Below are 243,793 nucleotides of genomic sequence, written 5' to 3'. Positions count from 1 at the left end.
GATGGGATTGCAAACTGTCATTCGTTACACTAGTTCGGAGCGTATTAGTAAAGAATGAGCTTGCACACGGCATGATGATTGCGGTCAAGATCATTATCAAGACCCCCGAAGGGGTTGATACGGCCAGCGATATCGCATCGTCCATCCGGTGATGATGAATGCATTTTGCAACAACAAAAAAAAAACCACTGGCCATAACCCTTTCGAACGATCCTCCCCTGACAAGGGAACGGTAAAGGGATTACATCGCTGCAACGCCATGTGCTTGGGCGGGGGGCGGGGGGGGGGGGTGTATTCGCGCGAGACAGAGAGATACGAGCGACAAATTACGTTAAAATAAACGGTGGAGAAAAGTAAGTATTAAGGATTTTGCCGGATCTCCCTCTCTCTCACTCACTCACTCTCTCTCTCGCTCTCTCGCTCTAAACGCTCTCTAACGCTTGATGATGGTTGTGCCCTCTCGCCCTAACACATGCGTGCGAACGATATCTTCAATAAGCATTCCATCCAGCGAGCAGCTTAGTGCAGGCGCAACTCTACCATCTCTCGCTCGCTCTCTCTCTCTGTCTACACGCGGATGCTCCGTCTCGCTCGTCTGGAACCTGTGGCTGGCCGGCAGTGTCCCAGCGCGAAGGTATCATCTTCCCGAACCCCACCGAGGAAGAAGAAAAAAAAACCTCCCCCCCTGAGATGCAGCTAATCGAAAACGGGGGGACGACGCCGGAGATGAGATGAGAAAGAAGTTCGCATCGCGCCGGAGCGACAGAGAAAGCAACACGGTGCGTGGCGAGACGCGCTCAGCATAGAGTGCTCAAGTGGTCGGGCGGCACGGGAAAGAGATACCAAGCATACGAGCTGGAGAATCAGTGCGATTTTTGCCCTTTTTGTGCACACAAAGTTACTCGTCGTCACCTGTGCTGAGCGACCGCGTCACTCACGCTAAACGCCGAGAAGGAGGACGCGACGGCGGCGGCGAGACACGGCGGTTGGAGCGCTGGTGAAAGAAGCGGCAAGAATCAGGTGACGAAGCAAGAAGGGTTGGGGGAAGGAGGGGAGGGGGGGAGGTGTCCAGATGGGGAAGGGAAGGTAGGGGGAGTGGGGGAGGGAGGGGAGAGTATGGATTCCCAGCGTTTGTTGGAGCAGTGTGGTGGAGACGCCGTTCGAGGAGTGTGTGTAGCATCTTTCGCGAGCTTGGCCGTTGGCGCTGTTAAGTTTCAGCTCTTTTAAGAGGACGCAACCACCGCAGACGGCATTAGTGCAAGAGAACCCATCGGCGAGGCAGGAGCTTTCCGGAGCTGTGCGACCTCGAGACGACTGGTGTAGTTGACGGTACGAGAAACGAGAACAGGAACCCCCCCATCCCCGCTGCAGGAAGTTCTACACACCGTGCTCTAAACCGCGTGAATGCGGGCCGTGGTCGTGTACGCGTGCGTTGTGCCTGTGCGTATGGCCGTGCGTGCGTGAAAAGAAAAAGTGCGTGTGGGGGTGTATTGTGAATCGGAACACTGCGCTTGCATCCTGACCGTAAAAGGTACCATCAGCACCAACCTTCTCCACCACAACCAAACGTCTGCAGGAATTATAGCTATGAGATATGTCCGGACGCGACTAAATCAGTGCTCATCTCCGTTGTGCTCGATACCAGTGGATAGGCTAAGAATTTTAACTGGACGTCCGGTTGTGTCCTGGCGGAATCGAAAACAACCGAGCAATAGAAGTCCCTCAGTTAGTGCGTTGCTTGGTAGTGCCGTGAGTGAGTGAGTGAGTTTTTGTTGTTGTTGTTGTTCTGGAAAAGCGGTCCCGAGGAGCAAAAATGTCTCTTGAAGTAGTTGCTTGTGTGTGGTTTTTAACTGTGCGTTTGACTTGGAAGGAACGTTCGACTCTCGGATGAATGGTGTATCACTGGCTGGCTTAGTTAGACAGGTGTTGTGACAAGAACTTATTAGAAACTAATCTTGGTCCTGTGGGCTTCTGGTGCTATGGGAGCCAACCGGTGAACTTGTGTGCTAGAATCCGTACTATACTTCACCTCTCAACAACTTGGATCTTGGTAACGCTGCTGCTGCACTCCAACACGACGATCAAACTTCTTCACCGTGTCTGTCCAGAAGCGGTCCGCCCAAAAGTGTCATCAAGTTGTGGTAGCTGCTGTGTTATGCAGGGAGTTCTTACCATTCTTGTGTCGTGTTCTCGCGCGGATGTATCAGAGTTCCTGACATCCAATATTTTTTTGATCCTTTTTGTCTAAACAATATTGGTACCATCGGGACAGTCAGGTTAGATTCAGAACTAGGCTAGGTCCTCATCAAAAATTCATCGCCCAATCGCCACCACAAAAAAGGCCCTCCCCCTCTCAGTAAAAAAATGCCGGGTTTTGCGCTCATTGTTACCGGTGACGCTTTCCGAATGCGGCCGCTACTAGCATTCCGCTCCTAAGAAGAGGTTTTTCCCGGCTGCTCTTGTGTGGGTCACACACACCGGCGCTCATTTTATTCCAGCCGAAAGGAGCATTAGCCGGAGATCCTGCCTAGCTCTCGTGCTTTTTTTTTTTTTGCTGTACGCATGTACACCGACATATCTCCCTCTTGGTCCACTCGCTGTGTGTGTTCCTTCCCTTGAGGAATGAGGAAGCTATTAAGCTGTTGCAATACTCTTTGTTTTGACAAAATCCGGCATTCCGGGCTATAAATTTTGCCTCACGCACACACACACACCAACAATCGTTCTCGCCTTTCTCGACGTGCCCTTATTTATTTTTTTTGCGGGCGAACCAGCAGCGAGAGAGCAGGACACGGCGAATCGATTGGTGCTCCAGCATCTGTGTAAATTTTGTCGCAAAAGGGACGCTCAGCAACTGCCGGAATCAAACGCTAATGATGGGGGAACCGAGCGGTCGTCCTAGCAACGGACCGAAGAGAGGGAGAGAGCCGACGCTTATGTACCAAGCGAGCGAGCTATGCCCGCAAACCGACGGTAGCAGGTGTAGACACGTGTCACACGTGGTTGTCGGGACCGTCGTCTGACTGCGTTGTCGGTCCTGTGCAGGGCATAAATCAAGCGCACGAGGAGCGCGAGCAGGAATCGGAATGTAGACGACCACCCTAGCGCGCATGGCCGTGATCGAACGTTAATTTAAACATGCAGAAACAGCCAACTACGGGAACTCGGGCAGCGGATGTAGACGCTACAGTTAACCCTCACAACCGCGATGAAGATGCCGCGGAGTTGCTCACCGGGGAACTGTATGGCCACCATCCAGGAGAATCTGCCATCCGCATTCCGCACGTGAGATAAAACCGCAGTGAGTGCGAGATAGAGAGCGGTCGAGCAAAGCGGGTGGAAAAACGCTACCCCAAAAAATGGGAAATGTTTTCCTCACCTTTGGCGTGAGGATGGCGAGAGCCGAACCGAGGCAGGGAAGAAAAAAAAACAACAAAGGCGAACCTAGAACTTCGGGGCTGGAGAGTACTAGCGATACCTTCAACCTTCCCTCCCCCCCCAAAAAAAAAAAAAAAGAAGATGAGAAGATGAGTGGCAGATGAGTTGTTTACGAATTGGAGATGAGAGCGACACTTGCAAGAGCTATTATAGGGTTTTTTTGTTCGACTAAACCGATGGAGCATACCGGTGGCATCAGAGCATCACAGTCTACAGTGATGCTGCCAGTTCCAAACATCAAGTTCCGTACTCTAGAGTACCAATGGGACTGGGAAGGTGAAGCTGTAGTTGAAGCTCCCCACAACGAAAGCAAAAAAAGAAAAACTCCCTGAAGCTCCTCTTCAGCAACATCCGTACGCTAGCGCTAGAAACAGAACCTGGCCTAGCATTGCTTTCGGAGGTCACTGTTCTCACCGTTAATGGTGATGATTCCTTTTTCCGGTTCGGTACGCCGAAGGAAGCGCAGAGAGGCGCAAAACAGATTTCCGGAAAAGTCAGCGCGGAAAAGCTGAGCGCCGTGAGTGACACTAGGTAGGAGATAAAGAAGGAAATTTAAGATGAGAGTGAGAGGCTGAGCGAGAGAGAGAGGGAGAGAAAATGAGCACAAGAGCACCGTACCGCCCCCGGGAGGGAGGGAGGGTGGGGGGGATGAGTTGCAGGGTGGTTGGAGGGTTTGCCGATGCCGATTGAGAGGGAATCCACCGCGGGCAGGAAATCAGAATCTCCGGAATCGGTTTTTCGGTACGGGGTTTAGGCTTTCTGTGTCGGTGATGCGTCGATGTCTGCTTAGTTTGAACGTGAACGCCACAACGGACGGTTGGGCTTTCATCGTCTTGGACGACTCTAGCGAGTGTGTGTGTGTGTGTGTGTGTGGTGGCCCGAACGTGGCTGAGAAAGAGAAAGAAAAACGGCCGCGAGCGAGAGAGAGCGAGAGGTTTGAGGTAAGGGATGCTGTAGAGAGGAAGAGGGGAGAGGGGAGTGGGGGGAAGGGGAGGTGGTGGCAGAAGAAAAACGGCCGCACGGCTAGTCCACTAGTCGACCCGGGGCACAGAATCGCGGCTGGGATCAGTTTCGGTTTAGGTGTCCTCCGTGGCACTAGCAAGCGGCCAACGAACGATTCAGTCTGTTTTGTGTGGTCGGAGTGGCCAGACGTGTGGCCAGTCAGCTAGCTGTAACATCCCCGGTTTGCAGCATCTCAGTGGGTTGCTACCCATTCCCGGCAGTAGCTCAGTAAGCCAGTTAATCCTCAAGTCTTCAAGATTTTTGATAGATTTTTCCAAAAAAAAATATTTTTTTTTTTGGCCGGTGATTTCTGTGTTGTCTTCAGTCACTGATCAGTTCTTCAGTTCTTGATGAAAGGGTTCTAGTTTTCTGTTGTGCCTGCTATGTTCAAAAGAGTTAGAAGCTTCTTCTGCTGTGTGCATCGCGTTTAACCCTTCCAAGTTAGCCAGTGATTCCGAGCGAAATAGCAAGTGCGGTGCGTGTTCTAGCAAGTATCAAGAAGATTGTTCTTGCACCATTCGGCAGCAGTGAATAGTGCGTGCGTGCGTTCCTCTACTGAACTTCTTCAAACAACAAGTGTGTGAGATACAGACATTCTTGGAAGTCCGGAGTCCTGGAGCTCCGAGCAGCCGCCAAAAAATCTGAACAGCACAGTGATACACCACCATCCCACGGCAGCACCAAGTTCTTCAATCAAACCGGACCAAACTAACTGTAGTGAGCCGTGTCAAGTGGCTCCCCATTCTTAAGCTTACCGTACCGTGGTAAGGACCCAGTGGTCCTTCCGAAGTTTGCGTTCCACTCTACTACCAACCAACCTTGTACTACACTGCAGGCGCAAGAGATCTTCGCCCGTAATCTGATCGTCCGGGAGAGATATCCCTTTTCTAGCTACATTTAGAAATTCTTCTATGGGCGGGCGGGATCTACCTATGTTTTGTTGCCTTCATTGTCGGGATTTTAATTTAATCTTGTGTTTTTTCTTTGCTTGCTCTTTTTTTTTCTTCCACATCTTCCGTTCGTCAAAATCTCGACCACTGCTCACCGGATGACTCGACCTATCTAATATACGTGCCTCCGGCTTGCTTGTGTGTGTGTGTGTGTGTGTATGTGTGTTGTGTACCTGTGCCCTGTGTGTCTGAATGGTGGTGGTTGGCATGGTGATACACGGCCTGCAGCCTGTATGAAAATATCCCCAACGGTACGTGCAATTCTGAACATCTGAACGGCAAAACGGATTACTGGAAGCACACCCTTAGGCTCCGGGTTTTCTGACGATACCTGACGACGACCACGCTCGGTCTCGTCTTTCGGCACGAACACACAGCGACACACAGCGACACACAATCAACCCCGTCTGCCCTGGTGGAGGAGGAGGAGGAGCTCCACACCGTAATCAGGTGGCGTTGGTCCGGCAGGTGTTGCGGTGGCATCGCTCTCCCAGGGAATCGGAAGGTCCGCCCAGCGATCAATTCGGAAGGAAGCGACTCCGGTGTGACTCATACGCACCCTTGCAGACAGCAAACTCGAGGTAAGTGGTAGTGGGTAAACTGGTGAGCAAACACCCGAAAACCCTCCCAGATCCAACGCGGGAATGTGACCTCAGTTGACCGTGGCATTGCACCGTGCGAGATATCTAGCTGGAGAGATATATGTTTGTACGCTCCCGGACGCAGAGACCGATTTTGCGAAGAAAGGGCGCCAATGTATACGTTAATTGCTTCTTCGGGGGTCTTGTCTGCTTGGTGCCTGCTGCTTCCCTTCCCGAGCGCACATCACAATCATCAAACGCGTCGATGTACGGGTTCGATCGAGGTTCGCCAATACCTTTGGAGGCCGCGGTATGACCCTCCAGCGTCGGACGAGAACTGTCTCGCCCAAGCTCGGCGAGATCCCCGTACGGGGACGGCTTCGTTCTCGCGTTCCGTTGTCTTATGGGAAGCGAAGTTCTTCCCCGCTGACGAAGCTTGGCGAAGCGCAAGAATCGCGCAAAAAAAAAAGAAACCCAAAAGCAACCCCGCCCCTCACACACACCCCATTCCCGACAACCCCAAACTGCCCATTAGAGTGTGTATGGCGCTCGCTGGAGCCACCATTTCGACTCCACGCTCTGCCTCGCTGCCGTCCGGTCTCACCATCTTACCGGTCCCGGTCCGGCCAATGGCCCGCTCTTGCTTGTGCGGATCGAATCTGCGATGCGATCGCGGGGTTCAGTTTTCCCCCCTCCCAAGTCCCCGGTCCGCAGCGAACGGTTTTTCGTTCGGACTACCTGCCTTTTCGTCACCCGTCTCTTTGCTTTTGCTTCCCTTTGCTCTTGTTTTCCTTACGGTGCGTCGTTTTCCTTCCACACCTTTTGCCGTGCTTATTCGCCTTGCGTCTGCTTTTCGCCTCTTTCTCCCCGCTGCTGCTGCTGCGGCCGGGGCCTTGTTATTTTTCCATGTGCTGTGGCTGTGGCTTTCTTAATGCTTGGTGATGCTTATTTTCTTTAGCTTTTCATCCAAATTTGCTTCTTTTACCGTGGCCGTTCTGGTTTTTCTCGCCCCGTTTTTGGAAGGCAATTTTTTCTCCCCCCAGGTGTGTGTGTGTGCTTAGTTAGTCGTTACAACCGTTGCGGTGTAAAGGCCTCCACTGTTTCGCTCTGTTCAGGCTCACTCATCTCACCTCTAATACGGTTGTTTTGCAGCCTATTTTGCTGGCTAGTGAGCGTTATATCAAAGGATTTTTTTTTTCGGTGGCTCACCTCGTAGGGCTCCAGTGTTTTACTCCCGGAGTTCTTTCGTTATGTGTTTGTGTGTGTATTTCTCTTCTTCATTTATTCTCGCTTCTCGCTCTGCTGCATTGCCCGTGTACAGGGCTGAACCTAGGAGGACGGTGCTCGCGGAACCATCATACGCGCTGGCGGAAACTTGCTAATCAAATGTGTGAAGTGGTTTTAACGGATCATTCACCTGGATTTTCTGGAGATGCCTTAGCGGACCCTCTTTCTCCATCGGGAGACGGGGGGGGTTTTTTCGTTTTTTTTTTTTGCTTCTTCCTGGCGTACCGCCAGAAGAGCGTGTGGACGACCTGGAGAACGTTTTTTTCTTCTGTAAGCAAACGCGCTCGATGGAGCATGGTGGAGTTTCTGTGTTTCTTCTGTGCTCGTTTGCGTTGGCTACACCGAAATCATGGTTACGGTTTCGATCGATGCTGGACGTTAGCGTCGAATATCCGCTACGAAAGACTTCACCGCTGCCACCGGATACGAACCGGTTGCATTTTCCACGCCCAGCGCTAGCTGAAGCCGTTGCAAAATGCACTGTCAACTGTTGGAGGTTGGTGCTCGCCTTACACTTACTGCCGAGCTGTACCTCGATGAAGAAGAGATATTGAACATTTTTAAACCCCTGCAATCTGGATTCGCTTCCGTTTTTTTTTCCAGCGAGATTCAATGTCTCTGTTGCTAGCAGCGACCCACTGACTCTCTAGCTAGCTTTTAGTACGAATTCTTGAAGTTCGTGTCTTGGTGCCTCAATGGGAAAGGTCACGCGGTGGGAAAATCGTTCGCCACGCAACTCCAAAACAAAACGAACTCAAAATCAACACTCCCACCTCACGGCGCATCACAGTTCCATACCTGCCCCGAAATATATCTACAAGACGCGCTCATTAAAACTGCAACTCTTTGGCCGCGAGTGATCTCGTCCATTGTATCGGGAGGGTGAGTTTTTGTTGTTGTTGTTGTTGTTGCTGCTACCCCAACCCAGCTATCCAATTTCGATGTGTATCATCAGCCAGCAGTAGGCGAGCGCGCGACACGAGCCACGGTCAACGGCGAATGCCGCGGTCAAGGTGCGCAAACCTCGCCCTCTTTCGCTCTGGAAGGTATTTGCACATTAATATTTAATTTTTAAGCTTTTCGCTCCCCTCTCGTTCAACTGCCGGCCGGAGAATGGCCGGATGAATGGTGGCGGGAACTATTTACAAAACAAAAGCACCCCCGAAATCGAGCGCCGAACCCCCCCGGGGTTGCCGAGATGGACTGTCCCCTAGGCAAGGACGGTCGAGGTGTGTGTGTTTTTTTGCCAATGATCTTAAGATCTTGCCTGTGTCCGGAGACTGTTCTACTGTAGCGTCAAGGTCCGGATATACACTAGAGCCCGGGGGTACGGATCGATGAAACTCGGAATTCGAGGATGCCGAATACTTCGGATGAAAACACACTCCAGCTGAGGGTGAGCAAGTCCACAGAATAAGATTAAATATTTAAGAGCGTTCGGATACATCTGCCCAAAATGCATCTCAACATGTTTTGTTGACGTACGGGAGTTGATGGCACCTTAATTGCAAATCTAGCAACAAAACTCGCCCGGCAAACCGAACGTGACAAACCAATCATTCAACAGCGTTGACTTGTTGTCTTGTACCCGTTTACGATGCTGCCTATACTCTGCCATTCATCAACCGATTTCTTGAAGAAAGACGAATTAAGAATGTCGGACAAAAGAATGGACCCCATCTACTAAAGGCGAGGCGCATTAAAACAAATGAATTTCCTTGTCGTTCACCAGGCTCGCCTGGTTGGCTTAGTGAGGTTTTATGAAGCGTGTCTCCGCATTCACGCGACTGACTCGGTGGTGACTGGGCGGTGGCGGACGATCACGTGAGAAACAATTGAGGTGGAGGAGGTGGAGGAGAAGGAGGGAGCACAAGTTTGAAATAAAACTACGGTGACACCGTTAGGCGCCGATTTGGCTGCCAGTGTACACAGCGTGTGGAAGGAGCGGCGAGAAGCCGACGTAACCGACGCTAGAACGAAGAAGGACAGGCATCTTCATCAACGCAAATGACAGGTGATTATGGAGAACAGGTGTCAAGCCGTGGGTAGGCCTAGCGCACTGGCTGGGCGGTCGGGAAGCAGAGCAATCAATGAATGCTACGTCTGCATACTGATGAGGATGACGGCACAACCACCTTTGGCGAGATGAAAATAGATCTCCAATCTCCGGGGACCGATCGGGTCGACGGATCTTCAGCATCTCCATTTCGAAACAGGTTCTTGGCTATCTTGCGTACCTGTTACGTGGAGCATCGTCCTCTATCGTTATCGAGAAGGGTAAGAGGAGGTGAGCCCGTAAATACATAGCACCGAACGTAGACAGAGCGAGTGAGCGAGAGCGAGAGCCTAACGTTTACTTGGAGCCATTCGAACGATGAACCCAAAACGATTCGGACCGCTTGTCACCGTTAGATGCCGTTCATCCGGACTCTGCTTCTGCTTCATTAGTCCACCGTATCTTCGTTTCGTTTCGATATTTACAACCTCCCGGTCCAAGTTTCTGAACGGCGTTGGACGAGTATCTTGTGTTCTCCTATCTTGTCCGAACTTTTGCAAACGATCCATATTCCCAAAAACTAACCCGCGTCTGGTAGTCACCACCGTCAGAGGTTTCTTGGTCCTCTAGTCATGGTTTTCATATCATTCGATCTCACCTACATTTAAGATGCTGGAGCAGGCTTCAACGACCAACACTTCTTTGGAAGATTGTTCGTTCGTTCTGCCGTAGTCCAACCAAGCTTGATTTAGGTCAATCGCACATCAGCGACAAATTCTAAAAAATTTCGTGTCGTATGCATATCATTTATGTTCCCGTTTTTTGTTCCTACGCGTTGTTGCCCATCTTCTCCTTCGTGTGTGTGCTAAGAATTTCATTCATTCCAACGCCTACCCGCTTTTTGCTCAACGAGCTGTAGTTGTCCTCCAAACGATTTTAGCATCGGACCAGCCTATCCGTGAAACAAAACGCTGTCTAGGCGCAGGTCCCGCGACAGACGGGCCGTAGCATTCGCACCGGGAGTACCGGTAGCAATTTATTTATTAAACCACTCACTCGCTGTGTGTCGCTGTGGTTCGCCCGCAGCCGGTGAAGTTGGTGTGCGTCTAGGAAAATAGTGCAAACAAGACAGCGCGGGCTGGGGCCGTTCTAGACAGAAAAGAGAACCGGGAGGAGGGCGCGCTAGAGCTGTTTCGGTGGCGTGAAGAGTGATGAGATGATCGTTTACCGCAGATGATGATCGCGCATCTCATAATCGTACGTGATCGTGATGGCGGTGGCCAGATCCTCCCCCGCACGAGAACCACACCAAGAAGCCGGGCCGCGCCGGATAAGATCGGATGCAAGTTGTTTGTCAAGGTCTCGACAATTTCGCAGAATAGCCGTTCTCATCATTCTCGCAGTCGCGCAGATTGGGGTACGGTTTTGTACGAGAGACCTTACCCCAAGGTTGCCACCCCCGGTTGGAGGAGATGTTGCAGCAAATTGACAAAACGTGCGCTCCAGCTCCGGAGAACTCCGAGCGATGGTTGTCAAATGGTCGGGATCGTGGGGTTGTACTTCGACCAAACCGAACCGTCTCTTCAGAGTTCAATTTCACGTAAACATATCGCCAATCCTAAGCCTGTTCGCGGGCTGGTAGCTTTGGAGCGCCACTTGAAACATCTCTAGGAAAAGCAAACCAGGAAGTAGGAAATGGTAACTCTAAAAACAGAAAATGGGTTATCCGGAAGCGATGACCCGCTTTCAAACCCGCACGACGCCATCGGACGCCCAAAAATAGACGGAGAAGATGAACGGCGATGGGTTGAAATATAATACCCAATCTATCGAACACACCTTCACGAACATTGATCGACTAATCTGTTTCTGCCTCGCTCCCTCTCGCATACCCACTCAAATCTATGAATGAAATGCTTAGGTGGATGAACTTTTCTCACTCGCTTGTTGTTGGTTGTTTTCTTTGTCTAGTAGAATGGTATTAAGCTACAGACATTAGAGACCCAGTATGGTCATTGGCACCGTTTCCAGCCGTTCCAGGTTTGCTGTGACCTAAATCATTGATCTAATCGTATTAGATGCTGGAATCGATTTACGCTCACAAAAGTCACATTAGTTTAGTTTTATCTCGCCTGCCTTTCACTTGTTGGAGGTTCTTTTTTTTTGTTGGGGGGGGAACAGGCGTAATGGTGTCATGCAGTCATGTTCTTAATCCGGTGTAAAATGGGTAACTCCTCTTTCACAAAAAAACTGATCTTCAAAGCTAGCACCAGAAGTAGGATGGCTGGTAGAACGTCACCACAGTGGACAAAGGCCCCATCGCAGCTTCTTCGCTTCCCATGCCAAAATGAGGTCCCGTCCATCCCATCGGGAATGTATGCACAAAGCCTCACGCCCGTGTGAGGTTGATCGGTTCGCAGCTGTTAAGATTAGAAAACTGGAAACCCTGGAGCCGCAAGCACATTCCTTTACCATCTCGTTTGCGGGCTAGAACTGATGCAACTGATCATCTTGCCATCGCTTTCTAATCAGGTTGGGCCTACTTCCTCGTTGGCCGGTGACCTATTGAATTCCTGCAAGCCAGGCTGTGTGTGTACGGTGTGTTTGCGCGCTGTGACTGGCCAACTTGGTCCGGCATCGGCAAACATCCCTGCACAAATATATGTGCAAGTGTACCGATACACACGCAGCGTGAGTCTAGTCCACCATTGCCTGCCGTTCTTACTAATCAGTTGCTCCTAAGGGCATTTAAAGTTTTGACACACATTTGCGCGATGCACAGCTCAACTGTGATGGTGTACATCGGGAATATGGAGGGGTCCATCTTGGTCCAGGCGTCGCTCGGGTTTGTCATACTCCTTTACATTCTTTCGCCTCTGGCAGCGAAACAAGTGAAAGAAAACAGCACCAACATGACATTGTGGAAATCGTCAAACAGTGCATTAGGCATCGGCAACGTATCAGCATTTTTGTTCCGTACAGTATAGATCCACCAGGGTTCCTACTTACGGCCCATCTCTCTCTCTCTCTCTCTCGCGCGCACTCTGTCGCGGACTCTGCGGAGAGCTGATGTAATATTTGCTTTTCTCCGGGTGGCGGGTGGCGAGAAATGTCTTCGGCGGCAGCGACACCACCCCAGTGTTGCAGATCAATATTAGGATCCACGGACCGGACCGGGGGCAGCATTCTCCCCCAGTTGGGTGGGAGAGCACAATCTAGGTTGCTTAGATTGTGGTCAGCGCGGACAGTTGACAGGCGGCGGCGGCGGCGGCAGTATAATGGTGCCGTACAGGAATCTATCCGCTTTACCGTACTGTACCCTACAATCGTCGTTTGAGTAATGTACACGCGGCGCAATCGTTCCTTCCCATCCTTCGTTTGCGCCCTTCCGAACGGGGTACGAGCCATCCGGTTCGGCTGCCGCGAACAAACCATCGATACCGTTATGAGCTGAAGCTGGACCGTAGGATAGGCACACGGAGGGACGCACACACATACACACACGCACAGCATCCTATGCAGCTATGATTCTCAGAACTTTTGGTAGGAGCGACTCACACCACGTGATGGTTTTAGAGCTCAGAGTTAATGTTGGATTTACGCAGACTCTTCAAGAACTCATCGCTTGACGCGTTTTGGCGATTATCCAGAGAATCCCTCCCGAATATCCCGGCTGGATAACTTCAAACATGAGGCGCCCATTCCCTCCGAATTCCTTTTGCGGAAGTCTTCGGCAGGTCGAACTATTCCCAACCAAAAATTAGGTTACGTCCAGGTAGAGGTCTCGGCTACAGCCAATAGCTGAAGAATGCTGAAAAAAAGCATTAGAGGACGCACACATCAAGATCGCGAAAGCAAAGGGAAACGGTCAGGGCGATCCCTTCTTCTTCTTCTTCCTCTCCAAAGCTGGTGAGCTTCACGCTGTATCATTTCTCGATAGATAGGCCCCCCCCCTAGGGCGGGCGGGCGGACCTCGGTTGGCTCGGGGTGGGTGAGCACTGCATACGCCTGGATAGCTGGATCCCATACGTTGCGTACGATTGATGCATGGACGTGTCTTCTTTTCGAACGGCTCCTATCGGCGATGTATCGATGCTGCTGCATCGCATGTATGGTATACCTCCACTGCTTCGTGCCATTAAAAGCCGTTTTTCTCCCTCCCGCCTCATGACTCCCCCCCACTACTGTTAGCTCGTTTGGAAATCGCTAGAAAACGGCGACGAGTGTGGCGAGGAACGGAAAACAAGGCCCCAACAATAAGAAAGTAAATAGCGCTGCCGAGCGCGGACGCTGATGCTCGCGCCAGTTCCCAAAGATCCCTGCTGCTGCTGCTGGTCCGGACGCCCGGCAGTAGGATGTGCTCGTGGCCCATCCATGGGACAGTCACGACCGCAAGAAGCGATGAGGAGAAGCGAGAAAGAGAGAGAGATGGAAAGAAACGCCCGATTGCCATCAAGACGTAGCGCGCTCGCGATCGTCTGTGGTTCACCCGGGGGTCTTGGCTTGGCTTTGCTGACCTCTTTTTCCTGCTCGTACTCGGGCGGGAAAGGGGTGGGGCGAGGGGGGTTGGCTTTTTGGAGGCAGGAAACATGTAAGGAAATAAATGGTGGACGGCCGTGGGTCATTCTGAAGAAGGCGAAAAGTCGATTCGTGTGTTGCGAGACACACGGCGCAGAGGGTTAGGAATGAGCGGATGTGAGTGTGGGGCGACGTTCAAACAGGAGTCACCTAGATCGAACATGTCTGCACCGCGCGAAGGGACGCGAAGATGACTGTGTGTGACAGGTAAACGCAGCGACGAAAGCGCTCCCCAGCCGGTCCATAAGGTCATGGAATGCATCCTCCCGGCGGCCCTCCCAACGCTCGCGCCCTCCTAACAATGGCCTGCCCGCTAGCGTCCCGGAAATAGCGCACTGGCAGCAAAATTTCCGTACCGTAAACCGTTCGCGCGGCCCTTTTTCGGTCACATTCCCATGCTGTTCCCGTTTCCCGCCGCTGTTAAGATGGTCAGAATGGGACGTTCGTCGGAGAAAGCGCCTGCCGCCGGAGCCTTCGGCGAGCTTGACCCGGCAGGCACGAACCCTTTAGCAACAATATCGATCCCTGGTCGGCCGATCGGTAAACGGGTGGTGTGATGTGCTGCGGTGGCATACAGATCCAGGCAGATCGTGAGATCCGATGCGCGTTCGTTTGCTTTATGGAGTGTGTGCTGGCAGCTAGTCCGCTAGCTTAAGTTATGCTTGCGAGACTTAAAATCGGGAACTAGCGATCCCTAACGCCGATGTACACGTGATGACGTGCAGCTATCGCGGACTCCCACCACCCATCTCCCCCACCCCCCAATTTGTCACCGGGAAAGTTTCTTGCAAACTAATCTTTTCCAATTATCAAGACAATCCAGGCAACACATCGCTTCGGGGGGTCTCGGTTTTAAATCTATATTTAATAGTCGCTTGCCAGCAGCTCTGGCTGCTCTGGAAACTCTGGTTGGTTTTCTCAGAGGTTTTCTTCCTCCTTTTGCTTGGCCTAGAATCGTCCGGTCGTTCCTGATAGGGAAAGTAACCAGAGATCGAAGCCGATCTACGGTGAGAAGTAGGTTATGAAGCTCATCATCGGTCATCAGACTTACAGTTATTATGGTGCAGATGTTTCTTGGCAGTGTCGGCAGTGATGTGTAGAAGCCCCAGCTATTAGAGTTTCTCCTCTACTGATATCGTTTTTTTTTCAACAAAATTGCCTAACTATCAGAATAGCTGAGAAGATCTTCAACTCACTTCACCAGAAACTGTCATTCGCAGTTTATAGTTTTAGTAGATTCAGATATGAAGAGTACAAAACAACTCCACTCCATCTAATGAAAAGAAGCTGAGTGAGCTCTGGTTACTTCATTCCGTCGATGATATTCGACACATATCAGACGATTGAACAATATCGCCCCAAGCTCGATTGGTCCTCGAGCAGCAAAACCTCGCACAAGAACACTCTGGATCAAGATCCTCCATCAGCAGAAGCAGCTACTGCTGGATAACGTCTCCATTCATCGTAACCAATGTCTGAACTGGAGCGCTAAGCCCACCTAAGCTCGTCCACACTTCAAAACCCAGACAGCTCATCTTACCTAGAAACAGCGTTTAATGCACGGCCGGGCCGATCTTCTGAATTTCGTTGCCCCAAAAACCACACACACACACACACACACACACACACACACTTCGGGACCACCATGGTACGGGCGGCCGATCGAACTACTAGAGGGAGTTGTGGAACCGATCGTGTTCAAGTGGTTGTAATGATGCGTCCAGTTCGCTGCTATTTACTATCGACCATTGCTCAATCCGCTCGTTCACAGTGGAGCCGGCCAAGAGTGCCGGAAGATTAGAGCATCTCGCAGGCAGGATGGGGAAATTGAGAAATTGGGCGCATGGCGTAAGCGGCGGCGTTCGAAATGAAATTAAAGCAGAACAACACCTGGCCACAGCACCAGGTAGTTGCAGACATTTTCTTAACTATAAGCAGATACACCAAGGGGGGGGTGAGAGATGCATGCAGCCGTACCCTAGGCATTGGGAGGTAATCAATTCCCCAAATTTTCCCCAATTTTACAACATTGCCCATCCACTGTACGTCAGAGTAGGGTAGAGCGCGTAAGGATGCTCGGCAGGTGAATCTAGAGTAGCATGAGACGCCAACACCATTACATCTCTCCAGCGATAACGATGTTTCGGGACAAACTGATTATTGGATATAAATTTGGAGCAGTCACTAGGTTAGACATTGCGGTCCGGCGTCATTAGTTTAATTTGATCTAATAAGCCATAGTTAATATCTGGAGCCATCACCTGTAACTCTGTTCACCGCTCCGCCAGTTTTGCGACAACCGCCCACAAGTGGAGCATCCACGTGGGACTGATCTCAACTTCGAACCGGTACGGAATAATTAATTCATGCAAGTCTTCCGGGACAAATGCGAAATCATCGGCAGCGCCATTATGAAGCGGGTCGCCATGAATTGCAAATCGTGATACCGAAATGTTAAATGCAAGAGCAGAACGATGGCCAATCTTTAAATTGCAGCGTACAGCAACTTCGCCACGCGGGCGATGTGCCTCTCCCGGACCTAATGACGCGCAATTGGTGGGAGCACCAATAATCTTATGCTTCCATTCGAGGGGGAGGGGAGCTCCAACCAGCTCGGAGGATGATGCGGAGGAACGCCGTAGCAAAAGAGGAGCATGATAATGATAATGTTCGATAGTTATTTGGACTTTCCGGGGTTTTGGCTGCGGGGCCTGGGTAGGGGGCATGGTAGTTCATCAGGATGATCTGCTGGTTTCACGTTGCGAGACGGTTTCGTGGCGCTTGTCCGGGTTTGCTCACCGTCGAAACGCTAATAATGCTTGGCCTTGCATTATATTTCCTCCCAACTGCTGTGAGTGAGATCTTCTTTTTGCTGCTGCTGCTGTCTAACCACTTGCTCAGGCTCAATTCCGCAAGGGCGGAAGCGTCACCTTAGACCGTGGTAACCATGACGCTCGAAGGTAGAGCTAACGGGCAGCATCAATGCTTACGCTCCTAACCTAGCTCTGGCCTAAACGCGGCAAAGCACACCCAACTTCCCAAAGTTCAGGAAGCGTTTCCGCGCAGAAGAATGGCTCGGCCAGTAGCCTCCGCAGCCATGTAAAAGCATTACAATCAAATTGCCTTCTTGCCGCTTGTAAACAACGTGCCCGTGGCCGAGGGAGAAGCGGGAAGCAGAAGCAGCACAAAGCCGTACTTAAGGAAGCCTCAAAATGGCCGAAAAACAAAATTTACAAACAATATCAATCATGCGATCATTGCGTGGTGCCGGTTGGCAAGATACGCTACATCATGATGCTTGTGGTGAAGAGAGAAAACCCCCCGTCATTCCAGCGGTGGCGAGCGAAATGAGTTGCTGAGCACTGTGCGTGATGAGCGCTGGCGGGCATCTTGTGGACGTAACGGAAAACGAAGAATATAGCGATATCTTTCCAGAGATGTCCAGGGCAGATTCTCAACCCAAAGTTCTGAGTGGCTTTCCTTACTGGAGGAGGAAAGTCTGTACGCCGATGACTTTGATGGTTCCTAGAATATCTTGATGACTGAGCTGACAGTATCTCCGATATGTCTGCATCCCAGACATCGGTGTAAATTGCTGCAAACAAATTTTAAGCATCATAGTGATACGAATTGAAGCTGACCTCGAACTAGCATATCATGACACAATGCTTTCGCATCCAGTCGGACGTTAGCTGGGCCGATAGCAGCGAGCCGGCCCACGCCACGACCAAAAAAGGTTATTAGTTCCGGTCCGGCAACGGAAAACAGCCAAACTAGGCCGGGCGAGGTTTAAAATTGCCGCCCGAGATGCGTCCCCCCGGGCCCCCGCGGGGGTCTTTCCCCGGAAAGGTTCAATTGACAATTGTCAATTTATATCCAAAACTGTGAGCGAATGCTCAGGACCAACAGGGTACCCGGGCTGGTGTGTACCTCCGCCAGGTCTCATAATCGCCGGGTGCCGCACGAGATGACCGGGCGTCCGGTAAAATTTTATTACCATCTCATAACTGTGTGTCTAGCTAGGTCCGGCGAAAACTCTGAAGTTCACAGACACACACACACACACACACAGTTGCGCTGCCAGTCCTCTGTGTCTCACTGACAGCCAGCTTCAAGACCGAGCTGCGCGAAGAACGGAAGCAATAACGGTGATTAGATGATTGTTTCGGTACACACGGTCCGCGAGGGAGTTTTGGTGTTTTTACGATTTTGCCGTGCGCTTTGCATACGTGCAGAAGGCCGGAATGGTTTTAGCCGCGTCAATCTGTGACGATCAGCCACTACGGATGCTATCCGCTCATTACTGTTCGCATCAGATGTTTTGCATATCACTTTAACGTTCAGCTCCGCTCGTCTAGTCGCAATAGTCGGTAGAGTAGAGAAAACTTTAGTGCCTTGAATATCCTGAACTTTAAGATTTTTGACTTCGCAGTTTAAAGCCTCAAACAAACACCGAAACAAGAGGACGCTTAGCAATAACCACCAGAGCGCACTCAGCAGACCACCCTGCCTATAACAGCCAAGTCCAGGTCCCACATCCCAACCAACCTCAAAAAAGCATCAGCAGGTCGCGAGACGCGTTTGTGGAATGATAATTTCCCGATCGGCGAGCTCGAACACGTGCAAATATCTGGTTATGGGGCTGGGGTTAAGCATATTAAACGAAACAGATTCGATTTTGAGTGTTACAAAAAAAACGAAGCCTTCCCTCCCTTCCTACCGGTGGTGATGTGTGTGTGTACGGAATGCGTAACGAACTCGCAGCACACGCAAAAAAGCCCATGCTCACCGCAAAACTTCCTAGCGTGTGGATGAGGTTCTGGGGGCGTGGGGGGGTTTCTTTTTTTTTTTTGGTGTCAACTTCGATCGGCGAAACGCGCTAAAAATGCACAACATATTGCCCCCAAAGCGTCCAGAACCAACCCCCCCAAAAAACATTCAACCCCAAAATATATAACCTCGTAACTTGCGTGTGTGCGCACGCTCGACTGCCCGTGTGTGTGTGTGTGTAGGTGGGTAGGCTACAACAGTCAGCCACTCTGTCACCCTTGCCAGCGTGTCCCCGCGGGGAGAAAGTCAGGAGTGTGCACAGGGACTACCATTGGCAACATTATTCGTTTTCCAATGACGCGCGTTTGCCGGGGCACGGTCGCAATAAAGCGCAAGCCAAGGTAAAAGGGTTGGTCGGTCGGGATGCAGCGGGCCGGCGAACAGTGGCAGACGTGCTGAATTGACAGGAGCCGGCAAAACCATTAACGATCGTCCAAGTGGACCTTGGTGCGGCTCGGTCTGTTTTAACCCCTCTTTTTTCTTCGGTCGCAAGATTCGCGTATCAACTTGAACCTTTTACGAGCTTTGAAGAGAATTCTGCATTGCCATTACCACGGCTACATCACGTACCGGTGGTTTTGGGTTCTGCAAGTACCATCTCGCAGTACGCGCGCTAGCTTCTCGGTAATGAAGCTCACCGGAACTCCTGGCGAATCTAATAAACATATGATACACGGGAGCAAAAGGGATAAAGCTGGAACCGGATAGAAATTCTGTTGGAATGCTTTAAAGCGCGTGCAGTTGTTGTGTCCTCCCAGCAATAGCGGGGGCACACTTGCAACGGAACGATAATTGAAGCAGACGAGCAGAAGAATCCCATATCCTAACCAGGCATCTCAAGTAGTTCTTGGAGAGTCGCGGCATTCAACTCCAAGCTGTGTGTGTGTGTCCCCTCGTTGACCTAAGGAAGCGCTGCTGTCAGGTAGGCAGCATATAGGCAACGGTGAGATGCTCTGATCAGGCACGAACAATCGGCACGGCGACCTTCAGCTCCAGCTCCGTTGCAGAATCTGCATCCGTCAGCATCAACACGAGGCCCCGTTTCATTATCCTGTAAGGATACCCGGGGATAATGGTTCGCGGTCCGTAGTTTATCTACAATTTGTCTTTATGTGGCTTTATGTGTGTGTGTCGATGTCGAAGGCTCACCACACACATCGCCACCGCGTCCGAGAGCAATTTGATGCAAAACCACCGGAATGATGGTTCGCGTAATAAATTAGGCCCATCATACAAATTACCCTGAACCGAGAGGAGGGCCTACAATTAGTTTATTAGGATAGTTAATTAAGCTAGCAGCTTTGGCCGACCCTTTCGAATCTGGTAACTTCAATAGCTGTAATGCACTACTAACTACGAAGAACAAACTGACCACAACTGAGGAGATCAATTATCCAGGCAAGTGTTTTGGCTGTGTGTTGGCTGACGAGAATCAATATTTGGCGAAGTTTTGCTTCGTCCCCCAAAGGTCTCACGGCTCTTGGAGTGTGTGGGGCGATGTGACCTTAAGAGGAATCACGCAAACGACAGACCGGATGTCGGGTGTTTAATCGAAATTCAATTATGAGTATTTTTAATTCTCCACGGCGCAGTTATCTGGCTGGTGCTCAAGTGGTGCTATAGAAGCATTGTTTCTATTCTCCAATTATTTCCCCCCAAAAAAAGTGCTCAGAACTCTGTCTGGGGAGATCTCTCCAACAGTGTACGGCGGGTAGAATCTGATCTGATTGCTATTGCTATATAACTCTTGAGAATAGCCAAAGGTTCAAATGAAGCCAGCAGAGCTTAGACCACCTCCTGCTGCCTCCGTACGTAAGTGGTAGCCAAGTGTTGACCGCTCCACAGCTTGCCATCCACCATCTTCGATCCTTGATAATTCGCTGCCAAACACCACCATCACCTATAGAAATTACATACCAAGAACACATGAAGAGCGCACGGTGAGAAGCAGAAGAGAAGGATGAGGAAGAGAAGCGAGCGGGGCATTCTCAATCGCCGATCCAATTAGCCAACCTTTCTTTTCCCAGGCGTAGCAGAGATAACACACGCCGGAACGGGGCGAGAACCCTCCCGTTTCGCTAGCACATGTACTGGAGGGAAGCGAATGGTGAAATACAGCTTCGCCTGCTTGCGTCTTCTTGCAATCTGGAAATCGCACCAAGGCCAGCCCAAGGCGGGTGCTTTCTTACCGTTCACTGTGCTGCGTACGGCTGGTCTCTCCCCACCGTGGTATGCAAGCCAACGGACTCCAGGAAAGTGCCGTTAAATGTTAGTATTTAGTTACCGGTGCAGACCGGACTGTTGGACGGTTGGGAGGGGGGGGGCGTGCAGACACGCAACCGGAGGATGATGGGGGTATTGGGGGAGATGATTCGTATGTGTGGTGCTTAATACTCAATCCACCCCGTCAGTTCTAACGGTCAACAGAAGTCACGAGACGTCCACCACCGACGATACGCTTCTGGAGCTTGGGATCGTACCTGAGAGCTTAAGGAGAGGACTTCGCATCACCAAATGTGTCTCCTGGCGGTACGCAACGAACGTCTCACAACACGCATCGGGTATTAAACCTCGACCAGAGAACCTCCAATAATTGATCCCATCCATCATGCAATCGAGCCACAACGAGCGTTTGCAGAAACATATTATAATGCTCACAGAAAGACTTGACCTACTCTGCGAGGTTCATGGACGTGCAACAAAAAAAAAACAATCCAAAACCAGCATCCTACAGACCTGGTCCGTACCCGCTCGCCATAAACTTGACCGTGAAGCCATCCAGCTTCCTCTGCTACCACTTCCCGTACACGGCATGCCGCAAGACTCTCGGCAAGATACGATTTGGCAAACGACTTTCACCAGGAATGTTTCGTGCACCGTGCACACGGAAGGGAATTTGCGTCCGACGGTGAAGTTTTTCCAACCCCCTTTTACTGTGTGTGTGCTGGTGTGCTGTGGTGGAGACCCGGCGAGCCTTCACCGACTTGAACTGCGAACCAGTTTTTACCGTAAGCCTATTCCGGTCAAACCTTCTCCTACCAGGCTGCAGCTACTTCAACGTGACATGAATTCCACGGATTTGGTCCGCAAAACAGCTAAATGCAGCTCGACTGCAACTGGAAGCTTTTAGCTGGGACTGTCCAAAACGCGACACTTTGCAGGCTTTGTAGTGCGCGTTACGTGACAATGACTGCTGAGACTTCTGAGGATTACGCTTGGATGTTGCTACTCCAAGTATTGGCCAGCTCAGCATTCCGTGGAACTTAAAAAAAAACCATGGCATCCTTGCGTGCATCTGGGGTGTACAGCTTCCAACTACCTGTTCTTCGTGCCTGTTCAATCATTAGAGAGAAAGCGAGATCGTTTAACCTCCCAACGGCGGGGGGATTAGAAGTTTGGTAGGAAAACAACGAGGTGTCGGTGTGCCACTTTTTCCCCATCTCACAAGACCGCGTCGTGTATGTGTTCGATATTTTGCATAACAAAAAACCCCGTCTGCCCGTCGTTGTGATCTGGTGAGGTTGAACAACCCAAACATTGCTCAGTACCTCAAATACTCTAGGAGTGTCACATACCACGCGTAACTGACGATTTTTAAGCCGTTTCCTTTCTTTCTATTCCGCACAGGTGTACAGCTGTATCATCTTATACGTGGGGCAGACAAACACAACAGTTCAACGCTCAGGATGATTATCAGGAGTTCGGGCCTGTCCGGGCTCGACCAGCACACGATGATATATTTAATAGTAGCGATAGCATTAACACTGGTACCAGCGTCCAACAGCGGTAAGTAGCGACATAATCCGCAAGGGATAAGCTAGACGTCAGTCTAGGTCTCATCAGAACAGTACAACAGTGTAGGGGGACCCGGCAATGACTCAGAACATTTTACCCGCTAAATCTCATGAAGCTCTCGGGCTGCATATACACACATCACTGGATGCTGTCCACAGTACCCTCAGCGCTTCTCCAGCGTTCGATGACTAATGGCACTAGGCACATAACGACTGTGACGTTCGTCATCTTGGTGCGTGTCCAGTTTTTTTGTTTGTTGTTGCTTCCTCCTATGTTCTTGAGCCATCACCCCACTCATCAGTTTTCGGCCAGCCGGACGGACGTGCAATTAGCAAAGACAAGATGTTCAATTTTCTTGTCCTGTTGTTCTATCCTCGTTTGCTGATTCGAAACGGCAAGTGGATATCCGCGTCCTCGACCCGCGTTACGGAGCCGGATTGCTCTAGTCACCCTTCCCAAAGACAGGGGTACGGTGCGGTCCCGTGTTTGTCAAACCGTAATGAGCTGGCAGTATCTCCTAGAGCTGAGAGCAGTGGAGGGTTTGCTGGATCGAATATTTTCATAACGGTGCGAGATGCCAGATGAGGAAGGAAGATGACTCTGAGAAGAGTTCTGACCTGTAGTCAACACCGTTGTGTAATTTGTTTCCCTAATGCGGTTGGGATTTACTACATTCAGCTCAATCCCAACCCAACAATTCAGAAGGAAGATGACTCTGAGAAGAGTTCTGACCTGTAGTCAACACCGTTGTGTAATTTGTTTCCCTAATGCGGTTGGGATTTACTACATTCAGCTCAATCGTGTTGCACCACGTGGCCGATGCGATAAAATCGATCCGTGATAAGTCCCTCCAATGGCGAGCGACCGAAGCAGATTTGGTTCGGGCACCAAATCACACAGTCAATTATAATTATCAGGAAACCCTCATCTTGACAACACCGAAACAAATGAAGTGCGTGCCAAGGCTTTAAGACAAACAGCCGGGAAACATTGGGGAGGGAGAGATGCTAAGCAACGCTTGCCCGGAGAACGGAGACTTCCCCTGCTTTAAGCCTTAATTTTTTAATGAATCTCTCCCCGTTTTGGGGGGTGTAAAGTTCACCAATAAACGTACATATAGATTAGCTCATCAAGTCGAACATAGGTTCCCCGGCATCCTTAACCGGGATATTGAACGAAAGTTTTGCAGACTTACTTGTTTCAGTCACTAACGCTTGCTTGTTGGACAAATATTAGTTCGAATGTCGGTACGGTGCAGGGTACGACAGATGCAGCTTAATTATCAAGATAAATCACATTTTGTCCAAATCTTCGGGGAATATTGACAATAGGAGTGCATAATATTCTGCTCTCGATTTATTTAGGGGACATTGCGTGTGTCAACAGCGGCTCTACTGATTGAGCGAGAAAGGGGGGTGTTTGCTCATATGTCAGAGCTAATGTAACTGTCAGACGTGAGTTTCTGGGAGACGCTGTTCGTTATGCGGTTTATAATAGATTGACCTATTTTCAAAGTCAGCAACTGAATCGATATACCAAACTAGACTCTTCAAGGAAAAAAAAACCCTTCTTCCAACATTGCCAAAAAAACTCGGTTAAGACTGCCTTAGTTATAGGTTCGCCCTAGTTAGGCCTTATCGTACCCTATCATCGCACGAACCCCCAGTCTCACAGCCTCACTTGACAGTTGATACAAAACTTCTTAGCACGACCCCTTGATAGGACGTCCCCCTTCCCCGACGTGAAAAATAATAAAAAAGGGAGTCTGTGTTCCGGGTTGGTCCCGGGTCGCCGCCGCATCGGTCGGACCGCATAACATGATTGTGTATTAATATTTATGGAATGTACGGTCGGGATGATTGCGGCTGCCTCGTGTGCGTGCGTTGTTGTTTGAGCATGTGCAAAATCAGGGAAGAAAGTGTGTATAAACAACCGTCAATCTGATTTCGGAACAAAGATATCACGTACGCGCTGGGCCTATCTGTCATCAGCAAACCCGGCAGAAAGCTCACACGGACATTGGGTTGAAACATGGAAGGTCGTGCAGATGAAGGGGGGGAATGTAAACGTAAGGGAGAGTTTTGCCTTGAAACCGCAGCCCGGAAAGGACTTGATTGGGGTGACTAGTGCATGGGGCATAGTCCAAGCAGTGGGATATGATCGTGTGCAGAAACCAATCGACCAATCGAATCGGGTTTGATTGATTGTGGTGTAGGTGATCTCGTTAAACGACTTACCGATGTAAAGCCACTCCTAGGGTGTTGGTATAAGATTCTTATTATTATGCTACCCTTGGGGTAATATTGTGCTGCCAGCAATTTTACCTTCCGCCAACTTCCGGCAGTGTACACATACACATCACTCTTGGACCGTACAAGTCAAGGCAGCTGTCGGCGGAAGCGTAGAATTGGAATTGTACGTCCATCACAAAACGGCGTCAAAACTAGAGACACTATAATGGTAGATGCAACAGCCTCTCTGCTCGTTTCGCTGCAAGGCTATCTGTCTGTCGGACGTAGTCTGTAGCCCATAATTCGGAGGCTGTTTCAGCCATCTTAGCGTGTGACCGCATTAAGGTAGTAGCCATTTAAACGAGACCTGGTGCTTTGTGGTGCTGGGCGCTTATCTACGTTGCGTGACGATAAGTCACCAGAAGTCTCACACCACTATTGTTTTTCTTTAGACTTGAATGGCCTAACTACTCCACTATTCTGAACCGCTCCAACATCTCTGTATCTTCCTTACACACAGCACCGATGTATGAAAGTGATCAGACAGAGCTGGAGAACTATGGTGAGTCGACTGGATGCTACTACAACTACAATCATTACGGCGAGGGTGACCGGATCATGACAAACGAACCATGCTTGAACTGCACGTGTCACGACCGCATGCTGATGTGCTATCTGCGCGTCTGCCCGTTCACGAAGGCGATCGGGCAGGACTGCACGATTGAGAAGCGCGAAGATCAGTGCTGTCCGGTGATTACCTGCCCGGAGGTGGAAGTCCAGCTGCTCGACCATCAAACGACGGCCAGTCCCTCGAACGCGCTCGGTGCGACCTCATCTAGCGAGGTTGGTGCGCCCGACCAGTACGGTTGCTCGATCAACGGACGGTTCTATCCTGAGGGAGCTCAAGTAAGTACAGGCGGGCTAGTTTTAAGCTAGCGGCGCAAGAGAGCTGACGGTGACGGTCCCGCTCCTTCTTCCCACAGGTGCCATCAAATCCACAAAAACCATGCGAGTTGTGTTACTGTATTCGTAACATGACGACCTGCGTGATGCAGGAGTGTACGCTGCACATCGACGGCTGCCAACCGATTTACAACAAGGGTGTCTGTTGTCCAGTGAAATACGATTGTGGTAGGTATCGAACGTGAGCGTTGTCTCACTAGAGCTAGGCAATATCTTAACGTTACCGCAACGCTTTTCCAGATCACGATAGAGATTCGACCCTGATGTTGGAGGACGAAAGTACGACGACGGTGCGTCCAACGCCAGGATTCATCCTCACCACCACCGTATCCCCATCCGTGTCTACCGACTGCGTGCACAACGGTGAAACGTACGCCGACGGTGCGCTAATCACGACAGACAAGCCGTGCGAGCACTGCTACTGTATGCGAGGCGATATCGTGTGCGCCGTTCAAGAGTGTGGCACGCCGCTGGAGAATGAGGGCAAGAACTGTACCGCTTTGCCACCGGCCGCTGGCCAATGCTGTCCGGACAAGTACATCTGCGATGGTAGTGCAGCCACCATGAAGGTTACGACCGTCCCGAGCATTCCGACAGCAGCCGATGATGGTGACGCTGAAGCGCAGGAGCAGGAGAAGGAACAGCCGCAGCTGGAAGATAGTGCGCCGGCAAAAACTGAGCAGGAATCGGAAGCAGCACAAACCACGCAGGCTGGTGCAGAAAGTACCACTATGGCAACGATGGACCAGAAGGTTCAGGATGTAGTAACGGGCGAAAAGGAAAAGGTGTCCAGTGAAGATGACGAGGATCAGCAGGAACAGGAGCACGTTGCACCACAATTCGAGGATGTCCAGACGGACGATAGCCACGAAGAGGATGACGGTGATGTGCAGGTTCAGAATAAGATTGATGACGAGCAGCGACTGACGACGGTACAGCCGGTTGAGAGTGGTGAGCCAGGTGTTGAGAGTGATCACATCCCTGGACACGTGGGACCGCATGAGGAGGATGAGGACCAACGCCCGGAAACGACTACCACGGTTGCCTTTGATGATGTGCCTGCACTAACTACGGTACGAGCTGAGGTGCCATCGAACACGGAAGGAGCACCAGCACAGGACGAAACATCAACGGAGACACACGACGAGTCGGAGGTACCTAGCGAAGGAACGACTGTTGCACCCACCAAGGATGCACCGGAACCGGAAGCGGATGATGTACCCGCTGAGCAGGATGAGGACGAGCCAACAAGCACGAAGAAACCAACGGCTGATGAAGTTGTACCGACGACCGTTCGAAGCGAGGAGGACAGTTTTGAACCGGCGGTAACGACGTCGCTTCCAGCGCTGGCCAGTGCTGATGAGAAGGAAAACGAAATCGATGAACACCATGACGAGGCAACGGAAACAAGCGCCATCCAGCATCAACCAGAGCATGATGATGCTGTGGCGTCGGAAGACCACGACGATCAGAAGGAACAGGATGAGCAAGAGGAGCTGGAAGATAGTCAAGCCACCGCTACCACTACGGCACTTCCGGAGCGCGATGAGGTGACTAGCGAACCGGAAGTACAGACGCACGCCCCATCGAGTGCAGCCGTTGTACCGGAGCAAGACAAGCCGGATGTGAGCAGCGAGAAGAAGGAGCCCGCACAGAAGGCTGACGATCAACCGGAGCAAGATTTCGTAGAGTTACCGCCGGCAGTTGTTGTAACGGAGCTGCCACCGCTACCGACCGCCTCGGATGAAACGATCCCGGCCGAACAGACGCCTGAACCGCCGAAGGATGAGATTCTGGAAAATATGCCGCTCGAGGCCGATTCGCACGTACTGTCCGATTCGATGACGACCGAGCACGCACCAACCTTTGGCGACCGGAAGGAGGACGATGCACAGGAACCGGAACCGATCCATGTACAGCCTGGTGCGGATATGGATGAGCCAGTCGAAATGAACACCGTCATTCCGCTGGAGAAGGATGAGCAGAAGGTTGAGCAGCCGGAGAGCGAAGAAGCGGCCCATGATGGAGAGCCGGAGCAGGAGGATCATGTTGCGCTCAGCGAACCGGTCGAAGAGGATGCGGACAGTGGTGAGAAGCAGGATCATGAAGAGGCACCAGTTGACCACGACGACAGCGAAGCACCAGCAACACCAGCTGCTCCACTCGACGAGAAGCAGGAAGCTGATCTGGGTGTGGTGAGTCCGGACAAACTGTTCCCGGAGTCGATTCCTGGCGAAGGTGACTGTTTGATCGATGGAGTTACGTACGAGAATGGCGCTAGCGTGCCAACGTCCGGTAAATGTCAGGTTGCCTGCCATTGCTCGAACAGTATCGTACACTGCGAAATGGTACGTTGCCAGGCTCCGCCAAGCGACGACTGCACACTGAAAGCTACCGTATCTGGAGAGTGCTGTCCGACGTACAGCTGTCCAAAGGAAACGACCTCAACTGCGAGCTCTGTATCGGTAGAATCGACCGAAGCCTCCACCGAGAGTGACGATGCGGACAGTGAGGAAGAGCAACAGTCAGCGGATGCAAGTGTGGAATCTTTCGAATCGTCGACCAAGGCACCGGTGTCTGACTCACAGTCTACCTCTACGGCCGAGGAGGACGATGAGTCGAGCCAGCCATCGGAAGCGGAAAGTGACAGCGCTGGATTCGATCTCGATGACGAGGTGTTCAAACCGTTGCGACCGCAGGAACCTTCACTGGACATGAACATTAACTTGTTTGCCGGCAACCGTCCAACGACGGCGGACTACGAGGATGTGATCATTTTGAGCACGGCTGCAACGACCAGCGCGCCTTCGGTTTCGACGGTGGTTGACACGGTGAAGGAAACCGTTGCACAACAGTCAACGGAACTGCCCCAGGGCGAGCAGCAGATGTCGATGAAAGCAACGACACCATCTGCCGAAGGTGTGACGGAATCGGAGCAGCAGGAGGAATCTACCACATCTGGTGATGTTGCGGAGCGTGGTCCAGAGACTGAACAGGACGAGGTTGAAGAGGGACAGAAGCAGGATGAAGAGCAGCAGCCAACGACTGTGAAGACTATCGCTGGGGAGAGTCAAACGACACCGGTCAGCGAAACGGAAGAGAGCAGCTCGGTGGAGAGTGAACCGATCCAGGACGATACTGCTGATGATGGCGCTGAGATAGCTGAGCAGGAGGTGCGTGGTACTACGCCTGCTGCTGATGAGCCGGAAGATGACAGCGTTCAGACTCAGGAAACGACGACTAGCGCGGAGATTCTAGATAAGCAACAGGATGTCCAGGAACAGAAGGTAACAACTGCTCTCCCGGTGCAGGCAGAAGAAGACGAAAGCGAACGAGATGAGGAGCAGGAACGCCCGGTTCCGACGACAGTTCGCTCTGTGGAGCCTGCTGCGGAAGTCACCACCGAGCGCGAACCAGAGGACCATCAGAGCAACGATATCGAAAGTGATGAAGTTGCCAGCCCGGCAGTCGACGACGACAAACCATCGGCAAGCACGGATGATGAGGACACTCCTGCACAGGAAGCAACCACAACCGGAGACATTGAAACGGCTGCAAAACAGGAGACGGTGACCGAGGCCCAACAGAAGGTGGATGACGCGACGACCGTTGCAAGCGCTCACGCAGACCAAGAAGAGGATCGCGTGCAAGAGGCATCGACAACGCCAGCAGCAGCACTTGACGAGCCCGAAAATGTGGAGCATACTGATGGGCAGCACGAAGATGAATCGGATCTGACTGAGGATGAAGCTACGGACTCACCGGCCGCTGCTGCAACTACTGCAAGACCAGTGATGGATGTGGAGCAGACGACATCGTTTGTACAGGAGGCAGAAGCAGGACAGAAGCTGACTACCGTCAAGGAAGAAGAGCAAGCCGCTGTTACCACTGCACAGCCTGTTGGTGATGAGAAGGAGTCGGACGAGCCAGCTTCGGTAACCGTGCAGACAGCTATGGACGAAGATGATGAGGGTGGTCTCAAGACGACAGGGGTACCTGTTACCCAAAAGATGACAACGGCACCAACAACTAGTGACGATGCACTAATCTTCCGCGTGGAGGATGAAGAAGAGCAACCGATCGTAAAACCGACCCTGGACGAAACTGTTCCAACTCAGGAAGCTGTGAAACCGGCGTTCGATGAAGTGAAGCCTACTCAGGATGCGGTGAAACCGAAGCCAGTCGATAGGGAAGAGTCGGACGACGATAATCTGATCAGCCCGGAACAGGACGGTGGATTCCATTTCCCGCAAGAGGATGACGATGAGGCGGAAGAGCCCATCTTCAAGCCATCGCTGGACGACACGGAGCAGCAGCACGTCGATATGCCGTTGCCGGTCGAGATTCCTCAGGAAACGCTTGAACCGGTCGATCAAATTAAGGAGCAGGACGAGGTTGTGCAGACTACCACCACCGTGCCTAGTGAGCGTGTAACAGCGGCTCCAAGCACCGTTGAGCCATCGAAGCCGGAACAGGACCGAGAGCAGGTACCGCAAGTAGAGGATGATGCTCAGGAAAGCAACGAAATTGAAGCGGACGTTCAGAAGATTACTGTACCGGTGAAGAAACCGGAGCAGACACCGATTTACGACGAAATCGAAGAAACCGAACAGCAAACCGTTGAGCCCACCAAACATACACCGGAACTAACGACGGCTGGACACAAGGAACAGGACGTCGAGGTACAACCTACGACTGTGAAGGTTGATGTGACGGAGGACGCGCAAGACAAAACTGGTGATGAGCAGGAGCAACCAACGACGGCTACACACTCAAGTGACGCAGTTGACGTAACACCAGCTACTGAGCAACACGAGGAACAGGATGAGACGGAGAAGGACGATGTAGCGGAAGCAGTGCCAGAATCGGACAGCACACCTTCGACGACTGTCCGTGTTTCGGAGGCTGATAGTGAACAGGACGAGGAGCAGAATGTCCCAACTGCCGCACCTACAGTGGCTCAAGAGCAGGAGAAACAGACTACTCCTTCGGTGCCCACGCGCGATGATAGCGAATCGGAAGAGAAGGAAGACACACCTCAGCTTCCACTGGCCGATGACGATGAGGACGTGCAAGAAGCGACAACACCGGAAGCATCTTTGAAGCCGGAGAGCGCCGACGAGAGCGAACCGGAGAGAGACCAGGTTGCACAGTCTCACGACCAGGTTGACGAGGATGAGCAGGTTGAGGTCGCTACAACGAAACTGACCGCTTCGAACGATGAAGTGCAAACGACCACGGCAGATGTAGATGTAAAACAGACGCCTTCTTCAGTATTAATGGAACAGTCCACGACTCTAGCACCGGTGAAGGATGCTGAGCAGGAGGACGAACAGACGCAAAAGCCAGTCTTTGACGACGGTGCTGCACAGGCGAGTGTCGAAGAGAGTGATGAGCAGGAAACGGAAACGACACCAAAGGTACCAGTGGCTCACGCTGCGCCAGATGCATCGGAGGAAGAGGTGTCCGACACAGAACCTGTTACTGTCGACAGCAGCAGCGCCATTACTGAAGCAACGCTGAAGGATTCGGAGGAAGACCAACAGCTCGGCGACGACGATGACAAGCAGAACGAACAGGTGCAAACGACCGTAGCTCCACAGGAGACTCAGGATAAGAAGCAACAGCCAGAGCCGGAAGTGGAGGTTACTACTACGCAAGCAGACCCAGTGCACGTCGCTCCGTTGGAGGATGACGTCGATTTCGAGCCAGAACAGCCGGCAATTGCCAGCACAGCCGCACCACAAACTGTTGCCGAGCAGGACAAACAGACGACTACCGTTGTGCCCGTGGACGACGATAAGGCGGAGGAGCCGTTGAGCACGGAAACGGAAAAGATGACTGAAGCTCCAGCAGAGCAGGAGATTCAGGCCACTACGGTTCGGGCTACTGAGTTCGATTTTAACGTTGTCGACACCGATCATGAGCATCCGATCGCTGAGCCAGAATCAGATGACGTTGCTCAGGACGAGATTGCCCACAGTACCACGTTCGCTACGCCAGAGCAACCAAGCTCAGCGCACGATACGCCAGCCGAGCAGGATGCAGGTGAAGGTGAGTCTACCGATGATGCATCTACCCCGGCGTACGATGAAGCGGTAAAACCGGTGGCTGATACGCACGATGATCACGACGATATGCAAGACGTTCGCGTTACTACTGGTGCTTCCGTCGACGATGAAGATTCGGCAGAAGACGATGAAGATGTGCAAATCACGACCGTACGACAGAAGCCAATCAGCGAAGAGGAACGACCATCGTCAACTACAGCTGCACCAGTACCGAAGGAACCGGAGCAAGATCAAGCTGGCGAAGAAATCCGTCCTGTCAGTGCGGAGGAACCGGAAGCGACGAGCGAGTCCGTACCAGAACAGGATGAGAAGGTACAACCAGCCGAACCGGCCACTGACAAGCCATCGGCTGTGCACGATGCGGTCGAGACTGCTGGAACTACCTCAGAAGAAGAGCAGGACGATGTGGAACAACCACAAACGGACGATCTGCACGCGGATGATGATTCGTCGGAGGAGGAAGACACACCGGTCAGGTTGACTACGACAGCAGCTCCAGTGAAGGCTACCACGACAGAGGAGGCACTTACCACACCAACGAAGGAGGAAGTCGCCGAGGCGGTTACGGCAAAGGTTGACGTGTACACGACGGTTGTGCCGGGTTCGGACTCGCAGGTAACCGAACAGCATACCACCGTACAGCAGGAGGACGAACCGGTTTCAACTGCAGCACCAGCAGTACCTAGCACCACCGTCACTTCGCAGCCAGCGGAAGAAGCTAGTCCAACAGCTAGTACCCCGGGCTTGGCTCAGGATGTCGAAGCAGAAGCCTCGGAAGCACCAGAAGTGCCGTTGGAAGCGGTGACGGTGTCAAGCACGGTACCGGCTATTACCACAACGCAGCTGACAGATGTCAAAACGGAAGAGCCTGTACGCGAGGAGGTATCGAAGGCACCTGTACCGGAGGTATCGCATGACGAGCTTTCGCCAACGACGATCGCACCAATCGCTGCCCAGGACGATAAGCTCGACGAAAAGATTGACAGCGTTGAGGATAAGCCGAAGCCAACGGTCCCGGTGGCTGAGGAGGAACTGGTCCAGAAACCACAGCCGGCAGGTGATGAGAGCGATGAGCAGCAGGTTGCTGCAAAGCCAACCTTCACCGAAGACGAAGAGGACGACCAGCAGAAGGTGCAGGAGCAGGACGTGACGGGACTGCACGATGATACCAGCAGCCCAGCGAAGCCCACACAGCAACCGGAAACGGTTGGACCTTCGTACGGTGCACCGGGCCAGCACTACGACTCCGGTTACGGACACATGCCACCACACTATCCACCATCCTCGTACGAGGACGACTATGGCGAAGAGGAGGATCCAGCCGCGTTCGGACCGGGCACCTGCCGCTACGGCGGTAAGCTGTACGTGTCCGCCCAACAGATCCCGCGGGACGATCCGTGCGACTTCTGCTTCTGCTTCCGCAGCGATATCATCTGCCTGCAACAGTCTTGCCCACCACCGATCAGTGGCTGTAACGAGGAGCCAATAGCCGGTTTCTGCTGCCCGCGGTACGAATGTCCGGTGTCGATGGCAACGGTGTTGAACGTGACGACCAGCACGACCACCACGACGACCACGTTGCCACCCCACTTCCTGCCGCACGCGTACAAGGGACACGTGCAGAAGCGCGGTTGCCAGATTCAGGGCAAACCGTACAACGTCGGTGAAACGGTTGCTTCCGCATCCGGTCCTTGCATGCGATGCACGTAAGTATCCTGAACGCCTGCCAGAGCTCGGTGCGACCGTAGCCTTACTTACCGCGAACTCTTTATCCCCCCCCTCAGGTGCGGCGGTGACGGTCAGATGCAGTGCGAACCGAAGGCGTGCAGCCCGGAGCCGATGCTGCAGCAGATGATTGCCGTGGCAGCGGCCAAGAGAAGATGAGCGGACACCACGGCAGGATGGGATCGGGTTCGAGCTGCAACAGTACGCCCGTCACTGCGCGTCCGTCGCCAGCAAACGCATGTGTAGACACGAAATATCGGTAGGGGCAGTACGGCGGCGGCGGCATCGTCGACAGTGACGGTTTTGGGACAAACGATATTAGCACTAAGTAAGCTTAAGTAAAAACGGACTGAGGGTGACTAACGGACGATCACGTACGCAGACCGTAGAGCGACGACGCGCAGATGCTGGATACAAAATTAGCACGGCTAAAGGACGATCACAGAAACCAGTTCGATCAGAAACCGACAAACGCGGTAGAGAAGCGCCATACACGTTTAAGGCGATCCACTATGTAACGTCCATCGCTTCCGTTTCCGATGTGGTTTTCATTGCTCTAGGTATTTGCGTACATACGATTCTTTAACCCCCCCGCTTTTTGTTGTTTGGCTTCCGTTCTCGAACGATTATCTTTTTTCGGAACAGCTACAGTAATGATGCATTTAAGAAAAATCGATGCAGACCGATTATTTATACTGACTTTGGGACAGGGATGGGAGGCGGATTTGTAAGGGACTTGTTGAAGGCGGGTCTGCATAGCGGACACACCTCTCCTATGCAAGTCAATTGGTTGCGTCACTGCTTGCCACACACATCAACCTTCCCTTTCTGCAAGGATCAGGCTCCTCAGGGGGTCCTTGTCTATTGGTGAACGGTCGCCTGTCCGCTCGTGTGACGGCTTGCTGGCGATTGAGACACAGTCGCCGCAACACTCCGAATGTTACCAGAAGTGCAACCGTCAGCTCATCAGACCACTCCACCCGCAAGGCACACCAGCGACACGCTTGGACCGAACCAGGCACGGAACAAGCGTTGATATCCTAGATGTCCTAACTCCCAGACACAGTGCTCAGACGCCCGATGATTGACCGATCGGAGCAGGTGCCGGCGACCCGATGGTATATGCACTCCCTCGGTTGCCGGCCAACTTTTCGGACTGGTCACTATCGCCCGCTAACCGGCCGATAGTAGCCAGTAGGGTATAATGCTTCCGACACCTCACCCATTCGAAAAGGGCTCCTAGGATCGCTTGAACATTTGGCAATGCTGAGCTGGCTAGCTAGCAAGACCGGTAGACCCGGACACCTGAGCGCTCCACACTTAGTTAGGTGGGGGGGCTATCGGGGGACTTATCAAGGTGCGAGCAGTGCTATCCTCGTACCTCCTGGGGACTTGTTTCGTGCTTCCGTTTAGAATCAGCTCCAACAGTGTCGCTACATCTCCATAGATTTCTCTCCTATCGCTACTCACTGCAGCGAGGATGCCACACGCTCCACAACGCAGCTGAAGTGTCCTTCCTTCCTTCCGCTCCTCGTATTCGCTCACGAGGTGTAGGCGTCTCGGCAAACAATCTACGGCCGCGTGCCTGCACTACTCACGCAGCAAAACTTGTTGGCGTTGGCACACTGATAGCACCATTACGATTGCGAGTGTAACTATTTTTAAATATTATCATTAAATTTATTTTTATTATAAAGATTATCTTTTTTTTTTACATGTATCTCTGTATATTTTGCCATAATTTTAAAAAAACACACAAGCAACCGCTACCCAGCGACCGTCACGGTTGAATTCATTGGGAACACCTTTTCGGCAGCGCCCCCACCAAATTGACTGTCAAAAGCTTGCATTGCGCCTTTTTTTTACTTCTTCTCCCTGGTTCGAGAAGATGGGAATATTAGCACGATAACGATGAGCAGAGAATGAACAGGGAACGTCGGTTTTGTTTGTAAGATAGACTCATGCAGGAAACAGAAAAAAACTGGTCTAGAAGCGATATTGTGGAACGGATGGAGGAACTATTGGCGCGCGGTAAAGTTATCAAGGATCAGGCGTAAGATATGCTTGCTTCTCCGGTACAGTTTTACCTCGCACCAATATGTCCGACCAAGTAGTACTTGGACCACTCTTGACCAACTCGCTCTGACGTTTGGTACTAGACACACTCGCAGATTCAGATCTTGATTAGACTTCAACGCACCCAGCACAGTATCAGTATCAGTCGTTCTCAACAAAACAACAACAAAAAACGCCAGAAATTCGAAGATTTTATGCACAACCATTACTAACAGACAGGACCAGCAATCGGAAACGAACGCAACATGGATGATACGAATCACAAGGAGAAGCATTTATCAGCCGCCAGCCGCTTGTAGTGGTGGCCAAGAGGATGTTTTTTGATTATTTTCTCTCTCTCTCTCGTGTTTGCGATCACTTCCCGGCCGAGAGGAACTAGGGCATCACCACCACCAATACTATCTATTTTCCCAGACGAACGAGCACAACCGGTGCGACCCTGAACCAGAGTGACAACGCGTACGCTCGCCCGAGCTGTTTTTTTTCCCTCCCTTTCAAATATCCATCTCCAGCAGATATTCTGGATAGTTCCCTATCCCCTGCAGACCTCCGCTTCGGATCTCCGCGAGGGTTACGCGCCCTGGCAGAGACTCCACCGCGGACAACGAGGACTCTCTGCTCTGCTCAATGGAATGGACCTCACACACACAAAAAAACAGCTCGCTCCAGCTGCCTTCGGGGTGTAGGCAGCCTGGCGACCGAGGGCGCTCTTGCTCGGGTTCACACTCTGCTGACAACCATATTCGCCGACCGAACAACAAGCGAGTAGTAGGCAGTAGCCTATAAGTAGAAAAATAGTTTTTAAATTCATATTAATACTTGGGCAAGCGGCGGACGGGAGTTCGTCTTCCCATGCGACGCGCCTACCGTTTTCTTTCGCGCGCCGAAGGAAACAGAAAAGAAAAAATTTGCACAAACTTAATCCCCCCCCGTTGCACAACAGCTTGGACGACGTCTTGTCCGAACGAGCGGGCGCGCATGGGGAGAGTGTTTTCTGTTTTGTTTGTCTCTTTTGGCGGAAAATGATTGCTAGGGCTAGGACGGCGGAAGCGAAAACGGGTAAGCACATCCAGCCAGGCACATAGTAGAATAAACAGGCAGAGTAATGATGAGGGGCGGATGAAACCGGGGGTAGAGGGAGCAGAAGAGGAAGCAGAGGAAGAAAAAGAAAATGCCGCAGGAAAAGGAAAGGAAGCTTAAGGAAATGCAAAAAAAGGAAAAATAAACAGATAATTCAGGATATTTTTAAGTGTCCTTTTATACTGAAAATAAAATTTTTACGTAAAAGCTAAACCGATCGTCCTTCAATTGTAGGTCTTAATCTTCACTACATCTTATTCTCGATCTTCTCAAACATGGTCGGATCACCAAGACTTTTCCAAGAAACTTGGTCCAGGGATCTCCGACAAGTTCGACGTCGCCTGATGTAGTCTAAGCCTCAAGATAAACCTTAGAACTCACCTTCCAAAATGGTGAGATAATGGGCGTCATGAGTCCAGCATAATCCAGGACTTGTTCCCGTTGAGGACCACCGGACGTATCAGTATCGATCAGTCCGGACCCCTGAATAACTCCGGATATCGCTGTTTACGTTACTATCCGTAGTTACGATCGTACAAAAGTAGCAGAACTCCTCCACTATCTCGAGGTTCTATATGGACCAGATAAGTCATTGGAATCCAGAAATGGTAGAACGTCATCTTCCCAGGTTGTAGTGATAAAGAGGAAGAACAACAAGGCTTACCAATGCTGGCTTTATACCATGGCTATACCCGGGAGCTTGAGGTCACTACTAGTATTGTGTCAAGTAGCTCTCTTTTTAAGGAGAAGAGGGTAGCTGCCTGCTGACATCGCTCAAAGAATTCGGAGAGCCATCTTATGAGGATGAAGCATGAGGCTTGAAGATTGCATAGATCTACCTCGTGGTGGCGAAGAACTCGAAAAAGTCGAAGAGCTATCTCGTGATGGCGGGGAGCTCAAAGATTGCGCTCAGAGCCCTCATTTGCTGAGATGAGACCTCACGAGCTCTCTACCCAACCTAAGTCAGCACTGTGTATGGGGAGTCAGATCTGGACGAGATTTTATACAAAGCCCTGCCGTGAGAAGATCTGAGCTGCGATCTCTTCAGAATCGCTCCATAGGATTGGGCTGGACAAGGTCTATTTCGTATAGTGACTACTATTGTTTTTCTTAAGGCCAATTCTGAAGGAACTGCACGGACATGCCGAGCATCCAATGGCTCACTAGTCTTATTGATACCACATCCTCAGTATGGAGAAACGTTCCGGATGGGATTCGATACACGAGTCCTAGTTTGATTTGAATTAAACTGCAGTCACTGCTCAGTCGTATACGACTAGTAGCACAAACTTAGTTTAGAATTTGACAGATAAGGTCCACTGACAGTTATTGCTGTAGGACCAAAATCAAACAAATTTCATTACTAGATGAGGTCATTCGACTTTACCCGTCAAACCCCATGCAATATTTATGCGACTGTCAAATGTGCTTCCATTAGAAAATGTTCGATCGTTCTGATGTCCGCCAGTCCGCAGAAATAGAGCTCGCTTCCGGATAGTCCGATATGGGGCCAAACGACCACCGAACCGCAACTACTCTACACACCTTGACAGAAACGCTTTGCCGACCACGCTGCTCGCCGTACCCGAACTGTCAAATGCTTCCGTCAACCTGACGCGTGCTGTCAATTCCCGTCCCGGATCCAACCCTATATTAATCACCAGCGCCGTCATAACACGCCGTGTGCAGTTACGAACTCACTCAGTCAATCCGTACGAAAGCAAGTGAAACGTGCCAAGGTGCTCGGTAGCGAAGATAATCGCAAGTCGAAGCAGCGCAAAGCAGTGATCCCGTGATTTCAACAACTTCAATCAAGCGAACCTTAAAAACAAAGGGCGTTCCCGTATTATTTGTGAATAAAAAAGACAGACACAACTTTTCACAATGCCACGCCGAGGTCGTACCGCTTCTCCACCACCAGCAGCTCGCAGGTATGTAGCGAATTGGTGACCGTTTCTTTTTTTAATGTTGAGGTTAGGGCTTTTGCCGATGTTTTTTTGGCCTTTTGGTCGGCGTAATGGTAAACATCTGGAAAAAGTGTATCCGTTACATAACGCCATGCGGGTGATGGCTACTGAGGCGAGGTTGACCAGGTATAGAAAGTCCTGGAAGATAGGGAGCAGAGTCGATGATCTGCGGATGCCCTCCAAGGTACCTTCTCGTGACGTAGGAAGGATAGTTTTCCTGATTAGTGGCTAGACACTAGCGGGAGAGAGAGTGAGAAAGGTGGCGTGATGCTGGGCCGAAGGTTGCATGACAGTTGCGTTGTTGCGTCAGTAAATAGGGCGATCAGCTGAAAAATCTTGATCGAAAGTCCTGGTTTCGTCAGGAAAGCAGAAGATCAACTCCCAATATTGCACCACATTTCATAATTTGATGAAATCGCTTTTCGACCCGCGATAAACACATTAATCATCCGTTGTTTTTATCCAACTGCGGACTAGAGCGATGGATGATGAAACATCTAGAAGCTTCCGGTGATTTTTGTCACCTAGCGAGCGATTGGAAGAAAGGATGACACACATGTTTTCGCAGGCGCGGAATTTTCTTCTTCTTTTTCCTCCTGCCGAGATGACCTTTGGAACGGACTCAATTCCGACTTTTGCTCGACTGATCAAAACAACACACAGCCGGACAAAGCCGATTTTCATGAGACTCTTTTTCTGCTTCTTCCTCTTCTGCAGAGCTCCCATGGCAGCTGCCCCAGCTCCGGCACCGGCTCCAATGAGACAGCCCGCCGTGCAGCATGCCGCTCCGTCCGCCGTTGCCGCCCCACCGATGGCCGCCCCATCCCAGGGTCCCGGTCTGATGGCGCAAATGGCCGCCACGGCCGGTGGTGTTGCGATCGGTTCCGCCGTGGTAAGTATCCACCCACGGACCCTGCCGGTGACCTCTCCACTAACCGCCCGCTTTTCTCCATACCTTTAGGGACACACCGTTGGTCACGCGCTGACCGGCATGTTCTCCGGCTCGGACTCGAAGGAAGCGGCACCGGTGGGGGCTGCCCCACCGCAACAGTACGCACCCGCCCCATCCCACCAGCCCGGCGAGACTGGACCGTGCGCCTGGGAGATGAAACAGTTCCTATCCTGCGCCCAGAACCAATCGGACCTGACGCTCTGCGAGGGTTTCAATGAGGCGCTGCGTCAGTGCAAAGTGCAGCACCACATGTAAATCTAGTTTGCTAGCTTGCCGGAAAAAAAAAGAAACAGCCAACCAGTCGAAAATATTGTCTAGCAAAATATGTGTGCGTGTGTGTTTTTGTTGTAACGAATTCGGTTATTACGAACGTGGGGTAATTTAATTTAAAAGTCCTTCAAAGTCGTGGTCCAAACGCTACGCTACTCTACCGTGCTCGGGGGCATCTAATGTGCGCGGGTTCCTGCGCCATCCCTTGGTTTGGAACCCCCACCCGGGAACGGGTAGTGTAGATGGAGCAGGTGTTCGCGATACATTTAGTTAACATTTTATTATTTTCCCTGTACCCTTTGTTTTTTGTATCGTTTACATTGACGCTAGTAGTGCGTACAGTAAGATGGTGTACCAGCGCCAGGATTAGTCGAAATAAAAGGTTTTGCGCCGGAATTTAATTTTTCGGCGCAAGTAAAACGCAAGCAGTGTCTAGTGGCTTTATCTCAATACGTCTTCACTCTGTTCCAGGCAGCAGGAGGAAGCTAAGCCTGTTTCTCAAATTTTTCGGAAGTCGATCAGATATTGACTTTATTTTTTTACAGCGAGAAATGGTGAGTTGATTGGCGTCCTCTGTCAGGAGGGTTGTGCCTAGTAAGGGTTCCACCAACTGTTTCGATCTAGAAGACTCTAGAAGGTCTAGTAGCCTGAAGCGTAATCTTCGACGAGCAAGAGTCTAGGATTATCCCTTGTCTGTCGAAGACTAATGGACGCATCAGGCTTCTAGAGACCTTCTAGAGTCTTCTAGATTGAAGCAGTTGGTGAAACCCTTACTAGGCACAATCCCCTAGACCAACTCCGTACCAAGATAGCAGGACTCCTCAACTTCCTCTAGATCGTCACCGCCCCGAAGAAGGCTCTATAATAGTTACACAAATGGAAAGAAAAAAAGCTAATTTAACACCGACCCTCCTCCATCAACCTCATTCTCATCATCTTCCTGCTCCGATGAAAACAATCAATCACACCCAACCACTTGGGGGCATAATTTTTCTGCATTTATTGATTTAACGTTTTAGCGTATCCGTTTTTCTCTTGTTTGTTCTGTTTTTTTTTCGATGAAATTGAATGAGTAACTAACTGTACACAGCGGGAGGGGCGGGGTGGGGTTGTGGGAGGGGGGAAATGAGGTCCTTACTTATAACTATTACCTTTCTGCACACACACACCCACCCACACACGACACGTGATCGTGGTGGTTATCCGTGTTTTTGCCTTCTGCTTCACTTTCGCTCAACATTCTCAAGATCTAGCCTAGCCTATATACATGCAACGGGCATATATGCACACAATACGCACACACACACACACACGAAAACACACGCACAATCGTTTAACATGTATGATTTAAAATAAGTGTAACATTAATCCGGGGGAAGCAATATGTTGGGGAAGGTTTGCTGAGGTGATTGGTTATTGGAAATGCAAAGTAGGCACAGCATTTGCTCCCGTAGCCCTGTGTCGCTTCCAACTTTCCATAAGCAAAATACGCAAACAAACACACAAAAAGAAAGAAAAAGAAAACAATTACAAAACCACAACTTGCTGTCTTTCGTTAGGGTTTCAGTAGAGGATTTGCTCCTGAGTACTTTGTGACGTTTTGGAGTCGTAAGGACTTTAGGCAGTCTGATGGCATCCCCATCGCGATCACGAGATCAGCATACAGCTCAAACAGTTCCGGGGGGGGGGGGGGGGGGGGGGGCAACAGTTATGTAAGCGGCGAGATCGTAAGCAGATAAAACAGATGTCCATAAGCTTCACAGATTCTACGCGGATTAAAAAGGGAGTTGGTGGTGTTGCTAGCTCACGTGGCGCGCGCCATTTTATCCCAGGCGCCTCACACTGATGCGCGCCCTAATTCAGTCCCAGTGTTGCAATGTTAAGTGATGAATTGCCAGAGGTTTTTGGAGGATAGCTCCTAAGCGAGAGTAGCCGGTACAACCGTGCGCATGCTGGTCGTTCTACGTTGGAATGGTATTTAAAAATGTACAAAATAAAACAAATGCGAATAAGATCATGTTGTTCGTGGGTAGGTATTTGTTGACTAGGAGGTGAGGGGGAGCGGGGGGGCTTTAAAAATAGAAGGCGCACATTTTTACATGCCAGCTTCAGGCTTCAGGGCAGTTTTGGATTAGCGTTAGTGTTAGCGTTCCGGAAGCCAACTTGCTTTTAGGTTCATCGCCATCGAATTTGAAACAGATTCCCTGCAGAGGAATGTCAATTTGGTTAGAAACATGAAGTTTTAATATAAAAAAAAAACACAAACAAAATACGAATTGTAAAAGCGCATGCACGAACAGAGTAAACAATATAAACGAACCCATTGAACCTCACTGAAGGGTCAAACTAACAACTGTCAAAAGCTGGTTGGCGTCTAAAGCAAGGGTGCGCTTTGGCGAGTGTGTAAGCGTTGGCATTAATTGTTGTTTTGTTTCTAGATCCAAGCAAGCAATGCTTTTTGTTTAACTATCTGCTTTTTTGTTACCTTATTGCACCATTTTTTTTTTTTACGTTCAACTAAGCCGAGAGATGACAGAGGAGTGATGATATCGCCGACGGTAAGAGCCGAGCGAATAAAAAAACAAAACAAAAAAAAAACAAAAATGTCTCCAAAACTATAAAAATATGCTCTGACTGGTTTTGTGCTGTGCCGGTTTGTAAGTCATACGGGGCGTATTTCGACAGTTTTCACAATTGACTAAATGACGACAGAAAGCACATGGAGAACCTGGTGGGTTCCAGCTTCAGCTGAGTTGATACGACAGCGACAGCGCCTCATTGAGACATTGAGGCTTTCTATCGACTCGCAGGGACCTGTTGGATCCCTTGCGAATCCCTGACATACTGCTGTTAAGAGATGGACAAAGTCTGACAACTCAAAATCTCTCTAGCACTAATCTCTCAACATTGCGTTCGTTCTACTATACCTGTTCACTATCTGACTGTGCTGTACCCTTCCTGCGTTCTACTCTGTTTGCCAAACAAACGAAAAACTACCAGTAAAAAAATAAATTATTGCACTACTGCTTCAGCTCGGTGTAAAGATGTAAGAATAAAAAGGGTTTCAGGTTGTCTCAGGAAACTGGACATTCGGTCGAACTCCTGCGAAAGTGTGGTGTGTGTGTGTGACCGCTCTCTCTCTCTCTCTCTCTCGCTCTATCGTACGACTCGTCTAGAATTCACATCGTATTGTACGCGTTAGCTGTGACGGTGGCAGAAGGCCCCGTAGCGCCAGATACACCCGGCCCTGGTGCCGTGCCGATGTGCCGATGCTGCTGCAGCTGTCCGATGTTGTACTGATGATGGTGATGCACCAGATGGTGATGCACGTGCAGGTGATGATGGTGATGTTTCGCACTGGGGCTTATTTTCGCTAGCGGATGTGTTCTGCCGTGTTGCTGCGTCCGCTTGCCTCCCACCTGTGAACCCGCCTCACCCGATCCACCGGACTGTTGCAGCATTAGTTTTGCGGTGTTGTTATTGTTTCTAGCGTTACTGCTGCTGTTCGTACCGATGCCTGGCCCGGACGAACCGCGACCGGGAGCCGGTACGTGCGCGGTTTGGCTGACGTTGGTGCTTTTGTTGTTGTACGGTGCGGTACCTGCACCATGCTGGGCGAGGACCAAACCACGCACCAGAGGAGGAACTGGTGGTCGCATCGAGTCGTCTAGACGCCACTGCGTTGCGGAGTGCGATAGGAGGTTGTTGGTGGTGGATTGAGCGAACGGTTTGCCACCGGTGCTGCTTTGCTTGAGCGGTTCGAAGACCGAGCGGGGTCGTTGGGTCCGGGACAGTGAGCTACTACCGACCGGACGTACGCGAGGACCCTGCACCTCGTACCGATCGACAAGATCACGCACTGTCACATCTTCCGGTGGAGTGGTGCTCTGGTGTGCAGCTTGCCCTGTCGCCGGTCCCGACACCAGTCCGGCCAGCGGTGACGGTGACGATGGTGAGGACGCAGTGGCGGTGGTTGTCGACGTGGTCGCAGAGGAAGTGGCTGGAGGTCGCTTCGCCTGACTGCCCATCGATACGTGCACGGCAACGGGCGACGATGGTAGCGAGCGTACCTTTTTCGGTCCCTGCCGTCGGTCGTTCGATTTCGCTTCAAAGCTCATCTTCAGGTTACGCACCTTGCCTGCATTGAATGTATCCTCCTCGGCTCCATCACCGGGCTCATGCGGCTGTGACTGCTGCGGACGCTCAACGACACCACCGGCACCCCGTACGCTTACCCGCAAGCAGTACGATGTGGAGGATTCGGCTGGATTCCGCGGGACCGAGTCATCACACCCAGCGCCGGCAAACGAATGTTGATGGTTGGGCTTGACCTGGCGCTTTGCGGGCAGCGGGTTCGTACTGCCGACCGATTCACCGGACCGACTGCCTGGTTCCGCGTACAGATTGTAGGAATCGGGTGCGGATGCGGATAACCGCGCGTAGCTCGATGAAACCATTCCCGGGCGTTCACGGGCGGCCGGGTAGCCTTCTTCTTGCTGTTCTTTTTGCGAGTGTTGTTGAGTGGTGCACGACGCAGCCAGATCGTCCCCGTGCGCACCGGTGTCGGTCGATACCGCTGACGTTGCGGTGGGCAACGTGGAAACCGTCGTGGAGGGAGTGTTCCACTTCATCGTAACGGTGGAGGCGACGTTCGTACTCCGCTGCTCTATGCGCTTCTTCGTGCGCTTCACCGTCCCTGGATGCCATGGAATTACGTCTCTCTCGTCGATAAGCGCTCCACTGCCGCTACCACCACTACTACTGCTGTTCACTACACCGGGCGGTCCGGAGGTAGTCAAACGCCGTTGTTGATTGACCTGTGGCCCTGCTGCTCGAGATTCCTCGCTACCGGTACAACCCGAATCACAGCTACTCCACGAACATTGACGCAATACGCTCACCTCCGGGGCAGGTTTACAGCAGCTGCCGGCGTCCGATTCCGATGCCACTTCACAACACTCCATACTACCGGCAGCAGCTGGAGCATCGGTAGGAGCGGGTTCCGTGAATCCTCCGACCGCAGCGGAACACTGTTGAATGATTTGCGCGGAAGACGTCCAACAGATGGGTTCGCTTCTACCATCTCCTGGATCCCACTGTTCGGGATTGTTCGTACGATTGTCGCCCTTCCCATCCAGCGACACTGTTGAAGAGGCCGGTGCTGTGGCGTTCGCTTCCTTCGCCTCGTGAACATCCTTACGGGTCGCTTCACGGATGGCAGACGCAACCGCAACTGCCGCCGCTTCAGCCGCTACGGACGCTATCGGTATGGGAGCCACGGGCTGGGACAGTAGCGTACCGGGATCGTTTAGCAGTGGTGGTGGTGCGATCGGTATGTTGCTCCCGCTGTTACACTCCAGCTCACTGACGATCGCTTTCACCGTGGACCCCAACAGTGTTGAGGTGGACGACGGTACTGTGGATGGCACTGATGTCGCAAGTGACTGTGATGAACAGCCGGAATCCTGATCACTGGTCCCGGCGCCACCGCCACTACTACTGCTGCTGCTGCTGCTGCTGCTGCTCGGGAACAGTTTCCGGATGAAGCTTTCCGAACGGTTTGGTTTGGCGGTCGAAGACGTGGTGGCCGCTGCCGCCAGGCTGGAGAGAACCTTCTTGCGCACATCGTTCGGTGGCAGCTTGTCCTGCAAGTGCACTATCTGGTTCGGTGAGACGCTGTAGTTCTGCCCGTTGCCGCACGGCATGCGTATCGTTTTCGTTTCGGTGCAGGGCGAACGCATATCGAGCGCACCGCCGTGCAGATGTTCCAGCGAGTAGCTCTGCTGCTTTCGGCGCCCGGTACCGCCGCATGGGGCGCCCGACCCGACGTACGGTTCGATTTGATTGTCCAGCTCAAGCATGGTGCGGGTGCGCGATGTTCGCGACGCCGCTGGGAACGACTTTTCCGCGTACGCCAGCGACGACGATTCAAACTCGTAGCTGTCCGACCAGCGAGGATTGAACGAATCGGGCGAGAGACTTTTGTGGCGCTTCAATGCACCCGAACCGCGGCCACAGATTCGTCCTTCGCAAGGGATGAACGCTTTGCCGGCGGTTGTCGTCGCTGGGAGAAAGAGATTGGCCAACAGTTTGCTGTGCTTCGAGGTGGAACTTGCTGTACATGCTGCTGCCGGGAGTGTCGTTTGCTGTTCGGATTGTGATTGCGTATCGGTGCCGGCACTACTGCTGCTACCATCTCCCGCAAGCTCAAGCTGTTTGAGGTTATGTGGATGAGCGGATTGTAGTTTCGATTGACGTGTGCGTGTTCGTCCCCTGCTACTGGCACCAGCCTCGTCTCCATCTGCTTCATCCGCTCCATCCAGTCGTGGTTCGAAATCAGCCTTTTCCCCTAAAACGCCTACACTCGCCGAAACGTCACCATCGTCGGCGTCAGCATGATTATGGCCAGCTTTGCCCGCAGCAGACACTACCAGGTGCTTTTTACCACCACCAGCCTGAACACCAACAGCACCGTTCAGTGCCTGGATGAGCGGAGTCGGTTCACTGCCCGGCAACGAACGACCCTCCTTCGCACCGGCCAGCTTTAGGTTCGTTTCGCTCTTGCTACGCTGCAGCTTTTCTTTGTTCTTCATCGCATCCAGCATACCCTGGTACGTTTCCAGCTGCATCAGGAAGTTCTTGTTCGGCTTGATGCAGCTACGCTTCTCCTTGACGTGGCGCAGCGCATGCTCAAAGTTCCACCCGTTCGCCTTCATCGCGTACGCTATCACGACCGATGCCGACCGGCTGATACCCATCTTGCAGTGCACCAGCACCTTCGAGCCTTCCATCTTGGCGCGCGAGATGAACTTGAACGTGTTGTCCCAGTGGCGCAGTAGGTCGGTCTTCTCGTCATCGTACACGCGCACGTTGCAGTAGTGAAACAGCCCCGGGAAGAAGTTGTCAATCTCGCGCGTTACGTTCAGTATGTGATGGACGCTGTGTCGGAGGAAAACGTATGTCAGTAAATGTTTCCACTTTCCTGCGCGGCACACAAGTACATACCCGTTCCGTTGCAATTCTTCCAGATTGCTTGCGTTCCACTCGGATCCAAGGTACACGTGATCGAAAATCTCCGTCGGTGCATCCATCTGGCCCAGGATGACGAGCATTTCGGCATCGATGAACGGTTTGTACTCGCCCAAATCCATGTCCAGCAACTCCTCGAGCCGACCACGTATAAACTTTGACGTCACATCGTCCAGATCGACCGACATCATCACTTCCTTCAGCTTCGAGCGTATCACGCTTTCCGTTTCCTCGCGTTCGGTCGGTCTAAAACGGGGAAAGGGACAAAGAACAGATCAGACACAGGCGCAACGATGCAACCAATCGTGTAAACCGTACTTGCTGCGGATGGAGCCCGGCGACGGTGGGCGTCGACTTTCTAGTGAATCCATCGCGTTCCATTCGTTGAGACAGGAGCGGTCCGAATCGATATGCGCCTCATAGTACGACACCCAATCGTGCGACGGACCGCCGGCAAAGAAGTTATGCTCGCGCGCCTTAAATGATGCTTTGTGCAGTGTTTGCAGCGCGGACCACATCGCCTGCACCGAGACCGGTTTGAAGATGTGCTGCTTGCCACAGGAGCTAACGCTAAATCCTCTGCACGAGATGAAACGAGTGCAAGGGTGGTAAGAAAAGGTTAAACTCACAGTCACAACCAATAATTTTGCCAGCGTAACGTACCCATCGCCATCTAACCGTATGGACGTGTCCGCCAGTACCTTCAGCACCAATCCGACCGTCGTCCGCTCGTTACAATCAATGCCGAGGAGACAGGACTCTTCAATCTTTTTCCCTCCTTCCATGGTGGCAATGGCACTGTTGCTGATCGAATGCTGGTTCTGGTACTGATGGCCCTGCTGTAGCTCTTGCCCTTGGCAGCAAGCGGTTGCGGATTCGTTCGATTCCGTGTCTCGCTTATCGGCGACCGTCACCTCATCCGGGCCGGTCGGTGTGGAGCACGTGTCGTCCGAACCGTCGCCCATTCCCGGCACGGCGGTGGTGCTATCAATTAACCTACTACTAGTTTTACTATCACATTGATCACTCCTGCACGGAACATCGGATCCGTCGGGCAGACGAACGTTGAGGACGCAGCTGTCCACACTGGTCGACACGAACGTATCGATGCCGGCGAACGGTTCGCCGGTGCAGCTACTGTGGCGCGTGTGTGCCGTCGTCGTCGTCGTCACCGCCGTTACTGTGCCGGACAGTGTTGAGCAGGTCGAGCGACCACCGTGCAGGGGCTGCTGCTGCTGTTGTGCCGCGGCTGGGATGGTGGTGAAGGTTGCCGGCGGCGTCGCTGACAATGGCCACGATGAGACGATGCTACCGTTTGTGGTGCTGCCGATACCGTTGCTGCTGCTACCACCTCCGGTAAGGTATAGTGTGCCGGTGTTGTGGCGCTTGCTTGTTACTGTGCGTGATACCACGACCAAATATCTGGTCCGACCCGTCCGTAACGATTCCAACTTTACAGCCTGTGTGGAAAAATGAGGGGGGCGAAATACGGTTAAGCAGGATGCTGTTGTCTGAAGTGGCCCGAAGAGCCGAAGCGGGTTTAAGTACGCACCATCTTGAGGGTTTCTTCCGGCCGCAACAAGCAAAACATCGACTGCAGGTGCTGCTGAATGTCGGAGGAGGAAGAACTGCTCCCACTGCTGCAGGAGGAGGCCGGCCGGCTGGCTGCCCTACCCTCCATCTTACTCTCGCCGGTTTCCACCGCACCGGAGACATATCTGTTCGCTGATTCTTCATTTAAAATGCTATCCACGCAGCAGGTATCACTAACGCTAACCGTACCACAGCCAGCCGTGGTGCTAGTGCCGGTGACCTGATCCTCGCACGAGGCACGAAGCTGCTCGTTTGACCCAAGCATCAAGGCTGCGGTCCCTTGACTGGTGCTGAACTTCTGGCATTCGCTACGGCTGCAGGGAAATGGAAGTGGGAAATGAGCGCGTTAGTGGTGCACGGCTACCGACTTTTCCGCACGCAGATACTTTACCTATTGTTGACTTTCGATGTTTCTTCGTCGTCTGTCGCCTGTAAATTCTGTCCAAAGTAAAGCACAAATAATAGATTACATCACCAGCTGAACTGTTTGATCTCGTTCACCGATTACTAGGATCGGAAAATGACAGTGCAATGCGTGAGGATTCATCAACCTTACCACTGCGAAGCCGTGCTTGACATTTATTTTGAAAAAATACATTTTGCTTCAATTACACAAGTGTTGTTGGTAGAAATCCTTTTAAACTGTTATGGCTATAATGTGGAGCAATCCAAAGACATAAAGTCCTCCACAGCTCGTAATGTACTACACGTCCAACAGCTTCGAACCAATGTTTCCCTGCTACTGTCAGTGTCTAGTCTCCCTTAGTTTTGCAACAAAGCCACAAGTGTTATCTTCACAACAACTACAGCAACAAAAAAAAACGGCTCACCATGCAAATACGTTATCAACATCCAGCGAGCATATATATGTGTCAGGAAGTGCATTCCCGCATTCCTAGAAGAAAAAAAAACAGGGGGAAACTATTCCTTTCGCACGACCGGGTTTGATGATGCAGCCAATTGGTAGCATCGTGAGCAAGATCTGATTTCCCGATTAGGAAATGATCGTAAATTGAGCTCAAGTTAGCAAATCTCGGCCCCCGACAGCCCTCGACGCGGCGTGTGCGTACATTTGATGCGGACATTGCAGATCCCCAAGCACAGGAAATGGTACACACACGGCGGACATTGCCGTCTGATGTCCTCCTGCCGGGGAGCTTTCCGCCGCTTACCGCAATGATCTCATGTTGCTTGTGGGACAGCGCTTTGCCATCGCACACCAGACCGACGTGACACACTGGGCGCAAAAAACCCACCAACACGCGCGCACCTACGCACCAAAGCCGTGGCCATCGAGTCGAGTCACTTTCGGAACACCGTGCACCGTGAAGGCCATCGGCAAGAAACGGAAAGCGAGCCTCACGAAAATGTTGCATCAACGGCGAAACGTGACGCCTGTAAACAGGGGCCGCATCTCGCGCGAGCAAGCAGCAACCCTCACATGCGTTCTTTGCTGCGTAAGGCCACACAACTATCGCAACTGGTGTGTGTGTGTGTGTGTGTGTGTCGGCTGGAGTTTTGTTGTTTTCGAAACGAACAATTTATTCCAATTTTTATTCGATTGCGAACGAACGTCTCGCAACTCACAGTTTGCCGTTCGGTTGGCTAGGACACTGGCGGGTCTTCAGTTCTAGCGCCACCGAAGGACATCTCAACGAGCATTCGGACATCGGTGTTAATAGCCCGCGGAGACACAAGTAGCGCAGGCACTAAGTAGGATGGCCGCTTGTAAATTTTATTACCACCGTCCCCTGCATTCCTCTCCTCGTCCGGCCGGATAGGGTCATATAGCATTATAGCACGGCTCGGTCGAAAAGAGAATTGGCAATGATTTGCGCTCGGCGATCGTAAAAAGAAAATAAAAAAAAACGCAGCCGGCAGCATCTTTCTCCATCGCTGCATCGTGGGGATCGTGTGCAGTAAACCTTAACCTCAGCAGAAAAGTGCATTGTCTGTTGCCGACTCTCGTTCGTGTGAGCGCTGCCACACAGACATCCAAACCTGACCCACGGGTTGCAAAAATTTTACGACCGGGCGCTATAAATATGTTCGCTTCGGGTCTGCCCCGAACCATCGTAAAACTTATGTTTGCAATCGATTAGCCATAACTACTTCATTTATCCACGTCCAGTTAAGCATCCCGCATTGTGCCTCTTTAACGCTAAGAATTAACAGTGCTGGCGAAGGGGAGTGTCATTTTACTGCCATCCAGGTGTGAAGCATGTCCAAGCAATACACTCTTCTCCACGTGGACTTGGCGGAAAGGATTCACACAACACACAACGACCCAAACCCTGAGACCTGAGGTGTCTCTCTCGCACGTTCAATAACTCGCTGTCTCTCGCTTACGTCCACGTGATGCTGGGGCTGCTGCTGTTTACGGCCATGTTTATGATCCGCCTACCGACAGACGGCGACGACCCTTATAGCAAAAAAAAAAGAAAGAAAAACCATCGCACATCTCGGCGAAAGAGCTGCTTAGGGCAGACAGAATTCTAATTTTAGCCGGCCGTGCGACGCGTCCTTCAAATTGGATGCTTCCTTGTTGGCGAGACCCAACAAACTGGGGGGGGGGAAATCTAACCAATTTGAAAATGTGCAATACGCGAGACTACCTCAATCTTGTGGAGTCTCTGGAAGCGAAAGCTAGTTTTGCTTGTGCAGGCCCGCATTACACCAAGACCAACAGTATGCAGTCCGTACTGCGCATTGTCACGTCTAATGGCGCGCCAGCTAGCCGTACACACACGTTCATTGCGTGTCCTCCTTTGTGTCCCATACAGGGCAGATGCTCTGCGGCCGGTCGCCAATGAAAGTTGGTAGCGTGCGGGGACAGACAGACAGCAGGACCGACAAACAGGAAATACTACCCAGTGGGCCCGGTTGCACAGGATACGCGGTTGGGGAGCTGAGCAGAGCAAACCTGTTTCTGTGTGGTTCGCCATGTTTTTTTTTTTTTTTGTTTGCTTTCTTCAAAAGCCCCATTTCGAAAGATATCATTCTGCGGGCCCCGTCAGCGAAGGGGGACGATCTTTGGTTCATCGTCGTCGTCATTTTCTCTGCATCCATCAGGTTCGGCCCTCACCAGACGGTTCAGTGCAACAACAACAACAACAACAAAATGTACCCATTTCAACTTGACCTACATACTTTTAATCGCTGATACTGAGGTGAAGAAAACTTCGATCTTCTCGCGGAGTTCGACTTCGCGACTACCTAAAAAGGGGTTGCTTGTATGCTAGCTTGGTTTGGCTTCATTTCAGCAGCGCACGGTTCGGTGGGTAGCAACCTTTCATTCTTAGTCTGAGGTCCAGGTTTAGAAACTAACAACGCTTCCAGCAGCTTCGTGCGTAGTAATTGGGAGGAAAGTCCCAGATGCAAGCGGGTAGCACCAAACCGGATCGACAATGGGACAAACGGTTCGAACAAATCTGACACCAACCAGAGATTTCTCTTGCAACAATTACGCTGCTGTGCGTACCCGGGTTAATGGCAACCATGCCTCAATATGCACCAGCCAAGGACACATGAGATCATCAAGGTGATGGATGCAGAGATCGATATACCTGCGGCTCTGCAGCGGTTAGTAAGAAAGCCCCCGGCGGGCGAATGCGTATGTAGAGATCCTTGGACTGTGGATTTCTTCTTGGAAAGCTCTCGTGCGGGGTGTTCTCGGTCTTCCCTGACTTGTCTTTACCCGTCAGCTCTTGGTCAGGATTCGATGCTGGACCCCGGGCTCTCGAGTTCTTTATCGACTAGTCTATACCTTTATATGGGTAGCAAATCTCCCCGATCCGGGGTACGCTCGATGATACTTACCGTATTCGTATCGTCCTGATGGCTGATGGGGTACTGCTGATGGCTCGTGGCCAATGCCATAAGGACCATGCGCTCGCGTGTCGCCAAACTCACACACACACATAAACACACACAGACACGCAGTTGTTATAAAGCTATCTTTTTTATGTATATAAATATTGCAACCATCGGTTTGCGGACGATTTAATACAGGGAGCACGATACACGATAGACACTCCTTTCTTCTGTGCCACTTAACTACATCCTCACGGGGACGTTCGAGTGGATTTGATTGTGTGAAGCCACCCCATTTGGGGGGGGGGGTTGTTCTGTTTTGTGTTGCGGTTGATTGTGAAGCTGCTGTGGTCGGGTTTTTCACGTTGAGGTGGCTTTCGGCGGCACAAAATCCATCCTTTCTTCTACACACACACACACACAGGATAGGGACCGTTGTTGACAATGCTGTTGAGCTGGATGCACACGCACGCGCCACACACACACACGTACACACACAAAGATATCTAAATAAACAAATACTGGTGTTATGGTGTGGCGATCCGATGCGATGCTGCACTTGTTTCACTGACTGGCTTTTAGAGATGGTGACCACTATGCTCGGGAACTATGCTTATGGCGCGCACACACACACACACACGTACAGATGCGCCATCGCGATGTAATGGGCCGAACAAAAAATCTTAAAATGGGGTCATGTTTTGGACAAACGCACCACTAAACACGCACTTTTTTCTGCACACAGAGAGCCCCCATGAAATACACACACACACGTACAGGCAGGATAGAACAAACTAGAGACACACACACACACATACAGACGGAAAACGCGGTTGTTCACACCAAACTAGTGTTTTCGGTTACAGATAGCACCGTGTAGCCGCGTGGCTCATCAACGGAGTGATGCGACGGGGAGGGTGTGTGGGTGGTTTTGGGGTAGGTGGATAGTGCGGAACCCAACCGAAACCCAAACGGATGCTTTCTTCCAGTTCCAGGCGTCTTTTGTTGTTGTTACCGTGTGGTGGTGTGGGTTGTGTTGTTCGGTACACTCATCATTCCGAACCCCGACACACACACGCACGCAAACCGATCTATATAGCAAGAGGCGCCCCAAAAAACGCATCCGTACGCGTGAAAAAGGGTGATGACCACCGCACGACCTGCGGAAGTTCCCCGGTGGGGTGGAGATCGGGTGGGTGGGTTGGTTGGGTTTTGCCCTGGGTTGAATCAAAAACGGTCTCTGTCACTTTGCTCCTTTCTTTCTGTCCCACATTTTTTTCGGTGGCCAATTTGTTCGCCTTCTCTCTCTCTCTCGCTCTCGCTTTTGGGCGTTTGTTTTCGGAACCGATTGCAGATTCCCGATCCGGATCCGGTGCTACGGTAAGCCTCACGGTGTACCAGGCTACCGGTCACATTTCTCATCCATCCGGAATCCTTCCCACCGCGGGCATAAGGTCCTTCAGTGCAGTAGGTCGGACAAAACTCGAACTTCGCTCAGGCTTGATCCTGCGTGAAGCCACCGGAACCAACTTGTAGCTTTAGTCACACACATACACACGCTAGATCCGCGCATAAACATTGGATGGATGGAACGGCCGCTGGGTCTTGTTTTCTTCCGCTTCTTCTTCTTCTGCCGCTTCTTCTTTCAGCCAGCTGAACCGGAAGAAAGGACCATAAGGTGGCGGCTGGTTGGTCAGGCGCTGCCTCGGGGTGAGGTGGGAGAGAGGGGGGGGGGGGGGGGTAAGGGGAGGCTTTTTATGATTTGTTTGCCCCCCCAACCAGTTCGTTCCAGGCTTTTGTTTTGCAGACGGAGTTTATTGCACTTGGCGCCTGGCTTACGGGGGGGCGCCTCTTACGTATCGTGTGGCTGTGTTCGTGTGTGTGTGTGTGTGTTCCTTTCCTGTGTTTTGTTATCCTTTTTGAACCGTCGACGTACACGACGTAGATTCTTTCTTCGCTCGGTTCTGCTGGTTCGTTCGGAGCGGCACCGTTCACTACTTGTTACACCAAATGGTCATTCAACGGGGGCGAAGGGTGGGGGGAAGAAGGCCAGTCTGCATCACCGTTTTACACCCCGTTACTGAGTGGCACAATCGGAACGACGGATGCTTCCTTTTGCTTTGGCCTGCCTGGGGTTGATGGTTTTTCGCAACAAACCTCCGCCTAAAAGAGATTATTTCCACAACTGTTCGCCATCGCGCAGTGCCAGTTGGTTTGTTGGTTTGGCTGGCTGACTGGCTGGCTGGCTGGCTGGCTGGCTCGCGCTGTTCTATGTTTTTGTTCTTCGACACCGAGTGCTGGGAGACGGACGCGAGGCGTTAGAGTAAGTTTTTCGCCCAAAGGTTCGAGCACTATAACCTGAAGCGACGACACATACCGTACGCAGTAAGTGTGTGCACCATTCGACGATACCACAGAGCACAACACACCAGCAGCAGCAGCAGCAGCAGCGAAACCTTAGACGGCCATTTTGACAGTTGCTCTACAGGGATACGACTGTCCTGCTTCGGCGCACGCACCGAGATCACCCATTGCCTATGCTGCTAGCACACCATATGCCCCCCCCCGTGGTGGTCGTTTTCGGTGGTGTGGTGTATAGCAAAACTTTATGCTATATACACATACGCAGACGCACACACACACACATGCGCGCTTTCGTTTGCCGTCTTTCTTTTGGTGTGCTCTTTTACGCTACCGTGCCTAATCGCCGCCGTGGTAAGCGCATGTGTGTACGGGCCCGGGTACACCGTCCAGGCATGTGTGTGGTGTTGTGAGCTTCTTGGAATGCTTTCTCTTCGTCGGGCAGACGTCGCTTCACCAGAACCAGCCCGATACGAACTCCGGTCTGATTGTTCTGCTAAAATTCATTCTGAGATTTAGGGTTCTCGGCCGCGGACAAAAGAGGTTGAACGGTGGGCCCCCGTTACCCTAGGTATCGTTCAGTTCCCCCATCATTATCATTCATAAAGCGTGTTAGATAGTACTCCTCTTTGTTACGAGAGGGGGGGGGGGGGAAGCAGAGTTTTAAATGCCCAGGTCCAGTACAAAGTGTCATGGCATGAATGACGATCGATCCGTCGTGCTTCGGGTCAGCTGTTTTTGATTGAAGGCAACCTTTTTCTTTCAACCATGGACATTCATTTCGGTTCGGTTTCTTTCTGCTTTCTGCCGTGATTATTTTGCACAAATGTTCAACACGACTGCGGGCGCTGTTGTTTTATTGCAGAAATAGAACGCTCGTACTAAACCATCCGACACGCGTTCGGTGCCGTGACGAAAGAAAAAGCCTTTCCGTTACAATTCAATTCAACGTCACTATCGAATTTTTGTTTTCTTTTTTGAAAATTACGCGCTTTATTATATTTTTTGACGTTCGGGAAATTGGTCGGATAAATAGTTAAAACAGCAAAGGCAATTTCTGGTGATATGGTAACACATAATCGTTCGTTTTTCGTTTGGCAGTTTCTTGACATCGTGGTGCATAACGGCGATAAGCTTACTTCTATGTAAAAGGTGGTTAGCATGTATGTCACAAATACAGTAAAGGTCGGTTTCTACACAGCACCGTCGTTGTTCAACATGCTGTACAGTGGTTAGCAGGGGGCCGTATGAAAGAGTCGACTAGAAACTAGTGATGGGAAAAAGAATCAAGATTCGATTCCTAGTCGGAACGCACTGGTATTGATTGGAATCCCGACATTTGCAGTCGGTTTCAGTTTGACATCTGGTTTCAGGATCAGGATCCGGCTTTAGATTTGAATACAACTTCGGATTTATATCCAGTTTCGGTTCGGATTACATAGCGTTGTGTCAGTTGATGACCACCACTTGCGCTCCCTCAAAGAGAGGATCACTCTGACCAATACGTGTGAAGCGCTTTCGGAGGACGATAGCGACTACAAGCCTGGGATTTTTGACAGCCGATCGATTTTTCTTTATTATGTGCTGTCAGGTTCTTCGTCAAGCTAGTACCAGCGAGAAAAAAAAGATTTTTTCAGTGTTTGGGGTTTCAGTCTAGTCGGGATAATGAGAAAGTCTAACATGCTGGCGACGAGAAGGTAGGTAACGAGAAATGGGGGAAGTAAGGAAAGAAGCTTCAATGGTGTCCTGGATACTAGACCAGCGATAAAATATAAAATGTACAACCGATCTAAATGATCAAACATGTTCAATAGCGATATAGCTTGACATTTTTGTTCAACATACAGTGATCCGAAATAATATCTCTTGCATGCCTGATGTTGTGAGAAAAAGGTCAAAATAAAAAGTGACGTGTACATCAACCAACTTTCTACACAGCAGCGATATCCTGTGCTGGACAACTTTCTTCTTCTTTCTTAGCCAAAAGATGTCTTAAGGTCATGCCTGCCATTTCTGGCTTACTTATTGTTAATGTATCGGAGAACGGCCCAGATGAGATTTGGACCCCGGTTCTGCCGTGTGACCGCCGCCGATTGCGTTCCCAGTTCCCTGGACAACTGTGAATACTTCGAATCACTGAATATCGAGCAAAATCCCTTCCGCAAGCTCACAAAGCTGTGTTGGTGGTTATTTCACATGTCCATTACAACCAGAAGCGACCAGACAACACGTTTCACTTCTTATCTGAGTGGAATTCGGATAAAAATTCAGTGGATCAATCTCAACATGAATCAGAATCGACTCCCTCTTAGGAGCGTTTTTTCCCATCACTAGCTCATACAAAGACTGGTTGAAACGCACCATGAACATGTGGCTTGATGTTGGAAATGTTTCACATGCTCCTGCTTGAAACATTTCAGACCGGAACAATCCTGCCTATGGTGGAACACGTGCGAGGAAAAATCGTTAGAAATTTGTATTTTGAATGAGGAATCTTGCGGTACGAGATCACGTGGTGTGTCTCATATATTCATGTTCAGTTTTTTTCTAAGATATTCGGAATCGATGAAAGTATCGTGATGGGTGGTGATGATTCGAGGCAGTAGAAGCTGTCTTCGCACGGTAGGAATGGGCTCGATTCTCGTCCGGACCGTCTCTCCGTTCCATGGTCTGACGCTTCTTTCATAGGTACAATCATGTCAAGGAAGGCCTCTCGAGGTCGTTGAGCCAAAGAGGAAGAAGGTGCTGGATATACTTCAATTTAAGACCTAATAGATTCAGTTAAAAGAATCTCCCAAAAATGTACTATACATACTCACCTTCAATCAAATTAGAAACACACTCACTACCGTAGAAAATTATCTTGATTGCAATGCAGTATCGGCCTCATCGAAATTGCATTAGCTCGGCAAACAATCGTGACACAGCAGCTTTGGGAAGTATCGAACGAATTTAACGAACTTCAGTATGGCCATGAAATTTAAATTGAGTTCAATTTAGAAAAACCTTCAAACGACTTTTTCACTTCATCTTTGGTCTTGTGCTATGTAGTAGATTTACCCTACTAGAAGCTTTTGGAAGGGATCCAGAGTATAAGGACTTGTTCTTTTGAAGCTGTAGTATAGGATGAAACTGTGATGGAAGGTAATAGGTATGGTGAAAGTGTTCATGCGCGTTATTCATTTCGTGCTGATAACAGAGCAATGGTTAGCAGGGTTGAGCCTTGAAGTCTTCATTCGGAGGTATTGTAGGGTCAGGTCTAAAGTTCTTTAGGTCTTAAGGATCCTCTGAGTGAGCATCGACTAAAGAACATTTAGTAATCAAGCCCATGCCGCAAGCAGTTACAAACACATATTCTACAATTCTCAGAATCTCTAGATTGTTACATGCGACGTGTTGCCATATTGAATTCTAGCCGTACTGACCTACCGTAACATGCTGTAGGGAATGAAAAGCATGTGAAAAAAAGCTTTTCCCATTAATTCACAGGTCGTGCTACCTATCGTAGTTTCACCACGCTGCACTGCATTCACCGGTGCGCTCCTTTCACTCAAAACCAATAGCTGAAAGCTCTGGCTCCAAATGATACACGCACCTCAGAGCCGCTCTCACCCGAAGCTTGCGCTGCGTAACGTCTCATTTCACTCGTTGGAGCGTGCACGACCCGGTCGCGCTGTGCACGGCTGCTGAGGAGCAGGGACGAGTATCGCGAGTGTCTGACCATAGTAGTGGCGTCCCGCTACGCAGAGCGCTCAGTCGCAACGGAGCTTTTGTCTGAACCGCGTCTAGTGACTGGGACACGCTCGTGAACACACGTGCCTGCAGCAGTAAAGTTCGTTGCCGGTTTGCGCACTGCGGATCAGATCTGTTCGCACGAAGTTACGAACTAATTAGCCTGTGCCGGATTATCCTACAGGAGCATCTGTGAACCTTAGTCTGTGAAGAAATTATTTCCAAAGTGAGAAAGTTCACAAAGTCTAGCAGCATTCAAAAAAAAAAAAGGGCGGGCATAGACTGGCGTCGTCCGGTTTCTGCTAGAGAGTCGTTAGGTGAAAGGTGTTAAAACCGTGTGTTAGTTATTTTTCCCGTCACACTGCACGCATCGTCGGTCCAGCAAAGTGACCTAGAGAAGGATGATAAAGTTTTAAGCGGCGTGCACCAACCGTTGGACGCATCTTACGCAATTCTGCAACTCTGCAATCAATCGGCAAACGGTTAACCAGTGAATCAGCAAGCAACCTCGGAGTAGTTGGCGGTACGATTTCGCAAACCAAGCTTGCTACATCACAAAACCCAGGTAGGTTATCGTGGACGGCGTGGACTTGTGGTGTGGTGATCAGTGGCTTTCAGTTAGGTTTAAAACTTTGTGCTAGCCACTCAGCAATCCTGATGCTAAAGGAACTTTAATGAGCGGCAAAACTTGAGACACAATCTAAGAGGGCGCCCAGATATTCAGGGTCACCCTCGGGCAATAGTAGAAAAAAGGGTTAATCATCATTCCGCGCAAAGGTGCATTATTATAAATCCACGTGTAGCCGGAATCAGTATCTGTGCGTGGGAACCGGTGCGAATGATAACTAGCCGGTCGACAGGAACCCTGTACATCGAATCACGTGCGCGGCAACATGCCATGACACTCTCGTTAACCGCACACAGGCTAACTGCCATGCTCATTTCCATCTTGGTTCGACTGAGAATTCCATTTTCACTAAAAATCGATCCAAAGTGAGCATGGGAACTGTGCCATCCGCTCGGCCGGACTTGTGTGGACCATGTGAGGAAAAATGACAGTTTGCTCTTCAGGAAATAGAAAAAAACGACCGTAATTACCCGTCTGAAGAAGAGATATTAGAAAGAGATGTCCGACACAGTCACATTGTTTTCCTTGGCGCTAGAATTGCTCCTACCGTAGAGAGGAATCAATTATTGATGTGTAATGGTATTCATGACGAGTAGTGAGTCAACAACTCATCGAACAGCCGGGTAATTTCCATCCGGCGGAAAAAAACCCCCCAGCGTAGTGAGTCGATTGTCGGCAGTCGGAGTAGTCGGGGAAAAGTCGGCGAAACGGAATACATTAAGGACCCTGCGAGGGCTCTGGGCTGGCTGTGAGCTGCAAGCTTGTAGTGTTTTTTCCGTTGGTCCTGTATTGCTTGCCCGGAGGAGGACCATCCGACCACTGGGAAAGCGACGGTGCCCAAAGTGCAATAAGCGAGCCGCGAGGTAATGCATTCAAAGTTCGAAAGCCCAACACACTCCCCAACAACACCAATCAAACAGTCCACACACGGTACCGTCTCAGACACCGTCTTAAAAAACTTTCACATTGTATGGCTCATCTTTCCCTGTTTGCCCGCCGAGTCGTGGGCCTGGTTTTGCATGACATAATGCGCACAGTAATGGAATGTAAAGTCGCGCCGCAAATGGATGATCGGCTCACTGTTACCTCTTTTGTACTCGTCTTTAGTTGATTATCTCCCCGGTTTTTGCTGGACTGTTGATCTCTTCCAACAGTTTTTTCTCCAACGATGGTTGAAGTTATCATCACTCCACAAATGACAAAAAAGTCTAGCAGTTGTTCAAGAAATCGGTTAGCTTTCCCCCCCTGCTGCATCTTCGACTGTGTGTGGTTGACCCCGATTTTCGTGGAGGCATTAGGTTTCCATGTGTTTCGATGGCAACGGTGCGAAAACCTACCTCACAGAAATTACGCTGTCGTTAGAGTCATGCACCCGAACCGTCATGCTGCTGCCGTTTCGTAACATCTCGCCTTGAACGGCACATCGGCTGATGGCGATGGGGCGACATTGTTCTCATCATTGTTGGCGACTAATGCCGCTATCATTGTAATTACCCGGTGCGCAGTTGTTTGATTGGTGAGGTCTTCAAGACCTCTTCCAAGAGTTGGTGCACTATCACGCTTTGTAAAGAGCTTCGGTAGGCCATCGCCAGGCAGAGTTAGACAAGAGATTCTTGGGGGGATCAAGTTCTGAGTCTATAAAGAAGTTTCGTGTAATCCAACTGAAGTTTTTGGCTTTGCGATTTCTAGATCCTAGACTTATTGATACCAGGGAGCTGGTTAGTCAGGATAGGATTTGAACGCCAATCCAATCCTTTTAAGACCGGCGGATATTGAAAAGATATCATCAAATACGCGCTAGGTATGATCGATATGGAACTCTAGACCTCACCAGTCACCAGTATCGATTTTGGCCAGGGACAATGGTCTATTATGACAGTATCCACGTGTGTCGACAGTATGCAATATGCATAGCGCTAACTCTTAACCCAACTTCATACACCCTATGGAACGCGTCGCGTCGGTGGAGATAATTGATGAAGTAATGGATAATGGGCGAACGTTTTGTTTGCTCTCTCGCTTCTTCGCCATCGCTTCGGTACGCCAAGTTTAGCTGCGGTAATCTACACGGCTCTGTCACGTTCAATGATCACGCTTATATATGCCAAATTCAAGCACGAATTGATTGAAAGGGATGAGTCCGAGAACGTGGTATGAATGGTAGACATCGGCAAAGCCAAATAATTATCATACAAGCGCAAGCGAATGATAAAAACCTTTATTGAAATGTGCGGCTAGTCCTACGGCTAGCATACCTGAGGTGTTTTCGAATATCTGTCCTCTGGCTATCATCACCAATAATGGATGATTGAAGTAGTTAAATGTCATGGACAGACATAGTCGCACGAGGAGTACTTACGTACGATAAGCTACCGTAAATTTTGGCTACGGTTCAGTAGGGATCAAAATTATCTAAATTATTGGTGGTTTTTTTTTGTGGCCAACTCGGCGTCAATGATCCGTGACAAATCAATTATTAAAGCATTATTGTGGCTAAGGCTCTTTTAACCCTCTTTTTTACAAGCTCAACTTCGCGCCTATATTTACTTTAACAACCATGAAATTTTAATTCTTATTTAATCACTTTCTGACCTTTGCTGGACACTGCGGCCGCCATGTAGATCACCAGCCTATTAAATGTCATGTCAGACGCCTGAACAAAAAACAGGAATATTTTATAATTGTTTTTGCATGCTTCAGGGCTTTTCTGAACACTGATCAGCGAGGAAACATATCGCAGCACATATTTGGCAAAGCTGTAAGCATCGGACCGCAATATCCATCCATCCACCCCAGAGTGGGGCAATAATGAGGGCAGCAACCACAGTGGAATCGGCACAACAAAAAAAAAACAAAGAAAAGCACCAGGGAACATGGGGTGGGAGGGCGGTGTTTTTGTGGTGTCTGCCAATTATCAGTGACCTTCTTGTCAGTCGAACCATTTTGCGAATCGTTCGAGAAGGATTCGGCCAGCACGTTGCTTTTCCCTGATCCCGTTCAATATCTTCGCTGTATATATTCGCGCTTACCTTGGCGCTATGGTGAAGCTTAAGACATTGCCTGGGGAGTGCAAAAAAATAATAAAACAACTACAAAGATATTGAGAGCTTAAGAGGGGTTCCACATGTAATAACAGCTCGGCAGCAACATATGTCAGGCAAGAATGTTTACATGGCTTGAGCACGTGTTTGAAGTCGCTTGAACGTTGATTGACAGTGTATTGTTACATATGTTCTCTTCTGACTTTGTTGTGTTGCAGTTGGACATCCAATATGTAGGTCGCAAGGTTACATTGGAGAGATCTCTTCATTCGGAAAGTCATGGGGAATCCTATTGGAACTCTCAGCTCAGAACACTCTGAGAACTACGTTTCTTGGCGCTTTGTGTGTTGGAGTTGGACATCCATTATCTGGATCGCAAGGTTACATTGGAGAGACCTCCTCACTTGGGAGTTAATGGGGAATCCTATTGGAATACTCAGCTCAGAGGACTCTGAGGACACTGTGGATATCGTTTTTACGTAAGTTATCTGGACTTGCAATCGCTTTGTGTGTTGGAGTTTGATATCCATTGACAGGTCGCAAAGTAACTTTGGAGAGATCTCCTCTCTTGGAAAGTTCTGCGGAATAATATTGGAAGTCTCGGAGGACTCTGAGGATAACGTTTTTACATAAGTTATCTGGACTTGCAATCCTTCCCGCGTTGATGCCTACTTGATGCCTACTACGTTGATCCCAATCGTACATCGATAGCGAATAGTGTACCGCCAAGCCGAGTTGGTGGTTATGCAGTCATGATTATGAGAGCGTCACTGTCAGTAGGACAACACCATCGCCTCATTCGTCCCCATAATACCATTTATGGGTTGCATCTAAATTAATGTTACCGGTTTTAAGTTTCTCCCCGTCACCTGTATCTTCGCATCCACCAAGAGTTGCATAATGTTCTTTGACTCTTTTTTTCTTCTCTGATCAATATGGAACCTCTTGTCTGTTCTTTCATTCCAGTCAACAATGCCCCTCCAAGAATCCTCGAACGCTCAGCCAACCCGACCAGGTAGCTGGAAACCGTCATCCCGATGCTACCAATTTCTGTTCATCCTGCTGGTCGGTGTTCTGAGCGGCAAGCTTCTAACAACTGCCCGCGCCAAACCTACGCTCCCATTCCAGCTGTCACAAATTCCCGGCTTTACGCACATCGTCGAGCGCCGTCTAATGGATGCGATGAAAACCTACAGGTAAAACAAAAAAGAAAGTCAGCTTGCAGCGACCCACCAGCAACAGATTCACGGCGGATGTAAAACGCAAACAGTGGGGGGGGGGGGGGGGGGACTGAAAGAAAAAAAAACATCCGGTTTCTCTCGTCTCAGAGTTATGATGGGTTGAATTCATAACTCATTTCACCCGGGGAAGCAAATTAGGCCTAATCGTGGACTTTGTGGCATGAAACGATTGTTGCAATAATAATGGTTGTTTTGCAAACAAAATGCGATTTGAAGAGCTAGACCTAGCGAGACACCAACTCTGGATGCAGTTGAAAGTCATCAACACCCTTAGACAATCTGCCAGCCGATTTAATAAGCGGGAAAATAAGAGGAGGTGTGACACCATAAACGTGTCTGCGTTGAAAAGTGAATAATTAAAAGCAAATTAGAGTAGCTGCCGGTGAGCGAACATCTTCCACGGTCGGAATGAGCCTCGTTCGACAATCCGCGATAATTAGAAGGAAACCATTGCGCCGGAAGAGAAAGGTCCGCGAAGTCATTGGATTGGGCCAACTGTTGCATTAAAGCTGCTGTTGCTTCTTTCAATTTGCATCCTACGTTGCGCCATTTCTCTCTCTCTCTCTATCTCTCTCTCTCTCTCTCTCTCTCTACGATCCGCGAGTATCGTTCCGTGGAGATTCGAGACGTTGTCGGTGAACTCGGCGAACTTTCACTTTAACCGTCTTCAATGTTTTGGCTCCCAGTCTGGCCGTCACGCGATTCCGTGATACGACGCCACTCATGCAGCCGTGTACGTGACGGCCAGACTTTATTTTCGTTGGCCTTTTGTTTTGTTTTTGCACGTTTCGTTTACGCTTTGGTTCGCCCTTATGCGCCAGCGAAAACATCTCCGGGGGGTTCCCGAGAGATCAGCAACTTCCAGTTAGCTTGGTTTGCTGATGAGGCCTCACCTACCTGGTTAGACCATGGTTCCTGAGCTGAAGTTGAGATAATAGCATCAAACTGATAGCAACGCTATCGGGAACGATACCAGCCCTCGGAATATCTACAGCTCCGTTTGGATGAGCTTCGATCTAGTCCAATAAACTCGTGCACCGATGCATTGGCCCAGCTCCACGTGGGGAAGTGCACTCCAGCTTTTCTTTCTTTCTTTCGACTCCCTCCTTTTTTTGTTTTCCATCCGCTCCATTCCGCTTTCCCCCCTAGTTTTTGTCTTGCTCTTGGAAAAGGGAAAAAGAAATTAGAACCGGACCGACCGACGGGTGGGTCTTCTCGTCGAAGATGTACGTTGGTTTGTTGTTGTTGCTTTTTTTAATGGCAATTTTGCACTTTCTGTTTTCTATTATCCCCGTTTTCAGCGAGCGTCGTTTAGACGTGGAAAGTCTGCGAATGATCTACTTTCACGACCAAACCGTAGCGGTGGTAGAGCTCGGGCCCGCCAAACGACTCATCGGATGCGAGCTGATCGAGATCTAGTAAGTAGTGCCGCATCTGTTTCTACGTGATGCAGTGATTGATTTCAAAAAAGTTACAATCGAGTACTTCAGAAGACCTTGCTTATGGAGGTTATTTAAAAAAAAGAGCCGTTAAAAGTTAATTGATTCCCAAGTAAAGCCTCCTCATACTCCAATCGCCTGTTCTGTTCCAGCAACGATGCAGATGGGGTGGAACTGTTACGCAATCTGTCGACCATAAACAGGCCGCTAGAAATTTCCTTCCGCGACATGATCAAGCTGATGGAACAGTGCGAGCAGATCGACCGACTTAACGAGCGTAACAGCTACCGACCGGTGGAGCATTCTGAGTCATCGCCGATCGCTTATCGGATTGCGGGACCCGACCGCGATGTGCCGGAGGAGGAAGGCAATAATCAGTCCAGCAACAACGGTGGATTTTTGGCGATGATCATGAAGAATCGTAGCAGCAAGCGAGGCATCTTCTACTCGAGTTCCTTTTCGCTGCTTAGCGGCATCATACCGGGTACGAAGTGGTGCGGTACGGGCGATATTGCGGAGAGCTACCATGATCTGGGTGAGGACTCGACTATGGATCGGTGCTGTCGCACACACGACCTGTGCCCGATGAAGGTGCGAGCGTATCAGAAGCGGTACAACCTGAGCAATAACTCCATCTACACCAAGTAAGCTACTCGCAGCTGGGTGAGAGTCCAGTAGCAGTCCAGCTAATGTGAGATGTTTTCTTTCCACGCAGGTCTCACTGTAAATGCGATGACATGCTGTTCGAGTGTCTGAAGCAGACCAACACTTCGGCAGCACAAGTGATGGGTGAGTATGGAACATGGAGCGAGAATCCTGATACATCTGGATTACAGCTGACATTAATACTCCCTATCCCTCAGGTTCGGTCTACTTCAATCTAGTGCAAGTACCCTGCGTGGAAGATACACCCGCAGGTCCTCAGTTCCGTAAGGCACGCGAAGGCTTTTAAGAACCTGTGTGAGATGTGATGTACGAGTTGATGTGTTGCGAGTGCGAAGGGAGACCAAATTGCCCGCAACAGTAGCAACAAATTCGTAAACAATGCCCTCAGCACAATGTTTACTGTGATACAAGGATAAGTCAACGATATGGGGGGGTGGAACAACTGGATGCGAAGCTGTTTTGTAGATTGTGTTTGATCTGACGTGACGTGACGTACAACTATGAACGCAGTACAACTGCCTTAATAACGTATGCAACATACATTATCTGTGGGCCTCTCGACCTGTTCGGCGCCAAGAACGCGAAGATCCTTGCGCTGCTGACGAAGGATTTTTAATCTTGATGTTATTACGTGTCCCGTGCTTAACGTTTCATTTTACCTTACTTGTTATCTATAGAGTTGTAGTGTTTGCTTCGCGACGTGTCGCAGTTGACTATAATATTTATTAATTATAATACTAGGTGGTTAATATTAGCAGCTCGGGAAACCTCACACCTAACTTCAGACAGGAAGCATGGCTGAACGATCGTAGGCTTTGCAGCCGAACCGATTCACTGCAGCTAACGGTGCTGGCTCGGAATTCAGTGATACGGAACGACTACCGGTTCTTCGTCTAATGCTGTCACGGCATCCAAGAAATCTCGCTATGATGGCGCCCTCTCGCCCGGAACGTCTGCAACGGCTATCGTCGAATCGTTTCAATCCCACTACGATAGAGCTATTGCTGTAACAGTTTTGGTACGGATGCGTACGTCTGTGTGTGAGTGTTCGTTCCGTGCCATTTTCTGAAAGTTGTATTTTGGAAATAAATAAGCGAATGATTCTAATACTTTAACAGTTGTATGTTTCAATATCAGTGTCGTTTTCGGCTAATCGATTATCCAGGCCTTTCTGGTTGGACTTACGTCCACGCCATCATAGCGGACCTACTACACCTCCTTCTTTGTCCTCTATCAGACTGGGTCGTCCGGTGTCATTCGCATAACATGACTAGCCCACTCGATGCCTAGTGAGTTCTTAATTCCTCAATTATGGCGCCAATAAACCACCTGCACATCTTCCTTTCGAACGCGTCCAAGTGCAACAGACATTCGACAGAATCCATGTCCCAGAGGCGTATGTAAGTGCTGGGTCTATCCCAAGGAATGTAGATATAGAAGGTAGAGTTGTTTAGAGCAAATTGACATTTCTCGACCTGACATAACAGTTCCGTGGTGATCAAGGGGAAGGGTATTGAGAAGAGTGACGGCAGCGTCGGAGGAGGCGCCGGTGGTGGTATCGCTTGCGATTTTTTGACGAAAAATGCAACCAAATATCGTCAATCGTCTGTGGGACAACACTTAATATGCGAAGATGACCCATAAATTAGCGAAATTGCTCAAAGGACTGAGAATCGAGGCTGTTTGTTCATGTTGGTAGCCCCATACCATATGTTTTTGTAAACAAACTCTGACATAACTCGACTAAAATGTCGCCCTGTCAAATCGATAAAAATCCACCTTCTAAATACATACACCTTGGTCTATCCCAGCAGTGGGTTTGAGTGGAGTGAAGTTTCCTCGTGCTGTTGTATGATCGGTTGGGAATCAACACTATTGTGCGTCTCTCAACATCTACCTTATTATCAATGCTGAAATTTTGACTCCAAATTTTGAACGACTTTGAAGCTATAATCATTCTAACATGAAACAGTGTAATCACAAGATATTGAGTAATTTTAAAATTAAATTTTCTTGGAATCTGCGTGACTCAAGTACCTCATAAGTCAAGACACTGTACTGTCAAATTTGAAAACCTATCACGTATACCGCCACATCTACGTAATATTGCTTCAGACATAGTTATTATTTTAGAATTTATCTATCTTTTATCAACCAACTCAAATTCTATCCCGTAATAAGAGGCTTCCACTTACTATTTAGTTACATTAACGGCGAATAAACACACGGGACAACATGGCTGCCACCGTAATGTCATATACCAACCTTCCGAACAGTCATTCTGACATAAAAACACGAACCCGAAACGTCTCTGGGTCGGAATGCAGTAGTGTCAAACTTATGTTGTGGCAGCGTATTGCACAATAAGAGGCCTTTATCTTTGTCCGGTAAATGATAACAGAAATTCTTCTTGGTGATCGGAATCATTTTTATATTTGAATGCGTTTCATTTCCAGTGTGCTTTGCAGTTGTAAATATGAGAGAAGCGATGAGAGAACAATATTTTCGAGACAGTTTTTTCGAACCCTGATAGAAGATTTCGTAGTGAGTTGCACAGCCCTGTACTTTTTTGTGTGCGGACGGCATGCACACGTCGTACGACCAAGATGCGCCACCGAGAGTTCGATCCTGCCGTCCAGCCGCGCGGGTGCATTTTCCGTGAAGTTGGCAGCGTAGGTCGCGTTTTGTTTATTTATAAAGTAGCGTCTGGTGCCCGGTACGCACCATCCGGCGGGTGTGATAGCGGTGCTAGCCGCGGGAAGTCGTGTGTGGCGTGTGTGATAACATGCACCGTGGTACATGGGACGGGAGCTTCAATCAAACGATAAAAACGGCCCAAAACCGGAACAAACAACGGCAACTGTCATATCCCGGCTGCAATCAAACAGAATTCGCAGAACGCAGCAAACTTGCAACGGTACGTAAAGTTAGAACAGATATGACTGACGGCACTGCTAAGGGGCTTGGAGGACAGATGTCTTTAAGCTGTCCGTTACTGCCCGTCCGAAGCCTTCGTCGGAATGTCGGAAGGGTTGAGGCGAGCCCGGAGAGGAGATCTGCGCCGACGGGTACGAACAGAACCCCGAACCGAGTTGTAACGATGTCCAACCACCAGCAGATTGAGACATTGGATGAGTTGGATGTGGAAATCTGGCTCACCGCGAAACAAATACACGGCTTCCATGAGATTCTTTTCTGTGGCCGGAGAGTTTGCTCATCATGCTGTGCCTGGAGCTCACAGCTGGGATTGCCATTAGCAACATCGTCGATGGAATCTGTACGGAACTGTTCAATGTCACACGCAAACCGCCAAATTCAGGCCGTGTGTTGCTCTTGGGGTGCTTGACCTCTATCGAGAGACATCACACGCCGTCCGCTAATTGATCGGGAACCGGGAACCTCACTCCGTTTGCTGTTAGAATTTGAGCAAGGTTGTGAAGTGTTCCTCCCTTGTACTCTCGCTCACCAAAAAAAAGAAGCGCTTCTTTCCCATGAATTCCACGTGTTATATGATGGAGTGGTAGTCCTGTCTGTAGAATCTTCATTTAACTTCAACTTGCTCCCAAGTTAAAAACATCGTCGAAGTAAAATTGCAAGAATAATTAACAATAATTGGATGTACAAACACACACGCTGGTCGGTTGGCCAGAACCAACCAGGCATCTTGTCTTTCGCGGCAATCCAACCAACAGGCTGTAAAGATTTCGTCTCCTAGACTACATCGATTTGCATGACATGTAAAGTAATGGGAGATAGGACGGATGGCGTGTGTGTGTGTGTGTGGGTGGCAAATTTTGAAGATATTGTAATGCGCCTGCGTGCATACACAATCGTAGTTTGGGTAGGTTAAAATGTAAGGCAGCAACGCTCACAGAAAATAATCCGGTAGTCAACATAAACACCAACCGGGGCTGCTGATTTGTGGGGAAGTCATTTTTCGTCCCTATCCGCCCCGGGGCGGGGTTCGGGATGGTGCGGGGGTCGGTCCCATCTTCGCTTTGTTCTACCACGAGCGAAGGGAAATTCTTATCGACCTCTGCTACTGCTGCTGGTGGCAGATAGGCAAGTCTTGCGCGAGTCTTCCCATTTATCATACGGGTCTGGTATTGAGGTCGTGCAGTTTTTTGTTGTCGTACGCCAACAGATGTTTTGAGCGTAAGCAGAAATAGATTTAAAAACACGCGGCAATCCACGGCTAGCAGATAGCGCAGATTCTGCTTCCTCTTCTTCCTTGGCACTACACACAACCTCGAGAGGTCTCGGCCTGCCATCTCTGGCGTTCTGTGACTTGATTTTACCCGTAGTAAAGTAGTCAGCCCTACGTACGGGGAGACGGTCTGGATGGGACATGAATCCCGGTTCTTCCGTGTGAAGACCGGCGTCGTTATCGCCTCGGCCACCGGTCCGCCGCAGATTCTGCTTACACTAGCCATTTTTGCGAGTCTAGTCCTCGAGTGTCGGTATAATGTTGCATCGCTTGAATGACACTCTTTCCCCGAGAGGACTGCTGGACTTCGCAAGAATTTATTTGCTTATCAAGTTTCTGCAGAATGAAGAGCATGCAATGGAGGTGGAAGTAATCCCTTAGGGGCATATCCGACCTCGCAACCTTACCGCGCGGCAGACTGTATCACGATATGCTATTTTAATTTTAAAACCATCGTGCATTCTTTAGCTGCTCTTTGTTTTGCGAAGGCTTGGCAGATGCATCCGGATGTAACTTCATCTTTATGATTGGTAATAACAATATGTTTGCGTAGCTATCGGGCGATCGTTCTGCAGCAAACGTCACGCGCTTAACCTCCGCTATCCATTAAATGCGTCTTGATCATGCACTTGAGCCCGTGTCTGTTTGGCCGCATTCGCTACCTCCGAGTACCTCCGAGGGTTCTCCCACTGTCAGCAGTTCTCGGTGAAGATGCGCCGTGTGACATCCCCGAGAGTACTTCCTTCCACGCGGTCGGAACATACATTGCGGACAAGCTGACGGTGGCGAACAACGGCAACCAACCAACAACGAAAACAAAAAACAAGAGTCAGCTCCAAACTATTCTCCGGGAATACGTAATCAGCTTGTCGGGTGGCAGAACCCCGTTACCGGTGGCACCACACCATTCGACGATTAACGGATTTTTGTTGTTCCTTTCTTCTCGGTTTACTTACGCTCCCTACTTCGCTGGTGCTTTCCCTTTTTTCGAATGTATTTGTAGAAGCTAGGCAGCTTCCTCAGTTTGGGCATCGCCTCGCGTTCGCATAGAATTGCCACCACCACTACTGGTAGCATACCTTTTTTTGCTTCTCGCTCATTCCACCGGTAATGCAGAACTGATGCGCTCAGTGATGCGTTTACTTGACGCCCGCACACAGCCCCCCACTGAATGCAGAAAGAATGTCAAATGTAAAGAAACACTTGTCCCGAAGTATCTGCCATCGTTCCAAGAATTTGAGTGTGTGGGGATTTTTTTTTTTTACTCAAGAAAGTGCGACTTTCTTCGGCCATTAGTAGCCATGCATCTTGATAGACGGTTCCCGGGGCTTGATAACGGCGTCGATAGAGCTTTAGCAGGAAAAATGGCAATCAAATACCGGAAAACGCGCCACAAAAACAGTGTGTTCAATTAAAAAGTAATAACTGTATCAATGATGTAAAATCCAATTTCACGCCCTGTTTCCGGTTTCTCGCAATCGCGCAATAGCTGTAGCATCCATTACCAACTTCACACTTGACATCTCTGTTGTGTGATGTTGAACGCGCACCAAAGAAGGCCTCGAACGATCCGGGATGATTATTGTGTCTACCAGCTGGACACGTTAGACAGCTTCATACCGACGATAAACAACCCCCCCCACCCGTCCTCCCCTTTTTCTACCTTAGCATGAATGCAAATTACGAGTGAAAAAAGCCTGCATATCGCTAAAACATACAGCAACACGTGTACAGCAAACGTACCGGATGCTTCTGACTAGGCTGCTGGTGGGTGTTGTCAGAGGCTTGATGGTCCTTGGAAGGCGAGGGGTGGGTGGGTGACGTCGTGTCCCGTCACACTGTCCATAATTACAATCAATACTTACTTTATTGCTTGGCGGTAGCTTTATTGCCGCAATATCCACATCTCGCTGTGCAGCCGCAGGGAGAGTCATCCGCAGCGGTTGTAGGTTTATGAGCTATTTTATTTCGATCTGCCTTGGAGACAATTCGTTCCCTTCGTTTATAGCGATTGGGTGTGGGCGGTTTTGCATGAAGTTTTTAAATGCGGTTCTGTTAGTTGATGGATGGAACCCAATCGAGTCTCAGGGCTAATAAAGCTGTAACACTAGTATTACGAACTTCTTATAGGTTGTATGTGATTGAGCGATAGTTAGAGTTCAAATAACTATTTCAGTACGGGTAGTTGGCTTAACACGACAGGACCGGATGACGAATCCCGTCCCAGGACCCACGTCTCTCCGTACGCAGGACTGTGACTATCCAGCTAGCGAGATAATCAAGTCGTGGAGGTCCAAAATGGTAGATCAAGACCACAGGATCTCTGGAGATTGTAGAGCCAAAAGCAGAGGAAGAAGAGAGACGGACACGCGACATTTGCTCAGCTGTTGCTCTTTGCTATACAATTTTTGTAATCTGGTAGGTCGTCAACAACTTTGGGCTAAAACAGTAATGTCTGTGAATGCCCCAAAAACCTTTCGGACGACTTCAGGATACTTCAGACCATTACTGGGCTTTCTTGTAGCTGGATAGGATCATTTGTACGGCGGAGACGACATTTGGAAAAGACAACCTCGAGAGATATCTTAGGACAGCAATTTCTGGCCTCTCTAATACGATGTCTTGCGTATGGAGAGATAAGGCCCAGATCAGAGTCAATGTCTCTCGACTGGTGTCATATCCATCCATCATATAGCTACTCTACTTAAGATATCCTAGACTGTTAGCGTTTAGAATTCAGAGCTCACAAACTGACTAATCTTCTCCAACATCGCCCCCAGCTAAAGCTCCATTAGTGAAGCTACCGTAAAAGATCAATTTCTCCTTCCACGCGCTGTGACCGGTTGCAGTTTGGCAGATTGGGGTTCCCGCTGACAGCTCGACCACGAATTTTGATTAATGCCCAATCGGGTTGGAGAGAATGAGATGCGAAACGCTACGTGTGGTCTGGATCATTTAAAATGCCATCAAAACCATATTGCTAAGCGAGTTTCAATTGCGCACCATCCTCCCCGTTTATTGTTGGTGATGTTGTTACGCTCGTCAATAGCAGAAACTATTGCAAAATAGAACTGATAAAAGAATAGCGCGGGGCGTATTTTTTGTTTAAACTCCGGAGCTCCGGTGCTACCGGCAATAGACTAACAACCCGATATTGTGATATGTGGCGTATGGGGGGGTTCCCCTATCAGCAAGACGTGTTTACGGCCAAGCGAGACGAAATAGAGCAAGCAAGCGTACCAAAAGGGAAACAAAAATTGGAAAATGTTTTTCAAAAGTGTAAGTTGGAAACATTATTTTCCACTTTGGAGTGTAATTTCCGTTCCAGCATGCACGGGGTGTGGGTCCACCGTTCTGGAATAGCATAATGATGTTGGTTCCTGTTGGGTTTGTTGTGTGCTCCCACCATTCTGATACCTTTCCTCGGTCCGATTAGAGTAACGCTTCCAGTAGCGACCTGTTGTTGTGATGGTAAGGTGGTCGCCCAGTCTCCAGGACCCTTGACATATTTCGCTGTACGCGTTAACCTGTTAACTACTTCAAACCGCGCATCCGGACGTAAGCGAGACGGTCGCCATCACCGTCACGATGCGTCAGCCGGCTGTTGCAGTGTAACGAAGTGTAAATGATGAAGCGACAGCATGCTAATGCAACGCCATTAGTGGAAACATCTGCCTGAAAGTGTGGAATGAAACCAAAGTGACGGTGAACAGTGTTTAATGATGGGAGGAAGCTATCGAGTAGCATTACCGATGATCGGCAGTACAGCAATGATTTAGTAAAGCAAATTTTAATCTTTTCTTTGTCGCCTTTCTATCCAGAATCTTCGATCGATAACGCTTCGAACGGCGAGTAGACACTAGCCGTAGGTGGGATAGGAATTTCATTCGACGGTGCACGGCAAAGTTCAACCAGAGCCACAAGGCTGGCAACATTTAGGAACTTATCACTGCTGCGTTTCGTCACGTCCGTATGCGATGACATCTCGTACGCTTCGGGACGATAACAGCAACATGATGCCTGTGCCATCCGCAATCCATCACAGCTGAGTAAATACCGGGGAATGGTTCTAGCCTCGGTCCAACAGCGCGACGAGGCACCAAGTCCAATATCTCGAGTATCGCAATCCGGATGTATCGGTAGCAGCTAGTCGCACGTCTAACCCTACCTACCTGTACCGGCTGTTTCGAGCGTAACACGGCGCAACACTAGAGACGGTAATAACGCTGAGGAGAGCATCATCCAGGAAGCAATCGGAAACGATCGAACACAATACGACCCTGTCTAACCTTGGTGAAGCCCGCACCGGCGGTCGGTGGCAACCGATGGCTAGCGATTGTGGCAATGGATCCGGCACCGGACCCTGGTGCTGACAGGACGGTGACGCACGCACTGTTCCGCCGTGGTTAGATCGGGCCAATCGCACATCTCACGCCACAGATTCGGCAGCGATCGTGATAGTAACACTCAGTCTGTGTCAATTTTATGCCACGGAGCAACTGATACTGGCCGCTGCGAGTTGCTGAAACGAATAACCAAAAACAAACAACAAAAAACTCCCACCCGAAACACACATATCCAATGCAATCGAAGCCACACGGGTGCAATTCTTCATCTTTCCTATCGAAAAAACGATTGCTGCAGGTAATACTCTCCACCAGTTGAACTCCCTTGAAGGTAACAGCTAATAGAAAGGTTCCCTTTCCTTTTAGAAGTATCTCTCGCTTGGACGTCCGTCATCCACTACCAAACCCGAACCGTTCGATGGTGTTGAAAGTGCGCGCTAATCACGGAAGGCTGATAAGAACCGCACTGTACGGGTCCACTACACTTCAGCCGGGATTGGAGATAACCCTCGCTTAAACCCCTTTTTTTTACTGTCCGAATTCGTACGAATTGTGGTGGGTAAAGCGACCGCCGGTACCGGCCGACCCCGACGGGTTCGATTCGACACGTCGCGCACACGCAACAAACGCACGGCAAACGATGCGGCTAATGTTGCGCGGTCGCAAGCTACTGTTTGCGGTCAGTGCCTGCCTGACCGTACTGATTCTGCTCTGGAAGTGGACCGACGTGCGTGCGGTTTGCTTCGGTGGAAACGGTGCGCACAGTGCCGGCGTCATGGTACGGGATGATCAAGTACGTATGCCGCACCCTGGCGTTAGCTCACGCAATCGCCGTGCCTAGTATTTATCAGGGGTTTTGTTTTCCTTCCGGCTATTCGAACAGAGTGTAGATGGTGGAAACAGCTACCGGTACCACCGAAACATGCCGTTAATCTTTATCGGCGGTGTGCCCCGTTCCGGCACGACCCTAATGCGTGCCATGCTAGATGCTCATCCAGAAGTACGGTAAGTCGGGGATATGTTTTCTTACCGTGGAGCGGTCGCTTTAATTTCTTTGTTGCTTCTTCCTGCAATGCCTACAGCTGCGGTCAGGAAACACGAGTCATCCCCCGTATCCTGCAGCTACGCTCACACTGGATGAAGTCGGAGAAGGAATCGGTACGGCTCGTCGAGGCCGGCATCACGAAGGAGGTGCTAAATGGGGCGATCGCACAGTTTTGTCTGGAAATCATTGCCAAGCACGGTGATCCAGCGCCGCGGCTCTGCAACAAAGATCCGCTCACGCTCAAGATGGGCTCGTACGTGATCGAGCTGTTTCCGGCGGCAAAGTTCCTGTTTATGGTGCGCGATGGGCGGGCCACGGTGCACTCGATCATCTCGCGCAAGGTGACGATCACTGGGTTCGATCTGACCAGCTATCGGCAGTGTCTCACCAAGTGGAACCAGGCGATACAGACGATGCACGAGCAGTGCAAGGAAATCGGTAGCGACCGGTGCATGATGGTGTACTACGAGCAGCTGGTTTTGCATCCGGAGGAGTGGATGCGCAAGATACTACACTTCCTGGACATACCCTGGAACGATTCGGTGTTGCACCACGAGGAGTTCATCAACAAGGAGAATGGCGTCGCACTATCGAAGTATGAGAAGCCATATGGCAGTGAAATCTCTCTCTCTCTCTCTCTCTGAGCTGATAGGGTCCCTGTAGAGATTGGAAGGTGTTTCTAAGATGAAGATTTTTGAGAGTCCCTTACCAGCTTATGTCAGCCGTCTAACGGCTTAGTGGGCTGAGAGATATACCAAGTCTCGCTACTGTGGAGGAACGGTCCTGATACGATTCGATATCCATGTCCTGCCGTGTGAAGACCGGCGTCGCTATCGATTCGCCTATCGGACAGCTCCTATACATTTCATGTCTGTCTAAGATAGGAAATCCGGATGGGATTTGAACCCCGGTCCTGTCTCGGGGGCTCTCTCTGTGTATACTCTAGGATGAACATTACATTTCCTCACGAGCATCCCCAAAGTCTCCCTCGTGAGGTCCTCGCTTGCCGGTGTCATACTAAAAAAGCCCTCTTTACCCCATTCCAGAGTGGAACGATCGTCGGACCAGGTCATCAAACCGGTAAACTTGGAAGCACTCTCCAAATGGGTCGGCAAGATCCCGAGCGATGTGGTGCGGGATATGGCGGACATTGCGCCCATGCTCTCGGTGCTCGGCTACGACCCATACTCCAATCCACCGGACTACGGTAAACCGGACACATACGTCCAGGAGAATACTTACAAGGTAGCGTAGTATAAATTGTAGCTGCACTCGCACACCTTCGCGTTCGTCGTCTCACTTACTCCAATCCCCCCCCCCCCCCCCCCCCCCCCCCCCCCTAAAACAGGTCCGTTCCAATCCACAAATGTGGGAGCATAGGGCGAAGGAGCTGCTCAACCGGGAAGCCATGGCCGACAACGCACCACCGAAGGCGAAAGACACCGACGACGATGATTATGGCACGGGCAGCAAGGATCGGAAAACGTGATGAAATGGACGGTGCTGTTACGGCGATAGACTGCTAACGTATCGAATTCGAACGCAACAAAACAAAATCAGTGCAATAGCGGTGACAGATAAGAGGACGCAAAAGACTTAGGATTTATTTTTTAAAGAATGTTTTTTAAATGCTAAAAAAAGCAAGCTGAGTTAGCCATAACAAATCACGACAGATAAAAGGAAGGTGACAAAAGGTATCAAAGAGTGAACGTGGAAGGAATGGTGAATAGGGTAACAAAAACTAGACAAAATATTCTCGACCTGAGAGGGTTCACCGACCAGGTATCGTGTATCGCATATATGTTGGATTACAGGGTTTTACGATTGGCTTTCGACTGGCTGTACACATTCGGTTCAGAATTTAAATTCAACAGCTGCCAACATGCTGTCAGATCAGCGAGATGATCTTAACATCTTGCATCTTAACATACTTTGACCAGCCATTCGAGAGCCAAATCCCTAACACGCCCGTATTATATACTTTACTTTTGTTAGAGGCTTAAGAAACTATTGCTCTGTTCCAGTTGAACGTTTGCCTCGGTTTTACTATTACTGCACGGTCTCGGTGTTATTACGACCCAGGAGCACAGTACGCTTGTGTGAGTCGCGGTAAACAGTAGCACACAACCAGACAGCCCGCTTGCAGAGCGACGGCAACAATTCAAACCATGAATCGCTTTTCCATCTTTACAATGTAAACTGTATAGTCAAAAGTATCCCTCCGCCCTTTGTAAAATATGGGGTAAGCAAGGTAATGGTTATAGATGGTAGGATAAGCAAGAGCAATTAGCAACCACAACGAGAACATATTATACAAACGCATACTGTATGTATATACTTAATGCTAACCACATTTCTACTGCGCCAATCGCCAACTGCTAGGTATCGCCCACCCAGCTAGTACGTACATATATGAAGAGGGACGCACATTTTCAATCAAAAATCCTCTGCTAGAGAAGGATTGTTTTATTTGTGATTTTCCAAACCGCCAACCCTTCCCCCCCAAAAAAACCGCAATCGTAAAACGCAAACACCGTACAACGCAAAACAATAACTACTATACAAATGGTGGGAGTCGCACAAACTCTTACATAGCTTATACACTGTTCATGTACAGATGCATGTAAAAAAATATTAAATTACACCTATAAACGCACGGGGCGATGGGCACATCTTTGAGATGTTGGCGAAGTGTGTAGAATTTTTAAAACGTAAAGCCCTTTTTTTAAAAAACATTCAGTTCCAGAAAACAAAATTTAAAGCCTCAAAGTGGACGGTGAATTAATTTGCAAAACCCCTGCAATATAGGAGAGCTGCCTAAATAATCGTAGCTATATTATGCTTAGGACAACAACAAAAAAATCCGTCTTTTTAATATGAATTTTGTTTCGGACGATGAGTAACATCACAGTGACACTATGTTAGCCTCTCAGAAGAGCGAACGCACGCAGGAGGGAGGCTGGAACTCAACCGGCAACCTACCGATTTGTACATATAAATATTGTGTGTAGGTGTATGTGTTGTGTGGAAAGTATTTGTTGAATATTGGCCGGTATCGGGAAAGAAAATCGTTAACAAAATGAACAGTCGTTAGAGAACGGAAAGGGTGTAGTCGTTAGAAATGGTTGGATTTGGCATCGCGAACGATTCGTTAAACTTAAGGGCAGCCGTTTACATCGAGCATAGACTACTTCGTCCACTTTTCACTGGGCTTTTCCCGTCTCTCACGAGCCCTTGTATGCCTCGCAATCTCTCTGCATAGCTTGGTGGCGGATTATGTGGGACACGAGCAATCTGGATGATTTTCCTATTCTATCACTCTCCAAGTGTCCTTGAAGCCCGTGAGTAGTGTTGGGTCAAGTAGCTCTTTTTAAAGAGGAGAGAGCAACTAGCATGTAGGAGTTAAGTCCTCCCGGTAGCTCCACACTCACTGAGGGCGAAGAGGCCGAAGAGTGCGGAGCTACCTTTTTGAAATCCAAGAGCGCGCTCAGGACCCTCATTTTATTGAGGCGAGGCCTCCCGGTAGCTCTCGAGCTGACTACCCAACACTGTCCATGAGCTTCCAGGGCATCGCAGGAGATCGTTTATCCCTTCGATTGATGTCTAGGCTTAGGGCATTGGACACGCATCTTCAGAGTAGAGAACTGGCAGACTCTGAGTGGCTGCTACCTCGGATAGCACGACGAGTTTATGAATTCTGTTGAGATAGGCCCCCTAGGACCCACAACCAGCTTTTAGGAAGATCAATCCCTATCGATAGTAATGAGGCCCTTTGAAAGCTCTGAGACCCAAGAAAGGTGCGGTTGACTTCTCCATTTCTAACGACTGTGATAGGAGCTATACATTTATCATCTCCTACCCTTAATTCAACAGAGCACCTCAATGACCCTGTTAAGTTGGCTTGGTTGCAGTTAAAATTCTTCAACCAAGGAAAGACACCAAGACCTTCCCTCTAAGACCCATCAAAGAAGTTAGTTTATCTCTACGATAGCGCCACATACATTTTTTTGTCGGTCTTCGGCAGGACCGGGGTTCAAATCCCATCAAGATCCAGATTTAGTTTTACTGCTACTGAATTTTTTTATAAGCGTGTAACATTCCCTTTACCGACTAGTCGTATGCTGCTTTAAAGATCATTAATTTTAACCCCAAAATGAACACTAGGAATGAATTTGATTTAACGAAAATGAACGTTTCAGTGATTGGTAAAATCTGTCAACTGCTTCGCGATACCGGCTATTATTTAGACAAAATATTAATGTAAGCAAATAGACGGCAAATATCATTTTCCTTAACAGAAAACCCCTTCTTTTTTGGGTTTTTATAACGTGCATAAAAAAAAACCCGAACCGAACCCGGAGCCGGCTCGAATCATATTCAAATCCGAGTCTTTTCTGTTGGGACAACGGGTTCGACCCACGTGTCGAATGGCTAAAAAGAGTCCTAATTTTCTGATTTTTATTTAAAAAACAAAAAAACACACTTTTTTATGTGCACCATGGCATCCGTTTTGTAGAGTATTATAGGATAATAAACAATTAGAAACAAGATCGACTTGTCCCATTCGTCGAAGAGATAGTCGGAAACTGTCAGCGAGGATCCCGAAATGGAAAATCAATCACTGACCAGATCTTCACGATGCGGCAAATCTTGGAGAAGATGGCGGAGCAGCAGCTCCACTCCTACCATCTCTTCATTGTGTTTAAAGCCGCATATGACAGCATGACCAGGGTAAAACTGTACGACGCAATGAGCTCTTTCGGAGCCTCCCGGCCAAGCTTAGCAGGCTTGTAAGAATGACGATGGCCAACATCACATGCCCGGTGAAGGTCCTTTGCTGCCCATCAAGGGCCTGTGCGCCAGGGAGATGGGCTTGCCTGTCTCCCTTTGCAACCTGGCTCTAGAGAGAGCTATCCGCGACTCGGAGGTGGAAACTTCGGGGACCATCTTCAATCGCAAAGTCAATCCAGATCCATGCATACGCTGATGACATTTGATTTCATTGGTTTGAAGCTCTCCTATATAGGCGAAGCTTACATCAAACGATCGAGTTGGAGATTTACGACCAGCGGCCCTGCTAACAAACACTGATTTACGCAGGGGTGATGTACAGATAGGTGACCGCACCTTCGAAGTCGTCCAAAACTTCACCTATCTGGGGTCAAAAGTCAGCACCGACAACAGCATTTGAGTCACGCGCTAGAGTGCTGGCATGCACCACTCTCCACTCTAAATACCTGTCGCGACGGACGAAGCTGCGGACTGTACAGACTCTGTCCAAAACGGACGAAGCCCTCTTAGCCGGCGTCCGAGAGGCAGATGCTCAGAAGGATTTTTGACGCCCCGTATGTGTGGAAGGACAAACGGAGAAGCCGCTACAATGCCGCGCTCTACGTCATGAGAATGACACCGGACGACCCAGCCCGTAAAACCCTTTTAGGCCGTCCACACGTCCATCAGTCTGAATGCGATGAAAGGGGGGGTTTTCTTTCTGTGATTGAATGAATCCGCGTGCCAGCACAGTTAAGTAACAATTTTTGATTATATTTGTGTGTGTGTGTGTGTTTATGTGTATTCGGCAAACGGGTGAAACGGGTTGAAATATCGATCGAGACGGCGGTCCGGATGTGGTGTAACGTTACGGATGGATGCCCGTTTTTTGGCAACACTGTGGTGGTTCCGAATGGCTACGAAGAGCTTTTTCCCTAATACTTAACGACACGCGCGACGCTGGATGGGTATGGCGGAACAGAAAGATCGGGGTGATTAACACATTGACGGCATTTGCCAAACAGCACAATGGTTATAGAGTATAGTTTTTTTTTCCCGACAAATACAGCGCTACAGTAAGAGAAACGCTCCTCTTTTTTTCCTACACACGAGTTAAAAAATTATTGTCTTTCGGTTGCCAATAGTTTTCCGTTCGAATTTACTGTTGTAAAATTTAGCTTTTTTTGTTTTTTTTTGGCCCTTTTGCTTGCGTCATAGATCCGAGATAGGGTTAAAGGGGGAGAAAGAAAAAAAAAAGGCTAACCGGCCCTTCCGTATCGTCTTGCCAAACTCAAGCAAAAGTGTAAAGGAAAATCGTGCGATTCGAAAGCCACAATTTTCGTCTGCCTGTTCGACAAGTGAGGGACTTTGCTTTGCGGTTCCCCCGCTTAGTAGCATCACATTTGATCGTGGTGTCTTCATCCCTTACCTGCTTCCGGTTAAACCCGAAGCGAAACGAGAGATATTGGCGGGCGGGGAATGCATTAGATGCTTTTCCTCCCGTGAATCCACCCTACCTATTACGTACTAACAATGCTGTGCTATCCGCGTAATACCTGTCTGTGCTGTCGAAAGGAACGAAACTTAAACTTTACGCTAAAAAATGAGTTTCACCTATTTATCGCCTGATCTGGTCCTGGTTCACAGCTGGATTGGTTGTTTTTTGAGTGGGTTTTGGGGGCAAACGAGCATTTTTTTGTTGTTGTTGCTTATATTTTTCTTAAAATAATTATGAACAAAAAAAGCTGCATGAACACACAAACACACGTGCAGTAACGTGGAAAAGCGGATTTTTTCTTCAATATGATTATTTTATACGCACGTGTTGGCGTTAGCATAATTTTGAAATTGCTTAAGGCCGTGGGTGCCTGGGTTGGGTTGCCGGAAAGCGATGTTTGCAATTATATTGCCCTCTTTCTTTTTCATGGCGTTAATGCGTAACTTATCCTTCTTCTTCTCGCCGTTCTATGTTCGTGTTTTTTTTTTTTCGTTCGATATGTTTACCGAGTCTTGCGAATGGAGTCGTGATGCTGGGCTGGTGATGTTTCTCGCTTGCGTGGCGCTAAGCCCGTCCTAATCTCGTTGCATGGTTACGGCAGTTTGGGCCTCGCTCGTTCGCTTCCGGGGAACGATCATTACTTGTACTTCTGCAGGAACTTCTCGTGGAAGGACTTAAACAGGCCGAGCATCTCCTTCAGCTTTTCCGGCTGGGGCAGGATCGTCGTACGGAAGTGATAGGTACCGGGACGTTGTCCGAAACCGGATCCGGGAACGATGCAGATTCCTGATGCAACAGCAAACACGTTAATAGGAACCTTCCCAAAGAAAAACATCCCCCCCCAAACCACTTACCGGTCTCCTCGAGCAGCTGGAATGCGTAGAATGTGTCCGCCGGTTTGCCTTCCTTTTTGGCCGCTTCCAGCGCCTTCGCGGGCAATCGGATCTGCGGAAATGCGTACATCGCACCCTGCACCGGATTGCACGAGAAACCTTCGATCGAGTTGAACGTACGGGCGACCAGCTCGGCCCGCTCGCGCAACGACTCCAGCACTGCCTCCTTCTCCTTCTCGAACTGCTCGTACGACGGTTCACCCTTCTGCGGTGGATTCACCACACAGTCCAGCACGGCCTGTCCGGCCGTGGTTGGGCAAAGTTGAGCCGAAATGCACTTCAGCAGCATCGTGCGCACATCCGGGCAGAGGTTAACGATCTCCGCGTACCCACCGCGAATGCCACACTCGCCCATATAACCCTTCGAGCAGGACATGAAGCTGCACAGCTCCATCTTACTGTAAGGTTCACCCATCTCCATCATCACCTTCTTGAACGAATGGAACTTGGAGCCCGTTTCGTACACATTGTCCTGGTACACCTCATCCGCAAACAGTACCAACCGTTCGCGCTGCGCAAACTTAATAATGTCCTCGATGTTCGAACGCGACAGCACCTGACCCGTCGGGTTGCCCGGATTGATCACCACCAGAATGCGTGGGGCCGACGTTTTGCGTGCCTCGTTCAGCGAACGCTCCAGCTCGGCAATATCCAGACCCCACTTGTTCGCCTCGTCCAGATAGTACCCGATCTGCTCCATATCGAACTCCGCAATCGTCGCCGAGTACAGTGGATACTGTGGGATCGGAATCATCACGCCAGGCTTTTTGCCCTCGATCGGGCAGCGCAGCAGCGCCATCAGCACCTTGATGCCACCGGACGCACCAGCCGACAGGATGATGTTTTGCCAGTCGGCCGGTATGCCACCGTCACGGCGCTGAATGTATTCGGCCGCATGCCGGCGAATCACCTCGATGCCGGCCGAGTCCGAGTACGAACCGACCGAACCACCCTTGCAGCCGTCCAGGATGTCACGGGCACGCTTCTTTGCATCGGCCGGGATGTTGGGATCCTTAAACAGCGGCGGATAGGATACCAGTCCAAGTACCTGCGAGCGAGAATTGAGTTATTGTAGCTAGAGTCTGCATGTCCAAGGAAGTGATTCTCTAAGGAAATCGTTGGCTAAGGAGTTGAATAGCCCCACAGGTTGTATGGAAGCTTTCGTGGAAGTGCACAGTGGCGTGAGAACATGACGAGATAGGGCAAAATTATTTAATTTAAACTCATTATAAGTTGTGAACATAAATTATTTAAAGCATTTTCATTTGGCATTGTAGAATGTAGTTATAGTTATTATAATATTTTCTATAAATTTAAAAAAAAATATGAAAAATTAACTTTTTTTTATTGAGTCTTGTCTATAAATTATTAAAACAAAATATTTTAAACAATTTTCTACTCTTACTTTGCTTAAATGCTTCATAGAAAGTAGTTAAATAATTAATTTTATGTTGCCCATTTTGCTCGAAAATCGCTCTGAAATTGCACTGGATTGAGCTGTCAAAAATCAACGTTTAAACTTTACAGTGAAAAAAGTAATCTTTTATTGGATTTTTAAATTCTCAATGAGCTTTGAATAAATTTTAAACTATTTTTTTTGTCCAGAAAAATCGAAACCCCAATTTTTTTTAAGCACTAGTTTGCTAAATCTCAGAACTGCCTAACTATCGGCACAAAGCAAATCGGACAAAATGTTTTGAGCTCGGCACAAATATTTCGATATTTCGGTAAGTATCGATCTAAATGCGTCAAAACTTCGTTTGTTGAAGTTGTGAGCCTATTCTACTCCTTAGCCAGATCGTTTTATCTAGCTAAATCCGAGGAGCTTCATTCGGTTGAGCATCCTCCATCATCATCATTATCGCCAGGCGAAGTTATTTCAATATTCCCAGTGTCTTCATCAGCAGATTCTGATAACACTTTATGGCCGAGTGATAGGAGGCGTCGTGCGCTTATCATCCTCACTGCTGCAGTCCTCCTTATTTAGCTTGAGATAATTTACGACCGACAGCAGATAGTGTCTATTGAAGAGCCCGCGCAGGGTATGTAGAATGTATTAATTTCATCTATTCTCAGAGGTGGTCTGACGGAAGGTATCTTATCGCATCAGATAGAGGAGGCGACCCTGTCTGGTAAGGGTCGATTCAAGAAGTTATAGGTTCTATAGGCAGAAGATTGAAGCTCAATTTCAATTCTTGGTCCTCTAGATATTAGTGTTGACCTAGCGAGATGTCCCACTAATGTTCTGACCCTCTGAGTGACGTTATGGATAATCACGCTGTAAGGGTAATGACGGACAGAACCCGAATCAGATTGACGCTGAATGAAATGAAACAGGCAATGCCAATTTTGCCCCCTTCTGTATAAATAGTATATTTTACAATTCACCGGGACAAACCGAACCCTCCGTCCGAAGCGGAGAGAGACAATAAAAAAAAAAAAACTTCACCTCAACCCACCACAGCGCCAATAGCTGTGACTCCGGCGAGGAAAGCATCAGCTGAGCCATTTTTTTTCTCGTGATTTCTTTCACATTACAAACGGGGGGGAAAAACAGCGGACAATCGCGAAGTATTACCACGCTAAATTTCGCTCAACAACAACAACGAAGCACGGTGTGATCACGTAGCTGTGCTCTGCGGCACATGAAGCCGACAAAGCTGACCATTTTTTGTTGTGATTGTTTGACCGTTTATTTAACACCTTTGCGAACGATGCGGCATCGGGTTGGGGTGTGGATATTAGTAGCAGTATCGTTAAGCGTACAGAGGACTAGAGAGCTTCCGGTAAAACTGTTGCCTACGGTCTTTATTTACCGTCAGACTGAGTACTGGTAGAATCTCTCGGTTGAAGGTGCAAATACTTGCGACAACTCGCGTGCTGTGAGGGTCTCATTACTGAGGGTGATTACTCCGTTATGTAGGGCGGCCCTCTAGTAGATGCGACGGTAGATTCAAATCCCACATTGTGAGGACTGGCTATCCAGCTCTACAGTATGAATAAGTCTAGTAACCCAGAAATGGCAGGCCGAAGAGAAGAAGACTTCGTGACGTCATAATATCCTAACTAACCTTTAAAGAGTCATATGAGCTTTATAAAAAAAACTATCCTCCTAGCTGCCTTAGACACTACCCCTCAATGCAACATCTGCTACCGATATCAGTTATCCACCACAATAACTAACGCCAATAAAATATTATTGGATACACTAGAGCTGCAACCTGATAGTGTCCCATCAATCTATATCAATCAGCAGAACGTATGCGAGTATGTAGCCGAGAGAATTGCGCAATAATGTGCAAATATTGGTGGTGTAGGGTTCTTCTCCCCAAGTAAGAAGAGTTAGTGCAAATATGGAGCCGAGCGACCATGGAATTCAGAACCAGAGCGTTTCGAACGCCTATTTGATAAAAGGCGCCACGAAGGTCACGTTGTTGATGGGGTAATAAAACCGTAAGGGCTATCAATTAGTTTTCGGCTCACATCTATTTGCACCAACGCCAATCGACCTAAGCGAACCACACAGCTGCGTTAGTGGCACATGGTTCTTATGCGGCAATGTACAGAGTGCGAAACTGGTCTCGAAGTCTTAAACCCCCAGCCGGTTAGTTTAACTTCTGCTTAGAAACCGGTTATACTGGTAACTCTCTTTTAAAGTCTTCTAAGCTTCAAAGTCATTTGAAGTGCATCAGAAATCATCAGCAAATTCCCCCAAATCCACGTAGCGCGAATCGTGGGGCTTTTCGAGCGTTTTTCGTTGAAATCAATATCCACATTCGCCAATCGTTTACATTTCCTACCAAGCGTACGTGCCTTACTGTTGGGGAGTTGACTAGCAAAAGGGATGAGGGCGTTACGTTACATAATGTTTCCTACCCTCTTAATATCAACAAATACGCCGGTATACACAAGCAAACGGCAAGAACTCTCGCTCTTTTTTGCTTCACGATTTGCTTCTTTGCTCCAATGCGCGAACTTCCCCCCCTTGGACTGGCGATATCATACAAGCGTTGTATGAATATTTAATCTGGTTTCGCGTGTACCGTCCAGCAGTTGGTCTTTTGCCCGGGGTGGGAGATTCTAATAAAGCACGGGTGTTCGCGCGTTAGTGTTAGTGTGCGATAAGGTTCGATTGACAGCCAGCCACCACCATCGCCTTTGATGCCTTTGTTTAGCGTAGCGCCCCTGCCTATTGTTCCCTTTATCAACGCACCTTTACTGTGCGAAACGGATTTTTTTTTTGGAAGGATGCGGAAGGTGTCCTTAAGATCCTTGCCGTACGTAGAAGCGTCAAATCAACTCACCTGTCGGATGAAAGTAATCGGCGGTTGGCCCATCGCATGACAGTCGCCGATGTTGGCGCGGATTACTTCCTTGAATGGTTTTTTGGCTCCCTTCGTGTCGTTGTGTGTGTGTGTGTGTCGCGTAGAAAGAAAAGAAAAAACAAAACCGGATGTACAAAAACACATTTGCAAGCGCAGAATGCTCCTTCTGCGGGCCCAAAAAGCCCGGTACGTACCTGCTCCAGCTCCTTCTCGATGACGCCGGCCCGAATTACCAGCGGACCGCGGACCGCATACTCCATCGTTTTGATTGCCGGATTGATGTTGTCGATGGACACGCACCGTTGCTGCTGCTGTACGCACGCCATCGTGAGGAACGTGCGGTTGGGCTGTTGCTGGTTGATTGGCGATTCGCGGCCTGGACAATGGTGCTGTTGTGGTGCGGCGGCCACTAGTCGGATGTTCAAACTGCCCGGGCGCAACCAAACGCCCCGTGTGCTCCGTTGGCAGAGCGTCAGCATAAGACTGAGCGACATCGTTGCGGCGTATGTTGGGCTTTGCTGCGTCGTACTCTAGTGCGGTCCCTTTTTCGCGTGCAGGAAAACTGCCGTGTGGGGTTGAAACCGTGGTGGGTCGATCTCTTCTCCTTCCTCGGGTGCCTTGGGTTGCGTCGCGAGAGAATCGCGCTACTCACAGAATCCCTCCCCTAGCCAACAGCGGTTTCGAACTCTCTTGCGCTCTCGCGGTCCTCGAGTGCGCGCTGTCGAGCCAGATGTGAACGGGTGTATCATATGCCATAAATGTTTTATTTTTCACAACCAATTTAAAATTGAGAAGCGGTTTTATGAAGCGGTGTGTAAGAAAGAAGAGTAGAGAAAAAAGTCATTTTTGCGCATAGACGCCACTAGAGCAGCCACGAGTACACAACACTAACAACGGACGTTAGCATCCAAGGTTGATGCTTTGGTAAATAATTTTTTGTTTGATAAATACAGTAAAAATATTTAAAATTGCAATGAGCCTCAGATGACATTAGCATTCTTTATGGCTAAGGCATGGCGACCCTCCAAATGTTACGCTTAATGCCAAGTTCAACATTTTGGCATACTCGTCAAAATTTCAACAAAGAATTCATAGTGCAATTTTTGAACCTTATAATAATTATAGTAATATTATAATATTTTATAGTAATGTTTTAGTAATAATTATAAATAATAAATAATTATAGTAAAAAGTCTGAAAACTCAGTTATAAAAATAAGTGCCCGTGACCGGGTGTAGGGGGCATCTATTCAGACTTTAGCCTAAATATCTCCAAGGTCCTAAAGGCCTGACACATTCCTAGCTTACTAGACTCCTTGAAAGCACCTCGGAAGGGATTTGAACCCCAGTCCCGCCGTGCGAAGATCGGCGCTGCTCTCGTCTGTACCACCCGGGACACTGATATTACAACGGATTGATTTGATCAACTAAAGCAATTGAAGGACGCACCGTACAGATAAGTGTACTGATTGTGTACTATGCTACCCTTGGCACGGACAGGTTCAAGCCGTTCCTAACACTCAAAACAATAGGCCACACAATCCGGATCGGATGGACCGAAACCGTTAACGTAAGGACTTTTGTGTTGCAAAACTTTTTCATAACAATGTCAAACGAAGGTGGCAAAAAGTGTGCTGGCACTGGTGGAAGCTTCTGCTCAAAACACTATGAGCTTTTTTATACTAATTTCCTGCATGTCTTATCACCGATCGAAGATGATTATCATCCTACCGGTACAATGTTCACCGGTACATTCACGGCGTTATGCAAGTCCGGATGATCTGCCCTCGCACTCCCTGTAAAGGACCACACGCCCCTCTCTAGTGTCCTTCTCTAGTGGCATTATGTGGAACCTACTTTGCGAGCTGTTTTGCTGTACATTGCTGAAGGGTACTATGTCAAGGGTTGCATCTTGGAACCATTTCTAGGCCGGAGCCGGAGCGCCGTAAAGGGTTTCTGCAAACCGTATTGATAACGTGTTGCAGATAGTGTATGAATTGAATTTGCTTCGATAGTGCTTGTCCGTAAGCGTAACTTCACTGCGACTAGACGTTGCTGTAATGGAAGCGTGGTGCGTTACTTCTTATTACATTATTTCGCTCGACGTTGATAAGAGCAAACCCCTACAGGAGAGGACAATGGGCGTAAAAAAGGCTGCCTTGTCTAATCGGAAACTGATCATGCTCATAAAATATGTTCCATACAACCGTTGGCGAATTATTTGTTGGGTATAGATATTTATAGAGCGATACGCGGTAGTGCGAAAAGTAGTCACGGAAGCGATATTTGCGAGAAACTCCTCCGTCCATCATGCTGCAATCAACAAACGTGACATGCCAATGCTATTGCCAGCCCGAAAATATGCCCGATGCTTTAGAACACACAGGGAACGTTTTGTATGCTTAGGGCATCAGCATGCCGCGGTGCGTGAAAATTAGCACCTCAAAGTCGCTAGCATATCCAGCAACAACTTTAACACAAAAAAAATATTCCGAGAGGCATGATGTTCGTCCGGCGGACGGTAGACCGGTCAACTGGTCAGACGACTACTGGCGTGCAGATTGAAAAGTTTTTTGCCTTACTGCGAATAATTCCCGCGACCTAGACCATCTGTTCGGTGTCACTTCGCTCGATCGGTATGATCATATGGGTGGGTAAGTACTATTTTTAAATCTGTCCCTTGAATAACCGTGTCGGTGCGACGTGCCGCGAATCAATGGAGCGACAGCGTAGGACGCGCAGCCGAACGAAACTTCGTATTATTCCAAGATGTTCCCTAATGAGAGATAACGCGTGGCAGCGCATTACCTTACCAACAGACGTGAGCGGGTTTGATATGCTGATGATACTGGCTCTAAAACAAAGAAACAATTGAAGAGGAATTATTTTAGCTCTAAACGTAGGGAGCGCATAACTGCTGTAACAAACAGATTGTACAAATTGTAGTGCCGAGCTGGTTTTAACGAGATGCGATTCTCGTTTGTTCCTCTACCGCCAACCTTGCCAACGCTGACGGTGCAGAGAGAAGTTAGCGAATGCAACTGCACCTCGGGTCCAATATAGCATCTGCATCTGTATGCTGTTGTGTACACCTCGACAACTGCATCAATGTAGTGCGCGGACACAGCCGTTATGCAATGATTTTTGGGGTTGATTTGGCCGTTGCGGGATCGAAACGATTGGCCTACCATTCTTGGGACGAGGGACGAGCCCGGTTACACAAGTAACCAGCCAGGACCGCTTCTCTATTAACGATTTAACATCTAAATTCAAGTGGCCCACTGTGCCACAGCTACATTGTAATGCGGGGATTTGTTAACGAGCTGATCTCTTCACACATCGCATGATCAAATTGCTTATCTCGGAAAATAAGGTTTTACGATGGTTTCGTAGCAGTTTTCACACTTGTTGACGCGGGTTGCTTCTACTTAGCGGATCGTTTGTAAAATGCTCCCTGGACCTTGTTTTTTTTTTCAATTCTTCCGATAGCATCGTTTAATGTCTTTTGAAGATGCGATTAGGTGCGTGCACTGGTAGCAGTCTTATCATGTCCTACTTGAGTTTTAGTTCGATTCCCTATTGCCGGGACGATGCGCTCGCTAACGGTTGCGGTCGGCAAAGCTAAAAGCAATTCTCAACAACATGCTAGCGTTTGGCCTGCTTGGAAACGCTCGGAAGAACGATGCAGTTAAGTTTAGGTGCGACACAAACCTGATATGGGCACAGTTGCTGCTGCTTCTCTAAGCGAACCGCTTTCCTTCCTATCAACAAACCCGGTGCTGGAATGAGTTGAATGGGTTAGTGCTTGAGGACAGCAGCAACGGCAGAAGAAAAAAGCACACACTTTCGCACGTACCACTCGGACACTTCGGCTAATCTCGCTGAAGTCCACAATCAACTGAGGCATCTACAATGCCAAGAAAATTGGCTCGCAAGAAGTCGCACGCACAAAAACACCAGCAGCAGCGCCTACTCCGTTCACTCGCACACGCTTACGGCACCGTGCGGGAAAGAGAGAGAGAGCGCATGTGGTTTGTTTACAAAAATGTCTGTTGCCAATTTTTTGACGTTTTTGTGATTCGACGGAAAGCGAAAATGATGTAGAAAGAACGAGACGGAACATCGATCGTCCCGAGCGGTGCGATGAACAACAAGGACAGCAAGTACGAAAAATGGCAGAAGGATATTTTTCATCCCTTGGAGAACATGACGTTTGGGGTTAAAAAATTTCCCGAAGTCAGGAAAATCGCCAAAAAGGCCTTTCGTACGTTTGTAAAGGGGTTATTTTTTATTTAAATTTAAATGTTTTAAATGGCTTTATTTTGCTTTCATGAAGAGCTGGCCAAAAATTAAAAAATTAAGGACCATTAGCAACAAATAAAGTGGCTTTAATTTGTTGTGCTCTATCAAACGGGATTCATTTAACGCTACCAAGGAGATAGGCCTTTTGCGCGGCCTTTATGCGCTACACACCCCAGCGCGCATAATTCAATTCGAGGGTAATTTAGAGATACATTAATTTGGTGACTTGTTTCGTACCAAATGTTTCTATTTACTTTATTTGATGAAATAAAATATTTTTTTCCTTACAATATTCTACTCCAACTTCGAAACAGGGAAGCATTCGCCACATTTGTCTGGTTTTACTGGACCAAAATAATGTGTTCATTCCGTCGGTGTGTTCATGATGAGGCCACAAGTGGGATATTCATGTTTCCCTTCTCCGAAATCTGTGCTTCTATGGAACACACACACACGCGCAGCGAACGCGGGTGAAGCACATAAAACATATTTAGCTTATGGGCAGTGCATGTTGCAGTGCAGTATTATAATTTGCTCTTTTTTTTGTAAAGCAATAGTAAAAGGCATCTGCCAAAAGTGTTAATTCCTGGCTGAAGTTAATCCCTAGCCACGCGATGGCTTTCTTCTACGGTGTGTGGGAGGCGAGCGTGTAAATCACAACAGGTGGGCCGAACTTATGCGCAGGAAGCTTAGAAATGCCAAGTATAGAAGCGCCATGTTTGGCACACCGTATTGCGGACGGCGGACACCTTAGATGCAGCATGAAAAGGCAATCTTTCCCCTTGCCATGTCGTTTTTGATCAAGCTTTTAAGCGATCCTCCGATTGAATATTGCTGGCAACAATTCTGGTCGGATGTCTGGACATGGCTAGTGTAAATTATCAAATGAAACCAGTCGTGCAGTTAATTAAACGAGTGTTCGCATGCTACGGTAAGGCGCCTCCGATCGAATCGCCTGGATCATCATTAAACCCTTCTATCAATGAATAACTTTTGTGCCGTGGCAACAGAGAACCAACAATCAAAGCATCGAATTAGAGTGTAGAGAGCTTATTGGGGCAGTGCCGTAACCGAGGTCCTCCTGAGATCTGGATATCGAATCCCGTCTGGACTGTTGTCTCCCGAAACACCTCCGGCTTAATAGTTTCCGTAGGATTCTTGCGCCAAACTTATACATGATTTCTTTTCCTTTCGTTAAAGATGACCGAAGACTGACCGCAGATGAACAACTGCAGCTAGAAATCTCGAGTAGCTAAGGACAGCCAAAGTAGGAGCAATTTTTTTAAGCAAAACATCGTAATAATTCGTCCCGCGATCCCAAGCAACACACCCAGTATTTAATCCTCATCGGCAGCTGACCCTGAAGACTGAATAGCATCGAGCCGAAAAATGATGCGATGATTCCGTACCTCCAAAGGCAAGGCGAAGCTTAAAGAGTTCACCCCAGTTGCTTTCCTCCCTTCTGTAGCAGCTTCCAATCTGCGTCTGCTAATTGTTAGTTTGAATTGCCAAAATGTCGACGCCACTGCACCGCGTGGTCGTATGGGAGCATGAAATGTCCGACCAGTGCTCCTGGCTACCGTACAGCCCATCCGTAACCCAGCTGCTGGAACGAGCGTACACGAAGAATCTCACCCGAGTGCTGCTAAAGGATGCTGACCCGGCATTGGCGCTTTACGAGGTTGATCTGGTGCAGATGGTGCAGACGCAGCACGGTACGGTTAGTCTGCGCAATACAAGCGTCCGACGCTGCCTCTACCCACCGAATTCGCCCGCCGCAATGGGCATCAAATGGGAATGGTATGGGGCGAATCCGAAGATAGCATGGCATCGCTTTCCGCTCGACATTCAGTCGCTGATCGAGCAAGCGTGGTCTAAGGGTGAAACGCTGCTCGATCTGAACAACACAACGCTCAAAAAATCGATCCTGATCGATCTAGCTAGTATGAACCAGACCGTAAGCGGGAGACGCAATCCGATCGTGACGCCGATTCGGCGCAAAAATCAAGCACCGTATCCGTTGCTAAAGGTGACTCTTCCAACCGATACCATGCCCGGGATGAGTCAAAATAATGCGCATGCTAACGCGTCTAGGGGAAGCAATGTGTCGGGCGGTGCCAGCAACCAACAGGCGAGCAGTTCCGGTAGTCAACCGCAACACTCGGGCAAACTGACGCAGATATTGAACAACATTTTTGGCAGTAAATCACATTCGCAGACACAGAACGACTGTGCTCAGCAGCAACAACAGCAGCAGCAGCAGCAGCAGCAGCAGCAAGACCAACCACATACTCAGTCGCACGGATCGAAGCTTAGCACGGGACCACCGAACCCGAATCAGCTGGCGACGCAATCAACCGGCGGTCAAAAGCACCATCAGCACTCGCAACAATCAACGCAACGCAATCGGTATGCGTTTGCTTCCGGTCGTTCCTACCAGCACCAAAGTATTGCTACCGAAACGGCGGACCCGGCACGCATGCCGCAGCAACCGGAGCAGTCAAGAACATCCCACCGGCAACAGTTTGGTGGTGGTGGCGGTGGTAGCAGTGACGCAGCTAGCAGCCATAAAGCGCGGCGCCCAAGCGTGGACACCGTATCGACCTATCTGAGTCACGAAAGCCAAACGAGCAGTCGGCACCATCTTGATTCCTGGGAGTTTGACATGCTGAACAGCTCGATGGGCAGTGATGAGGTATTCATGCCAAGCAATTTCGGTCCATCGACGGATCAGCATTCGCTACGTCGCCATCCGATTGTGGGCCCGGCTGAGGATAGCTCATCGCTTCCGGATGATCTTTTGCAGCATAGCAAGCCGGATGCACGGTACCAACCGGCGACTGCTGAGACGTTCCCAGCACTGCTGTCTTTGATGAATGACAATGGGAATGGATTGCATGTGGTGGGTGTAACGAGAGAGTCGAAGGCGATTGCAAAGTACGTCCAGGTGGCGGACCCACCACGCTGGCCCCGTGCCCAACCGTGTCCGATGTGTATGGAAGAGCTGCGCCCCGGTGGTCAGAAGGTCAATGTGGCCCTGTCCCGATGTAAGCATCAGATGCATCTGGACTGTTTGAATCTGCTCCTGATAAAGCAACGGCGGTTAGCCACCTCACAGAAGGTATGTACCTCAAAAAACAGGTCCTCCGATAACACCATACTCAGCTGAACTTTACACATCCATCCACAGAATTACTACATCGAATGTCCGACCTGTATGTCGGTGTATGGCGTTAAGATTGGCAACCAACCGCCCGGTACGATGACCTATCAGCTGCTATCCGGTGGACTTCCGGGATATCCTCCGACAGGCATATACGAAATCACCTACAAGTAAGCATCCCACTCATAGCCCGTAGGTTTACGTAGTCGCTTACTGAGTTCGTCTTCTTCCCTACCCCTACAGTATCACCTCCGGCATACAGGGACCGTATCATCCGAACCCGGGCGCCGCCTTCTTTGCAGTAGGCTTTCCACGCAGATGCTACCTGCCGAACACGCTGCTCGGTACCAAGATCTTGTACTATCTGGATGTCGCGTTTCGGCGCGGTCTACTCTTCACCATCGGACGCTCGGTCACGACCGGCGTGGAGGATGTGGTGATGTGGACCAGCATCGAACACAAGTCACAGGTATCGATGTATCCCGATCCGCTCTACCTTGATCGCTGCCTGCAGCAACTTGTTCATCTCGGCGTAACTGATTGAGCTGTATATGAAGGTCCGCGTTGGATGCTCGTTTAGGGGAACTGTCGGTGTCTTGTCTTTATGGATATAGTGAAATGAAGGGGCAGCCTCGAATACTCGGCAAGTGCAATCGGCATTTAATGTAGTACAGTACAAGCACAGGAACACAGCCAGACCGATTTGTCTAGAATGACTGATTGTACAAATTTGATATGATGATAGAAACTGTTCTAATTTATCCTATCGGAATGACTGTTCGATAAAAGCTCGCAATAGTGTAATGATTTAAATGTTTGGCAATGAAAGTCCATCGTTTTTTTTTTACATAAAAATCTTTAAAACATGCATTTAAACGTTACGGAAAAGTATTATACAGCCCATTTCTTCTGTCGAATACGGCAACCCTCGTAAAGCAAAAGACATTCAGACTAATATGCGATAGCAGGGTATTACAATACGTAGCTGCAACCCAGTATTCGATATTTTAATGATGTGATAAAATGACTTTGCCTCATTATCGTCCCAACCAGCATACGTTAGGGGGAGAGGTTTCGCGTAACTTGTAAATGACAATCTGTGCTTTAACATCAAATGGCCATTTAGTGTAGTTTAAAAAAATTCGTATACTAAGCACACACACACACACACACATACACACACAGAGCTCTTCCAGGAAAGGTTCACACCGGTTCCGTATCCGTAATGCATACACATGCCAGGTGACAATTGTTAATGCAACTGTAAGTCTTCCTAGCTAAATGTTTGTTTTTTTTTTGTTTAAATCTAAAACTTTTGGTGTTTAATTTATGTTCCTTTATAGTAGTAATAGTTTGGTATGGTAAGTGTAGCGCAAAGAGAAAATTCTAATCCCAGTGGCGATGATAGGATTTGTAGGTAGTAGGGAGCCAGTAGGTAAGCCAGATGGAGTCGAAGCCATCGATGGGATGATTTGTGGAATGAAGTACGGCACCAAGATGAGTTAAGATGGCAGTGAAGTACAGGTGCGTTAGGTTTTAAAAATCGTAATGACATAGGAAGTTGTAAGTGCATCGATCGAATATTAGCGGAGAGTTATAAATAAAACGCATCAGCGATTCAGCATGTAACAATGTGGAGCGAAATAATGTTAGTCTCCGAAAATAAGCGCTACTTCGTGTAATCAGGAACGGATCATAGCATAAGAAACCAAGAATAAGATGCTCTCCGAAAGTGAGAGCCTAGGATCCTCGATCATTTAGAGCATCCCGAACTCCATAAGAGGTCTCGCATAATATCTCTTCTTGGCCTCTGGACGCTGGCCCGGTCCTCCAGACTTCTAATGGGCTTGATCCGCCTCTGTTAAGAGTGTTTCTTGATGGGATCGTAGCTTCCCAACTTCTCACTCTAGAATAATCACGCCTCTCAGTCGACAGCGCTATCTTGGGAACGTTTACAAGACATTGTTCTCTGACCACCGGCGACGACCAACTTTGCGCAGCACATCGTCGGAGGGCGTCAGAGGAACCGTTTCGACACTGTCAAGAACTGAAGCGCCTAGAGTTTCGCATGGGCGAACGCGTGCCCTTCTCGGCTCTTGGTTGAGAGGTTGAGCCCCCGCGTGGAAAGTGAAGCTAGCGGGTAACGAAAGACTCGTAAACCGTTTAGTGAGCAACGAGCGCGAGAAAGTGGGATGGCAATAGCTGTGGGGCGGGAAGGGTTAGAGTGCTTGAAAGGCGAAGGGAAAATATGACAAGTTAGGGCATGATGAAAGGGTAGCAACGAGAGATGGAAATAGAGAGAGCGCGAGAGAGAGAGAGAGAGGGAGGGAGCGCGAAATAGAAAGAGAGTGAGAGGGAGCGATGAAAAACGCGCGGCAGAATTAAGATGATGGGGAAAAACATGATCGAGAGCGAAACGTGCCTTTTTTGTCTCGGCCAAGCACAACGACGACGTCCCCGGCGGTCGTTTGTTTGAGCTCCGCAGGTCCGGAGGTATTCCACCCTCTATCAGTAGGCAACGGCAGTCGTTTGCTAAACACACAATAAGAAGAAAAGAAAAACCAGCTTTTAGTTAACCGATCCCCCCCCCCCCAACCTCCCTCCTCCCCACATTTCGGTGGGAGGATCGCGACTTCTGGTTAGAGTTTTTGCGGGAAAAGTTTTTGCCAAGTTGCTGTAGGGTGTCGCTTCTGGTGTCTGGTGTCAAGTGGATGTGATTAAAATGTGATCGGAGGTGCAATCGAGTGATAGGTAATGGCAGAATCATTACCCTAACCCTAAGTGCAGTGTTACAAGTGTGCCTCGTAATAATTTCTAGACCGAGTGCGCAGATATGTCAGGAGCAGTGCAGGAAGTAGCAATAACTCCCATAACTTCTACAGTAGCTTCAGATGCGCTTCGGGCCTTCTAACGCGTAGCGTTGAAGCTTATCTTCTTCGACAGTTCTTGTGCAAAACCTTGGTGTTTTCAGGACTCATGACTCAAATCAACAGTGCTCAGGAAGAAGATTTTAAAACGCTTCTCGATATAACTCTGCAACAATCAAAGAGCTCCAACAACTTGGTCGTATTTCGTCCACCAAGCAGCAAGCGAGAATCGGAGTTTGGCAAACAGTCTCAAGATCCAACATCCCCCCGGAAAGGTTCAGATTTCTTGCCGACGTCGAAGGGAGCAGTAGGTTTGTGGGCAAAACAAACGTTGCTCCGGTCGCGCAGCAAACACCGTACGGTTAATCTGATACATTGTTCCGCGGTAAGTTGATACCAGCGCGATCGCGCAAAGAACTGTTGTGGTTGGGGCTCTTGGGTACAACTTGCCGTGGCTGTTCAAGGGTTCCGGGCAGCAAGGGGCGCGTGCAACTTCAAAACCATGCGTTTTTCATTCGTATCCATCACCTTGACATGATATGGGAGCGGTGCCGTTGGGAGAAGGAAACGATAGGGGACGAACCTAGACGACGGTTACTGATGTCTCACCATACCCGCCGGATGCGAGCTAGAAAAAGAGTCTAGGGATTAAGTTACTACTGGGCGCAAGTTACTCTACTGGGTACGGACACACAATTGGAAGCAGTACGCGCCACGTTCTCGTATGCGAACAGAACACACACACATAAACCCATTCAGCAGATCTAGCGCACGTCCGGCGCGATGTGGAGCTATGTGGTCTAGGGAATCTTGGAAGATCGCGCTACCATAGCGGAGAGATGCGTAACCGCCATTTGCAAGCCGTTTAAGAGGAGTTTGTGTCCTCAATGAACAATGGATGCGGGAGGAAGCCATAATAATTGTTCAATGCTGTGGGATGTTTTTGTGTGGTTATCTCTCGTACGACCCACTCAGCTGGAGACATCGCCAAATGTTTAATAAGAGTTTTCGGCTTGTTCTGGGACAGCACTGTGAAAATTCTGAGAGTGACACACCTGGAAGTTAAAAATCCGAAGTACATTATATCCCTCAAGGTAGTGGAGATATTGTACAGATAAGGAATTCTTAATCCCCCCCGAGAGGGATTCGATCCTCGGTCCTATCGTGTGGAGATCGGCCATGCTAACGCACCTGCTACCGGACCGCTCTGTTACCTTGACGTTAAATCCAAAGTACTTTCTACCCTGAAGGAAGTAGAGATATTGGTTAGATAAGCTATTCTGCAGATAAGCAATACGTCTTAACGAAGCCTAACACAAGCCTGTGATTAACCCAGAACTCGACCACTAATACAGTTCCGAATCCACAAATCCCATGGACGTTTGTTGCAAATGAACGTCAACCGTTTCCCATATCTGGAACCTAATCCGGAGTGGTTGCGTGCGGGCCTTCCCCCCCCCCCCCCCCCCCCCTTTCCGCTACCTACCTGTACAGAGTACAAAGAAGCAAACGGAACAGCAAAAAAAAAGAGATAATTATTCTTCAATAATAATTTACCTTTTCCGAACTCTGCGCCCGAAGTTAGTAGCGTTGGTGTTGGTGTGCGGTATTTTGACAAATGCATTATTCATCACCGCATCGGTTGGTGCACTGAGTGCAGGCGGGTTTGACACCAACAACTGTCAACGCCGTCGACTCACCATCCTGCCTGGAGCTGCTGGTGGCACCAGATGTCGATGTCGCAGCAAGGTGATTCAGTTTTTTTTTTATCTCCAGTCGCAACCGAAGACATGCGTACTTGGGCGCTGGGAGGGCCAATCCGCTGTACCGATGGCAATCGGTCCAAACAAGGATAGGACCCTTTAAATGGTAGTGAACCGACCTCACGTACCACACCGCGATCCTCCATTGCTGATGAGCGAAATCCCTTCTTTTTGCGCAATATGAGACATGTGGCGCGTATGCGATCGCGATCGTAACGTAACTTGTTTCCAGCGTAAGGGCAATACAAATTTGTATCAATATATAGTCATTTTGACTGGCGGACTTACTAGGACTTTTGTGACTTCGATTGATGTGGGTCCTAAAGGTTTGTTGAATGTGCTCACCAGGTGAATATAGACAAAACATTCAATTTCTGAAGATTAACTTTCAGAACTACGAGGACTTTGAGACTTCAATAGATGTAGGTCCTACACTATTTTTATTGGACTTTAATGAATGTGCTCTCCAGATGACTTTGAATATCTGAAGCTTAACCTGCAGACATATTAGGACTTTGAGAGACTTCAACTGATGTAGGTCCTATACTATTTGAATTGGTCTTAAACTGCTCTTAATGGTGCTCACTAGATGACTATAGAAATATTATTCAATATCTGAAGATTGATTTTGAGACTTCAACTGATATAGGTCCTATATTATTTTTATTGGTCCTAAACCTTTCTTGGTTGTGCTCACTAAATGACTGCAGAAATACTAATAGATATGAGTCTTCCTTCCTTGAGACTTCAACTGATGTTGATCGATTCAATACAATTTTGTCTATTATTGTGCTCACTAAACGACTACATAAATGAAGATTGTACTTCGTTTCGAGCAGAAATTGAGCAATAAATTTGAAAGGAGCATTAGCTATCGACCCCGGACAACGATACCTCAGTGAACCATTCACCGTACACAATGTCCACAATTGACTGCAACAATGTTTGTTGTTTTCTAACCTACCATCTGTCGGCATAAACCGATCTGCCGTCCGTCAGCTCACGGTCAGGAAGTAACAACGCCATCGCCTTCACACCGTAAACTGTGTCTGTAACTGCAACGTGTTCCGTGCTCATTTGCGGTTTATTTTTACAGCACGATTTGCATTTGCCTGAACGATGTGTGTATATCACTCTTTTGAATGTGTGATGTAACTGTAGCTTATTTAATTTTATCGCTTTTTAAATGTATATTTGAGTGTGATTGATTGCGACACTAATTTAGCAATCGATTCGATAACAACAGATGTTTTGTCATAGCTCTTGTAAGGGCCCTTAGAAACATGGTTTATGTTTATTAGCATCGAGCATTTATTTCCCGGCAGAGGACCCGTCCTACGGTCCCCCGTCATTTGTAGAAACAGCTTACACGTGCGCCCTAAGCACGTGCCATTGGGCCCAGCATCAGCCACGGTAAAAGTGTATTTCGCTTGCCCACCCCGGTTACCGAGGCAGTACAATTGATGCGGGGCTTAAACGCTCGCTGCACCGTGGAACAAGTTTCTAGACAATTGCAAGGTTACTTTATGCCGCCACGGTTGAGGATCGTCGGCGATCATCGTGTGGCGGCCATAGGAAATGGACGCCAATCGATGTTCAGTCCTTCGGCAGGGAAAGCATGAGCACCGTCCGTTCCTGTTTACCTTGAACATCCGCCAGGCACAGACACGCCACAGTTCAAGGTTCCCGGCAAAAGATCAAGATTTTAATATCCGCGATATCACGACACACGAGCAGCAAATCGAGAGGGTTGTGCAAACAGTTGTCCAAAAGACAATCAAATATTGAACGCAATGATAAGCAGCACGGCGTTGACACGAATGCGTGCTCTAAAGTAAGCAGGGTGCATCGGGCAAGCACTGCGACCAGATCCGATGTCCGTGTGGTCGGTGCTGGCAGCGTGCATTGAAATGGTGGCGAGCCACCATTGACGCTTTGCCAAAAATGGATATAATCCATATTGCCTGACCCGTCAAGGCGCTGCTGGTGCTGCTGCCGCTTCCAGCCCGATACGTTTGCCTTGACATCTTAGCACAGACACGACAAAGCTGGTACCGTGGTATGGAGCAAGTGTGCGGTGGGGTTGATCGGCCAAGTAGCAGAAGCTGCTGATCGGAGACGACATTTGTGCGTAGATTGTTGAGGTTCCATTTCTTAATTACGGATATTTCTCTGGATATTTCTCTGGATAATAATGGAGGGATCTCTGGAGCCCTCCACAGCGTAGAAGGTCATCACCGATCCGTAATGCAGTAGTCCTCGTACGGTCATTTCCCCTAGCTATCTTTCCGGCATCTTTGGCTCTGGTTGACCGACTTGAGCAACATCTGTTAATGATTTGCACATCATCACGCGCTGTAGCGATCTTGTTGAAGATGCAGATATTGGTCGCCTGTTTTGATGCGGAAAAGGACTTTGAAAGTAGAGCACCCCGTTTGCTGGCACGACTGGACACTTGCTGGTGACCTCCGAATATCCGGCCGGAGAGGGCCTGCTGGTCGGTCGGACCCTCCGATTTCGGATTCCTGCAGCCGAAAGGCAAATCAGCAGACGTGGGGTGAGGCGTGGGGAACGGCGGTTCGTCGCATTGAGCGCACAAAACCTCCTTTACCCATGTATGGTACGAATGCCTTAAAAGGGAAGCGGTTTGCCTGAATCGTAATCGGTCTGGAAATCGGCGTCGAGCTGCTGTACGCTGCACTTAGCGCGGCTGTGTGTTGCTCTCGCTTTCACACGCCCGCGCGCCCCCCTCCCCCACCACCTCCGCGGTGATGCTCGGTACTCGGTATGTCTATATTACGCGACGTGCCGTGGTGGCCGACAGCAAAACCTTCTGTTCACGATAAAATGCCACCAGCACCAAGCGTCTTCACACCGCCCCTGAGTGAGGCTGCGATGGCGCCCGGGTCAGGTCCGTCAGCGTGCAGCACTGCTGCAGGGTCGCCGGCGGGGAACAGTATCGACAATGTGTCTGTTCTTTTTCTCCTCTCTCGCGCACCGATTATTCCGTCCGTCCGTTTACGCGAAATTAACACGGCCGTGCTGTGGAACGGCGTTCGTGAACGGTCGGAAGGTACTTCCCAGTTTGGCGTTGCTTTTGAATTGGTGGCCTTTTTTTTCTTGTTTGGGTTTTTGTTTTTGCTTCCCATTAAGGAAGTCTCTCCAACAGCGGAGGGAGATGTCGTTGAGAGCTAGCGGACAAAATGGGGATCGAGTCTTGGAAGCGCCCGTAAAGGACAACAGCTTCCAAATGGGTGGTTTGGTTCTCTTTTCTGCGCATGCTGTTTTGCACACCGCATCCTAGACGCATGTGACGACCTTGGGAAGGAGAAGAGATTTCTTTGATATAGTATCTGCAAGCCTCAAGAAATGCTTTCCTATGTTGAAGTTCCCCTAGCTATTAGTTTACTAGTTTCCAAAAGAGAGAACCGATGAAGGATCTAGAGTTCAGGAAACTCTCCAGAATATTCGACGTGTCCCAGATCTCGTTCTTCCAGATATTGCATCAAACAGATGCATTCCTTCGAAAGGAGACTCCGCTTGGCTGGCGTCCATGTCCGGACAGGTCATTTTAACCCTCAACAGTTCCATACCCCCCTACCCTTGAACCCTTCCAGCCATCCAGCGCTACTCGGCGATCCTCTTCTCGCATCATCCCCACCCTGGTGGCGCTCGCGTCCCAAGCGCGTACTCTTTCTTTCCCGTTTGCCGCTTATCGGCAGCACAGGGCGCCGGGCACCGCTTTGCCGTTGCTCTCCTCCCCGTACACCACCGTTGACCGTTGCTTTGTGGCGTCGTTTTTGGGCAGCAGAACGACCGGCCCCGAACCGGCGAGGTCGACCGCGGTTCGCTCGATCGAGCCCGGCTGCCAAGTCCGGTGCGCGCGCGCTCGAAGGCTCCAACCTTTTGGGCTCTAGTCCGTCGATCGCACCGACCATACCCGGTCAGTATTTCATTTGCAGCCTTATCCGACGGACGATGAGCCAAGCGCAGCAGCAGCAGCAGCAACAGCAAACCACTTTCGCTTTCGTTTGCGTCGGATGCATCTGAAGAGAGCGTGCGAAGAGCCACGAGCCGATCGAAGCGAGCTAGAATTTAAATGTACAATAACGGTTCGCTGGTAGTTTTGTGTCAAAGTGCTAGAAAAAAGGGGGTTCCAACCCCGGCTACCTTAGTGAAAGTGAAGTGAAGATTTTGTCCAGTTTTGTGTTAAGTTTGAGTTGCTTGAGTGAGTGAGAGGATTTATTTATTGAACTCTGTGATGCGAATGTGTTGAGTGTTATATGTGTTTTTGTTTGTGAAGCAATTTTAAAGTTCACAGTGATCCTCCGGAACTTCAGAAGTATTTTTTTAGCTATTTATATATAAAAAATAGTGGTGTTTTTGTTAGGCAAGCAAACAATTTGTGAACTATTGTTAATATCCTGTTTTATACCTGTGTATACATTTCAACTGATACTCCACACTACTTAGATAAGACTTGGGAGCATTAAGGTAATTATATCGGTAAGAGAATTTATGATACTTTATAATTGATTCCTCTCCAGTGATTGATCAGAAGAGATATTATTGTTGAGATACGTCAGTTACTTTGATAATCTTAGAATCCTGGTAGGATTAAGTCATGCGAAGCGCTTATCTCACCAATAAAAATGTAGCCCAGCTGTAGACAGATCTCCGATGTGCAAGCTAATTTATTCATGCTCCCCGGTTCTGGCTTCGCCTCTTTCGCAGGGTGTCTGATTTAGAAGTAAAGCAACGACTACGAGACGACGGCGACGATCAATCGACAACCCCAATCAACAATCAACAGCATTTATCGCCTACTGGTGGCGCGCCTGTTGAAAGGGAGGCGGAGTTCGCGTAAACGCGATTAATTTTGCCGGCAACACCTGACAGCTTAACACTGCAGCGCGCGTTGGGTTAGAATATTGACAGCGGCACAGTGATAGGTAACTGACGCACGATGGAGGCACAGTTCGTCTGCGCTGATCTGTCGACGATCACCGATGAGGACCTGCTGCGCAAGATGGTAAGTGTTGGAACTGTTTGCATTTCGATTGATTAGAGTGTAGATGTAGTTTGTGATGAATATCTGGACGAGGACTGACCTAGGGGAAAAAGTCTAGTCGGCTCTAGTGATGCGGTAGGTCAAGTCCTCTTGAGGTTGTAGGGTTTTATTCTTCTGAAGAAAATATTACATCGTAGAGGTAAAACTCCCCATTTCTAGTGAGACTTCCAACTCTCAGGTCTAGCAAGACTTGCACTTGCTTCGTACACTATCACCCCAGCAAACCTTGACAATATTGGCAATAAGTAGAGGAGACACAACAAGACCCCCTCTTGTCCCCCCCTCTCTCTCTCTCTCTCCCTCTCACGCTCTCTGGTGCGTCATTCTATTCAATAGCAATTCGTGAGATAAATATATAAAAAAACAACGCCCAAATAAGGCAGACGCCGAGGTCGTACCGTCGGGGTAGAAATTATGCTGTGTCGAACAGCTCACTTGCTCACTCGCCTTGCTGCCTTTCGTAGGCAAAAGGTTCGCCGCAAAAACAGAAACCTTCGGCCAGACTTCACATCACTGTCGGTGTGGTAGTCTTGCGCACCCGATTAGCATGCGGACCCGTATGGCATGGGAACTGTAACGTCCGTCGTGAGTAAGTTTAGGATTTTACCTCACTCTACCATATCGTAAGGGAATATTTTTAAAATTTCGCGTAAATCAGTTCCGACTTGTTGGAAGATTTTGCAACACGGAAAGCAACCAATCAAGTCACAAAATGTCATATGGACAATATAGCTACAGCTCCGTTCCGTTCGCACCTTCGAGTGGTCTTCCCGAGAGCGGAACACGAACGCGCAAACGGCAAGAAGACGACCGTGAGCCCCGAAGGAAGCTCGGAAGTAGCATTTCCTTTTACGGAAATGAAGTTAACCTTCCAGCAAATTAATGCGACATACAAAAGGATCCGGTGGCAATGCGATGCTGATGCGCAGGGTTCGGAGATTGGGCAGACGAGAAGGATCCGAGTAAGAGAGTGAGAGAGAGAGAGAGCGGGAGAGCGAAAAAAGGGGGTGAAACCCGAAGGTTGCAACTTTGCAATTGAGAGCAGTATGTGATGGGGTTTGGCGAAAAGGAAAAAAAAACCTCCAGTCACAGCTCATTACAGATTCATGGATGATCGTGTGGATACTGTGTTTTTCATGCGAACTAAACGATAACGTCTGAAATGGTACTTTGCGTTTGACATTGAACATTGAGTGTATTGGACGATATTGATCCACGCTAGCCTTACTACACCGCACCATATATGAAGTAAATTGTGATGTGAAGCATTTGTTTTGGTCCGTCGAGTGAGGCATGGAGATGGATTTAAAGCATCCCGTGTTGAGCTTCGGTCACGATCTGCTCCAAAAAAAAAAAAAAATGCGACTCATTTGGAATGATTTTATTATCATCCCACTCGATACAAGAGTGAGGTGATGAGTGTCTCGTTTTGGGAATGTGTTTCATGCCCCTTTTTTGCAATTTCTTCGAGAAATGATCTCTGCCGATAGTCAAACACAAGCCGAAAAAAAAAAATATCCCCCTGGAGGAGGTTTCTCGTTTGCGCAACTGTTGATGTCTTTTGTGCTTTTGTCAGTCGGTCGCGGATGTACGGTCTAGTAATACATTCAGCTAGCACGGTAATTTATGACTAGCCACCCATTTTTCCTATGTTCGGTTTAATAATTGATGTCATTGTGAGCGACAAAGTGGTTCACACACACGCTGTATCTTTCTTGAACGCCCACCGCCAGCAGCAGCAACAGCGGCAGCCCGCTCTCACCTGTATTTACTTGTCGCTGCGGTACATAATAATAATACCGCCAGACGTGTGACTTCATCCTTGGGGTCAGAGACGGTCCTCGGGCCAGATTGTACCTTCCGTCAACCGGCAGCTGGCGGTCGGATACTGTCTGCTGCCTGTACACTAGATACCAGTTCCTATAGCTACGCCCAAAATTTACACTCTTACGTACTAATTTTTATTATAATTCGGGAAGCTATCGAAACTGTTCTAAAATGTTACTTTTGATAAATAAAGACCAATTGGAAAATGACAGCTTCAATTTTCCTGTACTCTGGTGGATAAGCCAAGCTGAATCTCGTTGAAGGCATGTGCAATGTTGGATATTAAAGCTAGAGTAGTTTGAGTAGTTTGAGACTTATTGTTAAGGTCCTGCAGGTCTAGCAGGGATAACTCAAAAAATATTGGTGACAAGGTCCAGGCAATATTTCAGCGATCAGGAGAGTCATCAGTGATTGCTCACCAAATCGTGACTTGCTGGAGGACGCTGAACGACTTGATGATCCTCGTTTGGGTTAGTCTTGTCCCAACATTCGACGATTTGGACTTGGGTAACTCGCCTTTTCATCCAGAATATGGGCCCCGTCGATGAAGTAGACCAAACTTGGGGTCTTTGATAGTAGAGCTTATAGGGCCCACTATAGCTAGGACTGACTATCCAGATATTTGGTGCGAAATTATAATGGTAAGTCATTATATGGACGGCTTGGCTTAGGAGATCGTCAAAATGACTTCTGGAGACCTCATTTTAAAGATCTCAGTAGTTGGCTCATGGACCTTATGCCTGATTGAAAGTGATCTGATGGTGAAAAGAAGCTTCTCAGGCTAAGATTCTGAGAATGATTCAGAATATCCCTCAACATTTTCTTAATACAGATTCTTAAACCCAAACATATGTCTGTGTGAGGCTATAGGAAATGGTATCAGTGTAGCAGCGCCTGCGGATGTAGTGCGATTTATTTTCAACTATCTGGCGTCATACGCTGCGGGAGATGTATGGAGCGATGTAGTTGAGAAGGCCGCCCGAACCGACCTAGCTCCGTCATGTAGAGCGATGCACCCCACGCAACTACAACTCTCGCTTGAAAGAGTACCGGAAAGCTACACCCTCCAACTCCCGAGGCTCTACGTGAAAGTTCTAAACAGTTTTGAGGTGCGATCGAAAGTTTGCTGCTTGCTTCTTGCTTGCCGTATGTCAACGTGCATCTGCGTGTGAAGGAAAGTTTCTGGAATGAGGTAAAACTCCCCCCCTACACCTCTCGGCACATTAATCACACCAAGCATGAATCATGCTTCAACCACGCAAGGATTATTGTCCCGCTGTCTCTAAAACCCTCTTTTTGCTTCCCGGTCTGGTTTTAGTCGGTCGGGTCCTATCGCAATGCAGTCTAATGACTCAAAGTCCCTATTAAAACATAAGCTAACCAACTGTCTGGTATCTCGTTCGGGGGGGAAAAAACTGAGCTCGAAGGTGCTCTATGGTGATGTTTTCCGAAGAATTCCAATGTATGTGAAGAGTGTGGTATGTTGCACACAGACAACACACACACACACAAGAAAGAGGAATCGGAGCGCATCGTATAGCATCGCTCCGGAGCAGCAGCCGGCGATAGAGAAAACATGGAAAAAGCGAGGATCGCCGATAAAACGGAACCAGAAAGCATAAGCAAGAAATTCTTTCCCATTTTCCCCCACCCCAATCTCGGTGGGTCGGTGTTGGATTATGCTCTGCCTATGAAAAGCTGGTAGCATCGATAAGCCACACTGCTAGCGCATGTGGCTGTGGCTTATATATTGGAGTCTGGACGAATGAGTGCATTCCGGATAATGCTTGAAGGGGATATTGGAGAGTTCGGGACTTAGAGTCCAGTGTCAAATTTGTAGACACTTGCTAAGACCTCAGATAAACAACGTCGGGGTAGAGAAAGCTCGTAAAAGGGGACAGGGGGAGCAACAAGTGGCTGGATCAGGGTGAGCGGGGATCTAGTCCAAAAATGACAAGACAAACCAATCAAACCGTTTGGTCCGACGTTTATGGTCAGATGATCAGAGAGCGGTTCGTGTGGGAGCCCACTGGGCGATGACGGTATGATGTCTGTCATACAGTGGAGGCGTTCGCGCTGAGACAATTTGCTGTTCACTTTTTTGTTGTTGTTCCATCCAACTGCTCCGTTGCCTGTATATTAATTACGAGCCAACGTTCGCCACCCGGGGCACTGTGGGTCTGAGTGGTCTGTCGAAGTGAGTGCCGAGGCTTCTACCGGTCCGGGAACTCACTCGGTATTGTCCGATCACCATCATCTGTGGGGAGGACGCTTGAGGGTATAGAATCTCGAGTGATCGAGTATCTCCCCCTCCGGGAGCCGGTAACTCAGTGTGCAGCCTGAGCGGGGACGCACGGGCGGAGTTCGAGAAGCAGCCACAGCGCACAAACCACATCACCTTTCCGTATAGGGGTCTCCGTACACCCACACGCGGGCTGTGAGTTCCTCGCGCGTGAGATAGATCGGTCCTGCATCCACTTACGCTGGTGTGCGTGTGTGTGCATGAGCAACCGAGCAGCGCCACCCATATGCTCATCCGTACGGGGTCCCGAAATGGGGGAAAAAGGCACAGCGACTCGGTGCAAGAACTTTAGTTCGCCCGAAGACGCAACGAACGCTGAACCTCCGGTTGAATAGGATCAGTTCTGTGCCAGGGGCCAGTGCAAACGCGACGATTGCATTGGTGAGGTGTTTTGTGGTTCTGTGCCGGTGCTAAGGCCGTGTGAAGTTAGATCAACAGTGCGCACAAACTTTGCTAAACTTCCCCGGGTGAAATTAGGGCAGAAGTTCTTACCGCTGTGGCGTTAATGTGAATCAAGTGTGACAGAAGAGTGCAAGCGAGTGAGCGATTGGGATAATAAAAGAAGAAAATTGTGAAACGGTGACGGGGTGCGTGAAGATCCGAAGTTCCCCAACGAGTGCTGGAACCAAGAGCAAATGGTTGAAGTTTATCCGGGTGCTGATTTGCGAACGAACTAGAGTGTTATAAGGAGTATAGCTGAACCCTGCTCTGTTGCCGATCAGCATCATCAACATTCAATCAAATCCAGGAACAATCCACCGATCCAACGCACCAGGTGCATACACTCGCTGACTGACCATAGGGCTAAATAGGGCGCATACAAGGCGCTTTGGGTGAATATTTATAGCAAAAATCCATCAACAGAGCGAACCGGCACCGCAAAAAGCTGCGCAAGGCTTCGAGTAGTCGCAAACAAAAAGTGAAGTGAGTTCTGCTGTGTGCAGGTGAGTGTCGGCGGACGCGTTGGAAGCACCCCGGGGGGGGTGGTAAGTTTTCTTCGGACTGCTCCAGAGTTCGGAGGTTCAGTTTCGGCGACCGGTTTTTGTTATTTTTCCTTCCGTTCCTTCTTGCATGTGATACATTGCTTTAACGGTACGGGGTTTTGAAGTGCTGTACGAAAAGCAAGAACTAGGGAGAAGTTCATAAGGGAAGATATAAGTTTGTGGGGACCCTCAGTGTGGATACGGTTTTTGGAGGCGGCTCTTCACGAAAATCTGATCTGGTTCAAAACGCTTCCGGAGGTCTCGTCCCACTGTTCTGGTAGTCTCTTGGAATGGAATATTAATCCGCCTTTTTTTACTGCGTCTCTGGTAGCAGAACGCTCCAGCGGAATGTCCAACTAGCGAAGAAACGGAAGGCACTCGGAAACACTAAACCCTACCGTCACATAATTATCAGCTCGCTATAAGTACGCATTGTTTACAAATGGAAGGCAATCTCGTGATACAAGTGAACCTCCCTGGTGGCATTAATATGTGAAGATGGCGAGATGGTTGGATAGGGCGGATGAAATTAGAGTCGCGTCGAGTGGTGAGGGGAGAGGAATTTAAGATCTTTTTGTGGTTGCTACTGTTACTATATTTGCAATTCTTGAAGCTGTGGAACAAGGCAAATGGAGGAATTGAATGTCCAGAAAACCTAGAACTTCTGGAGGAGCATGAGCGTACTTGTGTTTGGTAAAGAGAGAATGCTTTTTTGTCATGTACAACACGTCCAATTTTTTGTCTGAGATATTAGACGAACTCCTCTTCACAACTCTGGAGTCTGTCTACAACTTCCCTTAAAATCTAATCTTAACAGGGGTGAATTGGATCTGCTCTTGATGCAGGTTTTGAATGTTAGATTGCCCGTTGAGGACTTCCTGGAAGTAGTTTCCGTTGAAGTATACCATTACGGAGGCCTTCCTGCGAGGGTGTGATAAGCCGCCAGATGTTTGGAACAGACAACCCCTCGCTAGAACCTTTGGAATGCAACTTGATTCAAACAATTATGTCCGATTCAGCGCATCCCGTATCAGCCCCTTCCGTTATTAAGTATCGGATGTGTCGAGCGATGGGCCGTAGTTGGGGGGCGGAAATGAGTTGGAATTTGAGATGTCTGCAGAGGGTGGAATGTTCAATTTATTGCACCTTCAGCCAGACGGAACCTGGAAGCGCGATTACGCGCGATGATGTTTTTGTTTTCTCTCTCTTTTTCTTCTCTTGCTGATGGTCTCCGGATCTCTCCGCAGATACCGTAATGTACGGCGCGAAATGCCGTAAACATAATCTCGCACCGAGAACGCGCACGGGTACGCTCCAGTAAGCGTACCTACAGATTGGCCAGTGAGCCAGGTATTACGATCTGACGCCCCTCCCCGGTATACTGCCCACACGGTGCCCGTTTCGCAGACGGTGGCCTATCCATCTGGAAAGTAAAACCGCTTGATTTTACGTGGTTCTACGTGGTAAAGGAAAGTTTGGCGGTAATGGTAGCGAACCGGTACAGTTTCTTGTAGCTCGAACCGGAGAACCGCTTAACGCAACAGTGTCTAGAGAGAGAGTGTGTGTCGGTGGCGATAAGATGTTGTTTATCTTGGCCTTAAAGTTAGCTGCAACCTAGGATGCAGTAGCAGAGGACCAGCGAGGTCTCGCACTAATTTATTAGTTGTAGCAGCTTGCTTGTTTGGTCACGGCCAACTGAGCGGAGGAATAGTTGTAAGTCTAACGCCTACACGGGCAGGGTACTGCCGTGGCAATGGAGCAAACCCAGTTACACGGGTAGAATTCTTCAATGTCCACGATGCTCAAACCTTACTGCCCCGTGGCTAGATGACTCACTGATAGACGGACAGCTTCCCGTCCCTTAGACAGCCCATTTGATGCCACACTTTGCACACAATAAAGTTGTCACTTGGTGCGCCTGGTATCTATCAAAATGGATCGTTGATGAATTTGACCAAAACCGGCTAGCGACAGACACACACAGGGGTGGTACGATTATTTCAAAATTTATTCGCTACAATAACACACAGATAGAGTGTGTGCCATATTAGGATAATGGTAAGTCCCGTGCACCTTTTTCGGGCCTGTACCTTTTTCGGTACAGAAACGAAGGCGAACGGATTGACCCACACGGATTGAGGTATATGTTTTTTTTTCGCTGTTTTGTTGCAAAAGCGTTACGCCTACGACAGACAACGGGGTGGTTTCAGCTGGAAGGTTGTGCTGTGACCGGGATCTCGTAGACGGTAGATGATATCATTGTCCGGGGTTTTTGCGAATCACGCTGGAACACTGCTGGATCTTTCTGTGACACGTGAGGTGAGTTCTTCTCGGAGAGGTTGGAGTTCCTCTGTGAGTAACATTTACACCACCGTCTGCAAGTTGAGCATCAGACACATCTGTCCAGAAGTCTTGCACACGGGAACACACGCCTAATTAAAACCATTTGCCACTGCATGATGGAGTTCGAGTCATCTGCGGTAACAAATTACTGTACCCCGCTTCTTGTCGATAGACACTGCCCGACGAGTGTAGCTGCTATTGCGAAAGCTGATCAACACTCCTAATAAGGCGTTCAAATACTTTGCTGATTTTTTTTCTCTCTCTCTCGCCGTGTGCGCCACCAACCGCTGTCGCGAGTGACAATATTGGATGGAGAAAATGAGGTAATAAATTCCGGGCCCCCAATTTGGAGTTAAGAGAAACCCGAGCTCATCGCATTCGGTCGTTGATTTCGATAAGTGGAATATCCTTTTCGGTCTTGTTTTTTTTTTTGTTGCTTCTTTGGCTTGGGAAGCCTGTACAAGCTGTTTGCGGGCGCGTATGGGCGTAATGATGTTACACCCTGACGTTCTGGTGAAGGTGATCATGCTGCTGGAGACTGCCAACCCCGAAATTGTGACCACACTGTTGCGCGTTGGCCGTGATCGAAATGCACCGCAGTGTACTTATTTGGCTTTGTCGCTCACGATGAGCTATAAATGGCTAATCTATATGCAGATGGCTGCACCTGCTGTGAGAGAAACCCAAAAACGGATAGACGTATTTAGTTGATTTAGATTTGAGATATCGCTTCTTGTTTTTTTTTCTGTACTTCAAAATGGCTAATGAGCTGCTTCACTAATCGATCTCTTCTCCGACATCCATCTCACCTTACCAGTGGCAACAGGCGGAGGACTTTTCGCGCAAGAAAGAAATCCGGGCGTATATGTACAAGTTGCGCGAGCAACGGCTGAAGGATTTCTACGCCAGCAACGACAGCAGCCCACCGTACTTCCTGATGGATAATGCGAGCGCAACGTTCGGGCTGAAGAAGAGCACAGTGACGGGAAGCCATGGTGATTCGCTCGTCGACCAAAGCTTCGAGAGCTTCAAAACGAAGGAGATCCGTGACTCGGAAAGCCCAACCAGGTGAGTGAGGCTGTACTAGTGCTGGTGAGCGACCGACTGACTGTTTTGCTGATTGTAGATTCGGCAATATGGCGATACCGTCCGATAATAGCGGATGGCAGATCAGAACGTCCGAGGAGGTGAGCGACGATGGGAAGACGCATACGCTGCGTACTACTGCCACGACGCAAGGCATCAAGGAGATTGATGGTGGGCGTACAGCGTTCGCTGGCAAGAATCTGGAGTCACACAGCGAGCATTACGACGGTGACGAGTCGAACTTTGTGCACAGCAAGGGTGACCAGTCGACCACGGTGCTGGTGGAGGACAGCGTTACCGAGGACGAGAATGGACGGAGTGTGTCGGGTTCGAAACATTCGACCACAACTTCGGTCAGTACGACGCGTGTCGTCTATCAGCAGCAGAACGGTGACTCGGACCGTCCGGCTAGACAGGTAGCGGACGCTACTGACCTCTCATCAGCGGCGAACCTCGAGTTTGGTGATGATCACTTCAGTTCCTCGCAAAAGCGTTCCGTTACGAGTTCGTCCTCGTCCAGCGTGGTACGCAATAGCGCCTCTACGAAGAACGCCGACCGGAGCACCACGCACAGTACCGATGAGCAGACGGGCAAACGAGAGGTATCGAAGGAGCTGTCCAAGGATCCGGAGCGAGTACGGGAAGCGTTCCGTCTGGCACAGGGCGCGGGCAAGATCATCGAGCGGGAGGAAACGATGGTCAACACGACGACGAAAATGATCACCGAAACGAAGCGACTGGACGATGGCACAACAGTCACAACACGAACGTACGAAAAGATCGGCCATGAGCCAACGTCTGCGAGCGATAAGCTGGAGCAGGAAACCCTGTCGTCCACTGCTAAACGACAGCAAGAGTCCGTAGGCCGTTCGGGCCGCACGGACGAGAGCAGTGCGACGAACGAATTCATTCGGCAGGAGAAGGCCAACCAGTCGTCAACGTCCACGACAAAGACCAGCAGCACGCAACGCATCATGGTGGAGGTAGATGCGGCTCACGATTCCTTTGCCCGCTCGCTGCGCTCCGTTTCGCCGACCGGCAGCATCCGCTCGGTGCGCTCGAACGCAACACTGCCGGGCCGTACCAGCACTAGCCCGGAGAAGGCACAACCGGACAGCACCAAACCCGACTACATGCGCTCCACGTTCACATCCGAGCGCAAGGTGTCCGGCTTCCAGGAGCAACCATCGGGGCCCACACAACGTTCGCCAAGCCCCCGCAAGGTCTCGGAAGCTACTCTTCACACTAGCTCACGCAGTACTTCCCCGACGAAACAAGCTACTGCTGTCGAGTACGAGAAGACATCTCACTGTCAGTCGTCACAGGTGACCGAATCCGAACGAACGGACTATCCGGAGGTGGATGGCGCTAAGCCACGCGGCACCACGAAACCACCGCTGGTGCGCAGCGAAACGTACGAAGAGCGATGCCGCAAGATTTTGGGCATGCCAAACCGACCGGGCGATGATGATGGCAAGGCCGAATCCAAGAGCATCTTCAGCACCTACGACAACACGGTTACGGTGCAGCAGTCGCGTTCGGAGCTGCGTGAACAGCGCAAGAAGATCGAGCAGGAGATCAAATCGATGGAAAGCAAAACCGTTAGCAATGCGAGCAATGTGCGCCGTGTGACGGATGAGCAGGATAGCGTGGTTGAGAAGGAACACACCACCAGCCGCAAGTCGTCGTTGGTGAACAAGGAATCGGCCACCCGTAAAGTATCATCGCCGCAGACTTCTCCAACGCGCAAGCGTTCGCAGACACCGAAAGAGGAGAACTCTCCAACGCGCAAAGGGTTCGGCCCTCGGGAAGATTCACCCGTCAAGAAGTCACCAGCAAAGGAGAGTTCGCCATCTCGTAAGACACCTTCGCGAGATGTTTCCCCTGTGGGTAAGGAAATGTCACCGGCAAGAAATCTGATGCCCCAGGAGGATACTCGCAAGTCACCGGTGAAGACCACATCTCCAACGCGAACTTCACCGACGAAAGATTTCTCGCCGACAAGAGCTTCGTCGAACGTTACGGACTTCTCGTCGGCACGCAAAACATCCCATACGGAGTCCTCAACTGTGCGAACATCACCGACCAAGGAAACTTCTCCGGTGCGTAAGCCGTCCCGTGAAGTCTCCCCGTTGAAGAACGATCGTGTTGCGTCGCCGACCAAACCTCCGCAGGAAACAACGGCCAAGAATAAGGCCACGATTTTGGTGGAGCAAAAGCAGGATGGGCGTAATATCTCTGTCGCGGAAATTACTATCCTGCCCGTAATGGAGGTGTCGGAGAATGTGCGCACCAAGACGACGACGACCCGTACGCACGAAAAGATACTGACGAAGCAATCGTCCGATACGAAGTTCGATAGGCGTTCGACTACCGCTGCGAATAGTCGCGTCATCACCAACAAAAGCTCCTCCGACTTTGACGTTAAGCGCCGGGCGGTCGAGTTGGCTACCCAGAGCAAGCCACGTGCATCCGCCACTAGCCCCGATAAACGTCGGCCAGCGGCTGGTGTGGAGAAGCCTGCTCCAGTCAAGCAGAACCACATAACGGTGGCCAAGATCAAGATTGAATCGATGCGAAAACCATCCGCGCAGTCGCAGAAGTCCGCGCATGGAGCAAGCGAAGAGATAACCTCGGTTCGAAGCAGTACCAAGCGTACCAGCGAGCAGGTGATCGCCGCAAAGCGACCAGTCGAGCCAGTCGAAACGGATCCCGAATCCAGCAAAGATACCGGCATTTCCGACAACAGTGAGGTGGAAGAAACGGTCGAGAGTGTGATCGAGATGAACGTAACGGGCACGTCGTGCTGTCGCCATACGGATCGTAAAGACTCGGCCCCGGTGTACCGAACGACTGCTGTGACACGCACGGGCAAAAACTACGCCCGCTCGTCCAGCGATAATCATCTGCGGGCAACGAACGCGTCAACCAATCGTCAGACAACGAATCAATCGACGGTGGCCACAAAATTGACCAGCTCCGATCGTTCGACGAACGCTGGCCGTAAGGTGGAGCGACCGGTGAAGCATGTTGCTACGAAAACGATAAATCTTTCCACGAAAGCGGTGAGTGGTGTTAACACGCTCAACACCACCTGCTCCAGCACGCTCGGTTCCGATCATCTGGACAACGTGGTAATTGACATACAGCTGGCGAAGTCATCCCGCGAACCGACCCCGAACAAGCTGATCCCGATACCCGTTTCACCCGACACGGAGGACACTGGCAAGCCACGGTATCCGGACGCCGTGCAGGAACCGGATGATGACGCGTCGCGTCAGGGTCGCACCCAACGGGTCAACAAAATTCCCATCTTCGAGGAGGCAACCAACGAGTACGTGGGCTGTGAAATAACGGAGGTAGACGAGGCCACCACGCAACACGCGACCCGCATCACCAACCTGGACCGCGTGACGGAAGACGACGAGTCGCTGCTGAGCGTCACGGAAAAGGTGAACAAGTTTGCGCAGGAGGCACGCCGTCTGCAGGAACCCGCGGCTAGCGGCACTGCGGCTGAGGAACGCTCGCAGCCAGCCAGGTTCTCGGTGCGCCCGGAGTATGACGACATCGACGAGCATCTGAAGTCGGACGAATGTCTGCTTAGTGTGTCGGATAAGGTGACGAAGTTCATTTCGACCGCCGAGGAGGTAAAGAAGATTCGCACCTCGGGACCGTTTGTGCCGGTGAATGAGGATGTCCCGGTGAAGGTAACGGAGGGTGATGAATGCTTGCTGAGTGTCAACGAGAAGGTGAATCGATTCGCGAACCGTATGCAACGTACATCGGATATTCGCGAGAGCGATACCGTCAGCAGTTCGGTAGGACGTCCTGGAGGACGTTCGCAGCCATCTGAGCATCCGAAAAAGAGAGAAGAAGAGGAGGAGGAGGACGAGGAAGAGATGGAGGAAGAGGAACAGATTGCCGAGACAAAGCAGCACACTACCAGCGTGTCGGAGTCCGTCAACAGCAAGTTCGTGCCCCAGAAGTCACCGGAGTTGGTTAAGAACGCTATGCGCAGCACTGCACGTCACATCGTGCCGGACGCCGGTGGGGAAGATTTGGTGCAATCCAGTGGATCCAGCATTGCTAATCGTTATCGTACATCAACGATGAGCAAGCAGTTTGAGAAGCAGACACCTGCTGCAGTAGCACCGTGCACGAGTCCGATCACGCTGCGCAGCACCGAAGCTGTGAAGAAGGCAAAGGAGATCTTCGAAAAGGGACAAACCGTGCAGCAGGACGCACGTCAGCGTGACATCTTGAACAGACCCTCGATCTGGGAAGATCGCCGAAACAAGCAGAGCCAACCTCAGCCGCAGCAAACCGAGCAGAAGTCGGGTGAGGTGAAGCTCACGGACATCGGTGTGACTGAGCGCAAATCTGTTCAGGAATCGCAACGCAAGGAGTCCGTAACGAAAGTGGAGCGTGTGCAGGAGCCGGAAGCAACGAAGCCAGCTCCTACCCAGGGTCGGCGAGACAGTGGCAGTGCGGTACGTCCACCGGCCTACATCCGCGACACCGTGTCCTCGAAGAAGGATTTGTTCGAGAAGCGAATTTCGTCCTCAAAGATGCAGGTAGAATACACCACACAAACGTCGCAGGAAGGTACGGAGACATCGACCACAACCAGAAGACAGTCGCTAAAACAGCAGGTAGACTACAGTAGTGCAGCACCATCGTCAGCCAGCCGACCAGCACATACGGGAGATCAATCGAAGCCATCGTACATGAACCACACCGTTGCCTCTCTGGAGCACATTAACGCGAATCAGAGACGTGACTCGCTGGATCATGGCGCGTCCACTCACCATGAGACAACATCAACCACGACAACAACGACTACGGCTCGCAACAGCCTAACAGGCAGTGCCAAGTTCGGTGTAGAACTGAAGCGCCTGGATACAGGCAATCGAACGACCACAAGCACGCTCCCATCTACCGCACCAAGCTCCAAGCGCAAGGCAAGTGCCGGAGACGGACAACCGACCAACTCCGCTGGGTCTTCGCCAGTGATTGAAGAGATCTTCGATCTAGAAATGCTTGAAAGAATGCTAGAGTCGGTGACGGGTTACGAACAGCGGCGTCGCATTCGGGCACAGATTCGTGTGGTGAAGAAGCAGAAGGAACAGCAGCCTGCCACTGTTAGCCAGACGGGCAAACAGGGGAATGTGACGTCCGTCAAAACTACCACCACCACCACACACAGCACTACTGTAACGAATGCTCGCGAGACTGGCACGGGTAAGCGCAAGGATAGCAGTCCGACGCGTACCTCAACGATGACTGGGCGTAAACAATCGACTACCACTACAACGGATGCTACCGATACGGGCAGCAAGAGTCATGCAAGCTTCGAACCGGACACGGCAAGCGAACGGACCAGCAAACAGCGCCAGCAACTGCAGCAGACCCAGGAGCACGACAACGCCCGTAACGCTACGTCGAATGTCACGACCTCTACGAAAACGACAACGGTGGTAACTGATCGGTTGGCCTCAAAGACTGGAGCAACGGATCGCCATGTTCCAACGAAGGATGACCGTCCGATCTGGGCCACAAGCAACATTTTGAAGAAAGCGTCCGAAAACACTCGCACATTTAAAAGTAGCAGTGTTAGCAGCTCTTCCGCTACTACTGGCACCGGTGGAAGGAAGGTAGTGAGCACGTCCTCCTCCAGCTACCAGCAGGTGAAGTCAACGAACGACCCGAAGACAACGACTGACTGCATTACCTCTAGCTATGGCGTCGGTCCAACGGATGAGAACGGGTTGCCACTGTTCGGAATTCGAGCTCTGAAGAAGAAGGCTGCACCGGCACCGGCCTCTACCGAAGACACCAAGATCAGTGGAACTATCATCACCGAAACGCTGTACGCAGAGAATGGCGGTCCGACGGTGGGCAAACGCAGTACCACACACTACTCGAACGAACCGGGCACTTTTTCGGAGTTTGTACGAGGGGATGATGGGCAGGAGATGTTCACGGATGATGGGCCTGGCTCGAAGCAGAAGGGCAAGATGATGGCGATCCGCAAAACGGAGACGATCGATGCTGCGGGAACGCACAGTGAGGAGCTCGAGGTGATGGACGGTTCCGAGATGCGTTCCAAGGTAGTGCGCAAGGGTTCGGTGAAGGAGTTAACCGAGCGTTTCATACACCGTGAGTCGTCCGGTTCCTTGACGCAGGAATCGACCCGCACCTATCCGAAAGCTGGACTGATCCTACGCTCCTCCGGCCACAGCCAGTCGAGTCGGGCCTCAACACCGGCCACAGACCGTTGCTCCATGCAGTCCGGTTCGGTGGATGAGTTCGAGCAAGAGGAGACGGGCGTAACGACCACGCGCGAGGTACGCTCCTTCCTGAACGACACCTCCAAGGTTGTGGATGTGCGCGATGTACTGCAGCGGATGAGCAACGCGGACAATGGTAAGTAAGGTAAGGTGTGAGGTGCGCACATTCCGTTGGCTAACTTTCGCTTTTCCTACACACACACACACACAGTAACCGAGCAAGGTGATACCGCCGAGGATCAGGAAGCGCGAGCGCTGCTGAACAAATTTCTTGGGGCATCTGTTTTGATGAGCGGCGTCGAGTCGATGGTTTCGTCGACCGGTAGCATGCTGTCCGAAACGGCTTCACTGCCGTCCGCCGCCAAGAAGGTAAGTTAGACCATGCGTCAGCATTGAGCGCGATTCTAAACACCCATAAATAGCCAGAAAAGTGTGCTCCGGACGATTACTGCTCGTGGGGCGGGGGCAAATCAATAACCCTGAAGATGACCATAACACTCAACTCGGATGGTGCTAAATGTTTGAACTTCCGGCGGACATTAATGTACGTGAATGTGAAACACATTGGACGGGAAACTCTGCGAGTACTTCCATCAAGAGATGGATCAGCGATTTGAAGCTAGTACGCAAGAGATCGCAATTAATAAGTCCACGTATGTCCACGACCCCCGTTGCAACACGTGCTTCTCGGTCGGTTTTTTTTTCCTCACCAGCATGAACCCAATTTGAGATGCTTGACCCTTTGGTTGCACTGTTTGGAGTTGTTGAGAAAATAGAAACATGTGTTCTATATTTAGCTATCATGTACACAATGTCGAGCGTGTGTGTATGCGAGAGAGAATGGAGGTTGGTGTAAGGTAGAGATAAAACTTACGGGATAATCCTCCCAGATGAGGTACCTAGAGAATATATGGAAACTATCTTAATTAAGAGTCAATAGATGTGATGTTGAGTTCCATGTCCAACTATTCTGTCATTGTACCAGTGATCCCTCCCTTTAGGTCCACTCTAGATTACGGACCCACGTGCCCAAACAGACCTTGACGAATAACGCAATGCTTCCCAGTTGTTTCACACCAGTGACAGCTGTCATCCATCGATCACTAGTTCATTAAACCTGCAGAGGCTACAGAGCGTCCACAGAGCAATTGGTTTTTGTATGGACTAAAGCCGAAGATGTCCAGAGCGATCAAACTTTGAGGACATGATTTTCTGGGGGGGGGGGTGGTTTGCAAACCCGGATACAGCGTGCATCGTCCGATATCGATCTATATTCACGCGTCCCTGTTCCGAACGGTGCGCCTCTGACACATTTAAGCCAGAACCTGCTTTGCACCATGGACAGGTCAAGAACAAAGATATATTTTCCGCTGACGCGCGCACTGGTCGGATGACAAGAACCTTGCCGAGCTGCGTCTGTACTTTCTCCCCTTCCCATCGTCTGGATAGATGTTGGTGAGGCGCAAAATTGCGTTTCGGAACACACAAAGTAACACCGACTTTGTTGGTAAGAACAATGCGCTCCCACATGTCTGATGCGTGATCTACAAACAACCATCCGCCCTCTGCAAAAAAAAAACCCGGAAGATTGCGGATGTGTTTTTGTAAAGGTCCGTGATGGGTTTTACTGCGAAATCGATGTATTCAAATATAGCGCAACGATATTAACGAATTGCGTACGGGTTTCTGTGAATTGTGGGCGAGTCCGTTTGCGCGGAGGGCGACCGTTGTGCTGTTTCGGGTTTAATGGATGTTTATTTTAATACCTCGTACAAAGTAAGACCAGAACGCCAGCCAGCGGGAAGACCAGCGCATTAATCCAACTTTCTAATTTGTATTGATTCTGCGTCGTCTAGTTGCGCTGCAATCATTCCGCGGAGTCGCAAGAGTCTAGACTCCGTGTGGTTTGGGGCCACAGTTTGGACAGGCATCATGTTGACAGCTTGGTACGCTTGAACCCGCAGAACCCGCTTGCTGGCTCGTACCGCCACCACAACACTATGCCTGTCTGCCCACATGTAATTGCTTGGCGAGTGCTGTCTGTTATGTAGTAGCCAGCCATATATGGTTATTTAAACCTCACGAGCATCTTTGCGTTTGCGTACTCGCCGTACGGGTGGCTAGCGTGCTGCTGTCCAGCCGTACCCATCCCATTGAGTCGTCATTAGCTGCGATTTCGATCGAAGGTCGACGCGTTAGTGCTGATGTCTTGCTAACTGTGGGAGTAGGTCGGTTCCTCCTTGCGATATTCTCAACGTCTGCCAGACGTTACACCTTTTTCATCAGCTTAGGAGAGTGATGCGCTCCTCAACAAAATATCGGTTTCCGCGTCGGAAAAACTGATAACATCTCCAACCAGCGAGATACGCTTCCATTTTTGCCACTACGTCGTGGCAAATAATATGTGCATAAGGGCATCACGTCTCAGCCGCCCACCCTTTAGTGAGTTTCGTACCATCCGGGTACGCATCATCTACCGGTTGGATGAGCGCGTTGGGGTTGGGGAGAGAAAATCTGGTACAGTTTAAGAACGGCTGGTGGAAAGCGAGCTGGCAGGTTGGAAAGCGAGTTGATGACCAGTGGACGCGTGCGCACTACAAGACCACCGGACGCGTTTGAGCGTGGCCGAGCAGGCGCAGTAGCGCAACCGCAGACTAGACCGATCCGAAGCGCACGGACCGCCGTCAGTCGGAGTTGAGCATCGTCCCGTCCCGTTATCGTTGATCGTGTAGCAAACGCACGCACCTGTTCGCACCGTGGGTTCGCGAATCCGAACAAGAACCGGACACAAAACACCGGCTCACAGTGGGCTACAAGCAGGTCCACTACGCCCCATTAAACTTGCTTGCGAGCGTACAGTAAAGATAGAAAAGTGTATCTGCTTGTCGAGAGAAGTTAGCAGTACAGTTTCTTAGCAACCGGAATATTGAAAGTGAGTTAGAGTATACAGCTGCTACTGCTGGTGATGTGTGTGTGTGACTGATTAGTGCAACTTCAAAGTCAGAACTCTGTTACAAAAATCGGTGTTTCCATTAGTTTGGACGTCTTTTTCTGAGACACACTTGCGGATCTCCGCTCTGTTTAGTAACTTCAAGTGTTAGAAGGCCTTTGGGCAGACGCTCCAATCAACATCCAGAGGCAAGTGAGCCGACGGCGAGGCTTTGTCCCATCAAGCGGACGTGGAGTGTACATAGAAGTTTAACGGTTGGCAGTAATAGCTGCACTACCTACAATCAACCCTGCCGCGTGAGTAAGAGCTCGCCGGTCGACAGTGTCCTTAAGTAGCAGCAGTGTGACAGGCGCCGAACACGCTCTAGTGCGGAAGTCCTTACGCGAATCGCCAACACCAGTTGCAGCGTAGTGTGAACACAACACGATCGTGAACGAATACGGCGGGTCGGGATTACGTTCGACCATATTCCCACACCTTATCACCGTGCGTGTCGAACCATGTCGGCCGATCGGTGTACTACCAGTGCCTAGCGTCATCTGTCAGCATGTTGGTAAAGTAAACTCGTCATTCCGTCTCAACAGGTCAGTGTTGCCATCGCCGTGTACTGCTCCGTGTGTGTGTGTGTGTGTGTGAAGGTGTCGTAATCATGCGTGAAACGTCTAGTGTGATCACATTTTGCAACAAAAATAGTAGCCAATAGGTAGAGAAACGCCAATCGCCCACCAATACACGCAAGGTTTACGCAAGCCGGTATTCGGGTTGATACTCGCGGCCTGGGGGGAACAACACCGTCCCGGTTTTATTTTCTATTCCCCCTTGAAACCAGAGAATGTGCGGGATGTAAATATGTGCGAAGAACCTGTCTCGGTGGTGTAGGTTTTGCTCGTTTTCTCGGAACTGTCCGTACACTACTAACCCGCTGCTTCAGATGCCGCACGATCCGGGTCTTGGGAGTGTGGGGGCTGGTCGACTGTCGGCTTTGTCTCCCGAGAGACATCCACGGTACTAGAGCTGTCAGCACTAGTATTTGGAAACCTTAAAAAGTTTTCTATCACGTGAGGTGCGTGTTTTGGACTATCGTTCAGATACCTAAGAATCCAGACTCCTTGACCTCAAATTGGTCCGCTGCAAGATGCGTCCAACGTGAATTCTGTACTTGAGCGAAACGTGCTCCAAACACTAACCGCTCGCTAGCCATTGGCGCAAATAAACACAAGGACGGGGAAAATAATTTACATAATACCAACAAACTTCCCCTTGCAGTTTGCTGTTGAGCCGTGCGCACAAACCTGCTGTGTGTTGGTGGTGGTCATCTCGACACTCGACTCCCTCGCACCAATTTTGGTGTCTAACAATACTCTGTCCCCGACGGTGCGGGTCCTTCTTCTTGGTGCATACAGTTTTGGTTGCAATTGAATTAATAACTTTAAACGGGTTCAATACATGGTCTTCCAAGTGTCTTCCCTTCAGAAGCACATGAAGCAACGCGTTGTAGTGATCGCAATTTATCGCTCGCATTTGTTTCTCGCTATCCCACGTATGCCCAGCAGCAGCTGTAGCTGGAACAACGCAGCAAACGTGGCAGCCCCGTGGTACGGTAACACGGCGGTCGTATTTATAGTCCCGTATATCTCCGATCCGGCTCATCTACTAACCTTGGCAGAGGTTATGCTTACGGCTGCACGGATCACAAAAATATATTCTCAACGCCCTGCTTCAGTCGTTGGGCGTCGGTATCCCGCGGTTCCACCAACGATTGATTACAAAATAACCAGCACGTTTGGTACGCGTTTGCCGATCAATGAGCGTGCATCGGGTACGCTACGAAATTAGGTGAAGGATTCCCTGAAGCAAAACATGGCCGACTCTTGGGGAGAGAATAGTGTCTTAGGCCCACAGTTGAGTTGAGTTTCACCGGCTCTTGATAATATACCCTCACCAAGTTATGGTACCGATCTCACCCCAAGGCATGTGCTCAGGATATACTGGACATACCTTAATAGTAGCTCAACTTCAAAAGAACATCTTTTGTAGATGTAGAAAACTAAAGACCCGAAAATACGCTGTGGTAAAGTAGAGCAGCTCACCGGAGCTGTCCCGACCACACAACGCTTACGAAATGGTTCTGTACCTATTTTTACGACGAACCTGCCAACTGCAGGATTCGCCTGACTCATAGCATCATGGGCAAGTTATTGTCTCCTACACAAGCGACCAGACACACCGCTTGGGTGGGCTGACAGAACCTGAGACACATACCAAACATACCGGACGGGTTGCAATGTTGGGCAGGGGAAGATATTTTATGCCCCAGACCGACACCGAATGCCATTCTTGCAGCTTTCACAATTTTGAAATATTATTGAGAATAATCGAGGATGCTCTGTACACTGATGTCACGCTGTGCATGCATCTCATTCAATCATATTCGCGTATATTGTTTACATTTTTAAGCTACCAGCTCCCTTTCCTCGGGGTATCTGACCCTGATTTCTTCCCGAGTACAAATTTCAAAACGTGCACGCGCCAATGACAGCCAATTTGAACGACATTCAGGCTCTGAAATCGGACCATCTAGGGATATTTGGATGCGATCCAAGACAATTCGTTCTGGCAGCTTAGCTAGCTGTGAGATACCTACACTGTCTGGCGCTATCTTTCTAGCAGCGTTTACCCTACGTGCTAGTGTGTGAGTAGTGAGCTGTGTTGACTGGAAACTATTCAAGTATTGAGGGCAGAGTGGGCATCGCAAATTGGCATCTCGTCCGCTGGTCTCAAGCATCTGGATCTAGCGAGTTCATTAATAGTAATAATTAAACCTTCAAGAATGCATATGCTGTTGCCCCAGACATGAGCGACAAGTGATTGATTTGCACTGAGGCAAGCATCTGATTGCCGGATCTGATCGCGCACAAGTTCTAGTTTTTATTTTTTGCCTCTGAATCTAGCATTCTCTATAAACACAAACCCAACGTAACAGAGTCCGCTGCAATTCGAGTCATCATCGGCGGTACGGGTCGGTAAAAATAGCTGCCATACAGACAACTTTCTTACCTAGTGCTCTCTGTGTGTACGCACGCGTGTGCGCTCCTCCGCACGCTAAATCCATGGCGAACGCAATTTGACAAGCCAAGCCTGTGGAGGCCGCATCGTTGGTGGTAGCGTGTGGTAGGCTAGATGCCGGTAAGCCTTCCTATACGTGTGCATCCCCCAAACGACCACAACAGATATTACGGACGTACCGCACCGTGATGGGGGCTAAAAATATCGTACGTGAATGCTTTGGTAGAATCGGAAGGTGTACGGGGAATAGCTGCCGAACCGTGTGTCGATGTTTTGTTATTGCACATTGCGAGACTAGACTCCTGATCAACTCTGTTCCCTCATGTCCGGTACAGGTGTCCAAGGTATCTTCAACCACCACTAAGACGCAAACGGTTAAATCGTCCGGTGCCACACCAAGTATCTCTTCCACGAAGCAACAAGCAACGGTCGACAATCTCGACGATAACTGGGACGAAGCTGTACTGAAGCAGTTGGTAAGATGACTTTGATCTCTACTCTCTTATCTGTGTTGACAGGTGTATCCTCAAGCTATCACAATCACTAAATGTTCTACTCTCTCTCTCGCACTCTCTCTCTCTCTCAATCTCTATTTCACAGCTGGAGTCAACCACAAACTACGACGATCGTCGCAAAATCCGTGCCCGCATCCGCCAAGTGATGGCCGAAAAAGAAGGTACCCCATCTCAAACAACCTTCATCCGCTATCGTTACACATTTCTCTCTCTCTCTCCTTTCCCACAAGAGTAACTGTTTACAGCGCAACAACACTCTGAACACCAAAAACCTTTCACATTTGCTCTTCTTAAACTTTGGACAAATATCGAAAAAAAACGCCAAAACTTACCCAAAACTTGATAGCAGGAGAAGATGTACGGTGCTGTGTTTTTCTTTTGTTGAGCAAAACTCATACACCTCAGACGTATGGGGTCTTGCCTATCTCTTACGCCCTTAGGTTGTAAGCCTGTTGCAATGCAGCCAGTTCTGTTCCGCTTGTTTGTTGGTGACAAGCCTCCGCCCAAGCCTTCTCCGTAAACCATACAAGACCATGGTCCGCAAGAAACAGATTTCCCTTCTGACGGATCCTTTATCGCGAACAGGGGCTTGCACAGTTGTTGTTATTGTTTTGTATTCTTCTTCTTTCTTTTGTTCTCTGTTTTTTTGATGTTCGATTGCGATTTGAGGCCTTGTGCGAGCGCGTGTTTCTGTTTCGTTACCATTTTGTTTTTCTCGCTCTCTCTTTCTATCTGTCGTTTATTACTGTTACGTTCTGTACACTCGCTCGTATCGTTGCTTTTACGGAATGGTTTCGTGTTGTTTACATCTTGTTAGATTTTTGTTTGTAAGGTCATCGCGGTTGTGTTTGGAGGGAATCGATTAGCCTAAGCTACATTCATTACTGGCTGTCTTTACTATCGGAAGAGATTCTCGCACTCTTGTACTTCAATCCTACATTCCTGTTACTGCTGGTACCTCCGCCGCGATAAGTCCTCACTCAGCGTGATCAGGTCGCATCATCATCTTGGCTATCGTTCGTGCAAGGTTTCCAAGTTACTGCATGACACGTGTCCTGTTGTGAAGTATTGTTCAAAGTAAAGCATAGCGAACCTATAGTAACTCCTTTCACACACTACAGTAATATATGGTTGTGCTGCATCCCATGTTCTAGCTATCCTGAAGTGTTGCATTTGCTCGCAAGACACTCAAACACTTCCAGCGATACACGATCGAACCATCCACTGCACCTCACCGGTCTCTTGAAGCGCTCTTATGTCGTGTGCTCCTGTTTTGAGCAGAGCAGCTGTGAAGCACCGTGACTTCAATATCTCTTCTTCCGCCATTGTGCGCCATCTTGGGAGGAGAAACAACACTTGATATCTAACCAGAGCATCACAAGTCATTGATTTAAATTGAATGCTCGATCTAATTGATTGATTGCTCTTTTCTCTCCCTTTTCCCCCTTCCCGTCTCCGTCGAACTCGTCTTCCTGTCCGTGTCCTCGAATGTCTCATTGGTCCACATCTTCTCGTCCCGGTCCTTGATAACCTGTGTCCTCACGGTTTCCAATATCTTCCATTTTGCAATCCATTTCATCGCTTCCGATTTTTTTCATACTTCTTCTCGCCTCTCTCTCTCTCTCTCTCATGCTCTATCATACATCTTATCAATCCAAAAAAAAAAAAACCCCGTGCGTATATGTGTATCATCGTTCTGTTTGACCATTGCAAAACCCAACAAAAAAAAAAACCGACAAAAACCCACATCCAATTACCCTTAAAACTCCTTCCGCACCCCGTTTATGCAGCGTGCGCCGATATTGTCGCCATCGTAACAGCCGATCTACAGCGCGAGCGCCAACTGCAGCAACAATCGACGGCGACGGCTAACACTAGCGGCACGTCCGAACGCCCGACCGCACCGACGGCAACGGTTGCCAACGGTTTATCACAGGGTGAGTCACTCCTGTTGCCCCTGCTGCAGGGCCTGCTGTTGAGCAATGCGGCCGCATTCGGGTACAAGGGTAGCACCTTCGCCGGTAATGCCGACGAAGCGGCCGGCATCGGTGGTAGTAGTAGCGGTAGTAGTGGTAGTGGTGGTAGCGGTACAGTAACGGATGGTAGTAGTGGTAGTCACCTTAACAGTAGCACCAATGGTAAACTTGGCCCGGTGGCGATGGTCACCTCGAAGATCCCGCCGGTCGAAGATTCGGGCACGGAATCGGGCGAAGATTTGCGGCTGCTGGCAGCGGCCGGTTTGCATGACACTGCCGCCACCGCAGCAGCGACCAACGGTTCGACGGTGCACGGTGGCGCTGACACGCTCGAGAGCGGGCTGCCGACCATACTGAGCGAGGTGGCGTCTGCGTTGGATCGGCTACAGTCGAGCCTGCAGGCCGACCCGAGCGGTCAGCCTAAGGTGATGCAGATCGATGCAGAGCAGCGAAGGGCACTGTTGGCCCTGATCGCACGGCTGCAGGAGGATTTACAGCAGCCAGACAAGATCGCCAATCTGGGCATTGCCTGCGGTGCAGCGGAACCGTACGATGGCAGGCGTCAGTCGCAGGGCCAGCTGTCGACCGGAGCAGGGTTAAGCGAGACGGGCAACGGTGCTAGTGCCGGCGGGTTGGACCAGTGCCAGAATCGCATCCGGGCCGGAAGTTCAAGGTTCAGCTCGAAGCGACGTACCACTCGGAGCAATCGCCATACGGTGGGCGTCAGTCGTGAGGAGCTTGCCGACGCGAGAAGATTCATCGAGGAGATGGTAATGATGGACAGCAGACAGCAGTCCGACCAGTGTGTGGTGACGTCACCGGAAAAGGCGTATCTACTGCAAAAGCAACAATCGCTCGGCACGGTGCTCAGAGCGGAACCGGAAACCGTAGCTACTGCTGGTGGTGCGTCACAGACGTTGCAGAACGGTGGTAATGCTGGACCGGCGCCAGCGACCGCCTTCGCCATGAAGCGTCCGAGTCAGTTTGTGCCGAAAGAGATGCAAAACGTGCAGACATCGCTCGATAAGCTGGTTTTGGCTGGAGCTGGCGGGAAACCGGCCTCTGCCTTGCCTTCCTCTGGAGCCGGTCAGGTGCGTACGAAGATAGCCAAAGATAAGCTGCTGATACGGCAGTCGATAAGCGTTGATCAGGATCTTCCACCCAGCAGTAATGGGTTAGGTGTTGTGAATGATAAACAGGACTCGGTTAGTGTGAAGCCAATCGACTTGCACAAGCACAAGACGACCGAGCGTCTTCCCAAGACTCATCATCAACCACCACCACAGCAGCCGCAGCAACAACAGCTACCTCAGCCAGAGCTACCCTTCAAGAAACCGACCCAAACCGTCGCGCAACGAGCGCTGGTGAAAAAGTACTCCTTCAACGATGGGTCCAGCTCGGACGAGGATGTCACCCGGCATGCTCAGCGCAAGACGGGCGAAGCGACCAAAACAGCGGAGCAAATGGTTTTACGCAACAAAATCACACCGGCCGAGCAGCCGGGGCCTACCGGCTCGATAGTGATCAACACCGTGCAGAAAATCGTAAGCCGTGAGACGAAACCGAACAGCGAGGTTAGCTCCAAGGGTCAGAACGTGACACGCCGGCAACAACATCTGAACGGTGGCCGGCTACCCGAAACGCACAAGGACGATATGAGTGCAAGACCGCTCAACAAATATGCCAGCAAGAAGTTACGCATGAAGCGGGCCAACACGATAGACCTTCCGAAGAGCCTGCCGCAGAATGATAACGCGGACGATGTTAATGGTGATCACGAGGACAAGCTTGAGGCGAAACAGGAACAGCTCAGCCGGCAGCAGAGTCGCTTGACCCATGCTCTGGCAGCGAACCGGCAGGCAGGGACGTCAAGCAAGTATCTGGCCGCCTCCGGTCCCTCAGTACCGCCGGCAGACGTACCGGACTTTAAACCACGCACCGAGAACGATCTCAAGTTTATGGCGTTTCTGCAGAAGCAAAATCAACAGTCGCGTCAGATCTGGTCGAATCCGGTCCGGGAACATGTCGGTTCGAACAATTGGACGAACAAGTTTGATCATCTGAAGAGCAATTTCGAGCAAGCGGAGCGGCGTGATCGTTCCGAGTTGCCACCAAAGTATGGTGCCGCACCGAAAACTTCGGCCATGAGCTTCTGGAAGCAGGCAGAAAGCCACGGTTCGTTTGATGAAGGTACGAAGCCCGGCCCAGTAAAGCAGCACGCCAAGTCCGTTACTCCATCGGGACAAAGTGCCGGCTTTAAGAGTAGCGGCGGGCCGGTAGCAAGAGTATCTTCAGCTGGGCCTACCACTAATGCTTCACCGAGAACGACACAGTCAATGAGCAAATATGGTCCGTCCACTACACACTCCGTGAGCCATCATGCGTCCAACGGTAGTCCTGTCGTCGAAGGGAAGCTGGTACTGCCGAGAGCGTCTCCGGGCAGTAGCTTGGTGAACCAGTTTTCACACGCACCAGCATCTGCGTTTAAGCCGATTCCGAAAAAAATACCGCCAGCGAACCTGGAGTTCAAACCGATCCAGCAAGAGCTGGATGTGGTGAAGCCAATACCGGCGCGTATATCTAATGCAACCGGGCTCGTAAAGCAGATCGTCGCTACTGGCTTTAAGGAGACGCCGGAAGTGAAGCCCGAACCGATGCACGTGCAGATAGGCCTTGTACGGTCGTTGGCAGCACAAGGTTACCAGGAAACACCGTACGTCCCACTGCCAAAGTTGGAGCGCACACCGACGCATAACGTGCTCAACTACAAACCGCGCTCGGACGCGTCCAGCATTGCCGAGCCGGCACCACCTGCACCGTGGGTTGGTAAACGATCGAGTGAGGTGACAGGGCCGGCTGGTAGTCGGGTGGCTAGTATCGCCGCCACCAAGTTCACGGCGAACTCGTTTGGACACAACAAACCCTCACTACCGATGCAGCAACCGCTAACCTATCACGGTTCGCTCAAGTACGCAGAAAAGCCTCTAACCTACCAGCAACTGTCTGGCGGCACGTTACCCTACGAGAAGCGAGCTTCACTACCGGATGTCTCAGTATCCCATCTGGGCACGTTCACCTTCACCGACTACACCCAACCAGAATCCGTATCCACGTTCACGCTGAACCGTAGCGACTCGCTCACCAATCCAGAGAATGCACCGCTCGTACTAACAAGCACGAACTCGGTCTTTAGCCCGACTGCCGGCTCTATTCATCCCACGGCAGAACCCACCAACCAACCGCTCATGAGTCATCCACAGCAAATTAACTACCTAACAGTCAACGTTGATCAGCAGCATCAGCTGTCGCCTCACTCCTCCACGAACGATGATGACGACGAGTACGACTGCGACGATCTGGAGTCGATCGACTCGCAGGAGATGCGCGTTGTGACGAAGGTGATGCAGGCACCACAGGGTCAGCAGGCAACTTATACGGCCGCCATGCGACCGACCCACCTGAACGATACTTACGATGATAGAGGCCGAGGTTCACTAATCGCTCAGAATCTGCATTCATCGCTGAAGAAAATCAAGGACAAGAGTCCAACACCTCCAAAATCACGGCAACAGATCGTGGCGAGCGTTGGGGAACCGATACCGACCACGGTCCGAAGACCGATGGTAGCTCCGCAGGTGGAGGTCACTAAGCCTACTCCTGACTATACGCAAGCACCGGTTCCCTCACACGCGATCTACAACAACGTACAGCCCCATCCGATGCAGCGACACGCGGAGCAAACACATCTCGCACGCACCAAATCGAGTCACTCGCTAGCAGTGCCGAGTGCCGTCCCACTGTCCAGACCGATCAGCGCCGAGAAGCAACGTACTGTTGAGGCGTACTTCACCGGACAGCCTGCCAATCCGAGCACCGGCTACATGATGTCCCGGACAGCTTCCAACCAGAACCTGGTAATGCGTGACAAGTCGGCAATGTCCGCACCGCTCAACAACATTCGACCAGTGTCCTACGCCATGGGATACAATGGCGGTTACTACGGTGCCAATAGCAATCAGCAGGTGGAGCAATCCCGGTCGGGTTACGTACCGCACGGTATGACGGCAGGCTTGTTACATTCGCAGAAGCGGCACGGTCCTAGCTACATGGACGAACCACTGTCTTATCATCCACAACCGCACGGTGGAGGTTTGCTGCGAAGTCGTACGATGCCGCATATACCTCTCGGCAGCTTAAACCTGCTCGACGAGAACAATGTTGAGGACGCGTTCGAGGAGCTGATGAACCAATCGTTCGCCGTCTAACGTTGGAATTGGAATCCACAGTGTGTAGCAGTTTGTTATTCAGCGTAGCAGCAGCAGCAGCAGCAGCAGTACTACTTCCGTCGCGTACTCTTCAGACGCACAGGGACAATGTCGACTGCTAAGCATTCCAGAACTCTACCCGCGTTCACAAAAGGCGCGGGATACTACTTCGGGCAGTATTAACTACGCCGGCCCGGCTGTGCTTTGAATGTTCGTGTTGCTTCCGAACATGTTGTGAAAACCTTTTGGCTGTTTTTGTCTGGTGCCTGCTTTAGAAAAGCAGATGCGCGAAGAACACTATCACAAGAACACAGATGCTGTTGGCAGGAATACTAGCCGTTCTAGTTGTGTGTTGGCTGTCTAGATTTACTGGTGTTGTACATATAGATAGTGAAGCACCCCTATTATTAACTTGCAGCCAGCGCAGAGGTTGCATTTGACGTTCTCACCGAAGTACACTAGGATAGTAGGATTGTATTGTGATCACGTAAGCTCTATCACCTACTATGCTCTACCTACGCCTCGCTGATCTAATCGTATGAGCATTTGCTGATTCGTGATAGTGGCCATAGACATGGGTCAGCCATCGCGTAGTGTGTTCAAAGTCGCTCAGCCAACCACGCTATGTGTCTTCGCATTCATTCGGCTGCTACCTACCTACTACTACCCACGAACTAGCCGACCGTACCGTGCAAAACCTTGCCCAACTAATATCCGGAAGCTCGTCGCATCGTGTGAGCGAGACCGTTTGGCATCTGCGTACCAAGCCGCAACGCCGCCGCCACAGTTCTCCCTACTGCTAGGCACACGCTAGGCAGTTCGAGTCCTGGTGTTTCTACAAAACAGAAAAAAAAATGGCGGCCAAACATTTGAAACAAAAAAGAAAACCACAACTTCCAATTTCAACGCTAAAACGAACGTTATCGCACCCTTCTTTTACATACCAGTGCAATTACACCCACCTCAGTGAGTTTCTGAACTGATTATATGCCATTTTTCTGTCGTTTTTTTTTCGTTTTCGTTTTCTTTTTACTTAATTGCGTGTTTGTGGTTTTTCGTTTCTTCCTCCCTATTTTGAGTACCACCGCCATTTCGTTGCTCACCTTCATCCAGTGGCCAGAAATATTACAAACTCTTGCTAATAATATATCCCATACTAGAGATCCCTTATGCGCCATTTTGCGACGGTTGATCCCTAGACCACTCCACACTAGCTACCTGAACATCACGCTATAACACGACTACCTGTACCTGGCTGTGTTGTAGTGCGTGTGTGTGTGTGTATAGGCGCAATGCCTCCTAGGCCGAATGGCTGTCGCCTGTGTTTTGTGTAGCTCAAGGACAGTGTGCTTTCTCACCGCACAGCAGCGCATGATGGTCCTCGTCTCCAACAAGCTTCCACAGTTTCATCCTTCATACTTTAGCTGTACTATTACGCAGACCGGTACACCAAACAACACCACTGGTGTGGTGACCGGGAGCGAGTTCTTGGCGTGACAAGAAATTGGATTCCAAAATTTGCAAGAACCCATATTCAGATTCATCACCAAATTCTTATTCTATCGTGTCCCGACTCGAACCTCTGAAGCTCTGCGTCTTCACCTGTTCTGTGAAGATGCTCAGATATTAGTTCCTTCTGAAGTTCCTAACACACCGTGTCCTCATCATCTCTCATGCTGTATCATGTGTGTCTCTGTAGTTTGATCTAGTAGTCTGTAGATATTTGAGATTTGTATATGTGTGTCTGTGTGTTTGGTATCCGTGTCTGCTTATCGATCGTGTGTGTCTGTGTGTCTATGCCCATCCTTAGATGATCGTGATACATTGTGCCAAGTAACCTATCACATCCCAGTCTCGTTCGATTCCAATCCATTCTAACCATGAAGCTGAGGATGTACCTCAGACGTTGATGTCAGCACACCGATGCACTGCTGTGTTGCTGCTGATGAGTGTTGCCTGTTGCTCTGCTTTCGTGTTGTGTGTGTGTGTGTGTTGTTACGTTAGACATTTGTCCAAACATTCTGTACATAGATGTGGCTTGCAGTTTTTGTTTCCGTTCGTTATTACTACCTTGATTTACTCTACAGGGATGTATCGTACTAGCAAGCAAACTAATTCTAAGGCTGCCTCTATTGTTCCGCCCTCTGAGTACACCAAATGCTAACGAAGCGTTTTTGTTTTGTTTCTATCTGCGTTCTCTTTTCATTCGATTTCGTCCGCCAAACAGTCCAACAAACCACTACCCGCACCACTATCGCCAACACGAAGATGGAATCACAGGATGGTTCGGCTGTTACAACAAGGACCACGGGTAGATATATTGAGTGATTCTAGCGCAACTGTGGCACATCGTTGAACTGTCACGCATCTCTTTGCTTATCGTTCCAGTAACGACCAAAACGGTTGCTGCGAGTCCAAAGCCGATGTCACCTTTCGCCAAGTTTCGACAGCTCGACAAGCAAAATTCCATCTCATCGCAATCACCTCCTAAGTAAGTAGGACCGTCCGGAATCGGTCAGACATGAGCTTTTACCCCCTTTACGAATACAAGTCGCATTAGACACGTAAAAAAGAAATCAACTCCTTTTAAGTAGGCAAGTTCGGGATATCGCCCATACCCTCTACATAGATCACATATATTAATCAACTCTAACAGGTACATTTGAAAGCATCCTTATGGTAGTAGACATCTTGCTAAACCTCGTTTCATGGTCGAGCATTAACGAACTGACCTCATCATACATCCGTCCGGGGGATACGGAACCGTGACTGGTAGACACATAATCACATGGGATCACAACACCAAAAACATGGGATTTGACACTGGAGATTATATCGACCGACAGGCATACAGGTGTAGAGTAGATGAAGTAAACATGAGGTTGATCCTTAACGTAGTCTAATTTACATAGTGATAGACACCACACGGTTATGCATACACTATCCTAGGACGCTTCGTAACTAATCCGAGTCCAAGTAACGAAGACCTGAACCTGATATTGGTCCAACAGGCACAGCTAACCTACTCCATCATTTCCCCACCTCATGTATCAGCGACAGCGAGTGGTAGGAAGCACTGCTCTGGATCGAATCAACAGCTCTTATGCGCCTTGTAAAGGAACAGACCCTATTACTTCGGTTGTTCCTGAAATCTCACCCATCTTGTCAGATATTCGTCAACTGAAACTCTAAGCATCAAAGTGTCATAGAGATATGCGTAACAGAGCTTTACGTATACCGACATTGGTTACCGCACGTATCTCCATACCTCATAACGATCTTTTTACTTGGTTCACCTAATTTGACCTTTTTACCTCTTGAAGATGAAGGAGTTCAAACTTATATTAATATGTTTTTTTATCCCACACCTACACTCTCTTTTTCTCTCTCTCTCTATCCCTCTCTTTTCCTATCTCACTTCATTGCCACGTTCATATTTTCATCCTTCATTGATAACCCTAATTACAAACGGCCATCTTGTTCTCGCGAACACGTGCTCACCGAATCTTGAACTTTGGCCCTGCTTGTTCTCCAACATCTCGTCTCCTTCTTCGCTGCTTTTTTGTTCCTTCTCTCTCTCTTGTTTTGATGCATCGTTTTGGTTACTACCTTCCCTCACTCCCCAACCCCCCCTCTACCCCGTCCACAAACCTCCACCTCCTGCCCGTGTTTCATTCTTTGTCGTCCGGTGTGCCGGTCACGAATCAACACCTAGCTCCCCTAAGACACCAACACCGACGACACCGTCCGGCGCGATGGGTCCCATGTTTAAGTTTACCGATCCCGCATTGAATCGTCGCGCCGCAACTGTTAAGGATCAATTGTTGCAGTGGTGCCAGATGAAGACGAAGGAATACGAGGTACAGCCATTTTGTTTGCTCTATCCAGCCTCCCATCCTCCCAGCCACTCCAGCCGTCCTTGCCTCCATTGCCATCTGTTTCTCTCTCTCTCTCAAACCTCTTGTCCCTACAAAACAACCTTTCCCTCTCTGCAGAATGTCTTGCTCACTGCCTGCTTCCCAAGCTTTTCATGTCCTTGCTGTTCTTTGCCTGATTTTTGTTTGTGCAGTTTTTTGAAGTGTGATGTTGACACCCTATACACCCAAACACACCTGGCATGGGGATCCGATTGATCCTGTAGCGAATTGCGGGTTTTTGTTGGTGAATTCTGACGCCATCTTTAATTACCAGCGAACTCTAGGACAAGTGTCGTTTCGAGTAGCGTTTGAATGAATGTGTGTCTGCTCTTACTGTCTTGCTTGTTTCCTCTGATTATCCCGCCTTCTGTGTGCTCAACCCGGCAGTCAAGTGTGAATGAGTATAAACACCCTCGGATATCTCGGATATACCCTTCCTATGCACGTAAACTTTCCATGCTTTCAAAGTGATGTTTGTGATGGTCCCCAGAGGAAGCATGTATGGATCAGTGAGACTTCTGGTGCATCTCTAATCCTCCACGTACCAAACCACCTGTATCCCCACAACAGTATGCTTTTGCAAACAGATAACATATCAAAGTTCCTGAACGAATAGAATTCCAGACGGTGGAGACCCTAATTTTCTGGATATATTCACCATTGCATCTCACTGTTATCTAACTCTAGATCTCAAGAGTTAGATTCCAAATTAAATAAATGATTATCTCGGTTCTAGTATTTGCACTTCTAAACCTAACTTCTATGTCACAGATAACAAAAGCAAGTCAAGATAATGGTCTCTATAACATGTCATGTACACTGCCCATGCACGATGACTAGCCTAACTGTGAGATAGAAGAAACCAGGTGGCTTCAGAATTTACTGAAGTCAACTCAAATCCGCGGCATCTCTGGTGGACATCATCAACGCCTTCATTCCATCTCAGGTTCCTCTGTCCATAGCTCTAGCGATGGCCTACTGAACACCGGAGATAACTCTGATATAACATTAATCTACCTCAAAGATTCCAAAGTATGTACGAGGCTTTTGTGGATTGTTTAAATGCACTAACAACTTAGCTTTGAGTTGCTTCCCTGGGTATTGTGGTGATGTAGTTAGAAAGCCCGCTTTTCCGAAGTATTCGTCCGCTGGCTTGTAAATGTTTGTTTTTGTGTTGATATGTAGCAGTACGGTACTACGAAAACTAACACGACAGCAAGTCTGCTGTAGATGGTGGCTTGCACGTTGTCCTCCAACACCTTTCCAGTTACTTCCTCTACAGTCGTCGGTACGAAGACTTCAGTAAGATATTTGTTTAACTTGTTCCTCTCTGTTTTTCTCTTCACCGTCACCGCAGAACGTTAAAATAGAAAACTTCTCCACCAGCTGGTCAGATGGAATGGCATTCTGTGCGCTGGTTCACCATTTCTTGCCGGACGCTTTTGATTTTAGCAAACTAACACCACAACAGCGTCGCCATAACTTCACCCTCGCCTTCCGAGTGGCTGAGTAAGTATAGGGAGATCTGGGGACTCCTATGTGGAATCTGTTGACTTTGTGGACTCTGAAGACTCAGAGGACTCTGTGGATTCTGAAGACTCTGTAGACTCTATGGTTTCTGTAAACTCTGCGGACTCTGAGGACTCTGTGGATTCTGTGGATTCTGAAGACTCTGCGGACTCTATGGATTCTGTAAACTCTGCGGACTCTGCGAACTCTGAGGACTCTGTGGATTCTGTAGACTCTGTAGACTCTATGGATTCTGTTAACTCTGTAGACTCTATGGACTCTGTGGATTCTATGGACTCTGCGGGCTCTGTGGACTCTGAGGATTCTGAGGATTTTACGGTTTCTGTTGACTATGTAGGCTCTGTGGATTCGGCAGACTGTATGGACTCTGCGGACTCTGCGGTCTCTGTAGACTCTATGGATTCTGTAAACTCTGCAGACTCTGCGAACTCTGAGGACTCTGTGGATTATGAGGACTCTGAGGACTCTGTGGATTCTGATGACTCTGTAGACTCTATGGATTCTGTAAACTCTGCGGACTCTGCGAACTCTAAGGACTCTGTGGATTCTATGGACTCTGCGGACTCTGTGGACTCTGAGGATTCTGAGGATTTTACGGTTTCTGTTGACTATGTAGACTCTGTGGATTCGGCAGACTGTATGGACTCTGCGGACTCTGCGGTCTCTGTAGGCTCTATGGATTCTGTAAACTCTGCAGACTCTGCGAACTCTGAGGACTCTGTGGATTCTGAGGACTCTGAGGACTCTGTGGATTCTGATGACTCTGTAGACTCTATGGATTCTGTAAACTCTGCGGACTCTGCGAACTCTAAGGACTCTGTGGATTCTATGGACTCTGCGGACTCTGTGGACTCTGAGGATTCTGAGGATTTTACGGTTTCTGTTGACTATGTAGACTCTGTGGATTCGGCAGACTGTATGGACTCTGCGGACTCTGCGGTCTCTGTAGACTCTATGGATTCTGTAAACTCTGCAGACTCTGCGAACTCTGAGGACTCTGTGGATTCTGAGGACTCTGAGGACTCTGTGGATTCTGATGACTCTGTAGACTCTATGGTTTCTGTAAACTCTGTAGATTCTGCAGACTCTTTGGACTCTGCGGACTCTGCCGTCACTGTAGACTTTGTGGATTCTGTAGATTCTGCGGACTCAGCGGACTTTGCGGATTCTGTAGACCCTGCGGACTCTGTGGATTCTACTGGCACTTTGGACTCTGTTAACTCTGCGGACCCTGCAGACTCTGCAGACCGAAGTATCTATCTGTTCTAAATGTTTCCTATTTTCTTCCTTCTTCCAGTGAAAAAGCCGGGATCGCGCCCCTACTGGATGTGGATGATATGGTTGCAATGCGAAAGCCTGACTGGAAATGTGTCTTCACATACGTGCAGTCCATTTATCGACGCTTCAAAAATGAAATCTAGCCGAACTAGAATGCAGTACGACCCGCTTACTACTACTACTACCGTTTGCGGATGGGGGTTTGGGGCAAAAACTGGAAAGTTGTTATTATTTGTTAAAAAAAAGAAGGTTTTCTCATACTGGCCTTAGCGTTTGCCGCGAATGTTACGCGTTTTTGCCCGCATCCCAGCCCGCATCCTTGTTGGATTGTTTTTTCTTCGTTGTTTCTGTGCGCGATACTCCCTTCTTGCCCAACACCAAACAAATACACCTAACCACTGATTGGTCCGCCAAATTGCCAGGGCACCAATCACAATTTCGCTTGGAAAGGGAAATAGCGACCGTTTCCCGTCATTTCGTAGCTAACTTTTGTGTGTTTGCGGCCCCCCCCCCAAAGCTCAACAACGAGAACGATTCTTTTGCTTCTCCTCGTACGAAGTTAAACCGAATCAGACACCTGCCCATTTTAAAAGAGAGTGTAGATTCCATCTGGCACCATTGGTAGAAGTTTCTTATGTTACAATCAGATTTGTTTTTTTCTTTTTTTCACCATTACTCTGGGAGGGATAGCATTGTTTAATTGTTTAAGCGCTTGCCCAATCTGCCAATCTATGCGTTTTTTTTCCGCCACTGAGCGAGTAGAAAAGCTGTTTATTTAACCCTTAAAAAGAAATATGCTGTTAAATATTTTATTGTTCCCAACCGGTTGTCCTGCGAATTGCCGCAAAAAAAAATTCTGTCTCACGGACCAAAACCATCGCGGCACAGGATTTAACAAATATGTACGTTAATGAGATGAGGCAAAGAAAGAGATGGAAATTTTTCGTGTGAAAGAAAAGGAGGTATAGTTCTGGGGTATTTATCCTTACAAAAGATGATATATAATTGTTTTGTTTTTCTTTCTTTCTCTCGTGTTTATTACATTATGCTCTCATAATTCTAATTCTAGTAAGCAGCAATTAATGTTTTTTTCTTTGTTTTTAGAAAGAGAGAAAGAGAGAGAAAGAGAGTACACTTAGTACGAACAACGACTTTTGTTCCATTCAATCATTATTATATGTACGAAGAGAAATACATGTTTTAACCACGCTTCCACGTTTCATCATCGTGTTCCCTTTTTTTTTTTTCTTGAAGTCACGTCGCACAAGATTATCGGCAATAGCTTTAAGGTGATGCTGGGTGATCTCTTGATATCCGAAAATGTTGAAATACGTTTATCTTCTGGAAGATTCGTCAACGGACGGATAAGTAAGAACAAAGGGGAGTTGGATCATCGTAGTGACGCATCACTCTCGTCTACATCTTCCGAAACCCTGGAGATGTGGAGATTAAAATCTACGTATCACGGTTGCTATTTGCCCGCTCCTGCTGGTACGCTGAAACATGTCAGGAAACATGACGTGTTCAGGCTGGACAAACATTTCGCTAGCACAACGCACGATAACGGGCCGTGGTCGTAAATTGCTCTGCACATGTGTCAGCTGGGAAGGCCTGTCCCGGAGGAGAAGACTCTCTCCCCCTCTAGCCTGAGCCTGGCTTAATGTCCCAAAGGCTCAAAGGTTACAGTGATGAAACACGAAAGATACCAAAGTCCCGGGTACCAACATCAGTACCACGTCGGTAAGTTGCACAGCAGGCCGCCATTGTTTGCAGAAGTACTACGCAATTATCGGACTTAACGAGGTGTATCGAGGCTCAAGGTAAGAACGCGTGTCATCAGAATAAACCTGGCTGGACATTGGGATAAAGTAAGCGGTTAGATAAGAATAGGACCTAGCCATTAGGGCCTGCTAATTACGAGATGAAACACATCCCAACACTCAAACGACCAGACACGACAAGGTATTAGGGGTCCAGAGAATTGGCATTAGGTTCACCTTGCGTATACGACCGTTTGTTTTCGTGCGTTAATTGGTTGTTCGTGCTGGTTCAAGATTCCGCCCAGCACTCTTGTCTCACCAACACGCGATCAACACCGTTGACCGCCGTGAGATTCAACTGGGTAGATCGATTGCCTTCTTTGGTAAGCATAAGAGCCGGAACCGGGTTGTCGCGAGAGAGATAAACAGGCGGCGGGCTTTAAGACCTCTCGAGCGATAGCGCTGGAACTGGAACAGCTGGGACTTTGGAGATTAATCCATGCGGAGAGTATCCAATGCTGGATAGCATCTCGAACCTGGAGAATATGGATGTGCTTCTCTCTCGGTAGGCCTTAGCTTGTTTGGACGTCACTGCTCACTCTCTGTCTCTCCGTTTCTGCTTCGTTTCCTGGGTCATTCATCTTGAAGTCCATATCTGGTCCTTCATAGGTTAATTATCTGCCAGTTAGTGCCCGGTATCGGTTCGAGTGGCATCAGTGCCGGCTGGTGTGTGAAGGGCTAAAGGGCTGATTATTTTAACCCACCACCCAACCGATTCCTGCATCAGTTGGTTCGCGAGTGTTGCACGGTGCACATGGTACAACCGCCTTTGGATAGCTAAAACCCCCCCCCGCCGGAGAATATACAGTGCGCGCGTGCGATGGCTAGCAAACAGATCAAGTGCGGTCGTAGCTGTTACTACGACCCGCTGACACATATATGGACCGGTTTGCCTACACCGCCACTGTACAATACACAGCAGAGCATTGGGCAGCTCATACTTACCATGCTGCAGCGAAGTGATCCGATGCACGTGACCCAAATCAATGCAGACATCGATCAGGGCCGGAAGGTTACGTGCCGGGAGATGTACCTGCGGACGGTGCGTATTGCGGAGCATCTGGCACGGCTCGGGTATGGCAAGGATACGCCCATGGCGGCCCTCGCATCCCGTAATGGTGAGCACGTTGCACCGGTGATGTTCGCCTGCTTCGCGCTAGGCATCCCCATCAACACGCTGGACGTGGCGTTCAGTGTTGCCGACTTTGCGCACATGTTCAGTGTCACGCGTCCGGTGCTTGTGTTCTGTGAGAGCGACGTGTTGGGGGTGGTGCGTGACGCTGCCAGGCGAGCCTCGATCGAACCGGAGTACGTACTGTTTGAGGACACCGTCGAGGGGTATCGGCATGTGCGGGAGCTGCTAGAGCCAACCGGCACCGAAGATACGTTCGAGTGAGTATGCCCCGAGGAAGTGTAGAATAGTAAGAGTGAGTGAGTGATTTAAATCTTTCTAACGATTGAGTCTGCTCAAAGAGTTTTTAGAAATCTTCGGAGATTCGCAACTGTTTTGAGAGTCGGTTTAAGGAAACACACTCTGAAGGAGTTGCTCGCCGCCACAGAGATTCGACTCGCTAAAGAGGAAGTTAAAACCCTCTGCAATTCGAATCTTCATGGCGACTAGCAACTGCCTCAGAGTGAGTTTGATCCTAACCACTCTCAATAAGAGTTGGTAAACGCAAATCGTTAGTAATGCTGATGGTCTCAAGTTGCAAGTCTTAATGGAGAGAGATCCTTCACATACTACCAGAATGTCTGTACTCCATCCAGGACCAATCAGATAGAAAGCTCTTTTTAGAATGATTTCTTGTTAGCTATGTTACCAGCTCACGTACCTCACTCAACGTGCTAATGGGTAATCTTCTATTTGCAAATCCTACTCTGCTAGACCCACCCTACTGGACGATCCTTCTACCCACCTGGCAGTAGTTCTGTGCTCCTCCGGTACGACCGGATTGTCGAAAGGTGTAAGCTACTCCCACACCTTCTGCATCGCCAATCTCCCATCGCTCTGGCTGATGGCACCGACGGACTGTCTGCTCGCCTTCAGCTCACTGTACTGGCTGTCCGGCTTTGCCTCGCTGATCATCGGTACGATTGCCCAAGCGTCCCGGGTCATCACTCGCGAACCGTACACAACACAGCTCGCCATCGACATAATGCAGAAGCATCGCGTGACAATCGCCTTCTTCTCGCCCTATCAATCAAATCTACTCGTTAACGAACCACAATTGGCAAATGCAAATCTGCCCGGCCTGCGACTGTTGCTTTGCGGCGGTGCACGCGTATCGAAGCATCTGTATGCATCGCTGCGACGCTGCATGCCATCGCACACGCTCATCCAAATCGGGTACGGTATGTCCGAGTGTTGCCTAATCTCGCTCACCGACGGGCACAGCTACCGGGACGATTGTGTCGGTACGCTGCAGGCCCGGGCCTCGGCACGGATCGTGGACGAACAGACCGGGCAGCGTGGATTGCCGCCCGGTGAGCCGGGAGAAATTTTACTACGTGTAATGGTTCCGTTTTCCGGGTACTACGGCAACGAGGCTGCGACGGCCGAAATGATGGGACCGGACGGTTGGATACGCACCGGTGACATTGGCTACATCGACACGGACGGCCATCTGTACGTGATCGATCGCAAGAAGGACATCATCAAGTACGCAGGCAATCAAATATCGCCCACCGAGCTGGAGGCACTCATCAAACAGCTACCGGGCGTGCTTGAATGCAGCGTCGTTGGACTGCCGGCCGAAGGGACCGATCTGCCGGCGGCACTGATAATCCGCGCCCCGGGCACGGTTGGCGACTCCGTTACCGCTGACCAGGTGCAGCAGTTTGTGGAGGGACAGGTGTCGAACTACAAACGACTCCGGGGTGGAGTGTTCTTTACCGACGAGTTGCCGTTGACTCCTTCGGGCAAAATCATACGCCGCAAGTGTCTGGAGCTGGTGCAAAGCATGCTCAAAGGCGAGTAGCAGCTAACATTCCTCTTCACGATCCCTTGACGTGACAACTCTAATAAGAGCAGTTTGATTTAAATTTTAACGGTTACTGAGCAGGTGAATATAGTGGGATATCCTATTTAATATTAAATCAACAGTAAACAAAAATAAAATAAGAGGTTCAAACACTGAACTGTCGCTCAAATTCATGATGAAAGTCACGTTAGCTTATCCATCTTATACGGTATCAAAAAGTCTAGCAGGCCAGACCTAAGAGGTCGTTAGGCCAAGAAGAGAGAGAGAGAGAGAGAGAGAGAGAGAGAGTGACTGGGGCCTCGGCTGCGCAGACCAAACTGTGACGAACTACGTACACACGGTTTAAGCTGGGTTCATAGAACAACCTATCAGTCGCTTTTTATTACTGAACGAGTATAATTTCATAAATAAAATGGGTAAAGCAAATATATATCGGGGATTACAGTTTCGTGTGCGAAAAATTACGATATCCGCATATTATAATGCAGGTGCCACTTTAGAAGCCTTCCTTTATGTTTAAACCCTAAATACCATAACGAATCCGATCCGGAACCTAGTTGGATTGGACTGGTTCACCGCCCGTTCGCAGCTTACCTAGGTTTACGTATAGGCGCGTACTGAGGGCATGCCATTTCTGGTCCTTGCCGGAACCACTTTGCGCCGTTGGAACGGTGGACGGTGCTAGGCTTTTGTCCGCCACCGTATTGAAGTAGGTGTATTGAAGGGAGAAACCGACCACTACGTCCTCATCGGCCGGCAGGTCGGGTTTCGCTTGCACGCCGAGCCTTATAACGACGTGATTAGCTTTGCGCCAGACAACGAATCTGCGAAAGAACAGAGAGAATAGAATAAATTAAATTGACTCGTGCTAGGCAAGTCGTGCAGCTGTGCAATTACTTGGGTTCATCCTGATGTCCCTGCATGACTTCGTCAAACTCGGCCGAGTCGTCTCGCTGGTTGATAATGAAGCTGCTGTCCGGTAGCTTCAGCGTACCGTTCACAGCCCGCTGTATCAGCCGTGGTTCCTCCATCGGTGCACCCTGCCGTAGAAAGCCCGGGCTTAGGCTGGACAAGGACGATGGGTGCGAAACGCTGGGCGAGGCGAACGTTACGGACGAGGATGGGCCACCTTCCAGCGCGAGTGCCTTCAGCTCCTGTATCATCAGCTGCTCCTCCTCGACCGTCGGCAGCTCCATAATGGTGATGGTCATCTCGTTGATTGTGGGGTTCGTAATGCGTAGCAGCAGTACGGATTCCGTACCATCGCTGCGCAGCGGCTCGCAGCTTACCAAGCGCACATCCGGTACGTGGTAAGCGGCGAACAGTGCAATCCGGTATTTGATCGAGGAAGGATTGTACTCCGATTTGATGACGTTGTGGTCACACTGCCGGCACCGTAGCGAACGCTTGATCGAGAGCAGCTTGTGCTGCGGATACAGCTGACTGACCGAGGCCGACTGCTTGGCGGGCTGGGCTAAGCGTTGGGTCAGGGTCGTGACCGTCTTCAGGTTAACCTCGGCCGAGAACAGGTCGTCCGGCAGTTCGTCCACCTCGTCCGATGCGACCGATTCCTTGATGGGAGTCGGTGTCGTTTTTACCTGCACCTTCCCGTCCGTCCATCCCATCTGGCGGCGTACCATCGATGCCGTCAGCCCGGTACGATCCGTTAGGCTGGGAAACTGGCTCTTCTTGGGCGTTTTTCTACGCCACAGCTCCTGACGCTCCTGCTTCTCGTGCAGCACTACCGATTGATAGTGTTCGAGCAGGTGTGCGAACCGGGTCGCGTTGGGATATTCCGGTTCGGGCCACTGGCCGGTAGCGGCCGTCTGGTCCGGAATGCCAATATCGTGCGAGTTCCAGCGGCAGGTGAGACAAGCGAGATAGTACATCTTCTTCGTGACTTGCTTCGTACCGGGTGCGGATGGTGATGCTGCCGTGGCTGCTGCTCCCTCCGGTGTGCTGCTGCTGGCTGGTTTCAGCTTCGGCGAATCTTCCGCCGCCGGTGAACTTTCCTTCGACTCGGATGATCCAGCGCTTAACGGTACGGTAGCGATCGAGGCACGCACCGACAGTGTATGCTGGCAGCTGGGACAATTAAAGCACGTATTGCAGCGATTTTTGCGTATCTTCGTCTCGGACGACGGTATGTTCTCGAGACAGTTGGAGCAAAAGTTGGAATCGACCTGCGGGCAAACAACGACGGACGCTGACATCATTCAGGGGGACAAACCAACAATTCCATACCTACCTCATGACAAACGCAGAATCCGCAGCGCAGCTTCATGCAATGACGACAAAAGTACAGCTTGGTGAGCGGATTCAGCAGACCGCAGACACACGCATACTCGACACGGTTCAATAAGTTAAAAAATGCCATACCGTGGTGAAAAGCAAACTTTTGGGCCTATAAAATAAACTACAACACAACTCGGAGACCGAAATCTGACTGCTCGGAAGAAATTGCGAAGAGAAAGAGCGCGTCGGGGCGCGATTGACACTTTTGACAGCGCTGGCTCTCGCTCGCTTTCTCTCTCGCTTATTTTCTCTCTCGCAGGGGAGTAGGAATGTAGCGAATGATCTCTTTTGTGCGATGAGCGCCATTTGTTGAGCAGATTTAAATACACCGTTTCGGGACTTTGCCAGGAGTTGCTGATCAGTCTGATGACTATTTGTACAAGCTTTTCACGCGATCTGACGATCAAACTGTCATCTGACCTCATCCTTCAAACCTTATAAAACGTTTGTACTACTAATCGTATATACGACTGAGCAGTGACTTCAGTGTAATGCTTCAGTCTTAGACTTAGACTCAGTGGTGGGTCAAGATATTTGGAGGCCCCGAGCGGAAGTTGAGGCCCCTCTAATTGTGATATTAGAGGGAAACAACAGGATTTCCCTCACAGACGAAGCCCCCCTAAAGGACGAGGCCCGAGCGGCCGCCCCTTCCGCTCATAGCTTGATCCGCCACTGCTTAGACTGGAGACTGGAGTCACTACACAATCATTTACGACTGGTCATACCAACTGGGTATGTGATTAGCTGGATAAAGTCGTGCAAACGAACTGTCATCCGAGCTTTTCCTTCAAATCTCATACAAAGATTGTACTACTAATCGTATACGGCTGGGCAGTGACTCCAGTCTAAGGTTGAAATCTTAGACTAAAACCGGAATCTGGAGTCACTACTCAGTTATATACAAGTGATAGAAGGGTCGGAGCCATCCCTAAGCGACCTGGAATCGTTCGGGTCTTATTCCTAGTTCCAAGTTCGGGTCGGCCCGTAGGTGCAACGAGTCCATGTCGAGCCGTAGGCGTCGACCCAGGTATGCGAATTCTAACCATCGGTTCGGGTTGACCCGGGGGTGTATCTATGGATCGACCCGAACTCGTTGCACCCATTGGTCGAACTCGATTCATACGGGAACGAATTTGACTCCAGGTCGATCCATGAAAAGAGTCATATGACCCATCACTATTATATACGACCGGTCGTACCAACTTTATATGAGATTTGCTGGTTGAGGTCGTGCAAACGAACTGTCATCCGAACTCATCCGTCAAATACCATACAAAGCTTATATGACTAGTAGTATATGACAAACTCACAAGCAAAATAAGCACCGAAAAAAGGGAATCAACTAGATTTTTCTGTTTTCAAGTTTCTTTATTTTTTTTATAATCTATGTATATATACCAATACGATGAAATATATATGGCAGGGCACAAGAGAGGATTAGGGAGTACAAGAACAGGATTCGTTCGTTTTGCCACCATAACCAATGCTGGCTCGACTGCTCTACAAATCTTTGCACCACTTTTCACAAAGATTTCACGCGCACGACAGGGCAAAAGAGTTCCTCCTTCCTTTTCCCCCCACCCCCCCCACCCCTGCAAAAATTACAAAACTTTGCTCAAAGTGGGGGCAGGGGAAATGGCATTTTCTTTGGATTATCACGCTCCAACGATTCTTTTTTTTCTTCTTCTTCTTCTTGTTTGCGCACATTCGCACACACACACACACACATATCAGTCCAATGTGCGCACTATTAGGATTTTGCTGTTTGGTTTCGCATTTTCGTTTCTTACTACGAATTACTGGATATGGATCAAAAGGTGGTTGCTGTGTACTCCGGGGTAGGTATATGAGTGTGTGTGTGTGTGTGCATTAAAAAGGAGGCTCTGCTGATTGTTCTTAAAATGGCTGCCAAGTGCAGCCATTTGCAGGGGATGATGAACGTTCTGAAGCTTGCAATTCACACACACATAGAGACACTCTTCTAATACCACATCGATGAAAGGGATGAAAGCACCATCAGCATTACCATACACATTTTAATGTGTAATGGGTAGTAAACTAGTTTATAGGTTAAAAATAGCCTGCCTTGGAAGGTTAAGCACACACACACACACATCATATACGCTAGGTTTGATCTGTTTTTGGATGCTCCTCACTGAGCTTGAAATGGCTGAATCCTCGCGTACAAAATGGCGCCCAGCAATTGATGCAAAATTGTAAATGGTTCGTTCCGAAAATCAATCGCAGTCCGTGTAAGCTGTGTTCAAGATGGCACCGGAATAATTCTAACTGGTTCGATCGGACACTTCTCTATCATTTTCATCCACCTAGCGTACCTCCGTCTGCCTAAAATAATGCCTTCCCATACTGAGACAGAGAGAGAGAGAGAGAGAAAAGAAACTAATCGCTACAAAATTGATCACAAGTTTTTAGCACAATTTTTGTTTTAAAGAGTCAAACGGGAATGGAAATTTTCTTCTTTATCGAACCGGGCCGATAAATTAAAACACACAAAACCTATCTATCTATAAAGTTCGATCAAACAAACAAACAAACAAAAAAAATGGGTGACAAAACAAACGTGTTTTTGTTGTTGTGTATGTACAGGATGTAAGCGTTGAGGCGATGGAAGTTTCAGTACTGTATGCAACTATAAAAGCTAAACAGTAGGTGGAAATCATTGTACGAAATCCTTCCCCTCTCGTTGTGCGCGTGTGTGCCTTTGTGCTGCTTGTCTTTGCAACTGTTCGCCATTTGCAATTTTTTTTTTCCTCGCGCCTTTAATGCCCTCGCTCCGCCATCTTTTTATTGCATACTGTTGCGTCCCACAATATCGCGCCAACCTCACACAGGCTGGTGCGCGCGCGCACACACACACACGCACCATTCAAATCAGGCTCCAGTGGCCTGGTCGGGTGCGCGTTTTCGCAATGCTCTGCCTGTCCTGACTAGCCTTGTTTCGTTTAAGCTTCTTCTGTTCGGCGTATAAAAAGAAAAACAAACCTCACACGTGGCCCTCCCAAAGTAGAAAAGGTCGGCACAATAATGCGTTCTAGTGGAGGTAGATCATTTTGTTTTTCTTTCAAAATGAAATGTTTGCTGTGTGTGTGTTTCCGTAACTGGGGTTTTAGAGAGTCCGTGTACCGAAAATGGGTACCCGGTCGTGCAAGCGTTCTTAAGCATCCTCTTCTATCAACTACCTATCAAAAACGGGAGGGGTTGCAATACACAGCAGTCAAATGGGGTCTGAGAGCACCCCGATACAAGTTATCATATTGCTCGGACTTGTAAGATTTAGTAGAAAACGTTCCTCCTCCTCCTGCTCCTAGCGTTAGAACGACGTTTGGCTCTCTTCCTGTCTTTCTAACCGTAGATTGATAATATCCGTAGCTGATGTGGTTTCCGAAAACCCAAAACTAAACGGTGAACGTGACAAAAACCGGTGATCGGCAGTGCTCCTCCATTTTGCTTATATCCATACAAGGTATAATTTCAAAATATTGTCATTTGTTTTGGTTTTGCTGTTTTGTGTGTATCGCACCGCCTGTGTGTGTTCAAATTACCTCAAGGTTTAGTAAAAAAAAGCGGAATAAATGATTAAATGCATCATTTATAGGATCTCGGTAAGTGTGTACTCATATATCGTGCCAAAACAAAAAAAAAAAACCCACTCACACACTCTTCCCGGCCATATGTTGGTTATTAAACGGCAGTATCTAAGCTTTAATGCGCATTCATCTGACTCACACAATTTTCGAACGAAAAAACAACCGAAAAAGAGAGAGAGCGAGAGAGCATCTTTACGATAAAATTGTCCTAATACGGCAAGCATACTCCTAAACGCATGCATCCTTTGTAGAACCAGTTCTGCGCATGTGCCTGTACATATATGAGGGATCTAGTCTGTTGGAGACTGTTCGTGTCTCGTCTTGAGTTGTCTTGTTTTGTTCTTTTTTTTTGGTTACAGAATTGATGTCATTCTTTTGCTTGAATCCGTTTAGGAAATTAGGAGTGAATGCTTTTTTGTTATCAGTCTCCGTTTTGCAATAGTATAGTAACTATCCAATCGTTCGATCGAGATCGGTTCAATACTCGTCAGCCAGCGGTATAAGAACGCCAGTGGCTGCACTAGTCTTCGCAGATGAATATGCACGATTCGCTTCTTTGTTTTCCGATATCCACGCTTCTGAGCGACTGATCTGTATGGTAATGGTGAAACGGATAAACCGGTCCAATTTGTTCGATCAATCGATATTCGCGTTCGCGCGTGTATTAAAGTATAATTTTGAGTAGGAATGAAAAAAAGGAAAGAACGGAAATTGTTCAGCCCGATTCGGTTTCGGCTGATGCAGTGTTAAAGCGGGAAAGCTGAGCACGCACGCTCTATTCTTCCCACTCCTTTTCGTCCACGCCCTCCATGCTGTCCTGTTCGAGCTTCTTGTTCACGGACATGCGGGCGCTGACAGCATTTTTAATCTAAAAGTAACGAAACATTCAAAATTGAAGTTATGTGCCTTGTTGTTTTTTTTTCGTTTAATTTGGGTCCACCTTACCTGCTCCTGGACATGTTCGGGTGCCTTGGTAAATGGTTTCTGTATACCCTGCGGCAAAGAGATTGGTTCGGGTTTCTTCGAGGGTGTGGTTGTGACCGTCGGTTGAATCGAGGACACTGGAAATGAAGAACGCAGGTATTAAGAGGCTCGATTTTTAGCCGAGACTGCCGAGCTACTTACGCGTATCCATGCCGTCCGGCTTCAAGCTGATACGTGTCGGTGTTACGTCCTTGCCGGCAAACCATTCGTCCCCGGTGAGCGTCGGCTGCCACAGCTCTTTTGTCGGTGGGAACAGATCGTCCTGGAATAGCTCGGACTTGATGCGCGGTACCTTGAAGCTGAGCGGCTCCACCGTACCGTTCGTGAGCCGCAGGGCCCGTGCAAACTCGACCGATGCCACATCGCAATGGTTCTTGCTCAAAAAGCTCAGCCCTTGGGTAAGGGTGGTGCAGCGATGGTGGGACAGTGGGCAGATGAACGGTGCCTCATCGGTGATCTCGAAGCAGTAGATGGTGCTGTCACCTTTGCCGGTGGCAAAGAGCGTGGAGCTGTCCTCGTCGTAGAACGGCATCAGGATGGCGGGGGAAACGTCCAGCCCAACCATACCCATCGGAGCGCTGAGATCAGTCAGCTTGTACACGTAGATCTGTCGTTCGGAGACCCTGGGAAGTTATGAAGAGCATTGAAGGTGAGCGAACAAGGGTCGCTGAGGTTGCAGAAGCACATGTTTGCATACTTATCAAATCCGGTCACCACCAAGTATTCACCCTCGAGCGCCCACACGATACGGGCACCGCGTGTGCCAACTGGACCTGTACCTTCCTTGATCGGTTGCGTCGATTTGCGTGGCTCGTACACACGGATGCGCCCATCTTTCGAAACGGTAGCACCGTAACGGCCGCACGGGCTCCACGAGAAGCAAAAGATCTGATCGGTGTGACCGTGCAGGCTGTACTTCTCCGTCATCGTTGCCAGATCCCACAGCTTCATCACCATGTCGGTGCTTGCCGTCAGCAGCACATTCTGCGCCAACGGGTGAAAGCGCATGATGTAGATTTTGTCCGTGTGCGCAACGAGCAGTGCCTCCGGTTCGTTCGTTGGCTCCGTCAGTCCACCGGCGGGTATGCGCCAAATCTTGACCGAACCATCGTCACATGCCACCGCCAGCCGGTACGCATCGAACGGATCCCACTGGAAATCCATGATGTTCTGGATGTTGACCAGCGTCGGAATGACACCATCAGGCAGACGGCCCGGATCGTTCAGCTCCAGCACGGCGATCTTGCCACCCGCCCCAGCAATCGGCACCGCAACACGCTCCGCATTCGCCTGGAACCCATCGCACTCGCCCGGTATCTGGCGGCTAAGGTTGCGTATGTTCTCAATGTGCGTACTCTTGTGGCCAGGCGTTCCCTTGAGATGGCGGAACTTGGACACGCGCCCGAACACGGTTGAGGTGCGCTTGGAAGCGACATTGTTGTTGGCACCGGTGGCAGCCGAAGAGACGCCAGCCGTACTGTTGCTACGCTTTACAATGTCCGGCATGTTTTCTTTGGAGAGATCGCTGCGATTGCGCAGAAAGTCCGTACCGGGCGGTGGCATCAGATCTGTGTCGTCCGAGCTCGTTTTCTGCTCACCGCGTGCCTTAAGCGAATCAAGGCGTCTGGATAGCCGAATGGAAGAAGTCGAGGGGGTTATTATCGCAGGAAAAAAGGTTCTAGCACACTGACTTATTACCTCAGAGGTGTTGGTGAGCTAGCCTTCTCGTCCTGTACGCTCTGGGAGCGACTTTCAAACATGCGTCGCCGTTCGGCGAGGCTCGTCCGTTGAGCGCTCATCCGCTCGAATTGATTTTTGGCATCGTCCGTGCCCAAATCAAACTGGTCCACTGATTCCGACGATGTGTGGCGTTCGAAGATCTAGAAGTATAGGAGCAACAAAGCAGGTACATTAGATCTTTCGTAGTATAGAATTGAAGGTATCTACAACTAGAAGATCTCACAGTAAGGTGAACAGTTTATTAAGCAAGGTAAAGCACACACACACAAAACTTAAACAGATATATTAAGTAACCTTTTCTTGTTCACCAGGCTGTTGCGCATTCAGCAGACAATCAGCAGTCCCGTAGGGTAGTGGGCCGAGCAAAAGAACGGCGGTTAGTTGGATGGGGGAAGTATAAAAAAAAGTAGTTGATTGATTAGTTGCAATCGACGCTAACATCTGCCTCTCGATCAGACATTGTTTAGGGTGTTTTAGTTGCATGAGGGTAAGGGAGATTAATGAGGACTCCGTCTCACGCTTACCTTTCGTAACTCTGCATGCGGAATTTGGCGTGTTTCGATATCACACTGATCCATTGGTTCGTCGGCAGTTTTGCCACAATCGGTTGTTGGACTGCCTTCCGGTGCTATGGTCACCGTATTACCATTCGTTTCACCTTGCAGTCCATCACCGGCCGCCATCATTGGTTGCGGTGGTGCGGACAGAGGGCTTTCTTTTTCGGTGCCCGGTTCAACGCCGGGAACGACCGGTACGCTGAACACCTTGTCGAACGAGAAATCACCCGTTGATCCCGAGCTGCAAAATGGTTTTGGTCCCAGGCGTGGCTGTAATTTTTCACAGGTAGAGGGAAAAATGGAGTTAATCGATATGCTCAGTACATTGCCGAGGTCTTAGCGGATCTGTCTAACGAACGTCATATGGAAAACAAAAAAACAGGTTAAAGATATGAATACCAACAAATAAAAAACTGAAATAGAACTGATCTAAAAACAATACGGTAATGGGTGGTGTTAATGTGATGTGCATGCAGTGATGGAAACCTAGGATACGTAACAACGTGTGAAGGGATGATAAGAGCACGCCTGTTAACCTTGTATCCGCTGGTAGTGCGCGGTCTAGCAACTGGCCGGGGAGCGACAGCAACGTTCGGTGCGGTCACCACGGAGGTCGTCACGTCCTCGTTGGTGGCACCGACCGTCGCCGACAGTTGCTCCGAGACCGAGTTGTTGCGCGACGTCCTTGGCAGTGGTTTCGGAGGCGTCGTTTCGCCGGCCCGCACATCCGTCTCCGAATCGAACGACGAGGAAGAGGTTTCTCGCTGCTGCTGGTGGTGGTGGTGGTGGTTGTCGTTGCCATTCTTCTCGGCCGTTGGCAGTGGTTGCGGGTTGCCGTCTTCGTCCTTTTCCTTGTGCGCCGCCGATATCTCCTTGAACCGTTGCTCGAGCTCACACTTTTCCGTGTGTGACTGTTGCTCCATGTGCTTGATCTTCTCCTTGATCGGCACGTACGTCGCCTTTACGATTCCCTTTTCCCGTTCGATTTTGTCCGCCGTCGAGATGGTGTTGGGCGATTTCGTGTTGCGCATCTTGTTTGCGATATTGTTTACCACCTCGTTCAGTGGTCCGCGGAGGACCTTCAGACATTCGGAAGGATGTTAGCATAATGTTGGGGAAATATAGAGCGATTGTTTTTTTGTTTTCATACAGTGCAAAGCGCAAGGTAAGTTAGACGAGATGAGAAGCGAAAAGAGAAGGAAAGATAGGAGTACGTATGTTTTAGTGGGTATGATATTAAACGAGGTACGGTAGAGGCAAACATTCTCAATACACCGACGGAAGGGTTCCGGATTACATCAAACTACAGGGGGACAGAGCAATGTTTCGATTGATGCTACACGATGCGGCTTTGAGGTTCAAAATTTGAATTTTGTACATTGAAATCTTGAAACCCAAAGCACGTGATCCATGCATATATATATACAGGCATTAGTGTAAGAGAGCTAGAGCAGTTAACTCGGGTGGGCAAGGGATACTGCCAGATTGAACCTACAATGATTGGTGCATCGCCAAGCTCGCGCTTCGCTGGATCGAGGCTTATTTTCGGCACGGGTGTATTGGCACCGTCAAGCCATTGCGTAGCAGTCAGTTCACTCTTGTAGCCGTTAGTTTCCGGATAGAGATCGGTATGAAAGTCTCGGTATGTCTGCAATGTATAGAGATAATGTCATTACTGACAGAGTCTACCGCTGGAAACGAACCCTTCCACCAACCTTTCGTGGCACCTGATACATAATGGGGATGACCGAGTTGGACGTTAGCTGCATGATGCGGTTAACTTCGCCCTCCATCACCTTGAGCGCTCGTTTCGGCACCAGACAGGCGCCCTTCGTCTGTTCGCCCGAATGGCGAATACCCTCAATCAAGTACGGATCCTTGTCGGTCACCTCCAGATAGTTGATCGTCGTGTCGCCCTTGCCGGACAGGAACAGCATGTTCGTGTCGGGATCGAACAGTGGCATCAGAATGCCGGTCGAACAGTCCAGCTCAAGCGTTTTCTCTGGCGTGGAAAAGTTGCGCAGATCACGGATGATCACCTGCCGTAGGCGAGCCGCATCGAACCCGGTGCTCAGTACCCGGTTCTGGTCACCAAGCCACACCACCCGCGAATCCTTGATGCTCTGATGACTCTCGGCGGCCAGCGTTATCGGCGAGCTGGCACGTGGATCCATCACACGCAGCATCTTATCCTTGCAGCTTGTCACGCACAATCGCCCGTCCTGCTTCCAGCTCAGCGATTGAATTACCTCCGGGTGTTCATTGTTTGCTGTGGAATGCGCGATACACGCAGCAAATTAGCGATAAACGACGCAACTTGGAATGGTTTGATTACTCACAGAACGCTTCCTGTTGGCACGTTAGATCCCACAGCGTGACACACCCGATGGCGGTGGCAAACAGCAAACAGTCCGCCGTTGGATGAAACCCGACCGTCTCGACGCGCCGCTGCTTCGTCGAGAACGTACATTCCGGTGTGGAGATCGATTGCTCCAGGCCCTTCTCCGGAATGTGCCACACCTTCACCAGACAGTCCTGTGAGCCGGTCGCGAGCAAGCCGTCGTGAAACGGCGAAAAGTCCAGATATGTGACCGTGTCCGAGTGCGCATGCAGCAGCGGCATCGTCTTGCTCTTCCGGCCACAGTCATCGATCGGCAGTACCGCCAGGCTGGACCCGGCATGCTCCCAGTTGAACGCGATGAACGCGGCGGACGCCGCAATATTGTTGCCATACGTTTGGTACGAACCGACGAAGATATCGCGGATGCAGGCTTCCGGTTTTGGCACGATCGGTGTCGCGTTCTTGTACTTCGACGCCTTAAATCTCCACGCCATGCTGATATTCGCAACCGGACGCTGGCACAAGTATCTAGATAGTCAGCAGCACACGGGAAGAGCAGGAACGTGAGATCATCAGACACGACAAAAAAAAACACACAAGCGAGAATATTGATCGCAGGGAAGTAACCGCTCATAAGGTAAGATGCCGGACGTACTCGAAAACTTCCCTTCGAAGATATCTCTTCAGACGGCCGGAAGGAATCTTCCTGCTGGCTTCAACTTCAAATCTTTCGGGAAGAGACCGGTCGAACCATCCAATAAAACAAAGCAAACATTGCGATTATGGTAACCTATCTTTGTGTGTTTGTGTGTGTGTGTTGAGAACATCACTGTGTGTCACCAGTTGGAAGTTTCTGCACCGTCCCTTACGCTCACTGGAAGCAGTGACCCTTTTCCTTATGTTTCGCGGTAGCGCGTGCGCTTTTTGTCAAACCAAGGCAGAACATTGCATTGTAGGGAGTTGGTTCGGTGAGGATATCAACTACATATATGCACACACACACAGGCACACGTTTCCGCTTAGCAACCTACAATTGCCGCTTGGCCCTTCGTCCGTTCCATCCCCCCTCCCTCCCCAGGGGCGACTCGCAGCATTGCGTGCCACCTACAAATGGACTACAATGCTTATGTTGCAATGCGCGAGCAGGAAGGCGAAACATGCACGATATCTAATCATCCGAGACGAATCGAACCGTAGCCGTAACGAGCACATAAAAAAACAGGAGAGTAAGATTAAGCTCTAGCTCGCACAAAGAACTGGACTTGGAATTAGCACTAGCTGCAAGAAGTCTTGGCCAACATCTATGCTCGGTAGAGTATGAGATTAGGTACCAACTGAAGGCGACTGCACTTCTCCTAAATACGAAAGCAATAATTGGAAGTTTTTAACAAAAACAGACATCCCGAACACAGCTGTGCCGATTTAAAGGGCCCTTTTGCGAAAGGGTACGAACCGTCATCGGCGACAAGTGCTCAAGAGACACTCCGGTCCGGTACCGTAGAGTCTCTCGCTCGCATTCTTTTTCGCACAATCGCGAACGCGAACAAATATTCCCCATAATTGAAGCACTTTCCTACACTAAACACTTTTTAAAAATATAGGGAAAAAAGGTCCCTTAAACTCTGATAAAACTCTGAGGACACGAAAATGAAAGAGAGAGAGAGAGCACGCGCTTGGGAGAGAGAGCGAGCGCTAGTGACGAGAGGGAAAATGTTTTCGTTTTTCTTCACGAAAAGCGTCCCAAAAAAAGCGAAACCGGCCGGTGTTAGGGCGGAACCCTTTTTTTTTTTTTTTTTGCTTGGCTGGTTGGTCGAACGTGTCCGCTTTTCTTCTCGAAGCTGGAGTTCTCGACATCATGAGGTGTTTTTTTTTCTGACGGAAGGTACTTGCAGTTTTAAATGCACCAATAAAACTATGAATATTGGAACTAATGGCAGCACGGGAGAGTGAACAATCTAAAGACTGTGTCCCTTGATTTGGGGCGTATGCTGGATGCTTCCCAGTGCTGCATCAACTTCACTACACAGACCATTTTTTTTTTCTTGTTGTGGCCACATTGTTTCCCTGCAGGCGTTTGGTGGGGAAACTCTAAAGAAGGGCACCTCTGGACCGTACCAACGCCTTCACCGAGCCTGCTGCATCTTAAAACCATCAAGAATCAAGAAATGGTTACCTTTTTTTTGCTGATTTTTGTATTCCACGAGATATGCCGGCCGCTGCGTTCGCTTGATTGCTGATTGGTGTGGATGGATGTACGACAGCCTCGCTTCTGCGTCCGATGTGCGAAGGCTTGTGTTTCTCTCGTTTGTGTATGTTTTATTTTTTCTTCCTTTGGCCGTGCCCAAAACAGAAGTCCCTTTTTGCAGTAAATTTGCGAACGAAAGGAAATGATTCACGAACCACTGACACACTACACACTACACACACGCACACACAATTACCCCGGGGCGGGCTTTGGGTTCTTTGCACGGTTTCACTACTGGTGCGTCGTTCCTTTCTACGTTACTTCTTGACGGCAGCACGTCCAAAACTGCACCCCATCCGCGGCTACTTTTGTTTCGGTAATGAGCAGGCCGTGCGACGGTGATGCTGCCCTTTCTGCCTGGAGATGCTGTATGCGTCTGTGTGTGCGTGCGAGCGGGTTTGTATAGAAGACGCCGCGTCTGCGCCTGCGTGTGTGTTGGTGACGTGAGGGTTTGCTTGCTGGAACGCACACGCACGGCTCCGGTATCAAACAGAGAAAAAAATATTGTGCTCTCTCTCTCTCTCTCTCACTGGTAAACATCAAGTAGAATGTTTAAAATTAATTTAAAAAAATACTTTATTAAAAATAGTTTTTCCTATAACGTCCAGCAGTGTGTTCTGGAGCAGGTAGAACGATTTTGAAGCAAACCGAAGCTGACGTTACATTTGATCCGTTGCGTCGGGGTTGTAATTGTTCGGTTTGTGTCTCGGGTTCGACGATAGAGGGCGCTGTCATCTGCCGATGCAGGGTGTATTGCACTTCGCAGATGAACCGCTATTGTTCTCTTTGTTTACAACTTCATTCATAATAATCTCCTTTCGTTGGAATTTTTCATTCAATGAAAGCTTGAGTTTTAATGGCTGGGAGGTATCAGCATCAGAAGAGTCGTCCGCAAAACGACGAATCGATGCAGCAAATCCACTCATACATGCATGTCTGTTAACATATGTACCATCAAGGCGATTATATGGATGAGCAATGCAGGGATCTGAGTTGGATATCCCAAGGGTAGTAGACGAGATCAAATCCCGGTGATCCTCACATCAGGTAGCCAAGCATACTTCGATCCGATTCCTACAGCAGACCAATACTTTTAAAAGAACCATATAAAGACGAGATCCACCGAATATCTCCACATCCGACAACTGTTTGTTTTGGGATACTTCTCTAGCAAAGAAAGCGTTTATTGTTTAGGTCTCAAGCGATAACGATAAGGTCCGATTACCCGATGTCCCAACCCCACCACACATCCAGCATTCCTCAATCCACCTTCTTGTTCACCTCGATCGACCCACCGGGACTTCCGTCGGTAGGTTCCGCAGGTAGTGGATCAAAGGTGTTCGTTTCTACCGATTTTTTGCCCGCAAATCGGCAAACTCCACCGCTACAATCGAACGGATTTTTCGGCTTGGTCTTGATTACGTTCCCATCCTTGTCCTTCTTCTCCCAGGGGTTCCAGTATTTGAGCAGAATGGGCTGGACGAACTTATGCCAGAGGTAGAGTAGCACCGGTACGATAAAGCATGGTACGCAAACCATTTTTTTTGTGTGGTTTTAAATAAAGTGTTTTCGCATAAGATTCTACAGCAGCTCACAGTAACACTGCGCCGATATTTGATTGGCGATCGTTAGCCTTGGGATCGTCGTTTCTGATGGACTTTATGTTTCCTGGTGGAGTGTGAACAAAGCAACAACAAAAAAAAAAAAATGCCAATAAATTCTCGTTTTCCTAGATACAAAGTACGAGGAAGACTTACTTGCGCGACCTTGACCGTCGCTAACTCTTTCCGGGCAGTGTTGGCAGTGTTCTTGTGGTTGGAGATAGGAGTTTTTTTTTTTTGTTGTTGGAGAAAATAAAATTATACTTTGTATGGGCTCTAAATAGATTCGTGTTTTTCCAGCTATTTTCTGCTTTGCTCTTCTTCAAATCAAAACACAACACACGCACTCACACACACACGCACGTGACAGTCGAAATTTCCGTCATCGAGCAAAGACAACAGCTGTCAAAGTGACGTTCCCTTATTTGAAGGGCGAGGATTTCAACCGCATGTAACTTAAACGTTACATCGCAAAGAAATAAAGCTATAAAGTGGATATTGGAAGTTCATTTGATTTTTTTTTTTGCCCCTGGAACTCAATTTACGCCTAGACCTAACGAAAACGATTTTTTCCAGCATCGGTTCTACCTACTTACACTACTTACACGCATTGTACCGTTCCAGCAGGCTTTTCTTTTATACTTTATTTCTAATTCTTGTTCATATGTATCACATCAAGTTTATGGTTTTCCTTTTGTTTGTATGTTATGTATCTGCCAATGCTAAATATATGTAGTTGTGTAAGGGTGCGTGGATCAAAAAGCAGCTGTTTGCTTTTGTTTTTTTTTTTTTGTTACAGTATTCATTTCAATAGTGTTTTTTTGCTTTTCTTTTTTTTGCATGGGCGAATAGGCATTAGTCGAAGAGATGCTTTACAGTTGCAATACGCTACTACATTACCTTCCTAGGCTCTTGGGACGTAACCCCCCTGCACTCCCATCACTTTTCCCAGCGCACAACCCACACAAACCACCCGTTCATCGTTCAAAAATACGAATGGATGATGCGACAGAGGGAGCGAAAAATCGGGTAGAAGGAGGGGTTTTTTTGGCCCCCCTCCCGTCGGTGACCCATCCACACACACGCACGTTTCATTGTATAAGTAGTGATTTTAGTTTTTTTTTAATTTAGTGGGTTTACCTAGAAGAGACTATAGCGCTATATTACATGCATGCATGTGAATAAATATATATATGCTTATGCATTATTACCACATACATATAATTTTTGTTTGCTTCTTGTTCTAAATACATATGCGTATTGTAAATAAATCACATGCGCGTACCCACATGCACATTTGGTTTGTTGTATAATTATTATGTAAAATTGCATTAAATCTCACTGTAATGTTCTGTAACGTAGTTGCTCCGTTCCGATCCCAACCGCATGTGTATGTTGTGGGCTTTCCGTCATTCAAACTTTCGCTTCACACTTTCGCATGTCCTTCATCATTCAAACTTTCGCTTCACACTTTCGCATGTCCTTTTTGCCTTGAAAATGGGATGGCAGGGCCTTGTTTTTGTAGTGATTGAAGAAGAAGTGGAGTGGAGATACGATACGGACACACACACACACCTATTACATTCAGAGGAAACATCGAGGCTAAATTTTTGTGGTTGTTGTAAAAAGTTCTACTAGTTTATGTTGCGTCTGCGAGAAGAACATTTTGTCCGTTGTCGATTGTATGGTTAATATCGTTCTGTTTAAATTTGATTTAGTGTTCCACGGCATCTCGCGAATTTGCGCCACTTCGCGCAACTCTATATGTATATATATATATGTTATCAACAGTTTTTTTTAGCAGTTTTAAACCAAAAAAAGAAAGAAAATCAAACGTCGATCGAACGGGCTCTCAGTCTAAAATAGTCAGTCGATCCGCTATGCCGAAACGTTGCCACCACCACTGTACGCTCAACTAACTTCGGCGACGATGAAGAGGAAGTACGTGAAGGAGATTGTTTTTTTCTTTCTTTCTTCTTGTTCTTAGCAGAGTTCCTCAACTTTTGTTTCTTTTTGATATGTGCTTTCACTGTCCACACAATTGGGAAACCCTTCCTTCTTCTTCTGCCTTGGCACTACCAACCTCTCAAAAGGTATCGGGCCTGCCATTGCTGGCTTGCTGTGGCTTGATTCTACCTCGTAGCAAAGTAGTCAGCCCCGGATGGGATTTGAACAGCGGGTCCTGCCGTGTGAAGATTGGGAGTTTTCCATCGTGCTTAGTACGCTCACGGTATCGAGGAGTATTTGCTGCTAGTTTTTGGTCCAAACATACGTTTCTGTAGAACTGTAGATCGAATGACACCTGTGCTTTTGCTGTGATTGGTTTTTAAAGGGGGTTTGTAACGGCATTAGTTTTAAGGTTTTTGGCTTTAAACATGAAATCACTGGCTGTTTTTTTTGTTGTTGGTATAATATGATATTCTATGCTTGGCTTGCAAGCAAGTCTTACAATTAACTTTATGCCCTTTTGCTTCTACCATGTGTTTAGAGTTTTCATCTTTGCTACCCTTATCGCCCTTACTTCCCGTGCTTTATAGAGCATTCTTAAAAATGGTTATTCATTGGGGCCTCTTCTGCGGTCCGGTGCGGCTTGTTGCCTCCCCTTGTGCAGTATGATTTTAAAGGGGGGGTTTTCCTTTGTTTTTGCTAAGAGAATGTTGCGAGAGACATCCCTATGCATGATACGTTTTTCGCGTGTGTTTGTTGTTTATCAAATTTTAAGTTTAAACCACCTTGCGTAACCGCTCGTTCGAGGGAAGAGAGCGCGCGCAAAATCAAAGGCAAGCAACATATACACATTGTAAACTCGCGCATGGAATTCTATCGAACGGGCGGTTAGATTCGTTATTAGCTGCTGCATTGCAGCGAGAAATGTTTCTACTTATCGATTAAAAAATAGCATTTGTTGTTTTTTTTTTGTTAGTTAAAAAAATACTTCGCTCGATAGTTAAAAAGGCTAGGTGTGGTACGCATCTGCAGGCACGCGTACAGGCGTAATCGTATGTTGTTAAAAGCAAATTTAAGCTTAAAAAGAACCCTTTGCGATAGCTTAGAAACGTATCACGTTCAACACATACACACCCGCGCACACACACGTTATGGGCACGTTAGCTCGCCACCCGATGACGACATGCCAGAGAAAGCCAGCCTGTGCTCGTGGTGCATATCTGTGCGTACGATCGTGGGGCGAGCTAGCGTGCCGTCGTTTGGCCTATAGCTTTGCTACTACACTACAATAGTTTTAATTCGTTGTATCACTAACTCACACTAACAGGTCGGAAGCCTTCTGAGCCGAGAAGAAAACACAAGCAGAAATTAACAACAAAAAAAGTCCAAACTGTGATAAAAGAAAACATTTAAAAAGCGTGTTTACCGATATGGTTGCGACTAGAGAGCAGCAAATAAATTTTTGTATTACTTTAAGAACTAAACATCAACTCTGCTGGCGTACATTTTACAAACGCAAAAAAAAAACCGTTAAAGCTACCCATACAAAACTGAATGCCACACACACACACAGACACACACGCGCGCTAAAGAAAGAAACAAACTCAAGAAGGAAGGACATCGTTTAAATTATGAATAGTTATATTTTGCAATAAAAAATATCCCTACAGAAGACAGCGTCACTGCAGCGCCATCTTTTGACTGTCCGTGTGTGTGTGTGTGAGTTCTCCCGGAACCGATTGTTTTTTCTTACGCACCACCGCACTATCACCTGTCTACTACCTTTTCTATACTATATAATCCTTCCCTTCGTTCACCTTCACTATGCGCACTATATATTTTCTTACATGTGTTTGTGTGTGTGGTGTGATTTTTGTTTAACTTTTTTCTCTCTCTCTCTCGCTCTCTGTCTTGCCGCTTTTGCGAGCAAATTTATTTTCAATCATTGCTACTTACTTACCGTGCACCGCAGCGTGGGCACCATCAGCTTATCTTCCTACTAGACATACTAGACTTGAGAGAAATTGGTACATGTAGTCAGATAGTGTGATTAACGTCTACCCTCGTACTGACGCTTCCATCCTACATCGGGAGGCATTATGGGGATCGATGAGAATCTAACCTGCGCTACGGCTCGGTCGAACCACTCGAAGATCGGGTGAAAACCTCCCCTTGTTGAGTGAAATTATACGCCACACGTGCACACGTGGTGTCGTAATTATTAAATACAATTAAAAAAAAACAATACTTTTTAAAAAGTACCATTGCAAGCAGTTGGTATTAATACAATTAGATCACGTGTTGGTTTTTTGATAACTTAAAATAATTTACAAAAATTTTTCCCCGGCTTGATTCAAACGACCGCGTGGCGCTTGTGTGCGCCAACGGTTTTTTTCAAATTTGAAAATATGAGAAGCAGCCATTAAGGGGGCAAAAAGTAATAAACTAAGCGCAGCACGATACAGTTACGATCACCGCTCCGGTGTGCACCAGCACCCTCCTGTACTCGCTTGCACACACACACACACACATACAAACACAGGAGAGTGGTATATTAAAATCCCTTTTTGCTTCAGTAATAGTGCTCTTTGATAACGTAAGGGTAAATGCATTAATTTCGATTTGATCGTCGTGTAATGCGCGATTTTGCTTCTTTTTGCTTTTTTGACTGAATATTGTTTCGGTTTGCTTGGGATCGTTCCGATTTCCCGGGCGATCCGACTCCCGCCAGGGAGAACCAAATCCATCCCGTTCCATTCAACCAGCGCCCACACACACACACACACACGCTAATGATTGCGGTGATCCGGTTCGTCCGCGTCAGCCCTTAGCCTGCCTTTACCTTCCTCCTGCCGCTCATCGCTACTCCCGCGCAAACAGTTCAGCCTGTACTAATTGACGTTGGTTTTGCGCGATCCGCGTGGTTTGATTGTTTCGGAAATCTGCCACATCGCGTCCTCGTCCAGATAGTACTCGAAGTTGTCGAAGAAACCGATGATTCGTTCATTTTTCTTAAACGGATAAGACCTAAGAGACGGGACAGACAGGCAGTCAATATGGCTGGACACGAGCCAGTGTACTGTAGCAGGTACAAACCCTTTCTTGAAGCGCTTCATGTTCACGACGATATGATACTGTTGCCAGCGTTTCGAAAAGTTCGTTGCACCGTCCGGTAACAGGTCCGGATTGCCAATGTGAACGAACGTGAGATCTTGCAGCACGAGCCCGCTGTGGAAATAGGAAAGCGCCATCAAACTGTGGCTAAGGAGCGCATGGAGATGAGCTTACATGTACGGTATGCAGGGAGGATTCGTTTCGGCCAGTGCTTGCCGGTAGGCCCGAAAGCTGGAACTGGAATCGATCAGCGCACAGTACTCCTTTAAGCCTTCGGTTATTGTTTTGTGCCACTCCAGCCTGAAAGCGTTCGAAAATTAATCCGCAAACGGTTCAGTATTGCATCTCGGTCTAGCATTTGCCCTTGAACCTACCTGCGTATCGGAGCGGAATCTAGCGCTGACAGCAGTGCCAGATAGGAATTGTAGTTATTGATTTTCCGCAAATGTTTCATTATCTTGATGAACTTAATCACGTGCTTCTCTCTATCTTTGGCATCGTTTTGCGAAAGTATTTGAGTGCGAGCCCTAGAAACATTCGAGGAATAGTATATGTATCTCAACCTTTAAACAATTCGAGTTGGCTAGCAGTACATACCAATACGACATCTTGTTAAAGTGCTCGGTAAAGCGGGTCAAGTTTGGCGAACGTTCCTCGCACTGTTCCTGCGCCCAGATCAACACTTCCGGTATTTCGATCTTTTGAAACAGTTCCGCATCGAGCAGCGTCATCTGTTCGGCGATTTCGGCCGACTTCAGATCGAGCAGCGTGGGCGGTTGGGCGACGAGTGCCCGGGACGAGAGCGTCGGGACGGTCAGGGACGCCTTCTGCTTGTAGATGAGCGCCTTCTCGATCAGCTTCACGCGCAGCAGTTTGGCCATGGTGAGATGCCCGGCACTTACCAGCTGATAGTCAAAGTTCATCAATATGACCAGCAACCGTTCACTCAGATCCGGCGTGCTGCGAAAGAGCAGATGGGAACAATTGTAGTTGCTGGTCGGTAAAGAGCTGTTCATACGTACGTCAGATCATTCACCACCCGCACCAGCAAGGAGAAGGATTCTTTGGCGGCTTTCTGTTTGGCATCATTCATCTGACAGTGGTACACGGTGTAGCGATGGGACAGCTTTTGGATTAGTTCCAGTGGCGTGATAAAGGTGCGGAACGTTGTGATGAATGCTTCACCGTAAGCTGTGGGTTATGCAGACATGGCGATATGGTCCTTTAGTTGGGGGGCCAATATTATAATCGCGTCCTACCGACTAAATGCCTAATTTATATTTTACTAAGCAAGCTCAAAATGGCAGACTCAAGCGCTATTTTATGTACTCTCGCTCGCTAGCTAAAGCAGTCTTTTCAGTATGTGCTAGAGAACTTTAGGTGTGCAAATTTTATAATAATTTATATTTATACACTAATATATTATTATTTAGGTTGAATATCTAGTATAGGCACCTCTGTAACTTGCTATATGAAAGCTCATCCGTTCATCATCATTTCATGCAGTGCCCTATTTCGTGTGTTTAGGTTTAAACATCGATATATCAAGTAAAAAAATCTCATAAACCATGTTAAATATTTTATATTAAGGGCATAGCTATAAAAGTGAGAACCGAAAATGGGCATAGTATAGACATAACTACTTCTCAGCAATTTAATTAGGGATATTAAGGACTGAGGATGGGATTCTAGTAGTGTTGGGTAGCGAGCTCGAAAGATACCGGGAGGCCTCGCCTCAATAAAATGAGGGCTCTGAGTGCGCTCTTCGATTTCAAAAGGTAGCTCCGCACTCTTCGGCCTCTTCGCCCTCAGTGAGTGTGGAGCTACCGGGTGGCCTCATCTCCTACATGTTAGTGAGCAGTTGCCACAACGCAATCGGTCTTCATACGATAGGATCCGGAGTTCAAATCCCATCCGGACCGTGGTTTCAAACTTCGTGGTAGCCAGCCTCATGTTCCAGCCAGAAATGTCAAGCATGACCTAAGAGTTAGTGGTCGTTAGGGCAAGAGGAGAGAGATATTGGACTAAGGGGGTCGTTCCGTAGGTAGTTGTGGTACATACGCCGGTTTTCACACGGAAGGACAGGAGATCGAATCTCTTACACACAGGATCGACTATCTAGCTATGGGTAAAATCGTGTCAAAGGAAGCCAGAACTTGTAGGCGGAGGTTGTGGAGCCAAAAAAAAGGACAAAGAGGACTACGGAGGGGGTAAAACAAATATGTCTATACTAAACTATGATTGAGGTTACAATAGTTACACCAAGCGGATTAATAGGTAACCAGTTTTACATCAAGCAGGACTTCACTGAAGGACCATGCATCACGTGAATACGAATGTCAGTTAAAGAAAATAAAAAAGCCAACAAGTTTGCATGCACTAATCACACTCATTTCAATCACACACTGTTATGCAAAATCGGTATTGGTTGCATTTGTAAGATGAAACCGCTTACCATCCTCTAAACAATCGGCTGTCAGTGAGTATCGATAAGAATTTTGTTACAAAAAAAAGTGAAGTAATTTGAATACACATATTAATGATGGAAAGTTCGTAGTGTGGGATAACACAAGCACACGGCCAAAACCACGGTTAGTGAGGGTGTATGTGCAAATTTGTATGTATAAAAGGAGAAGGAAAAATTAAAACTTTTAAACAATTGCCACATTAACGAGGAACGAGACCGTAAGGTGAATTATACATGGGCACGATTGCTTGCGGTGTAGCCGAACGCCGAAAGCATACTAGAACTATGCTTTCGCATCAACCTAGCACGCCCTGAGCGGTATACCACGGACAGTAGCGATGCAGTGTGCTACCACTCGGGCCAGTTATTAGCGATGGCTTTTTTCATAAGGAGCGATGCGTGTTTTTTTGGTGTGCACCAATGTATGCTTACCGTCTGAATTTTTCTGCACTCTGGTGGCGTGGATGATCAGCGCATCCGGATGGCCACCCTTGACGTCTGGACCGTCTTCACTGTCCTTTTTAAACACCAGATAGTTGCTCACGTCTAGCTCCTCCATCAGATTCAGCGGTTGCTGCTGTTCCAGAATAGTGATACCGTTCTGCAAGACAAAGCACAGGAGTAACCGTTACGCATTGCTTGGATACGCGATAGCTTACAGCTAGAAATCACTCATATGATGCTGTCAGGAGATGGAAATCACGTTCCCAGGTTATTTTCATGCACAGCTAATATGTACGGTGGAGCCGTACTGCTCGAGTCCGTATTGACGATATACTAAGCAAGCTAATATAATGACTTAAGGATCCGGACAACGGCGCCGGCAGGACCCCAGGGTTCAAATCCCATCCGGACCTTTTACCTCATATTGAGAACTAGACTATCCAACTACGAGGTATCATTAGGTCTAGTAAGCCAGAAATGGCAGGCATATATAACCTTAAGAGATCGTTAAGCCAAGAAGAGAGAGAGAGAGAGATATGACTTTTGAAAGTGAGTAATAAGATTACATATAAAGATCTGCTAGGTAGTAATCCAGTGGATTGGGATTTAACCTCAATTAATGACAATCGACCATGCCTAGGTTCATGCTAGTGTTAGTGGAGTGGATTTAAAGGAAACGGTAGTAAAGTGCACCTTATTATTATTCCGTCTAAGTATGACCTCAACCTCGTCCCCGTCCTTGGCGTTGTCGTCGGCCGGTAGCGCAGCGGACGCCGGTTCGTAGATGGTATCGCGGGCTGGTAATGCGGCCAGCGCACTGCTACTGCTGCTGCTGCTAGCTCTACCTTTGTTATGGCTATCGTTTAAATAACTACTAGATTCAACGTTGTTATTGCTACTACCGCTACTATTATTTCCGTGACCGGCGGTGCCGACACTGACTAGTGTGTTGGTGCCACCGCTGCGGCTAGTGACGCCGGTGGCGAGATTCTTGCTGGAAGCGGCGGAGGCAAACTGGCCACCCACACCGGCAGCCGGAATGTCCGCCGTGGTGGTGTCGCACAGATGCAGATAATCATCGTCCGGCGCGTTCGGATGTGGTCCGGCGGTAAGTCTTCTGTTAGGGGAGCTACTGCTGTAAGCATTTTTCTCTGCCGCAGCAGCAACGGTCGTAAGGACACCGTCACCAGCCGAAGCGATAGGTGTAGTGGTAGTGGTAGTGGTAGTAGTAGTAGTAGAGGAAATAGCAGTAGTAGTAGTGGTAGCAGACGCAGATGTTGTAGCGGATGCGTCTGCATCCGGTGCAGCTTGCGATACCTTCGATGGCTTAACGTCCAGCAAGCATTGATTGCTGGCGGGCGTTGGTTTGTGCCCCTGCGAGACGAGCGAGGACGTTGATGGTGATGTGTTGATTTCGGTAGGAGCAGGCTGTTGCTGCTGATAGTGGTGCTGCATTTGATGGTGCTGATCATGGAAAATTTTCGGACTGGCAGGAGGTGTTGATGCGATGCTAGGTGTTTTGCTGTTGATGCGCTGCCGCTTCGGTGGCAAAGCGGGTGGCTTTACGCTAATGTTTGGTGAGTTCGGCGGTGATACCGTACCAGGAGCAATGCGCGACGGCGAGAGACTGGAATGGTGGTACAAAATGGACGTCAACATCAAATTAACTGCTCACGACACAAGACTTCAAATCGCAGGTAAACCTACCTCATTGTTTGACTGTGTGAGATACTCGTAGTACTGCTGGTGGATACCTGCTCAGAGTGGGCCAAGTTGTACGTGTGTACCGAGTGGCGCATAAACTCTGATTGGTTCTGCGTCGCACTACCGAAGATCTCCATGTACGCCATTACTGCAAGATGCAAAGCCATTGTTTAAAGGCATTAGTTCAACAGATCCACCCCGTTCAGCGTTCCGACCAAGTGAGGTCACACGAGATACGCCTAACTCATACAGATGCTAACATGTAGCGTAATGAAATACAAAAAAATAAACACAAGAAAAAGAAAATGGCGCCCTCTACAGGTAGTAAGCGAAAGAGGATAACCGAGAGTGATTGGGAAGGAGAGCAAATAATTGAAGCGGATAGTAGGAGAGCGGCAGGCAATGGAATGGAATGGAAAACAGATATATAATTCCTTCCGAACAACAACAGATAGACAACATAGTAGTAGCAAACATAGAACTATTTAAGGACTAATGTGTATATTGCCTTTTGGTTGATATGTGCGACTTTTCTGTGTGGCGCATACAGGTTACAAGGGTGTTTGTGATCATATTGTTTAGTAGCTGTAGGATTGTTCGTGTGTGTGTTTGTGACACCACTTGAGCTTGATTGGTAATAGTGATGTGCGAACTGCATCAGAATGAGTGAATGACTTAAATCTTAGCAATGAGTTAGATGATTTAAATCATCACGAAGAGTTATTTCAACTCACCTTGATTTAACTCTCCGTGCCAACTAGCCACCTACTCACTGCGTTTTAACTCACTCATGAGTTAAATAACTCATTGGTGATATAACTCTCCGTGCCGAGGTGAGTGAGTTAAAACGAGGTGAATGAGTGGTTAGTCGGGACGGAGAGTTAAATCACCAATGAGTTATTTAACTCATGAGTGAATTAAAACGCATTGAGTGAGTGGCTAGTCGGCACGGAGAGTTAAATCATTATTCAAGAATAAACTCTTAAAGAGTGAGTATAAGATGCAACTCACTATTATAACTCATTCACTCTGATTTAATTTACGCTACTGAGTGGTTATTTTGGTTTTTATTCCCATCACTAATATTGGTAAAGGTTGACAGTGTCCTCTATAGTTTGCCTTCAGGCTTGCCTGACTACCTCTCACTGCCATCTGTAGTAGTTGGTGTGTGTGTGGGTGTGTATAAAAGAAAGAACGTGTATGCATGACGGTGTGTCCTAGTAGTGTTCTTCGTTCTGATCCGATTTAGTACAGTGTTTTATTACTATTTTTTTTTATTGCTAATGTTGGTCTGAGAGAAGATAAAAGAAGCCAGAAAGTAAGACATCATTTGGTCCGGAAAAATAAAGTCACAGCTGTTGATTTGTTGTTTTTGTTTTTACACTTGTTAAGGGGAAATGGAAGACCAACTTACCTGAATATGCAACACTTTGAAACACTAAAGTGCGCGCATCATAACATAAAATTGAATTAGAAAGTGATCAGTAAAGGCCTAAGAGATACGAGTTCAACACAACACGTCCCGTCCTTATACAGTCGGAATTAATATTTTAAAAACGCCCACACACACGCACACGGAAGCTGTTCTCTTATATCGACAAAATGATAGCTCTGGATAAGATATATTCGAGGGATCAGAGTGAATATCTTCTGCTTTTAACTGATTTAGGTAGGCGTACAGGGAAATGGGTGGTGGTTATTTGAAAATTAATTCCCGGGAATTAAAAAAATCAAGCTATTCATGAGTATTTTTCCTAAAAGCAAAGCACCGCGATGGATTGCCCTCCTCCGTTACAGCTACATTATCTTATATTGCGATTGGGAAGAAAGATATTCCTTAAGGTTTGCTTGTTTTTTTTTGTTGCTTCTTTTTAGTGTAGGAAAAGCACTAACAGCTTTGAAAGGGGTTGTTAGTTTTCCTGGAGGTTTGGTATGGTTGGTGGAAACCCTCTCGAAAAGCGTACGCGTAAAAATCAAATACTCACTATGCTTCTTCTTGATAGGGAGCGGTGGTGGTTCCTCCTGGAATCGGCTCATATGCCGCGGTTCGATCAGGCTGATATGCTTACTCGGCAGATTGTGGAACATCTGCTGTCGATTGTACAGATAGGATGCCGAGCTGGGCACCGGGAACTGACCGAACGAGTCTTGCGAGCTGCAAACAACAGCAGAGGTAAGTGAGGGTGTGTCAAGGTTGAACAGAATCGGTCATTGCATCAACGTACCTTCGCTCCAGGTCGACCTCATCGACGTTGTCGTACTGTGATGGGTGCCGTTCCCGCTTAATACTGTGTGAGCGTGTCTTGACCGGCAGTGCCGGTGGCTTATCGGACGTAGAACTGGCCGGCCTTGGAAATACGTCATCGTTGCCGAGCTCATCTATGCTCGGAGCGTTCACGAGCAGCTTCGACAGGCTGCTGCTGCTCGACGTGGTTACGGTCGATGTGAGGGAGGCGGAACAGGCGAGCTGTTCGCTTCCTTTCGGACCGACCGTTGTACCTTCGTCGCTTGGTTGCGTTATGATTGTGTCGATTTTCTGATGAAAATGTTGCAGCTGCTGCTGCTGCTGTTGCTGGTGATGCTGAAGTACGTGTGATTGGTGATGCTGTTGCAGGTGAAGTTGCTGCTGCTGTTGCACGGCAGCTTTGCCCGTGGTCAGCACGAACGCCGTCATGCCGTCCACGATCGATTCGGACTTGTGCACGTAGGAAGTGGACGAGGACGTCGTACTGGCACTCTTCTGATGGTGATGGTGCGTCGTAACGGTGGCAGCCGTACTCTGATACTGTACCATCTGCTGCTGCTGTTGCTGATCCCGGCTAACACGCAACGAATACATGGACTCGAATCCCGATTCGTTCGAGTTACGGTTTAGGCTGCTGTTGCTGTTCTGGGGTAAGCCGGCCAGATCCGCCGATTCTTCCCAGGGTTGCATGCTGGTAGCGGCGCCCAGCATTACTAGCCCACCGAGACTGGCGGCCGGTGCGCTAGCATGGGACGAGCAGCTCGTCAGTGCTCTCAGTTCGTCTTCCTCGCGCGAGTGATTGAGTGCTGAATCCAGGGAACCGGCGCTAGCACTCAGCAGACTGCAGTTATCTTCCGGCGAACGGGACCGAAGTGACATTCGATCCAGCCCCATGCTGCCACTGTTCCCACCACTGGTTCCTCCACTTCCACCGCCTCCCAGCTGAAAGATGGTGGAATCGGTTGAGTTGCAGTCGGATGACGTTGTGTCATGGAAGGAGTGATTCTTGGCATGCTGGCTCTTCCTCTTTGGTGGTAACGGTGGCGGCGGTTCCTGCGATCGATCCGGCAGCGGTGGTTTGGGTGGTGGCGGTGGACTCGAATCACGCAAGATGCTTTCGGTGCTGTGCGAGGCACGCACCGTCTTGAGGGAAGTTTGCTCGAGGATGTCGCGTTCGCGCGGTGTGAGCGGAATGTCTGGCAGCGATGTCCGTTGGCTCACCACATCCACCGTCGGTCGCTGCAGTGTGTTGGAGCTCGTGCCGGAGGCATTGCTCGATAGTTTGCCCGGTCCGGTTGCGTTGCCAGCGGACGACGCCGCGGTTACCTTACGATCGGAAAGCTTCTCGTTCGCCAGATTGACCAGATTGTTGACGGCGTTCTCCACCAGCTCGACCACCTCCTTCACATTCTCCTTGCTGAGCGATGGGCAGTCATCGCCCTCCTTCGTCAGCAGTACCTCGTCGCACAGTTTCAGCAAGTTGCCAAGCGAAACGTACACGTGGTTGGTGGCGTTAATGAACGCCGTACTCTGTTCGTTCAACGTGTAGGATTGCAGGGCTGCAGGTGAAAGGTAGCGAATGGGGGACAGATTTGAAATTATCGGCTACTTGCAACTGGTCACTGCCTGTACACTCCTTACTTACCCGTGTGCACGTTGGCAATCGATTCCAGCACCACCGTACCATTGCCCGGCAGCATCTCCAGCTTGTTCTTCAGTATCACGTCCTTGAAGTGTGTCAGTGCATTCTTCACCTGTCGCACATGATAGTTGAGATCCTGTATCGGCTTCGATGGTTCGTCGGTGGTACTTTTGCGGCTACCGTAACTTCCAGCGTTACCGCTGCCAGCGCCATTTCCGCCCCGCGGACTATTTGGTGAGTGAGATCTACGAAATTTGCCCGATTTCCGTGCCGTCATCGAGAACAACATATTACAAAGTTAGGAATCGCGCGGTTTCTAGCTTGTTGCGTTAGCGCATGCAAAGAAACTGAGCAGGATGTGGACACAACAACAACAAAAAACCGGCCCCGTTTTGTCACTGCAGCCAGAACCTCCCCAAAAGCTTGGTCACGGTCAAAGCACTAATGCGACACTAATGAACCTGTCTCTGGCGTTTGCGGGTTTTACGGAGACGTCTCCCATGTACGTGTTGTGCACCGTTGTTGACGACGACGAAAACATGCACGACACATTCTTGACGGACACGCCTCGCACCTGCACGGTGCTTGTGTCTCTACCCGTCCTATCTCGCTCGCTTATCGTAGATAAGTAAACAATTTCGCCAGCGATAAGTGTGGTCCAGCAGTTCAGGCGACCCGGGCTCGCCAAAATGCTGCGTGCTGCAGTGCCCGAGACAGCGGAAGTGAAATATTGTTGCGTGCCAGCGTGGTACAACAGCCCCGGCCATCTTGCAAGCGGCGTGACCTTCCCGACGGCTGATGTTGCATAGCCAAACAGCAAGCTTAGCCGCGAGCCGTTGCCGCTGCCTAATGCTTCTTTCTAGAGAGAAAAACTAATATTTGCGGCAAAATACGATGCACAATCCGTTGGGAAAGGGCGATAAGCAAATCGCGTCACTGATTTATGGTCCGCATGATAAGTCACTGGAGGGACAAGAGGTACGATATCTTGAAGACGTCAAATGTACCCTAACGGTTATGTTTGGGTTTTGAAAATTTAAATGTAAGCTTGGTTTCTTTTTCCCGATATCTGCTGTGTTTGATAAGATAAATAAGAAGAATGGCGAGAGCACTTCCTACGTGTCACAGCTTTTGACGGTTGACTCCTATCTTTTCTGATGTCTTTTTCCTCTTCCTCGATGACTCTAAAACCACTAAGAGGTCTTGGCCTGTCAATACTAGCTTCCTTGACAAATTTTACCCATAGTTGGGTAGTCAATCCTGCACGCGGGGAGACGATTTAGACAGGATTCCTGATGCAGAGTTCACAGTGGTCCTAATAATATCTCACGCAAGTCTGCTTACTAGCACTCACCTCGTCATTGTGTTGGTCGGTGTGCGGATCTGCGATATTTTCTCCAAGAAATCGTCCTTAAAGGAGCGCGCCCGACGAGCCAGCTTGTTGCCTCGGATGCTACCCTTGTGCCCGGACGAGCCCGGTCCGCCGGGCGTAATCGTGGTGTTCGTTCCACTGCTACCGCTGCTGTTCGGATCGCTGCAACCACCGGTCGTTGGAGTGCTGGTGGCTGATCCGGTAGCACCACCGTTGCTACTGCTCCCGTTCGCGTTACGTCCACTCGCGACGGGCGTGGACGTGAGGCCAACGTTACTGCTACTAGCTGCGGATGTGCAGTAACCGGCGCCACTATCGTATCCTGTTGGAGAGATGGACGAAGAGAGTGAAAGGCGTGAGGCAATTAGTAGGGGGCAGGGTGTTGTGTATCATTTTATTAAATTTTCGTTTAAGACGGAACGACAGATTCAGGCTGACATAGCGTTTAACGTGTGAAAAAATTAAGACATTATGGAACCTAGAGTCCCCATGAATATTCTCAATTTCTCATACTCCTATTAGCGAATTAGACATATTCGCTAATGGAGCGCATGTAGGCCGTTATTAATTGACTTTGTGTGTATATAGCTGACGCACCACGCCACCGTAAAGATTCTTGAATATATTACGCATGCCACTCGGTACTTGGTGCTCCATAAATACGCTACGGATGCACACATTCCGTGCCTCTACCGGCCGCATCCAAACGTTCCAGATCTGCATCATCTTCCAACAAACAGTTTTTGATTACATGTATGGCTGGCTGGCTGGTGTTTGAAATAGAGACGGCGGGAATATGCATACGATCAGTATTCTTCCAACGTAACGCAACAGAGGCGATCGAAAATTTTAGCTGCTGTTGCGCGGCTAGAGCATTCCACCCGTTTCTCCGTCCATTCTTTGGCTTGGCCTGAGTCACTCAATTGATCGAGGAGGTTACCTCGGTGGAGTTCATTTTGACCGAAGGGCAATTAGTGAGTAACGCGATGACGGAAGGGTTACTCCGTCGGTTGGAGCGAGTCAGAAAGGGAGAGTTAGCACGTGCTATCCTCCCATCGCTCCCGCACACGCTAGCCGATGTTATTTCACACTTTCAAGTCAGTTCCAGGTCAGGTAGTAGAGCAACCAAGACAGCCTTGGCATGGAATTTGTTTAACGGGGAAGCTGTTACTCGTTTTTTTTTCTTTCTACATTTCTTTATATTAATCACTACATTGACGAGGGATGCTGTTTGCTTCTTGCGAGATTTTGATTATTAGCTACTTTCGCTCAAGAGTTCTGTACGCTCTGTTTCTATGGCACTTCCAAGATAATGCACTCTACACTTTCCATCCGATCCACGTGCTATAGTGATCATACACAACAGTCGTCAGTTAAATATATCTTACAACAAACAAAAAATGGTGATTTTGGACAGGCCTTGAGCGTGACATGCTGCGCCGTAGTCTTCATTCAGCAGCGAGCATACACTATCCCAAACATGGACAAAACTGCTGGTTTCCGATTTAGGAAGTTGTTGTCGTTTAAAAATAACTGCAACCAGCCATACAACCCCCCCCCCCCCCCTCCATACATCGCACCACACAAGCGAACCCACCGCTACGGGGTGGACTAGGGAGTCTAGGGAGAGTTATTTCTTCCTTCATTTCATTGCTTTCAACAAATCCATTCCAGACATCCCCCCGCTCGCACTCTCGATTATTGGCGAGTGTTCTAGTCGGTATGCATCTCGTACCGCGGCAAGGAGGGCAGAAGAAGCTGAAAGCGTTCCGCGAGCGTTAGAGAACTAAGGCGTAAAAGAAACCTCTTCGGTTACTGATCACTCGGTGGATGATGTGGGGCACGTTGTTGGGCCTGGCCGTACAATCTTGTGCATCGTTGAATCGTTGGGTGTTGACACGGTGGTTGGCTGCACGGAACGGAATGAACACCTCCGGCAAAGCGCACGAATGACTTCCGTGTTCTTCCTCGCTCCGGATGAAGTAAGCTGCGATTCACAGATTCTATTCGGGCGATCTTTGACGCACTAAAGGGGAAGTTCGAATCTGAAGCTGACAGAATCTGGCAGAGGAGCTTCAAGGCTCTGCTGTTTCGAATCGAAGCATTACGCCACTGACAGGTTTCGGCCAGCATATTGCAGAATCCGCTCCACTACCACACACACTCTCGTTTGGCAATGTACATATGGGGAAGATATCGGGGGGGAGGGGGGTGTTTGAATTGTCACATACAAACCTCACACATATGTGCGCACGTACATATTAAATGACACAATCATCAGCACCCTCGTCGAAACTCTTGCACCTGCGTTTGAAATTAATGGCCGGTGGCCTTTGCCAGCTCTATCTTCTGCCAGCTCGTAAACACAGTCACAACCTTAACCCTAGCCTCCTCCTCACAGAGAGTCGCGCCGAGAGGTGATCGTGTGGCGTACAAAACGAGCGTGTGCGCGCGCTCGTTCGCTCGGATCGGATAAACTTGTTCACCGGTGGAAGGCCCTGGCCATACTGTTCGCCTCGGGTGCGTGTATGTGCCCGTGAGCGGCAGTGTCGTATGGCCGAACGCACTGCTGGATGTGTGTTGATTTTTTTTTCGGGTGAACGGACGCACACAGACGCACCAACACGGCGCCAGGAGATCGTGTTGATGCGAAAGCAAGCTGAACAAGCTGAGTGTATGATGCTCGGCATCGGAATGACTACGCGACGTTCAGCAACTGATAGGTTCTCAAGAGTGGCTTCTATCGCAGTTCCTCCCATTCGCTGACGTTCAAAAGCAATAGTTAAAGGGAGATTTTTGGAAAGACTTTTACGGTCTGAATTAACACGAAAACCGCCGTTCAAAATGGGAGCGGAACAAAAGAAACTGCGACAAGCCATTAAACCCCCTGATGACTCTATCTCTGCGAACGCTCATCATCCGACGAATGGGACGAAGCAGCAACAGTACTATGGTTTCTCGATGCACCAGAGTTCGTGTCAGTCCGTGGCAAGAATGTGCGACGTCCCTATCGTTGGCGCATGCAGACGGCACGAACGAAGCTCTAGATAAAGGGCTTCGAGCGACGACTAGCGACTCTTGCTCGTCGGAGCATCATCATTGCACCAGAGTTGCCGGGGCACAGCCGCGGGAATCGCGCCTTTGTTCGGTCTGGTGCACGGTCGGTAAAGTTGGAGAGCAACAAAAAAAAAACCGGATGATGAGTATTCCAAGATTCTTACCGTGCTTTGCAAATGTTCTAGGTCTAGTGAATAAAGCCAGAGTATGGAAGCACCAAATATGCACGGGAAATGATCAGCAGTTCGAGCGAATCGAAATCGGAACACCGGCACAGGATGTTGGAGAAAGAAGGTAAAAGATCCAACAGGAGTTCCAGGATTTGGAAAGGGGCTGTTAGTATCGCCTTTTTTCTTCTGCCTATTGGTGATTGATTGAAGTGAACACAAAAAAAGAGCGGTGAGAACATGTACTGCGCTTCTGTGGTGTTCTGTGGCGCGACATTCTTCGGCTGCTCGTTCTGATCCATCAGACTGGAAAGAACGAAACAGAGAAGGAAACGAACAGCCGCATGTGATAGGGAAAACACATGCTCTGGCTCCGCTGATAAGAATTCGTTCCTGTGCGTGCCTATGGGATGTTGGTGCGATGTGTGTCCGAGCATGGACGGGTATTTGTGTGATGTGCAGTAATTAATTAACTATTTAATTGCTTTACCGGTTATTGCTCAGAAGTGGCAGGTAATAAAGCAGTGTAAGAAATAAAAACTGTAAAGACACATAATCGCGTACCAATCTGCCATTAGTTAGGGTGTTATGAGTATCTAGTAAGCGAAAATCCGTCATGGTTGGTTGAATATTTTGGTGAAGAGAGAGTCATTGTGGGTCTTTAGACATCACCATCAGATGATTGATTCTTGGGCTTATGCTTGCCATATCATGGCTTACTAGAGTCCTTGTAGCTAAACAGTTCGGATGGGATTCAATATCCAGGACCTGCCAGGTGAGGATCGGTACCATCTCAGCCACAGGACCGCCCCAAGAAATAGAGATTAGAGTTCTTCTGCTGCCTTGGCACTACAACCTCGAGAGTGCCATTTCTGGCTTTCTGGGACTTGATTTTATCCTAAGTAATCAGCTCTGTGTACGTGGAGGCGGTCTGGATGGGATTTGAACCCCTGTCCTGCCGTATGAAGACCGGCACCGTTATCACCTAGGCCACCGGAGCGCTCCAGAGACTGAAGAGGCTAGAGACTATATTTTCGCATATTGATGTGAGTATGTCTAAGGCATGAGTCTGTAGAGAGCTTGATAAGCTGCCGAAATTAGAGCCATTTCATGGTCGAAGTGTCCAAGGCCAAGGGCCCAAGGGGTGATCAGTTCCGCTTTTCTTCTTCTTCCTTGACACTACCACCTCGAGAGATCTCGGCCTGCCGTTTCTGTGACTTCATTTTACCCGTAGTAAAGTAGTCAGCCTTACGTACGGGGTGGGGGGGGGGGGGAGGGGGCGGTCTGGATTGGATTTGAACCCCGGCACTGCCGTGTGAAGCCCGGCGCCGCTGTCGCCTCGGCCTCAAGTTCCGCTTTTACCTTGGCATATTTGTCTGCAATTTCGTTCCCCTGGAGCCCAACGTGATTAAGAATCTACCACGAAGCCAGATCAAGGAATGGTGAGATCTTAAAGGAGTAGGATGTGTGGCTTATTGGAAGATTCTAGGTGCGGTCTTCTACCACTGTGTTTTATCGGGGAGTTTAAGGGCACTGTTGGCACTTCTTGGAGAAAAGAGCGCCGTCAGATAAAATTGAGGAAATGGGAGTTTATCTTGGAGTCGACTAGGCTCTTATTCTTAATGTCTTCGTCTATTTTAATCCTTAGGGTGCGATGGTACTTCCAAGAGACGAAAGAATTCAAATGTTCGAGACTATGAAAGCGATTGACGTAATAGGAGAGGACCTAAAAAAATATTTTAGGAAATACTTGGAACCTTCAATATGGATTGAATTTCATTTTTATTATATGACGCACATGAGTTACTCCTTTTTTTTCGTTGACGATAAAATGAATGGTATGATGTTGATCATGTCGACTCTTTGTTATCGGCTTTGCGTGGGCAGCTAGTGATGAAATGCGCCATAACAATATTAAAAAGATCTGGAAATACATTTATCAGGAACGAGATGAAGCTATACGATGCACCATGACAGCACACGGTAGGACCATGTCCAAACCAGTGCCCACATCAACTATCGCTCTCTCGTTAATTGGACGCATTAACTTAATTAATAGTCCCAGGTCCCACCGACGAATATGGGCCTTGGTTTTTGGTGTGTGATTGAAACATTGCAACCACACCAGTCGCCTGCAGGCGATAGAAAACGGAAAATCAATTGCAACGGAACAGAACGCATCTCTGCTCTCGCCACCGCTCTTCACGAGAAGTGAAGAGGCCTTTGTTTTTATCTTCCCACTCACATTACCGCAGCACGCAAAATGCTGCAGAAAGCGCAAACCGGCACCGCCGAGCAGCAGTGCCGCATTTCGTTGCGTGTTTTCCAGCTAACGGCAGACACGGCCCGCAGGCACGTGCAAATATACAATGATTGATTGTGGGTGAAGGTGGCCCACACGTCACGCCTGCCCTACACCATTGTTCGATTTGCTCCTGCCCACCACCCCCCACACACGTCCCGGTCGCACCGGAAACCCGAAACGGATACAACTTTCTCTCGCGAAACGCCATTAGGAGGCGGCGAGCCGAACGTCCATTCGAAGGACAACGAAAGCGAGAATTACGATGATATCTTCTCGGCTACTGTTGCTTTTCGCAAGGTGGCTGAGGTTGAATGGCAACCAGAGAAGGAATTAAGCGAAAGTGAATCGTTGATAAAGTGAATGGAGCAGAGCACAAGCCTCGACCGCCTGCATGGTGTGTATTGGAAGGAATCTAGGATGCTCGAGGATCAGACAAGGCACCAACGAACAGGGCGCGCACTGAAGAGGTGTCGAAAGCGGTGCTCGTCTCGTGTCTAGAGCGTGGCGAGAGGTGTCGCGAAAGCTACCGCAAAATTAATAAATCTAGCTTACTTGAAGCGTCCTCCGATAGCAGGTCTATCTGGTGCTTGTACTGGAACTGTTGAGCGCGTGGCATCGTGGATACACGCTGGTTCGCCTGCTCGCGCTGGAACACATCGTACGTGGATGAATTGGAGCTCCCGAACAGCTTCTGCATTTTGCTGCCCGACTGCTGCCGCTTTAAGCCCGGCAACTCAAAGGCGCTTGTGTCCTTACCGGCGGACGCTTCCGACTGAATCACCCCACCGGGTGCGTATCCAGAAAAGCCCGTCCGCAACGACCCATCGGCTTTGGTGCAGTGGTGCGAGCTGTCGGCTACGCTCAAAAATGGGTCGAGGTTGCTGGCACTCTTGAGAACGACGCCGGACGCGTGATGGCACCGGAGATTATGCGTTTTCCATTTTTTCCGTTCGAATGACGCACAATCGAATAGGAAGGAATCGTCAAACTCTGGCATCTTCTCCGGCTTTGTTCTTTCGTTCCTGGTAGTACTTATAGGGGCAGACCACTTTGACACACTGGTAACAGCACTACACGGGAGCACATGCTTTCTGGGGAAGCATTAATTTGATAGCACTCAGGATGTGGCAGCTTCATTAGAGTAGGTGTGTGTGCTTTGCTGTAACGACCTGCATCAAGGCTACCCGCGAGACAAAGACTTCACCTCACTAAAAACACGGATACTCTGAATCAGATGCGCTCGGAATCCATCTTGCCGGTCTCCAACCAACCAATTCGCATTACCATCACATCATCACATTCAATTTCGGAAGCAACTGCTGAAGATCCTGAACACGTAAAACCCTTAGCACATGGCACATACACATCAATGGCTGATATTAAAATAAATGTACCACACCACCTCGCCACATTTGCACAAGGTGCGATAGTTCTCCATTTTGTTCGATGCATTCGTTACGGTCGGCGGTGACATGTTTTACAATGCGGACGGGTTTCGGAGCAAAAACAGAACCCGGCCATCAAAACGTAACACGAATGGAACTATCTTCTGACCGGCGTGACAATAAATCATCCTCCAGCAGACTACAGCGCTGGGGAACAGAAGCGGCTAACAAATTGCGCTGCAGTAAACGTTTTCCCCAAGTCCGTACGACCGGAAAGCCGGCGGAGAGCATTCCCGTCTCGCTGTGCGGCATATCGTCAGGATTTCCCGTTCTTTTCGCTTTTTTTTTCTCAATAAAATGCGACCATGAACCGTACGCCAGCGTGTGTTTCCAGCGATGGCGCTAACTCAATCGGATGGAGCGCAAACGAAGGCAGGCAGGAATTTTTGTTTTCCTGAGGTCACACAGTTTCCCTTCGCTCAGAAATCCCCCTTGGATAACCGCATTAAAAATGCAAACCCACCCCGGCGCTACCACTCCACGTCCGGGGCGAGCGGACCTCGGGATCATGGATGCTTGAGCAATGCCACCGGCATTGATCCAACGATTCGTTCCGGTTCCGACGGTGGCAACAGGTACAGGCGAACGAGAACAACGGATTAACCATCTGGATGCTAGGCGAGGAAAGCGTTTCCACGGTTCAGTTCGATCCAGTGTTTTTTTTTTTCGGAAGCGCTGCGTACGAGATATTAGTGATGGAGAACTCGCCGTTGTGTCCATCGTCCGTCCGTCTGTTTCAAAGTTCTAAACCGCGTAAGGTCATTTAGGCAACTGAGCAGAACCAAGAACCGAAATTTCGGTTGAAGATACATCGCGCACCGAGGTGTGACCCGGGGCGGATGTTGATCACAGGTTGATGCCATCTGGGGTCCAGGCGCGTGAAATGTATTCCTTCCTGCACTCCTACCCCTACGGGGAGAGATCTAGCTTTCGCCGTGAGGTTTTATTTTTAACGTGCGAGAGGGGTACCGAGTCTAGTAGAACGAAAACCCCATATGTCTTTGGGCTAGATATTAACTAACACCATGCTCATACGGGGTATTGGATCCTCGAACTTCATCAATATCTCGCATCAACATCTCGGTGCACTCCAAGACCAAATAATCAGATAGAATGCCACAACTGCATCTCGCCACTGCTCCATACGCTACATATGATTGGCTAAGAATAGCAGATGCTCTCGATTGTAAAAGATGAAACCAATCTCAATGTTCGGTCGGTGGGTTCGAGCTGCACCCGAACAAAACCACAGGTAAAGCGAAACAAACAACAACAAAAACAACCGTCGAGCTGCATATGGAGTTTTATGAATCGCCAAGCATCACGTCTGACGTTTGCCTCATATAAATAGATCATAGTGTCAGTACGTTGCGCTTCTTCGGTCGTTCGCTTTGCCACGCGTGTAACGCAAACAGATTGGCGGCAGATTGGCAAAAATAACAGCAAACACATAATAACGATCTTGGTAACAGGGCGCTGTGGTGCGCCCGTCCACGTTCCACGATTGGTGGTGACGCAAATATTTTACGATTGTACTCTCTCTTTTTTTTTTTGTTCGCTCTCTTCCGGGCGCGAACAAAACGGTAGGGATAATGGTTCCTGAAGTTGAACAGGGCTTTTTTTTTGTTCTCCGACAACCTTCACTCCAGAGTTAACGCCCAAGACGGGGAAACGAATTCTATCAACCGCAAAAATCAATTATAAAATATGTCACACAGCTAGCAACTTTACCAAGAAGAGTACAGGGTCCCCCTTCTATAAACATTCGCTCAGATTAATAATCACGCGCGCGCGCGACTTCATGTCGGCGGAAGTAGCGCATAGCACAGCAGAAGCTAGTGAAATCAAGTCAATGGCGCACACACACACACATTTCGAGCAGCAAAGATTCACGACAGAAGTGTACGAATCTTTTCAAAATTTGACCACATACCGACCAACGGCACAGCAGATATAAACAAATTAAGAATAAACAAACCCTGCGACATTATGGCGGACGAGAACTTCCGCTAACAAGCGGATCGCAATCCGAGCACTTCCTCTGTTATTCTCTGCCATTCTTGAAGTTATAGATTTCGCTACCAGAATTGGGCAGGACCAACATTTGAGTGGAATGAATGCCGAGTAACTATCGCAGCGCCTAAGTTCGCCCCACCATTTTCCCATCCATTACGTTAATCTTCATCCCAACTAATGTTGCGTTCCTTAACTACATTAGCCCCTCGTCTTCCGGACCTCGTAATCGAATTTGCCATCAACTTTAATAAAGTATACAATCCAAAGCGGACGGTTATGCAAAGCATGGAACGATGAGGGTCCTCCAAAAAAAATTTCACTCGCTTGCCTGATGACCAATATCTAGATATTTTGCAACGCGCCATATTGGCTTTTGGAGGTCTCGATCGCCGCCGTACGCAACCTGCTGTGGCTCATCTTCAGCATAACTAATCGCGAGTTTTCTTTTCGATGGGCTACTTCCCACTGTACATAGCAACTCCCGAAGTTGGGTAAGTTATCGGCTGCTGATATAAGCGATTTTCTACTCATTTCGCCCTACCATACCCTAGACTAGACTAGACGAATACAGAAATTGAATGATCTTCAAAAACAAAAACGAGAACTTGAGCGTTGATAGGAGGGTTGATGGGACCAGCCAGATATATCCGAGGCATCCATGCAGTACTTTAATCACACTACACCATACCAAACACTATCACCAAACTCGCCACACGCCACACGCACACTGGGATTGATTGTTGTTTTGGTTAAATTAGGATAAACCACACGTTTATGCTTTCTTTTCTCGATACGCGCGTCGATGATCACTGAGCGTATCACTTTCTTCTACTTTGGAATGCGGCTAGCGCAAGCGGCCCCCGAAACCGGCGATGATCGTGCGTTGAATAATCGAAAAGGCACTTATTGGGTAGTAAACGATGCGTTGCGTTTGCTATTCACACGTTGGGTTTCATTTTTGTCACACCACGAGCGGGGAGGCGGGGTGGGGGGGGGGGGGGGGGGGGAAATCACTCCCCAAAAGTTGATTGCAATGCCTGGAAGGATTTTTCTCTTTTCTTTTCCGGGAAACGGGAACTACATTCTGATAGAAGGGTAGTGATGTCGCTAATTAGTACCGCAAACAACACCACACGCTCACGCTCACTGGCAATTACACTAGGCTACGAGGCCCGCACGAATTAAAAAAAAAGCTTGCGCACGAAATGCACGACCGTCTTGACTGGACGGCGGCATGCTAAATGACCGAACCGTGAAGCCAAAACGGCAGACAGCGAGAAACCCGCAGATTGTTTGGCAGCTGATACTACACTGAAGTTCGGTGTTGACCATGATCCGCCGCCGTAAGTCGCTCGACGTCTAACCGAGCCATTCGGTGTACGGTTGCTTGCGCTCCGCTTACCCGGCGCACACACAGTGGGCTAATTTTATCGATTGAAGGGAAAGTGGGCATTGCTTTTAGGTTCTCTTTGCATTGAATCAGTAAAGCAAGAACATAAAAATATCATTTGAATATTTTAAGAGTTTTAAGGCCCGTTACCAATCGCGTTACGCTCTCTGTTCAAACCAGGCATACTTGAATACATAAACTTCTAGCTGAAGAGTGTATTTAACACGTTAAATTCGATTTAGTATTCTGGAATTTCAGTAATCCCACACCCAAGACAACCATTTTCTATCGGAAAAAAAATTATTGGACTGTCTACATTTCTTGGAGAAATATTGTTGATTCTCAAACCCGTGGAAAATGTGTGTCTTTTGCGGTTACCATAACCAGGATGCTAGTCTTGAATTTCGATTTTGATAAAAAATCTTATTATACTAAAAAAATCAGTAATATAAGTAAGTCCACGATCACTAAAATAATCCAAATTTTTTCTGCGAATCAATCGAGGACAGAATACAACAGCTCGCATTTTATTTGACAGATTTTAGTGTGCTGATGTTCAGGCCATCTGTCAAACACAGTTTCAATAAAACTTTCCTGCACAGCGTTTAAAATAGCGTTTTCCATTGTCTAGCAACCCTGTGAAGGGAATGATTTCAATGCAAGTAAAAAAAATCATGACCATCGACTGTTCCATAGTGCCGCCGACGGCAACTCTCTGCTCTCGTACTTGAGCTACCCCAAAACATTGAGATGTGTAGAGCCAGACTATGAAAATTTCGTACGATTAGCTTTTTAAAATCACCAGTCTGCTTATCATGTTCCTATCCATTCCATATCGTACGGCTGTACGCGCTGTAAAACGTTAATTAATCGTATTAAAATCAGATTTATTGGTAGCGCTTAGTTTTTGATGGAGATATTTTCTTTTCCAGCTCGAAGCTGCAGGTGAAACACGCGGTTGGAACTACACATCTACATACGTGTGCTTATGTTAAACAAACAAAAACGCTGTTTTACTCTCTACAACGTCTTGCGATACAAAAAAAAAAACAGAAGCCATGTCTCGGCTTAAATCGGCTGTGGCGTTGGCTTGTGGTAGCTTATTCCACCTGAAATCATTGATCAGAATAAACTAACCAACAAAAAAAGCTGTTCTTTTCTGTAGCAATGCATTATTTTTCCGCTAGATTTACCATCATATCACCGAGACCGCACAAAACGAGGGATGCAATAAATAGTGCTTGGGGGTTTGGCCATTTTTTTTTTTTTTTTGTTGCGGAATTAATCTGTCGCTCCGGATTTTTCACTATTGTTCCCTCGATTGGGAGAAGGTTAAGTGGTTGTGTGTGTGGTTTGATTTGTTCGCAGCACTGTTTACGCCGCTCGCGTATCTTTTTTTGGCTTTACGCACCAACTTTGGACATGATGATGATGATGAAGACGATGCCGGGGCGACATTATAAATTGGCCGATTGTCTTCTTCGCCAAAGTGATTCTCAGTATTATTGTTTCGGGGCTGATTTATGTCGTCTTCCTTCCTTGGGGCGTGTGTGTGTGTGCGTGGGAGGAAGGTTCTTTTCGATGAGCATGTGGTATGTGTCCAAGGTGTCCATTTTCGGACACCGAATGTCCACTGGGTTGGGTCATTGTTCGTTGGACTTCCCGCTGGATGGAGGAGTAGCCAGTGTTAACTTCATCGGCGATCTTGTACGAGAGTCCACAAATATTCTGGATGGTCGTGAAATCGATAGGAAAATTGGTAAGCTGCCATTAAGAACCATGGACAGTTTATGCTAATACTGCTCCTATCTATATCGGATCTCTGAGGCTGATTCAACAGTTTTTGTCGCAAAATAGTTCCTATGATCAACGCTCTTCTTCAAGTTTTTGTAGGCTTAACGACCTGCTAGAACATGATGGCGGCATCCTTGCTTACTAGACTTACTGATACCACCTAGCTGAGCTGATTCCAGAGTTGCCTAGTTTTTTTTTCTAGTTTTGTATAGAAGAAGACTATCCAAACTAGTCCAAAGTGCAACAATGAGGTTATGATGTTGATTTTAAACGCATCAACATAGTTGAAGATTTTGGTGGACCTCCATGACTTCATGGGATCAATCAAGAAATTAATCCTGATACTCTTTTTGCCATCCTGATATATCAGAGACTATCAGAGACGTCAGATAAGGCTCAAGAGACTCGATTCGCAACCTGATATAAATATGGCCGACATATGGAATATTGATGATGTTTTTTTCGAATTCTGGAATAGCTATCCAGGTTATGTATATCTAGGTTAAACTGACAATCTAGCCACGGGTATAATTGAGGCTAAGAATCCAGTAATGACAAGCCAAGACCTCTCTAGCTAGTTGACCCTAGTACAGCTAATGAAAGCAGCTGTCTCTAAACTTGGATATTGAGGACGTACTCTGTTGTCCATCACTGTTCACACTTCTAACTCCATCGACCCATCGGCAGGACCAACAAGACCCGAGTATCTCCACAGGACCGTAACTATCCCAGCTGCAGGTACAATCAAGTTAAGGGCGCCAGTAATGGCAGACCACGACCTCACGGGGTTGTACAGCCATAGGCAGAAAAAAAAAACGCTGAACACTCATCTGCATAATCAAATCTCTTCTCCCCTTTCCCATCCCTGCTTCCGATTACATGCCGATTGTTCCGACGCGTTTACTAAGAGGAATTATCTTGCGGTCAGTACTTTTTCTCCAATCCGAAAAGCTTCACACAAGAAAAAAAGCACTCAACCACCCAATCCAATCGCCATGCAGTTTCGCATTGTTGTGTGCTTTAATCCAGTTTTGTTCCAGGACCACTAAAAGTAGTTTCGAGTGGCATTAACTCGCTGACCGGAAAGCGCGGGGGAATCAATTTCCCAGACGCCCATTCACCCGCTTCGCCGATAGCAAACATCTTATAAATGGGTTTACCAAACAAAGCTCCACCCTTTTTGAAAGGGTAAGTGAAAACTGTATCAAAACTGCAACCAGTGTGCGCCAGACCAAAAGAAAGAAAGAAAAAAAAGGGAACAAGTTGTTTTCCATGTAGTACATACAGGAATAATCTGGCGCTGATTGAGTGTTGTAACGCATTGAAAAGCTGATAATTATTTTCATCCACCTCGGTTTGTTTGAATTGCCTTAATTAAGAATCGGAACGTGGTTGGAATAATAACTGAAATGGCGCAGTTACAAAAACCTCCCCCCCCCCCCCCCCCTTTCCGAGACTTCAATAATGGTTAGGTGGAAAATAGCACATTGAAAAGTTCTTTTTTTTCAAAAACAAAAACCCCGAGTGGTTGGAACTCCGCTAGTGGCAAACAATTGGCGTGTGCGGCCAGCAAATAACAGCAGGATACTGGCGAGAACATACATACTATATCGGTTATCAATTAGCGCGAAACCACCAGTGGGAAGAAGGACCGAACCGTCAAGCAAGCGGCGAACCAGTAGTGATCATGTGTGTTCGGGCAGTGGCATCAAACAATGTGGATGCCACCGTCACTAATAGATCTCTCGTTCGCAGCTGTGCCAACGGCGCGCAAACCAAAGTGTTGAATAAAATTTAAATAATTAAGAAAACTGATACCGACACGTTCTCGATTACGATTGAAAAGAGCAGCTGTACGTGCTGAACGGTACGCAAGATAGATTACTTTATTTTCTACGAAGATAGTCGTACCGCCGCGGTGGCGGCCCGGGCCTATTTTCCACGAGCCATTTTCCATTTGTCCCACCGGTCCCTGGTTGGGTGTGGGCAAGAAAAAAAAAGCCGGATGTTTGTTGGTACAGTTGGGAGGGGGGGGGGGGGGGGGTAGGTAAAAGCGTGCTGTGGGTGGAAATCGATCGAATGTAAGCGGAAGAACGGCTCAGCTGGTCTTGTGGCATAGTTTTCTTCGGGCAGTGCCGGGCGAAATGCGAAATGGAAGCCTCACTGATGAGAATAATGGTGGAGTGAAAGGACAGTGGGAGGGTAAGTGTTGGGGAAGAGATGTGGGGGAGGAGGGAATGGAAAGTGTTGACAATGAGTGGGAAATTGATTGAGTGCATTTTTCCGGTTCTTCCCTGGCAACCCACAATATAACCCGTTCGTTCCTTGCCTATCCCTGATAATCGTTTGGCAAACGGATGCTATCGTCCTTGCAAGATTCCTGTCCGCCTCGCTACCTTTTTCTCGATATGACGCTTCTACACTCAAAAGCTCTCCCTCGCTCGCTCGATCCTATTCCGCATCACACACACACACACACACCTACTCCTCTATATGGCTTCAACGTGTGGCTGGGTCGGTGCAGTATAATAGCACCATGCAACGTTCACCCCAAGCGGATGATGAAGATTTGGTACATTTCTAAGAACTGGCAGGAGCACATCGAGCTGAAACCATCAACCAAAAACCCCCGATCGGTGCGAAACGCAACCTTGCGCGCCGTTGATATCTTCTTACTGAGCAGGATTTATCGGATCAACAGCACTCCACGTGAAGGAGGGCAGCAGGATGAAGAGAGCAGTGGGTAGGTACGAACATATTCGATAAATATTTTGACGGTCGGTTGAGCTTTGCCGGGCCACTGTCAGTCCACTCGTGAATGGGGACTCCCTATCCTGATGCAATATTATACGATCCGTACGAACCAGCTATTCGGAGACAGTTTGAGGAGATACAAAAGGGCCATCGTGGACGGCTCGACAACAACAAGGCACCGGCGGAATTGTAACCGAGCTGGCCAGGAATGGTGATGTGGACCATCAGGAATGGTGATGTGGACCAAATGGTGATGTGGACCATCACACTCGGACTGGAAATTCTTCAAAATTATTACTGAGGCGTGGGATAGTATTTCGAAACAACTAGACTTTTGACATCACCTATCTCATATAAAAGGTATTCTGATAAACTGTAAGGCTCCTAGCTCTTCCCGAATCTTGGTCAAGCCTATAAGACTAGGAAGATGGATGGGAAACTTCAAGGATCCTTTGGTACCACCAAGGACCAGCATGCGAAGGAGATGAGCTTGTCTGTCATCTCTTCAATCTGATTCTATAGAGGGCACGAAGACTCGCAAAAATGGGAACTTCTGGACCATCTTTTATGGAGTCTTTCAAGAGTCCTGATGATGTAGACGACATTGGTACGAGACTCTCCTAAGTATCAGAAGCTTGTCAAAGAATCGAGCAGGCAACACAAAACCTTGGATTGGAGATCATTGAGGCTTATAGATATTTGATCGCATCTTTGAAGTCGTGCAAACCTTCGTCCAGCTGAGGTTAAAATTCATCGACAACAACATATACTGTTCCGCTTAATATATCTATCGCGAAGGTCTCGTCCTCGAAATTCTCGAAGAACGGAATGGAACTGTTAAGAACATTTGTAGTTTAAGACTCAGTATTCACATACGCCTACGTACTTTCAAGAGCTCTAAGAGTGCTTTATGGTGATCTCCCCGTTGTGTAGCGGAGTAGACTCACTAGACTCTAGTCTCCAAGGTCTTTTTAGGTCTTCCACGTGGACAGAGAAGGTGTTGGAGATAGATTTCCAAATTGAAATGGAATTATGGCGAGATATTGGAATACCAGTCCGGAGGACTTCTGCAATAGCCCAAGACCGCGAAGCGTACACCTTCAGATCTCGCACTGCTCGATCACATCATCGCTACCATTCCACCGTCCGCGATAAATCGCAATCTGAGATGGTAATTGAAGAACTTAAGCGCACCCATTACGACTATTTAGCGCCTTGCGCCGAGACAACGAGACACGGCAATCCTCACAGATGCATACCCCCTCTCCCCCTTGCCAGTTTTCTCCAACATCGCCGGCTCTCGTTTGCGCAGTGCTTTGCTTCCAAAGGGTGAAAGGCATACCACGGCACGCTCGGACCATTCGCCGTCCCTTGGAGCGTGTGTGTTTACGAGCAAAACAAAAAACACACACACACACACACAGTGCTCACCTGGACGATCGAAAGCCGCAAAGCGTGAAGCGAATCGGAAGCGCATTCGGCTGACCATACTGTACGCTGAGGCAAGAAATTGATTCCACACCGTTGTTCCTCCCGACAGTCCCAACCAAGCAAGCTCTGAGTTGAAAGCAAAACTGACAGCACCTTTGCTTTCCAATGGCGTCGGATGGATGAGGATGGCGTTGGGATGGATACGCAAGTGTTTTGGTTTTATTACTACCCCTTCGGTGTCCTATCCACGGGTTTGCTCCTCCATCTTGCTGGTCTGTTACTTCAGCAAGCTCATCGACGGGGAACGGGTGGAAGAGCAAGTGAAGTGATGATTAGATAATGTTGTTGCTAAAAGCCGTGAATCGATGTTGGCAAGTGAAACCCATGCTCGTTTAGCTTTGTTTTCGATTATTTATGTTTGCACTTATCGGCCATTATTGTGGGAGGGGTGAGTTTTTTGTTGTTGCTGCGCATCGACAAATGAACTCATCAAAATAATGAATTTGTTAATTATTAATTATCGATCAACCCGAAGGCGCGCACCACAAACCAAACCAATTGTTGGAAAACACATTTAAGTTTCAAACAAAACCGAGACCGTTACACAGTACTCGCAGATGCACCAGGGCCTGCAATTGCTAATAATGAATGGGATTGTTTCGCCTGCGGCTACCTCATCTCCATATATATCCAACAGAACGTTCGTGCTCCGTAGGTGGAGTGATGCTCTAGAATCGGAATGCTATTTTGGTTTCATTTCCTGACCTTCATCAACAAACAACCCGAACCGAAGAATTCTGCTGCCGACCGATCCCGGGATACGATACTCATCAGTTTGACATCGAGATTGCAAATCTGCCGCCCGCGCCTTATACACGGGGCAGAGCTTTTGTATTTGGGTCTGCTGCTTCTGGTGAAGATAACGAGCAACATTCCCTGCCGATGTGCCCTCATGCATTTATATATATGTGTGTGTGCATATATATATATTGCATTTTCCGCTGCACCGGTGCAATAACGAACCGGAACTAAACACAAAAAAAGCCACACACATAGTCATACCTACAGACAAATGCGCCATCATCTGTACTTGGAAAATGGAGTACCCAAGTAGCTACACAAAAACATATACAGCTGTGGAACATAGAAGAGAGTGAGCGAATCATCCAGATTGTATATGATCTGGGCAACATTTAGCATGTAAAAGTTTTCCAGTTGCCAGGATATGGTGCGGGTACCCCTAGCTACCATCACTAACCTTGGATCAAATCAAACCATAAAGCAGCGCGACACAGAACGACACACAATTTTGCAGCAACAACAACAAAAATAGGCCCCAGCCCAGCACGTGGGAGGGATCGGGCAAACTCCATCTAATGCCTGTGCAGTTCTAACGCGCCGTGGGTGCGTGCAGCCGAAGACAAACTCGGTTCGCCCCCGCAAGGGTTGAGGCGCCGCCAGGGGAGGTGACGAGCAACGGTGTCGCTGATAATCGCCCGGGCAAACAACACACATCCAGTTATTTATATTCCCCGCCTCCCGTGTGTCGACCGCCATATATCTGCTACATCCGCTTGAGGACTGCAGAATCCTGAGAAATCCTGGGATATCCTGGTACTGGGAGCAATCGGGAGGATTGACCGTGAAAACATCTCACCCGGTCTGAGTCAAAAAGGTCGTGGGCAGGAGAAAACGAGGGCTAATAAAAAAATGGCAATAGTTTCAAAATAAAATAACAAGCTGGAGTTCGGGGGGGGAGGTGGGTCATCCCCTTAGACATCCCCCCTTCGGTAAAGTTAGCCACGCGCCACAGGAGCAGGACAATTGCATCCGCAAAACCCCCACCCCCCCGAGGAGGGCCGAGAGATCGGTGATTTGTTATTTTGCCGGTGCCAATTAGCTCACTCTGCTCTAACAACACCCATCGGAGAACATTTGTGCGAATAGATTTTGCACCTCAAAGTTTTGTTTGACCGGTTTAGCAGGAATTCTGCACACGCCGGGTGTGTGTGTGTGTGTGTGTGTGTATGCATCACACCAGTGGTTGGCTGAGCTAGTTAGTGCGAAGTTTATTAGAGGGCAAGGACATTCGCGCCCCATACACCGATCGTCCAGGATGGCCGTTCCCGGATGTCAGGATGTGACCGTGAAAATGGTGGCCGTTCCCGGATGTCAGAAGGTGACCGTGAAAATTGTGTTCACGCGCAAAACTATCGAACAAAGGTGTGCGCGGGCGTCCGGCAAACTTTCTCCAGCACTCGGACGTCCTGCTGATACTGATGCGCATTATTATGATGAGGCTGCTCACAACATCTCCGCTGCCGGTTCGCCCGGTACGGACGGGAGGATATATAGTGTAGCGCAAAGTTATTGAAAATCGAGTGCATGACTTTTCCGCCAACTATCATAATTAAGCATGGCCGGGTGTCGTTGCTTAGCCGGTCCCCGCCCAAACGTTCGTGTGTCGATAGGTTTTTTATGGCGAAACCACGCCCAGTGGCGGGTCAATTATTACCGACGACAGAACAGAACTTTTGCATTAGCTTAGTGTTGTGCTGCACAATGCGAAAATGCGACTCGAGTGAGAATAACGAATAACGAGTTAAATTAGTTTAACTGGTGTGAAATTGATGCGGCGCTGTGTTACAGTTTACAGCAAAACCTACAGGTTTTCTTATCGATCAAAAGCTGTCGACTGGCTCTACCGGTCTAGCGAGCATGCTGCGAAACAAGAGCCTGGGTTAGTTGCACAGTTGCTGTCGGCTGAAACACTATCGGCCTGCCGGGTGTGGATTTCGCGCCAAAATATTCACCTTTTTTTTATCTTCAAAACGAGACGTTTACGCTTTGTTTACGGGTGGGATTACATTTCGGCCCTGTTCGGGCCGAGGCGTTGCGACGGTACGTTTCAGTTTTCAGGCTGATTCGAAGTTGAAATAGGGAGTAACAGTTATGATGAGCATGTCGTTTTATGTGATCTTAATTGAAAATAGGAAGCATTCTTTAGAACATTTTAAATATTGTAGAGAACTCCAAGACTGGACTCGCAGGGATAAATATCGAATCTCGAAAGACAGTCCTTTCCGTAGGTACGACCGACTATCCAGCCACAAGACCTATTCAGGTTATGAACCCTATCAAGAAAAAAATTCACAGATCATCACGGAGAAATTCTTGGGTAAAATGGCGGCCCAGCATCTACACTCCTACAATCTCTTAGCCAAGGCCAAACCATAGGACCCAATGGAGTCTTTCGGAATCTGGGCCTAGCTTACCAGGGTTGACCACCAGTCATATATCAGGTGATGGAGGATAGACAAATATCTGGGCCTTTTGGCGCCACCAAGGACCTCCATCCAACTCCTGGCCCTAGAAAGGATTATTCAAGACTCTCAGGTGAAAGCTCGCGTCATGCCATACCAGCGATAAAATCCCATCCGGACCGTTCCCCTATCTGACTATCCAACTACCGATACCGATACTGAGCGAGGACTGACTATCCAACTACTATTCAATTTCCTAAGTCATTATCTGGCAGGAATGACCTCACAGGTCACAGACCAAGAAGAAGAAAAAGAAGGAAACTTAGGATTATCAGAAATTCCTGAGTCCTGAGTGTATGTTAGGATAATATAGACATCATTGGTTTTTGGTTCTCCTAAGTAACAGGCGCTTACCAGAGAATCGAGTAGGCGCCACAAAAACCTCGGGTTGCAGATTAATAAGGTAAGGGCTGACTCCTTCGAATGCTAGACGCATACTTCAATTATCTTTGATAAAACATTAAGGATTTCTGAGGACACTTCTCCATTCAATATAACTGTCGAGTTGGACGAACTGTCGAGATGGCGTTTGTGAGGATTTTCGGCTGATAAAATGACCAGCTCCGGAGGGCTCCGGAGGGCTACATTCCATGAGAATGACACCGGACGACCCAGACTTCTAAAATCTGCCATTCTATCCGCATAGAGCATATTTCTTTCCACGCAAAATAGCTTAAAACCTTCTACGGTCGATGAAGGTAAAAACGAGAATGATCGCCAGGAGCAGAACGCGTCTGTAGCGCAATTCTAACCAACTTGGCACTGGACTGGTGAGCCAACGGTGATGATGAATCAGACACATCTGGAAATGGTAGAGAGACCGGGAGGGAGTAAGGGGAGGGTTGATAAACTATTTGTGGTGAGCTGATGCTTAGTAAGCGGAGGCACGACGGTGACTGCGGGTATGCAACACGTACATGTGCACTTGTATGACTTCTTCTTTGTGACTGCCTTCGCCCCGTTTGATCGACGAATTTGATTGGTGAATAATTTTCGTTCGAAGAAAATTTGTCATAGCCAATGTTGGCATCAAAAAGGCGGATGTATGCAATTTCGCCTAGCAACGCTAGTTCTGATGCTTCTGGGGGTTGATTGATGTGTGGGTGTAGGGTGTACGCGTAGAGTATGGGGAGGGGGCGAGGGCGAGCAACGGTTGGAGTTGCTTTGTAAACTAACAAATATAACTGAAAACAGTGGGCACACACATGGGCCCGGACCGAAAGTATCGAAAAGTTGGAACAGTTAACAGTCAAACCTGCATGGAACGGATGTCGCCGGGTGAAGGTTTGAGGGTTGACCGTAGCATAAGGTCGATAATTTGCAGTACCATCATTACTCTTGTTTGCATAGCAAGCACACACACACACACAGACACATTTATGTACTTGGTGTATGAGCAATCGGTTCACGGTCAACGAGGTGTGCAAGGCAGGGAGCGCGATTGGAGGGGGCAAGGGAGTACAGGAAGGAACCGGATGTGTCATCTCGGAAAGTGCATTATAAGCGAAAGCTTAAGCCAAACACCACACACCATCTAACACCGCTGGCTCACACAGCCAACCCGCGCCAATACCTTGGTCTGACAGCGCTGAGACGACTGGTGGAGACAATATAGGAAATAATTTTTCTATCAGCGTCATCATGTTTACCCTTAGCGCAGGCAATTTGTGGCTATATAGCAAACCTGTTGAAGCGGTTACGTCTACCTTAATTGGAACGAACGGCATCACGTCACACAAACTGGGTTTTCACTCATCAGTTCCACGCCAAAGCTTAGAGCCTCCCCAAACCTCCGAGGGGACGTACATAAGTTCACTACTCATTATTTAACCTTTTTTTTATTTATTTTCGCCGCTGTTGCACCCATATTACCAATTTAGTCTGGTGTTAAGTCAATTGTACTGTGTTTGAAGGATTCTAACTCTTCTATTTCTCAGGAGCGAATCAGAGTGTCAGCTAGAATTAAGTAGGAAAAAGCCTTCAAAACCGTTTCTTACTACTGTAAAAGCTTTCCTAGCTCTACCCAGCATAGGTCGAGTAGATTAGTTAGTTAGTTTGAAGAGTCCTCTTTTTGGCATAATGACTGGATGCGTCATGTTGGCCCTATGATGGCTTACTAGAGTATTTGATACCATATAGTTGGATAGTCAGTTCTTGATGCGGTGTATGGTCCTGCGGGGGAGGTATCGGAGTATAAGCAAACTAAACAGTTGCTTGGAGCCCTGAGGGGTATTTTCCTCAAAGCTGATTGTAAGGTCCTGGGAGTTTCAATGCTTTTTAGGGCCCCCGGACACCGTAAGAGACCTCGTATAATATCTCCACTTGGCCTATGGCTCAGTCCAAGTCTGGAGTTTCAACGTGGATTTCTGCCAAGATAGGTAGGTCCTGTCGTGTGAGGACTCAGCCCACCAAGAATCATTAGACTTCATCAGTTTCTCACCAACTAAGGCAACATATACATCGAGAAAGAATATAGCTTACACTAAAATCACAGAAAATCATATTGCAACTAGCCATAGGCTTCACTTACCATTGATGGGAATGGTGCCCAAATTGTTAGCCCGGTCGTCCTTTGGAGTCGCCATTGTCGAGTGGTTTTTTTTTTTTGCAGCGGGTTGCACTACACGAACGCTGAAGTTGAAGTTGTGTTGGGATGGTCCGGGCTCACCGTGAGGCTAGGTGCGAGGAATCGACCGGGCGGATGTTAATTGCTCGTCCCTTCTGGTCTGGGTCCTTTGACTTGATTGCAGGCCGAAGAAATCACAGATGATATGCCAAAAACCAGGGCGAGACACGGCCACAGCTGATGTTTGCTAACAATTTCAACACACACTCACACACACACACCGCGGATTTTAATAAATGCGGGGTAATGGTTCGTTGGCTGTCGGGGGCTGTTCCCGGTGCCGGATCATACTGAGGGTAGCTGCCGGGCAGCGGCTAGCACCGGTGCAGTGATGCATTGTGTCTCGGACGCGCTAATTACAACAGGACACCACAAAACACTTTGTTTCGATCGATCAAAGTCGCTTCGGAACGGATGCGCTGCTGCCGAATAAATAGTGCTGAAGGTGAATATTTTGTACACAGGTAGCCGGCTTCTAGCTCCAGCTATTCCTCGGCCACACTTACAAACTATGTCTACGGTCTATGGATAATGTTATATGCACAGATTCTACTTTACTACAATCACCTGCGAATGTTAGAGTTTCTGGTGCCAAACAAATGTTCGTCAGGTATCTAAGAACTAAGAACTAGAAAGCACAGTCACAGTAGCGAAAATACACCAGGCGTCCCCCGGAAGCTGCATATCATGGACACGATTCGCCTTTAGTGCGCCAATCATCTATTTTAGGAGACGCACGGGCAAATTCAGATTGCCGCCCTTCCCCACGAAAAACTGCAACCGGGCTGGCCAAACAGGCCTACGTTCGGAACGTTCTGTACGCACGCCTTTTTGTGTAATAAACTGGGTGTGGGAGTACAATACAACGCTGCACGGTGTATGTGTAACCGGGCGCTTGTTCGTCGGTTCTGATGAAAATGGGGTTTGATTCCCACCGATTGCACTACTGCAACTGCACCGTATTCGCAACCATTCCCTACTGGGGTTGCGAATGCACTTTTCGGCTGATTATATTGCGCTCGCAGCAGGTGCAGTAGACGTCGTCGTCGGTCAACCTTCTCTTCTCCTGCACCCACCCTTCCCACAGCTACCCTTCGAAAGTCAAAGTGCAGCAGCACCAGCAGCTGGTGCAGCCAGCACAAGGAAGAAAAGGGATGCTGCCATCAGAATATTCCCGGTTGTTTCAGCAGTGTGGAGTGCGGTCCCGAATGTGCGGTCTCCTGAGATTCGAGAGAAGGTGCATCAGAGAGTGAGAGAGAGAGAGAGAGATATGGCGAGCGTGCCCGCCCCCGACGGAGAAAGAGATGGAAGCGCGCTGAGCTGTAAATCTGTCAAACTTGACGCTCTCCGCAACGGAGGTTTTGCTGGCTCTGTAAGGAGTTTTTGCGCTCCCCCGGAGCAGTGTGACACATTCTGCCAGGGTGATTCGGAAACCTTCGTCCCAGGGTTCGTCTACGGTTACAGGAAAGCAGAAGCGTGGGATGAAATATGAATGAAACGCTACTGCTAGGGCCCAGGCCGGCCAATGAATGGGTTACTAGACTTATTGATACCACGTAGGTCCTTGCCGCTCTGGAGGAACACGGTCCGGATTCGGGAGTTTCAGGTCCGTGTGAAAACCGGTGCCGCTACCTTCCTGACCACCCGGAAACCGAATCCTCCCACCGCCAACAAACAAACGAACCGAACCTGCTGCCGTACTCCGGGTCGGGACATGCAGGTTCGCTTCGCTTTGTTTGTTTATGATCCGCAGGCACAACGGTGCTTGATCAGTTTCCGTTCCGGAACCGATTGGCGTTGCATTGCTCAGCCGGATTTGCAGTGCCGTAACTTGTTGGTTGAGGATTACGGTCGTGTTTAGCAGCCACCGAGCTGGTGGTTGATTGTTGACTTCGGGTGTAAAATTCACATCGCTCACTTTGGACACGCTCCGTCTCGCTCACGCTCACACCAAACTCCCGCTCGGCGCGTCTCACTCTGGCAGCAGGCCACTATTTGCTCTCTCATCGGATTTGTTTAAATGCTTTTGCTTTCTTCTACCTCATGTTGCTAGGCGCGTTGTATTGGTTGTATTTTCGTAGCGGTATTCGTAAAGCCTATATAAATGCAGGGTGCAACGAATTCCATTGTAATGGATTAGGCACGGCATAAAAAACATAATATATGGTATATTTACACAAGCAAGCAAGCAAGCACACACACACACGCACGCTCGCTCGCTCGCTCCACAATTCACGACACTATTTATTGGCTGCACATGTTATTTACGTACAATTGGAGGCCGCGCTTAGAACACACGCACAGAGGGCAGAACTTTTAATCCGCCATTTTTTCTTTCCCCCAGTGACCGCAGACACTACTCTGCAACACAGCTGCAATCGCTGCAAAAACACTAACTTCTAACTTCTGTGATCAACTTCGGTTGGATTTTCCCATCGATTTCCGCTCGGCACCGAATGTTTAATGCAGCCTTCCGAGAGGGACAAACCACTCTCTCTCACACACACACGCGCGCGCACGCACGCACAAACACACACACACACAGAGGCAAAAACGTCGCATCAATGCACTCGCTCGCGGTGACAGTTACGCACAACACCCAGCAGGAAAGTTCAGATTTTCTTACGCAAAAATATCACATAAAATTGAACCTATTCTTGTGGAAAATTAAAAATGAACAATCGGCACGTGAGTCTTTATGGTGAAAAGATGGTTAATTTGAGGTAAAAAGAAAGATATCTCTAATACATGGGCGAATACGCACAGCTTCCAACATGATGACAGTTGAGCGCAAAACAGCTTTGAAATAAACGGGTACCCCTACAGGTAGGATTAACTTTTTTATTTCATTTATTTATAGATTAATTTAAGGGTCTTTGAGACTTCATTGGTTTCTTTTAGGGATAGGGAGATTAACAAATTCCTACCATTAAAATGAGTGCTTTACTCATAAAAAAATCACGCCTGCTTTGATTCGAACCCTAGGACAGAATGATGAGGTATTCGTTCTACCGGTGGTTATATTTCGCAGCAGGCGTGATTTTTAAGGGAAAAAGAGAAAAAGAGTAGGATGAGAAGTTGAGCTAGTGAGATGCAATAGTTTGAGCCCCTGGGAGAGAATCTTCTTATTCTTGGTCTAACGACCTGCCTGATCATGCCGCAAATATATACATAATTATTTACTAGACTAATATTAAGCTCATTTCAAGCCACTGTTACGAATCTTTTGTCCGCGGGGTTGTTCTTCCAATGATTTTGACTACAATTCTTACGAATTATTTATTTTACGATGAAGCAGAACTTTGACTGGAATTATGATTGCAAGAAGGTTGAATTGAGTACAATAAAATATTAAATTTGAAGAAATATCGTGGAATTCCGGTCATACCAGCTGGTGCAACCGCTCCTACACAAAGTCATAAACAATCATTGCGTATGTGTGAGTGGAGCGGAGTTAATGTTTACATTCTGATCGGATCATGGTAGCCGTAGCATAGCAGAGGAAAAGCACCTGAAAACGGCAAACCATGGAAGAAAATCTTGGCCTAAGCAATCGCATACACTTGAAGGAGTAATTCCTTGAAGATTTCATAGACACTTTGCTCACCGCACCAACCCAACGAGACACGCACACAATCGCTGTCGTTTCTGGGTGTCTGTTAAAAGGTGCGTCGATCGGCGCATCATTTTACTGCTACTCACAAGTATAATAATGGGATATTTTATTGCAGGATCGCATGAACAGGAATAAACATGCATGAACGAGATTTTATCGGCTACTGCAACGAATTGGTTCGTGTCTCAGAAACCTGCAAACACCGCTGGTCGTGGGTACAGAAGGGCGAACGATCATACATCCGGCTGGAGAAAAAGTCCCTCGCCCGGAAGTCGAAACCTTATGCGGATGGTGACCCGATGAAGGATTTTCCCGAAGCGGAGATTGCGAACGATCCATCCTGTGCTTCTTCGGCAGATACCGGACGAATGTTGTCTTTCGAGTATCACGTACTGTATAACGAAAGCTACGAGGTACCGTCATTGCTGTTCAATATCTACGAGGAAGGTATACGGCTGTAAGCAATAGTAATGGTCAATATAGACTAATGTGGATTCCTTTTGCAGGTGGTGAAAGGTTAAACCTAGAGGAAGCATGGAACACGTTGAACATTTGTGAGACTGTTCCTGCCAGTGAGATGTATCAATCGATCACGATGGTACACCATCCAATATTATTCCTGCCATACCTAAACCTTCATCCCTGTAAAACGGCTGACCTGATGGCTTCATTGTCGTGTAGCTTGAATCCAATTATTTCCTTTCTCACAAGCTACGGACCGTTCGTTAATCTTGAGCTTGATGAAGTAAGTTTGCAATTATTACGGTCAAAGTAGGAATATTAGGATTTTCTTGAGGGTCAATATACCAAAAAAATAGCGATAAAATAGTTTTATTTTCACGAATTGAGTAGGCGATATTGAAACCAATAAAAAATACAATATTTTAAAATATTTTGCAAAATTTATGCTATCCCGTTTGAAGCGAGCATATTTTATGCTACATGCACACACAAGCAATGTAGCCTTGGCATAGCATGGTCGCATGTTGTTGCTGTCAAACTGGTTTGACAGCTGAGGCAACGTTGTTGTTGACGGACAGGGCGCTCACACACATCCGAAATAAAAACATCAGATTCCGCTAGGAACGTACACACGCGCGCGTGCAATAATGACTTCGGCATTCAGTTCCGGCGATAGTATAATACAAAATCAATCGCCAGACACCGCAAATGCGGACCGAGTAGAGCTGCACGACATCTGGAATGATACGGAGAAGCAACGGTGCTTACGATGGGTCGAAAAACACAGCCTGAAACGGGTAAGATTCGATGAGATGCTTGACGGATGGTCCGATGGTAATTCTCGCCTCTTAACTTGCTTGTTACAGATTGCGTTACAACTTCCGGACAACCTGCTGCACCATTGTGTGGAGATCGTGCGCCAGCTACAGTCCGAGACGGCCGACGAATTGCAGATCTTTGTGCTCGCCGACACATCGTACGGTAGTTGCTGCGTGGATGAGGTTGCAGCGGCCCATGCAAACGCTGACGGTATAATCCACTTCGGACACGCCTGTCTCAGCAAGGTTGCCCGCATTCCGGTGCTGTACGTGTTCTTCCAGTACTCCGTCGATGAAGACCACCTGCTCGCCACGCTTTCGAGCGAGTTTGCTACCAGCAATGCGCGGGTGACCTGCTTCTATGAGGTTTGCTACGCGAATGCAGTGGCAAAGTTGCGTGAAAAGCTAGTCGCCCGTTTCCCGAGCATGGTGGTGGCCGATTTACCGGAAGACAATCAGAACGCTGACATACTCTGCTGGAAGCTAGATGTGCCGCACAACTCGAACGACACGGTACTGTACATCGGTCGGGATAATTTAAGCTTCTTCAACACCGCCGTAGCTCTCGAAGCATCGTCACAGTGCTGTTTGTACGATCCAACGAAACCCGATCCACAGCTGGAACGGATCGATCCGGTCGGTGCGAAATGGTTACGGCGGAGATACTACGCCATCGAGCGATGCATGGACGCCGGTTCGATTGGGATCGTTGTGGCTACCCTGTCCACCAAGGGCTATCTGGAGATTGTGTCCCGTGTGCAGCGGCTAGCAAAGGCACGTGGCGTTCGTACGTATCTCATCTCGATCGGGAAGGTAAATCCCGAAAAGCTGGCGAATTTCGTCGACATCGATTGCTTCGTGTTGGTTGGATGTCCGGAAAACGATGTGTTTACATCGCGTGATTTCTTCCGACCGTTGCTGTCCGTGTTCGAGGCAGAGATGGCATTCAATAAGACGTGGAAGGAAAAGCTGCTCAGTTGCTACACGACAAACTTTACCGATCTACTGCCCGATGGGCGTCTTTACACGGATGTGGAGCAAACGCAGCCGGCTAGTGCGAATGAGGACGCGAATGAGGTGCCGGATGTTAGTTTGATCACGGGTAAAACGAGACATCACAGGACGGTGGACAGTGCGACGATGGAGATGGAAAATGGAACGTGTACGGATGTGGCACCGAAGGGTAGAAACGAGCTGGCACAAATTAGTTCGGCCGATCAGTTTACGAGCCGATCGTGGCAAGGTCTGGAGCAAAAGCTTGGACAGGATGTTCCGGCCGTCATTGAAATGGGACGCTCTGGGATTCCTATCAAGTATGAAAATGAAACGAACCAGACGCAGTAATTATCATTAAAGCTTTTAAAACATACGGGACGGGCGCCTTTTAGCTCAACGGAAAATGTTATTCTTGCAAAGCAATGAATTGTATAAACCTATCCTAGCGTGTGTGTGTGCTATATTTATTCATTTTAAACAGAAAGAAGCATATGCATTTATTTTATTTACGTTAACTCGTCGTGATATGATTAAACCTAGAGCGATCGCTCGAGAAATTTGGTTTTCGCAAAGTATTTCCTTCTTGCACAATCTGTTTGTTTACCTTTTTCGAAATTCCCAGTGAAAAAACTAGCTCAAACCACACCACCAGCTGTCAACTGAGGAAGATTCTGTGACAGCCGCATGATTGACTGGTTATACACTCGCTGTAAAAATTTTATTTGATTTAACCATATTTAAAACATAATTTTCCTCCTTTTATACACTTTTATTTTTAAGTCGCTTTTTTTAAATTAATTTATTGTATTTTTGTGTATTTTTTACACTCATTGCGGTTGTGTTAAATCACATATTCGAGTGCATGCGAAGACGGGCTGTCATCGGGGGAAAAACTTCAAGCACAGTGTATCGCCACCTAGACCGCCGACCAGTGCAGCAGAGTACCGCAGAGAACACATTTGCTCTAGGAACGTGTTGCGCAAATCTGTCCGACTGCAAATTGTAGCGTTTACCTTCCCGTCCTTTAGTGCATCCTTTATCCCAATCAACGGTTTCGGTTCCGCGCTGCAATCAATGGCCTCGCTGCTGAAATTTTCGGCTGGCGTGCGGGCGTACAGCCGCAGCCATCAGCTGCTGTTCCGGGTAAGCCACCAAGTACTGCCGTTGAAGGTTGTTGTTGTGAGCTTCCTGGGTGTTCGCCACCCAGAAGACAGATGATGAAATTAAAATTACGTAATTGTTGGATATAATTTGTAATTCGAGCAAAATCGCGCCGAATCTTGTTCGGTTTGTGTGTCGCATTTCATCGTATTATCGTTAGCGTTTCATCTTTGTTTATTAAATTCAACACAAATTACCGAATTGTCTCGTTTTAGCGCACGAAAGTTTCAAATGCGGCCGAATTCCGGGCGGCACTGGTGAATGTGCCACCGACGGAAGTTACGACACTGAACAGTGGGCTGCGCGTCGCGAGCGAAGATTCCGGCTCGCAGACGGCCACCGTTGGGCTGTGGATAGATGCCGGCTCGCGGTACGAGGACAACAACAACAATGGTGTTGCACACTTCCTGGAGCATATGGCGTTCAAGGGTACGGCCAAGCGTTCGCAGACCGATCTCGAGCTGGAGGTGGAAAACATGGGCGCACACCTGAACGCGTACACGTCCCGCGAGCAGACCGTGTTCTACGCTAAATGCCTGTCGCAGGATGTGCCGAAAGCGGTCGAAATACTGTCCGACATCATCCAGAACTCGCGGCTCGGCGAGACGGAGATCGAGCGCGAGCGGGGCGTGATTCTGCGCGAGATGCAGGAGGTGGAAAGCAACCTGCAGGAGGTGGTGTTTGATCATCTGCACGCGACCGCGTACCAGGGTACACCGCTCGGTAACACCATCCTCGGACCGACCAAGAACATCCAGTCGATTGGCAAGTCGGACCTGCAGCAGTACATCGACGCACACTACAAGGCGCCACGCATCGTGCTGGCTGCGGCCGGTGGCGTACGTCACGCCGATTTGGTACGGTTGGCCGAACAGAGCCTCGGCAAGGTAAGCTCGACCGTGGACAGCAAGGCTAGTGCGCTGGCATCGTGCCGCTTCACCGGCTCGGAAGTGCGTGTACGCGACGATTCGTTGCCGCTGGCTCACGTGGCGATTGCCGTCGAAGGATGCGGCTGGACCGATCAGGACAATGTGCCGCTAATGGTGGCCAACACGTTGATTGGTGCGTGGGATCGGTCGCAGGGTGGCGGTGCTAACAATGCGTCCAAGCTGGCCGTTGCCTCGGCAACCGATGGGCTGTGCCACAGTTTCCAGTCGTTCAACACCTGCTACAAGGATACCGGCCTGTGGGGCATCTACTTCGTGTGCGATCCGCTCAAGTGCGAAGATATGCTGTTCAACGTGCAGAACGAATGGATGCGTCTGTGCACGATGGTTACCGAGGGTGAGGTCGAACGCGCCAAGAACCTGCTGAAGACGAACATGCTGCTGCAGCTCGACGGTACGACGCCGATCTGTGAGGATATCGGTCGCCAAATGCTGTGCTACAATCGTCGCATTCCGCTGCACGAGCTGGAGCAAAGAATTGATGTAAGTAGTGGGTTTTTTTAGCGTATTCGTGCGCACCCCTTACTCAACTATCCCCTCTCTATTCCTCCTTCTACAGAGCGTCACTGCCCAAAATGTGCGTGATGTAGCGATGAAATACATTTTCGACCGTTGCCCAGCCGTCGCGGCCGTCGGACCGGTGGAAAATCTTCCCGACTACGTACGCATCCGTTCGTCCATGTACTGGACCCGTCTGTAGAGGCCGAAACATCGAACCCCTTTTCGGCAGTGGAGAAGAAAAAACAGAACCAGCTAATGCTACGAATGTGATTTCCAACACCTGTAACGCCACCACAAATTACCAGTCGTACTACTTAGAGGAGTTGACAGACGGAATGTACAGATAGCCCAAATGAAATTTAAACTTTAAATAAAACGTTGAATAAAATTCAATCTTATTCAATTCTTAATTGTCAACATGATTTTTACATTGCTACAGCTACTAGCGCTTTAAGGAGAGCGAGCCTTTCTGGCCGTAACGCATAAGCCTAGTAGGCTAACGATACTACGAAGTTACGTTAAGAGAAATAGAGGGAAGAATGCACCTTGGCGGTGAACGGGATAAGTGTCCAGATTTGAAGATAGAAGTCAAGAAGATAGAACTGGCTTCCTCAAGCTCAAGTTTATCTAGTTTGGAGAGCCCAAAGTCATTCGGTATATTGGCGTATGCTTCCTTGAGGTCACCATAAACAATATCCAGTTGACGAGGAACGGACAGCTCGGGTTCTCAGACGCTCAGGAGTTCTGAGGCTACACGAGGCATCAGGAAGGAATAAAGCCCTGCCTGATGAGGAGACTTAGAACTAGAAACACAAGGACGGAGTTTTCGTCCATATATCCCTGAATCCTTATCCATTTGAATTATATTTAGTTTTTTTTATTTATACACAACCATACAATTCCTATCCAACGCCCAGCTTATTGCTTACCATGATTCGTATCGTGGAGAAACTAAAGTTTCTGATAAAAATCCCATACGAAAGGTACGGAGCTAAACTTTCGCATCGTACCAGTCATCGGCCAAACATCGGCTATATCGGCACGCTGAAAGATTTTGCCCACATTCGACAGTCGAAACTACTTCCGCTTACACGTCACGTATTTCATATGTTTCAATTTCAGACTAAAACTATCATTTTAGTGATTCTCAGCTGTCTACGTTCTTTCCCATGTCTTGTTGTATGAGATGTTCGTCGTTGCTATTCTTGCTTATGTTGCAGCACGTAGCTGCAAGTTTTCAAGTCAAGAGCCAACGGGGATGACCAACTAGCGAATGTGTTAAGACAAAAAAATCGAATCAACGTGCGACTTTAACTGCTTGAAGAAGATGAAGCTTTAGAATTTACATTGCTACTTAAAACTGGAATGATATCCTGTGATATAATGTCTACCTCTTCCTCGAGAGACCTTGACTTGCAAGCTGTTAGCTCCTTGACTTCATTACACCCGTGTATCCGGATAATCCTGATACCCTGGATACTCGGTCCAGCCATAGGAAGAACGACGTCCCTACCTCCCGTGCTCCAATGTTTGTAACTAGCACTCTCAATTATTTACCTCCAACAATTCTGCCTGCGTATTCCGATTGCAATCAGAAACAGTTAGAACGGTTTTGCGTCCCCTAACCAACGCTAGGTTCCACGGTTTACAGCCCGAAGGGCAATCACCCACACACTCTGTCAGGTGAGGCCTAACCGAACGAACACGGACTCAACGTACGAAAACAAATCGAAACATGTAGAAAGACGGAGCATCAGGGGAGTTGGGAGTCCCCGATGCAGGGCTGTGCTCTAATGCTATTTCATGCTCTGCTGGCGAACGTTACCATTGCGATGCGTTTCACCCATACGGCCTAGGGCCGTCGGCCATTGGCGATTGACAAAATGGTGACTTTCGCTTGGCTAGTTTTGTTGGTGCGTTGGTAGTCTTGGTGTTAGCAAAGTGTTTTCTTCATTATGGGGTTTTGAAGAGTTTTGGTTGTCACTGGTTGGGATTGCTTTGAAACTCAAATAGCTTGGAATTGAAGCGATCCTGTGGACAAGGTCCTGATAACCGAAGCGGTCTTCACGCGGCTAGACCAGTTATCGGAAACGAAATTCTCGAATATCCAGAAATTAGCGGACTAGGAAGATGAAGGAATGTGCCATTAATAGAGATAGGATGGACAAACTTGAGGACCTGGAGGCTTGGGTTGGGAACACCATAGTCGGGAGCTTTTTTCAAGGGCGAACCTTAAACCTCAATCCCAGTACACAAGTGGATTGGTCCACGAATCAAAATTGGAAACGGAAGAAAACCTTGGAAGACGTAGACGAAGTAATGTACGGTGGTTTGCCTCAGTAATGTCCAGCCGGACATCAGTGTTCTTCAAGTCCCCGTTGGTTCGATTCTCTTGCCCAATTGTTACAGCTTTTTCTTTCCGTTGTCTATGCAGATTTCTAGAATTGACCTAAGAATGCCTGGATAATGTTATTTATTTCGAAACGATTTTAAATTGAATGATTATTCAAATTAAACTGTGATCGAAAAATTATAACCATTTTTACGTCCATTCCAGTGCGACTCGGTCGCTTTGGTCGCACACAGGGATCATTGGCAGAGACGGGGCAAGGAAGATACTGCGAAGTATGTATCTTGGTCAAGTTGTATTTTCTGCCTCAACCAAGAGCTGCCCGTATCTTGCGGCCCAGTCGGCACGGAATACTGGTAGCGTTATGCTAAGTGGTATTAGTGTAACTGGTTTGGCGTAATTCCATCTTTGTTTCTTCGTTACTTCAAAAAAAGTGCTTCAACAAAAGTTAGGAGATGTTTAATAGGGCTATAAGTAGCTTGCAATTACGAATAAAAACCTGGTAACTTTTCTAATAGCGTTACCGGGGGGAGAGGAGAACAGAAGAAATTCTGGGACATGAATAATTCAGTGGTTGATTCAATGTCTGAGCTCTGAGCATTGTAGGTTGGTGCGTCGTTTTTGCTTCAGGAAGGAAAAAAACGAAGTAAATCATTATCTGTTATATGGGTTACAGACTAGAAGCTGGTTCGCACGACATCCAATATAGGCTATCACATTGTTAAATATGTAACGAGACCGTCTTAAGGAACCGTCTGCGCCTGAGCCCGGCTGTGCTCATAATGGTCTCTCGAAGGCTTTGGCAAATCTGTCTTTAATTAAAAATAAATATAACAATGATCCGGGCCATAGGTCCGGGCGGAGCAATTGAGATAACAGCGCGCCCTTACCATAATATCGCCCTCCCCAGTGGTTTGAAACGTCCGGAACGGTGCTCCCGGCTTGACTTGAATTAGTTTATGCTATCAAACATCAGAGAATCAATTGAATTGATATGCCAATAGCCGGTATCCATCAGTACGCCCTGGAGTCGCTCTAGGCTCTAGGCTGGGTGCATCAGCACTGGATGCAGCACAGTCTTCGAAGTCTCTAGAAGGTAGGATACAAAAAAAAAAGGCTCGCTTCGTATGCCAGTGCAAAAAGCCGGCGTGCAACGAAGCGATACCGGCATCCGTGCTCAATGTCCTCTCCAGATCATTGCGCACTTGTATCACCATTGCTGGACCCGTACGACTCGCAAGACTCGGTCGATTTGGTATTCGTCCAAACGCCTTCAAAGCCCCGTCTTCGGCACTTGACCCCCCCCCCCCCTCCCTTTCGGTCTCGGGCTATTGGGCTTAGGGGGTTTGATTCATCATACTGGAGCGTTCTGGAGCGTTACCCGGTTGCGTTCGTGTGGAATATTATTTATTGTGAGTATCAATACCGGTAAGACCTGCTTATCCCGGTTGAGCGCTAGCGTTCGCAGAAAACTAGAAACAGTATGAAAAATGGAGATACTAACAAACGGTGAATCCCGAATCCCCGGTCCGGTACTTTGCTGAGTTAGGGGAAGACTGTCGGATATGTAGACGTAGAGGTGAAAGTATTCGTAGTCAAGAAAATGTTTCCAGAGCAAACTATTCAAAACAGGCGTGCAATGTTACTGGTGACGATGCAGTCAGTCAGTTTTCATTACGTTACCATCCAGGCCACTCAGATATTGGGAGGACCGCACCACCATGCACTGCCTGCTGCTCAATTTTCTTCATCAACTTTCGGGCTTGCGTTGATGCGTTTCTTATTGAGAAGCGATTTGTAAAGTTGACTTCCTGCTAGTACTCGGCTTCGCATCAGACACGGACTATGACCACAATGCTTGCCATTTGTCGTGCTGGCACGAGTGAAGTTCTCCTTGTAGTTATTTTGCCCACCCTCCGGGTTCTGCACCGGACAGCGCATCGAATTCTTCCCAAGCCAAGCCAAGCAGTAAGAAGCGTATGGTTAGGTAGGCTACGGAGAAGAGATTACACCCCGGGTGCAAAATTTATGCCCATCCAAGGATCTACCAACAAACTCGATTGGGTGCAATTGAATACCGACGCTTGGATCGCTGTACATCCCACCCTCGTGTTGATTCTCCGGGACTCCCGGTGGTCGGTTGTGCCGGGAAGAATAACATATGGATTAGCTTTGAACAGTAAAATTACGTTTGATTAAAATATCCGTTGCACTGCTTTGCTAAATGCTGTGCTCACTGGGACGTTTGGCAGAAGTGTCAGTAGCATCCGGCCAGTGAGGATACTTGAGGACTGCCACAGTAGCAGCCCTATAGAGACTCTTTGATGTAGGAGGTACAGTATCGAGATGTTGTTGGTTCGGTCCACCAGTTTTGAATAACCTCAAACATATCACCAAGGCTCAATAGTATTGAATACGCAAAAAATGGCCTAAATTAACCAGAATATCGGAATCAGGATAGGTAACGCTAGAAGTGCCGTATCATCACCAGGGATTGTGGGTTTGACCTGCGTACCAGCTCACCGAGCATCGATGGCGGCCCGGAAGGTGCTAAGGTCGTGTGAATGCTCGTCAATAGACACTCGAGCGGCACTCGGGTGAACTAATTAAATCAACTTCAGAGATAAACGTCCGTACAGTAGACGTGGGTACATGTGTGTGTGTGCGTGTAATTGACTGTTAGAACAGCTGCTGCTAATCGTAACGCTATATTGCGTAACAAGATTACCCCAGCTTTTTTTTTGTTCCACCCCAGCCGAGCTTTCCGATCGGTGCAGACTGAACTTGAGACCGTAATTCCGTCAGTCAGTCAGTCACAGACAATGCCGTTGGGCTGCTTGCGTCACCGTCCGGACGAAAAGGGCGTTCGACCAAAATGGGTGACGATTGCTTTGATAAGGGTGACGGGGCGCAGGGTGATTGGAAACCGATTACCGACATCTTCTCCGACCGATAGACCCTTTCGGCGGGGTCGGGCCAAAGTTAGCTAGGATTCTGTCCACGGGATACGGCAGGATATGTGGGTAACTGGTCAGGCGGCAGTTAATGAGATGTCGGCTGGAGAAATTCATTAGCACTCATGTATCAGCACTTGAGTGTTCCGCCGACTCGGTCCACATTCTTCGGGACACTCCTTTTCGCACGGGAATATCTCATTACTCATTAGGTGCGGCACTTATCGTCGAATGTCTCTCGCTCTCCATTGCCCTGCCGGAGAGCCATCACTTGACGGCCATCTTGACAGTGGTGGTGCGATGCTACCAAGATTGACAAATGATCCAATTGCGAATCGTGTGAAATGGCAGATCCTGCTTTTTAAGAGCTGCCAGCATTCTTTGATGCGATTGCTGCACCGAAGAGCACCGATTGGATGCATCCCGCAGTACGCCGTCCGGTATGAAGTGTGTAGGTGCCGTACATCGTCGTTGCATCGTGTTCCGGACGATAAAGTACGCGCCACTGGGGTAGTCAATTTGAATTTGGCCCTACAAAAAAAAAAGCAAAACTGACTTGCACACGCGCGTTGGATGTTTCTTTTTGTTCGTTTTCTGTGCCTGAAGACTTCGAAAGTCGTGCTTTATCTGCGGTACCGTGGTACAGTGTGCCTTCTCGCGGACTTCGCCCATTCCAGGGAAGCAGCGCCGGATATGTGGCGGGGATTGATGTGGGATGAATAATTTACATCCAGACTTGGCTTCGAACATGCCGTGGCGAGAGTCTAGATTATTGCTACCAGAACCACTCAAACCATTGTGTGCCTTCGCGCCGAGATTCGGACGGATTCAGCAGTTTCTTCAGAAGGAGTGGCGTGTGGCGAAAATTCCATGCCGTTGGCGCGCGTTGCATTTATTATGCTCAACTCATTCTTGGGCGATGTGTATGCGAATTTCTTTCTCCTGCGTCCTCTGTTGGTTGCTTCACCCTATCGAGCCCTCTCGGTTTTCCTGGGTGGTTCGGGAATCAAAGTAAACAGATGTCCACCATCGAACCGAGGCCAACGGCTAGTTTTGCTTCAGTTGCTTACTACAAGCGTTGCTTGATTACATGAAAATAGATGCTCTCTACCGGCAGGCGACATCTCCAAGAGAAGCTAGCCGAGGTTAGAATCTTGGTGAGGGCAGAACCTCGTTACCGGCAACTTTTGGGTGACTTCCCCAGAACGTCCGGACATCCCGGACATCGGAGTCTGGGGACTCGGGGCGCTAATGCTATTATCTACCATTGTCCACTCAAATACACACTTCTTGCCGCGGGGGTTTGGTCATCATCTTCCAAACTGCATGCACTTTGGACCATTCAATTTTTGGGGAACGATTTGGTTTTGGTAGGTCCACCTCCCATAGCCGCGCGAATCCTCGCTAGTGCAGTGCAGCAATGTTACGTTGGGTTTAAAGTTTTCTTGGGGATTTTTTCCTCTTCTGGTACCCTGCTTTACGACAGGGTCATAACTTTTGAGCGAGCGCGCGTGGGAGGGCCCACAACACGTGATGGTGTCTTCGTGTGCTGTTATGCAAACTTTTGCCGAGAGAAAATCGTGGGGCAGCTTTTGCCGCCTTTCGGAGGTCTTTGCTTGCTGACGCCGACAAACTGTTTGTCAAAAATTGTTCGACTTTGTGCCCCTTTTATTTGCGGATGGCCCTCCCTGCCAGCAACTCCGTAACTCTGATCATCCGGACACTTTCCTTTGTGTGTGTTGGTGTAATGTCCTTGAGCGGGCATCTTCTCGCTCGCGGTGGCAAATGTCTTACTTTTTATTATTGCCGGGCATCATTCGGTTTTTATCCGGTTTTATGCTTGGGCGTACCCCTTTTTTTGATTTCCCGAGTTTAAGCGTTACTTCATTCCGTTCGTGTTTTGTACTGGTGCTCGGGACGGAGTTTTTCGGACCGTAGGCATGGGACGAGGGCCAGCGGTTCCGGACAGTATAAGTGTAAAAGTTAGTACATCTTATCAGCACATAACTGACGTTCGGCATTTATCGAAAGCCACTGTATGCGGCAACGAGCAATTCATTACTCCCCGGCAAGCGAAAGTTGTACTTCTTGGCTGAGGCCAGCACGGGCTCGGTGTTTGCTTAAGAAGCTGAGCGATGTATATATACATTCCTTGGTAGCTGTGGGATATTGCGGTAATTCGTCGACCGTGATGTTGGGGCGTTAGATCTCCAACAAAAACTTTGCCCAGACCTTAACTTGGCAGTGTATTTGTATAAACCAGGAATATGTACTGTATGTATCAGGACTTTTGAGGATAGAAATTTACTATCCAAGAGCTCTTCCCCCAAGAGTCTTCACCAATTATCCGTATCGAAAACCTTCGCCAACATAAATGTCATCCCTGAAGACACACACACACACACGCGGGAAGAGAATATTCTTCAGCAAAATCTTTTGTTTGCCCTCTAAAACACGTAGTTTGGCGTCATTAATCGTGCCGGCGTTTTCGACGCAGCCCCCGTGCACCACGTACCAGCGTGGCTGCGTGCTTCCGGTTCCGCGCACGCACGCAAACAATGTCCTACACTCCACGCTCCAGAACCGTTTCCCGTGCCGTTTAGCAGCAGAATAAAAGAAGGTCCCACCACCGGCAACATTTGTGGCTCGGGCTGGCTGGCTGGGTGGCTGGCTGGTTGGCGTGGGTACGGCGGCACAATCACGACGGAAACTACATGCACATAACTCATCGCTCGCCCGGGCGCACGTTCGCTAACGTGGTAAGGATTACTATGCTGCAAAATCCCAACCTTACCGAACTTACTCCTTTCTTTCTTTCTAAGGGTTCGCCCGACATGGTGAGGTGAAAAACTTCCGTCTGGCGCAATGAGTGGGGGGGGGGGGGGGAGGAGGGAGAGGGAGGAGGGGGAAAAACAAATAGCGCGAGGAAGCCGGAAGCTAAAGGAAGATGATGATGATGCTCCCGGAGCAGATCTCCCGACCGAGGCGAGGGTTAATGGAAGTTGACGGGTGGGGAAGGGGGGGTGGGGGGAGGAGAAGTGAAAATAACGTAACAACAAATTGAGTTATGCTTCCATTTCATTAAACTTTTACTCAAAACTTTATCTTTATTCTGCATCTTTAAATTATGTTTAGCATCACGCCCGTATCCCTTGCCCGACGATGCACTAGGTTTCGGCAGAGGTTCGGCAGGGCACGGTCGGCGAAGGAAGTGGGGAAGCGTAGTGTATAGTAATGAAGGTAGGCAGCAGAAAAGCGGCGAACGAGCGCTAAACCCCCCACCCAGGTTGGGAGAGGCGTCCGGTGGTGAGCATTCCTTGGGCGGGTAGCCCGGACGACTTCCTGCGGGTGCCACAAGAAATTCGCTCCGACGCTGCTGCCCATCGCCGACTAAAGTGGTTTCTCTGTTCGTTTGGTTCGGGAACACCCGCCGGGAGCCGCACGCGACTGTGAAGACAGTGCAGACGTTTGATGTTGAAAAGTCTTTGACAAGGCGGGTGGGGGAGCGTGGGTTTGCGTTTTGCATATTATTTTATTTTCGAAGCAGAACGCTTGTAAGGTGAGGTGTTGTGCCGAGGTCTCTGGCACGTCGTGCCGCCTTAATCAGGCAGGGTAGGGATTCTTACCAGGGGCAGGCTTGACACGCGGAGCGGAGGGGAAGGGTTTTTCGGGATTCTTCACCGAACGAGACGTGGAGCTAACGTAATCCGACCGGTACACTAGCACTGGTCGGAGGTCTGCGTGTCACGTTCCCGTGCCCGAGTGGAGTACGCGACCGAAGGTGTTAAGGTAAGGTAAGATGCCAAGAAATTTACCATGCTTCCTTGGTAGGTTGCATGAGACGTCCGTTTTTTTTTCTTCTACACCTTCTTCCCGCTTCCAGGAAAGTTTTAACTTGCGCTACAACGCTTTCGCCCGGTTCTGCCCTGACCATGGGAGTAGGTGCAAAGTTGAGGACTTTCGGCAAGGTGTCGCTTCAAGAGTACGCGTTGGCGTGCGCAAAGTGAGGTTAGAATATGATGAAGTTATTTGTTGAAGAATTTAACGGACTTGGACTAGTTTTGTAAGGCCTCTTTTTTGTCGGGGAGTTGCGATTGCCGAAATGAAGTTACATACCAATGCAATGATATGTTTCTAGCAGACTCTGCTTGAAAAAGCCTCTGCAGCTAATGTCACATAACCCTAAAAAAAGAAACCCCCGTTGCTGGTATGTAAAATTTGTCAACTCAATTGATTTACGTAGCAGGATAATAGAGCATTGGCTCTCCGCTGGCGTGTTCTACCGAGCAATTGAACTTAACTACTGTACCGTGCCGTGTTATACGGAGCGATAAAAATGCTACACAACCGTTTCGCCGTGCTCCACAGCATCCCTGGGCCCCTGTAGAATTGGGTGTTCTGTAGACAATCGAACGCCGAAAAACGCTGGACCCGGGACACAAACATGGCGTCCAGGGCGGGCCCACAACAAAACCGTGTACCGGTCGTGCCAAAACATGATCCAGCAGCGAGCCTTCCCGACCCGGGCTCGTGGGCTAATTCTTCCGAGCATTAGCAGGTAATTTATCACGCCTTGTCCGGTGCATGATCGTTCGCGACACGCAGCCCGTGTCGGTGATCTGACCCGATTGGTTTGCTACGGCGGAAGGAATCGGATTAGAACCGTCCGGTCCAGTTTTATGTGCGTGCCCTGTACGGGGAAACCCCGGGAAATGGCTATTCATCGATGACACCTTTGCACACCCGTCACACACGCGCGCACTTTGCGTTCCTCGCGTCGTCTCGCTACTCATTAGACCGGGTAACCAATTTCGGGGTAGAGTGGGCCCGACCGGTGTGGGGAGGTTTTGCTGGATGGCAATTAACAACGCAATAAAATTGGCGATTTATTGCGGCTGCTGATAAGCATATCCTGCGCCTGGGTTGGTCCACAAGCAACCCAAAGTTCGAAGCGGGTTTTTTTTCTCCGCTCTATTCGTTACCCTGCTCACCAATGTAAACGATGGCGTCCGGGTGAATCATTCAGCGTGCATCATTCGGCGTTGGGTGGCACTGGTTTTACAACTGATTTATGATTAATAAAGGGGTAACAAGTGCGCTAGGTTGTCTAATGCTAATTGTCGTGGAGATATAGCTACACTGGACACTAGCGTTTGGAGGTCTGGTGTTTACCAGACAAAGCAAACAGCTGTAAGGACTTATTTATATTCTTCCAGATTTGATTCTTTGGAGGCCTCCACAAATTTCGTCGCACAAAAGGGCAAATCTAACAGATCGTACCAAAGAATGTGAGTAGGGAGTTTCTATGAAATATTCAACTTGTGAAGGACACGTCTTGCAAGTATCATCAGGCACCAGCATCTTATTCTGAGTGATGACTTCATATCTGCTCGTCCAGGAAAATCATAGCCGTTTAGACGAGTGCTCTGGTTTCGGCAACCCAGGAATCAGAAAGCACAATTCCTGATGACTTAGACGATAAAGTCTCGGGAATCCTCCACAGTTTCTGTTGGATGTTACAGTGACACAGCACAGCTCACCCCTGAAGCTTGGAGACCGTAGAAAGCAATTCCTGATGACTTAGACGATAAAGCCTCAGAAATTCCATAGTTTTTGATACACTTTACGGTCACATAGCACAGGTCAGCTCGCCCAGGATAACTTCTACTGTTTAGATGAGTGTTTTGGATCCTGAAGCTTAGAAATCAAGGACTGCAATTCCTGATGACTTAGACGATAAAGACTCGGGAATCCTCCACAGTTTCTATTGGATGTTATAGTGACACAGCACAACTCACCACGTCCAGGATAACATCAACCGTTTAGACGACCGTGTACTGACCCCTGAATCTTGGAGACCGTAGAAAGCAATTCCTGAAGACTTAGAAGAAAAAGTCTCAGAAATTCTTCCACAGTTTTTGATACACTTTACGGTCACATAACACAGGTTAGCTCGCCCAGGATAACCTCTGCTGTTTAGACGAGTATTCTGGACCCTGGAGATCTAGATCAAGGACCACAATTCCTGGTAACATCATCAATAATCCTCAATAGTTTCTATAGCATTTTCTGGTCGCACAACACAGTAAGACGAGCAAGATTTGTTGCATTATTTCTACAAAAGCTGTGAAGATGTTGCAGAACTCCAATCCCCTGTTATCGATAATCAGGATCAGGAACTGAGCTGCAGATGCAATTGACCTAAAAGACGTGATACAGAGGAATAAGGACGTAGGCATGTACCTCCACAGTGTCAGTGAGATAACACATCGCTTTTGTGCGTTACGTACTTTATGGACGATTCCAGTAGGATCGGTAATGCAGTAGTTCGAAATGGACGGTTTATTGATAATACAAGCCATCCTAGATTGCACTTGTTAGATGCAGCCCCGAAAAAAAGGAAAATATAATAATAAACGATTGTTTGCCGTTGCTCCATCGTAAGAACAACAACAATCTGCTTATGCTGACATCACCCATGACACAGCGAATGAGCAGCAGCGGCGCTAGTATTTGGCAGTAAGACAAGCGCTCGTTACACTCGATACCGACGAAGCAGCTCGACGTCTTGCATGGTTGCCTTCGAACATGGACCTGCGTTTGGCATCATGTCGAATGTGTTCTTCTGCTTCTGCTTCCTCCCGGCTGACCTGGTACTCGGCGCTCGGTCGGGATGGAGGGCATTCAAGTGAGCCATATTTCAGCTCACTGCTCACTGACCGTGAAGCGAAGCATAAGAATCCACTTTTGCCATTACCTTCCCGTGGATCAGAGGTGTGTGTGTGTGTGTGTGTGTGTGTGTGTGGTTGTTTGGCAAACATGGCAGAGGTGCAGCATGATGCAATGACACAGCCAGCAAAACCAGTCAGCTCATTTTCTTGCCCTAGAAGGAGGTTCAGAACAGGCGAACGGGGCACGAAAAACGCGTCAAATAATTAATGGGCATCTGCCGAAAAGGACAGCCAATTGGAAGTGTATGAAGTTGTTGAAGATATTATGTTTATAAGGGTTGAAAACTATCAATCTTTCCCCTGATGATCTCCACCCGGTGCACATTCGTACGCTTTTTTGGGGGGCGAGGGAAATACTTTCAATATGTATGACACTTGGATGACTTTATTTAACTCCCGACATATTTAATAAGGGTACCTTTCGTCTGGAGTTACGCTAACGCTTTCGATGCTTTAAGAGGAGAAAATTGGTGGATTGGACGAGGGCGATATCGTGAAGGAGTTTGCTGTTTTTTTTTGTGTTGTCGTTGTTGTTGTTCAACTATTCAGAAGCTTCTGGCTGTCTGTCTTGGTTTGTGGCACTGGCCGGGCAGCGTGCTTCAGCTTCCAGCACGCTCTGGCTTTTTGACTTCACTTTCACCACCGAACGCGTATACCCGGGGCGAGATGAGTGACCGGTTGCGTGTTCACCATAACCCCAGCGAACCGCAATAAACATAAATAATCACATAAATGACGGTGACATCACCAGCAGCAGCACCAGCATCAGCACCAAGGACCATGGCAGCAGTAATGGCGGCACCAGCAGTTGTACAATGAAAATATGTGCTGCGATGGTTTTAGGGGGCAGCCACTGCTGACGGTACTGCTGGTGCTGGTGCGTTCTGTATGAATTATTGAACGAATTGGCATTGGCTGTACGGCTGTTTTCGGTGCTGGGGGTTTTTGTTCGCCAAACCGGACCGGGTTCCGTTTCGGTTGCAAGGAATCTTTCCGGCCCTTTGGTGATTCATTCGTGCCGCGTTCGTACATTGATCGACAGAGCAGGGCAGAAGAATGATGATCGAACCATGGCCCGTTCATCGTGACCAATAAAAAGGGAGAACCGGGTAGTTGGAGTTGCAGGTCCCATCTGCACTATGCGCCACCGAACCTATGATGGGGCGAGCTAACATTTCACGTAAGTTTTGTGGTACGCCCCGGTTGTGCGGCGTAACAAAACTTTGATGGTGCATTATCCACTACTCAGGTGTCCTCCCAATAGCTGGGAGCTGGGGAGTAGAAGAGAGTCGGCGATTTTTGACACGACCATTGCTTTGATAGCCGAGACTCTCAAAGTTAAAATCTAAACACGGGAAAGAAAAAGAAATCTAATCTCCCCAAAATCTTCTATATCCACCACGATTACACTCTTCAGACATCCCGAACTGGACGCTGCATGTTTACAGAAATTCGAATCTTTCACATTATGCCGGCTCAAAGGAAGAAGCAGGAAGAAAAAAACCCCGTCCACCACTTTCATCTCGCGTCCACCCGGCGAGGATGTCTTCGTTTATCTTGTTGGCAAAGATTTGGCGAAATGACATCCGCATATTTCGGCATACCGGCGAGCCGAACGACGCAACTGCTTTGACAACATTTCCAACGTTGCGGAACTGTCACGTCAGCAGGTTTTCTTCGCTGTCACGGTTGGCTTTGGTCGGCCGTTCATCATGGTCCCGTGTTGCCCGTGGGGTTAGGGCAGTGCTTGGTGCTTGGTACCGAAAATTCGGAACCAAGGACCACGGCCCTCCGAAACGGACCTGGGACCTGAATTCTTTATGAAAGTCGGTGTATGTGTGTGTGTGTCGGTGCCGTTCTGTGTTCCGCACTGAACCGTATCGCCCAAAGTCTCGGTGACTGTGCGGAAAGGCACAAGGAGCGAAGGATTTTATTCGAACACTGCACTGCACGTCACCTCGTTCACATCAGCAGAGGAAGGGAACGGAGAGTCGCAATGATTATTTGTCATTTCGTTGCCTGGCGAATAATTGTATTTGATTGGTTTTAGCATAAATTATTACATTGCGGAGGTCTTGCGGTATGGGTGCCCCTAGGAGTCGGTACGCACAACGGTAATTCGGGTGGACAGTGGCCAGATTTCTGCTTGCGGCAGCTCATACATAAAGCAAACACATTCAGCCGTGCCGTGCTTCGGTCAGGAAACTCTGTTTCATCACGCAACGGTATCCTACTAGCAGAGCTCAGGTATGTAGTTCCTTAAGATTGAAGCCTCTTCAAGGGAAAGAGAGCACCAAAGACAGCAATCACGAAATTGAGAGAAGAAAAAAGTTCTAGACGTCTAGCAATGTCTACACTATTTCGTCTACAATCGACCGGTGAAGAAGGCTAGAAGCGTGTCACTTAATATTTTCGGGACGCTGGCAAAAACAAGCCACCACCAACATCAACCAGTACGATCGCAATTTAGTCGTTTCACCCCTAAAAATCGTTCACTCCAGGCTCGGCGAAAAAAAAGAAAACGAAAGGTTTCCCGGTTTAGCGACGGGTGCTGCGAAAATGCGGGCCATGTCTATGTTTGGGGAACCGGAACTTCGTTAATGTCGTTTGATTAGTGCACTTTCGGTACCGGCCGGAAAGCCCAGTGCCCTACCGAATCGGGATACATTTGCTGAGCACCTGCCACGGTGCACCGGGAGATACTTATCCTCTCGCACTCGGTCGGGCCGGTGCAAACAGTCTTCCACCAGTTCTGGGCCCGGGCATTTCTAGATGGGATGGGGCAGAAAATACTTGTTCTAAACGCTTTTGCAGGCTCCGTGTGTGTGTGTGTGTTACGTACTACCGTTTGCATTCTTGATCCGGTCCGAAACAGTGCATCCAAATGGCTGAGCAAGCGGAAAGCCGCAATCTGTTCCGCAAACAGCATAAAAGCATTGCCGCGACAAGGGAGCAGGGCAAACGGCAACACGTTCATCGAAACGTGTCACTGTCGGTTCGTCGGCTCGACGACCCGGCCTCGGATATGGCAGTGGTGAGCAACCCAGCTTATTATACGGACGGGAATATTTTGTCTTAGAGAGTACAAAAGTCAGGGACGAGATCTTACATGGGAGTACTTGAAGTTGTTGAAGACGAATGATTTTTAGACAATGTCCCAAATATGTTTGATTTCTTCTCAAAGTATTCTTGTCGCTTCTCTAAATAAATGGTATCTTTATCCAGAACTCTGGTAAGTTTCCTCGGACATTAGCGTCAGATATTCTAGGAATTAAGTGGGAAAATATCGAACAGATATCTTGAAAGGCTGGAGCAATTTTTCGCGATGAGGATTGTACTGATGACTTCAAAACGGTCACTCTAGAACTCTGTCGGTTTCTCTATGTTTGACACTATTTTATCCAAGAATAACGGATATCCAGGGAAGATTATTTTCCTGGACGCTAAGACATAGAACTAACCAACTTTTAATACTTCATCATTGTTGAAACCTGATCGAGTTCTAATCGAATTTCCATTGGAATCTAAGTAGGCTCAGATGAAGTCCTAATGTCCTCAGTAATAATTTCTAGACTCAATCTTCATACTGCAGGACCGGGATTCAAATCTCATCTGGACCTTTCCCCCGTAGTGAGGACTGCCTATCCAACTATGTGCCTATCATTAAGCTTAGTAAGCCAGAAATGGCAAGTATGTCCTGAGAGATCGTTAAGACAAAGAAGAAGAAGAAGAAGAAGAAGAAGAAGAAGAAGAAGAAGAAGAAGAAGAAGAAGATCTTCCGAATATTTTCCGAGGATCTTTCCAAATATCTTCCAAAGATCTTTCCGAATATATTCCGAGCCATAAAGCTGGTGCCGGCTTTGATAACTTGTCTGTCATATTTTAATTGACCGCTAGTAAGGAGGGACAATTTGAAGATTTGAGTCTTTTTCTGATGTAGTCTGCATATCCAGCGTAATTAGCGAGCTATATGCCAACGTTGAGAACCTGCGCCTCAGACGCCCGAATCGCCTTAGACTTTCTGCTTTAAAATCATTTCTTTAATCTTGCCAGCTGGTTGATTATCCCTGATGTTTTTCGAGATTTTCCTAGAAAGATATTCCCACGATCAGGCCTTTTAGGAGCTGCAGTGGCAAACAAAAACAAAACCTCAGAAAAAAAGCTCCCGAGGAAAAAGAAAATCATTTGAAAATTTTCGACACTAGCGCTTACGTTCTTTACGGGAACTGCCCAAAACAGGTTCGGGACCGGTCATAAAGGTACCGCATACACCTGCATGTCTTGCTCTACGCCTTTTTTGCTGCTCATTTGCCGAAAAGAGGTGAAGGTGAAACAAATTCGGAACGATTTGTTGAACAGTAAAAGTTAGGTTTTTTTTCCTGTAACACTTTAATGTGTATGCATCAAAACCGGAGTGTAGTGTGATAGCTGCCGTGTGTCGTTTACAGTTGTGCTATAAAAAAATGCTTGTCGTGTTACAGCTGTTAGTTTTTAGTCCATCAAACGATGCATCTAGGCTCGACGAGTTTATCGTGCTTCCGATGGGTTCTTGGTCTTTCTGGCTAGGGTTGTGGTATAAAATCCCTTTTGAATATGAAGTGTACATGATACCTCTTCTCCCTTAGAAAGTCCCGCTGAGTGCTTCACGGGTAGAAAAATGGTACAAAAACAATTCTACGTGAACTTGACGGCAGTCTTTTGAAATGAAGCGGAAAACCCCCGAAGTGTACCAGGCCAACGATTAAGTTGTAATAATGAAGACGGGACATGACCAAGAGCCAAGTCCAAGTACGGCAGTTTGCTGAACCCTTGGAAGGGGGAAGCATAAACGGAAACAGCAAGGATAAACAGAGCGGCGCTGGAGAAGGCGACTGTCAAAGGGAAGGCATTAAAAATGGGTATATAAATATGAAGAGGCGAAGGCGCGTACCCACAGCCCAACAAGCAGACATTTAGCATACTTGATCTGGTGCGTGAAGGTGAATGGGAAATAAACTTTTTTCTTTCTTTCTTTTTACATCTTGCTACCGCTTTGAATTTTAATGTCCTTGTAACAATAAAAATTACATAAAAAACCTCCGAAACAATTTCCCATTTCGCCCTTATTGGTGAGAGCTCAGTAACCGCGTCAGCACCGAAGAACGAGACCCAGCACTAGGGAGATGAAAGGGAGAATCTTTCTTCTTGCTTTACTTATTATACCGTAGAATTATGGAGAGCGTTTGGCTTGGGGCAAATTTTATTGTCCTATCGCGTTGACGCATTGCTCCACAACCCGCTCCAAACCCGGGCTATATACCGTGGCCGGGCGGAAGGTTTTTGGCGCACACTGGCGCAAGAGCTGTGGTTACCGCTTTCGCTGACTGACTGAAGGAAGACACCGGGACGTGGTGTCTTCGCCCGCTTCTTGCGTGTTCTGCGAACTTAAATGCTTTTTTTTTTTGGCCGCGTTTGGACACCGGCAAACCGAGATCCTGAGATCAGCGAAGAAACAGGTATATGTTTCAATTAAAATAAGACGTTTGTTTCGCGGCCTTGGAAAATTCCGATGCCTCCGAAGCGTTCGCAGCGTTCTTTTTTATGATCTCACAACCATTTCGGAACATGAACTGTGTTTAAGTGCGTACTAGAGGAAAGGCCCAACATTCCTGAGCCTCACGTTCTTCTCTTAACCTGTTTCATAAATCTTCCAGCAGCCCAAAAGAAGATGAAGGTGAAAACATTGGGACATACCTTTACGGTCTAGACACACGAACGGTTTGCCGGTGTCAACCCGGATCGACGGTAATTATCCAAATGGGCTCCTGTGCACACTGCGCTAAACAAATTCGCGTGAAAGCATGTCCTGGGGCGTCGTATTAGGCATTAGCGTTTTGGGTTGGGGTGGTGCAGAAATTCTGCGTACTACGCGTGCACACCCAAAACATGATACATTCCGTGTGAGGGGGAGCCGGAAACGGAGGTGGTTTGCTGCGTTTGCCACCAAGCCATCACCATATAAACGTCAGAAACGCTTGAAGCGTCAATAACTTAATGTGTAGTTGTCGCAGTTGCTCTTTCGACACTGATACTGATTTTTATGGCCGCACCTGGATTTGTTGGTGTAACTTGAACATTAAGAAACAATTTGTTCTTTAGCTCCACAGTCTCTTGAAGTCTCTCGAAGACTTGATTGTTCCTGTAGCTGGTTAGTCAGCTCAGACACGGATCTTGACACGAAAAGACTCGTCTAGAATCCCATCTGGACAGCTTCCCCGCGGTAAGGAATGACTATCCAGCTAGGTGGTATTGATCTAGCGTTGTAAAAAATTGTATGGCATGATCTTTGGAGGTGGCTAGGGTTAGACGACGAAGAAGAGATATTCAGGGGGTAAGAATTTAGAGACCAGAGTGTAGGGAAATGCATAGTCTTGTAGTCTTCTAAGAAATTGGATGGTCGTCATGATCTTTCGATGTGGATAGGTCCAGACGACGAAGAAGAGATATTCAGGTGCAAGGGATTTACAGACCAGATTATTGGAAAAGCACAGTCTAGTAGTCTAGTAAGAAATTGGGTGGTCTTCATGATCTTTCGAGGTGGCTAGGTCTGAAAACGAAGAAGAGATATTCATGAACTAGAGATTTGGTGGCCGTCAAGAACTTTGGAGTTGGCTAGCGTTAGACGACGAAGAAGAGATATTCAGGGACTAAGAATTTAGAGACCTTAGTATTGGAAAAGCATCGTCTTGTAGTCTTGTCATGACCTTTGGAGGTTGTTAGAACCAAAATACGAAGAAGAGATATTTAGGAACTAGTTATAGAATATTATGACTAGGATATTTCAGATGACCAAAGTCTTGACGATTGACTATATACAGTAAAGCTATACTACAAGTTATTCTAGTTAAAACCCATTCTCACTCTCCAGAATATAGACCGATAACGTCATCGACTATTGCAGAATAATATTTCCCGGTAGCGCTCTTTCAAAATTAAAGTGATGTCTGCATCAGTTAGAATTGCAGACTTTGATAAACAACAGAGAATCGCACAGGTTACAATATACAGGAGGCTTAATGTTAGCGAGAATCGTTGCGCCGTCGCTTCTTGACAAGTCAGAAGTCTCAATCCCTCGCTCAATATCTCGACTTCATAGCACATACTGACGCATCGATAAAATATTCAAATATGCACGGCACTTTGACTTTACAGTAAGGTATCATCAAGACTTTTAGGAATGAGGTCTGCTTGGTTAGCGGGTAAACGTTTCTCCTTCTTTTGGGTTGTTCATTTGAAAGATTTCCCTAAGTGAAGCAATAATTCCATTAAACAGTTTCGAAAGCCTTTCTCTGCATCTGAGAAAACACAATGGTTTATTGTGAAAAAAATTCTAGGTGCTGCTCTAGGAACTGTTGCCAGTGTAAATGTTACTAGGAACAAAATTTTTTTTTCTAGCTTGCCCATCCGCTTACCTAGTGCCTAGTGAATTTTAATGGATTGAATATCGAAGTTTTTCATTAGAAGTGTGTACCGCGAACTTTTACCCGGTATTTTCACTTATTTTAATGATTTCAGTTTTTCGCTTTAAACGTACAATCATATTAACCTGCTCATGTTGCTCGGTTTTCCAACCGGCCCGGTATACCGTACGGTACAAAGTGCACCCTACAGTAATGCATACTACGTTACGCAATCAATTAACTATAGATGAAAAGTAATAAATTCGCACAGTTCATTGAATATTAATTTCCATCACCCGAGTTGTTGTGCCATCCCGCGCATGCGACCCATCCGTGGTGCCCTGTACGGCAGCAATTGTCATGGAAGCGTGGCGGCGATATCCTGGTAGGACTTACAACTTTAGCCGTTCGACGTCAGGTAATGCTTTGGTTTGGGGGGAGGAAATATTGAGTTGTAGCGCTAGTGGTGGCCTTGGACAACCGTGCAAAACGGTTGACTGAAGTCATCTGTCGTTGATCAAACTCGTGGAGCCTTGTAATAGCTCACAATTATTTGAGGGTTGCTCGTTGAGCGGAGTAGTTAAAATGATACTATTTGACAGGGTTTTCACTGTATAATAACTACATCAATCTTTTTCCCCCAAAACCGAATCCGAATAGTACGTCGCTGCAGACGACATGTCATGCGCGCGGTTCACGTACCCCTAGACCCATAGTTCTTCAGCCACCCGCACGTGCCCGTGGTTTGGCAGAGGACCGTTGATAATCGGTTCCGTACACCGATGTTGCAATTATCATCAAGTGTGCGAGCTAATTAAGTCGAGCGTTGTAACATCAATCAATTATTCACTTGACTCCGATTCATTAAAATGGTAATGAGTAGTGGGGTGGGGACGTGCGCGGACCCGTCACACGTGGGGCATCTGGGGTTAGGCGCAATAATTCGCGCTACCTTCGCTGCGCCGGGAGGCACAAGCCGTGGCGAGTTGTAAAGTTTCTGGAGGATGCAAGCTTGGCATATCTGTATGCAGTGTTACTTGAATGAAAAGGTTTTGAACCAATGTTCGAGATCTAGAGATATGTGTTAAGTCAAAATTGACGATTGTCTTAAACATGTAGACACCTGTCTTACAGAACTGAAAAATACTCTCCTGATGTCAAGGACAAACTCGTTTTCTTTCCCCCCTGTGGATATTGTGAAGATAGTCACAAGCGAGTCTTTGCGATATTCTGGAGCTGAGAACCGCTTCACCCGTAGTGCATTGCTAATACCCTATCAACTCGCTTTTCATTATGATGATTCGGTAATAATCCATTTAATTTCTTTTCCAGAGTTAATCGCGAATCCTTTGGACCACCGTCGGTAGTATCCGCCCAAGGGCTCCAGGGAAAGCGTTCACCCGGTCCGGGAATGAGTATTCTTTCCATTATAATCTACCAATTACCAGGTTCTCCTCCCTCTCTATCTCTCTCTCACTCACACTTTCATCGCCATCCTCCTCACCCATCGCAAATCATACATTGTGCGGCACAATGTAGAGAATGTAAAATCCAAATAAAACATATTAAATGTTCTCCACCCCGTTTCCCTGTTTGCGTAACCTCCGTGTTTGTTTCGGCGAAACGTTCTTTGTGTTAAGCTCCAAACCGGGTCGGCGAACGGTGAGTATTTGCAGGGAGAGTCTCGGGGCACACTGTAGCTCTGGTCAGCCGATTGACGTTAGCAGCAGCAGCAGCAGCAGCAAAAAAAAACTCATATCAACAAAAAAAACGGGCTTTGCAAAATTCATGACCGGCTAAAGACGAACAATCACTGGGCGCGCGTTTCAGCGAATCACGAGCGCTAATTGATTAATTGAAGGATAATAGGGTTACCGTTTACCTTGCCCACCGGTTCGTCCTCTGTCGCAGACTGCTTTTATACAGCCATTTACTGATTGAAACCATAATACTTCTGTATGATAGTGGGAAGTTTTGGGGTTTAAAAAATGTTTCCAACCCACCTCCCCCCCCCCCCCCCCCGCACCCTCTAGGTGACAACATAATCGCTTGAGCCTGGTACCGTGATAAACAGGCACTGAAGGGCAAAAGTGATATGTCAGCTGGAATAAAGCCGCCTTTATTACGCTCCAAACTATCGGGAGTATTTATAGCACACGCTCGGTACAATTGAATCGAGTTAATCAAGTGAATGGGGTGGGAGAATTTAAACATTTTTAAGTGGAAGAATTTTTGCTCCACACCAAAGCACGGGAGTGCTCCCGGTGAGTCCCGTACAACATTCCGACTAAGAGACTAACAGTGCGACTGATGTCAGCTAGCAAAGGGTGGCACTAGCTAAACGGACGAGTACGTCATTTGAAACCGTGTCATATATTCCCATTTTCCCGTCATAGATCTATTTCCTCACCAAGGATCATGCTTTTGCTTACGATTATCTTTACTACCCATTGTTGTCGGTGAATGGAAAGGTATGACTATGCGGTGGAAGCGCACAGCAACGCGAATAGACTCCCGGAGAGTGACGTGCAGAGTGGTAGTAGCGTAAGACGAATGGTACGAACATGTCCCAGCGTTGACGGCACCCCATGCCATCGGTGAAGGTACAGGGCGGTGCCACATCAAGAGAAAAATGATTTTAAAGCATGGCGTCTGGAGCCTCACGCTGGTTGCTTACGAACCATTTAATCTCGGCGGGTGAAAACGGGGGAGGTTTTTTATTTGAGCGGACGCGGTCCGAGATGGATGCCGGTAGACGGTGAAACCCTTATTATGAAGAGAAGGATGCTTCGGGTGGCACAATTTCTCTTCTTGTGTCTGGTTTTGCTGGTTGAACCTTATCTAGTGCTTTATAAAATCTGGCAACAGGCAATCAAATTTTATTGCATTAATCGTTTGTCTTCTGGTGTTTTTCTTTGCAGCAGATGGACAGATTAATCTGAGTTTTAGATAGAAGTAGTAGAAGTAATAGTAGTAGTAGTAGTAGAAATAAGAAATTTCAAACTTTTACAAAGATCGTGTTATCCTTAAATTCTCCTCAAATGCCTTAATATACAGTAATGAACCAAGGCCAATGAAATTCTGTACGATGATGACATCACCAGCATCGACAAAGAAATAGATGTTGAGATAGGTGCATAGGTGTTGGCTGCCAGCACACTCATTATTACAAGCTGAGGACCATGTTTCTGAGATATGGACTTATGAACATGGACTCCAAGTTCTGATGAATTTCTCTTAGTCGCTTTCGAGAGGAGGTTGATCTGAAGGCCTCCTATGTGTGGAAAGACAATGCTTCTTCTTCTTCGTTCTTGGCCTAATGAGCTCTTAGGTCATGCCTGCCATTTCTGGCTTACTAGACTTCATGTATCACGTAGTTGGATAATAAATCCTCACTATGGGGGATGAGTCCGCATGGGATTTGAGCCTCGGTCCTGCCGTGTGAAGACCGGCACCGCAGTCGCCACGGCCACCGGGTGTGAAATAATGCAGGAGTCCAGCAATCAAGAGCTCTACGATCAATACTGTGATATCACCTTCATACCATCTCATCAGTAAATCCAGATATTGAGCCTCAGCCTCAAGGAATCATGATTCGATTCCAGATCAAGAGTCGAATACGAGCCCCGATCCGAATCCAGATTTTGACTGGAGTCCGAATCCTGATCGAAGTCATTATATAAATCCGAGTGGTTAGGGTTCGGATTCCGGCTTCTAATCAGAATCCGAGTCTCGAAATCCGTTTTCACATCAAATCCGAATTCTGATCCTGAATTTGAATCTTAAATCCCAAAGGATCTAATTGGGAATCGAATCTCAGAGTTCGGATCTGGATTCTACTTCTCATCAGTAGTCTGGATAATCTGAATAGTCTAGAAATGTGGCTATGAGGATTTCTCTTGAGGAAATCTCCCTAAAAGAAGTCTTAAACCTCCTGTTAGACTCCCAACAAATTTCGGAAAATATTGTTGAGTTTGTTCAATAAGTAATTTGTTTCAGTTTCATTCTTAAAATGTCTTCAGCTTTCCGATAAAGCAGCAAGTAACAGCCAATTACATCCCCCGAAGCAGATAATGGATAAATGAGTGCATCCTTACTCCCTCTCTCCGAGCCAACTTTTACCGTACTGCGTAATGAAAATCAAATGTCATGCCTGACGTGAAAAATTATTCCTGCAGGCAATCGTCGGTGCGCTGGTGTGTACGAAGTCTCATTTTACATTTCGCTGAATTGGCGTGGCAATATTCACGAATATGTGTTGAAAGCCAACCGCCGCCCAGATTTGTGCCGCTGTTGAATAAGGGAACCACGATTTAACATCTTGCTCGTGTAGTCGCTCTCTCTCTCTCTCGCTCTGTGTTAAAATTCAGCATCCAAGTCTGGTGCCCGGAAATTGACAGGGAACAATAGACGTGTAAAGATGGAAGACCGACCTGCTGCTGGTCGTCCGTGGTCGTCGTCGTTGTCTGCGCGCTGACATAATAAATACGGCCGGGACGCCGGGACTGCGGACGGTGTCCCGTGCTAAGTAATAGTCATATACGGGTAATTGTGTTCATCTCGGTTCATGAAATTTTAATAATACGTGAATTTTATTAATCTCAGCTCACATCTCTTGCCTTCAGGAGGTGCGTGAGGGGGGGGGGGGGGGGATTCGGGCACAGGAGTGTTGGGGCTTTGTGGGTCAACTTTCCGGTTCGAGCGCTCGTCCGAATACGAACCAGCTGCATGAATACGCGAATACGGTGGACGGCTGAGTGTCACCCGAAAAGAAAGCAGGACGGTCTCGGTCTCGGCTGCCATTTAGCGTTGGTCCTGGCTCTGGTGTGTCCTCTTGCCTTTTTCATTTGTGATACGCTTACTCTGTTCAGATGACATGGGTCTAGTGATGGTGTGGGGCAGAGGGGAAGTGGTCGGTAACGTCACCACCGTCATTGCCCGGTAGTTCCTTGATGGTGGAGACATTTTTCGGCGATGGCTTTTGCTCGTACGGTAATATATTTCAATCTTCTTGAAAATTACTCACCTGGGAGTGGCTACTACCCCGTGCTGCTGTTCAGATTGTCCTTGTCTAAGCGGCGAAAAACAACACCGGATGAGAAGTTCCGCAGTGGCAGCGCGATGCCGGGAGAAGGCGAGAGAGAGAGAGAGAGAGAGAGAGAGACGGAGGCGCTAGCGGTAGCGGTCACGATGGTGACCGTCATTTCATTATGGCAGGATTCGTCGCACACTGTCAACTCGAAGGCAAATTGGATGATGACAAGCGTACACTTGGGTACTGGCTGCTCTACCATTGCCCAGGACGCTGTCAGACGGATTGATAGGTTCTGGAAATGTTGCAAAAAAGGAAGAAACAAAAAAAAAAAAACGTTGGAAGAGCAACATCGAGAGAGAATCAAAAAATCTAATAGATGAAGTTGAGGGTATTATTTGCTTATTTCTTGGCAAATATTGGAGAATTCCGTCCGAGCGATAGGTCTAGACCTTAATAATTCTTCCCAGCTTCACATCCTCTTCAAACTATATTTGTACGATTACTCCTCAGATCTCCGATCCCAGAGATCACCTCCAGGGAAGTCATTGGGAAATGTCTGGAATTGTTGTTAAGTAATAAGGTACGAAAATAACTGCAAACACTCAACACCAACGCGAACCACTTGTCGGAGCCGGTGTCCATCAATTTTTGGGGCCGTTTGACAGCCCCGAGGACTTTGGCCAATTTTTTGGCATTCATGTGTTGATAAAACCATTACCGCAAACGATCCCATCACCACCGCGAGTCCTCAAGAGAAACGGGGGATCCTTCTATTGCCCTTATTTAGTAAACACTCTCCCCCATGTTTCAAGCCAAAAAAAAAAAGCCGCCCGTCCGTCTCCGGGATCGTCAGGTGATAAATGTACGCATTAAAACACTGTGACACCGTTCGGACGGCATCGGGGGTGACATTAAGGCCGGCTGGTCTGGTCGCCGCAGTGGTAGATAATGGTAGGTGCGCTATAAAAAAAAAACAAAGACATACAGGCCCCTGTACTCAGATATTCAACGCCACAACGGTGGGCGAAGGTTGAGACCGATTGGGCACGGGTCTAAATTTATTTCCCACCGGCAAAAACCCAACCCAAAAGAAAAAAAAGCTCCGACACCGGAAATGAATTTTTGAGCAAATAACAAAATAACAGCAACGCTCCGGAACGGAAACAATTAAACCTTAATGTACTCATCAAAAATGTCGCCCGTCGTGAGTTCATCACCGTGTTTTTCTTTGCCGCCTCGGTACTGTACTGATGTACGGCCATCATTGTATCCTGCCCCCTTCTTTTTGCGCAAAATATGCTTTTCTGGTAGGTTGGTCCGTGGTTGGTTTGGCCGGTTTTTTGTGAGGTTAGAACATTGTTTGATTGCCAAGCAGTTGGTAAGGGCAAGAATTCTAAATATCTTGAACTTTAAGCGAACAAAAAGGTTGAGAGAGGTTTTGCTGTACCTTATTGCATAAAACCTGCGACTAGGAATCTTTCAATAAGCGGATCTCTTACTCGTTACTCGCCGGAGCTCGAGCCGTTATCTTGGTCCAAGAAATTATTCCACCGACGCCAGTATTTGCCAATAATGTAGCAGCTTCCGTTTTAGCTCCGGAGTCTTTCCATTAATGTTGCTTTTACGTTGAAACAGGAAATCGGACAGTCGCAGCGCTCGGTACAGTAAATACGTTCCTTGCAGTACGTCGCCTGCCACCAGCACTAGCACACACCCAGCCATCCACCAGTGAGTGAGCGCACACGTACAACAACAAAAAAACAGGGGGGCTAAAAGCGCCAGCGAGTAATATTTTTGTTAACCGTATAATCTCCCAGCGGCATCGTTCTCGAAACGCTCCCGGGCCAACCGTCAACCGCGCCACCGGTGTAGGAAAACTTTGGCCCGGCTGCTGCTGCTGCTCGGCTCCGGCGCCTTATTGCGCCCCGGAATAGCAGCAAGGATCAGCCATCTAGTAGCGGGAAAAACTGTATCCACTTTTCCAGCCCATAACGTGTTTTATTTATTTAAACAGCCGTTATGCCTACCGCATTCTAAGCGGGAGGTGTTGTTGGCTAGGGGTTTATACTCGATGCCACCGTACCTTCGATTTCGACCCGCTCGCTCTTTTGTGCCGGAGACCGTACATCCCTTTGCTCCCCTAGCGCTGGAGCCTGACCCCTGGACTGGGCTCGCGCCGGCTGTACGGCTTTCATAAGTGCTGTACAGCGTATGTGTGTGCTTTTCTCGATCATCTCGTCCCTGTCCGCATATCTCGGCACTCGATAGGATAGTTAATCCCCCCCCCCCGCCCACCATCCTTCTCCGCCTTCCTGCTGATTATACCCTCCCTTCCCACTGGGCAAGCCCAATCACCATGGTCCATTCGGCGCCCGAACGACAAACAAGCACGGAAGGTCCGCCCGGGCCTACCAGTGGATGGTGCAGGTTTTATTTTGCTTGCGTTTTAAACATGAAATTAATGGTCGGCAGACCTCGACAAGGTAGGGATGGATATAGTGACGCTCGGTCCGCGTGTTGGTGGGGGAAAATTAATTGAACAATTAACATTAAGCAAAAAAGAACGATGTGACTGCCAAACTCGTCCACATCATCATTGCCGACAGATATTGTACGGTGTAGTGTTGGTTGTGCCGACGTGTTTGGGATCAAATTGTTAGAAGTGACGTAAAGTGATGGAGATAAAACAGGTTCAGATCGAATGGTTTGGAGGTGTCGGACGTAATGATGACATTTGTAGGGGAAATTTGAAAACACGGTCTTGAGGTTAGGAGTGCTTCAAGGAAGAATGATACTTTCCTGATGTTAGTACACGATGACTTGGTCTACAACTAAAGTCCTCGATATCACTCACGGCTTTTCCGACGGATGTATCAGCGTATTGAGTCTATCGCTCGTCCTATGTCTAGGTAGACGACTTACAAGTAATTTATGGACTGGATCGTCCGGTGCATTTCTCTTAGCATACTCAGCTCACCAGAGCCTATCGAGTCTGCTTTTCGGCTCCTCCATTGTCGTGCTACGCATATAGGACTCGAAAAAGTCCTTGTGAGTTACTTCGTCACGAACATGGTAAAGAGAAGTGTGTCAGATTTCGACAAAGTCCATATCTCAGAGGAATATATTATAACTGAGACTATAAGGCCCTCGTGACAGGTATTTTGAGTGGAGGAGTTTTCTCAGTGAGCTATCACGCTCTCGAGTACCTCAATATTTGAGGTGGGCTTTTGGCGTATGATAGGTGAAGTTATGGACGACTTAAATGGGGTAATTACTTCGATTACAACACCAAGATTTCTACCGTTAAGCTTCTACTTCAAAGGAGAGTCTCTGTGTCCAATGTTGTCCAAGTCATGAGCGTACCTTAGGATTCTGAATTTACTTATAGAAGATGGTCCTCCTGAAGCTTGTTTTTCAGAGTGTTCGCGATGACTCACAATACCATCAGGAGTTGAAGAGACGATAGACTGGTCTTTAGTTAAAGCCTTGAGAGTTTGTCATCCAACTTCACCCGATGTGTGATGTTGGTCTAACCTAGTTAACTTGGCTAGGATCCCGAATGAGCTGATTACATCTTCTTGCTGTAGCTTGACTATACCGCCAAGACCTGGCAGGAGTGTAGTTACAGCTCTCCCATCTTCTCCAGGATTTTCCGCTGGGTTGAAGATCTTGATGAAGAGACCGCAATACAATCAAGTAACTATATTAAAAAGCAAGCAAGTCTCTGTGGGCGAGCGGCAGCACAATTCTAAACCGAAACAGAGAGTAATAAGTGAAGGTACCAAGCAGTACGCAACAAACCCAATGCAAAACGGCACTAAAACAACAGCGAAATGAATGAAGCCATTCATTTACTCAGCATAATTGATCGTAAATTGACACCCAGGGAAACATACACTCACGCACCCTTGGTTGGCAGGATCAAAAGAAGGGCGTTGAGTAAACCCCGGGACCCAGGGAAAGGGTACTATCAAAGAGCAGAAGATTCTGCCGTTCCGTGTGCCAGGGGGAAGAACAATGGGCCGAAAGGTGTACTACGGGCTCTCGAGAATGGTCACTTTTGTCACTGGTGTCCTTTCTGAGTCCTTTTTAAACCTGCTCATCTATCTCTCTTTCTCTCTCGTTTTGGCTCGCCCGGCCAGTAAAACGCAGGTATACGATTTTCCCCCGTGTCGAGTAATTTGCCCAGACGCACAGACACACACAGAATGAAGCCGGTTCGGTGTCAGGGAAAATATCAAATGGAAGTTGGTCCTATCCCGAGGTAAACATTTCCACTTTTCGCGGAGTGCGTTTACAGTGGCCATTTCACCGCAATACCTGTAAACAGCAATGGAGATGAAACCCGTTCGGTACACCCGATACCACTACACACACACACACATACAGCCACACAGACAGACAACAAAACCAATTAACGGCCCGTTTGCCTTTTGGTTTTGCCTGCGAAAGGTTTTGCCATCATTGTTTGCGGATGGTGCTGTGTGCTTAATTGAAACTTTTTTTCTACTGTTCTTCCCCTGTTTTTTTCTCTCTCTCTCTCCCGGTAAGCAAAACATTGCTTTATCAAAGATCCTGGCGTGTAGTTGGGCCGGCAGCAGTGACGTGTGATTATTTATTTTAATTTCGACGTTTAATTTTTCCCGTGCGGTGTGGTGAAACCAGCGAAAGGAAACCAAGGATTACACCGTGGTTAGGTTTGTTAGTTTGCGGTGATGGGCGTATGATTAGCATATCTCGGGGATTTTATTACTTTTCCAGTTGTAACTGTGGCCGGTCGGACTAGGGATCGTGAATCGTAAAGGGGTAATTTTGTAGTCATTTCAGTTCCTTGTTTGGTATTTTATATTAAATAATCTGAAACAAGTAGATACGGTATGAGTTCTACCCGTGAAATGTGTCCTAAACTCAATCGACCAAAATAATTGTTTGGAAGAAATAGCTGAGGATTCATGCCTCAGACGGTGTCCATTGGTAATTTGAAGGAAGTACTGCAATATACACCATTTCATTTTGTTCAGCCCTTGAACAAATACTTTGGAGGTTAGTCCGTCTAATCTAGGAGCGTTTAGGGGTCGTCCATAAAGTGCGTTACGGTCGAAGGAAAGTTGCGTTACGATGTGTTACATATGAGGGAGTGCAGGTGGGGCGGCTCGGCGACAGAGGAGCTTCGTCAGTCTTCACACAACACGATCAGATATCGAATCCCTTCTCGTTTTACGTAGAATACGTTGTATGGTAGAGCGAGAGGACCTCTCGAAGCTGTAGTGACAGAGAAAAAGAAGAGAATAAGAAGAAGAAGATTCTGTCAACTGTCCATCGTTGTCAGAATCATGTCTAAGGAAATCTGAGGCTTAATCGTCTCTGCCACCAATAATTCTCTAATCGTCAAGAGTAAGAAGAACTCGTCTAAACTGTTGAGGTTATCCTAGAAAAGAAGGAATTTGTTATACAAAACTCTTCGTCCATGTGGTAATTACTCTGAATAAGCTCTCAACTCCAGCTATCCTTCTGAAGTTGAGCGTACGTCACAACAACTGTCCTCTGCAGTGACCTATAGATTCTGAATCAAGACTGGGGAGCATCGGAAACAACATTTACTTCAGCCAGTTATTTGCTATTAGCGCCTGAAATCAGGTTTCTACTTCTTCATTTTGAATGCTCTACAACATCAAGAGGCCTTCATTATCTGTGCTAGACTCTGGACCGAACCTTAAACGGAGTTGCGTTTCCGTTACGCAATTTATGGACGAGCCTTGCGACACTTGTACGCTCATTTACGCAGCCGTCGTAATTTTCGGTCCAGGCGAATCTCAATTACATTCTTCCGGCACGGCATAATGCACAAACCGCAACTAGCCGCAAACCCAAGAGAGTTAGGCGAAGGTCAAAAGAACGAAAAACTGAAAAGTGCTATCACTGCGAGCGATGTGTTACGGTCGTGCTGAGCATCACCGTGACTGGTGACGGTAAAGTAGCACAGCACAGCACAGCACCACAGCAGGGTTTCGGTTTCCATCGCCCGGAAGGGGGCAAGGGCGAAACATAATTCGAGATGAAATAAAAAGTGAAAGCAACTCAAAAGCGTCACACTGAGACAGACACCGTGTTGAACGGAAGCATCGGCCATTATTGTGCTGGAGTATAGGATATTACGATACCTTCAGTACAGTTTAGAGTAGACCATGCGTGGAGTCATCCGCCTGGATCGCCTCAGTAGTACCAAGAAAGCGGATGTTTTATTCTTCGGGAGAGAACGACCAGGCCCTTTCCCACATTGCAGCAAAACTTCTGGCCTACAACTTTAAGGACACCTGACGGCGTATTTGTACTTCCGACATTACCATTTCTCACCTGAGCCAAGTGGATCATTAACAAGATTTGGCGCGGGTGTTTCGCCCGCGTACGGATGCGTGTTTATAGTGGAGGAAGCAAAAAATTTAAGACTTCATTAGGGTGCGCAGTGTTTGAATTTTTAATGCCCAACCACGTGGTTCCATCTTTCCACTTTTTTGCTTGCTCTCACGAACATGGCCCTATCGGGGGCCATCTCTCCTCCCCAAAAACAAAAAAAACTCTGGAGACGTACAAAGAACCTAAAGCTAAAGGAGCGTTGAAAATTATATACCATATAGCAGTTTTTTTTCTGCTAGCCGCAGCTCAATTGCTGGCACCGCTGAGATGCGTTAGAAGTAACAGAAAATTTTATGAGCATTCGTAGCCATTTTTTTTGTTGCTTTCTTTCGCTCTTGGTGCGATGGAGGCAACGAGCACCGTTTAGCTGAAGCCGTCATGTGAAGTGGAGTGGTTTCAATTTTGAAGTCAATTTAATTATGTTGCGAGACGGGAGCCTGTATGTGTGAAAGGTGCTACGGGGGTTTGGGGGGAGGGGAGAGAAATTGTATATACACATATCACACAGATTACATAAAGGGGAGGCCCAGATGGAATCATTTAACAATTGTAATTGCGCTAATTAACACGCTGCACTCGAACGATATGGAATAAATTAAGCACATTGGCCCAGGTTTAGAGTGTGTGAGTGCGTTTGTGTATCCAAATTCACGGTGGGAAAATAAATGTGGGAATTAATCTTTCGCATTCCTTCCCTGGGAATTTTAATGCTGTGAAGCGTTAAGCTAGACCACTAGCATCTGCACGTACTGCCCTGTCTGGAAGGCGATTATCGCAAGTACCAGCAAACATAACTAATCGCTGCTAAAGTCGTGGAAATTAAATCAGAAGGTGAGTGCGAGAGAGAGTGCGAGAGAGAGAGAGAGAGTGGACGAGCCCCAAGAGCGAGAGATAGCTCGTTTGCTTCGATGAGCACGAAGGCTTATCTTCGATCGATGCTAGTCGTGCGTTGCATTGGATTGTTTTCCGATACCGGGCGAAAGGCAACATTGATGCCATTAGTCGAAAGGTAGCTAGCCATTAACCGATACGCTTCCCGGGGTAAGCTTTATTAGGCATCCCTGGCTCAATAGCTATAAGCCAGGGTGTTTTCGGTTCACCATAACAAGCATAATTTGCTTTTGTATGCAATTGAACGGCCTGAAAGCGTTAGCAGCACGCCGTTTAGCACCTTTCAATGGAGGGGCTTCCTTTGAAATGCAATTGATTCCATTCAGGTGGTGCTGCGTACGGTTGTGTGCCTGGCTACGCCAGACAATGGTACCCAGAGAATGGTTGTAATCCGGATGTCAGGTGCAGCAGTTCCAGTCGGAGTGTTGAACGTCCTCCCGTCGTCGTCGTCCAACAGATCAAGGACATGGGAAGGGTTTTTTTTGCATTGGTTGCTTACAGCGAAACGAAAAATCCGTTCATTACTTCAAGAGCTAATAAACATTCTTCATGTAGAACCAACGGTGGAACCACTGAACCAATTGGCACGGTGCGGAGATTAACCGTCCTCGGTGACAGTCTCGCCTCGCCTCCGTTCACGGGCTGACCCATTCAAGGTGAATGATAACAGCGATACACAATGGCGGCACGGCTCGGTGTGTAATAACGAAGCATCAGCGCTCCAAGTGGGGCCATCATTTATCATTACACACCTGTCTCCTCGGTTCACTAAACCCATTTGCGTGGTCGGTGAAAGCCTGCACCACTGGGCTGGTGTATTAAGGCAGCGATGGAGAGCGAGAAGGTTGGCGCGTACACACCTTCCATCATTAGGCACTTACACGTGGCAATCAATCAGTGAATGGATGTCGCTCGGTGCTGCTTAACCCGTCGATCGGGAAGACAATGGAGATCATAAAGCGATTAGCTTAAGTACCGTAACCGTTTTCTAACCCGGGCAGGGTTGGTGACGTTTGCGGTGCAATAAAGTGCTGCGCGGTAAGGATTTAACACTTCGTTGGGTCAGGTTTCGGGGTCTCTGTCTTCGCACGCCGCAAACTGGCTGCAACATGTATCAGGCCTATCAAAAGTTAATTCTGCATCTATCAAAGTTGCTAAGCAACTGTAATACAGTTTGTAGCGTTTTCTGCTACACGGACTATGTCAGGACATCGGGTAAACGTCAAGGAGGAGAAACACATCCCGGGTTAGCGGAATTAGCAGAGCAGTATCATTGCGGTTGAAAATAAACATCAAATACTCTAACGAAATGTTTTAGCTCACCTCGCCGTACCACGGTGGTAGAGATCTGTGCGGGTTGTGATATCAGGTCCTCTCTATACATCCTCTACCGATGCATGCGGATGTTGGGGTGGGTTCTCCGCAGTGCGGGGATTTTTGGTTGGAGCACCGAGCACGATTATTAAATTTTGCCACCCGTACCACACCGATGAAAGATTTCTTCTGCCAGTGAGAGACGCGTTCCAACCGGTTGGAAACGTTTGCAGTGACACTTGCTTTGCATGCTGCGTACCTGCGTTAGCGTTAGGGGAATTGCGTGCCGTTTGCGTGTCTTCGTGTCCCGTGTTTTTTTTTTCTCTACGCTATGTCATAAGACGAATTACGACGCACCAGTATGGCGCAGCTGGTGGGGTGAAGAGTAGGTGAAAATGCGCCAGCCTTGAATTTTGCTATCGTGACTTGCAACTCACACCTCCGTACATTACTTTATATGCACACACGCACGCACACACCCACTTAGTCGATCTTCTTGGTGGATATGCATTCATAAAAAATTGATCAAGTTTTAATTAGTTACGGGACCGGGACGGAAACCGAACTAATTTCCGTGTCTGCTAACGCTCGGTACCTCGCCGGTGCTAACTTTTCCGATTTACTCCACTGCCGACGAGCTGGGTGCGTTTTAAAGATATGTCATTTGGTTCGTGCAGGACCTGCTCCCACCGGGGACGACCCTGGGAAGCAGTGTAGTTGTTGTTGGCGTTGCCCGACCCGACAGAAAGGGATGTGGAAGATATATCGCTTCACTTTGTCGATGTCATTCGTCCAGCAGTCGTCGTCGTTGAACCATTACGAAAAAAGGTTTTTTTTTTGTTTGCCTCTGGTACAGTAATATCTGGTTCCGCTGGCTATGCAACGGGGGTCGCTTGGTCCCCATTTCTGGCCGGTATTTTGCGACACACGTACACAAATAGCCAAGTGCTTATCTAAACACGGCGCAAACTGTCCACTGCCCCAGTATTGGTAAACTGGGGGAAAACGAAATGGAGAGTGGAGCGTGTGTGATGGAACAATTGAATAGACTAAGACGAGTGCGTCCTCGAGTTCTGGGTCGCTCGCTGCGAAAATCCCCAACTTCAAGATGAACTCCCAGCCCCCCCCCGTCATGCAAACTGCATAGCAAATTCATTTTCAAATAACAAACAAAACTGCAATCACGGATCAGGTCATCTGAGCGGTCCGGTTTTGTGCGAAACTTTGTGCAACATCAGCGGGTACGGTAACGTCTACGGCCGTAGCGGTAGCCCTTGCATCCAATTTCTGGCTAAAACCGGGCTTGCCCACCAAAAGTCACTACGGATCGGGGGGCCGTCCGTGTGTCGGATCGATGGGGCTACCCGGGCTACCCAGGGTAGTGTAAATATTCGCTCCAGCCGGAACTTCGGAATTGCAATTTGCTCGGTAAAGATTGTTTTGGAGCAACTCCGGCCGGCATTAGTCATTCCTGCTGATTGCCGGTGCCGGTCGTTACTCGCATGCAACAGTGCTCGGACACATTGTTGTCGTCCCGAGGAACCGCCGCCGCCGCCACCTCTGGACCAACTCGCCCACATCCCAGATGATTTGCATAGAAAAAATATTATTCCTTCCCGCAAAAGCTTCCCGCCGAGCCGGACCAACCGCGCGCTCGTACGGCCGTGTCGGGAAGAGTCAGCAAGCATTAAAGTCTTGCTGTACGACAGGTCCGACCCCGTGCTGGTCATCAGAGATAGACGTTCTGCATTCGGTGGGCTAGCTAGACTGGCTGAGTGGGTGACTCTATCGTAGCTTCCTAGCTCGCTTATGATTGTCAACATGTGCCACGGCAGATGTGCCGGCCGGTAGTGCAAACATTTTTGCGGGCAGTGCAGTGTGTGTGTGTGTGTGTGTGGGGGGAGTACTGGGCATTAATTTATGAAGCGTCCAAGGACTGACGCTCGGATGTCGTCCGTGTGCTTCAAGTTTTCTGCCCGGACGAATCTTCCCACCGTAATCATTTTACGTGACTTACTTTAAGCGGCTGCCGACGACTCACGAGGTTTGCTGACGGTAAGACAAATTTATTAGGGCACTCACTGGATGATCGAGATGGTTGAGGTGTTGGATTGATTTTTGTTGCATCACGCATGCACAATGATGTCCGACGGTGCGGTATTTTTTATACGCTACACTGTGCAAGTAAATCTGTAGCATAACAGTGAACTGAGAGTGTCTTCAAAAGTTAGGACATGCATATCATGCAGGGTGTGGCGCAAGCTGCGAACTCTGAGCTATCGGGAGTGCGGTCTTACTTGCCGGGGTAGCCAGCAAACCCAGCCCGAGAAGTCTAAAGAAAGTATCATAAATACAGTCGCTGTCGCAAGATAAAGCTTCCGTTTGTTCAAGAACCTCTTGGCACTGCGGCAGACAGGTCCCGTTGGCGAGCGTACACGTACCCGGAAGAACACGGGGAGCCGTAGCACGGAGTCAAAGCAAAACTTTGATTGCTTACATTAAGTCAACGGTAGGCGGAGTTGACACACCGCACCGCACGGTCGGGCCAGGACACAGGTGAATCGATTCCAAGCCTTCCCAGGACCAGGGACCCATATCGCATGACAAAGCGAGCGAGCGAGTACCGTTGTGCAAAGTGTGTGTGTGTGCCAAGCTTGGAAGCTGCTTCCAAGTTGTGCGCTAGTTTTTGGTGGCTGGCATTCGAACCCTACCTTGAACGGCAGGCGCCTTGGAGTACATTCACCAGGGTATCCCAGGCGTAGATCCCGAGTTCCGCGAGTACCTTCTCCGGCGCACCGGATATTGGGTGATAGGGATAGGGAAAAACTTATCCTCCACGGTTTCGAGGCAGCACTTGGCCGCGGTTGTAACACGAAGCCTGCCCACAGCGCCACAAGTCATACGGCTTTTGTTTGTTAACAGCACCCGTGAGGGTGCCTCCTTTCCCGGCAGCGAATTTCTTTGTGTGTGTGTGTGTGTGCGAAACTTAAACAAAAAGAAGCGCACAGAGGGCGCGATTTTCCAGTTCACTCGCCTGTGTTCGGCGTGTTCGTGTGTGTGTGCGTGTATAATTGTTCAGGTCGCCCAGGACCATCTTTTACCGCCGGGCGTTCATTTATGCAGTGGCTCAGTGGTTGCGCGTGTAAGGCGGGAAGTATTTAAAAAATAAATTGGGCTAACTGTGCGAACGAATGCTGATTATAAATTCAATTGCCTAGGTGTGCGTTCGGGGGCGAAACAAAAGTTGTGCAAAGTAGTTAGGGAGTTCGATATCCGGGCTTCCGAGTTCACAAGATGGCCGAGAGTCTTTCGCTGCTAACGGTCGATGGAAGTTTTAGTTTTGTGGTTAAAAACTAATTATATTTTAATTGTTTTCAGAAAATACTTTCTTGCTCCAGCTTAGTTGCTTATCGGGCGCAAAAAGTGCTAAGGAGCCTTGGTTGTCTGCGGAAGTCCTCGGTATTGGTCAGGGATAAGAGCCGTTTTCTGTCAGTCCAGGATCCCTGGACTTTCTGGATGAGATGTATCAACGCCATTGCTTCATCTTAGTTTGAGTAGACCTAGAAGGACTTTATGGGCTGAGTCGTTCGGTTCCAATCTCATGACATGGCCAGACCCCCTTCTCAATTCCTGGATTGTCGTTCTACACTGGTCCACAAGTCCTCCTGAGCACCTGGGATGCTTCTAAGATAATTTCCTCAGTTTTCATGTCTCAGAGTTGTACGTGAGTTCTGCTGCTATAAATGTTCTATACAGTTCCAATTGCTTCCCCTGGGACATATCTTGAGGGGAGCAGGTTCTTCAGGCATAGAGGTCCAGTGGTAGAAGCAGCAGCGGCAAGGCTGAGCGTCGGTTGCATAAAATATCCTCAAAGAAATATTGTCTATGTCATCAGAGAATGTCAGCACTCTAGAATCCAAAGTTTCAATTTCCACGAGACTCGGAGATCAATCTCTCTTGCGTGAGGAGTTGAGGCTAATATAGGGAAGACCTTCTCCCTGCCTCACAGTATCCAGAGAGTTCCAATCTACCTTTACCTGAGATGTGATGTTGATCATTATGGTCCCTATAGTCTTGGTAAAGTTGACCAGGATGACCGACAAAGCTCATTGCGTCGTGTAGATTTAACGTGACTCTGTGGTCATATACGGCTTTAGACTTTCATTGAGCAGTTATAGGAGAGTATCCTAGCAGCTTCGCCACTCCGTCATGATTTGCTTCGGTGGTGAAGACCTGGTCAGTTTCAGAGTCCTCTCTGATAACTTCCAACAGTCTCTTCGACGAATGGGACATACTGAACTTGTAACATCAGGGCCATAATCTTGTAAGCGGTATTTAACACCGTAATATCCCAATAAAACCTTCGTTCTACAATATCTCTTCCTGTACGAGGACTAGCTGATGCCAAAATTTCTATCACACAAGCCATCGATTCACCTCAGTAATAACTTGATGAATATCCAACCCGTGCGCTGTACCATCATTCCAGTTTTTTTGTTGTATTGTGTCGCCTATCACAATAATCTACCATTCCTGTGTTTTTTTTTAAATGTTCGTGTTTGCTTTGTTGCCATTACGCTTGTGCCTTTTCCTTTTGCCCTCCACGCTTTTCCAATTTATTGCTTCCCTTCCATTCCCTCCTTTGTCGTACCGATGCTGGCTTTCTAGAGTGGTTTTTTGTTGTTGTTCGTGCTCCGGCTCGGGCTTCATTACCAACCATTCCGGCACGAATTGCGCTCGTGTTTCGGAACCATAAACCATAAACGCAAAAGAATCCCCCCTTTTTTTTTTTAAAAAAGGAAGTTAGTAAAATGCATAACTTTTTACCCATCGTTTGACCCTTTTCTCTCCTTCCTGCGTCTCTGTATTCCGCTGCTTCCCGCCTAGTCAATCAGCTCCAAAAAGCCGTTCTTTGCGGAGCGTTCGTGCGAGGACTTGTAAGGATTGTCGACTCTCTCTCTCTCTCACTCGCCCGCTCGCTCTTGCTCTATCAAACAAAACTCCCACTGATCATGTAAAACGGAAATTTCGCTCTAATTTGCGCGTCTACCACCCGCAACTCCCGTCCAACGCCCGTTTCAGCCATCTCGGAACCATTCACCAGTGTATCGTTTCTTTAACAACCACTCGTTACCTTCTTGACGGTGGAAAATTTTCTTTCATTTCCTCCAAGTGCTCGCACGTCTGCTGGTGCGATCTTTCATCTGGTGCGATCCTCACCCTGCCTCGCTTCCTGCTTCCACTGCCTAGCTTCGAACATCGACATTAACATCAACGATAACGGTGCGACTACCGTTTGCATTGTGGCTGGAATCCCTAACCTGCCGTGGTAGCGAGCTGGCTCAAATCCGCTATAAAACCCTCCACGCCGGGGCTGACTGTTTCCGCCTGTTATTATCTGTACGTACACACAGGTTAGGTGAAGGTGTGTGGGTGTGTGTGTCTGTGTGCGCAGTGTTTCTTGGGCGGATGTTGCCGAGCTTTATGCCGCGTGCGATGATATTGTGGATGCGTGTCTGGGTAATGGAGCAAATTGCCGGCGGATATTGAAACGATTACTGCACGTACTGCCGTACTGCGTGGTTAGCTCGTCTGGCGTCGGGCCTCACCTTACGCGCCTTCCTTCCACTGCCGAGCGAGCCGGTCCAAGATTGTTGGACAGTTTTATGGGTGGCGGGGTAGCTTCGCCATCAACCCACTGCAACGGAGGTAAATCTGGCGACGAACTATAGTACATCCTAGTTCGGGCCCCTCTTTTATACCTGTAATAAAGAGGAAGCTGCTAGCCAGTTTTGGGGGGAACAGGTCGGCAGGGGTCGAAGTATCGGTATCGGTTACGGGGTATTGCACGTGCTCCCGTAACCGGCTCGCAATGATTTGTGGCCGGAAATGTTGAATGAATGAAAGCTGCTTTCGAGCGTGGGGTAGGATTCTTCTGGGGGGATTTTTTTCCTCCCCCCGATGTTGACTGTTGAGGCAATTTTACCTGCTGGCGTGTGTATTTTTTTTTCTTCTCCACCTACACTTTGCAAGCTTGGCGCTTCTTCCTTCCTAGACATCCCCAGAGTATTCGGAATCAATTTCGAAGGGAGGTTTTGTGGCAGTAGTGAATGAAATACTGCCAACGCTGAGGTTCGCCACGCCCAAACACCGGAATGAGCCAGATTTTTCAGTCGCAAGGGCTGGTTTTCCTGCTGCTGCTGCTGCTGCTGTTGTTGTCAGGGCTCGTGTCGTGTTTTGCTGATGTGGGTTTTTGTTATATGTTTAACATGTATTTGAAAAGTTTTCCTCGCCCCTCACCCCCGCTAGTGATGCCAGTGCGCATGGGGTGAGGTGAGTTTTAGCTGGCTCATAATAATGCCTGCCCGTCAATTGTTGGTCCTTTGTGTCTGGGTTGAAGTGAAGCACCGGGGTAGTAGTAGTAGACGTCGCCAGGCCACGCGAGGTGCCAATCAAATCAAAGTTAATGAATATTTTGTATGGCTCGCTGGACCTCTGCTTACGGAAACCGTTTGGCACACATTATTATAAATAAACACCGGCATTATGGACATTCACAGGCAAATCCTCGATTTTCTGATGACACGCAAATGTTACATGGCACACAAAAGACAAGCAAATCAAAGCAAACAAATTCATTTTCCTACTTTTTACCATGGTGGCAAAAAACAGGGTTTTGTTGGGGCTTACTGGTGTTTCTTTTTTTCCCGTTTACCTTTTTTTTCCTCCTTCCAGCGCTGATGATACTGGGAAGGACACGTAGCACGGCTGCCAAGAACGGCGAGGAAAACCGACAAGCGGGAGCGAGAGAGAGGGAGAGAAAAAAAGGCAGGGAGT

At 48.6% G+C, this 243,793-nt stretch overlaps 18 protein-coding genes and 1 long non-coding RNA gene across 51 annotated transcripts; 12 read left to right on the top strand and 7 right to left on the bottom strand.

The window, feature by feature from the left end:
• The first annotated feature begins 1,233 nt into the window (after nt 1-1,233).
• LOC118503740 (titin) lies at nt 1,234-36,816 on the top strand. Of its 5 annotated transcripts, none has more exons than XM_036037391.1 (7): nt 1,234-1,329; nt 5,619-5,971; nt 22,290-22,448; nt 25,209-25,594; nt 25,672-25,819; nt 25,892-33,428; nt 33,507-36,816. In XM_036037391.1, the coding sequence occupies exons 3-7, from the start codon at nt 22,349-22,351 to the stop codon at nt 33,604-33,606; spliced, it is 8,271 nt and encodes a 2,756-aa protein (XP_035893284.1). In that variant the 5' UTR covers nt 1,234-1,329; nt 5,619-5,971; nt 22,290-22,348; the 3' UTR covers nt 33,607-36,816. The 5 variants fall into 5 exon arrangements, with proteins under 5 accessions (XP_035893284.1, XP_035893265.1, XP_035893293.1 ...); XM_036037372.1 differs by having other exon boundaries at nt 1,251-1,531; XM_036037400.1 differs by lacking the exon at nt 1,234-1,329 and adding an exon at nt 4,220-4,379.
• Nucleotides 36,817-38,258: 1,442 nt separating this feature from the next.
• LOC118503736 (coiled-coil-helix-coiled-coil-helix domain-containing protein 10, mitochondrial) lies at nt 38,259-40,217 on the top strand. The gene is made up of 3 exons (XM_036037357.1): nt 38,259-38,534; nt 39,288-39,462; nt 39,532-40,217. Exons 1-3 carry the CDS (start codon nt 38,488-38,490, stop codon nt 39,775-39,777), a joined length of 468 nt encoding a protein of 155 aa, XP_035893250.1. The 5' UTR covers nt 38,259-38,487; the 3' UTR covers nt 39,778-40,217.
• A 622-nt stretch (nt 40,218-40,839) lies between these two features.
• On the bottom strand, nt 40,840-55,459 carry LOC118503718 (serine-rich adhesin for platelets). Of its 6 annotated transcripts, none has more exons than XM_036037344.1 (8): nt 55,342-55,459; nt 52,234-52,733; nt 48,806-48,852; nt 48,374-48,728; nt 47,485-48,281; nt 47,140-47,400; nt 46,798-47,067; nt 40,840-46,731 (listed from the first exon to the last, which is right to left on the bottom strand). In XM_036037344.1, exons 2-8 carry the CDS (start codon nt 52,300-52,302, stop codon nt 42,972-42,974), a joined length of 5,559 nt encoding a protein of 1,852 aa, XP_035893237.1. In that variant the 5' UTR covers nt 52,303-52,733; nt 55,342-55,459; the 3' UTR covers nt 40,840-42,971. The 6 variants fall into 6 exon arrangements, with proteins under 6 accessions (XP_035893237.1, XP_035893228.1, XP_035893199.1 ...); XM_036037335.1 differs by lacking the exon at nt 55,342-55,459 and adding an exon at nt 54,605-54,740; XM_036037306.1 differs by lacking the exon at nt 55,342-55,459 and adding an exon at nt 54,385-54,733 and having other exon boundaries at nt 52,234-52,962.
• A 2,654-nt stretch (nt 55,460-58,113) lies between these two features.
• On the top strand, nt 58,114-66,450 carry LOC118503712. The gene is made up of 6 exons (XM_036037279.1): nt 58,114-58,885; nt 62,956-63,185; nt 64,532-64,648; nt 64,822-65,313; nt 65,385-65,458; nt 65,533-66,450. Exons 2-6 carry the CDS (start codon nt 62,962-62,964, stop codon nt 65,619-65,621), a joined length of 996 nt encoding a protein of 331 aa, XP_035893172.1. The 5' UTR covers nt 58,114-58,885; nt 62,956-62,961; the 3' UTR covers nt 65,622-66,450.
• A 1,478-nt stretch (nt 66,451-67,928) lies between these two features.
• Nucleotides 67,929-77,649, top strand: LOC118503693 (protein-tyrosine sulfotransferase). Of its 3 annotated transcripts, none has more exons than XM_036037260.1 (7): nt 67,929-68,252; nt 73,364-74,186; nt 74,258-74,681; nt 74,772-74,893; nt 74,971-75,528; nt 75,980-76,178; nt 76,282-77,649. In XM_036037260.1, the coding sequence occupies exons 3-7, from the start codon at nt 74,529-74,531 to the stop codon at nt 76,420-76,422; spliced, it is 1,173 nt and encodes a 390-aa protein (XP_035893153.1). In that variant the 5' UTR covers nt 67,929-68,252; nt 73,364-74,186; nt 74,258-74,528; the 3' UTR covers nt 76,423-77,649. The 3 variants fall into 3 exon arrangements, with proteins under 3 accessions (XP_035893153.1, XP_035893136.1, XP_035893145.1); XM_036037243.1 differs by having other exon boundaries at nt 74,255-74,681; XM_036037252.1 differs by lacking the exon at nt 67,929-68,252 and having other exon boundaries at nt 73,349-74,186; nt 74,255-74,681.
• Nucleotides 72,780-73,750, bottom strand: LOC118503705. Its single transcript, XR_004905206.1, has 2 exons — nt 73,293-73,750; nt 72,780-73,217 (listed from the first exon to the last, which is right to left on the bottom strand). It is a non-coding gene; the product is annotated as an uncharacterized LOC118503705 (long non-coding RNA).
• A 2,807-nt stretch (nt 77,650-80,456) lies between the features above and the next one.
• LOC118503667 (alanine aminotransferase 1) lies at nt 80,457-90,429 on the bottom strand. Of its 3 annotated transcripts, none has more exons than XM_036037203.1 (6): nt 90,275-90,429; nt 90,130-90,197; nt 86,614-87,137; nt 86,399-86,488; nt 82,056-83,142; nt 80,457-81,987 (listed from the first exon to the last, which is right to left on the bottom strand). In XM_036037203.1, the coding sequence occupies exons 3-6, from the start codon at nt 86,911-86,913 to the stop codon at nt 81,839-81,841; spliced, it is 1,626 nt and encodes a 541-aa protein (XP_035893096.1). In that variant the 5' UTR covers nt 86,914-87,137; nt 90,130-90,197; nt 90,275-90,429; the 3' UTR covers nt 80,457-81,838. The 3 variants fall into 3 exon arrangements, with proteins under 3 accessions (XP_035893096.1, XP_035893112.1, XP_035893105.1); XM_036037219.1 differs by having other exon boundaries at nt 80,461-81,987; nt 90,263-90,395; XM_036037212.1 differs by lacking the exon at nt 90,275-90,429 and having other exon boundaries at nt 80,461-81,987; nt 90,130-90,268.
• Nucleotides 90,430-91,146: 717 nt separating this feature from the next.
• Nucleotides 91,147-95,512, top strand: LOC118503640 (protein deltex). 3 transcript variants are annotated; one of them, XM_036037144.1, is made up of 4 exons: nt 91,147-91,383; nt 91,921-93,841; nt 93,911-94,053; nt 94,127-95,512. In XM_036037144.1, exons 2-4 carry the CDS (start codon nt 92,234-92,236, stop codon nt 94,425-94,427), a joined length of 2,052 nt encoding a protein of 683 aa, XP_035893037.1. In that variant the 5' UTR covers nt 91,147-91,383; nt 91,921-92,233; the 3' UTR covers nt 94,428-95,512. The 3 variants fall into 3 exon arrangements, with proteins under 3 accessions (XP_035893037.1, XP_035893046.1, XP_035893056.1); XM_036037153.1 differs by having other exon boundaries at nt 91,147-91,651; nt 94,127-95,379; XM_036037163.1 differs by having other exon boundaries at nt 91,147-91,651; nt 91,731-93,841; nt 94,127-95,379.
• A 6,949-nt stretch (nt 95,513-102,461) lies between these two features.
• Nucleotides 102,462-139,134, top strand: LOC118505899 (serine-rich adhesin for platelets-like). The gene is made up of 14 exons (XM_036042783.1): nt 102,462-103,007; nt 103,248-103,545; nt 111,857-112,107; nt 112,166-118,551; nt 118,627-118,784; nt 124,767-124,907; nt 125,032-125,107; nt 126,737-131,184; nt 131,991-132,153; nt 133,415-133,498; nt 133,576-133,678; nt 134,903-135,047; nt 136,462-136,613; nt 137,932-139,134. Exons 2-14 carry the CDS (start codon nt 103,480-103,482, stop codon nt 138,053-138,055), a joined length of 12,297 nt encoding a protein of 4,098 aa, XP_035898676.1. The 5' UTR covers nt 102,462-103,007; nt 103,248-103,479; the 3' UTR covers nt 138,056-139,134.
• On the top strand, nt 136,620-137,923 carry LOC118503684 (osteopontin-like). Its single transcript, XM_036037229.1, has one exon. The coding sequence runs from the start codon at nt 136,716-136,718 to the stop codon at nt 137,901-137,903; it is 1,188 nt and encodes a 395-aa protein (XP_035893122.1). The 5' UTR covers nt 136,620-136,715; the 3' UTR covers nt 137,904-137,923.
• Nucleotides 139,135-139,904: 770 nt separating the features above from the next.
• Nucleotides 139,905-142,894, top strand: LOC118503659 (4-coumarate--CoA ligase-like 5). The gene is made up of 2 exons (XM_036037188.1): nt 139,905-141,124; nt 141,618-142,894. Exons 1-2 carry the CDS (start codon nt 140,553-140,555, stop codon nt 142,708-142,710), a joined length of 1,665 nt encoding a protein of 554 aa, XP_035893081.1. The 5' UTR covers nt 139,905-140,552; the 3' UTR covers nt 142,711-142,894.
• A 160-nt stretch (nt 142,895-143,054) lies between these two features.
• LOC118503652 (dynactin subunit 4) lies at nt 143,055-145,210 on the bottom strand. The gene is made up of 3 exons (XM_036037176.1): nt 144,962-145,210; nt 143,611-144,896; nt 143,055-143,537 (listed from the first exon to the last, which is right to left on the bottom strand). The coding sequence occupies exons 1-3, from the start codon at nt 145,088-145,090 to the stop codon at nt 143,267-143,269; spliced, it is 1,686 nt and encodes a 561-aa protein (XP_035893069.1). The 5' UTR covers nt 145,091-145,210; the 3' UTR covers nt 143,055-143,266.
• Nucleotides 145,211-146,355: 1,145 nt separating this feature from the next.
• Nucleotides 146,356-156,856, bottom strand: LOC118503581 (coronin-7). Of its 3 annotated transcripts, XM_036037024.1 has the most exons (12): nt 156,413-156,856; nt 154,237-154,768; nt 153,613-154,166; nt 153,393-153,545; nt 152,434-152,976; nt 151,865-152,167; nt 151,635-151,652; nt 151,299-151,480; nt 150,298-151,224; nt 149,742-150,223; nt 149,562-149,677; nt 146,356-149,484 (listed from the first exon to the last, which is right to left on the bottom strand). In XM_036037024.1, the coding sequence occupies exons 2-12, from the start codon at nt 154,730-154,732 to the stop codon at nt 149,392-149,394; spliced, it is 3,867 nt and encodes a 1,288-aa protein (XP_035892917.1). In that variant the 5' UTR covers nt 154,733-154,768; nt 156,413-156,856; the 3' UTR covers nt 146,356-149,391. The 3 variants fall into 3 exon arrangements, with proteins under 3 accessions (XP_035892917.1, XP_035892927.1, XP_035892936.1); XM_036037034.1 differs by lacking the exon at nt 151,635-151,652 and having other exon boundaries at nt 154,237-154,766; nt 156,412-156,855; XM_036037043.1 differs by lacking the exon at nt 152,434-152,976 and having other exon boundaries at nt 154,237-154,766; nt 156,412-156,853.
• Nucleotides 156,857-157,612: 756 nt separating this feature from the next.
• Nucleotides 157,613-158,491, bottom strand: LOC118503632 (UPF0729 protein AGAP000931). The gene is made up of 2 exons (XM_036037132.1): nt 158,241-158,491; nt 157,613-158,151 (listed from the first exon to the last, which is right to left on the bottom strand). Exon 2 carries the CDS (start codon nt 158,020-158,022, stop codon nt 157,744-157,746), a length of 279 nt encoding a protein of 92 aa, XP_035893025.1. The 5' UTR covers nt 158,023-158,151; nt 158,241-158,491; the 3' UTR covers nt 157,613-157,743.
• Nucleotides 158,492-158,863: 372 nt separating this feature from the next.
• On the bottom strand, nt 158,864-197,850 carry LOC118503527 (guanine nucleotide-releasing factor 2). 12 transcript variants are annotated; one of them, XM_036036958.1, is made up of 17 exons: nt 197,725-197,850; nt 195,232-195,749; nt 173,002-173,341; nt 171,651-171,892; nt 169,986-171,564; nt 169,746-169,915; nt 169,175-169,198; nt 167,764-167,908; nt 166,750-167,683; nt 166,045-166,213; nt 165,601-165,618; nt 164,168-164,336; nt 163,743-164,105; nt 163,520-163,672; nt 163,320-163,445; nt 163,128-163,259; nt 158,864-163,058 (listed from the first exon to the last, which is right to left on the bottom strand). In XM_036036958.1, exons 2-17 carry the CDS (start codon nt 195,284-195,286, stop codon nt 162,923-162,925), a joined length of 4,755 nt encoding a protein of 1,584 aa, XP_035892851.1. In that variant the 5' UTR covers nt 195,287-195,749; nt 197,725-197,850; the 3' UTR covers nt 158,864-162,922. The 12 variants fall into 12 exon arrangements, with proteins under 12 accessions (XP_035892851.1, XP_035892835.1, XP_035892842.1 ...); XM_036036942.1 differs by having other exon boundaries at nt 197,600-197,835; XM_036036949.1 differs by having other exon boundaries at nt 195,232-195,746; nt 197,600-197,835.
• LOC118503622 lies at nt 175,634-184,539 on the top strand. Of its 3 annotated transcripts, none has more exons than XR_004905200.1 (3): nt 175,634-176,179; nt 176,262-176,370; nt 184,332-184,539. XR_004905200.1 is itself a non-coding variant. In XM_036037112.1 (3 exons), the coding sequence occupies exons 1-3, from the start codon at nt 175,910-175,912 to the stop codon at nt 184,510-184,512; spliced, it is 564 nt and encodes a 187-aa protein (XP_035893005.1). In that variant the 5' UTR covers nt 175,634-175,909; the 3' UTR covers nt 184,513-184,539. The 3 variants fall into 3 exon arrangements, 1 of the variants encoding a protein (XP_035893005.1); XM_036037112.1 differs by having other exon boundaries at nt 175,634-176,183; XR_004905199.1 differs by lacking the exon at nt 184,332-184,539 and having other exon boundaries at nt 176,262-177,377.
• A 901-nt stretch (nt 197,851-198,751) lies between the features above and the next one.
• LOC118503605 (ubiquitin-like-conjugating enzyme ATG10) lies at nt 198,752-199,835 on the top strand. 3 transcript variants are annotated; one of them, XM_036037085.1, is made up of 3 exons: nt 198,752-198,993; nt 199,059-199,390; nt 199,450-199,835. In XM_036037085.1, the coding sequence occupies exons 2-3, from the start codon at nt 199,081-199,083 to the stop codon at nt 199,716-199,718; spliced, it is 579 nt and encodes a 192-aa protein (XP_035892978.1). In that variant the 5' UTR covers nt 198,752-198,993; nt 199,059-199,080; the 3' UTR covers nt 199,719-199,835. The 3 variants fall into 3 exon arrangements, with proteins under 3 accessions (XP_035892978.1, XP_035892993.1, XP_035892984.1); XM_036037100.1 differs by having other exon boundaries at nt 199,059-199,356; nt 199,450-199,588; XM_036037091.1 differs by having other exon boundaries at nt 198,753-198,993; nt 199,059-199,386; nt 199,450-199,583.
• A 110-nt stretch (nt 199,836-199,945) lies between these two features.
• On the top strand, nt 199,946-201,665 carry LOC118503598 (2-(3-amino-3-carboxypropyl)histidine synthase subunit 2). Its single transcript, XM_036037055.1, has 2 exons — nt 199,946-200,202; nt 200,272-201,665. The coding sequence occupies exons 1-2, from the start codon at nt 200,053-200,055 to the stop codon at nt 201,565-201,567; spliced, it is 1,446 nt and encodes a 481-aa protein (XP_035892948.1). The 5' UTR covers nt 199,946-200,052; the 3' UTR covers nt 201,568-201,665.
• A 453-nt stretch (nt 201,666-202,118) lies between these two features.
• LOC118503601 (mitochondrial-processing peptidase subunit beta-like) lies at nt 202,119-204,238 on the top strand. Its single transcript, XM_036037072.1, has 3 exons — nt 202,119-202,362; nt 202,596-203,810; nt 203,887-204,238. Exons 1-3 carry the CDS (start codon nt 202,294-202,296, stop codon nt 204,025-204,027), a joined length of 1,425 nt encoding a protein of 474 aa, XP_035892965.1. The 5' UTR covers nt 202,119-202,293; the 3' UTR covers nt 204,028-204,238.
• Nucleotides 204,239-243,793: the final 39,555 nt, after the last annotated feature.

The sequence above is a fragment of the Anopheles stephensi genome, chromosome X, assembly GCF_013141755.1.
Source record: "Anopheles stephensi strain Indian chromosome X, UCI_ANSTEP_V1.0, whole genome shotgun sequence".
NCBI lineage: Eukaryota > Metazoa > Arthropoda > Insecta > Diptera > Culicidae > Anopheles > Anopheles stephensi.
The sequence above is the reverse complement of the archived record's forward strand: the minus strand, read 5'-3'. Positions and strand labels throughout refer to the sequence as shown.

Coding starts and splice junctions, on each gene's coding strand:
- LOC118503581 (XM_036037024.1), bottom strand. CDS start 154,732: ATGGCGTGGAGATTTAAGGCGTCGAAGTACAAGAACGCGACACCGATC. Junction 153,546..153,612: donor TGTATCAGGTGCCACGAAAG/GTTGGTGGAAGG, acceptor TATACATTGCAG/ACATACCGAGACTTTCATAC. Junction 151,225..151,298: donor AGCTCACCAACACCTCTGAG/GTAATAAGTCAG, acceptor TCGGCTATCCAG/ACGCCTTGATTCGCTTAAGG.
- LOC118503601 (XM_036037072.1), top strand. CDS start 202,294: ATGGCCTCGCTGCTGAAATTTTCGGCTGGCGTGCGGGCGTACAGCCGC. Junction 202,363..202,595: donor GCCATCAGCTGCTGTTCCGG/GTAAGCCACCAA, acceptor GTCTCGTTTTAG/CGCACGAAAGTTTCAAATGC. Junction 203,811..203,886: donor AGCTGGAGCAAAGAATTGAT/GTAAGTAGTGGG, acceptor CTCCTTCTACAG/AGCGTCACTGCCCAAAATGT.
- LOC118503667 (XM_036037203.1), bottom strand. CDS start 86,913: ATGTCGCTCAGTCTTATGCTGACGCTCTGCCAACGGAGCACACGGGGC. Junction 86,489..86,613: donor TCGAGAAGGAGCTGGAGCAG/GTACGTACCGGG, acceptor AACGACACGAAG/GGAGCCAAAAAACCATTCAA. Junction 81,988..82,055: donor CCAGCTGCTCGAGGAGACCG/GTAAGTGGTTTG, acceptor CTGTTGCATCAG/GAATCTGCATCGTTCCCGGA.
- LOC118503632 (XM_036037132.1), bottom strand. CDS start 158,022: ATGGTTTGCGTACCATGCTTTATCGTACCGGTGCTACTCTACCTCTGG.
- LOC118503622 (XM_036037112.1), top strand. CDS start 175,910: ATGACTCTATCTCTGCGAACGCTCATCATCCGACGAATGGGACGAAGC. Junction 176,184..176,261: donor TTCGGTCTGGTGCACGGTCG/GTAAAGTTGGAG, acceptor CAAATGTTCTAG/GTCTAGTGAATAAAGCCAGA. Junction 176,371..184,331: donor CAGGATGTTGGAGAAAGAAG/GTAAAAGATCCA, acceptor TTTCTTTTCCAG/CTCGAAGCTGCAGGTGAAAC.
- LOC118503693 (XM_036037260.1), top strand. CDS start 74,529: ATGCGGCTAATGTTGCGCGGTCGCAAGCTACTGTTTGCGGTCAGTGCC. Junction 74,682..74,771: donor TCATGGTACGGGATGATCAA/GTACGTATGCCG, acceptor CTATTCGAACAG/AGTGTAGATGGTGGAAACAG. Junction 75,529..75,979: donor AATGGCGTCGCACTATCGAA/GTATGAGAAGCC, acceptor ACCCCATTCCAG/AGTGGAACGATCGTCGGACC.
- LOC118503736 (XM_036037357.1), top strand. CDS start 38,488: ATGCCACGCCGAGGTCGTACCGCTTCTCCACCACCAGCAGCTCGCAG. Junction 38,535..39,287: donor CCACCACCAGCAGCTCGCAG/GTATGTAGCGAA, acceptor CCTCTTCTGCAG/AGCTCCCATGGCAGCTGCCC. Junction 39,463..39,531: donor TTGCGATCGGTTCCGCCGTG/GTAAGTATCCAC, acceptor CCATACCTTTAG/GGACACACCGTTGGTCACGC.
- LOC118503712 (XM_036037279.1), top strand. CDS start 62,962: ATGCCCCTCCAAGAATCCTCGAACGCTCAGCCAACCCGACCAGGTAGC. Junction 64,649..64,821: donor TGCGAGCTGATCGAGATCTA/GTAAGTAGTGCC, acceptor GTTCTGTTCCAG/CAACGATGCAGATGGGGTGG. Junction 65,314..65,384: donor AATAACTCCATCTACACCAA/GTAAGCTACTCG, acceptor CTTTCCACGCAG/GTCTCACTGTAAATGCGATG.
- LOC118503684 (XM_036037229.1), top strand. CDS start 136,716: ATGGTTTCTGTAAACTCTGCGGACTCTGAGGACTCTGTGGATTCTGTG.
- LOC118505899 (XM_036042783.1), top strand. CDS start 103,480: ATGGAGGCACAGTTCGTCTGCGCTGATCTGTCGACGATCACCGATGAG. Junction 112,108..112,165: donor GACTCGGAAAGCCCAACCAG/GTGAGTGAGGCT, acceptor TGCTGATTGTAG/ATTCGGCAATATGGCGATAC. Junction 133,499..133,575: donor TGTTACAACAAGGACCACGG/GTAGATATATTG, acceptor TTATCGTTCCAG/TAACGACCAAAACGGTTGCT.
- LOC118503718 (XM_036037344.1), bottom strand. CDS start 52,302: ATGGTCCTTATGGCATTGGCCACGAGCCATCAGCAGTACCCCATCAGC. Junction 48,853..52,233: donor ATCAGGACGATACGAATACG/GTAAGTATCATC, acceptor TACTTTGGACAG/AATTTACAGGCGACAGACGA. Junction 46,732..46,797: donor GAAGAATTGCAACGGAACGG/GTATGTACTTGT, acceptor CCTCCGACACAG/CGTCCATCACATACTGAACG.
- LOC118503652 (XM_036037176.1), bottom strand. CDS start 145,090: ATGGCATTTTTTAACTTATTGAACCGTGTCGAGTATGCGTGTGTCTGC. Junction 144,897..144,961: donor GATTCTGCGTTTGTCATGAG/GTAGGTATGGAA, acceptor GTTTGCCCGCAG/GTCGATTCCAACTTTTGCTC. Junction 143,538..143,610: donor GGACATCAGGATGAACCCAA/GTAATTGCACAG, acceptor GTTCTTTCGCAG/ATTCGTTGTCTGGCGCAAAG.
- LOC118503598 (XM_036037055.1), top strand. CDS start 200,053: ATGACTTCGGCATTCAGTTCCGGCGATAGTATAATACAAAATCAATCG. Junction 200,203..200,271: donor AAAAACACAGCCTGAAACGG/GTAAGATTCGAT, acceptor TGCTTGTTACAG/ATTGCGTTACAACTTCCGGA.
- LOC118503527 (XM_036036915.1), bottom strand. CDS start 179,545: ATGCCAGAGTTTGACGATTCCTTCCTATTCGATTGTGCGTCATTCGAA. Junction 169,199..169,745: donor CCCTATCAAGAAGAAGCATA/GTGAGTATTTGA, acceptor CGCGCACTTTAG/TGTTTCAAAGTGTTGCATAT. Junction 167,684..167,763: donor TCACACAGTCAAACAATGAG/GTAGGTTTACCT, acceptor CCACCATTCCAG/TCTCTCGCCGTCGCGCATTG.
- LOC118503740 (XM_036037391.1), top strand. CDS start 22,349: ATGATTATCAGGAGTTCGGGCCTGTCCGGGCTCGACCAGCACACGATG. Junction 25,820..25,891: donor TCCAGTGAAATACGATTGTG/GTAGGTATCGAA, acceptor ACGCTTTTCCAG/ATCACGATAGAGATTCGACC. Junction 33,429..33,506: donor GGTCCTTGCATGCGATGCAC/GTAAGTATCCTG, acceptor CCCCCCCCTCAG/GTGCGGCGGTGACGGTCAGA.
- LOC118503640 (XM_036037144.1), top strand. CDS start 92,234: ATGTCGACGCCACTGCACCGCGTGGTCGTATGGGAGCATGAAATGTCC. Junction 93,842..93,910: donor GGTTAGCCACCTCACAGAAG/GTATGTACCTCA, acceptor ATCCATCCACAG/AATTACTACATCGAATGTCC. Junction 94,054..94,126: donor ATATACGAAATCACCTACAA/GTAAGCATCCCA, acceptor CTACCCCTACAG/TATCACCTCCGGCATACAGG.
- LOC118503659 (XM_036037188.1), top strand. CDS start 140,553: ATGGCTAGCAAACAGATCAAGTGCGGTCGTAGCTGTTACTACGACCCG. Junction 141,125..141,617: donor GGCACCGAAGATACGTTCGA/GTGAGTATGCCC, acceptor CTACTCTGCTAG/ACCCACCCTACTGGACGATC.
- LOC118503605 (XM_036037085.1), top strand. CDS start 199,081: ATGCATGAACGAGATTTTATCGGCTACTGCAACGAATTGGTTCGTGTC. Junction 199,391..199,449: donor GTTCAATATCTACGAGGAAG/GTATACGGCTGT, acceptor TTCCTTTTGCAG/GTGGTGAAAGGTTAAACCTA.